This window comes from Saimiri boliviensis, chromosome 10, assembly GCF_048565385.1.
Source record: "Saimiri boliviensis isolate mSaiBol1 chromosome 10, mSaiBol1.pri, whole genome shotgun sequence".
In the NCBI taxonomy this organism is placed as follows: domain Eukaryota; kingdom Metazoa; phylum Chordata; class Mammalia; order Primates; family Cebidae; genus Saimiri; species Saimiri boliviensis.
The window spans coordinates 66320300-66564092 of NC_133458.1; the positions used below are offsets into that span (position 1 = coordinate 66320300).

The following is a 243793-nucleotide window of genomic DNA, read 5'->3' on the forward strand; positions in this document are numbered from 1 at the left end:
AGTCCAACATCTGATGTGGGCATAGCTCATAGTGCCCCAAAACAACTTTAATAGTAACATCAAAGTTAACTGACCACAGATCACACTAACAGATATACTAATAATGAAAAAGTTTAAAATATTGTGTTACCAAATTCTGAAGCAGACATGAAGTAAGCATATGCTGTTGGAAAAATGGCATCAATAGACTTGCTTGATGCAGGGTTGCAACAAACCTTCAATTTGCTAGAAATGTACCTTCAAGTTTCAATAAAGTGAAGCACAATCAAATGCAGTCGGCCTCTATATATCTCTAGTGACATATACTACTTTTCATATTTAGCCTAAAAAGGTATCTTCCTTTGTATTCAAAATTCTTCATAGGTGTAATTTTAAATGGATGTATAGTAATTACATAGATATAAACATTTCACCATTGCTGTTCATTTAGGCCCTTTTCCAGGCTTATTACAAATATTGCTGTGATAGATATATTTATGCATCACAGTTTGTTGGAATTAGATAGTGCTAAGATTTCAATGTTAAACCTCCTCTGAAATTCAGGTATTGGGAACTTAATTACCATTGGAACAGTGTTGGGAAAGGAGGCCTAGTAGAAGGCGGGTGTTAAAAGATTAGTGTCATTATGAAGAGGGCTTGGGGGAGAGAGTTTCTTCCCTTCCACTCTTCTGCAGCATAAGGAATAGCATTTCCCCATCTCTGAGGAGTGCAGCACTCAAGGCACCATCTTGGAATCAAAGACCAAGTCCACACTAGATAGCAAATCTGTTGGCACCTTAATCTGGATGTTTTAGCCTCCAGAACTGTGAGAAATAAGTTTCAAACCTCTATAAATTATCTGCTCTCAGTTACTCTTTTACAGCAGCAAAAGCAGAGTAAAACAGAGATTATTTCTTTCTTAGAGACTAAGTGAAGATTACTAGGCAAAGAACTTTTTTTATTTTCTAACATACATTATCGCCATAATGCTTACTAGAAGGGTTGTACCAATTAACACTGCAAACAAACTGATTTCACATGTCTATCTTCACATATTTTCATCTACATAATTATTTTTACTAATTTGTCAGGCAAAAAGCACTAAAAATACATTTTAATTTATCTTTCATTAAATATTTTCATATATTTGTCAGCCAATTATTTTACTTTTTGAATGTTCATATAACTTACTTATATATTGGGATGTTAATTTATATATTTTAGGCTACTACACTTTGTCATCTTTATAGCAAACAGGATTTACATTTGCTCTTGAATCTCAATTATGATGGTTCAGAAATAAAAATGTTTTAATTTTTATGTAATCAATTCTATCATCATTTCTTTTGTAATTTTATGTAGCACCTAATATTTGCCTATATATTCCTTATATGGTTTTGTCATTACTTTTACCTCTCCAAGGTTTTATTTTGATATACTCCTTAAGTTTAATCTTTTTAATTTTGTAAGAGAGCTGGCCAGTGTTGCCAAAATTTCTTCCTGAGTTGTGCATTGCTACCCTAACACTTATATGTGAAGTTTTATAGAGAACTCAGGCAAAGATGATTGCTTCAGAGTAAGTTTTTAATACCCACCCCTCCAAAATGCCTGCTAACATTAATGGCTAGTTTGTGTTACAGTTACCCCATGCCAGGTACTATTCCAAGTACTTTAAATGTATGAATTTAGTAAGCCTTAGAAAGTAGGTTCTGTTACCCAATTTACAAAAGAAACTAGCAGAGAGTTTATGCAACTTTCTCAAGATCATATAGCTAGTATGTGTCAGAGACCCTATTAAAAACCTGCTTGACTCTGTAGTCTCTTTTTATCTCTTGCATGCCCCAGATTCCTGTGCTTCAGGCACATGGGCTGCCTTTTTGTTCCTGAATTGTCCCTAGTAAAGGCCTACAGCTGAGTCTTAGAACATGCTCTACCCTCAGTCTAGATCAATTATTTAACAGAACACTTTTAAGAAATAAGATCCTGGACTTGGATTGAAATCCCAGTCCCACTGCCTACTAGTTATGCAAATGTGATGGTAGTTTTATGTGTCAACAGAGCTATACTATTAAATTTAGCACTAATCTAGAGGCTGCCATTGAACTATATTGTAGATGTGTGATTAAAGTCTATAACCAGTTTACTTTAATAAAGAAGATTATCCTAGATAATCTGAGTGAGCCTGATTAAATCAGTTGAAAGGCCTTAAGAGCAAAACTGAGATGTCCCCCAAGGAAGAAGAAATTCTGCCTATGGTCTATAACTTCAGTACATGTCTGAAAGTTTTCATCTGTCCTTCTTAACAGCTGGCCCTCTGGAGATTCTAGACTTGCCTTGTCATCCCCCAAAACTGGGCAAACCAGTTCCTTGCAGTAAGTCTATTTATCTCTATATGTCTGTATGGATATATATACATATATACCTATAGTGTGTGTGTGTGTGTGTGTGTGTGTGTGTGTTGTGTCCTACTGAATCTTTTTTCCTACGTGTAACCTTCTTGACCTTTTTTTTGACAAAACTCTCAACTGAGACACATTATCTTTCTGAGCCTCAATGTACTCATATGTAAAATGGGGATACAATTTGTACGTAGCTCACACAGTGGCTGTAAGGATTTAATGAACTAAGCTTGAACACTTAGCACAGAACCTGACATACAATAAATTATTTTTATTAATGTTGTCATCAAATATGTATTAATATTTATAAATAGAGTTCATATCAAATAGTAAGCTATAATTTTCTTTTTTGTTTGCACTGAGGAAGCTTCCTTATAGATTAAAAAGGGCATTTCTCAGCAAGACTTTAGCATGCAACAGAGCATAATTCAATTCTATTTCCATGGGTGAAACAAACAATGTCCATCAAAGTAGAATGGAAAAGTTATAAACACATTCCTTTGGTATATTTAGAAAATGAGATACTATATAACAATGAAAATAAATAAATTACTACTCCTGATAACATGGATGAATCACACAAACACAATGAGCGAAAGAAGACAATCATCAAGTATACACCGTACAATTTTATTCATTTAAAGTGTAAAAATAAACAAAACTAATCTAGGGGAAAGAAATCGAGGGGGGTGGGATTGGTAGAGCAACACAGAAGAGGCTGAGAGAGAGCAGAAAGGGCTTCTGAGATGCTAGGAATGTCTTCTGGTCTCTTGACCTTGAAGCTTTTACACTGATATCTTCACTTTGAGAAAATTAATCAGCATGTACATATACAGTTTGTGTAGCTTTCTGTGGGCATATTGTATATCAATATAAAGTGTTTATTTAAATTTTATGTATTCATTACCAAAAAAGAAGTTGCTTCTTTGGCATTTGAAAGGGAAGTTGTCCTTAGAGTGAGGAGGCTTGGGTCGTTGGCTCAGCCTATGTGACTTTAGGAACAAAAAGAAGCTCCCATAACTAACAGTTGGTAGCTACAAGGTTGGACTCTAAGGAAGAAGTTAGGTACGTTATTTTACAACAAAAAAACAGGTGCATTCATTTATTCTACAAATATCCATTCTCCCCAACTCCACTGCTACTTCCATAGTCCATACCATTGTCTCCTCATTTCAGTAAAATCCCAACTGTCTTCCGCTTTGGCTGCAAGACCCTTCCACCCAATCTTTGCAGACGCTCCACAGTGATCTTTTAACTATGAAAATTAGATCGTGTCACCTCTGCTTTTAACACATCAGTGGTTTTCCATTGCATTGAGGGTAAAATTCCCTCTCTTTATATTAGCCACAAGGTCCCGTTTGACCCGGCCCTGCCCACCATTTCACTTTCACAGCTGCTCACTCTTGCATACTGTGCCCAATCAGGTCCTTTGGTCATTTCCTAGGGCCCTGCAAATTCTTTCCCTATATCAGAGCCTTTGCTCTAAGTCACATCCTTCAGACTCCCATGCTGCTGGCTCCATCCCTTCCTCTAGGTCTCAGTCTAAATGTCACTTCCTCAGAAAGACTTTCCTTGCCTCCTCATTTAAAACCACTTTGCCAGCGGGAGGCAGAGCAAATGGCAGAATAGAAGACTCCACTTGTTGTCTTCCCACCCTCCTGCCATCAGGACACCAATTTAACAACTATATACACACAGAAAACACCTTCATAAGAACCAAAATTCAGGTGAGCACTCACAGTACCTGGCTTTAACTTCATATCACTGAAAGACACACTGAGAAGGTAAGAAAAACAGTCTTGAATCACCGACATCACCCCTCCTCCATCCCTGGCAGCAGCTACACAGCACAAAAAGAGAATCTGTGCTCTTAGGAGAGGGAGAGTACAGCAAATGGGATACATTGCATTGAACTCAGTGCTTCCCTCTTGTAGCAGAAAGCAAAACTGGACTGAATTCAGCTGATGCCTGCCCATGGAGGGAGTATTTAAACCAGCCTTAGCTAGAGGGGCATCACTCAAACCAGTGATTGGAACTTGACTTCCTGCAAGCCTCACCACCTCAGGCTGGAGTGCTCTGGGGCCTTAAATAAACTAGAAAGGTAGTCTAGACCACAAGGATGGCATCTCCTGGGTGATTCCTAGAGCTGAACTGGGTTCATAGTCAGCAGACCAGAGGGCAGTAACCTGGGAGTACATAACCTACTAAGATGCCAGGCAGGGTAGCTAAGAGTACTAGTACCACTACTCCCCTAACCTCAGGCTACACAGATGGCAGGTTTAAAAGAAATCCCTTCCTTCAGCTTAAGGAAAGAATACAGAAGAGTGGGGAATACTTTTTCTTGCATCTTGGACACCAGCTTAGCCATAGCAAAACAGGGCATTGATCAGAATCATGAGGCCCCCTTTCCAGAACCTAGCTCCTGGACAACATTTCTAGACACACCCTTGGCCAGAAAAGAACCTGCTGCCTTGAAGATAAGAACCTGGTCCTGGCAGGATTAATCACCTGCTAACTGAAGAGCCCTTGAGCCCAGCAGTATGTAGTACAATTTGGGTGAGACTCAGACTTGCTGGCTTCAGGTAAGATTCAGCACATTTCCAGATAGAGTGACTATTGGGGGATACTCTTCTGCTTGAGAAAAGTAGACAGAAACATAAAGGGGACTTTGTCTTGCACTTTAGGTACCAGCTCTGCCACAGAGGAATAGAGAACCAAGTGACTTCTTGGGCTCCATGATTCTAGGACTTTGCTCTTGGATGGCATTTCTGGATATGTCCTGGGCAAGAGGGAGCCCACTGCCCTGGAGGGTGAATCCCATTCACCACAAGCTGACTGAAAAAGTGCTTGAGCCTTAAAGGTATATTGATGATACCCTAGCAGTACTCCCCATGAGCCTATGGTGGCAGTGGACACGGAGTGAAGCCCCTCTGCCTTTGGAAAGGGAGAGAAGAATGGGAAGGACTGAATCTTGTGGTTTGAGGGCCAGGGCAGCTGTAGTACAATAGAGCACCAGGTAAATGTCAAAGGTTTTTGACTCTAGTCCCTGTCTTCCAGATGGCTCCTCTGGACCTGCCCAGGGCCTAAGGAAACCCACCCTGCTGAAAGAGAGGAGCCCAGGCCTATCTGGCTTTGCTACCTACTGAATGTAGTTCCCAGGGCCTCAAGTGAACAAAGGCAGTAGCCAGGGGTGGTTACAGCACATTTTCAGCAAGATCCAGTGCTGTGCTGACTTCAAGTGTAACCTAGTGCAGTCCTAGTGGGGGTGGCCACAGGAGTGCTTGTATCACTCCACCCACAAGTCCAGGCAGCTCAGGACAGAAAAACTCCATTTTTGGAGGAAGAAAGTAAGACAAGCAAACAGGAGTCTCTCCCTGGTAATCCACAGAATTCTTTTAGATCTTGTTCAAGACCATCAAGGTGATACCTCTACGAGTCTGCAAAAATGATCGTGTTACTGGGCTTGGGGTGCCCCCTAATGCAAATATAGTTTAGAACACCCAAGTCCTTTTGAATATCAGGAAAACTCTACCAAGAAGGATGGCTACAAACAAGCCTAGACTAAGAAGACTATAATAAATCCCCAAATCTTCAATGTTCAGACACCAAAAACATCCACAAGCATCAACACCACCCAGGAAAACATGACCTCACCAAATGAACTAAATAAGGCACCAGGGACCAATCCTGGAAAAACAGTGATGTTTCAGACAGAGAATTCAAAATAGTTATTTTGAGGAAACCCAAAGAAATTCAAGATAACACAGAGAAGGAAATCAGAATTATGTCAGATAAATTTAACAAAGCAATTAAAATAATTTTTTGATGCTAGCTGTTTGTTTTGCCCATTAGTTGACACAGTTTCTTCATTAGGTTGGTGCTCTTTATCATTTGGTATGTTTTTGGGGTGGCTGGTACTGGTTGTTCGTTTCTATGTTTAGTGCTTCTTTCAGGAGCTCTTGTAAAGCAGGCCTAGTGGTGGTGAAATCTCTGAGCAATTGCTTCTTCCTAAAGGATTTTATTTCTCCTTCACTTATGAAGATTAGTTTGGCTGGATATGAAATTCTAGGTTGAAAGTTCTTTTCTTTAAGGATGTTGAATATTGGTCCCCACTGTCTTCTCACTTGTAGGGTTCCTGCTGAGAGATCCACTGTGAGTCTGATAGGCTTCCCTTTGTGGGTAACCTGATCTTTTTCTCTGGCTGCCCTCAGCAGTTTTTCCTTCATTTCAACCCTGTTGAATCTGATGATTATGTGCCTTAGGGTTGCTCTTCTTGAGGCATATCTTTGTGGTGTTCTCTGTATTTGCTGGACTCGAACATTGGCCTGCCTTGCTAGGTTGAAGAAGTCCTCCTGAATAATATCCTGAATAATGTTTTCCAGCTTGGATTCATTCTCTCCACCGGATTCAGCTATACCTATCAAACATAGATTAGGTATTTTCACATAATCCCATATTTCATGGAGGCATTATTCATTTCTTTTTACTCTTTTTTCTCTAATCTTGCCTTCTTATTTGATTTCATTGAGTTGATCTTCAACCTCTGATATCCTTTCTTCTGCTTGGTCAATTCAGCTATTGAAACTCGTGTATGCTTAGTAAAGTTCTCGTGTTTTGTTTTTCATCTCCATCAATTCATTTATATTCCTATCTAAGCTGTTTATTCTCATTAGCATTTTGTCAAACCTTTTTTCAAGGTTCTTAGTTTCTTTGCATTGGGTTAGAACATGATCTTTTAGTTCAGAGAAGTTTGTTATTACCCACCTTCTGAAGCCTGTTTCTGTCAATTCTTCAGACTCATTCTCCATCCAGCTTTGTTCCCTTGCTGGTGAGGAGTTGTGATCCCTTGGAGGAAGTGAGGTGTTCTGGTTTTGGGTGTTTTCATCCCTTTTGCACTGGTTTCTTCCCATCTTTGTGGATATATCTACCTGTGGTCTTTGTGGTTGATGATTTTCTGATGGGGTCTCTGAGTGGACGTTCTTTTTGTTGCTGATGAAGTTATTTCTTTCTGTTGCTTAGTTTTCCTACTAACAGTCAAGCCCCCTGCTGTAGGACTGCTGGAGGTCCAGTCCAGACCCTGCTTGCCTGGGGATCACCTTGCAGTGGCTGCAGAACAGTAAGGGTTGCTGCCAGTTTCTTTTTCTGTTATCTTTGTCACAGAAGGACACCCACCAGATGTCAGCCTGAGCTCTCCTTTATGGAGTGTCTCTCTGGTTATATGGGGGTTGGTGAGCTGCTTGAGGAGACAGTCTTTCCTTTGTAAGAGCTCAAGTGATGAGCTGTGAGTTCAGTTGTTATGTTCAGAGCTGCTGGGCAGGTATGTTTAAGTCTGCTACAGGAGAACTCATAACTGCCTTTTTTCCCAGGTGCTCTGTCCCAGGAAGGTGGGGCTTTATTTATAAGTTCCTGTCATTCTGCTGCCTTTTTGCAGAGATACCCTGCCCAGCAAGGAGGTAGCTTAGTCACAGTCTTCCAGCAGAGGCGTTGCTGAGCTGCCATGGGCTCTGCCCAGCTGCTGGGTGAACTTCCTTATGGTTTTGTTTATAGGAGTATAGTTAGAACTGTGGCAATAATGGCGGACTGACTCAGTAATGGTGGACTGTTTCTGTAATGGCAGACTGTCTCGGTAGTTGTGGACTGCCTCAGTAATGGTGGACACCCTATCCCCCACAGAGCTGGACCATCCCAAGTCCAGCTGGACTTGCTGTGAAACTCTCAATCCAGATCATTTCAGATTGCTGGTCTTTGTGGGGGTGGGACCAGCCGAGCCAGATCACCTGGCTCCCTGTTTCAGCCCTTTTTTTTCAGTTGAATGGGTGACTCTGTCTCTTAGGCATTCCAGTCGCCAGTTGAAACGGCGCCCAGATTTGCCTGAGTTTTTGTGCAGAGACCTGCGGCGCCAGCTGAAACAGCCACACTGGAGACTCGTGGTGCTTTTCCGCCCATGAGTCTCCTGGTCTGTGGGCAGTAAAAATTCATTTGGAAATGCATTGATGACTCACCCTCTGCGTTTTCACTGGGAATTGCAATCCAGAGCTGTTTCTATTTGGCCATCTTGGACCCTCCTGCATGTTCTTACTTATCTTTGGGAGCTAAAAATTAAAACTATTGAACTCACAGAGACAGAGTAGAAGGATAGTTATCAAAGGCAGGAAAGGATAGTTGGGTAGAGAATGGAAAGGGGGTTGGTTGATGCGTGTAAAAAAAGAGAAAGAACAAATAAGACCTAGTGTTAGCTAGCACAACGAGGTGACTATGGTAAAAATAATTTCATTATACATTTTAAAATAACTAAAAGAGCATAACTGGAGGATTTTCTGAAACACAAAGGATAAATACTTGAGGTGATGGATACTCAATTTACCCTGATATGATTGTTACACAATGTATGCCTGTATCAAAATATCTCCTGTAACCTATAAATTACACATCTACTGTGTACCCACAAAAATTTAAAATAAATTTTTTTTAAATAAATGAAAGCACTTTGCCTTTCTCTTCTTATTTCCTTGATATTATTTCCCACAATCAGCAATCATTGTTATTGTCATTTCTCCCTCTTTACATCCTGAATCATGCTAGCCCATTGTAGTTGCTCAAAAATAGACAGTGAATAGATAATTCATCCAATTAACCCATAAGAACCATAACTGAGGCAAACCAATTGGAATACATATTAATAGTTGTGTAATTTATTTCCCATCTCAAAGCTTTTCTCGATATTAATATTACCAGAATTTACCTGATGATATGGTTGGATTTCTAGACACACACAACAATATTCTCCTTAATTATACACTTCCCTAGGAGTAGCCAGTATTGAAGTTCAAGTCTTCTGTCCTTTCTACACTTTGATTTTTAGAAGGGCTAGTGGAGTGTGAATAGCATCTTGTATGAGTAATGTGCATGCCCATAAATATCCAGTGCCTTTCTTTTACTATGGTGATATTGTCTGATAATAATCATTAACAATTGATAAAATTGTGTGTATTAGTAAAGAGACTAAAAGCCATATTTCCTGGGTTTGAATCCTCCTGCTCTGCCCCTTATCAGCAGTTCCCTTAAAAAACATAACTATTTTGATCCTCGGTTTTGTCAGCAATAAAGTGGAGCTAATACAGCATCACACATTTATCAGGGTTGTTACAGAAAATAGATAAGCAAATCTGTGTGAAAAGCATTTTGCAAACTTTCTATACACTCTATACTGTAAGTATCATAACTATTTCAGTGTAAGCTTTTCCCCTTGGCTAAGCATAATTTGTTGCCCTCATTTCTGCTTGGAATGCAAACGTTATGGCAAGCTAGATAAATGGAAAAGTTTAATCATCACATAATGGAGCACATTAATATGATAAGGACTGTTACACTGGCACAATTACTGTGCCTTATGTCAGTTTGGTCCCAGTGCCAATAAGACCTTTTATATATATGCTTGTGTATGTGAGTGTATGTTTTATATCATTAAATACTATTTGCCAAAATGAAACAGATTCCAAGAAATAGTTTCTTTCTGGGATTCAAATTATTCATACTTTGCCTCTGAGAGTAGAAAAATACCCAAACAATACTGTAATTTGTAGAATTTAACTCTTATTTACACCATCCCAACAACCAAATTTTTATTATCAAAACATTTTCATGTATTTTAAAATGATAAAGACTAGGTCACAACCTATACCCCTTATTCATATCTTAGCAGAAAGCAGCAATTAAATTTAGTTGTGTGGTCACTCTCTCAACTACGGCTTTGACGCAAGCAGAAGTTCTGTCAAGATTCTCTGCTCATCTTTTTCTTTTCTTTTCTTTTCTTTCTTTTTTTTTGAGTCAGAGTCTTGCTCTGTCGCCCAGGCTGGAGTGCAGTGGTGCAATCTTGGCTCACTGAAACCTCCTCCTCCCAGGTTCAAGCAATTCTCCTGCCTCAGCCTCCCAAATAGCTGGGATTAAAGGCAGAAGCCACCATCCCTGCCTAATTTTTGTATTGTTAGTAGAGATGGGGTTTCACCATATTAGCCAGGCTGTCTTTTGATTATAACATAATAACCACTAGGATTAGAGACACATTGCTTGATTAGTCCAAACCATGCAAGTCATAAAGAGTGATCCATATTTATGGAGCTTATTATATAATAAAATGTTAATGATAAACCATAAGCAAATTCTGAGGTCTACTGTTTTGCCTCTACAATTTAACATAATTTACATGCTTGCAGAATTTATTCCATTTCTAACTGAAATTTTATTTTCTTGTGGAAATTTTGTATCAATATGTTTTTGCCGTTACTAGAAACGAAAAAAGTAAAGAAATCTGAAACTTCAGAAAATTGGGATACAGTGTAATAGAGCCATGTTTTATGCAACCACTCCAATTTAAAACAGGAAGTCCATGGCTTTAAGGTAAAGAAAATAATTGATTCTAAAACAACTGATTCTAAAATGTATACAGAATAAATAGAAAACTAGAAGTCATTAGCAATATGGTAAAAAAAAGACACATGATTTTTTGTCCATCAGGGGAGAAAAGGAATTGGTACTCCACGAAAATAAGAAGATTGATAGAAGGAACATAGTTGAAACATGAAACTAATTCAAATGTGACATGATTTTGAGTAGCCATTAGAATGTATGACAGGAGAATATAAATGTTATTAATCTTGGCCATGTAAAACTAGAGGTAAAAATTTTAGAAGCTAGGCCATTGCCATGAAAAGAAGACTAGACCACAAAGAGTTTTATTTAACAACTTGATGACACAAGAGGTTCCCCTACTTTGTAGATGATGAAAGCAGATTTAGGCAAATTATTTAAATTTACACATGTACTCAAGAGGGTAATTTCTAGAAGATATAAACTATATTGGGAGGAGGTGGGAGAGAGATGGAAAGTGTTGGTAAATGGGCTAAAGCATTATACAGCAAAGCAATGGATAATTCAGAAGTTAATAAATTGAGGAAGAGTAATTAACATAGCAGAATATTTAAAAACACAGACAATGGCACTAATCACTAAAGGAACTAAACACAGTTAAAAAAAATGTTTAACTCTGGGGAAATGAACTGTGGTGGAATGGATCAAAACAAATTGCCTTTTTTTATAGGCCCTTCTGCACTGTTTAACTTTAAAATATCTTCATCAAAAGTAATTATGACCTGCTAAATAAAAGAAATCATAGATTATACAAATAAGTGGAATCTACATTGTTAAAATGGCCATACTGCCCAAAGCAATCTACAGATTCAACACTATTTCCATCAAAATACCAACATCATTTTTCACAAAATTAGGAAAAAGTATCCTAAAACTCCTAAAAATCCAAAGAGCCCAAATAGCCAAAGCAACCCTAAGCAAAAACAAATAAATAAATAAAGCTGGAGGGATCACATTGCCCAACTTCAAACTACACTATGAGGCTACAGTAATGGTACTGGCAAACAGCATGGTACTGGCACAAAAACAAACACATAGACTGATGGAACAGAATAAAGAACCCTGAAATAAAATCGAAAGTCACACACCTACAGCCTCAATAGGGTGGACTGAATTTTTTAAGTGTGCTACCTATATACCGTTAAATACTACCCAGCCATTTAAAAGAACAAAATAATGTCTTTTGCAGCAACATGAATGTAGTTGGAGGTCATTATCCAAAGCAAATTAATGTAAGATCAGAAAGCCAAATATCACATGTTCCCATTAATAAGTGGGAGCTACGCACTGGGTACTCATGGACATAAAGATAGTAACAGACAGATGCTGGGGACTACTAGAGAAGGAAGGAGGGAAGGAGGGCCAGTGTTGAAAAACTTAACTATTGGGTACTATGCTCAGTTCCTGGGCAATGGGATCAGTTGCACCTAGAAACTCAGAAATATGAAATATACCCATGTAAGAAACCTGCACATATAACCCCTGAGTCTAAAAAGTTTAAAATATTTTTTAAAACCAGGTAAATAAAAATACTTTTTTAAAAAGTATGGGTGAACTAGGTTTATCAGCTGTTTGGAAGACACATTCAACTGGCTGTCTCACATCTTCCTCACACTTAAAATCTCCATGCTGAGTTCATCACCATCATTCCCCATTAAGCATTGCCTCCTACTACATTCCTTTATCATTCAATAACTCCTTCATTTATTTATCCAAAATGGAACACTCACATTGATGCATTCATTTTGATCCACTGTACTAAATGTAGGAAGTACAATGATGAACAAGATAGAAATGGCTCGTTCACTCATGAAGTCTACATCTTAGTAAGAGAGACAGATAAAACAGACACACACACACACACACACACACACACACACACACACACATACACATACACAAAACCTGACAATTCAAATAATTTCATCTTTAAAAGAAACAAACAAGGGGCTGAGAAGTAGAATAGTAAGGATAGTCCATCTTTAACTGCAGGATGTGCAGGAAGATCTCCCAGGTGACATTTAAGATGAGACCTAGCCGGGCACCATGGCTCATGCCTATAATCCCAGCACTTTGGGAGGCCAAGGTGGGTGGATCACGAGGTCAAGAAATCGAAACCATCTTGGTCAACATGGTGAAACCCCATCTCTACTAAAAATACAAAAATTAGCTGGGAATCATGGCATACGCCTGTAGTCCCAGCTACTCAGGAGGCTGAGACAGGAGAATTGCTTGAACCCAGGAGGCAAAGCTTGCAGTGAGCCAAGATCACGCCATTGCACTCCAGCCTGGGCAACAAAAGTGAAACTGTGTCTCAGAAAAAAAAAAAAGATGAGACCTAAAGAATTAGAAGGAGCTACCCATATGTAATCAGTATGTCACACTTGGGTTTATTCCATTTATTCTGAATAGCCTTTTTACATTTAGAGAACTCCCTATTTCATAAGCAAAAAAATGTGAAGTTCAGGTATGGTGGCTCACACCTGTAATCCCAACACTGTGAAAGGCCAAGGTGGGAAGACTGCTTGAACCCAGGAGTTTAAGACAAGCCTGGGCAACATAGCAAGACTTTGTCACTACAAAAAATAAAAATAGTCAGCCATGGTGTTGCATGCCTGTAGTCCCATCTACTCAAAAGGCTGAGATCACTTGAGCCCAGGAGATCGAGACTGTATGACTGAGCCACTGCACTCCTGTTGGGCAAAAAAGTGAGATCCTGTCTAAAAAAAAAAAAAAAAAAAAAAAAAAAAAAAAACCCAACCCAGGTCTACTGTAGAACAGTTTAGCATTGTGTAAACATCTATTGCAATTAAGCAAAAGGACCCAGTCACAAAAGATCACATATTATATAATACCATTTATATAAAATGTAGAGAATAGGCAAATCTATAAAGAAAGAAAATAGATTAGTGGTTGCTTAGGGCACTGGGACAGGAGGAAAGAAGGGGAAGAGAGAATAGGGAATGATTGTTAATGGGTACAGGAATTACGGGAATATTCTAAACTTAGATTGATAATGCTTGTACAACCCTGATTTTATTAAATCTCCCACATTAGTTAGAAGCATAACTCACAAGCCTGCATAGTTTTTCTTTAATGTGGTCATAATTGGATTAAAGAATACAAGGTAGGAGTTATGGAGAAGCATTTCCTGGGGAACAGAACAATGCAAAACATGTGATTAACTATTTAGGGTTAAGGATCGTGATGGGCCAGTGAGAGCACAAGCACGCACTTTAATAAACTGAATGTGATACACAGAGCCCCTTCAAGTTTGAGACCCAAGTAAAGAGCCCCACTTGCCTCAACTAAGGTGGTGGCAGTAGACATGAAGAAAAATGGAAAGACTCCATTAATATTTTGGAGTTTCGTTGGACAGGAATAAATAAGACATGTGATATAGGAAAGTGGAGAAGCTGTTAATGCCTTCCCAACTACGCATGCCTCCCCCATCTTGGAACAAGAGGAGAAACAGGGAGAACAGGAAGAGGACGTGGAAGAAGAGAAGATAAATAGGTGTAGAAGAGGAAGTATTAAAGTAGAATTAGAATTATTTTGCTGGCTTTTTGAGCAATCACGTGTTCCATTCCTTCTTCCCCAACCCCTGAAACTGAATGACTTGTCTCAATCAGTTATCAAATTCTCCTAACCATAGGGCATGGGCATATAATACAACCTTGAACAAAAGGTTGTATTACATATAGAAAGGGAATATCTTATAAGAGAGCTTCTGCTATGATTTTCTTTATTACTTTATTCCATAAAAGGACACAAAAAACAAGTACTCTGGCAGGGAAATGCTTCTTACCTAGGTAAGACTGATGTCTTTTTTTCCTGTATTTATATGTGTACTACAGCTCATTTAGCAGTTACCTACTTACATGTTTGACTTTTTCTATTAAATTTTGAGTCCCTCGAATGCATAGATGATGTTATTTATCTGAATTATCTTCAACTTCTAGCACAGTGGCTGGCACATAGTAGCTTGTATTAAATCATTGCTGGATGGTATGATGAAATATTTAAAATTAAGTGCCAATATTAGAACACATTAGCAACAAGGTGAAGAAGACATATGCTCTTTCATCCACCAGGAGAAAAAAAGGAATCAGGTACTCTAGATATAATTTTTTAAATAACAGAAGCAACATAGTTTAAACATGAAACAATTTCAAATGTGACATGATATTGAGCAGCCAGTAGAATGTATGACAGGAGATTGTAAATGTTATCAATTTTGATGATGCTTTGATATCTGGTGAAATTGGAAGAGACTCTAATGGCCTAGTCATAAATTCCCCTTCCCATTTGGCTCCTTTGGACAAGATCTCCTAACCAAACAACACTCCTTATCAAGTGGACCAGGTTCAGTCCCTGCTTATCCCTGAGTAGTAATTTTTCAAACAAGCCAATCACACCCTCCCGCAGCAACACCAGAAAGCACCCCACACTCTTGTTACTACAAAGCCTGCCTCACACAGCCCCTGGTTGCTAACTCTTTTCCTGAGTGCTACCCCGAGGAGTCCCTGTCACACGTGATGAACTTTTCCACTAGGCTGCCAGCATATATGCTGAATTTCTGCCTGTCTGGTGCTGGTGCTGGCTTTCATCTGGGCCTTACCCTCTCTGTGTTCTTTCCTCCTAAAGAAGGCTAATTAACCTCCTCGTGGCACAGCACGGATTCCAAATGCTGTTGATCTCATCTGTTCACTGTTGGGTGTTAGGCATTCAGCCATCCCCATAATCCTAGAGCAAGAATCCCTCCCTCACCAGAAGGGTAAACAGGGGGTGATTAGAACAGATGATTGTATGCACAGATACATGGATGAATGTATAGATGAAAGGGTAAGTGAAGCACTGTTTTTCACTTGAGTTTAAATTAATTTGAACTAACTATTGTTATTTCATTCTTAAACTAGTTAGCAATTGTTATAGCACTCCTCTGCTATTTCTTCTTCAATAAATGGAAGAAAAATTTTTATGTTTGAAAGGAAATTTTTCAAAATGTTTTCTTAACCAAAGACTAGAAAGTACAGGAACTGTAATTACTATGAGAAACTTAAGATTAGAAACCAGAAAAAAAAACCCACTGTTTTTAGCATGGGGGAGAAGAGCAACAGGGAAGTCAAGGTTTTAAGTTCCTGATTAATAGATACAGTTGAGGTGTTTTTCTTGTAATGAAATTTATCTTAAACTTTTTCAGTCCAGTGATCCCACTGGCAAATAAAACAGAAACTACCCTGAAGAAGAACTAGAGATAAAGTCACTGTTTCTTTGAAATATTTACTGCTTTTAAAAGTCAAGCAGATATTGCCTTGTACTCCACAATAGAGCCATGTTATCTGTGGCTGTGTGACAAATCACACCAAAATATATTGGCTTAAAAATAACCATTTTGTTTTGCTCATGAGTCTATGAGTCAGTGTTTGGGGCTGGGTTTGGCTGTTTTTATTCATGCAGCTTCAGACAGCTGGCAGCTCAACTGGATACAGAAGGTCCAAGATGGCGTTACTTGTCTGCCTGGCAGTTGGTGCTGGCTGTCATCTGGACTTTACTCTCCCCATAGGCTTTCATCCTCAAGGAGACTAGTCCAGTCTTCCCTATGATGCAGCACTGATTCCAAGGGTGGACACAGTAAAGCCTTGAGACCCAGGCTCACAATCAGAAAAAGTTACTCTGCCACAGTCTAGTGATCTAAGTAAGCCACAAACCTGGACCACAATCTAAGAATAGGGAAATGCACTCCATCTCCTGATGGAGAAGCAACTAAATTACATTGAAAAGGTATGTGCTCACAGAGTTCGAAGGACCTAATATGGTCTTCTTTGTATACTACCTACTACACCCTCCCACACATCTCTGAGGAAGATGTGCCCAGATTTACCTCATAGTTTCTGGCACTTCACTACATATTCCTTAGGATATATGGAAACCAAGATAAGAAGCAAGGATCTGAAGAATATTTATATTATGAATGCATGAGCATTTTTATTAGGAATACCATATGAATAAGATGAATGGTGTCACTGACACTCAGGGTGTGAATGAAATATGAAATAAGATGAAGCACATTAGTAACATCCAGTGGGGTTTTCAGAGCCTATAGCATCTTGATTTTTCTCCCCTTCTTTGTATTTTGTAGCATTGGTTTTTAAGTGGGCACAAAGGGAAATGCAATGATTGTTATATTGGTAAACACAAAGAGATAAAGTACACAGACAGGTCAATATATTGACAGTGAATGGGACCCAAATAGCACCAAAACCACCACCACAATTTATGGAGATTTTGTATTACCTCACACACTCTTGCTTCCTTTCCACTTGTTCAAGGTCTACCTTCCCTTTCTCACTTGCAGGTGGAGAATATTAATTCAATTAAGAATTATATCTTCTCATGCTTTCTCCTTTATGAATATCTCAGATCACACCCTGGTTCCTGGTGGCCAGAATCCTTCTAGATCCTAAATATTTCAACATTAAGTTAGATTTTGTAGCTGAAAAACACAGAAAGAGACTGTGTGCATTTTAGCAACTGACCATCTTCAGTGAAATTCACTACAGAAACAAACCCTTTTTCAAACAGCACTTGGTTAATGAGGCCGTTAACCACTGTAGTCCTTTTGATCTTAATTTGATTTTATTTTGGACACAATCACTACACCTACCTCTACCAACTCAGTTTAATGTCACCTTAATTTCTCATCCAAAATGAAAACTAATTACATAGAAGGTCTTCAGCTGTTCTAAAAATTAGAAATGTCCCACATTAACTCTCTTTTACTGGAAACAGAGCTTGCTCACACTACCTTGGGCAACCATCCAAGTTTGCAGATCAGCAGCATGTTTTCAGACTGCCAAAGAACCAAACTAAGCAATGCATAGTTCTGAGTAAAATACACATTACAGAAAGTGTTTCCCTTTGTTTTTAAGATGCAGATTCTTTATAAACTTGAAGTTTTCCTCTCTACCTCTGGATTTAATAGTACTATCCACAGATTAAGAAGCATTAAGGATAAGCGCATTTAAAAAAAAAAGACAAAAAAATCAAGTTCGCTGTATGCTGTCAGCATGGTTTTTTCATCAGACTAAAGGGTTAAGCACCAAAGTTGACCCAGTTAAGTTGAAGGTAGATTTTAACAAAATTATCTTATTTTAGAAAGCTGGGACAAGGAGCTATTGGGAAATCTTTAGAAAAGCACCAATTCAGCTTTAAATTATTATAATTTTCCACCTAGTGATTCTGCTCTTATTGTATTTTTGCATTTTGTAGTTTGCAACATTATTGGATTCTTTTTCTGTGTTTTAATACTCTGAACTTGTTTTCATCTATTTAGTGTACATGAATACACATGATTAGCCAATAATGCAGATGACTAAGCTACCACCATTGTGAGCTAAGCTTTTCAGGAAAGATGATTACAGTATAATACAAAGCCACAGTTTAACTTCTACAGCACTTGGGTCACATATTCTCTTCCAACCTAATTTATAAATAAACTCAGATAACAAATACAACAACTGACATCCATTGAACATCAACTGTGTGCCAGGAACTATGCTAAGCTCTGTATATGTCTCAGTTCATTTAAGGACCATGCAGGTTAACCACATCATCTAACCACAGAGTTAGGAAAAAGAGACTTTTTCCCTTATTTAAATGCCATGTCTATATTTCTATGCCAGCATGGTTGACAATAAATGAAATAACCACATTTGGATTCCTCCTCAAATAAATCATCTTGATTATAAACATATAAGCACAATGAAAAGCAGATAAATTACAAAAGATTTCCCCTTTACAAAAACAAAAAGACTGCCAGAATTTTTTATAAAATTAAACATATTCACCAGGTGACTCAGAAATTCTAATCCTAGGCCGGGCGCGGTGGCTCAAGCCTGTAATCCCAGCACTTTGGGAGGCCGAGGCGGGTGGATCACGAGGTCGAGAGATCGAGACCATCCTGGTCAACATGGTGAAACCCCGTCTCTACTAAAAATACAAAAAAATCAGCTGGGCATGGTGGCACGTGCCTGTAATCCCAGCCACTCAGGAGGCTGAGGCAGGAGAATTGCCTGAACCCAGGAGGCGGAGGCTGCGGTGAGCCGAGATCGTGCCATCGCACTCCAGCCTGGGTAACGAGCGAAACTCCGTCTCAAAAAAAAAAAAAAAAAAAAAAAAAAAAAAAAAAGAAATTCTAATCCTAGGTATTTATCCAAGAAAAAATTAGAATATATCCATACAAGGACTTGTACACAAATGTTCACAGAAGCTTTTTTCATAGTTGCCAAAAACTGGAAACACTTCAACGTCCCTCAATTAAAGAATAAGCAATGGTGATGAATATTCAATGAACATTCAATCCATGGAATACTACTCAGCAATAAGCAGGAACAAACTACTGATGCATGCAAACAATGAATGATTTCAAAATCATCGTGCTGAGCAAAAGAAAGCAAGCATAAAAGAGTACATCTCATACAACCTTTTTTATATGAAATTCTAAAATAGGTAAAAGTAGTGACAGAAAGCAGATTAGCGGTTGCCTTCAATAGAAACTAAGTGGAAATAATTGCAAGGGAGCACAAGAAAACTTTTTGGAGTTCTGCATATATTCTATATGTTGATTAGGATGCAACTGATTACATATATAGTCTTAAAACCTATACTGTACAATTAAAACAGGTATCTTTTATGGCCATAATTTAAAAAATCCAAAAATAATACATGGCGGCTTAGATGTGGTGAAAAGTGAACTCTTCTACACTGCTAGTGAGAATGTAAACTAGTACAACCACTATGAAAAACAGTGCAGAGATTCCTTAAAGAACTAAAAGTAGAACTACCATTTGATCAAGAAATCCCACTAATCCCACTACTGGGTATCTACCCAGGAAAATAAGTAATTATATGAAAAAGATATTGCACATGCATGTTTATAGCAGCACAACTTGCAGTTGCAAAAATATGGATGAAACCAGCCCAAATGCCCATCAATTAATATACAGATGATAAATATATGATATATATATACACACACCACAATTTCTTTATCCACTGTATATATTTAAACATATATATATACACATACATACATATATATATATATATATATATATATATATATATGTATATGATGGAATACTACTCAGCCATAAAAATGAATGAATTAATGGCATTCACAGCAGCCTGGATGGAACTGGAGACTACTATTCTAAGTGAAGCAACTCAGAAATGGAAAACCAAACATGATATATTCTCACTGATAAATGGGAGCTCAGCTATGAGGATGAAAGCTTAGAAATAATACAATGGACTTTGAGGACTCAGGTGAGAGGGTGGGAGGGGAATGAAGGATAAAAGACTACCAATTGGATTCAGTATATACTGCTCAGGTGATGGGTGCACCAAAATCTCACAAATCACCGCTAAAGAACTTACTCATGTAACCAATATCACCTGTTCCCCCAAAACCAATAGAAATACAAAATTTTAAAAATAAATAAATAAAACAGGCGTATTTTTATTGTATAAAAATTAAACCTCAATAAATTAATCAAATGTTAAAAGACTGCCAGGAAGTTTCATTTAAATTGAATTTTTTTCTGTCAGCCCTTATATATTTTTTTAACTACTCATGATGGGTGAAGTAAAGAAACACAGTACTAAAAGCCACAGTCAAATAAAAATCATTCTAATCTGAAACATAGAGAATTTCTGAATTATGTTTAATTTCATTTAATTAAAAAATCATTTATTCAACATTATACAAATATATTTATTGTCTATTACATTTCTATTTCGGGGAATTAATTATGTCTTAAGCATTACTCATTGAGAAGAAATGTCACATTTTTTTCTTCCCAAGAAAGTAAGGAAGAGGAGCATGAGTCTCACCATAAGAAAATGGTGACAATCCTGGCAGCCTCTTCCTTATCTAGGAAACAAGCTTATTTTCCCACTGTCTTTATACCTCAAATTGTCAGTAAGTGCTGCTGTCGGATTTTTCCATCCATTCCGTGTTGCCAGAGCCTACGGCTATAACCTTTATCTTCCTGGGGCCTCATTGGAATAGCAGTAGCTTATTGGCCCCAGCGTGATTCTGGGGCTGCTTCACCCCTAACCCACAGCATAGTTCTGATCCCCTTGCCTAATCCACAAGCTGGGGAAGAGTACTGGCTGGACCAGGCAATTACTAGCTGCTTCCCACATAAAAGTGCTCTACCTGTGGTTGTACAGTGGTGAGTTAGCCTCCCCACTGTAATCAAAATAAATAACTCCTACTGTCATTATGCTTTGTTGAGCCAGTTCAAAGCCTTTCACAAGTTGTCTTAGCAATTCCAGAAGAAAATAAATTTTAAAATTCAGAGGTGACTGAATTGTATATGAATTGGTGTTGGAATAAATTAGGCCCACATCTAGGGCAGCTACATCTAACCCTGATGCCCCCACTGTGTCAGCCACTGTTAGAAAAACAATTTCTTGGTGTTCCATGCTGCTATGTCCACTCCTATTCCCTGCATAGCTCCCCTTCCTAGTGTTAATCTCTGAGTTTGACTTTCCTGATTGCTTCGGTCAGAAATACAGTCTTGCTTTTTTGTAGGGAAGGTATGTGAAATTTTAGTTGATCTTTTAACATTAGTTGATTCCATTTACATGATACCTGTTTTCTGAATGTGAAAAGGTAGATGGAAACCCCAGGATGTGTTGTGTCTTTTTGCCCAATCCTGAATGTCTTTGGCCTGATGTGAGTCCCCTTAATCCCTGGTTATAATGCTGAAGCATCAATTTGTGATTGTTTAGAAACAGAACAGTGTTTTCTGCTGCCACTCCAGGTCATAGATTCGAATCCATGGTTGTCAAGACATTTTCTTTACCCAGGCAAAATGATAAGGATAGAAAGTAGTATGCTTGTCCATCACATGCTGTGTGTATTCCTATATGGGTGTCCTCAAGGATAGGAGCCTTGAAGATACAGGACTGTTGCCACAATAATTTTGATGTTTAATTAAGCCTATGCTTTAAATTAATGCTTTACCCTTGTTAACTAAATTGGGAAGGTAAAATAATAAAATTCGTATTAGTTATTTTTTCAAGTTAATTTGGCAAGAGTAACTTCATCGCTAAATTACATTTTTTTTGGTCAAGACACGTTTTCTGAATGTGACAGTAATAGTAAACTAAATGACAATGATAGTTTTACTCACACATGTGATCCCTCATATATTGAATTCAGTTTTTTAGTTACATTTTTATGTTTGTATGTAAACGTGTGTGCGTTTTGATGGCTCCATTGCTGCATTAACTATATCATTGCTGCACTAACTACAACTCCACAAAATAACACACTGTGGCTTTAGCACTTCCCTGTCCTTGTCAGTGGTTTCAGGCTCACACCAACATAAACTTCTGATTGTGACATTACATCCCCTGGAAGATTTACTAAGCTTCAGTTAAAATTTTCCCTCCTTATATTTATTAATTCTGTTAGCTAACCGTTGTCAGCATCCTAATGTCACATTGATGAAGATTGTTTGAACTTTTTCAAACAGTATTTTGTTATTTCAAAAGGAGTAATTGAAAGAGCATCCTAGTATGACAGACTTCATAAACCTGAAGTCTCTGGTATTCATAAATTCCAAAAAGACTGCTCCCTGCTCACTCGATTCTGCACACTGATTCTAAGGGAATCTCACTCATATTTAGACATATAAGATTCATATAATGCTGCCCAAATATTCAGCAAGGTCTAAAACAAACAAAAGTACAGTCCCTACTGCTTTGCACAGGGGACACCTGAGCCAGACCCAGAGCACATCTGCCCAGGTGGCCCTCCTTGGCTTTTTGGCATCATCCTCTCTCTGACTGACTTCCAGCCCTGCAACAGCTTGACGTGCAGGCATTCTGCCAACAGGGGAATGCGAAGAAATTTCACCCATTACCCCAACCAGAACATTTTTCTTTTTTCCATCCCCAATTTGCTGCCAAAAGTGTCTGCTTGTAGCTTGCATTTGGAGGTTCTGAATATGTAGAGACCACAGTTTCACCTCATGAAAAGTTATTTAAAGAGCTGGAACAGATGAATAATTTAATCTACATGTCTTGTTCTTTGTGGAATTCTCTTATCATCTCCAAGAATGATCTTTCCAATCCTTTTCCAAAAGGAAAAGTGAATCTTATTCATCTGGATACCCTTGTGTCTTTTGCAATATTTATCTCACTTAGGTAAACTGAATCTCAACTTTCCAACGAACTGTTGGCAGGGTGCTCACAGCACAATCCATCTAATTTTTAGTAGACAATACAGTTGTGTTCATGACTAAGATAAAAAGTCTAAAGAAAATGAGGTATATTTTCAAGATTTTTTAAAGTAGTGTAGTGTCACAAACAGTAGAACAGTAAAACATTTTCAAAACTTTTAATAAACATTTTTCATTCAAAAAGGCAGTTTAAGCAAATCATGTGGAGTTAAGAACTTGTCAAAGCTTCTAGGGCTCGCATCTTGGAAATGGTTACATGTAACATATAATCCTGTTGATTAAATTGAACCAAAATAAATAAAAAATATTACATTACAGATTTGTTTTTAAATCCAAAATTGTCCTCTGCAAATGTAAACTGAAGACCCAGGAAAATGCCCAATTTACATAGCTTACAATTTAAAGTGTGGTTATTCCAGGATGCCACAAATAAGAATCTTCACTGAGGCATTTCTGCATACCACTGCATTAGGAAATGCTATTTATTTTGACAATCATTTCCTCAGAGATTTGGCTGAAATCATATTTCATTTGAAATTCCTTTTTATGTATATTATACTGCCACCTTGTGGTTAGAATGGTTTTCCGGGGTGGTTTTTTTTTTTTCTCCTTTACAAGTATGTTTAGATGTGATTGACATTTCCCTGAAATCGTAAACTTCCACTCAATAGTAACTTTCAATGATATTCCCCATATTCCCAATAATATCCATTTTAAATCAAATGATTCCTTTTCATCTCTAAATTAAACTGTAAGTGTTTGAGTGAACCCTATTTCCAAACATAGATTCAGTCATCTATTTTATAAAAGTCTCTAAACTCTGATATTATTTCACAAAATAGTCATAGAATTAGACAAACATAATTCTGGATCTATGTATACAAAGACAAATAAAAGATATTGAGGCTATTACTCACATAGCTCAGGGGAGAAAATGACAGCTCTAAGACTAGTAAGAGTCTTTCACTTTAAGTGCTGCAGGGTATTGATTATCAATATCAGCACATATGATCTTTGGCACAGTACTAAGAAGACCAAAAGAATGCCTGCACATCCAGCTGTTGTGGGGCTGGAAATCAGTCAGAGAGAGGATGAGGCCAAGAAAGCCAAGAAGGGAGAGTCAGATGCAAAGTTCAGACAGTTAGCTAGCTTTTTTCTATTCGATCTTAAGCCCAAACTAGAAGCTCTACCCACATCTGAAAACTTGTTAGAAATTCAGAGTTTTGGCCAGGTACAATGGCTCACACCTGTAAGCCCATCACTTTGGGAGGCAGAGGCAGGTACATAGCTTGAGACCAGGAATTCAAGACTACTTGGCAACATGGTGAAACCCAGTCTCTACCAAAAAATACAAAAATTGCACCCTGTGGTCCTAGCTACTGGAAAGGCTGAGGTGAGAGGATTGCTTGAGCTGGGGAGATGGAGGCTACAGTGAGCCATGATCATGCCACTGCACTCCGGGCTGGGCAACAGAGCTAGACCCTGTCTCAAAAAAAGAAAAAAAAAAAAAAAGAAATTCAGAGTTTCAGTGTTCATTCTAGACCTAAGAAGCAGAATATCTGCATTTTAATAAGATTCCTAGGTGATTTGTATGCACAGTACAGTTTAAAAGCATCACTCTATTCCTTGTGCTCATGACAAGCTGTTGCTTAGATTGACTGAACCTATTAACTCTAAAGATCTAGCAGATGTGGTCAATAAACTTCACATGCCTAAAGGCTACTTCAAGATCTGGTCATTATAACTTGGGTGGTCAGATTTTCAAATTTCCTGCTCACTTACAGAAATAATTGGTCACATGTGAGCAGAAGTACAAAGAGCTCCTATAAAAGGTTCAAAATTAACTACAATCTCTGTTAGGATAAGAAAATTAACACCTAAGGCAAGAGAAAGGTATATGACGGCTAGCTTTCAGTTTTTCTTTACTTTTCCTTTTTGTGGAAGGAGAGACTTAAAATCTAGTCTTTTAGCAATTTCCAAGAATATAATACATTGTTATTAAGCATAGTCACCATGTTATACTATAGATCTCTTGAGCTTATTTCTCCTATCTAATTGAAATTTTGTAGGCTTTGACTGACATCACTCCAAACCCCCACCTGCTCCTCTCCCCTGCCCAGCCCTGGTAACAACCACTTTATTTTCTATTTCTACGAGTTCCACTTTTTGAGATTCCAAGTTTTTCAGATTCCAACTTTTTGAGATTCCACAGATAACTGAGATCACGCAGTATTTGTCTTACAGTGCCTTGCTTATTTCATTTAATGCACTGTCCTCCAGCTTCATCCACATGGTTGCAAATGACAGAATTTCCTTATTTTTTAAATCTGAACAATATTCCATTTCCATTGTGTACATACTACATGTTATTTATCCACATATCCTCTGATGGACATTTAGATTGATTCCAAACTTTGGCTATTATGAATAATGCTTTAATGAACATAGGAGTGTAGACATCTCTTGAACATACTGATCTCATTTCCTTTAAATGTATACCCAGTAGTGGGATTACTGGATCATATGACAATTCTATTTTTAATCTTTTGAGGAAATTCCATTCTGTGTTTCATAAGGGCTACACTGATTTACATTCCCACCAACAGTATGCAAGGATTCCATTTTCTACACATCCCGACCAACACTTGTTACAGCTTTTGTTGTTGTTGTTGTCGTTTTGAGATGGAGTCTTGCTCTGTCGCCCAGGCTGGAGTGCAGTGGTACAATCTCAGCTCATTGCAGGCTCCTCCTCCAGGTTCAACTGATTCTTCTGCCTCAGCCTCCTGAGTGGCTGGGATTATAGGTGCATGCCACCAAGCCTGGCTAATTTTTGTATTTTTAGTAGAAACAGGGTTTCACCATGTTGATCAGGGTGGTCTCAAACTCCTGATCTGGTGATCTGCCCACCTCAGCCTCCCAAAGTGCTGGGATTAAAGGCTTAAGCCACTGCACCCGGCTTTTTTCTTTTTTAGTAATAGCCATTTTAACTGAAGTAAAGTGGTGTATCATTGTGGTTTTAATAAGCATTTCCCTAATGATCAGTAATATCAAGCATCTTTTCATACACTTGTCAGTCATTTGTACGTCTTCTTTTGGGAATGTCTATACAGTCCTTTGTCCAGTTTTTAATTGGGTTATTTGCTTTCTTGCTATTGAGTTGCTAAATTCCTTAAACATTTTGGATATTAGCCCCTTAACAGATGTATCATTTGCTAATACTTTTTCTCATTTCATAACTTGTCTCTTCACCCTGTTGATTATTTCCTTTGCTGTGCAGAAGCATTTTAATTTGATGTAATTCCATTTGCCTATTTTTGTTTTTGTTACCTGTGCTTTTGGCATCAAATCCAAAAAAATCATTGCCCAGACTAATGTCAGAGCTTTTCCTCTAAGATTTCTTCTAGTAGTTTTACATTTTCATGTCTTATATTTAACTTTTTAATTCATTTGGGGTTGATTTTTCTATATGGTGTGAAATAGGAGTCTAATTTCATTCTCCTGCATATGGATATCCAGTTGTCCCAACACCATTTATTGAAGAGACTGTCCTTTCTCCATTCTGTGTCCTTGGTCAAATACAAACTGAAAAATGCATAGATTTATTTCTGGGCTCTATATTCTGTTCCATCAGTCTACATGTCTGTTTTTATGCCAGTACCATGCTGTTCTGGTTACTATAGTTTTGTAGTATATTTTAAAGTCAGACAGTGTGATACCTCCAGCTATATTCTTTTTGCACCAAGATTGCCTTTAATATTTGTGGTCTTTGGTGGATCTACATGAATTTTAGGGCTTTTTTTCCATTTCTGTGAAATTATGGACATTTTAACAGTATTGATTCTTTTAATTCATGAACATGAGATATATTTCTATTTATTTGTGCCTTCTTCAATTTCTTTCATCAATGTTTATTTTTTTCTTGGTTAAAATTTAACCTTGTGGCTATAGCTGATAAATGTTGAACACCATATAAAATGTCACTTCGCTATGCTTTTATTAACTGAAAAAACTCTTTATTTTAAAAAGGATGGTTGTCAGTTCTTATTGGATGTTCATTACTTCCATTCAAAAGCACATACTATAATATATCAAGTGTACTTCTTGAATACATTTTTAATTTGGAATATAAATATAGGTTATGCGTTGGTTTGGAATGCACGTCTTTCAACTTGTTCCTCCTAAGCATTTCATAATTTTGTAGCTACTGTAAATGGAATTATTTTCTTAATTTCTTTTTTAGATAGCTCATGGTTACTGTATAGAAATGCTACTAATTTTGGTACCTTGGTTTTGTATTCTTTTTTTTTTTTTTTTTTTTTTTTTTGAGATGGAGTTTCGCTCTTGTTACCCAGGCTGGAGTGCAATGGCACGGTCTCGGCTCACCGCAACCTCCGCCTCCTGGGCTCAGGCAATTCTCCTGCCTCAGCCTCCTAAGTAGCTGGGATTACAGGCATGTGCCACCACGCCCAGCTAGTTTTTGTATTTTTAGTAGAGACGGGGTTTCACCATGTTGACCAGGATGGTCTCGATCTCTCGACCTCGTGATCCACCCGCCTCGGCCTCCCAAAGTGCTGGGATTACAGGCTTGAGCCACCGCGCCTGGCCAGTTTTGTATTCTTAAACTTTACTAAATTTGTTTATTAGTTCTAAGAATTTTTTGGTGGAGTCTTTGGTGCTTTCAATATATATACAGAAATTGTAAATTATACAATACATTGTATGTAGTGACAATTTAACTTCTTCTTTTCCAGTTTGCATGCCTTCTTTTTTTTCTCTCTCTCTCTCGTATAATTGCTCTGACTAGGACTCCCAGAACTATGTTGAATAGACATGAGAAGTGTGGGCATCTTTGTCTTGTTCCTGATCATAGAGGACACATTTACAATACACTGTTATTAACTATAGTTACCATGATATATAATAGATCTCTGAAATTTATTCCTCTTGTCTAACTGAAATTTTGTAGCCTTTGACCAATATCTTCTCCCTTCTCCTCCTAGCCTAAGATAACTACCATCCTTCACTTTGTTTATGTAAGTTCAAAAACCAGTTTTAAAGTTCTGTGTTTCTACTATCATCATCTCTGATCCTGCCCAGCATTAAATCAAGTCAGCAGATCATATACTTACATACTTGAGAGCTGATTTCAGAAACTTAGCAATATAGGTAACATATAAAAAGCGAATGTAGAAAATATTATGAAGAATCAGCCTCGTGCCTCTGCTTAAAAGCCTCCATACTCCAAATGGAGAGCAGGATCTAAACATGAAAGAAACTAAAAAGAATTATTCCAAGTCTACTGCTCCTTCGTAAGCGTAGATCACAGACTATTGGTATACATCATAAGATCAAACTAACATGCATTATACAGTTTCACACATTACAAATTTGGTCCACAACTTTTTTATATCTAAAGTACAACTAAAAAGCAAGACTTTTGAATGTTAATGTCAAGATAAAAGCTTTCCTGCTTCAAGAGCAACACTTTAATTTCCACAGTCTCTGAGCCTGGAATATACGTTATCCTTCTGTAAAAATCAGGAGTTCTGAGAATTAAATAGTATTGCAGTGGATTTAAAATTCTTGAATTCCTGGTTAATCCTCTTACTCTGAGTAAGAAACCATTGCATTATAGGTCTAATTAGGAGAAGGACCATGAAACAATCCTAACTAAAAAGTTGTATCTGAATGCCTCCCGCTCCACCAATAAATTTTTTAATTATTAAAAATTAGATTAATTTGTTACTATTTGGATGCATTTAGGCTATATGTAAATCCAAACAAGTTTACTTGAACTCCTATTTTTTAAGCTGAAATCAACAAAAAGCAAGATTTTTATGTCTCCATAATATCAATAATTTGTTCAACTAAATTTTTATCTTTTTCAATCAGCTATTTTGTCACTATTTCAACAGAGTCAGGCAGAAGTTGAAATTCTGCTGAACATTTTTCTTGTGTTTGTTTGTGGTGTTATATAAATATTGGACTTGCCATCAAATGCCATTCCTATTTTGCTGTTGTTGGGTCATTTTTGCCTATCACAAGCCACCAGAAGTGATCTCTATCAAAGGTCTCCAAGGATATTTTGCAATAAAAAAGTTCTTTCTAACTCTATGGTTTAATATTTTATGAACTGAAGTATGATCTTATGACCTAAAACATAAAACTCTTAAGTCACTTACTTTACTACATAAATGTTATTGGCTATAAAATTCTCCCAGCCTCATTTTGAATCCAGCTGTTATAACAGGCTTGATGACCTCCTTTGGTAATAAATCACACAGACTGCACAAATGCAGCCTGGGAAGCGCTCCTGTCTACTCTATCACTTTTACTTACTAAGGCTGATGTGAGCAAGAGAGAGACTCATAGGATTCTAAGTTTCCTCAGAAAGAAAGCTGGACTTATTACTTCCTTGGACTATAGCTGATAAGTGTTTTACACCATATAAAGTATCCCTCTTTCCTATGCTTTTATTAATTGGAAATACATACATTTATTTTAGAAAGGAGGGTTATCAGTTACTATCATATGTTCATTACTTCCATTCAAAAACACACATGATAATGTATCAAGTACATGTTTAAAATGCACCTTTTAATTCGGAGTATAATTTAGGTTGGACATTTGTTTAGGGAGCACATGTCTTTCAACTTGTCCCTCTGATTTGGAGTTTACCTTGGCAACACAAGTATCAGATGTGTGGCTCATGAAATTTTCTATTTTGTTATTTATTATGAAATAGGTTTTGTCCAGTATTGTCTGTACAAAATGTAATTTTAAAATGCTTAGTCTTTTGCCTAAAAAAGGGACTGAGTATTTGCTCATGATTCTTTCACACAAAAATATGTAAAAGGGGGAGCAGAAACTACAAGAATCATTTATATCCAAAATTATTTTACTGATGAATGAAATAATATAGGTTTCCCTGAGTTAATTGCCTATTTATAGTGACCAAATACATGAAAAATTGTTACTACCTGTTCTAATTGGCCTATGTAGTCATAATTAAAAGCAATTTTATAGTAAATCATCTTCTTCTTGCTCTACCCTCTGATAACCAATGGAAAAATATTAAAATACCAGACATTTCTGTTGAATTTCTCTTCTATATAACTTGAGACATTTCACAGTACCACTTCATTAATCCTAACTATATTACTTCTGGTAAATAATGGGAAACTATCACTATGTATATTCATGGACACGTGCTAAGGCACAGAAAAGTTAATTCACTTGCTAGGAGTCATCAACCAGACAGCCTGAACCTCATTCTTAGTCTCCTGTCCTCACATTCCATGTTCTCTGTTTGGCCTTGCTGCTCCCTGCCTCTACTTTGGGAAGTCTTTCCTGCAGTTCTGAAACCTAAACAATTTTATGGTTCAACTTTGATTTTTATGTTATCATTGTGCTTTTTCTGTAAGATTTCTACTGCTAGATGTTTTGGTTGAAGGTGTGTTTTTTAACTTTGAGCTGTGAGTTTTTTCACCCACAAAAAAGTTTTAAAATGGTGCTCTCTGAATCCATCAACAAGTCAAACGAGTATTCTGTTTTCTTCTATGTTTAGCTTACATCAATGCAAAACAGAATCAAGCCATCAGTTTAGAATATCTCTTATAATTTTGATACTCTATTTTGTAGCTATTTCTTGCCTGGAACCACACCAGACACTGAGTTTCAGAATACGATGAAGAAAGTATTTTAGGCTCTTACTATGTGATGTGACAGTCAGAGGAGGCTATCTGGGGATCACTAGGAAAGAGGTTTGAATAAATGGGGCAGGGAGGGCAGAGCATTAAAAGGCTTCAATAATGAATCAAGGAGTTCCAACTTAATTGTGATTTGCAGACAAAGAGTTAACAAAATTATTTCCCCTTCTGCTTGAGATGCTAATCATCAATTAAGTTGCTATTTCTTTTCTCCTGATAACCCAGTAAGGATAGAATATTAATTGTATTGCCTCATAACATTGCTTATAGTAAAAATGACACCAAATGATGAAGAACTATAAACTATAAAGAACTGATGTGGATGCCATACTTTCAACTTCCCTAAATGTTGTGACTCTTGTAACAGGCATGTCCTCGCAGGGACCTCGGAAGCTATGCCTGAGGGTTGTTGAAGAGCAGTGTAGAACTGAAGACTTCTAAGCCAGATAGTTCTCTTGCATGTTAGCTATTGGACTGCTATAATAACTCCCTCAGGAAAGAAAGACCCAGCTGGGCATGGTGGTGCATGCCTGTAATCCCAGCAACTACAGAGGCTGAGCTGGGAGGCTCCCTCGAGCCCAGGAGTTCAAGACCAGCCTGGGCAACATAGTGAGATTCTGTCTCTAAAACAAAAGGCAGGGGGGCAGAGAAAGAAAGACCTGATGCTGCCATGTGGCAATCTTTGTGTCTTCCTACTCCTTTTGAGTAGGCTGGTGTTAACGCAGCCTTTGATAGTGTAAGTCTAAGTAAGTCTGAATGTTTAGTTAGGTCTAAGAAGACCACCTGGTGCATGTTGCTGTAATCAATGCACATCAACCATAGTCACTTGTATATGAGGATGATATAAAAGTGCTTCAGGAGTTGGGTGTTGGAGGAGAACGTAGTGGTAGGATTCATGGTAGATTAGAGAGAAGGGCGTTAGGACACATGGCTGATAAAGAAGAAAAGATACCAGAGGCATAAAATAAAGTTATGTGGCCCTTAACATAATGAGGGCCTAGATTAGGGTGGAGGTAATGGGAAAAAAAACACACACACACACATCAAAATGGACGAATCTAAGGTCAAGGCTGCAGTAAGCCATTGAGCTATGACTGTGCCATTGCACTCCAGCTTGGGCAATAGCAAGACCTTGTCACAGGAAAGAAAAAAAAAGTACCTTTCATCCTTGATGCAACCTTTCTATCTATTAAACATACACACACACACACACACACACACACACACACACACACGCACACACCACACAAAAAGAGAAAGAAATAGAATTAAACCAACACAAATTCACAAATTAATACAGTTAGTCAACTTATTGCCATCAACCAGGAGATCTTTTTCATAACCATACTTTACCTATATCACTGATCAAACTTATTGGGGAATACAGTTTATGACTTGTGAATACTTTGCTAACTAGAAACAATAAACTGCCTATCCTAAGAAGATATTTTGTCAGTCATTCACTCAAAAATGCAGGGGCTGTATAAGCTAAGTAAAAATAAGCAGTCACTCCATGTGGAACGGACATTGCATTTTGAAGCAGCCAGAGTTATGCTCCTTAGTGCTCCCTTCAGTTTATATTTCTGTAGAAACAGATCAGATCTCAATTCCAACTGTAATAAACAACAACTCAAAAAACAGAAAAGGGAGCTGTTATTATTTGCTTCTGGGGTAATATAGATCCCACTAGTAAAATACTTCAAGAAGAGACAAGTAAAGAGCCCAGGTAACTATACAGGTTTTGCAGTGGCTCCTAGTGCTAATTTTTGTATAAGCAGAAGTGGTAAAAGAACATCCCACATTTCAGTCAGTCCAGCAAAAACAGAAGATTGCTGAATACTAGGAATTAGACTCATAATTGCACAGTCACTTGGTTTCTTTGGGAAATTTATATGGAATTCAACTAGCATCAAGTTAGCTAAGTGTGATCCAAGCATTTTGACTCGTTGTAAGTATCCTTTATGGAAAGAACACTCATTCCAGGGATCATGGAGAAAGCACGGTCTTTCAATCCACATAGACATGAGTTTTAATTCCAGCATCTCCACTCCAAGCCTCAGCTTTCTCATTTATTAAATGGAAATACTGATAATTAACGCATGGAAATATCCATTACAGTGTCTAAGCTGAAGCTAGTACTCTATAAATGACATTTTCTATTATTTTAAGAAAGAATAGAGGCAGAAAAATAGAATGGGCGTAAGCAAATATACTAAAAAACAAGTTTAGGAGTACAACATATTTAAAAAGAAAAAAATAAGCATTTCTTTAAAGATAGTTACAAATAGGAATCGAAGGAAAATGTTTAATATAATTCCACTTTTATAAACAATTGAAAAGTCACAACCTCTGTGAAAAAGAAATCAAAAATCTGAATAGGGAAAGCAAAATGAAATTAAAAGTAAATATGACTAAAAGGCTATAAAAGGATAAAATGTAAATGTTAGTTTTTTAAAGGAATAGGAAGAGGAAATAAATAGAAGTAAAATATTACTTTAGTGGTAATTTGAAAACTATGGAATTGATACTGAGGAAAACAGAATAAGTGATGAGAAGTGTAAACTTAAAATGATCTCACAGAATGCAGAGGAAAAAGGTTAAGAAATAAATGAAAAGGATGAAAGCAAAAGGAAGAAAAAATAGAAATTTAAACTAAAAAGTCACGGTTTTTCTAAAAATAATCAGTAGGAATGATTAGAAAAGATGCAATTTATCAAAAACAGGACTGAAGAATTTTTTATGAACTGAGACAAACCAACATAAAAAGAAAACATGTCACCAAGTGTCCTTTCTGAGGAAATTACACAAGAAGGTATTGTGACCTATGCAAATTAGATAAGAATGAAGATTTCAAGAAAGATGAAGAAATTTTTAAATGGTGATAAATGGACCAAGATCCTAATGAAGGATGAAACTGTAAAAGCCATACATAATACAAAAAGCCACTACCTAAACTCTGGAGAGCAGACAAAAGCAGAGCTTGGGAGGGAGCACATGTCAAAGGTAGATAAAAGAGACACTGCAGGAGGTAAGTTTCCAGATTTTGTGACTTTTAGACTCAGGTTAAGTACAATTGACATACTCATCAGAATCAGGAGACAAGGGACACTAGAGGGAAAAGACACTCTTTCTTTCTTAAAGATACATGTTTAGGGCCGGTGACAGTGGCTCACGCCTGTAATCCCAGAACTCTGGGAGGCCAAGGTGGGCAGATCACGAGGTCAGGAGATGATGACCATCCTGGCTAATACGGTGAACCCCGTCTCTACTAAAAATACAAAAAGTTAGCCGGGCGTGGTGGCACATTCCTGTAGTCCCAGCTACCCAGCAGTCTGAGGCATGAGAATTGCTTGAACCTGGAAGGTGGAGGTTGTGGTGAGCTGAGATCATGCCACTGCACTCCAGCCTGAGCAACAAAGCAAGACTCCATCTCAAAAAAAAAAAAAAAAAAAAAAAAGATAAGATACATGTTTAGAAAACCAGAACGTTTTTCCAGACAGGTCTCTATGGGATAAAGTTACCCCTAATCCAGAATACCTTCCAGACTAAAATATATTAATCTCTAAAACTTAATACACAGGCAATATAATTCTAATTTCTCTCAATTACAACAATATTTTGGAAGATATTCCTACCAAAACAAGTAGGCTGATGCTGTTCTTTCTTTACCCTGAGATAAAATAAATAGAAATTTAAGAAATCACCTACACAGTTATAATTTTCACAATTACAGTTTTCTTAACCAGAAAAAGCATAATTATTCTTGTTTAGTTTACAGTCAAAAATATTATAACTAAATCTCGAGTGTCAAGTCCATGGTCAGAGGTTCAGAAACCGTAGTTTAAAACAAAAAATCACCCAGAAAATGTTCAATAATCCCTTGCCTCCAGAGTTTTCTCTTCTATTATGCTTATGATAACGTTTCAGTGTCCAAAAGACACTTTAAAGCTACATTTCCTTACTGCTTAAGCAAATAAAAGAAAATGTTTAACATATGAGGCATAATTAGATTTCCATAGAGTTCTATAAGAAGTAAGGTCAAGTGTGTAGAAAAAAAAAAAAAAAAGAATTGCTTTGTGAAAAGCATTATAGTAAAATTACAATATATATGTTTTATAAGCAACATTTAAAGAACTGAACCACTTTATAATATGACAGATGTAAGAAAAAACTTTAAGACTTCATATAAATCCATTTGTTTTCTACTTACAATGTCCCATTTTCTTGCATCATCAGATATAAGCATTTATCACTAAAAGCAGTTTTAAGTCATTTTATGAACAATTTATCCAAAGTATAAAGTGATACAATTATCTTTTGGGTGCACTTTGCAATAAAGTGAACCCTTTTTATGGTCTCTTAGAGATAAAAAGAAAACATTCACATTAGAACATTTTACCTGATTTATTATAATGGAACATACAGACCAAAAAACTAATTTGATCAATCAAATCCAATTAGAAAATACTATAGAGAAAAATTATTCATGCTATCTTAGGTGTTTCAAATAACTACGTTTCATCGCTTTTTGAAAAAAAAATACATTTTGATTTTATACATATTTTCCTTCTAAATGCTGTTGCTCATTTTTCTGTTCCAACCCACACATTGGGTTTCTCTCTTTGGCAACTGAAATTATGTCACAGCACAGAGCACAGCTGTGACAGATAATTACAAGGAAACTTTCAACTGCCTTGCAGTCCACCAATGGCACAGACTTTCCAACACACACACAAAGATTTATAAGCAAATCTAAAAAATGTTTCTCTTCCCAGAATGTAACCTCATTGCATTCTCCACTATTTCTGCTGGTGCAAGAGCGAAAAACTGCTCTCAAAGAGTAATTATATCGGGGGAGCATTTCTAATATCTGCTAATGAAACAGCATTGTTGAACACCTTTTAGCACAATAGAATTATCTGAGATTATTTTATTTTATTTTGAGAAAGGGTCTTACTCTGTCACCCTGGCTGGAGTACAGTGGCATAATCTCAGCTCACTGCAGCTTTGCCCTCCTGGGCTCAAGCAATCTTCCTACCTTAGCCACCATGCTCAGTTAATTTTTTAATTTTTTGTAGAAACAAAGTAACAATATGTTGCCCAAGCTGATCTCAAACTGCTGGGCTCAATTGATCCTCCCATCTCCACCACCCAAAGTGCTAGGATTACAGGTATGAGTCCCTGACCTTTACTTTTTGAAAATACAGATTTCTAAACCCCACCCAGACTTACAAACTCAGAACTTCCAACATGGCTCCCATATATATATATATATTTTTTTTTAATCTTTTTTACTTCTTTTGACATGCAGTCAGATCTGGGAACCACTGTTATACAAGATCACTCCAACACAATCTATATACCTAATTTTTATTTTTTTGCCACATCATGGTTACTATATACTTTAATTTGTGTAAAAATATTTCTATCTCCTTGATGGATGCAGAAACGTTAAGATATTTCGTTTCATTTTAACTCAACATATTACTCTTGAATAAGCATAACTTTATAGTAAGAAAACCCAAAACAACAAAATTGAATTCAAAATTGATTATCTCTGTTTTCTTGTATGCTTTGAATTTGAAACATGGCTTTAACATAATGTATAGGATCACCCAGTTAGAATATGGTTGCATATTGACAGAATTTTCCTTTCCATTCTTAGAAATCCCCAAAATTAACAAAGAAAACAAGGACAGAAATAGAAATTTTTCCTTTAGCTATATCTAAAATACAGCTAAGAAGAACCCACATAAGCATAAATTCAAAAACAGAATAATGAAACACTGTCATTAGTAAGAGATACAATGCAAGAAAAAAATAGAAGAGCACTGAATCTATACATCATAAAACAGGCCATATTCCAGGTAAAAAAAATAAACTTAGAGCAATCAACATCAATATGCACCTTTGTAAAGCTCCAAAAAGTCAAAAATAACAAAGAAATTTATTGGGAATACAGGGAGGAAGAGATCAAGTCACTCATTGAAGAAAAAAAGATTAGTCTACATGCAAACATCTCTATAGTAACATTCAACATTTAACCAAGCAGTGGAGAAATTATAAAACTTATAACCCAAGAATATAAACACAGCCAAATGTCTGCTTGAATATAAAGACACATTCAATCAATTTTTAACATGAACAATCTCATTTCCCATTCCCAACTCTTTCTGTGTGGAGGGAACTCCACTAATGTAACACTCCTCAACCCCTCCTAAGAAGTACCTTAGCTTATTACTAATTTGATGAAATTGGGATTACACATCATGCCCCAGTCCCTCCTTGCCATTGCTTTGATAGTTACCTGAGTACAGAAAGTATGACATCTCAGTTACTCTCAACCATGTATCAGGTCTAGTACAACATTCCTTAATGTGGACATGTTTGACATCTTGAGAGGCATAATTCTTCAAGCATACAGGACTTTAAACCCTGCTCTCGCACACTAAATGCCAGAAGTACTTCCTAATTACTGGGACAGCCGAAACAGCCCACTCACTTTCGTAAAAGTAATTTCTAGAAAGGAAATTTCTCCCAGTTAAAAACATGACTTTGGCTTGAAGAAAAGTCCCTTCCACAGAAGAGTCATGTGATCATTCAACCTGTTCATGACTGGGGTAATATATCTGTCTGATTTGTGGGTTCAGTATTAAGACTTCCACTTGCCTACAGATAATAGATAACAGCTAATATTTATTGTGGCATATAATACAGGCATAATCCTAAGAATGTTAGATGTATACAACATTGGATCCTCAAAAGTAGCCTCAATTAAATACTGCTATCTTCCCAATTGCATAGAAGAGATATAAAGGGATCACAATCTTATCAACTAGTACATGGGCAAGGAACAGTGAAAAAATCAGTCAGACATGGGGAAGTAAAATATTATATTTTCTAATACAGTCAGGAAGTGACTTTAAACTTATACACAGTACAGACCAAAAGGGTTCTTGACTTCTGCAAAACTAGCAGAGGAGCAAGCATGGAAGTCATGTGGTACTCTGGAAACCAAGTAAAGCAAGTTTTTTAAGGATGAGAGAAAGAAATCAACCATGCCAAAGGCTGATGCTAAGCCACATAATGTAAGAACTGAGATATAATCACTAGTGACGTAGAGGTTAGCAATGATCTTGAGAAAGTTTCAGGGAAGTGGCATGTGTGTGCCAAGAGGGCAAAAGCATGCTTGGAGTGGACTCATAAGAAAACTGAGGAGAAAACGAATGACCCCCTTTGAAGAATTTTGCTATACCACACAGCAGAAAAATGGGACAATACCTCCTGGCAAGAAAGGGGATAAAGAAACGTTTTTTAAAGACGGAAGAAATAATAGCATGGTGTTTGTAATTGCATATTTGTATGCTGATGGGACTGTCTAACTGAGAGGGAATAAATAATTATAGAGGAGAAAAAGGGTCAAAGATGGAAGTACAGTCCTTACATAGGCAAGAGGTGCATAAACAACGAGGTTGACCTTAGAGTGGAACACAAATAGTTCACCTACAATACCTGAAGGGAAGACAAAGTGTATAAAAACAATGCAAGCAGAAAGGTAAATTGGATGTAAGAGGCTGGTGAAAATTCTCCTCTGATTCCTTTTCTTTTCTCAGTGAAATATGAAAAAAAATCTATAAATGAAAGTAAGGCTAGACAAAGAGATAGCATAAGTTTAACATGTCCAAACTTGAATTCTTTATTTTCCTTTATCAGTTAGAGTTTGCTATATAACAAATACCCCAAAGCATACTGGCTTTTACAAATATCATGCTATTATTTCTTACATCTTTAAAAAACTTTTCTTTATCCCCTTCCTTGCCACCAGCTATTGTCCCGTTTTTCTGCTCTGTGGTATAGCAAAATTCTTCAGAAGGGGTCATCTGTTTTCTTCCCTTTATTAGTTAGAGTTTGCTGTATCATAAAATACCCTAAAACATACTGGCTTAAAACAGGCACCACTTGTTGTGGGTAGAATTGCGTCCTAAAAAAATAATACTGAAGTCCTAACTCCCAGTACCTGTGAGTGTGACCTCATTTGGAAATACCATACATCTTTGCAAATGTTAAAATAAGATCAAACTGGATCGGGGGGCCATGAATCAAATAACTGGTATCCTTAGAAGAAGATCATCTGAACACACAGAGACACACGAAGAAGGCGGCTATGTGAAGATGGGGGCAGAGATTACAGCGAAGCTGTTACAAAAAAGGAATGCCAAGAACTGTCAGGAGCCGCCAGGAGCTAGAAAGAGGTAAGGAAGGATTGTTCCCTAGACCCCTCTAGAGCAGCACTGCCCTGCCAACACCTTGATGTCGGTCTGCTAGTCAACAGAACTGTGAGAAAATAAATTTGTTTTAAGGTTCTCAGTGACTTAAACTCATTATGTCATCATTCTCGGTGTCAGCTGGGTAGCTCTTCTGGTCTAAGCTGGCTTTCCTGATCTCCGCTGCGCTCTCTCAGACACCTCTCTGGATACTGGGCAGCTGGATGATCTTATGCATCTGTGGTCAGCTGAGTTCTCAAACATGTCTGGAGGTTGGCAGTCTGTCAGCCAGCATACCTCAATCCTCAAGGGATGAGGAAAGAGACTCTATCTCTTGATGCAGTGCCACATTGCAAGGGAATTTATGCAAAAGGAAACAATCTCTGGCTATTTTTATAATCCTCCACAATGTGTAAATCTTATCTACCTGCAGCTTTCCCCTATCTCAACGGATGGCAACTCCATCTTTCCATATACTCAGGCCAAAATCTTATAGTCATCTTTGACTACTTTCTTTTTCTCATATGAAAATTCAAACTGTCAGCAAATCTTCTGGGCTCTACCTTTAAAGTATATCCAGAGTCTACCATTTCTCATGATCATCATTGCTAGCATTCTGGCCTAAGCCACCATAATCTCTCACCTGGCTTACTTCAATAACTTCCCAGTAAGACTATCTGCTTCTACTTTAAACTTCCTACCATCTGTTATTTTCATCACAATATCCAGAGTAATCCTTTTAAAACATATGTCAGATCATATCACCCTTCTGCTTAAAACCCTAAAAGTAGAATACTCAGAATAAAAGCCAAGACCTTGAAATGGTCCACAAGGCCTCACATGATCTGGCTTCTCTTTTCTACCCTGATTTCATCACCTCCTCTCCACCTCACTTACCCCATTCCTGCCACACTAGCCTTTTCATTGTCCTTTGAACAAGTCACATATTAGGGACTCTGTTTTAATTACTATCTCCACCCAGAATACCCTTGTCCAATCTATTTGTTTACTAACTCCCTCATCCCCTTTGTGTCATTGTTCAAATATTACCTTCTCTGGGACCTCACCTGGACCATGCTAATACTCCACCCTGCCCTCCGCAACCCAGAACTCCAATCTCATTTTCCCTGCTCTCTTTTTTCCTTTTTCCATAGCATTTAAAACTTTCTATACCTTTATTCATTAGTTTACTGTGTATTCTCTATTTTTCCCAACAAAATCGCAAGTTCCACAAAGGCATGAATTTCTGTAAGTTTTGTTTGCTAATATTTCCCAGTGTCAGAAGAAATTGACATAGAATTGGAAAAGGGCGAGAGAGGATTGCTGAGTGTCCTTTCAGTGGAATGCTGGACAGGGTCTAGTAAACTCTCTGGGGATTTTCAGATTTTATACAGATGTACACCTTTGATTGTCTTTAACTGATTCTGTAGAGATAGAAGTTAACTTAGATGGTAAAACAAGTTTCTCTTTCCATAGGAATGCAAGTGATTTATGTTCACAGCAATGTAAATATATTTTGTTCATTACATCTTATTGATCCCATCATTAATTGAGTTAAATACAATATTTGACATGTGTTTAAATCTTATGCCTATCGATGTCATGTTTTTACCTTTTCGATAATTACTCTTTAGCACTATTGCAGGTCACACACTGGGATTCCCAACTGGACTGACCCGACAGAGTCATGTAAACTGTGCTGCCAGAGAAGCATGCTCCACGGGCTATTTAAACCCAAGTACATCTTTTCTTGGCTCCCACAGTGAATCCCAGGGACAATAGCAGCTTATCTTTGCTGATAATTTCTCTGGGATGTTTGTTTCGACGGTTTCTCTAGGATTTTTCTTTCCTCTCTACTGATTTTGTGTTTTATTTTTTTACTGGTATGTAGACAGCTAAGAAAATATTCCCCATTCATGGCAGCAATGATTAAGAATTTGGTTTAGAGTCGCCGGGCGCGGTGGCTCAAGCCTGTAATCCCAGCACTTTGGGAGGCCGAGGCGGGTGGATCACGAGGTCAACAGATCGAGACCGTTCTGGTCAACGTAGTAAAACCCTGTCTCTACTAAAAATACAAAAAATTAGCTGGGCATGGTGGCGTGTGCCTGTAATCCCAGCTACTCAGGAGGCTGAGGCAGGAGAATTGCCTGAACCCGGGAGGTGGAGGTTGCGGTGAGCTGAGATCGTGCCATTGCACTCCAGCCTGGGTAACAAGAGCGAAACTCCATCTCAAAAAAAAAAAAAAAAAAAAAAAAAAAAGAATTTGGTTTATAGTCTAACTCTTGGTGAATTATCTCAACGGATGAGAGCAATCTATTTTCTTAGGTGGATTTCTGTTATCCCAAGCACTCAAGTTGGATGAAAGATAAGAGAAAATCTGATTTGTTAGTTATATTTGTCTGCTTGTCTGTATGTCTACTTGTGAGCACAAATCAATTAGGAATTCATATCCTCTAAGAAGAAGAAAATGCTTTGAGATCTGGGCCAGGGATTTTTGTTGTTTTGTTTTGTTTTTCTCTGTTTACTTTTGACCCGTAGCTGAAGTTGTACAACTTAGCTATTGAGCTCGCTATGTGCCTCTGTGTCTGACTGTGTATCTGCAATTGAGGTAAATCTTGACCTCTTGTTATATAAATACAAAATGTTTTTCTCTCTCCAGAGAGTAGAGTTACTCATTTAAATTATAATGTCTCTTAAATGAGTTCCATTCTAATTAGTTTATAGAGATAGCTATCAACACAGTCTAAGCAAGTATCTCTAATATTCCCATAACTCTCAATAGAATAAGGAAACTGAATTTCTAAGAAGTTTAATATGCTAAGCATGCAAGAAAAAATTCCTCTTACAGAAGCTGCCAGCTCAGGAATATTTTAAGAATCCAAGATCACATTACTAAGGTTTGATTACATGGATTTACATGTAACATGTTTACATTTTTTTAAGAGCTATGTCTCTTCTCTAATTTATCAGAATTAAACAAATTTATTTTTTATTTTTATGAGTTAAATTGTCTCTTCATGAAGAAACTAGCTAATATGAACTTCGTAACATGACTCCAACATCATATTTAAGCTTCTAAAAAATACAAATTTGTGTAAAACTAATTTGAATCCTTGTGACAAACTTTATATCAACAGTAATTATGATACAATATTTCAGCTTACACATAATTTCTAAGATCTTAGGTAACTTAAAATCTTAATATTAAATTGAGTTAGCTAATAGGTCATTCTACATAATTTCCAAGTAAGATAGAATACCTAAGCATTGGTTACTTGCCATAATTTTGTTTGTATGTTATTTTTATGTACTGTAGCGTGACTATATTTTTGTGTCATATTAATGTACACATTCATTTTGGGTACCTTAATGTGTAAAGCTATTACATGTGGCTAAAAAAATTGGGTAATGTGTATTCCTTGTCATGGTCTGCTAAAATGCTTGTATGATGATTTTTCAGTTACCTCTCAGCTTTCTCTGTAAAATAGAAGTACTTTTATCAATCTGTATATGCATTCAATATATTTGTAGGTGACTTTTTGTTTTAAATTAAAAGGAAAAAAGACTTGCTGAAATAATTAATATATCATCAGTTAAAACCTCTATTTAGGCACCCCATTACAAATGGGGCAAATAGCAAATGGAATAAATGTGAGGGGAGTCACAATAAAAGATATTAATGAGCGCTTTTAATGTTACAAGTGATTGAGGCTCATGTAAAATAAAAATGCAAATTAAGTGTAAAGATTGTTCGTGAATTAGAAATTAAGGTGGTATAAAAACAGGGTACAAATATGAAATGGTGGAAGAGTCTAAATCACAGAGAAGGCTGGCCCCAGTGGCCATGAGAGACGGTTTCTAGACAAAGGTCTCCGGATAGTCTCCACAAAGAGATGTGGAAGGTAGAAAAATACCCAAAAACTTTGATACTCAAACCCACTATTAAGTAAATTCACCTATAATCATTTAGCTATCTAGTTCATCATCCTTCATATCAACTATATGTGCCAATATGCTATAGCTAGAAATTATGGAGCACTACCGGTGTCAACTGCAGCTAAACATCAAAGGGAAATACACACACACTCATGAAGAGACATGGTAACCACATCCTTAAAACTTCTAGCTAAATAATCTGCTGCAAGCTTAAAGTATCTGAGTTGGGTAAGCCAATAATGGAATACTTTCCTTAATGGCCTCTTCACTGAGAACGTACACATGACCTCCATTTGGCTTAACTGTTTCTGAAGCTGATTCCATTTCAGATGATGTAAGGAAAGGGTCCTTTCATTTGCTTCATCCCTGAGACGATATGATAGATCTTAGAACCTCAAATCAGAAATAATTGGATTTAACTCTGGTTCCACTTACCAGCTCTGTGACCTTGAGAAAATTGCAATGTATTTTAAATCCCAGTTAGGTGAAGAAGAACAAAATAATACCTACCTCAATAGGTTACAGTGAGAACTAAATGTGATAATTTAGTTGTTTTAATTATATATAAATGTGATAATATACTTAGCCACAAAGTACCTGCCACAAAAAATTTGCTCAACAAATATTCTCATTCTTTTCTCTTCTTCTTATAAAGTGTAACTGTTTGGGGAATAATTGGAGGATCCATTACAGCATTTTAAATATTGTATTTCAAAGACAACAAGCTGTGCCTACTGAGTTTTTTCCCAATAGAATGAAATCATTAGAAACCTTAAGGTTCTATTATTGATTGCACCCCCAACTTTATCATGTCATGGCACATTTAGAAAATAATATTAATATGGCACAATATAAACAGACAAGGCTCATCTCAGCCACAGGCAACAGACCTTTGGCTCTGGCTACTCTGTGATCCACTTGCTACTCCTCAAAATTAGGTCCTATTTCAGTTCATTTGAAACTCATTTGAGGCGCACAAGTGAGCCACAGCTCACCTACTAGAACTCTAAGGTGGCTCTTAAAGTGTGTTTCACAGACCAGCAGCAGGAGCTACCTGGGAACTTGTTAGAAATGCAATCTCTTCCCACACCCCATTCCTACCGAATCAGCAATTCTGGGATTGAGGTTTAGCAATTTGTTCAACAAACCCTGCACGTGATTCCCTTGCACAGTTGTTTGAGAACTACTGCCCTGCATGAACCTCTGAAGTTCTTCAGTGACAAAGAACCCTTTTTTTTTTCTATTGAACATACTTTAGAAAAAAAAAAATTGTGGCTTTAGGGATAGAGGTAGGACCAACTCTGTGATGACCTCTCCCCACTCGTGCATGGTATATTTCAAGACAAAAGAGTAGAGTTCTGTCACCCCTACAACCCAGAAGGAAAAGTGTCCCCTCATGGATTGGAGGGTTATTTAGCAAGGGGAAGGAGAAGGAAATAAACAGTCACAATGGAAAATATTTAACTCCTGGGAAACCTTTCCAAAGGGCCTTAGGTCCTTTGCTGCCTCCTAGAACCTATTTCCCTGAGCACCTGTGAAACTTGATCTTTTGTTACAGCCATTCTTGCCTAGAAGATGAATGTAATTTTCTACTTGGGTTTTAGGAGGGGAACCCTTAACCTTTCCTACGGCATTACATTATGAAAATTAAAGTTAAATAGCCTAATGGAGAAAAGGGGAATTTATTCCATATTTAATAATGAAAGTCATCAAGATGATCAATTGAAACAGTACAGCATATTAGGTAACAAATGTAAAAAGGAATTGTTCTTCAGATTTAAGTACTGTCTTTATTACAAAGAAAGCATTTTTAAGAGGACTTTTACAATTTAAATAGCATCTCTCTTATTCCCTGTGGCCACAAAAATGAGAGACTTGTCCTTTTGTTGTGACTAATTTTCAAGTGAAAGAGTCACAGTAGGGGTGAGAATAGCACAGCTCCAAAAGATCTGAGAAGAGAAGATTAATTTATCTTTTGACATTTTGGTTTCTTGTGTATTTATTAAAAATTCTACCATTTTAGTGGAATGGGTTTTAACAAATGTCAACCTTAAGCATTTTCACATTTTTAAAAAACCGATTCCACACGTCAGCTGGTTCCTTATTCACACCTCTAGTCCCAATACAGCCTGAGGAGCATGTACTTAAAAGTGACTGGTCTCCACTAAACTTGTGTAAAGGAAAATGTAATGTCTCTCAGTGCTCCCATTAAAGATTTCTTTTTATTGCTACACTACTTTATATCATGTGTTCTCTTCCTCTCACAAAGGAATGTTATTCATTTCTATCTTTCTTGTTTTATACCTACATTTTTATAGTATTTATTCCTTTAAAATGTCTTCTAAATTGCATAGAGTTCTCGACCAATAGTCTTTAAATTTGCCAGAATCGATAAACAATTTATTCTCCTAAATTTTTTTGCATGATGTGTCAATCTCAAAAGGTTTTTATTTAATCCAAATGAGATTTTATCTCCATTCATATGCATAGTGATGTCATTATTACTGGATCCCAAAAGATATCATTTGTTTACATTATTTAAAAACTATATTTTTTCATTTCTCTGTTCTATTTGTGTGTTTTCTATTTGCTTGTCTGTTGTTTGCATGTTAATTGCTACCTCCACAAAGAAATTATTTCAAAACTCTGGATCAGAGCCTAACATATGTTTCTCAGATTTTATAGGTTATCAGGATAGACATAAAGAATGGTAGCCTCTCTTTGGTGGTAGTTTGCCATAGCAGCAGGCAATAAAATGTGGTGATTTTGAAATCAGAGATTCCTGGATTCTAATTGTAGCTTTACCTCTTACATACTTTAATGACAATGAGAAAAATGCTTGATTTTCAGTGCATGCATTTAGTAAGCCTGAGAGCAACCCAAAAAGATAATAATTTTAGGGAGTCTTATGGAAACATATCACCCATTGACCTGCAGAGTGATTCAGCTGATCTGGCAGACAAGTGTCCCATTTTTTCTTCACCACTCAGAAGCTGCACTCCAGGATAACATTAGAAAAAAATATAAAGATATCCTCTTCTAATTAGAAGGAATTATTTTTACATTAAGAATGTAAGAACAACCATATGCTATCATTAGAAGGATAGTAGTGTAAGATCAGAGATCACTTCAACAGTGGCAAATACTTATTTTTCTTTTTTTTTTGTTTGTTTTCTTTTTGTTTTTTTGAGACGGAGTTTCGCTCTTGTTACCCAGGCTGGAGTGCAATGGCGCGATCTCGGCTCACCGCAACCTCCGCCTCCTGGGTTCAGGCAATTCTCCTGCCTCAGCCTCCTGAGTAGCTGGGATTACAGGCACACGCCACCATGCCCAGCTGATTTTTTGTATTTTTAGTAGAGATGGGGTTTCACCATGTTGACCAGGATGGTCTCGATCTCTTGACCTCGTGATCCACCCGCCTCGGCCTCCCACAGTGCTGGGATTACAGGCTTGAGCCACCGCGCCCGGCCTCAAATACTTATTTTTATCAGTATTTTAAGAATCAATTTCTTAAAGAGATAAACTTCATTTTCTATAATTAGCACAAACTTTGAGGTCACAGAGTTCTTGAAAGTATAATTTTTAAATTTCTTGGAATAGAAAAAATTAAGAAGAGGAAAAAAATTAGGAGAAGGGAAAGAAACAGGGACAGAAGAAGAGGGAAAAAAAAGAAAAAAAAAAGAAGAAAAAAAACAGTAAGTTAAATTACATTAATTAAAGAGACCTAGTATGAATATCAGGTATTTCAAACAAACTAAACAGTATTTTCGAAACACTGAAAAGATAGCCAAGAATTCACATTAGAAGATTAACTCATTATACTAGCATAGTAAAGGCACTGAAAAGTCCTGCTTTTGTCTAGGCTGTTTTAGCCTAAGATTTCCAAAACTTCTTTAATTATGGAACCATTTTTTTCTTAGAATACCTCCAGACACTTTGTTGAACTAGTTTTCTAAATAAGATAATTTGGAGACTGCTAATCTAGGCTTATCACTGAGTGTGCCTAAAAACTCAGGGCCAAGTCTTCAAATATCTGAAGTACCACAGATTAGACAGTTGGAGCTTTATTGCCTATCTTCATATATTGTGACCCAAACAGATCCTATGCTATTGGCTGGTTGTATTAGACATTCGCACACTTTTGTTTACATGGTCCCTTCTCTATTACTCAAAATCCTGGTTATTCTCAGGACCCAGCTAAAATACCTTACCTGATTCTCCTGAAAAATAATATTTTCATTCTCTGGGATCCCACAATACTGTGGATTTTTATCTCTATTGCATTCTTGACTTCTGATATTCTCTTTTTAGAATTAGGTCATAATATATGTATTACATAAAATAACATAGCTCTTACCTCATATTGCCTTATATCATAGTTACATATAATTTGCCTTCAAAATGAGGCTTCAACTTCTTTTGAATCTTTAAATCTTCCATTAAATTCTACAGACTGGTTTACATAGATTAGACACTCAAATGTACATCCCACTTGAATTAAATGAAGACCAGAATTGAGACAGTATTTGACATTACCCTAGGAAAGAGGAGATTATGTTCATTTTCTGTATTCTCTTCATTCCCCATCAAGATCAAAATTTATGAAACTTAACAAGATAAAACAACATATTTTACCCTCTAACTTGAAAATATCATGGAAAAAGATCCATTTGTAGTTTAATAATTTTTGAGAACTGGGTAATATACATCTTATTACCACATAATTTGGGCATTTCAGTATACCCAGAATGAAGATTGCAGCACAGCTAATAAATGCATTCAAATAAAAGTAAAAAGTCAATGTGCATGATTGAAATCCAAAATACATTTACAGTAAGTTTTATTGGCCTGTATCTATCATCAGAATTTCTTTTCCACTTAATTTACTTGCATTGGCACAGTTTTAGGGAAACTAATCTATAGATAATGCTTTATTTTAAATAAAGCAATGGATGGAATTCTATGTTTCACATTTATTACCTTTATTGTCATACATTCCATTTCAGAGGAAAAATATTTCCCAATAAACTGGAGTTAAAACTTTGGTGAGATAGGATCTAACCAAAGAGCTCATTAAACACCATAGTTTTCCTACAGAAACACAAGTGTCAGAAACTGAAAAGTTCTTCTAACTTCTTAAAGAACATTGGCATTTAATGCCTTTCCATTGTTGGCCACAATCCTAATCTTGAACAAGTTATTCAACTTTGTGGGATTAATTTTCTTGCAGCTCCTAAAACTGTGGCTCCTACCTGATTTAGTCTAAATATTTACAAAACATAGAATTAAGCTATATTTTACTACCTTGTAGGTACCCATTTGGTACTTAATACATAAGAATGTCATGAACCTCAAAATTCCTTATGTGTGAGATTTTCTCTAAACTTCCTTAAGTCTATATATAGAGTTCATTAACAAAGAATTTAGGAGTGAAGGCTAGTGTGTTTCCATATTGCCATCTTCGGTGTCTTTTTTTCCGAGAAAATAATTTGAATGATACATTATTGCTAATAGTAGTTAACACTTATTAGACATTCTTGTAAGTTCTTTATGTGAATTAGTTCATTTAATCTTCATAACAATCTCATCAGGCAGGTACTAATATCCCCATTTCATAGAAAAGGAAATTGAGGCACATAGGTTAGTTAACTTGTCCCAGATTAATGAGTGACAGGTATGGTATTTGAACCCAGGTAGTCTGGCTTCAGTATGCATACTTTCAACTACATCACTATATAACCTCTTTTGCAAGTCTGAGCAAGAAAGTAAATCATCTAAAATGCTAGCTCAAACATGATACATTATTATCATTGTGTTAAGCATCCTTTCAAGCATGTCTCTATAAATATTTTTTTTCCAAAGGTGTTTCTTCACGCACATGACTATCTCTTTGGCCTCTCTCTTTACATGTCACTTCATCCTCTAGGGCCTGGGGCTGTCAGACTTCTTACATGGTGGCTCAGGGCTCCAAGAGCCAATGCTCCAAAAGAAGAAATTGGAAGATCCTATTCTTTTTAGGCCCAACCCTGGAACTGGTAGAACATCACCTCTGCTACTTTCTGTTGGTGAAAGCAGTCACAGAGCTTGCCCAGGTCCAAGACAAAGGTTCACAGTTGCCCACCTTTTGATAGCAGGCGTGTCAAGAAATTCACGGCCATTTTTAATCTGCCACACCAAAATTAACATATCTTTAGCACTCTTTCAAACATGTCTTTAGACATACAGTATATGCATATATGTATATATTGTAAATTTTAAATAAATGGAATGGTACAACAAATGCTATCTTTGTAGACTCCTTTCTTTAGTTTACTTTTCTTCCACTTGCCTGCCTTCTCCACTCGACTTTCTCCTCCCAAGCACATGACTCCTTTCCCCAGCCAGGTAACCAATGTTAATCAGCTGGAGTGTATCCTTTCCTGTAGTCACATAACCATGTTTTACACACACACATGCATACGCACCCACACACAACCTCTATTAAGTCATTTAACAGTTGACAAAGACTCTTTCCTTGACTAACCATGTCAGGTTTCTCTAAGCTCTCTTCTCAACTAAACTTTGGCCTTGGTCTTCATGCCCATCCTTCTCAAGCTCATATCACTCAGTTTTAGAAGAATCCTGTCAAGTCACTTTAGCCAGAATCCCCGTTATCCTTGGTGTTTCCTCTTAGTAATTTCTATCCACCTAAGAGGAAGTATCTTTTGGTAATTTTCCATCCACCAGCCCCCATCCTACTTCTTAGCTATAAATCCCCACTTGTCCTTGCTGTATTTGGAATTGACTTCATTTCTATAGTAAAATCTCTTTTTTCCGACTGCAATAATTCCTGTATCAGATCTAATTTTACCACTCTAACTACTGTCCAGCTCTTTTTTTTAACATTAGACATCCCTTTAAGTTACATGGAAGGGGGCTTACATTCTTTTTACTGGATGTATATCTATGCTGCTACTAATATATCAAAATATATTCAAACATTTCCTGTAAAGATGAAAAGTTATTCCAAGAAAATTGTGAAAAGTACTGAGGGGGGAAAAGATGTTGGATTAAATACATGTAGTTACCCCTCTTCTTTCCTAAAGACTTACTAAAATGATTTCACAGGGAATTTTCTGTAAGTCTCAAACCCACAATGACAGAGAAAACAGAAGAATACACAGTAGCAACAAAATTGGGGAAATTAAAAAACAGATGGATGTTTTGCAAATCATCTATCAGATCTGAAAAAAACTCAAACCTAAGTAGGCATTGTAGAAAGTCAAGACAAACAAATTTACACTGCCAAAACCCCAAAGGGATCAGGAATTGCAATATCCAACATACTCGTGGAAGAATAGGAGACAAGAGCCGAGATTGAAGGTTTAGTCGCTAGACTGCTTATATTGGTTGAGAATCTATTTAACAACCAGTTAGATCCTAAATCTCAACTCCACTCAGAACAGGCAGAAAACTGCCATTCTCCAATCCTGGCAGGGGAAGGTTTAGTCTCCAAAGATGGTAAAACAAAAGATGTGGCAGCTAGTGCTATGTTTTCACCAACGTCAGCTTCCCTTTCCTTCTGGGAACACACCTAGACCACATTCATCAGCCTACCTTGCAATGAAGTTTGATTACGTGACTGAATTCTAGCCATGAAAATGTGGATGAGAGTGAGGTGTTTCACCAAAACTTCCTATAGGAAAATATCTTATTTTCCCCTTTTTGACAATCAGATGCAAAGGATCCAGCATAAACTTTGATGCCACTAAACTGAAAGAACTTCATTTTCTAAATAACTATATACAAGGCTGTGTGCTGAATATCACACTACACTTCAGGTAAGCAAGGTATAAGGTTTTACTGTATTAAGCCATTATGATTTGAGAATTTATCACAACTGTTTCATATTTTAACCTACATAGAACATATTACCCTGAAATGGGACTGTATTATAACAAAACTAAACTAAACTAAAATATTCAGAGTTGAGATGGCATCTAAGTAAACAAACAAGACAGGGTAGAAGGCTGTAGACTCCATAATGCCAGGTAAAACATTTGATAAAACTGCCATCTGTGATAACTTGAAGACAGGTCACAGCTTACTGAGTCTATAGCCCTAGAGGCAGTGTTTAGAAAGTGTTAGAGAGATCACGTGTATTGGCTACAATTGCCCTGGCTTCAGCAAGATACGACATGAAAGACAGGAGTCTAGGCAAGAATTTGCCTGTTTTTCAGGCAATAACAGAAGAGAATAGTAAAAGCCCAACATCCAAGGACTTTAAAGGGTTTGAAGAATCTGGCTTTTCTTTACCCAAATAATAAGACAGATTTTTTTTTAACACTTTGAAGAAAAAAGTCCAGTGAGCTTTTTCTGCTAAGTGACTTAGCTTTGCAACAGGTATCAGAACAAAGATACCACCCTCCCAATAAGTCACAACTAAGAGGAGCCACGTTTAAGTAGAGAGATATGAGTGCAGAAATAAACAGGCAAACCTTAATAATTATGCCTAGGAAAAATCTCTATGACTGGTGACTAGCATAAAATTTTCCAAAATCAAATAGATCAAAAAACATCAAAATGCTGGTGGAACCACCAAAGAAATTATGAGGCTGGTGTTAAAAAGCCTGGCTTGGAAAAGCCTTAATATAATACTTGGAAAGGAAGGGACATAAATGCCACATACACTTCCAAAAATAGGTATCACCATCAAAGTCTGTTTCTGATCTGAGCATCAAGGATAATGGACAAGAAAGGACCTCCCAGAAGATTCAAGGGCCATGAAGAGTGATCAAAGGAGTGCCTCTCCAAAAGAAGAATCAAGGAAAACTAAGAAATCTCTTCCACTCCAGGTTAGGCAGGCTTTTGAATGTTTGCTTAACAGAATTTCAGAAGTTACGAGCCAGAGATTGCAGTATCTCTCCCAACCTTTTCTTCTCCAGATAGGAGCTTTCCTTGGCCCTGTACCATCATCACTGAAGGGGTAAGGAGAGCAGATAATTTTCCTCCTTGTTCAAATGTTAATAGTTCACAAATAGACACATCCAGCCCTCATAGAGAAGACTGCATATCTCCCAGAAATCCATGAGTTATAATGGGATGCAGTGACCAGATGGGTTATCTGCCTTTGGGAAGGACTGGGGTAATATGTCCTATGTGTAGAAAGAAAGTGAGACAGATCCTAAGTGACCAGCAAGGCAAACAGTAGCAGAGACTGCTTTATGTTCATCAAAGTCTTGTTTTTTTCCTCCTCCTAGGCACATGCTAGGCTACATTTTCCCATCTTGCTTTACATTTGAGTGTAACTAAGTGTAACTGTGTTTCCTCCACAGAATACAAATGTAATGCTGCATACTGGTTCTAGACCTGGTCCACAAAAACCTCCCAAAGTGACTCTCCTTCTCTTTTCCTATCTGCTTCAGAGATCTAGATGAGAATTCCACGGCTCTCAGAAATGGCAGAGCCATAGGATAAAACTAACAGCGAAAATCCTGGTCCCTGTATATCATGAAAGAAAAATAAGGAAAACAGTGAAGAGAGAACCACCAACAAAGAATTGAGAACATTTTCTAGAACCAAAAGACATAAAGTCTATCAAAGCAAAAATTGTACCAGAGTTAGACAGAGAAACAAGGCAATCAAGACTGTCACAGTAGGGAAGAAAGGCCAAAACTAAGTTTGAGCTCAACTTAACTGAAACAAAAAGAATCACTTGAACCCCAGAGGCAGAGGTTGCAGTGAGGCTAGATTGCACCACTGCCCTCCAGCCTGGGTGACAGAGTGAGACTCTGCCTCAAAAAAATTTTTTTTAAAGAATGGAGAATGATCATCTTATGCTAAATACCTCATCAGTGAAGAGGGTATCAGAGTTACATAATCAGTGAATAGTTATCGAACCAAAATGACACTGAGGGGTAGGAGATAGGTGTGGTGCATGTGTGGTGGGGACACTGAAGGAATGTGTTAACTTCTCTTCCCGGTCCACAAGGGGAGTGGTTTCAAAGGCAAGAACTTCCCAGCAACATGCCCGACTCACCTGCTTTTGCGTCTCCATCCGGGAGCTTAGAGGTCTTTGCTAACTTTCGCCCAGGCAGGAAGGTAGACTGCCCAGGTGAGCTCCCTTTGTTTAGAAAGCCCGGGAAAAGCTATGGGAGGACTGTGGGTTGAACAACCAATTAGATGTCAGAGTCAAAGATCAGCCACTCCAGCGGAAATTTGGAAAGACTCCTCTCACTGGACAAGAACTTGAATGGGATGGGAGTAACTCCCAGATTAAAAGACTCCCTGCCCTTACCTGTACGGATTTCCCTCTCTGGGATACCCTCCCACGACAGCGTAGTAGCTGGCTTTCTCTCTCTCTCTCTCTCTCTCTACTTCTCTCTCTCTCTCTCTACTTCTCTCTCTCTCTCTCTCTCTCTCTCTCTCCTCTCTCTCTCTCTCTCTCTCTGCCTAATAAATTGCTTTTCTGCAAAACTCTTTGGGTCTGATATTTACTTAAAGGAGCCCACTGCTCCTCTATGGCCTCTTCCCCCATTCCTGTGGGAGGGGGTCCAAGAACCTGAAACACCTGGTTACAACAGGGAACAAAAGAGAGCTGAATCCTCATCTTGCATAGTAGGGTATCAGTGTAAAATTCAACATCAAATAGGAATCTATTAGTTATTTGATTATTGCCTCTGAAAGAGGGAAAGCAGGACAGGAGAGCCTGTAAGAATCACCAGTTTTTGAAGGGGAAAAAAGCCATATAAAACTATTTGACTATTAAACTGTGTGCATATATAGCTTCATTAAAACCACAACTAAATAAATACCATAAGAGACAATTTTTCTTACCACATATCAAACTGTGCTATTAAGCCATTACATTCAAATCAATTTGTAATCGCATGGCAAAGGACAAACAGTGAAACACAAAAGAAGCTAAACCCAAAGGGACTCCACTATATATTAGGATTTATTTCTGAAAAATGTGGTATTTAAATTCTTTAGAAAGATAGACAGTAGAATGGTAGTTGCCAGAGCTGGGAAGGGAAGTAGGTGGGAAGATAAGGAGGAGTTGGTTAATGGGTTAAAAAAAAAAATAGTTTGATAGATCAGTTCTACTATTTGTTAGTACAATAGGGAAGTTATAGTTAACAATAATTTATCATATATTCCAAAATAACCAGAAGAGAAGAATTAAAATGTTCTCAACACAAAGAAAAGATAAATATTTATGGTGATAGATATCTCAATTACTCTGATTTAATTACTATACCTTGTATGCAAGCATCAAAATATCACATGTCCCCCATATATATACAACTATTACATATCCATTTTTTTAAATAATAAATATCTTCTGTAGGGAAAAAATAGATTTGAATAATTGACCACTCATGTGGAAGAAAAGAAAATTATATCCCTATCTTCCACAGAGAACTAAATTTGAGACACATTAAAGACAAATATTAAATTAAGCAACAAAAAAAGAAAGAAAAAAGAAAAAATCTGGAAGCCTACATATATATAACTTTAAGCCTTTTTAAAAAAAATTAGATCTACTTAACTTTATAGAAATAAATTATTATATGGTAAAGGATACCCTAACAAAATCAGTAAAGCAATAGCAAGTTGATGCCGGGCACATTGGCTCATGTGCTTCGGGAGGCTGAGGTGGGAGTGGGGATCTCTTGAGCCCAGTAATTTGAGGCAGACTACAGTGAGCAATGATCACACCACGGCACGCCAGCTTGAGTAACAGAGCAAGACCCTGTCTCGAAAAAGAAAAAGGAGGAGAAGGTGGAGGAGGAGGAATAGCAAGTTGAGAAAAATATTTCTGACATATATATCAGATAAACTGTTAATCCCTCTAATATCAGAAGTTCTCGAAATTGATAACAAAATCACAAACAAACCAATATGAACTTCAAGCAAATTATAGGAATTGATAATTTACAGAAAGGCAACTCCAAATGGCCAATTAATCTATAGAGATATACTTGAACTTTCCGGTAGTCAGAGCAAAAACAAAGTAGCTGTATTATGAGGTTACATATTCACCAGGTTAGCAAATTCGTCGTTCAGTAAAGCCCACTATTGATGGGGCTGCCAGGAAAATGCATTGTTAGACAAAATGTTAGCTGTTAAGAGTATTTTTTAAAAGAAATCTGGACATAAGTAAGCAAGCGTCCTCTACCTTCTTTATTCTTTCTGTCCCGTCCATTGGCTGGTGAGCTCTGAGTTTTCCTTCTGAAAGGTTGAGGAGATCTTCCTAAATGCACCCAGCTGTGACTGGGTCTTCAGGCACAGCCAGTTAATTTACTAGTGGATCAAAAGCTTGATCCTTTGAGGGGCTCAAAATTGGGTGATTAGAAGCATCTGGTACTCATCTCCGCCACAAAGAAGAACTGAAATAGTAGATAATCACACTTTGAGTAAATCACGTAAGTGGGAATGCTACAATGCAGCAGAGAGTTGACAATTAACAACTGAGGCAAGGAAGGCGAGAGAAATGAGGCAGTCTGCTCAGACTAATCAACTAAGAGGCTGGAGAGGCTTCCCATGGTGGGGAAAGGGTAAGAGAGTGTGCCCCTAACTGTCCACATTCCCACCAAGAACTCCTGTGATCCTAGCCACAGGAGAGCCGCCTGAACCGCAAGGCCCTGAGACTAACATAGGGAGGTGCTGGAGACCATGTGATGGCATTGCTCCAGAAAGGGAAGTCACACCAGGTCCCACACACTCCCCAAGTCCTAAGCAGTTACAGCAAGGCACTTTTATAAAGCCAGTCCCCACCAGACTGCATCTTGCCCTGCGGCCCAATAGCCCCTGCATATCCACAACCCTGGAGTCCCATTGACATCCCCTATCCGCAGCTGCTGCCTCCAGAGCCAATGCATAAACTGTTGGCAGCAGCTGTGCAGCCCCCAGTAGCAGGACTACCACATATTTAAAAGCACCCTGAGGAAAGATCACCCCACCTATAGCCACCACCTGAGGCCAAAGCCACATCATCAGCCACATGCTTCTGATTGCTGCCACTAAAAGCAATCCCACTCTCCCCAGCAGCAGGGCCACAGCATAGCTACCGCTACCCATACCCAAGCATTCCTCTGGGGACCTAGGGATCACCCTGTCCCTGCCTACCACAGCCAGTGCCCATACACACCATCAGAGGGGAAATTGCTAGGGAACTGCATATCAAAACCGTAATGAGATCTCATCTTAACCCAGTTAGGTGGCTATTACTAAAAGACAAAAAATATAGTACTAGCTGGGCGCGGTGGCTCAAGCCTGTAATCCCAGCACTTTGGGAGGCCGAGGCGGGTGGATCACGAGGTCAAGAGATCGAGACCATCCTGATCAACATGGTGAAACCCCGTCTCTACTAAAATACAAAAAATTAGCTGGGCATGGTGGCACGTGCCTGTAATCCCAGCTACTCAGGAGGCTGAGGCAGGAGAATTTCCTGAACCCAGGAGGCGGAGGTTGCGGTGAGCCGAGATCGCGCCATTGCACTCCAGCCTGGGTAACGAGCGAAACTCCATCTCAAAAAAAAAAAAAAAAAAAAAAAAAAAAAAAAAAAAAAAAAAAAATATATATATATATATATATATATATATATATATATAGTACTAATAACAGATATTGGCAAGGATGCCGAGAAAAAGGAACTCTTACATGCTGTTGGCGGAAATGTAAGTTGGTATGGTCACTATGGCCAGCATGGAGATTTCTCAAAAGCTAAAAATGGAAGTACCATACAATCCAGCAATCCCACTACTAGATATTTATCAAAAGGAAATCAGTATCTCACAAAGATATTTGCACCCCCATGTCTGCTGCAAAACTATTCACAATAGGAAAGATATGGAATCAACCTAAGTGTCCATCAACAGATGAATGGATAAAGCAAATGTGACATATATACACAGTGGAGTACTATCTGGCCTTAAAGAAGAATGAAGTCATGTTATGTGCAGCAGTATGGATGTAATCACAGGTCATTGTGTTAAATGAAGTAAGACAGGCACAGAAAGGCAAATGTTGCATGTTCTCAGTCATATATAAGAGCTCAAAAAGTTGATCTTACAGAGGTAGAGCTAGATAGTGAAAGCAGGAAGGGTGTGTGGGTGCAGAGGCAGGAGGATGAAGAGATATTGTTTAGTGAGCACAAACATATAGATAGATGAAGGAATAAGTTCTGATATTTGATAGCTGAGTAGGGTGAATATAGTTAACAACAATGTATTGCATATTTAAAAATAGCTAGAAGAGAGAGCTTGAAATGTTCCCAACACATAAATATGATTAAATACTGAAGGTAGGAGGGGAGGGCCACTGGCTGGGGCCTGCAGTATGCCACTTCAGTGAGGGGCTCCACTGAGGCCACCCAGCTTGTGGCCTTCCTGGGCGCTACTCCCCGGCTGATAAGTGTTTCAAGGCAACCTTTTCTGCACTTTGCTGAGAAAAGTAAAGGACCTTCTATAAAGGACAAAACTTGCAGAATTGGGTGTGTGGGAGAGAAATAAATACTGAAGATCTTCGAAGAGCATCTCCACAACCCACGGCCTGCTTCCCAATAGTGTTAACTCTGTGTTTTTACAGCATAGCATGTGTGTAGTTTTTAGCTATTACTGGTGTGTTATTTGGGAGAGGGTGGGATGGAGAGGGGAGAAAGGGAGATGGGTAGCATCATTTTGATTAAAATTTGGGGCCTGAAAGGGGAAATGGTGAAGCAATAGAAAGAACAGACAACTAATGATTTGCTTCTATGTCGAGAATATTTTACCTTTGAAAAAAACGCCACTGGCACCAGAAATAAGGACTGTGAGAGACTGTTTAAAAGCTGTGAATGTGTGAAACTTATCAGCCAAGGTGTTCCCTGCCTAAACTTATTGCTGTTCCCCACAAAGGACTAAGCCAGTTCATGAGTTACCAAAGTTGCCATTTTGGAGATGGAAATCGACTAAGGAGGGAAGGTCTTTTATTGGAGAGCATACAGTACAAGCAGATCATTCTGTCTCGGAGGTGCTAATTCCTGAAATTAGAAGACCTTTCTTTTTTTTCCAATAACGAAGTTATAAATATCAGCTTGTTCATCCAAGCCACTGGCTGAGGTGTTGAGGAAGCGGAAGAAGGTGGTAGAGGAGATAAGACAGTAGGGAAAGACAAAGGCCTATGCTCTTAGTGGGGAGAACTCTTGGAGACATTCTCTTTTTTGAGCTTTGAACTCTGAAACCATTAGTAGCAGTGTTCAGTCACTGAGAGCACAAAGTTTCACTGAATTGATTCAAGCACTGAGTGATTTCAAATGCCTTGGTCTCAGGAGATTAAACTTTCACACTGGGCAGTCAGTGTTTCACTTTAAAACATACACACACACACACACACACACACACACACACACACACACATTTTTTAAGAAATCTTAAGAAGTAACTGATACCCAAAATGCTCCATCTTGAGTTATGAGATCCATCAGTTCTTGATATTGTCTAGATTTGCTTCTAGAGCTACATTTTAAAATCTTTTTAGGCATGTGTTAGATTTCTGTGGAAACTTTGTTTAAATGTAAACTTGATACTATACTGTCAGTTTTTGTCTTAATAAAAGTATAGATTTTTTAAAAAGATACTGAAGGTAATAGATATCCTAAATACCTTGAACTGATCATTACACATTCTATGCATGAAACTAAATTTCATATATACTCCAGAAATATATACAAATATTATGTATCAATAAAAGATTAAATTAAAAATTTAAAAAGAAGTAATCTGGCTTATCAATTAAAATGTGTACAGCCACAGACCTAGCAATCTCTTGTTTGGATATCTATCACATAGTGATAAAAACACTATGAGTATGAATATTAGTACAAGAATGTTTACTGCAGCATTGTTTGAAGTGACAAAATCTCACAAACTAAAGGGTTTTTTAACGGTGCCACTGATGAAAATAGCTGCTTCAATAGGTTAAATCACAAAAATGGAATCAACACACTCAGCTCCGTTTAAACACTGTCCTTAACTTATCAAGAAAATCAGTATTTTCCTCCTCTTCCTTCTTTACAACCTGTCTTTTGATTTTGTCTATCCCAACACTCAAGTTTCTGAACCTCGTGACAGCAAAATACCTGGCACCCACAGAGACGGTCACATGTCCAAAGCTTTTCATCAGAAGAAATTACTTTATTTTTGCATTGTTCTCTGTGGAGCTATTGTTTCCTATTAGATCACACCTCCTTTACTAAGATACTGCTCTGAGAGATCAGGAAATTGAGTGACAATTATATGGCAAAAAGCAGCAATATCTAGTATAATCCCAGTTACATAAAGCAAAACAATACTATCTAATGGCCTATCTTTCTCTGGAAAGGCAATTCAAATTCTCAACAGATAAACTCCATTTGGTTGGTGAAACTACCACTAATTCTTTTTGTTTCTGTTCTACAATGTCCACATTTTATTCAACTAATATGTACTTTTATAACTGGAAGTCACAATAAAAATAATTTTTAAAGTATTATTGCAGTTCCAATTTTCTTCTTATGTTGATGTGTGTATCTGAGAGTGGGAGAAAAGGTATAATATTTTTTAAAAGATATTTATTTGAATCATGGAATGAACAACATAAACAATTAATAATATAAAACATACAAAGTAATTAAACAGGAATGATAGAGCTACTTTACATGTAGGATTACAAATAAAATTTTTAAATGTCATATTTGAAGAAAGAGTCCTTCTATTTTGGCATCCTCTAAAACTTGAAAAACCATTCAGTGGATTACTCTTCACTTGCATTTGTCCAATAGCCATGTGTATAAAAGATAGATGCTCATACACCTACACAAGTGAGATTTTTTTCTAAAGAAGGCTCTGAAAGCATAACTCCATTGAAAATATGTTAGCCCATAAAATCAAATGACTGCTATTTTTATTTGGGAACTTACTAGGAAATAAATCTCTGTTATATCATAAGTAAAAATAATAGAAAGAATCGTGAAGAGATCACATACAGGAGAAGCCATATTTCTTTCATAATGGGGGAAATCACATTATGTGCAGTCTTTCTAAGAAGAAATATATTGAATGTACCGTGAACTTGAGGATACTATGTCAAGGAGAACTAAGTCTCCATGTAAGTTGTCCTTTTGATTTAAAGTTATAATGCCTCAATTCCATGTGGCATTATGTTTCAGCAACTCAGTGCTCTAAAGTGAGTTCATACAATAGAAACCAAAATTATCTCAGTCTCATGATTGCAAATGCCCTGGTTAACAGAACACAGAGTAAACAGCAGTAAAACAAACCAGAATTAAAGTCAGGAGACCTGGATTCTATACCTGGAGCTGTCACTAGCTGATCTTGTGTTAAGTCCCAGAACTTGTTTTCTCTCCTATAACATGGTTAAATTAGATGATCTCTAAGTCTCCTGCAATAAATTGTATGCCTTTGTGGTTGGTTGTAATCAGGACTGAGAACCCAATGAACAGCTATTTCAGCCTAGTTGGATGTAACTAAGGGCCTCCTTTCTTATTCCCTTCAGTCCCTTAGTACATGTGGTCTTCCTTCATTCTTAATTGCCCTTTCCTTTCTCCTTCTGCCAGTTCTTTCATTCAATGCTACAATCCATTATTCTTCAATAATAACAGTAGCATTCATTGAACACCTTCTATGTGCCAGACCCTATGTGGAGCATTTTACATTTATTATCTCATTTAATCTTGACAATTGTTTTCTCATTTTACAGATCATAAACCTCAGATTTAGAAAGACAGTTTTTCCTTCACTCTACCTAGGACTTCTAAACTAAGTATATGCAATAAACCAATCATTCCAACACCTTGAATGAATGAAGTCCTTGGCCTTGGTAACAGGAATAAAAGGATTAAATGAGTAATCTTCTCACAATGTCTCACATCACTGCTGCTGTCCATGATTCTTGAGCCAATCCCTGAAATAATGCCTATGATTTTAGTGGGGCTGTTAAAGCTGTTTGGGAAAGAGAATGATTTCTTTAACTACCTTTCTACAATAATCTTCATAGATCATATGGTGTTTCAGTGATAATTAGAGTTTGGATGTGATATGTCTACTTTGACCAAGGACAAGATTTCAACAATCACAAAAAAAACAAAGAACAAAAAATGCATAATTAACAGGTCAGGAGTCAGAGACAAAAATTTGTGTCAGAAATTTTCTTCTCTTTCTAATCAATTGACTATAATTTTTCTTATAATTGCCTATAAACTGTTTTTGCAAATATTTTGAACTCACAAAGATGTGAAAGTTAAACTATGATAAGCATTATATTGTGGTTGTAAAGAGTAGAAAGACTTCATATCCATAGGAAGATTATTTATCCTCTCTAAGCTTCAATTTCCTCATCGGTAAAAAGAAGAAAGTACCTAGTTTTAAGGGTTTTTAAAAAGATTAAATAAGATGATGTATGTGACATGCTTGAAATGGTAAGCATTGAATAAATATTACATACAGATGTAGATACATAGAAAATAAAGGATAATTATTATATAAAGATACAAGCATATATACAATAAGTAAACAGATGTTAGCGACAGATGATATAGATAGATAGATAGATAGATAGATAGACAGACACATACACAGATAGAAGTGAGCCTAAAAATACATAGCCTAATACTTTCTCTAAACTTCATGAAAACTATTTAGACTGCAGAATATGCTCAAATGCCATAACACCAACCCAACCTCATAAATATCGTCCTTTCGTTTTCCACCAAGTTTGAGAAAGTCTGGTGGAAAAACCATGTAAGGAGAAAGCAGGGGTACCAAAGGATCTTGATGGCATTTGTTTTTAATGCAAAAGTCTCTGGAGCCACCTTGCGGCCACATAGCACAGCAGGCCCCAGCACATCAATCTCTGTGGGAGCAGAAAGTCTTCGCTTTTCAAAGCCCCTTTGTGATACTAATAAGATGAATCGTTTCCTTCACTGGTAATTGGAAGAAGAACCGTATCCCACCTCAAACGGAAACAGTGCATAAAGTTCGCTCTTTTGTCCACAAACCTGTCTCTGTGGTTTTGACTGCACTAATCCAATTAACTGCTTCCCCTGGGAAGCTTGCAGTGGGTTCTTAAGGATTCTGCAGCAGCCAATCCATAGGAGAGACAGGCATGTTATATAACTGACTAGAACATGATGGAAAAAGAGCTATAACAGAGATGTGTACAAATGAAGTAGGCAGAGATGATGGCTTTCAGGAAGCTAACCAGAATTTTAAAAGAACTGAAGAGAGACCTAGAGCAAAAGCTGAGTGGGAGCATTGAATTCAATAAATTTTTTTGAGCTCCAGCTATGAGTCAAGCTCTCTGCTAGGGGTAGAGATCTGAAGATGGCTAACACCTTAAAGAGTTAACCTCTTTAAGTGCTTCCTTCCAGAAGCGCTGAAGAATCTTCTTTCAGGAAGCACTAAAGAAACACGGCCAGTACCCTCTGTTAGAAATTCCTGGTTAGCCCACACACCCAGTAGGTCTAGGGGAGGAATTAGACTAAATGTATAAAGTAAATTCCTGGACATAAAAATATGGCTAGGCCAAAGGAATACTTAATCCTTATACATCACTTCTAGTTTGAGAGGGAAAATAAAACCATTCTTTTTCTTCTCTTCAGTGAAAAATCTTCACTATTCTGGGACCAAGTCCAAAATGTCTTATCTTCCATAATCAGATAAATTCCAAATCACTGCACTATCACTTATATGAATTTTAAGTACCTTAGTCCTTATATTATTATCCACCACTCTCTTCTCAGTGATTCTGAAATGTTTCCAGCAAACTCAGTTATTGGCATGGCTTTTCTCTTCATTTCACCCAAATAAATGTGGAAAGCAGGGAACAAGTCCTCAATTTTTGCAGTTCCAAAGTCCGTATCCTCCATCCCCTTCAACTGCTCTTGACTACTGTCAATCATGAGCACACTTCTGTCCCTCACCTCTCCCCACAAAGCTGTATACACTTCAACTCACATTTATCTTCTTTCTTCTAATTCCTGAGAAAGGAGTGTCTCTGCTTCTGTTGAATGATAATCTTTCCACTATTTTCTGGATTTCATCTCTGTTCACTTTTCTCCAGTACCACCAACAATTATTCTTTTTCATATATCTTCAAACTCTTTTTTTATGTAGTTCTCATTCTTTCCATCTATAAGGAGAATCTAATCTTCCTTACCCTTAGAAGACCATTCTCTAGCCGCTTGCCCAGCTCTCTCCTTTTTATGCAACCTTACTGGAACTACAGTCACTGTCTTCACTCTTTCTGGCTTCAACCCCCTAAGACTGTTTACATACAGTTAGCAGAGTCCTCTTAAATGATGAGTTAAGCAGATTCTTTTTTTTTTCTATCTTATTTTGGCCTTTTTATAGCTCTTAAAACTGCAGGTACTCTTCACTCAATAATTATTTACCAACTACTCACTACATACCATATATACCATACTCTATTGCAAGCCTGAGGAGTCAAATGGAAAGTAGTCCTTCCTGTCCCTCTCAGTTTACATTCTAACAGAGAGGGCTGAGTACAATGTAAAGTAGAATTATCTCTGTCTCCTGGTTCTTTTACTGAACCTTTCCACAATCCCCTTTTCCCTACAACAAAGATCTAGTATTGGTTTTAAATTCTGGTACCTGCTTATTTCTCTATAAATAAAAAGAAGAGCAGATTTTCTGATAGTGTATTAGTCGGTTTTTACACTCCTGATAAAGACATGCCTGAGACTGGGTAATTTATCTTTAAAAAAGAGGCTTAATGGACTCACCGTTCCACATGGCTGGGGAGGCCTCACTATCACGGCTGAAGTCAAAAGGCACACCTTACATGGCAGCAGAGAAGAGAGAAAGAGGACCAAGCGACAGGGATTTCCCCTTGTAAAACCATCAGCTCTCATGAGACTTATTCACTACCACAAGAACAGCATGGGGGAAACGGCCCCCATGATTCAATTATCTCCCACCAGGTCCCTCCCACAAAGCTTGGGAATTATGGGAGCTACAGTTCAAGATGAGATTTTGGTCAGTACACAGTCAAATCATATCATTCTGCTCCTGGTTCCTCCAAATCTCATGTCCTCATATTTCAAAACCAATCATGGCTTCCCAACGGTTCCCCAAAGTTTTAACTCATTTTAGCATTAACTCAAAAGTCCACAGTTCAAAGTCTCATCTGAAACAAGGCAAGTCCATTCTGCCTATAAGCCTGTAAAATCAAAAGCAAGTTAATTAATTCCTAGATACAGTGGGGGTACAGGCATTGGATAAATACACCCATTCCAAATGAGAGAAATTGGCCAAAACAAAGGAGCAAAAGGCCCAGTGCAAATCCAAAATCCAGCAGGGAAGTCACATCTTAAAGCTACAAAATGATCTCCTTTGACTCCATGTCTCACATCCAGGTCACACTGATACAAGAGCTATATTCCCACTGTCTTGGAAAGTTCCACCCTTGTGGCTTTGCAGGGTACATCCTTCCTTCCGGCTGTTTTCATGGGCTGGCATTGAGTGTCTGTGCCTTTTCCAGGCACACAGCCCAAGCTGTCAGTGGGTCTACTACTCTGGCACCTGGAGGACTCTTCTAACAGCTCCATTAAGCAATGCCCCAGTGGGGACTCTATGTGGGTTCTCCAACCCCACAATTCCCTTCTGCACCGACCTAGCAGAGGTTCTCATGACGGACCCATCCCTGCAGCAAACTTCTGCCTGGACATCCAGGAATTTCTACGCGTCTTCTGAAATCTAGGTGGAGGTTCCCAAACCATAATTCTTGACCTCTGTGCACCCGCAGGCTCAACACCACATAGAAGCTGCCAAGGCTTGGGCCTTGCACTCTCCGAAGCCATGGCTGGAGCCACACCCTGGCCCCTCCTAGCCATGACTAGAGTATCTGGGATTCAGGGCACCAAGTCTCTAGGCTGTGCAGAGCAGGGGTCCCTGGTCCTGGCCCAGGAAACCAAACTTCCCTCGTAGGCCTGCAATGGAAGGGACTGCCACAGAGTTCTCTGACATGCCCTAAAGACATTTTCCCCATTGTCTTGGTGACTAACATTTGGCTCCCTGTTACTTAGGCAAATTTCTGCAGCAGGATTGTATTTCTCCTCAGAAAATGGGTTTTGCTTTTCTATCAGATAGTCAGGTTGCCAGTTTTCCAAACTTTTATGCTCTGTTTCCCTTTTAAAACAGAATATTTTTAACAGTATCCAAGTCACCTCTTGAATGCTTGGCTGCTTAGAAATTTCTTCCTCTGGGTACCCTAAATTCTCTCTCTCAAGTTCAAAGTTCCACAAATCTCTAAGGCAGGGGAAAAATGATGCCAGTCTCTTTGCTGAAATATAACAAGAGTCACCTTTACTCCAGTTCCCAACAAGTTGCGCATCTCCATCTGAGACCACCTCAGCCTGGATTTCATTGCCCATATCATTATCAGCATTTTGGTCAAAGCCATTCAACAAGTTTCTAGGAAGTTCTGTACTTTCCCACATTTTCCTGTCTTCTTCTGAGCCCTCCAAACTGTTTTTTTTTTTTTAAACCTCCTTAAAATACGAACCAAAAAAAACAAAAATACAATGATTTAACAACATCCCCTGGTGCTGTGTTGTGACTGAGTTCTCCTGATATCTGCTTGGTTTTTTCGTTGTTGTTTGTTTGGTTTTTTTTAATAGAGTTTCCATAAACTAAGTCTCCTATAGAGGGCAGGCAACTAGTGATATGTTTTTGTTTGTTTGTTTGTTTTTATTAAAAAAAATAAGAAAGAAAAAGAAAAGAAAAGAAAGAAAGAGAGAAAGAAAAAAAGAATAAAAAAAAGAATGAAGGAGAGAAAGAAAGAGGAAGAGGAAGAGGGAGAGAGAACGGGAGTTGCTTTATTGCCCAGGCTAGAATGCAGTCTAAAAATGGGTATGCCAATAATTGTGCTTAATAATGGAGACATGAAAAAATGAGGGAAGAAAATAAAAAACAAGCAGCCAACCAATATTTCATTTAAACCTAAGTAGGTGTGATGTGGTACTGATTATAGTGCATATTTTGTGTATTTAAAGTGGAGAGTTCTATAAATGTTTATTAAGTTTACTTGTTCCGGATCTGAGTTCAAGTTCTGGATATCCTTGTTAATTTTCTGTCTCATTGATCTGTCTAATATTGATGTTGAAGTCTCCCACTATTATTGTGGGGGAGTCTAAGTCTCTTTATAAGTCTTATGTATCTGGGTGTTCCTGTATTGGGTGCGTATATATTTAGGATCGTTAGCTCTTCTTGTTGCATTGATCCTTTTATCATTATGTAAACTGTTTCAACCTCTGTCTGTTACCAAATCCAAAGTCGCTTCCACATTTTCAGCAACACCCCTGTTTTTACACTGTTAATAAAGACATACCCAAGATTGGGTGATTTGTAAAGAAAAAGAAGTTTAATGGACTCAATCAGTGTTCCATGTGGCTGGAGAAACCTCACAATCATGGCAGAAAGTGAAAAGCATGTCTTACATGGCAGCAGGCAAAAAAGAAAGAGGACTTACCCCTTATAACACCGTAAGATCTCATGATATTTATTCACTACCACAAGAATAGTATGGGGAAAATCACCGCCATGACTCAATTATTTCCCACCAGATCCCTCCAACAACACATGGGAATTATGGGAAATACAATTCAAGATGAGATTTCAGTGAGGACACAGCTAAAACCATGTCAGATAGATAGAAAGGACAGCCCTGGTGGAACCAAGCAGTGCTCCCACTGAGTATTCCTCATGTCCAGACATAAATGGAAGGCCAACAGGAAGGCCATGTGAGAAAACCTCTACACAAGGATGTTGGTGGTAAGGACACATAAGAGGTCTCCAGTGTAAGACATGCTGATGACTAACAAGTTTGCCCCCTGAGCCCCCAGAAAGAATCCAGAATGAAGAAAGCATTCAGCCTAATGAAGAAAGAATTCAAACTGCCCAATCTAGTATAAACATGGAGATTAGAATTACAGGTAAGAATGTGATAGAGGCTTCCAGTTGTTCGCCAAAATTTACTATCCTTGCTTCCACAGTGGTAGACCTTAAAAACTATCCACCTGGTTAGAGACTACTTTCCCTGCCTATCTTGCCATATAAGTAAATTATCATCAATGGAAAATGAGAGGAAGTGATTGGACAGTTTCTGTCTTAATTCTTCTAAGAAAATAACTTGTCCCCGTCTTGTACTCATTCCTTTCTTGCAAGCTAGATCACGGTTGTAGCCATCCCACAACTTCAATCACAAAGCCGAGATCAGTGCACTTGGAGACAGTAGAGCAACAAGATGGAAGAAGCTGGGAATCCCTGAACGACCTCATGAGGCAGATCAACTCTACTAGATTAGAATACTCAGTACATGACAGTGAAACTACCTTCTTAGAATCACTCTACATTATTTTGGTCTTCTTTGTTGTAGTAGCTTAGTCCATAACATAACTGATACCAAAGAAAAATTGAATATATCATAAGATACTTTTTGTTAACTATTACCTCCCTGAATCCTCCCAATTTTGTGTATCCTGAGGAAACTTTGATTGATTATAAGTGGTCATAGAGACAGTCCAGTACAGTGGAAAGAGCACTGAAATCAAATAGACTTCGTCTGACATCTCAGCTTGACCTCTAAAAACTTTGATCAGGTTACTTAAATGTTCTAAGCTAAACTTCAACTATAAACTGAAGTTAATAACTATACAGCAGGGATATTGAGGGAATTAAATGAAGTAATATATAAAGCCACATAATACAGTCTTGGGAAACAGTTGTATTTTCATAAGCCACAGTATCCCTTTTTTCATCCTTTCTTCTGGAAGCTCAAATCTAGGAAAAAGTAAACATGTTGTGACTCCTAAGGCAGAGTCCATTACTGAAAATTTTAGGTCAAGCCAGGCATGGTGGCTCATGTCTGTAATCTCAACACTTTTGGAAGCCAAGGCAGGAGGATCGCTTGAGGACAGGAGTTCAAGACCAGCCTGGCCAATACAGCAAGACGCTGTCTTTACAAAACAGTTAAAAATTAGCCAGGCATGGTAATGTGCACCTGTAGTCCTAGCTACTTACGAGGCTAAGGTAGAATGACGGCTTTAGCCCAAGTGTTTGAAGCTGCAGTGAGCTATGATCACACTACTGCACTCCAGCCTGGGTAACAGAGTGAGACCCTGTCTCTAAAAATAAATAAATAGATAATTTCAGCTCCAACGCTACTGATGAGCATTCTTCAACTACCCATTGGACCCGGTAGCCCATTCAATATTCTCCAGCTCCCTATCTCCTACAACTCAAGACATCAAAGACCTGTAGCTCCTGTGACAGTGGCATCCCTGGACCCACACGTTCCTGTAACAGAAAGCAAGAAGGAGGAGGATATGGATTAAGGACAATAGATTAAATAAAAAAATGTTCCCTATAAAACAAATGGATGTCTGCCCACAGCTTTTGTCTACATGATGCCTAGACATTCATGGGTTCCATATCCATGTGCTTTATAAGACTTCACTGGGGCCCAGGGCTAAAGTCACATTCCACAAGCATTTACTTTGAATCTGTTCCATCGATGTTTAATTTACAAGAGATGCAAAGATAAAAATAGCAAAGTCTCTGCTATTTTAGAGCTCACAATTTAATGGGAGAAATATAAACAAACAAAAATCTCTAACATGGATAGACTCTGAAAAGTGTTATAATACTATATCAAACAAGGTAGAGCATGAGCTAAACTACTATAACAAAGAGAACCAAGATAGAGAGATTTAAAGATAGCTTATTTCGCTATCATGGAGTGTTTGATATGGACATATGGGGAAGGGAGAAATTGCCTAGAATGAATAATACTATGAAGTTGGAAAAATTTGTCCTTGTGGTCCTAACACTTCTTTTTTTCCTAAGGTATAACCCCTTTACAACCTTCTAGTATAAGAGTTCTTTCTGTGTGCTAGAACATAGTTTCAGAAAAAGCTGAAATACTCATTTATAGTAGGATGTAAATAGCTGATAAGGTTTAATACGGTACCATTGCCAGGAACTTTAGTCTTTTCATAAATCACAACATATTTAAACCCAATAGAATATATCACAGCATTCTGAACATCACTGAGCAGTATTCAGGCAGAGGTCTGCGAGCTTTGAAATGAAGCACCTACTCTTAAAACCTACCTGAAAAGATGTTTACTGTTGCCTGTGTAGGTGAAAGAGCAATAGAGGACTTTGAGTTTGGGAGACTCACTCTACCCCTTACCACTTTTAAACGCAGATACTAGGGACAAACTGATCAATACTTGAAGATGACATTAGATCTTGAACAAGTGAAGCAAATGTATCATATGAGGTTAACAGAATCAGAAATTTTGGCTAGTGAAGCTTTACCATGTCTGTCTTAAAACAATCATTTTGACAAAATATTTCTCCTTGAAGTTTAGGAAATTTTTGCCTTCATTTAAAATAAAAGTCGGCTGGGTGTGGCGGTACAGGCCTGTAATCCCAGCATTTTGGGAGGCTAAGGCAGGTGAATTGCCTGAGGTCAGGAGTTCAAGACCAGCCTGGCCAACATAGTGAAATCCGGTCTCTACTAAAAATACAAAACATGGCCGGGCGCGGTGGCTCAAGCTTGTAATCCCAGCACTTTGGGAGGCCGAGGCGGGTGGATCACGAGGTCAAGAGATCGAGACCATCCTGGTCAACATGGTGAAACCCCGTCTCTACTAAAAATACAAAAAATTAGCTGGGCATGGTGGCACATGCCTATAATCCCAGCTACTCAGGAGGCTGAGGCAGGAGAATTGCCTGAACCCAGGAGGCGGAGGTTGCGGTGAGCCGAGATCGTGCCATTGCACTCCAGTCTGGGTAACAAGAGCAAAACTCCGTCTCGAAAAAACAAAACAAAACAAAACATCAGCTGGGTATGATGTCAGGCACCTGTAATCCCAGTTACTAGGAGGTCTGACGCAGGAGAATCACTTGAACCCAGAAGACAGAGGTTATAGTGAGCCAAGATCACACCATTGCACTCCAGCTTGGGCAACAAGAGGGAAACGCCATCTCAAAAAATAATAATAATAATAAAATAAAAAATAAAAGTCTGACCATTCTTCCACAGTAAGACACAAACTTGGAAATAGTGTTGATCATTTTGCTGTCCCCTCAGCGGTTAATTTGATTTCCAAAGGAGAAAACTAAATATAATTCTTGTCATTCACTTACAATTTACTATCTATTGCTCATTGTGATTTTCTTTAATAGTATGATATTTTTTATTTCCTCTCTCACACCATAGTTTTCCATTTACTTTTAAAATGGTAGTCTCATCAGGTTCTAAGATCAGGTTGCTTATTGGTCAGGCAAAAATACTCATGGATTCTAAATTACATTTTCTCCACAGCATATTATTATCAAGTCACCAGTTTAGTATTTGACCTCAGATAACACTGAGGTCCGTTTTGCTAATATGCTCTCTCACTATATTTCAGTTTATTACAGAATATTCTGAAAGATACAAATTTATTTATAACTCATGGTTGAATTCCCATTGTAAATCCTCTAGTTCTTTAGAGTCACAGCAAAACTAGCACCCGGCCTTTCAACATTTGCAGTAGCATAATGTGGCTTTCCACAAGCCACACTTGTTTTGAAAATGATTGTATATTTAAAAGACCCCATTATCTCAGCCCAAAATCTACTGAAACTGATAAGCAACTTCAGCAAAGTCTCAGGATACAAAATCAATGGTCAAAAATGACAAGCATTCCTATACGCCAATAACAGACTTAAAGAGCCAAACTCAAGAGCGAACTGTCATTCACAATTGCTACAAAGAGAAAAAATACCTAGGAATACAACTAACAAAGAATGTAAAGGACCTCTTCAAGGAGAACTACAAACCACTGCTCAACAAAATAAGAAAGGACACAAACAGATGAAAAAACATTCCATGCTCATGGTTAGGAAGAATCAATATTGTGAAAATGGCCATACTGCCCAAAGTAATTTATAGATTCAACACTATCCCCATCGAGCTACCAATGATCTTCTTCGCAGAAGAAGGAAAAAAAACACCTCAAACTTCATATGGAACCAAAAGAGAGCCCGCATAGCCAAGTCAATTCTAAGCAAAAAGAACAAAGCTGGAGGCATCACACTACCGGACTTCAAAGTATACTACAAGGCACAGTAATCAAAACAGCATGGTACTGGTACCAAAACAGAGATATAGACCAATGGAACAGAACAGAGGCCTCGGAGCAACACCAGACATCTACAACCATCTGATCTTTGACAAACCTGACAAAAACAAGCAATGGGGAAAGGATTCCCTGTTTAATAAATGGTGTTGGGAAAACTGACTAGCCATGTGCAGAAAGCAGAAACTGGACCCCTTCCTGACACCTTACACTAAAATTAACTCCAGATGGATTAAAGACTTAAACATAAGACCTAACACCATAAAAACCCTAGGAAAAAAAAAATCTACGCAAAACCATTCAGGACATAGGTGTATTCAAGGACTTCATGACTAATACATCAAAAGCATTGGCAACAAAATCCAAAAATAGACAAATAGGACCTAATTAAACTCCAGAGCTTCTGCACAGCAAAAGAAACAATCATTGAGTGACTTGGCAGCCCACAGAATGGGAAAAAATTTTTGCAATCTACCCATCTGACAAAGGGCTAATATCAGAATCTACAAAGAACTAAAACAGATTTACAAGAAAAAGCAAACAAGCCCATTCAAAAGTGGGTGAAGGATATGAACAGATACTTTACAAAAGAAGACATATATGAGGCCAACAAACATATGAAGAAATGCTCATCATCACCAGTCATTAGAGAAATGTAAATCAAAACCACATTGAGATACCATCTCACGCCAGTTAGAATGGAGATCATTAAAAAATCTAGAGACAACAGATGCTGAGAGGATGTGGAGAAATAGGAACACTTTTACACTGTTGGTGGGAGTATAAATTAGTTCAATCATTGTGGAAGACAGTTTGGCAATTCCTCAAGGACCTAGAAATAGAAAATCCATTTCACCCAGCAATCCCATTACTGGGTATATATCCAAAGGATTATAAATCGTTCTATTATAAGGACACATGCACATGGATGTTAATTGCAGCACTGTTTAGAACAGCAAAGACTTGGAACCTAACCAAATACCCATTGATGATAGACTGGACAGGAAAAATGTGGCACATATACACCATGGAATACTATGCAGCCATCAAAAACAATGAGTTCGTGTCCTTTGTAGGAAGATGGATGAACCTGGAAACTATCATTCTCAGCAAACTGATGAGGGAAAATCAAACACCACATGTTCTCACTCATAGATGGGTGTTGAACAATGAGAACACATGGACATAAGGAGGGGAGCAACACACACTGAGGTCTGTAGCGGGGAACTAGGGAAAGGACAGAAGGGGGTGGGGAGTTGGGGAGAGAGAACATGGGAAGAAATGCCAGATATAGGTGATGGGGAGGAAGGCAGCAAACCACATTGCCATGTATGTACCTGTGCAGCAATCCTGCATGTTCTTCACATGTACCCCAAAGCCTAAAACATAATAAAAAATGTGTGTGTGGGGGGGGGGTGGGTGCGTGCACACACACACACACACACACACACACACACGAGGCTGACTCAGCATTCTGAGATGTTCAGGCATTGTATTCCCCCCCACCAAAAGAAATGTTTATGTATCTCATATCTCAAATTACAGGTTATTTTTATGCAAAAATTGCAGATAGTTCATCTATGATACTAACTCCTGGCAATTCAATAAAAGCTTTTTAGTAATATGTTTTTCTTCATTTAATATTGTGTTGCTTTTACGATATCTACAAACCCTAATTCGTAAACAATGTCACATTTTTAATCATTTTACTTTAGAACATACTTTATTCTCCGCACAAAGCTATTGGGCAAAAAGAAACTTTTATAAGAAATGCAGAAATAAAATCGCTAAAATCTAATTACAAAACAAAAATATTTAGGGTTTGATTTTAAATGTTTTAATTAGAAAAGGAAAAGCAATTTTAAGTGGAGCTTGCTATACTTAGCCATATTATTATTAACATATATTATTATGTTAACACAATAATAATTCTTTGCCCTTTTCATATGGAAAATAGATTGTAAAAAAGAGAATGATCTTTTTTCTACCAAATGTTAAACAATAAAAGCATATTGTTTTATGTGACCATTTAAGACCTATGATCACTTTTTAAATTCAACAATGCTTAGACACACTTAACAAGTCTTAATTCTTTGTAGTCTGTGCCATACATACACAATAAAGATTACGCAGATTTTTTTTTCTAAAACTTTTAAATTATTTTCTAGTTTCACTAGAAACGAGTGTAAGATTCGATTTCCACCACAAGGTGTCAGTCCATGGTAATTTAATCTTCAAAGGGTTTGAAAATAATCCGTGGAAAGTCAATGACTACAGAAAATACTTACATTAAAACAAGAAGTCTTTGGTGCTCTCACAGTGAATAAAAAACAATCACAGAAAATATGGTTGAGCGTTTATTTTCCTTTGCATTTTCTACTCAGCTTAGTCCTGAGAATGTTGTACACCAAATCCCCAGAATTTTGCAATTCATGTCTCAGACACTATCCTGAGGCTGGTTCCAACGCAGAGAAGTAACTCCCCCGCTCAAGTTCTCTTTTTCTAAAACTTTGAAATATTAACAGTTAACTTTGCCTTAGGTCTGGAATACTTCATTGAGCTAGGATATGGAAAGCTGCACTTAAAAGCTGAGGCAAGGAAGGGAGGGCCCGAGTGAACATTGGGTTTAAGGGTTTTTTCCGCTGAGGAGCGGGGTTTGTGCCATTAAAGGTACGCAATGTAAACAATTCGGCTCAAGCCTGTAATCCCAGCACTTTGGGAGGCCGAGGCGGGTGGATCACGAGGTCAAGAGATCGAGACTATCCTGGTCAACATGATGAAACCCCGTCTCTACTTAAAATACAAAAGATTAGCTGGGCATGGTGGCGCGTGCCTGTAATCCCAGCTACTCAGGAGGCTGAGGCAGGAGAATTGCCTGAACCCAGGAGGCGGAGGTTGCGGTGAGCCGAGATCGCGCCATTGCACTCCAGCCTGGGTAACAAGAGCGAAATTCTGTCTCAAAAAAAAAATAATAATAATAATAATAATTCAGGGAGCAAGTCACTCTCAGAAATTCAGCTTCGGATTCCTCAAACTGTAAATCACAGACACTTCACGACAGCTGTTAGGTTTTAAATAAGCTAATTTGTAGGAAGGTTTGTTAAGCTCTAAACGACCCATCTCAAAGTGTGACCTGGGAATGCTTCCATATCTCCTGGAAACTTGTTAGAAATGAGAATCTCAGGCCCCATGCCAAACATAGTGAACCAGAAACTGAGTGGACAGCCTGACAATCGGTGTTTTAACAAGCACCCAGGGAATTCTGATACATGCTAAAGTTTGAGAATCACTGCTCTAGAGAAATGCACAAACATTACTTAGTGGAGATTAAAAGGCGAAGGGGTGGAGGACGCGGAACGGACCTCAGGGACAGGGCAGAAGGCATTTGAGAGGAACCTGGGAGAGGCCGAGGTGCGACTTGAGGAGTCGCGTGCCCGCTGCCGAGGCCTCTGAGGACGGTCCCGAACCCTCAGAAGCCGGGCGCCAGGAGGTGGTGCTGGACGCGCAACTGACCTGGAGGCGGAGCCTGCAGCAGGCGTGGAGACTCGGCGCTCGGGAGGCTCGGGCTCCGCGTGGGGTCGGCACCTCCGGGCGGCAGCTGCAGCCGAGATTCACGGTCAAGCTACGGCGAGGAGTGGGTGAGTCCCCTGGATGGTTCTCACCGGCCGCTTGCTCCTCGAGTCCGCCCGCGCGTCCCTGCAAGGCTGGGCGCCGGCTCCCGCTCTGGGGAGGGCTGCAGCGGGTCGCACGCCTTCTCGGGACCGGGGCGGCGGCGCTCCTGGGCGAGCGCTGCTCGGTTCTGCCTTTCTGTGCCGCTCCGGGGCGCGCTGCCTTCCAGCCCAGCTCGGCTGTGGCCGGGCGGCGGGTTGGGGGGAGCCAGAGTCACGGGAAGCCTTTTCGCTAGGGGCTTAAGGTTCTGATGGATGATTAAGTTTGTTCTCAGGTTGGGTTTTGATATCAAGTGTTTTAACGTGGCGAAGTCGCCAGTTTGCTGTGGGTTGACGAAAGATTGGTGCACAGTACTTAAAATCGTGTTACTTCTCGGCTTCGGGTTTCCTAGTAACAGAGGTTTTCCTTTTTAGTCGTTACAACACTGGCCCTACTCTTTCAGGATCTGGGTGGGGTTCGGGTTCCCTCTAAAATAGTCAATCAAGGCTTTAAAATATGCAATTCTGGTCAAATCCGCTGAAAGGAGTTTGTAGACATACACTTTTTTACTTTATTTCTTACTTTACTTTTGTAAAAAAAAGAAAAAGAAAAAGAAAAAATTCTTTGTTACTTTTGTTAAAAAAAAAAATCCCTCCACATCCTAATAGGTAATAAAAGGTTATTCATTTAACATGAATGTTAAGCACAGAAGGAAAGCAATGCTTAAAAAGAAGAGCAGCACAGTGAAAAAACATACAAACTTAACTTCACGTAGCTAAATGTAAAACGAGCGTGTAGTTGAAAGTATAAAAGGTTGGAAATGCCATGCAACTCAAACAGTGTATTCCAGTCGTTGGGTTTCTTCATATTCTCAACTGTGGGACATGAACATGAGTCAGTTGGGCTGTACCAATATTTAGGAACCCCAGGGCAGCCATCCTGGTACAGCTGAACAGCAATTGCATTAGAAATATGCTTCACTTTTTAAAAATGGGGTGAAAGAGAACTTGGGGTCGAATTCTGGAGTGCCTAACATTTTAACACTATGTTGTTTTCTGTTATTTTTCTTTTTATGAAAAGATTTTACTGTAGAACTAAAATTACATTTTGGTTAATGTCTGGTGGAAACCAACACATTTATTTGACTTAATAGTTTTTTTTTCCTGGCTTATGGGCTCAGAGTTGACTGTGGGCTACAGAGTCAACAAGCTCCCTCACAAGGCTTTTCCTTGGCTTTGCTCTGGAGCATGTCTCTTTACTATGCAGACAAATGGCTGGGAACCTCTCCAGAGCAACTCTGGTTTTCCACCCAGACTCTCTTTGTAGTGACCATCAGTCAGCAAACATTGCCAACTTGCTAGCTACCCCAGGACTGGATCTAAAACACAGCCCTCAGCCTTTTCCTCTGCTTCCCTTCCCATTCCACCATCTGTCTATAAAACTGTATCCTCCTGTAGGATACATTGCTCTACCATGCAATTACTTGTTGAAATGCCTGCCTTCTCTCCCAGACTTCAAGGTTTTTCAGAGCAGAAGCTGTATTTCATTTTACCTTGTATTCCCCCTGCCTTACATTGTTGTTCACAATTTAGTTGATGAATTCATATTGAATAAATATAGATGTATTTGTTAGCACCTTTACCATCATGAAACTCTCAAAGGTAAAACAACTTCTAAACATAATGAATTATTTCTTATATTTGATTACAGTAGGTGACACTTCCATTCTAGCACCTCCTCTCCTACCCCACAAACTATTATGTTCATGGTATAGTTTGAAGCTGTGTCTCCCCCTCAAATCTCATGTTGAAATATAATCCCCAAAGCTGGAACTGGGGTCTGGTAGGAGGTGATTGGACCACAGGAATCGTTTATCATGGTTTAACACCATCGCCCCTTGGTGCTGTTGTCACATTAGTGCAGGGGTCCCCAACCTCCTGGCCACAGAATGGTATTGGTAAGTGTCCTGTAAGGAACTAGGCTGCACAGCAAGAGGTGAGTGGCAGGCGAGTGAGCATTACCGCCTGAGCTCCACCTCCTGTCAGATGAACCATGCCATAAGATTCTCATAAGTGTATGAACCCTATTACAAACTGTACATGCAAGGGATCTAGGATGCATGCTCCTTATAAGACTCTATTTTGCCTGATGATCTGAAGTGGAACAGTTTCATCCTGAAACCCTATCTTTCTCCCTCAACTTGGAAGAATTGTCTTCCATGAAATGAGTCCCTGGTAACAAAAAGATTGGGGACCACTGCGATGATGTAAGATGCTTGCTCCCATTTTACCTTTCACCATGACTGTAAACCCCCTGAGTCCTCTCCAGGGTCAGATGTTACCTTGCTTCCTGTACAACCTATGGAACCATGAGCCAATTAAACCTCCTTTCTTTATAAATTACCCAGTCTCAGATATTTCTTTATAGCAGTACGAGAACAGCCTAATACAGTTAGTTAAGTCACCAAATGACTTGGCATAATGCTTCTTAAGGAGATAGAGTGTCCTTTCATCCAGAGCTGGCATGAGTGTCATTTCTGTTTTTCTTCTTTATTGTTGATCGCAGAATCGGATTTATAAACACTTGATGATTGGCATATGCTTTACTCAGAATTCTTGTTCATGCTAGTGCTGAACACCCAAATCACACTAACATAAACCAAAAAAAGAATGTGTGGACTGTAACTGAAAAATTCAGGATCTAGTCTCAGGGACTCTAAATACTGAAATATGCCACCACAACTCTTCTGTGTCTTTCTCCACTTCCTGTTCTGCTTCCATGTTGGCTTTCTTCTGTTCTAATGAAAATGTCTTCCTTCTTACAGCAAGGAGGAAATAGCATGGCAGGCTTATACTGTCCTATCTTAACAAAATGTCAGACATCTCATCTAACCCTTCCACTTCCATATATAAATTTCAGAGACTGACCATAGGGTTAACTAGGGTTGTGTGTCATCCCTAAGCCAATCAGTGGGAGAATAGGAAACTCACTGGCCAGGCCTGAGTCAAATACTCACTTCTGTGGCAGCCTCCCAAAATCATACTGGAGGGAAGAGGGGCATTTCTCCAAATGGAGGAAATGTTTTAAATCGGAAGAGAATGTAGGCAAACTAAAACAACAAATATCCTCATCATGAATGTTCTGTAATTTTGAAATAGATAATATCTGGAAAATGTTCCAAAGAGCACCTCAACAGAGAAAATGTTGGCTTATGTAAACAACTCCTCTTTATTCATTGTTATGGTTAAACTTTTAAAACTTGGAGAATGTTTTAAGAACAGTCATATGTCTCTTCATTACAGAATACATTCTGAGAAATTCATTGTAAGCCGATTTCAGTGTTGGGGGAACATCATAGAGTGTACTTACATAAACTTAGATGGCACAGCCTCCTTCATACAGAGGCTAGATGGTATAGTCTATTGCTCCTAGGCTACTAATCTGTATAGTGTGTTACTATGCTGAATACTGTGGGCAGCTGAAACACAATGGTATTTGTATATCTAATCATAGAAAAGGTATAGGAAACATACATATATAGTATAAAAGATAAAAAATTGTATACCTGTAGAGGGCACTTACTATGAATGAAACTTGCAGAACTGGAAGTTGCTCTGGGTAAGTCAGTGAAGGCCTGGGACATTACTGTACATTGCTACAGACTTTATAAATGTTGTACACTTCAGCTACCCTACATTTATTGAAAAAATTTTTTCTTTAATAATAACCTTAGCTTACTGTAACATTTTTACTTTATTAACTTTTTAATATTTTGACTCTTGTAATAACATTGAGCTTAAAACATAGTTACATTGCACAGCCGTACAAAAATGTTGGGTTTGTATTCTTACTCCTTAAGTTTTTTTCTATTTCTAAATTTTTTTTTTCTTTTTAGACTTTTTTGTTAAAACTAAGACACAAACACACACATTAGCCTAGATCTACCCAGGGTCAGGATCATCAATATTACTGTCTTCCACCCCTATATCTTGTCCCACTAGAAGGTCTTCAGGGGGCAGTAACAGGCATGGAGCTGTCATCTCCTATGATAACAATGCCTTCTGGAATATCTCCTGAAGGACCTGCCTAGGGCTGTTTACAGTTAGCTCTTTTTTTGTAAATAGAAGGAGTACACTTCACAATAATGATAAAAAGTACAGTATTATAAAAACTAGGCAGTAGGAATTTTTTTGCTCTATTATAATCTTAGGGGACCACTGTTACATATGCAGTCAGTTGTTGACCAGAATGTTATGCGACACATCACTGTATTTTTTTTTTTTTTTTTTTTTTTTGAGACAGAGTTTCGCTCTTGTTACCCAGGCTGGAGTGCAATGGCGCGATCTCGGCTCACCGCAACCTCCGCCTCCTGGTTCAGGCAATTCTCCTGCCCCAGCCTCCTGGGTAGCTGGGATTACAGGCACGCGCCACCATGCCCAGCCAATTTTTTGTATTTTTTTTAGTAGAGACGGGGTTTCACCATGTTGACCAGGATGGTCTCGATCTCTCGACCTCGTGATCCACCCGCCTCGGCCTCCCAAAGTGCTGGGATTACAGGCTTGAGCCACCGCGCCCGGCCACATCACTGTATTTTAAACTATTCCTGGAAACAGCTTTCCACCTAAGAAAGTACTACATGTGTTCCAAAATTCAGAAACACTTGAGTTGTTTTCTGTCAGTCAGATTGTTGTATCTCTAGGCTGTTTTTCTCATTGAATTTCATAAAGCATAAATTGAAAATGTATCCCTCAGGGAATAAATTCAGAACTAATAAAAACAATAATACTGTGACATATGTTTCCTTTCCCTAAAAAATGTTACATCAATCCTGGATGAGGATCTGTGAGTTTGTTAAAGAAAAAAATGTTTTATCAAATGAGAAATTTGAAAAGTTGTTTTCCACAGGGTTGACCAGAAGACTGGGCACATCATTAATCCAGCACAATTCACCACTCCCACTGGAAACATACTAGCAATTCACATCTTCACATCTTCCAAACAAAGACCAACCTCTTACTCCAAAAGAAAAATGGCATTCTGAAAATATTATTTCAGACTTCAGTGTCAACCCCAAAATTCTGTTAAACATAAATCTTACATCAGCTACCTCCAGCCTCCATTGATGACATTATTATTCTCAATATAATGCATTTCTATTTATATTTGCCATTGACAGGAGTTGGCTTTCCTCCAGATGGAAACCTGAAATTACATCTTCCTAAAGTAAAAGGCAACATATGACCCTTTGTAATCCATACAGACACCTAGGATATTCATTGAACAAATAAGTGGAGAAAGAAGAGCAGTTACTATTGATAAGAGGGCATTGGTTTGAAACTGTTACAGATTATAATGTGAGGTTAAATGTATAAATCAGTCACTATTTGAATTTTTATTGTACTTTACCACTCTAGTCTTTAAGCAAGTAAAATTTTTATATAGTTCCATCAAACATTCATATCATAAGTAGAAAAGACATGAAAGTAATTATTTTTATTTTTACAGGTGACTGAAGCCATACTATTTTATAGAATTAATGGAAAGCAGAAAAGACATCACAGGGCAAGAAGAACTTTGGAAAATGAAGCCTAGGAGAAATTTAGAAGAAGATGATTATTTGGTAAAATATTAATAATAACAATAAGTAACAATCAACATCTATAAACATAATCCAGATGCCATTCTGTATCTCCTAATGTTATGAAAGTGATTTTTCACCCTAGTCTGCTGATATCTGGACTTGGATTACTGTCGCTGATACTGTGAAGGACACAGTAGTATATGTAAGAGAAATAGTACCTTGACTGATTGTCAGGGGCTTAGCTGAATAACCTTGAATAAGTCACTGAAAATCTGGGGTCTTAGTCTAAGCCATGAAAGTCTTGGACCAGATCATCCCCAAGGCCCTTCCAATTCTTTCTAACAGTCTATAGCTCTAATTTAAAAAAAAAAAAAAAAAAAAAAAGTCATCAAAGCCCATGCAACAGTGATTTTGTTAGCAAGCATTTTTGTCATAGACACAATGGTAGCTTACCAAGAGATCATCTAGTAAATTGGTGATTCACTATAAAACCAAATAAATTTACTTTTGGGCAAGAATCACTTGTCCCACTTTTGGTCAACCACAGGATTAAGTGTTTCTTACTACATTTTTTGACTGAAAAAGTGACAGAAAATTTTGGTTCCAAACTCTCCCAAACTATCCAAATGGAAGTTTTAGCAGAAATTATTTATTTAATCTTAATAATTTTAATAGGGATAAGCATATACTTTATAAAAGTAACAGTGTGCATAAAATGAAATTATTTCATTTTTCAAGTTTACTGTCTTGTCTGAAGCATGTAATTCTTTTGTCCTAAAGACAAAAATCTTTCAGTGCCACATCGCAACTATGCTATCTTCAACTAACCAGTATTCAAAAGCAAGGTTCTGAATGCTATTATTCCATGAGAAGCATAATGCTTGAGCAATAAGTAATTAGTTTAAGAGATATCCCATTGTTTTGTTCAATTTTAAGATATTTATCTTCTTTTCTTTGTAGCATAAAGACACAGGAGAGACCAGCATGCTAAAAAGACCTGTGCTTTTGCATTTGCACCAAACAGCCCATGCTTATGAATTTGACTGCCCTTCAGAACTTCAGCACACACAGAAACTCTTTCCACAGTGGCACTTGCCAATTAAAATAGCTGCTATTATAGCATCTCTGACTTTTCTTTACACTTTTGTGAGGGAAGTAATTCACCCTTTAGCAACTTCCCATCAACAGTACTTTTATAAAATTCCAATCCTGGTTGTCAACAAAGTCTTGCCAATGGTTTCCATCACTCTGTTGGCATTGGTTTATCTGCCAGGTGTGATAGCAGCAATTGTCCAACTTCATAATGGAACCAAGTATAAGCAGTTTCCACATTGGCTAGACAGGTGGATGTTAACAAGAAAGCAGTTTGGGCTTCTCAGTTTCTTTTTTGCTGTACTGCATGCAATTTATAGTCTGTCTTACCCAATGAGGCGATCCTACAGATACAAGTTGCTAAACTGGGCATATCAACAGGTAAGATAACAATGTTGACACTATTACTAAATAAAAAGTCTAAGTCAACTAACAATTTAATCATTTCTCATTGTAATATTAATACCCTAACCCCTGTTGAAACTCAATGTTGAAAATGTCATATATTTTAAAATGTTATTATACTTTCACTAGGGCTTTGTCGTCAGTCAGTTTTATATTGAGAAGCATTTTTAAGCTGAAAATAAGGTACAACTTTAGCAACATAAGAAACATTTTGCCGGCGGCGGCTCAAGCCTGTAATCCCAGCACTTTGGGAGGCCGAGGCGGGTGGATCACGAGGTCGAGAGATAGAGACCATCCTGGTCAACATGGTGAAACCCCGTCTCTACTAAAAATACAAAAAAGTAGCTGGGCATGGTGGCACGTGCCTGTAATCCCAGCTACTCAGGAGGCTGAGGCAGGAGAATTACCTGAACCCAGGAGGCGGAGGTTGCAGTGAGCCAAGATCGTGCCATTGCACTCCAGCCTGGGTAACAAGAGCGAAACTCCGTCTCAAAAAAAAAAAAAAGAAAGAAACATTTTATTCATGGACAAGGCCACATTTCAAATTTCTACCACCTTCACAAGATTACTTTTTAACACTGTTTGTTCTTATCTTCTCCTTGTTTATCTTCTTAATGAGCATGCACATTACAGTTCTATCCAAGTAAACCATCAAATAATTATTAGAAAGTTAATAGATTATGGAAATGTTGCATTCAAGAAAAAAGTGATAGTTTCTATGTCATTTGTCTTAGAAGAATACCAAAAAAAAAAGAAAGAAAAAGTCATACATGTGTGGAGACCTGTTTCTGGGCTTTATATTAGACACAGGGAAGAGTGCAGAAGGAAATTCACATTCAGGAAATAACTCTTGTTTGCATTCCTTCTTTCTGTGTTTACCCTCTGGTAGGTCCAACAAAATAAAGAAGATGCCTGGATTGAGCATGATGTTTGGAGAATGGAAATTTATGTGTCTCTGGGAATTGTAGGACTGGCAATACTGGCTCTGTTGGCTGTGACATCTATTCCATCTGTGAGCAACTCTTTGACATGGAGAGAATTTCAGTATATTCAGGTAAATAATCGATAAAATAACTCTAAGAAGTAAATCTTCTTTTTGTACTTATAATAACAAATATGTTGACTTTACCCATAAAAAATAACAAATGCTTTTCAATAGCAAAGATGTTGCACTTGTTTCAGTTAATAATATGCTCTCCTGTTGGTCTCTCTATTGCTTCTAATTAGGACAGGTGTTTCCTAGACATAAATAAAAGTCATTAAAATATTCTTTCTTTTTTTTTTTTTAACATGAAATCTCACTCTTTTGCCCAAGCTGGAGTGCAGTAGCATGATCTTAACTCACTCCAACCTGTGCCTTTTGGGTTCAGGTGAGTCTCCTGCCTCAGCCTCATGAGTAGCTGGGATGACAGGCACCCACCACCATGCCCAGCTAATTTTAGTATTTTTAGTAGAGATGGGATATCCTTATGTTGGACAGGCTGGTCTCAAACTCCTGACCTCAAATGATCCACCCACCTCGGACAGTCATGAGCCACCACACTCCGCCTATTGATTCTAATATTTGAAACTTGTTAAACAATTTGCTACCCATCTAATGTGATATTTTAGGAATCCAATATGCATGGTTTATTAGTTCTTTAAAAATAAAAATATTCTTTTACCTGTCACCTGAATTTAGTCATGACTTTTATGTTACACAACTTAGCACTAACCAGAAGCAAAAGCTCTCTCCTTTAAATAATAGTGTTTTAACTACCAAAGATATTCTAGCATGTAATTTCAAAGGCTGCTTTTTCCAGCTTACATTTTATATAGCTTACTCACTTGAAGTTTCTAAATAGTCTTGGAATTTTAAAACTATCACTTGGGATCCTTGTCTGACAAGATTCAAAGGACTAAATTTAATTCAGTCATAAGCACTCCCAGTTACCTTTTATGGGTAGACATCTTTGGAAATTTCCACAAAGTCAGACATTCCCAACTATCCCTTCTACATGTCCACACGTATACTCCACCACTTTATTAGGGCATCTGATTAGGCTGGAAAGTATGCCTCCATCTGAATTCTTCTAGTGTGGCTTAGAGATGGTACCACCTTCTCACAGAATTTCCTGATTTTGTAGGTTTAGCCTGAGAGCCATTGGAGTTCTCCGGTCCTCATTAAATAACTTTCTTCATACATTACTCTGCCTGTTACACATAGAAAGAACACCGCTTTTTAGACTTAATTAGGAATTTAAGACTGCATCTTGACAACTGAGCTCATTCCACGACATGCACAAAACCTAGCCCATTATAAGTTTACAATATACGTTTGGTAAAATTAATTTTCAACCAATAACATGTATGTTTAAACCAGAAGCCTAGAAATGTTTCACTTAATATCTGAGAACTGGTTACACTAAGATTTACCATGGAGATTCACATCTTAAAACATAAACTTAGCTATTTGATTATATTCATTGGGACTTAAGAATATGGCTGAATAATTGTGAGTTAGATTTGTTCTGGCAGGCCAATGACCATTTCCAGTAAAGTGAGTAGACGTCAGAAGTTATATAGAAGTGCTGTTGCCAGAACACTGTTAAGGTTGCATAGGTGCACAGCTATTTTTAAGCAATTTTATCTGTGTAGTGACAAAGCATCCCAATGCAAGCGGAAATGTTTCATCACATCTCCAGATCTCTCTATTTTGTGCAGACATTGAAAAAATTTCAGTTATCCATAATTGAAAAAATTTCAATGTCTGCACAAAATGTTCAGTGTTCAATGTTCACATTTTTCCATTTTATCAGAATATCTGATTTTTTAAAATGTAGGCCAAGTTCATTCACTTCATTATTAATTTATCAAAATCAGAGTAAATCACATTAGTCAACTTCACAGTTGATAAAGATCACTGAAGTCAAATAGATTTTTTTCTGTAATCTTCAGTTAATCTACCTATATTTAATTGAGCATCTAAAACGTGCAAATGATTGTGTTGATTCTGCAGGGATCCTGTTGTAAGTAAGACTCAGTCCCTGATTTTAGGTGGCTTGTGATAAGCAGAATTAAGACAAATACACAAGAGATAAAGCCCAAAAAATAAATGTCATTTAAGAGAGATGAACAAAGTGGTAGAGAAAGAGTAGACAGGGTTTTTGATCACCTGCATGCAAAGAAAGGCTGTGGATTTTGTTCCCTGAGATAGCCTGGAGACAAGAACATTACCCCAAAGTAAGGTGAGGAGGACATGCAAAAAGGTAGAAAGATGTGAATGGACATTGTTGAGAAATGTGATAGGAAAACAATAATAAATAAAGGATTTCTAAGCAGCAGAGCATATCCAGATGAGGTAGGATGGGATAAACTCCTACTGAACCAATCTTCACCAGTTTTGTTTTTCTTTTGCAGAGCAAGCTAGGAATTGTTTCCCTTCTACTGGGCACAATACACGCATTGGTTTTCGCCTGGAATAAGTGGATAGATATAAAACAATTTGTATGGTATACACCTCCAACTTTTATGATAGCTGTTTTTCTTCCAATTGTTGTCCTGATATGTAAAAGCATATTATTCCTGCCATGCTTGAGGAAGAAGATATTGAAGATTAGACATGGTTGGGAAGACATCACCAAAATTAACAAAACTGAGATGTCTTCTCAACTGTAGAATTACAGTTTACACAAATTTTTATTATATATTGATATATTTTATCATCAACACTTCGTTTGTATTTGTGAATAAAATGATTATTCAAAGATTTTAATGTTTCTCTTCATATATGTGTAATGAGTTTAAAATATGTGTATTTCCTTGTAGATTTGATTCAAAGCAAAAATATTTTTAATACTAATCTCTAGCACTTTCTCTGTGATAAAGGTAAGCATGACAAAATAGCATCTGATTTGTCAGATTAAATAGCATTACAGGCCGGGCACGGTGGCTCAAGCCTGTAATCCCAGCACTTTGGGAGGCCGAGGCGGGTGGATCACGAGGTCAAGAGATCGAGACCATCCTGGTCAACATGGGGAAACCCCGTCTCTACTAAAAATACAAAAAAAAGTAGCTGGGCATGGTGGCACATGCCTGTAATCCGAGCTACTCAGGAGGCTGAGGCAGGAGAATTGCCTGAACCCAGGAGGCGGAGGTTGCGGTGAGCCGAGATCGCGCCATTGCACTCCAGCCTGGGTAACGAGCGAAACTCCGTCTTAAAAAAAAAAAAAAAAGCATTACAAATAATCAAGAGCTTTGAAATACCAGTCCTTGCTACCCATTAGACAGTTATCATTATGAAAAATTATTTTATCTGAATCTATAATGAAAGCATAATAAGCATTTATTTACTATTACTAAAGAACTTTAATTTGTCTGTACCCAGGTTTTACTCATGGAACACCTATCTCAAAAAAAACTGACTATGTCTACGCAAGTAAAGCAGCAGAGTAATGTCAGATACAGTCAGGCAAAATAAAACTCAGGCTATCCAGGAGAAATAGTAAATCCAATAATTTCCGCCTGTGTTATGTACAATTCAGTTTAACTTACTTTAATGCATTGGCAAAGGATAACAAAACATTCCCTGAAAGAACAAGCTATACATTAGCTGTCGGGACTTGCTAACCCAACTGTGTGCTTCAGAGGTTTTCCATGATTAGCAAAAGTAAACACAAGCTTTATCTTTTATAGTGGTAAACCATTTATTATTAAAGACAATAGAGATAATGGTGCAAATTAGGAAAAACAATTAGGCTATTCAGTGAGTGGAGTCCAGTTTTTCTATTTTTTCTATCACAAAGGATGATTCTTCATTATTATATGGGGGATAAGGAGCTTCTTTGGGCACAAATTTGAACTCTGCATTATTGAGGTTTAGACATACAGAGATATATTCACAGACAGCGAAGAAAGGAGTTGAGAGCGTCAATTCTGAACTGGAGACAGAGCAGACGAAGGTGTCCTTGAGAAAAAACTCGGCATAAAAGAAAAATAAATCTAGGACTTTAGAATTGCAAACCAGATTCATCAAGGGAACATAACTATGGGACCACTTAACTAAGCGTGACGCATCTCATTCCATAATCAACCAGCTCTGAAACGCAGCAGTCAAGTATCACAGTTTCACCCACATGGCAAAGTGTCAGCACCTCCGGTACTGAGAAGGAGAAATCAAGTTCCCACCTTCCTAGTACCAAGACATTATAGAGGCTGCAGCTGAAGTGGCACCTCAGTGAAGCTTTCAGGAACAACAGCCCAAGTTATGACTTGATTATTGAACCCCTGCCTTGGTAGCCATGGTAACATGCAAAAACAGGCCTATTCTGAAATGGAGGATATACCTTTTTGAGGATTCCTAGTTACAGGAAAAGGAATCAACAAGGGCCTTAAAGGCACAAAACATCTAGATTCCATTTTTACTCATAGATTGATAAGAACTAAACCACTCTTTGTAGCTTTTGTGAAGTTTTTACAATAGTTGTGTAATATTGTTATGAGCCGAAGAAAACAATAAAAGTTGTCTTTAAAAGAGCAAATATAATGTTCTGGTATAAGCTTGGATTTTCTTTTACTTTTCTTTTACTCACTCCACCAATATCTCTAGAGCATATTCCATATACTAGGTCAGTGCTAAACAGAGGCTATGCCAAGATAGAAATGACCTAGTCTCTACTCACAGTCATGGGGAAGACAGATTTTAGTGCACCAATGGATTCTGAGTGTACTCGGATCACTTAATGAAGGAATGACCAGTTCTGTTTACAAGAGCAAAGTCAGGAAAGTATGAGGTTGAGCCAGAAAAAACCTCTTTGAGCTGCGTATTGTATATGTAAAAGTTCCTCAGACAGAATGGGAAGGCAGGGTGTAATGTAACGTGTTGGAAGACCTAGCTTAGAGTGGCTGGAACAGAATATGTGAAAGAAATACCAGATTACATATAGACAAAAATCAGATAGGTCGAGGTCATTGTATGACACGAAACTAAGTTTGGGTTTTGCCCTTTAGGAAGTAGGGAAGCCAGTAAAATTTTTAAACAGGAGCTAAACATTATTCAGGAGCTCCTCAGCATTATTATTTTAGGTGCTAAACATTATTAGATTTGCATTCTAGAAAGACCTATCTGTAGACTATCCAGAAGATGAATTTGATGGTGAGAGGCAAAGGGCGAAAGCAAGTTAGAAAACAACACAAATACTTAAGGAGACAACTGTAATCCCCCAGGGCAGAGGCAATACATTCCCAAATTAAGGTCATTACAGAGGAGAAGATAAAAGATGAGAGCTAATGAAATAGGAAGATCGAAGTTCTAGTCATTCATGAACAATAGCATAGAACAACCGAGGGGGAGTAAGGCATTTAGGTTAGAGTTTCTAGGATTCTTTTAGGTTGGATGATTTAAGAATGATCCCATTAAACAGGATAGAAAAATTCTATGGAAGGAGCAGATATTTTAACCAAAACAAAAACAGAGTGTGTGCTCTGTACATTGTATGCTGTTTACAATCGTCTCAGTTGCTAAGGGATGTAGTGTGTTTCTTTAACTTCAGCGTTCACAAATACAACTATGAAAGGCGTATCATCTGGGAAGCAGAAAGAAAAAGGTCTTTTTCTTGCTCCTTTGAAAGAATGATTTTCAAATAAAACATCTGATATGATCAACACACTTATGTCTGGATAGTTATAGATATTAATATAGATATGAATGTCACTATACTATGACACACACAGTGTCCTGCTGGAGTAGAAGGAGCAGGGACTGGAAAATAGCTGGCTGTGAGCCCAGTGACTTCCTTCTCCAAGCAGAACTCTCCTTCTTGATCAAAATGAGTTTATTGGGGTTTATTTTCTTTAAAGATTTGCTCAACAGAGATTTTATGATCTTTGGTTTAAAAAAAGTTAAAATGATATATTTATTATTTTAATAATGAGTTACATTTAATATTTTATGGCAACAAAAAATAAATATCTGATTCTGATGTGATTTTTCAGACCATAGACTACATGCCCAAAGCAGCCTGTAAGAAATTATGACCTCTTAAGTGTGGAATCTATAAAATTCAACATACAAATTAATAACAAAATTGTGTGATTTTCATTAGTAATACTAACCATAGAATTTTCTTCCAAGAATATGAATGACATGTAGTATTTGCTCCTTTTTTCTAAAATCTGTTTTCAAAGTAAAAGGATTAAAATTTTTCCAGTTTGGATTTTTTTTTCCAAATTCCTGGTTTAATAAGGACTTGTTTATTTTGAAGAAGAAAGATCCCAAACATCAGTCTGTTCACAAAAATAACCCACAGTATCAACTTTAGAAAACAAATCTTAAGACTATAACACTGTTTTTCTAGAGGATGCATTTGACATGCCAACTCTCATTCACAAAAATACATCGTTACATTTGTGTTGAACTGCCCCACACAGCACACTAATGTTGGGGTGTAACACACATACTTCTAACTCAAAGCTGCTTTCAGGAGCTACTCAACTAAATGAGATTGCCTTTGCAGTTAGGGAAGCAACTACTGAACATACGTATGAATGAAAATAACTGTACTCCCTTTATAACAAGAGATTATTTTGGAGACAGTTGATAAAAACCATACATTCTTTTTATTGTTAATTCATAAAGAGGTATCAAAATTAAAAGCAAAAATTACAGGGTAAGACTTTAAAACTACTAGAAGCGTTAAAGAAAGTGAAAATGGGACTAGGCGCAGGAAAATATGAATTAATGAACATGGGAAGGACAAGGATGGGGAGAACAGGGAGCATGTGCTGAAGACACTAGGGGAGAGAATCTGGTGAAAAATTTGATCTTAGACAAGCACCTAGGTAAAGAAATAATGGGATAAGATTTCTAAACCCCACTATGTGCTTAAGAGTCATCCTGGCCATTGGCGCTGTCTCTGTCATCCTCTCCTTCCTCAGCCTCTTTTTCATCATCCTTGATCAACTCCAGCTGGTCATCCCCCATCTTCATTATCATCATCATCCAGTAGGTCCCCCTCCTCAGCAGAGTCATCTGCACCCCCTCAGACTCCATCTTCACATTAGTCTCACGGAGCTGCTGCTCGGCTCCCTTCTGACTTATCATTCTTCATCTCTACTGCCTGTTTGCTCTGTTCCTTTTCAATTTTTTCCAGGTTTTCCAGGAGATAATCCATTTTTTGTTTTATCTGGGTCAGCTCCTTCTTAATGGCCTGAAGGTCATCTCCTTTCAACTTTCCAGACTTGGGAGATCCCCGCTGTCCACTCTTAGAGTGGAAGCCACTTTTGCCCCTTCGTAGGGTGTTTCCTGATACACACTGACGTTTCGAGGGCACGACAGCCCGAGCAATAGGGCGTTGAAAGTCATAGTCCAAGTCAAAAGAGGAGCCGTACATCTCCGCTGCAGATCGTTCCACACCTGCTCTTCCTCGGTTCACTTTTGGCTCTGCAGCCAAGTTAATACCTAAAACCTGGCCAGCAATCATTCTGCCATCCTCTCCTGCCACAGCAGCGCAGGCATTTCTCTCATTAACATATTGAAGGAAGGCAAAGCCCTTATGAACTGAGCAGCCCACTATTTTGCCATACTTGGAAAAGATTGCCTCCACATCAGATTTCTTGACCACGAGAGTGTTGAGATTCCCAATGAACACACGGGAGTTCATGGAGTGAGGATCTGTCTTGTTGGTAACGTTGCTGGCCATTGTGTTTGATGACAAGGTTTCTCACACAGCCGAAAATGTAGCTGAAGATCAAAAAAATCTCACAGGAGGGAGGAGGGAGAAGAGATTCGATTCTGAGTCTCCTACTCCCACATGCGGAAGCCGACTGCAGCTCGAGGTCGGCAACGCGGGCGCAACCGCTCAGTCTTCGTCTCTTCACAAAACGGCCCAGTTTGGATTTAATGTTAAGTTTTACTTGGTTAATTACAAGTGCTCTTCATGCCGATTTTTCCAGGTGTTTTCAAGAGGACCTTAGAAGAAGTAATACATTATTTGATCTTTGATTTATGGAAAATAATCCTGTGCTTTAATAAATTAATGAATCACTGACTTGTGACCATTACACATTACCTGAAGCTAAAGTTCAGTGCCTTCTTATTCTCAGCTAGTTTCACTTCTTCAGCTGATCAGGGGTCCTCACATTTATTGTTACTGAGTATGTTATATTCTGAGAATTATTAATTGGTACCCATTTTAACTGTGTCAGGAACAAGTTGCCAGTTCCTGCAGTTATAAAATTATTGAGCTGGAAGAAACTGATGAGATCACCTGAACACTAATCCCTTGCCCAGAGGCATGACCCCACCGAAATGAGGCCTCCCTCAGCAAAACGTTTGTATTGCTGAACAACATTAAACAGGGAGAAGAGGGGAACAGAACGTAGGTGCCAAACTTGCAATGCTAAGGAACTTGTTGGTTTTCTTAGGATCAAAATCCTCTCCTGTACCTCCACTGGACCAGGGAATAACTGAGTGGACAAGATCTCAGTTTTGGAGAACTAGGATGTTATGCTAGGGGTTGATGATGAGCGTGCCACAATGATTGACACATCCCTAAGCACATGACCCTGGGAAATAATTTCAAACCTACTCTTGTCTTGTAACTTAAAGTTGTACTATCACAAAAATATTCATGGATTTAAACACAGTGGAGTTAAACAGTGTAAGAGCTGGAAAATGGGTTTATTTTCATTTTTTTAGTAAAAAGAAACTGTTGAGCAAATCTCTAATAAAAGTCCAGCATGTAACAGAGGTCAGAGTTGAAGTGGACCAGCAGGACCAGGACCCTGCCTTTTTGTTACTTCTTCCATTCTGCTCACAAGCCCTTGTGACAACTTGGGCTCCACGGTACACAATTTGAAAATCCCTCCTTATTTACACAGATGAGGAAATTGTGGCCCAAAGTGTTTAAGTTACTCCAACTTGCTCAGTTACTAATTGGCAAATGTATATCATCAAGCCTTGTGAATTAAATACAATAATTTTGACTAGCCATTTCTTTTTATCATGGATTGCTTATCTGAAAGGCACAGAATTGTACTCAAACTTGCTCAAGTAAAGGAGGAAATATTAACGACATAGAAGGGGTATGATAAAGTGAAGAATTGCTAGATTCATAGGCCCTGGAGCTGGGATCCTAGCTTGTTCTGTCTCCATAGATGGGTATAGCAATGCTTTGAAGTTCATAGTGGGTTCTTTCCCGGTTTTCCTTAATATGGCAACTAGATCAACAGCTGAGAAAGGTGCTAAATAAGATTCATTCTAATTTCAGATAACATCCAGCTGTGAAGTCCAAAAGCGCTTGGTGAGAGGTGCTTCCAGCAAAATTAGCATTACAAGGACTCAACACCTCACTACCCATACATAATAAAGAGAGAGGACAGAGGGAGTGTGAAGGTCTCACATGGTCTGAGAAAAGTAGCTTTGATGAAGACAAACTATGCTGGTGTCTTACCTCACCTGTGAGGGAAGGGAGCACAGATGAAACTCTTTACCTACTCTACATATTTGCTGAACAAGATGAATGTGACTGGAAAATAGCATACAACTAGCACACTGACTAGCCTGACTTTAAATTTGCGATCACGATGTTAAGTGAACTTTCAGTACTCACTTCTCTTCATATATTTACATAAGAACTGTTTGTCTCCTATTAAAACTGCTATTACTCATCTTCCTTCCACTCAGTTCAACAATAGCCTCTCCTCTTATATTCAACTGGTAGATTTTCCTTAGGAAATTGATGCAGTCAGAAGAGAGTGAGTTTATCTTCGTACCAACAAATCTACTGATTGATGTACATGCATCTGGTACCCATATCTTCTGCCTATTACAACAGAACAATTATCCCTGTCCCAGTCTATGTCTGACTCAAAGAATTTTGTTCTTAAATTGCACTCATCTCTCCTGTGTCATCAATTTGCCCCTTTCTGCTGGATTATTCCCATTAATACTCAAGCATTAGATTAAATAAATGCATAAATAAACAAATAAAAATTTGGACCACTGTTCCTCTGTAGTTTCTATCCATTTCTCTGCTAACTTTTAAAACAAAATTCCTACAGATATTTGCCTACTTTCATATTAATTTACCTATTCAGTTTTCTTTTGGCATTTACATGACATATGTTTTATCATTCTATTATTTATAACCTTTCTATTTTCCTATGTTTTTAGATGTCTTTTGAGAACAATATATAGTTCAGTTTTTTAAAAAATCAGGCAATCTGTTCTTTTAATTGCAACGTATGGGCCTACATATTTAATGTAAAATTTATATGTTTGGACTTAATTATGCCACCTTACTATTTGCTTCCCATTTTTTCTAGTTCTATGGTTTTTTCTCTCTCTCTCTTATATTGCCTTATTTTAGATTGATTGAGATTAGTTATCATTTCGGTTTTCTCTTCTAAAGCAAGCACACTTCAACTTACTATGTCTAGAAGTTACTCTAGAGATTATAATATCATCATTGACATAGCAGTCTAATATTAATTGGCACTTTTACTTCTTTTTGCTCAATGTCAGGAACTTCTACCCTTTAATTTCATTGAACCCCCTTTTGACATATATTCTGTTGTTGTTATGTATTTTAATTCCATATATATTTAAACTCAATAGAAATTATAATTATTGTTTTGAATTCACTGAAATTTATACACAGTTACCCTTTTGGTTAAAAAGAAAAAATCTTTTTTTTTTTTTTGAGACGGGGTTTCGCTCTTGTTACCCAGGCTGGAGTGCAATGGCGCGATCTCGGCTCACCGCAACCTCCGCCTCCTGGGTTCAAGCAATTCTCCTGCCTCAGCCTCCCTAGTAGCTGAGACTACAGGCATGCGCCACCATGCCCAGCTAATTTTTGTATTTTTAGTAGAGACGGGGTTTCACCATGTTGACCAGGATGGTCTCGATCTCTTGACCTCGTGATCCACCCGCCTCGGCCTCCCAAAGTGCTGGGATTACAGGCTTGAGCCACCGCGCCCGGCCAAAAAAAGAAAAAATCTTTAGTGTTCCTTTTAGTGCATGCCTCCTGGAAAAAAAATTTTTTCACAAGTTTTTGTTCTGAAAATATCTTTATTTGGTCTTTATTATTAAAGAATACATTTTTAGATGTTTAGAAATCTAAGAGGGCAGTTATTTTCTTTCAGAACTTTGTAGAAAGGTTCATTGTTTCTGAGGAAAGACAAAAAAATCTCATTCTAGCTGTTGCTTCATGAGATCCCTATGGCTACTTTATAATTTTTTTTCTTTTTGCCTTAGTTTTCAGTACTTTTGTGATAGTGAGGCTAAGTTTGGTTTTCCTTTTAGTTATCATAGTTATCCTTTTAGTTACTTAGTTATCTTAGTTTTCCTTTAGTTATCTATGCTAGATGCTCATACTATATCTCCTATTTTATAACTGTATCTTTTTATTTCCTGCTTTTTTCTATACTTCATCTTGTGTAATCCTATCTCCTAATTCTCTCTTCAATTGTGTCTAATCAATTATTAAATCTATCCACTGAGCTTTTAGTTTTAGTTATGAAGTAAACTCAGTTTTAGAATTTTAATTTGTTTTTATAGCTTCCAATTTTCTGACAAATTTCCTACTCTTGTCCTTAATTCCTTCTGCAGAATAAGAACCTTCAAGATAAACCTATTATCTGAAGTTCCTGTGAGTCTGTTTCTATGGTCAGTTTTCTTTTTTTTTTTTTTTTCTCCTTATTTTTCATTAATTCATTTTATGTCTTAACATGAAGTGGTTATTTTTGCTGAGTGCTGACATTATATTTTTTTAAATTATAGAAGTAATCTGGGGCTAGGATGACGTTATCCTACTCCAGAGAGAATTTGTGTTTTGTTCAGACAGACAGTTAGGGCCTTTAGCAATGTGGGAATCTCTTAATTCAATTTTAAGAATTGAGTTAGCCGGGCACGGTGGCTCAAACCTGTAATCCCAGCACTTTGGGAGGCCGAGGCGGGTGGATCACGAGGTCAAGAGATCAAGACCCACCTGGTCAACATGGTGAAACCCCGTCTCTACTAAAAATACAAAAAAATTAGCTGGGCATGGTGGCACGTGCCTGTAATCCCAGCTACTCAGGAGGCTGAGGCAGGAGAATTGCCTGAACCCAGGAGGCGGAGGTTGCGGTGAGCCGAGATCGCGCCATTGCACTCCAGCCTGGGTAACAAGAGCGAAACTCCGTCTCAAAAAAAAAAAAAAGAATTGAGTTTACTTTAAATTGAGTTTAAGCCCCTGCCGAACTTGAACTATTTCTGGTTCATGTTTATTCCTAAGAGTTAGTTCCTTGAGATTCCGACCCAGAGCTTGATGGAGAGTTGGCTCCAAGGGCTCTCCTCCTTGGCATACTCTGGATTACAGATTTTGTCCCAATAGTGTCTCGAGGCTACTAAAAGTATTGTTCAAGTCTTTCAACCTCTCTGTTACCTCTCCTAGAATCCCCTAATGGAAAAGTAAACCTCAGTGTTGAGTTTACGTCTCCTGGTTTCTTTCATCTTCCAAGACTTATTATCCATCACCACTTTGTTAACTACTCAACACCTTCAGGCAGAGTTTTTGTTTTGTTTTGTTTTGTTTTGTTTTGTTTTGTTTTGTTTTGTTTTTTGAGACGGAGTTTCGCTCTTGTCATCCAGGCTGGAGTGCAATGGCGCGATCTCGGCTCACCGCAACCTCCGCCTCCTGGGTTCAGGCAATTCTCCTGCCTCAGCCTCCTGAGTAGCTGGGATTACAGGCACACGCCACCATGCCCAGCTGATTTTTTGTATTTTTAGTAGAGACGGGGTTTCACCATGTCGACCAGGATGGTCTCGAACTCTCGACCTCGTGATCCACCCGCCTCGGCCTCCCAAAGTGCTGGGATTACAGGCTTGAGCCACCGCGCCCGGCTGCCCCATACTTTCAATGGCACAAATCTCAATTACTTTTGCACCAACTTCATAAAAAACATCAAAAGTATGTTGATGAGTTCCAAATTTATATCTGTAGGCTTTCACCTGAGCTGCAGCCTATTACATCTACCTTTTTTAGAACTTCTCTTGAATACCTAAAAAGCATCTCAAATATACAATTCTAAAGGTTAAAATCTTAATTTCTTTCCCATTCTCACCCAGTTGCTCAAGACACTCAGGAATTATCTTCAGTACTTCCCTTTACTTCATACCCATATCCAATTTACCAGCAAATTTGATGGGCTTGACCACCAAAATATGTTCTGCATCCAACTGCATCACATCACTAAACTCATCGAGATCCAAGTCACTGCAGTCTCTTTTCTAGGATTCTTGCAATTAACTTGCCAAATAGTCTTCCTGTTCCCATTCTTGCCCTCATCCCCTGCAACAACCAGCAGAGTATTTTTCACCCAGCAATCAGCGTGATTCTTCAAAAATGTAAATCCTGTCATGTCACTCCTCTGTACAAAACTGTCCAATGTTTTCACATAAATTTTAAAATAAAACCCAAGCTCTTTACCATGGTCTACAAATCCCCAAAACATCTGGAACCTGCTCACTTTTCTGAACTCATCTCATGCCACTCTTGACCTCACTCAAGCCACTCATATTCCACTGGTATTTTTGCTTGTCTTCAAACACAAGCTCATTCCTACCTTAGCACCTTCACATTCTCTATATCCTCTATCTAGAATGCTCTACCTATGCCTCAGTTTTTGCATGATTAGGTTTTTTTTCATCATTAACATCAATGTTGAGATGTCACCTCCTCAGAGTACATTTTCCTGAATACCCTACCTAAAATAGCTCCCTTCCTGTATTCTTTCTCTGGGCTTTGTTTTTATAGTTTTTATTATTCTGCATATTAAGTATTTTATAGGTGTATTTGTGTTTCCTGTGTCTGGTTCTCCCACTCAAGAGACCAGATATTTTATCTTATTCGTGACAGTATTCACATGACTTACAACACAGCCTGGCACATCGTAGAAACTCAGTAAATACTTGTTGGATGGATGAATGAATGAATGAATGAATGAGGAACATGGTTGTGTTATCAACAAATGGTTGAAACAGTGGTATTTAGGAACAAAAACTGAGGAAATGTATTAACTTCTCTTCCAGGTTCCACAAGAGGCATGGTTTCAAAGGCAAGAACTTCCCAGCGACATGCCCAACCTGCCTTCTTTCACATCCCCATCCAGGAGCTTAGAGGTCTTTGTCTAACTTTCCAGCACAGGAAAGGCAGAGAGCCCAGGTGTTCTCTTTTGTTTAGAAAGCATGGGAAAAGCTATGGAGTGGGGGTCTCTTTCTGTCTTTATTTCTTTAAGCGCACGCTCTCTTCCAGGTTTTGGGACCCTCTTGCAGGTCGAGAGACCCCCGGCAGACTTGCCGTCCCGGACCGGTCCCCGAAAATGGAGGAGGGGCTTTTGATTGCGAGCCTACCAGCCAATCCAATATCGAAGTCAGAAAATCAATCACCAGAGGAAGTTTGGAAGAACTTCTCTCACTGGATGAGAACTTGAATGGAGCGAGAGTAAGTTCCAGATTAAAAGAACCCCTGCCCCTTACCTGTGCGGATTTTCCCTCTCAGGGATCCCCTCCCACAGCAGTGTGGGAGTTGAGCCGGCTTTTCTTCTCTGTTCAGAATCCATCCATCTCCGGATCCCCTTCCATGGCAACGTGGGAACTTGGTCTCTATTTCTTTCTCTCTCTCTCTCTCTCTCTCTCTCTCTCTCTCTCTCTCTGCCTAAATACATCATATTCTGCAAAATTCTTTGGGTCTGATATCTACTTGAACGAGCTCACTGTGACGCTGGGATCCCCTCCCTATTCTTGGATAAATGAGAGATCAAGGGCCTGAAAAGAAAATACCTGATCGGGCAGGGAGCAAAGCCATCGTTCCTCCCCCGCGTCCCGCAACCCAGTCACAAAACGACTTAGGTAAGTGATTCTCAAAGTATGGTCCACAGACCAGGAGTATCACCACCATCTGGGAGCTTATTAGAAATGCAAATTCTGGGACCCCCACCACAGGCCTACTAAGTTAGAAACTGGAGATAAGCAGAGTGATCTATGTTGTATCAAGTCCTTCCAAAGATTCTGATGCACGGTAAGTTTAAGAACCACTGGCTTCAGGGATTGCCCAAACCTAGCCTACTACCTATTTTATAAGTAAAGTTTTATTGGAACACAGCCACTGCCATTCATTTGCGTGTTATCTATGGCTGCTTACGCACTCCAACAGCAGTACTGAGTACTTGCAACACAGACATTGTAGCCCAAAAAGCCTATAGTATCTACTATCTGGCCCTTTGCAGAACAAATTTGATTACCTCTAGTTTAGATCAACACCTTATACCATGCAATTAGGGCAGAGTAAACACACCCAATTTACCTTGTTTTTCATCCAAATCCCACTAAAATTAAAGAAAAGCTATGGTTAAAGAAGGCACCATAACAGATTGAAAAACAGAAAAGGGTAGCATCAGTGGACCAGATGATTTGGGGAATTTCCAGGACACAAACAAAAAACATCTAGAGGAGAGAAGACACCGATGAGATCAGAATAACAGAAAAAAGTGCAGAGACTGTACCACAAGATTCAAATAGAGGCTATTGCAAAAGGCAGCAATCGTTTCTAAGAAAACTGCAGATGAGTATTATTTTCCAAGTGATCAAGCTAACTCAGCCCTGGAGAAAACACTGGGTGAATCATTAAAAGACTACCATCAGAAGATCTGGCCAGTGACCCTACTACACAAAGACCTGAACAGCTGGCTACAGATCTCATTTATAAACAAAGCTAAAAGGCTTTGGGAAAGGCTCATGACTTCAGTACTGAAGTCTGAGAAGCAGAGTCCAGCAAAACACCACAGTGACAACAGAGACACAGAAAGAAAAGGGAAGTCTGACTAGAGCATTTGCCACCAGGATAAAGTATCATATACAGATCTCTAAAGTAACAGTTCTGAAATAGGAGACTACCAGAATAGCTTTAGGAAAACGTACCAGGTAAGGACAGAAAACCCATGTTTATCCAGGAAACAAACTACTTTCCTGTTGTTATGGATTAAATTGTGCCCCCCCCAAAAGTCTTAATCCCTGGTACCTCAGAATGTGACCTTATTTGGAAATAGGTCATTGCAGATGTAATTAGTCAAAATGAGGTTACAATGGAGTATGGTGATCTCTCCAGTATTACTGGTGCCCTTATAAGAAGAGAGACAGAGGAGAATGTCACATGAAAACATAAAGACACAGACACAGAGAGAAGATGACTGTGTGAAAATAGAGACAGAGGGCCGGACATGGTGACTCACATCTGTAATCTCAACAATCTAGGAGTCCTAGGCAGAATTGCTTGAGGCCAGGAGCTCAAGACCAGCCTGAGCAGCATAGCAAGACCCTGTCTCTACTCACTAAAAAAGTAAAAAACTAGCCAGGCATAGAGGCATGTACTTGTAGTCCTAGCCACTTGGGAGGCTGAGGCAGGAGGATCACTTGAGCCCAGGAGCTTGAAGCTACAGTGAGCTATAGAGCACTGGAGCCTGGATGACAGAGCAAGACCCTGTCTCTTAACAATTAAAAAAAAGACAGAGACAGAGAAGCTGGAATAAGAAAATAAAGATAATCTCCTAGAGGTTTTGGAGGTTGCATGGTCTGCCAGTACTTTGATTTTAGACTTTTAGCCTCCAATATTGTGAAAGAATAAGTTTCCATTGAGCCACTTCGTTCATGGTTTCTTAGGGCAACTCTAGGAAACTAATACATTAGACCTCTGAACCACACATTCTACTGCTTCCTCTTTATCACAAAAAGTGGAACCTGAATTAACAATCAAATTATCACCAAATACTTGGGAAAAATTAACACCATTAGAAAGGATCATCTGATTCAAATAACGAAATAACTAAAATTTAAAGAAAACTAATGGCAGCAATAGAGTAAGACTTAAATAACCATAATTTGTTTGAAGGTATTTGAGAATATACTACTTTAATTAACAAAAATATGATAGCTATGAAAAAGAGAAACAATTGGGACTCTTGTAAATTAAGACTATGATTACTAATTATTTTTTCATACGCATGAGATCTCACCATGTTGTTCCAGCTGGACTCTAACTCCTGAGCTCAAGTGATCCTCCTGCCTCTGGCTCCCAAATAGCTGAGACTACACATAAGCATCACCACGCCCAGTTTAGTTACCAAATATTTTTTAAACTATAAAAAACTATTCTGCCTAGTAAAACACTATTTACTAAGTTAAAAAAAAAAAACGCTCATGGGAAACAACAAAATACCTTTTGGAATACAAAAAGACATGCATATTTAAGAATATATATGAAATATCTTACATATAAACAATAATGGGGAGAATGGGAACACACATCAAGGATGAAAGTTTTAAAAATAAACAAATGAGCCAGCCACAGTGGCTCATGCCTGTAATCCTAGTACTTTGGGAGGCCGAGGAGGGCAGGTCACTTGAGATCGGGAGTTCAAGATCAGCCTGACCAACATGAATAAACCCCATCTCTACTAAAAATACAAAATTAGCCAGGTGTGCTAGCACACGCTTGTAATCCCAGCTACGAGGAAGGTTGAGGCAGGGAAATCACTTGAACCTGGGAAGCGGAGTTTTCAGTGAGCTGAGATCAAGCCATTGCACTCCAGCCTGGGCAACAAGAGTGAAACTCCATCTCAATAATTAATTAATTATTCAATTATTTAAACAAATGAGCAATTCTAAACAAAAACAACAAAGCTGGAGGCATCACATTGTCGGGATCCTTGGAGTGTTGCTTTGCCAGCCAGAAAGCTCTGTGGCTGGTGGTGCCTTTGCCCGGGTTTTTACTAAGGCCCATTGGGCTTGTTTCACTCACTTGGCCTGGCAGGCTATGTTTGGCTCACACTACCAGCCCAAATCTCATGCCTACCAAGGACAAGCCAGGCACAGAGTGATGAGGGGTGTGTGAGTGAGAGCGGGGTCCAGCCACTGCACACTACCAGGCTGTGGCAAGATGTGCAGCTCTAGGTGCCAGCAAGAGCACCAGCTCCCTGTGAGGCTGCATCTGGAACAGGCATACTGCAAGCAGCTTCCACAGCTGGCAAAGGGGAATGTAGTAGCACCCAGAAGCTTGGAGTTGCCAGGAATCCACAGAGCCCCAGAGAGGGTGTCACAGCCTGGCTTGGGGAGCTTCTAGGTCTGGGATCCCTGAAGGGCCATAGCTCGCTCTCCTTCTCTCTTTCGCGTCACCTGCAACTTGGTGACCAAGGGGCACATTTCAGACCTGTTTGTGTTACAGCTCTTTGGCAAGTCCAGAGTTCTTGTCTTGCATCAAGGAAGAATGACGTATGCAAACAAGTGGAGGGTGAGCAAGGCGAACAGGAGCTTTATTGAGTGACAGAGCAGACCCTGGAGTGGTTAGCTCCTCTCCACAAGCATCTGATCATATCCTTGATCTGGCTGAGTCCAGGGGTTTTTATGGGCTTCAGAGGGCAGGAAGGGGTACTGATTGGTTCATGGGTGGCCACGGACAAGCCCAGAAAAAGCCCCCATAAGTTTCCGTCCTCGTTCCTCAGCCAGGCCTCTGGCTTCATGCCATCCTGGCTTAAAGGTGGGGCTTCACTAGGAATCTGCCCTTTCCACACAGGAGCCTGCCTGCCTCCTGTTGTCATCCACAGCACCCAGGATGTTTGTGCCAAGGGGCAACTGGAGGCCATTGCCAAGCTACCTTCAGCAACAGCCCCTCTTAGCTTCTCCCATGCTTGTTGGTACCCAAAGTCCCAAGGAGGCAGAGGTGGCAGGGGGCTGCTGTGTCAGCACTCCCACAAATGTGTGCACCCAGCCAGGTTGTGATAACACCCAGGCTCAGCCTTAACTTTGCTCCAAGATCAGAGCAGGTACCAGGAATCAGGAGAGGCCAGGCAGTGGGAACAGGCACCTCCAAGTCTGAGGGGGCAGAGGAGCTTCCTGGGCCCACAAGAGGACAGGGATGCCTAGGTCCACAGCTGTGGTTTGGGTGGCTGCAGCTGTGCCTGGGAAGCTTAAGGCTTCTGCACTGCCAATTCAGAAGAGGGTGGGGCTTCTGCCTGTTCCCAGCTCCCACCAGTTCCATGGAGCACAAAGCCCAGACCACGCCTCTCCACCTGCAGCTGATGTCTTTGCAGCTACCACTCTAGGTGGGTGACTGCTGCCATCAACATTACCTGACTTAAAATTATATTACAAGTCTTTATATCAGAGTAAACTGTCAATCAAAAAAGAACATAAATAAATAGAAAAAATTATACTCCAAAAATATAGTAATCAAAATAGCATGGTAGTGGCATAAAAATAGACACATAGATAAACAGAACAGAATAGAGAACTCAGAAGTAAAGCCATATACCTCCAGCCAATTGATCTTTAACAAACTTGACAAATGCATGCACTGGGGAAAGGATACCCTATTCAATAAATGGTGCTGGAAAAATTATATTGCCATATATAGAAGAATGAAACTGTATCCCTATCTCTCACCGCATACAAAAATTCATGCAAGCGAGATTAAAGACTTAAATTTAAGACCCAAAACTATAAAAATTCTAGAAGAAAACCTAGGAAAAATTCTTCTGGACATTGGCCTAGACAAAGAATTTATGACTAAGACCTCAAAAGCAAATGCAACAAAAACAAAATTGACAAATGTGACTTAATTAAATTAAAAAAGCTGCTGCATGGCAAAAGATATAGTTAACAGAGTAAACAGGCAACCTATAGAATGGGAGATAATATTTGCAAACTCTGCATCCAACAAGAGACTAATATCCATAATATACACAGAGCTCTGCTCAAAAAAAAAAAAAGTGGGGAAAGAGGATAAGCAGACATTTTTTAAAAGACATACAAATGGCCAACAAGCATATGAAAAATATGGTCAGCATCACTAATCATCTAATCATCATAGAAAGGCATATATAAACCACAATGAGATATGATCTTGTGACAATCAGAATAGCCGTTATTGAAAAGTCAAAAAACAACAGATGTTGCCAAGAATATGGAGAAAAGGGAACATATACACACTGTTGGTGGGAATATTAATTAGTGTCTCTATGGAAATCAGTATGGAGATTTCTCAAACAACTAAAAATAGAACTACTTAACCATTCAATCCAGCAATCCCACAATGGATACATACTCAAAGGAAAAGAAATAATTATATCATAAAAATACTTGCACTCAGATGTTTACAGCAGTGCAATTCACAATAGGAAAGACATGGAATTCACCTAAATGTCCACCAGTGGATGAGTGGATAAAGAAAATATGTTATCTATATACCTTGGAATACTATTTAGCTATAAAAAAGAATGAAATTATGTCTTTAGCAGCAATGTGAATGAAACTGGAGGCCATTATTTTAAGCAAAATAACTCAGAAATAGCCAAATGCCACATGTTGTCACCTGTAACTGGGAGCTAAATTATGTGTACACAGGAACATAGACTGTGGAGAAATAGACTCTGGAGATTCAGAAGGGTAGGAAGGGGATAAAGGATGAGAAACTCAACAGGTACAATGTACACTATTTGGGTGATGGTTACACTAAAATCCCAGACTTCACCTCTATGCAATATATCCATGTAAGAAAACTAACTTGTACTCCCTAAATTTATACAAATTAAAAATGAATGAATGAATGAAACAAGACACTCAGGCAAATTATAAAACTGTGCTATCAATTAGGATGGTGTGATTAACTATTTATACCCAGAATCCAAAAAGAAAAAAATTGAATATTAAGAGAGAAACTAATTTCCAAAATAGATATAACTGAATATTAATTTACAGAACTAAATGCCTCAGCTCAGGGATTCTCCCAGAACACAATGCAAAAGAAAAAATTCATAAAATGGAAAATGTTAAAGAAGAGTTAAGGGGCATGAAAATAGACCAAGATGGGCCGGGTGCGGTGGCTCAAGCCTGTAATCCCAGCACTTTGGGAGGCCGAGGCGGGTGGATCACAAGGTCAAGAGATCGAGACCATCCTGGTCAACATGGTGAAACCCCGTCTCTACTAAAAATACAAAAAATTAGCTGGGCATGGTGGTGCGTGCCTGTAATCCCAGCTACTCAGGAGGCTGAGGCAGGAGAATTGCCTGAACCCAGGAGGTGGAGGTTGCGGTGAGCCGAGATCGTGCCATTGCACTCCAGCCTGGGTAACAAGAGCGAAACTCTGTTTCAAAAAAAAAAAAGAAAGAAAAGAAAATAGACCAAGATGATTTCAAATACCTATCATGCAAGTTTCAGAAGGATGGAATAGAAGCAATAAAATAAGAAGAGAAATAAATAATGAAGGTAAATTTCTTGGAGCTAAAGAAAGACAGTAGACTTCAGATTAAAAGCTCTGTAAGATGAAGGGGCTAAGGAGACAGGGGAGGGATGCAAGCCTTTGCAAACTTGGCGGAATTTCAGGCCACCAAGGGTAAAGAAAAAAACCCAAAAAACTTCCATAGAGAAGAAACAGACTTTCTTCCTTGAAAAGAAGAATCTAAATTCCAAATAATTAAGGAGACTAAGTAGGTAACTATGCACATGACTAAGATTTGGCTCTACAAAAAGCTGAGCAGTAGATGGTATTGCTACAAGGGATGTCACCAATGGTGAGCTAAGTGTACTAAAATTATCATTTTTCTCACAAAGCTTCATGTTCTGAAGGAAAAGAGGCAATTATAATTCTGGTCCCAGCTGCAAATGGGCTAGTGCCAATGTATCATCACCCAACTGCTTCTCTAAAATCCACCTAACATCCATCTCTCATAAGAAGCAGCATTCATATGAAGACATTCTAACGTCTACACATCTATAATCCAATATATCTGTAAATGCTAAGTAGCATCATTTCAAATTATATGAAGTCTCCTTTATAAATGACAATAAGCAATAAGGCCAGCATAAGGAGACTTTTCCAGAGCCAAACACTCCCTGTGGGTGGCAGAACAAGGGCTGGGACCCAGGCCTCCTGATTTCGTAGCCAGTACTGGTGCCACCATGTCATGCTAACAACTTAGCACCAATCCTTCTATACTCTCATGTTTTTTTCGTGTTTGTGATGAAGTATGTACATCTGTGTCATTAGAAGGGTTGGAGGAGAGTGGAGAAGGGCAAAACAAAACACCTCTCTTCATCCCTGGCAGAATCTTCTGTCTCAGCCTAATGAGCTCACCAGATCAGTAATTTCCGCAACTTCTTCAGGTTACCAAAAGGATAGAGTATGTAACAGTACTAGGAAAAGAGCCACTTGAAAAACCCACATCCAGGCATTGTTCAATAACTGCTCATAAATGCTTTGTGGCAAAATTCTTTCTACTGGCACAGAAGGCCATGAGCAGTCTGACACCTCCATTAGTCACCACTACAACTTCCTGACCCATCTCTGGGTTTCACTTCAGTGTTTAGATCCGTAGGCCTAACATTTAAGCAATAGCTTCATCAATAGTGCCTCTTCAAAGGCATTTCCAGAATAACTATTAAAATCCCATGGACTAGTCAAGATAGTGAGATATGCTTTCAAGTGACCAGTCACCGTTTCTTCCTTTTAGAGATTTTTTTTTTTAACTTACCAAAAAGGAAATCTAATGTGAATGTTGTTTTTAAAACTTGAAATGCATGGCTGGGCTCGGTGGCTCAAGCCTGTAATCCCAGCACTTTGGGAGGCCAAGGCGGGTGGATCACGAGGTCAAGAGATCGAGACCATCCTGGTCAACATGGTGAAACCCCGTCTCTACTAAAAATACAAAAAAATTAGCTGGGCATGGTGGCACGTGCCTGTAATCCCAGCTACTCAGGAGGCTGAGGCAGGAAAATTGCCTGAACCCAGGAGGCGGAGGTTGCGGTGAGCCGAGATCGCGCCATTGCACTCCAGCCTGGGTAATAAAGAGCGTAACTCCGTCTCAAAAAAAAAAAAAACTTGAAATGCAACAACAAAATAGTCCATTAATGTCTACGTTTTCTATATCTACTAGAGTTTTCTAAATCTATATTACATAGGCTAGAGAATTAACATATTGTCTTTATATGTACAATACAAATCTAATCTCTCTGAATTTTCTTTAAGGTCAACTATAGGCCAGTATTTTACTCTCTCAATTACTCAATGGCAAACCATATTTTTTTCATCACAGTAGTCCTTTTTGACAAAATCAATCTTTTGTTCTTTTCAGCACATAAGATGGAAATTGGGATTAGTTTATGAGAAGCCAGTGAAAATAAAAATTATTTCAGATTTTCTTTACATTTGTATAATATCACTAGTAGAGGAGGAATGACTTTCCAAACAACTTGTTGGAAAGAAAATATGAGTGGAAAATTACACTAAGCCATATAAACAATTACAAAGTAGAGTTCTTTTTTCTCCTTGGTAAACAAATGCTTGATTTTCATAATTCAACATATAATTTTAAACTAGAGCAACCAAACTTGTGCTATGAAAAGAGGAATTTTATTGTTAAATTATACTGCAAAGTCATACAAAAAAAAGAGCAAAATACATTTTTTAATAATCTTGCACAAGAAAGCTCAGGAATCTTGTTCTTTTCTGTAGTTACCTCAGGTAACTACAGAAACTAAAAAGTCAAATAGACCTAACTTTAGCCAGGTGAAGTGTGGTTAGAAATGGTTGACTGGCAATTCCCTTACTTTTCTGTAGTTACCTCAGGTAACTACAGAAAAGAACACTTGGTCAGCTGAAGTCTCAACTAAATTTGTTCCATAAAAGTTGGTGAGTTTCATTTTTCGCTTCTAAGGGGATAAAGGAGAAAGGATGTACATTGTGTTTAAGAACATCAGAATACTGCCAAAAGTTTGCCGCCCACTTTGGCATTCTGCCTTTATCCTGAAAGATAATATCTTCTCCATTATAAACAGCCTATGTGAGATGAACCGTCAACAAGAGGGAGCTGGAGTGAGAAACAGAGAAAAAGAATGGCATTATGCAAGGAAAGTTATGAAGCAAATTGACTCATGCTAATTTTCTTATTATGCAAACAGAATTAAAAAGTCAAATAGACCTAACTTTAGCCAGGCAAAGTGTGCTTAGAAATGGTTGACTGGCAATTTCCTTACTTTTATCAAAAAATTGGTGTGTGACTATTGCATCAGCTTGGTCCTTTTATGTTCCTAAATGACTTAAGAAAGCTTTATATTTCCCATAGCGTATTTCCAATGACAAAAACTCTGCTGTGTGATTTTAGAAAATCACTAAAATTACCAATGCTTTTGCTAGATCTTTCACAGTTGCAAAAACGAACATTTTGAACAAGGCTCTATTTTTCATGAAAATATTCAACTGAATGCAGGGAAAGTAACTGCAAAATATCTAGGAAGGCACCAACCAAATCATGCAAGAAGAGATTTTTCTAGACTTCAAAGAAAAATTATTCAGTGACTCCAAGGTGTTGGGCAAGGGAGGAAGGGGAATAATGAGTTCTTTTTCTTTGCTTTATTCTACTTCCTTGTTTGCTGTTTTGCACAAACTCTATAGAACATAAAGACTTGGCCTCTTATGAATAAGACACTTAATAGAGAAGAATGTCAGGTTTTTCAAGCCCATAAGTACCTTTTAAATGTTCTTAGAATTTTACAACTGGATGAAAAAGCATCAAAAACATAGTTTGTATAATTGTATCATTAAAAATATTTTCAATTATTACTCAAGGAGTTCACTGATGCTGAATACAAAATGCCTAAGACGTATTGAGTTTATAAACTAAAGGAAATCTTAATGGTGATCCAGCCCAATTTCCTTGTTCTACATTTCTGTTTTGTTTTTTCCAAGCAATGTATCTTGTTTGCTTCACGATGATATTAAAGAAAAAGAGTGGCTTTTCTTTTTCAGAAATAAGAAATCTATTGTTAAGTTATTAAAAGGAAAGAAATGTAAGGAAAAATGGAATTAAAGGATATTGCATAATATAGTGAAAGATATTTACAGGCCATAAAATCATTTCTAGTGAAAGGAGGACATACAGGTTTGTCATTGCCAGGGTACCTTTTGTTTTTCTAAGCATTTTGTGAGATGGCCAAATTTATCCAGCATGGAATCAGGTAAGAATGAAACTGAAGTGATTTGCAAAGTGGAAAGATAAGTGTGACCATACGCTCCAATCCTGGTTCCAGCCTGCCCACCAAGCTGGGAATATAGCTTGGATATTTGTCCCTCCCAAACCTCATGTTGAAAATATAATCACCAGTGTTGGAGGTGGGATCTGTGGGAGGTGTTTGGAACATGGGGGCAGATCCCTAGAAGCTGAGTGAATGCCAGCACCATGCTTCCTGTAAAACCTGCAAAACCATAAGCCACTTAAACCTCTTTTCTTTATAAATTACCCTGGCTCAGGTATTACATTACAGCAATGCAAAAATAGCTTAATACATTGGGCATGCTCCAGTAGAGATTAGAATTCACATGAAACAACAAGTGAGAAAGAGGAAAAAAAATGTTAAGAGGTCTATGGTAGGGAAAATTGTGTCTGTTGTCTACTTTTAGAATTTCTACGTGTGTGTGTGTGTGTGTGTGTGTGTGTGTGTACTAGCAGAAACAAGATAACCAAATCTCTTAGTTGGAGATGACTTTATATGTTGTATTACTAAAAGAAGTCCAGTTTCCAACATTCTCAATATATACAACGATAGAAGACAGAGAACTCTCTATTTTGTGGGGTAGTTTATTCATTTTTGTAAATACCAGCCACTGTTCCCAATATTGTTATGAAGGATCTCAACCTGAAAATAAATTCATCTCCCCCACCCATCTTTCACAACAACAAAACAAAAAATTCCCCTTCCAGACATTGTCACATCTGTTAATGGCATAGCCATTTTGTCAAACTCAAAAACTTTGTGTTCCTTTGCATTTAAAAATCCAATTATCAAGTCTTGCTGATTCCAATTTGGACTTAGTAGCATCCATTCCTACATAATTTGATTTACAGCACAAAATCACTTCTGCTGTGTATTTATTCATCACACAGACAAACTCTGATACAATATGGAGGAAGATTGTGTAAGGGCATGAATATTAGGAGGAAACATTGAGGAATATCTTGGAAGCTGGCCACCACACAAGGTAACAGAAAAGATGACCACTGCCAATGTTAGGATCATTGGGAAGAGTGATCTTTCTCCATAGGTCTAGAAGAAAAGGTTCTAGAGATAACCCTAACTGGCTTAGTTTAGATCATGTGCTGCTCATCCCTGAACCAATAATTATGACCAGACTTGAGTCTTGTGCTCTACCTGTGATTTTTGAGGGTAAATGATGTCATCTTCACCTGAACCACTGGATCAGAAAAGAAGGGATGATGAACAGAAATACCACGTCTATCCTCTATTCTACCTCACACTTCAACTGCTTTCTTCATCTTCTAAACTTCCTCACATTGCTGTTTCTTTGTCTTCCTTTTCAAACGGCGCATAGCTGACAAATTAACTTTCCTAAAACTCAACTTGGACTTTATGTTTTCTTTTTGCAAAATCTTCCCTAAATAGGTCCTCATACTTAAAAGGTAAGTCCTGAGTCCTTACCCGGTATTCACACTTTATAATCTGATCCCAGGTTCTTCTAATCTACAATTTTGTACTTCCCTTTAAAAATCCAATTTACTCACTTTCTTCCTAAAATGACTTTGACTCTATGGCCTTGTTCACATTGTTCATACTCTTTATTCACCAAGAATACCTATTTTCTCTCTTCTTCCCTGTTCAAAGTCCACTCATTCTTTAAGTGCAAGTCAAAGTTCACTTCCATATAGATTTCTATAGTTATCCCAGCCTGAAGAAACTACTTTCTCTCCCCTTTACTTCCATGATAATATTTTCTTTGTATTATTCTTTAACAAAGAATGATAAACTGCTCTATTCTATTATGAATTCATATTTCAATAAGTAACACATGTCTACCCATCCATATCACAAACTTCTTAAAGGCAAGGACAATGGCTTATATGTATTTACATTCCGAAAGAGGCTTAGCTTGTATTTAATAAACATTTACTTATATAACTGGATAAGTATAGAGATGAATATAGATATCGTGTCAGTATACTATGGCACTCACTTTTAAAAAGAAACCTTCAACAAACTAGCTTCAATTACAGTCCATATTAGACAAGAGCTATTCAGTAATTAGAAAGATACTTCAATTCTAAAAAGATGTGCACTTTCAGCTACATATCTGCAGAAAGTGAGTTGCTACTTTTCAAAATGAATCTAGATTATTGTAACCAACAGTTTTTTATATATATCCTAATTCAAGCTAGCTATCTATAGTCATTAGTTATATTACATACTGCTATTTTTCTTTTAAGGAGTTTGTTTGAAATGAAGTACAGTCAGTACAAATTACTTCTAGGAAACCATTTCTGAGAGAATTTGGCTCTTTACTTCTTTGGCCAGAATTCCTTGAGTTTTGGCTCCCAGTCTTATTTTGCTTTCCTGGTAGAAACGTGTACTCATAGTATCTTGCTGGCAAGATTGCTTCACCAAAAGGAAATACACACTGCTTTCTTCATGAAAGGATGGGAACACTCTGAGGTAGACTATTGGCATATAGTCTAAGTGAAATGAGCCCACCCATCATTAAAACCTTACCAAATATGTAAGACACTTCCAAGTATTGTGGATAAACACTCCTAGGTGTTGTGTGTTTATGAAATCATCTGCAAGTCACTCTAGAAAGGATGGCAATACAAAATAGTATGCATGTTCTAAGAGAATAATAATAAATGTCAAACAATTATTGAAGTTTTCTGTGAGTATTTTGTGAGTTTGGAAAGCTCAAGAAAGGATTCAAAAGAAAATAGATCTAACCAATGGATCACTTAGCAGAGATGAACCATTTAGTAGAGTCCCACAAGAGACAGGACTAAAAATGACATATTCTAGGCCAACAGGATAGAAAAAGAGGGCTTATATAGGGGCATAAGAAGTAAAATGAGGTAGGCAATTTGGAAACACACTAGAGAAAAGCTTTAAGATTCTTTATTTTATACTATAGACAATGGAGATTTTTGAGTTTTCAAGAACCAGCAAAATAATGTTTTAATACCAAATTGAGATATAATTGTCAGTTTAAAAAATATTTTTTCCAAAAAAAATAATAAAATCACTAAAATAATTTTGAAGGAAAGGATTTTTTGATTGTTTTCAAAAAGATTGAAAATATTCTTTTGGAATAGAAATCACACATAGCTTAGAACAGAAGTAAGAAAGCGCAAAGTCAAGATCATGAATAGGAAGTATAGAATTCAAGCACTTAGAGGTTGGAGTATAAAAAGGTAATATTACATAACTAAAATAATTCAGCACTTTTATTCACATTTAGTGCTTTTTTCCTGATTATGAAATAACCCAGATATAACAATCTCACTTCTGGGTATTTACCCAAAATATTTCCCATTAGTATATCAAAATGATGTCTGCACTTCCATGTCCATTGCACATTATTTGCAATAGCCAATATATGAAATCCATCTAAGTCTTCATCAGTGGATGAATGGATAAAGAAAACGTTGTATATATACACAATGGAATATTATTCAGCCATAAAAAAGAATAAAATCCTGACATTTATGACAACATGGATAAACATGGAAGACACACTGCTAAGTGAAATAAGCCAGGCACAGAAAAAAAAACAACAGCAAATATGGCATGTTCTCACTTATATGTGGAATCTAAAACAGTTGAACTCAAAGAAACGGTGAGTAGAATGGCAGCTGCCAGAGGCCACAGAGACAGGAGAATAGAGAGACGATAAGTTAAATGACACAAAGCCTCAATTAGACAACATAAATGTTTTTATTTTTTGAGGTATATTGTACACTATGGTAAATACCATAAATAATAATATAGATTTCAAAATCATTGAGTAAATTTCAAGTGTTCTCACAAAAAAATTATATTTGAGGTGATAGATTTGTTAATTAGCTCAATTTAATTATTCCACATTGTATTCATAAATCATAACATCATTTTGTACCCCATAAATATGTACAAATATAATTTATCACTGTACAGTTAAAAATATAAATTATGCAAAAAATAAAATAACTCATTATTCTTATTTTTAAAACTTTGTTAAAAATTTTAACTATATAAAATACAATTGGACCAGGGACAGTGGCTCACACCTGCAATCCCAGCACTTTGGGACTCCAGGGTGGGAGGATCTCTTGAGATAAGGAGTTTGAAACCAGTCTGGGCAACATGGTGAGACACTGTCTACAAAAAAAAAAAAAAAAAAAAAAAGCTGGCAATGGTGATTCATGCTTATAGTCCTAGCTACTCAGTAGGCTGAGGTAGAAGGATCACCTGAACTCAGGAGTGTGAGGCTGCAGTAAGCTATGATTACACCACTGCATTACAGCCTGGGTGATAAAGTGAGACCCTGCCTTTAAAAGTATAAAATAAAATAAAACTGGAAACTTGGTCCAAAGAAAAAATATAAATAAATATGTAAAAACTATTGTGATACAAAAGTGATATCAAAAATCTTTGCATTGAAATTTAAATACTAAAAAAAAGAAATTTAAATACTTTGATTTTTAGTGAGAATTTTACTCAGAACCTACTTACAGATTCTTTTAACAAGTTTATAGCAAATGTTTAACTAGTGTATCAATTTACAGCAGCTAAGATACAACTTAGAAGAGTTTTGCTGCTAGGTGCTAGCATACTAATAACATTAGAAAGTTAAAGCTGACATTAGGATAGAGACAAAAACAGATGTGAAAAAATTAAATTCACCAATTACAGTAGTTCTGTTAGGTACATAAGCATATAGCTACTTGTATCTATAATTATTATAATTATGGCAAAGTAATTTACATTACTAATGACCCTGAATCATGAGGAAAACATAAAATTCAATAGCACTGAATCTATTTAAGAGGACTTAAAGAGATAATTATTATGAAAAATTTTTTTTTAAATCTTTTGGGGGCCGGGCGCGGTGGCTCAAGCCTGTAATCCCAGCACTTTGGGAGGCCGAGGCGGGTGGATCACGAGGTCAAGAAATCGAGACCATCCTGGTCAACATGGTGAAACCCCGTCTCTACTAAAAATACAAAAAAATTAGCTGGGCATGGTGGCACGTGCCTGTAATCCCAGCTACTCAGGAGGCTGAGGCAGGAGAATTGCCTGAACCCAGGAGGCGGAGGTTGCGGTGAGCCGAGATCGCGCCATTGCACTCCAGCCTGGGTAACAAGAGCGAAACTCTGTCTCAAAAAAAAAAAAAAAAAAAAAAAAAAATCTTTTGGACAATTATCTAAATAATGCCACAACTATTCTGAATAAATGATAAGGTGTGATCATCCTAATTAGCTTGAGAAAAATTTTATGTTACAATAACATTCAAAAACTAAAAAGAATAAAAAATTAAGGTAATAAAGTAACATAAAATAAATAAAAACTTGCAATCACATTAAAAATCACTATGGCCCTAATTATTACCTATAGACACATCTGGAATACAAGAACGCAGGTATAGAAGTTACTTAACAAATTTTTCTCTGCAGCTTGGAGAACTCCTGAGCTTAAGTGATCCTCTCACTTGGGCTTCCCAAAGTGATGGGATTATAAGCATGAGCCACTGTACCTAGCCAGGATAGGTCTATTAAGTAAGGCATATATAAGAATATGAACTAGTAGAGGAAAAAATTTATCCATTTGCAATTAAAATTAAAAACTCATTATAAAGAATGGAAACCATAGAGGAACTGAAAAAGGTTAGTCACATTGTGGAAAGATATTTGCTATCTATCATAAACCAAAAGTTCAGGATAGCGTGTACCTCTCAGGGTTGGGACGGTAAGCCAGTTACAGTAAGTCAGGGCACTTAGGGGTGCGTGAAACACTGTTTTATATCTTAAGCTGGGTGTCCGATACATGAGTGTTCATTTTATTATTAATTTAACTGTGTATACATATTTCATTTACCTTATATATGATATAATTTTATTTTCTAATGAAATTAAAATTCCAGTGACTTTATCAATAAAAGAGGTGTATTGGCTTTCATAATTGAAAGATCCAGTAATAAGAAATCTTCAGCTGTGGTTTGATCCAGAGTCCCCCCCTTTGGCTAAGGAAGAGGTCATTTTCCTTCAGAGTACATAGACTGAATTGGGAACACATAGACATGCTTGTGCCACTTGAAGGACATTTTTCTATGTTTTCCAGTTTTCCTTTTCATAATAAGTATTTTATTTTCTTAGAACTGATTTTTGTGGGGTAAAGTACAATTTCACATTTTTCATAAAATTATTTTTCACAAAGTAACATAATGTAACCAAACTCAGGTTTGACTGGTAGCTACCTGAAAAGTCAAGTACACAAGAGGCCAGGTTCGGTGGAAGGAAAGCAGCTTTATTCAATGCCAGCAGTTGAGGATATGACTGAGCTCAAGCTGCAAAGAAACCATTTCAAATTTTTAAGCAGAGTGAAGGAGTTCAAGAGGGGAAACACATGGGAGTAGTGCAGGTGTGGCTGGCCCCATCTAGGTTACCAGATGAGTTGTAGATTAACCACTTTGAAGTAATCTTTTTTTTTTTTTTTTTTTTGAGACGGAGTTTCGCTCTTGTTGCCCAGGCTGGAGTGCAATGGCGCGATCTCGGCTCACCGCAACCTCCGCCTCCTGGGTTCAGGCAATTCTCCTGCCTCAGCCTCCTGAGTAGCTGGGATTACAGGCACACGCCACCATGCCCAGCTAATTTTTAGTATTTTTAGTAGAGACGGGGTTTCACCGTGTTGACCAGGATGGGCTCGATCTCTTGACCTCGTGATCCACCCGCCTCGGCCTCCCAAAGTGCTGGGATTACAGGCTTGAGCCACCGCACCCGGCCTGAAGTAATCTTTAGGTGAGGGAGAAATCTGCAGCTAGGTCTCCATACCTGGTTTGTTTTGAGATTAGGCAGTGGAATTTCTAAGCAAGCATATAGTCAGATAAGCATGTATGCTGCAAGGGAGTCTCTACTGGGAAAGAGGGAGAAATAAACAGCTTCAAAGTACATTTCAAAGTTATATTCTGAGATTAGAGACATAAAGTCTAAAACGCATTTTAAAGCTAAGATACTCAGTTACAAAAAATAATTCTTCCTTCCCACTTACATACAAGGCCTGCTCTGTCATAAATCAAGTTTTTTCCTCTATACCTGCACCAGTTTTTTTTTTTTTTGATTGGGCAAAATATACATATATAATTCACCATATTTACCATTTTTTAAGCTTGTAGTTCAGTCGCAATAAATACATTCATACTCTTTATTTTCCCTCTTTATCCCCCACACTCTCTTCTTACCCTCTGATAACCCACAGTCTACTCTCTATCTTCATGAAATTCACATTTTTAGTGCCCACATATGAGTGAGTATGTGTGATATTTGTATTTTACTTAACTAATGGCCTCCAGTTCTATCCATGTTGATAGATATTTGCATCCTGTTGATGCAAATAACAGGACTTCATTATGTTTTATGGCTGAATAATATTGTATGTAACACATTTTCTTTATCCATTTATACATTGATGGACATTTAGGCTGATTCCATAGTTTGAATATTGTAAATGGTGCAGCAAAAAACAAGGAAGTATAGCTATCTCTTTTATATATTGATTTCCTTTTATATATCGATTTCCTTTCTTTAGATATATACCCAGTAATGGGATTGCTGGATCATATGGTAAGTCTATTTTTAGTTTTTGAAGGAGCCTCCGTGCTGTTTCCATAGTGGCTATACAAATTTGCATCCCCACCAACAGTGTATGATGGTTCTCCTTTCTCCTTTCCCCACATCACATTCTTGTCAGCATGTTATCGCACCTGGGTCAATTTTAATGCTCCTTATTCTATTCCCTTGGTCTAACCCTATAATGTAGAATTTTGTAGCTATATAATTATCTTTGGTATGTAGGAGAGTAAATCATACTATAGTGCTCTTCTTCTCTGGGAATTTTGTGACTATTCCTACCTCTTGCTCATCCATATTGACTTTAGAATTAATGTATCTAGTACCATAAAAAATCCTGATGAAATTTTGACTGAAACTACTCTGAATTCTTAGATATATTTGGAGAGAGCTGCATTTTCACAACACTGAGTCTTTGTACCCAAGGCTGTGAAATATCTTTACATTTGGATATTCTTTAATGTCTTTTTCCATATGGTTTATAGTGTTCTGAAGATATGCTTACAAATCTTTTGCTAGATCTATTAATGAGTACTTGGTATTTTCAATTGCTATGATATGTGGTATCTTAATTACATTATTAATCTTCTCATAGCTGATGTATTGACATGCAATTAATTTTTGTATGTTAATTCTTTAAATTGAGCAATCTTGTTAAACTCTCTTACTGAACCTCATAATTTTTCTGTGGACCCTACGGTTTTCCATGTAAAGTCATTTTATTTATGAATGACAATTTTTCTCCCTCCTTTTCAATCATAATTTGTTTATTTTTCTTTCCTCACTGCACAAGCCAGGACTACAAGTACACTGTTGAGCAGTGATGGTGATAGAGAGCATCCTTGCCCTGTTTTTTATTTAAAAACTTGTATTCAACATTACCTCTAGGAGTGTCATAATTCCTTATGGGGTGCTGAATAGGATTGGTCTGTCTTTTGTACCTGCTTCCTGCTGGTTTTGGATGGTAACCCTGACTAACAGGGGACCTCATATAGGCAAGATGATTGGTGGTAGCCAATTTTAAAAGGGAATAACAAGCTTTTGAGTCAGGTGGTCTGGCCCCTGCTTTTTTCTTTAGCTTGTCAATGCAATTAGAACCAGAAAAAAAAAGTTACAGGAGTTGACCAAAAAGCTGAAGGAGAGAGTTATTATCTTGGTTCTTCTTGAGGGGAGAAAAAGTATTGAAAGCAGTGACACATTGCAAAATTTTAATTTTTTTTTGTTTTTTTGTTTTTTTGTTTTTTTTGAGACGGAGTTTCACTCTTGTTACCCAGGCTGGAGTGCAATGGTGTGATCTCGGCTCACTGCAACCTCCGCCTCCTGGGTTCAGGCAATTCTCCTGCCTCAACCTCCTGAGTAGCTGGGATTACAGGCATGCGCCACCATGTCCAGCTAATGTTTTGTATTTTTAGTAGAGATGGGGTTTCACCATGTTGACCTCGTGATCTTGACCTCGATCTCTTGACCTCGTGATCCACCCGCCTCGGCCTCCCAAAGGGTTGGGATTACAGGCTTGAGCCACCACACCCGGTGCAAAATTTTAATTTTTGAGATATGATTCTGAGAAGTTTTTTTAGAGAACCAGATCATAACATTAAAAGTAAATTTTGCAATTTAGTGAGAGAAAATCAGTAAGAGACTTCTGGCCTCAAATGCTTCCCAGAGGGATGCAGAATTTAACAATCCCAAGAACAAAAATCATTAAGAGGAGAAGGAAAGTGACAAATGTGAACTTCAGGGCTTGCAAGTACAGGGCACCATGCATCAGAAGCTGCTGCCGTAACAGGACGCAGGCCTATTTTACTGACATGTTGCAAATAGGCCTAGTTTCCACACAGGAAAGAGTATTCTGTTCCCACCAGGGAAATCCCTGTGGTAGGTCCCTGTAGAACTACATGAGGCTTATTGGTGTTTATTCCAGATTCTTTAGCTGGGATGCTTGGATCCCACTCTCCGCAAGGGTCAAAGTTCTTAGTCCCCTTAGCTGAATAACAGTCATCTGCACATAAGCAGTGATAGTCTTCATGAGCACTGTTATGGGAGTGATTAGATTGACATAACATATTTTGGAATATTAAAGTAATAATATTCCATTTTATTATCAAAGTTTGCTTAGATGTAAGATTTAAAGGAATGAAAAGAATTCCAGTTTTGGCCTCTAGCCCTCATGCTTCCTTTCCTGTTCTGGAACTGTTACTTGGGTCTGGAATTGTAGTTGTACCCCTATTTTGACCATAATACCATTCCTAGCAGGTGGAACTGAGCAACTTGGTGGTACCAGAAATTCTTGTTGAAATATTTGGGTTTTTTTCTTTAAATTGACAAGTCAGAAAAGGAGTAAAAAAATTAGTTTGTGGCTTTTCTTCCATTCTGATAACACTTGTAGACCGAGAAGAAAGTTTTCCTGCATAAGCAATAGGGACATAGTAGTTTGCCCCGTATCAAAAAAACTGAATTTGGGTTCCCAAACTGTCCAGAGTTCCCTGGGGTTCCTCAATGGTAATTAAGATATTCCTGGACCAGGGTGGTAAGGAAGACCCTGGGCCCCTTCAGTCTTCATCCAGTTCTTCCCTTTGCATTGCTAGAGTTTTGACTGGCCAAGCCCCTCATTAGGAGTGGAGCAGGTCAGTCCTCTAGTGCCAAAGGTTGTGATTGATATCTTCACACTGACAGCAGGGGCCTGGTGGGGGCCTGGTACAATCTCTCATCCAATGTCCATGATTTTTGCACTTGAAACAAGTTACCACCTTTGGACCCTCACAGGTTTCCTTTTGATATTTTTGGGGCCTTTAGGGCATTGTCAATGACAGCAGCCATAATTTTAGATTGCCATTTATTTTCCTTCCCTTTCTCTAGGCCATGATTGTTGTATACCATAAAAGTAGTATCCAGAAGTGCCCGAGGTGTCTGGGGCCCCGTTTGCAACTTTTGAAGCTTGCATCTAATATCAAGGGCAGACTGGCTTATGCAGTGCTCAGCTATAAGTGATTTCCCTTCTTGTGAGGCTGGGTCTAGTTTAGTGTACCTTTTAAAGGTCTCTTTTAGCCAGCTGTAAAACACAGCCGGGTTTTTTCTCCGTTTCCTGGGTGACTTGGAACTCTCCTTTTGAGTACCTTCTCTTGGAGCCTTGTATATAGATGGGTTCTATTAGGGGAGGCATCTTATCTCCTGGGTTGTTAAATGTACACAGTGAACAGTTTTGACAAATACTTGCCTAGCCAACGAAGCCAGATTATATCTGATGAAGAGTTTGTTTACCACGGCTAGTACAGCGTTCCTCTCCTTGTGGAAGGAATCATGCAAGGTTTTTCTAGCTTTCCACTGGGCTGCTTGAGGGAGATATAATTTTGGCCCCATATGCCACCGGAGGCTTTATTTTTGTCCCCCTTGCTCTTTTATTTGTTGCTTTTCTTGCGCTATGTAGTTAGGTTTTATGGGGGAAATGGGGATCAGGAAACAAAGCTAAAACTCGTTGGGATTGTATTCCGAGGGTTGACACTTTGGCTTTCTTATCGGTCTTCCTGTTTTCTAGCGTTTTGAGCTTCTTTCTCATGCCCCCTACAAAGAATTACGGCTATAGCTTTTGGTAGATATATAGCTTCTAATAAGTGAAGAATTTCAGCCCTATGTTTTATGGGGGAATGGCCGCTGGTCCGTAATTCTTTTTTTTTTTTTTTTTTTTTTTTTTTTCCAGATTGTGGCATGAGCATGAACCACGAGGAATGTGTACTTGGAAACCGTATAGATGTTGAGCTTTTTCTTTTTTTCTAGTATCAGAGCCCAAGTAAGAGCAATGATCTCAGCTTTTTGTGCTGATGTGCCTGGGGGCAGCAGCCGAGCCTCAGTATGGTGCTGTAATTTACTACTGCATACCCAGCCTAGCGTTCTCCATTTGCCACAAAACTACTGCCGTCTGTGGACCAGTCATCCTCAGGGTCTGGCAGAGGCTGATCTTTTAGACCAGCTCAGAGATGTGTGAAGAATGATCTGCTTATGGGAAGTCACTGGGCCTGTGGGCAATAGTGAAGCTGGATTCAAGGTGTTCCAGATTTTAAGGATAACTTCATATTACTTAAAAAACATAGCCTGATATTTGGTTAACTTTTCTCCTGTCATCCAGGTGTGTTCTTTTGCCTCCAAGATTGATTTAAAACTGGAATGGGATTAGTATTTCCAGTGGTTGACCCAGAGTGATCATAGTGGCTTCCTCTTCTAAAATAGTAGTGGCTGCAATTGCCCACAAGGAGCTTGGACATCCCAAGACCAACCCATCCAATTTCTTTGACAAGTAAGCGATTGTTCTAGAGTCTAACTCTAATTTGGGGGTTAGGAGACCCACCACTATACCTTTCTTTTCAGCTACATGTAAAGAAAAAGTCTTAGTGAGGTGTGGGATGCCTAGTGCAGGAGCCTGGCTGACAGCTTGCTTTAACTTAGTGAAGGTCTTCCTTATTTTTGATGTCCATTCCGTTGGCTCATTCTCTGCCCCGAGTATGACTTCATAAATGGGCTTTGCTATGAATTCAAAATTGGGAATTCATATTCTGCAAAATCCAGCCATCCGCAGAAAAGAACAAAGTTGTTTGGTGTAGGGTAGGTCTAATCCACATACGGCACATGCTCTAGGGATATCTGTTGGGATTGAACAACCCCTCAGTGATTGAGGATGCAGCCAAGGAGGAAGTCGGGTGAGACTGAGACTGAGTTTCCCATCTTCTGTCTGTGTAGAACAAGAAAAACTTGAAATGTAGAGCATTCTGGCCTAGGACCACATGCCCATGGGAGGGCCTTTGCCGGGGTTGAGGGCCAAGAGGGCATCCCGTGCTTGGGCCTTTTCATGACATGACGAATGTCTCTGGCCTTAGATGGGCATCAGTGTCACTTGAAGAAGAATCCTGCCATATTTGGGGACCTATGATTAAGTTTCCCTTTAGTCCATAGGTGTGGCCCTCAGCTTTTGGCATCCCTGTAGCTGGCCAAAATAGTTTTTGCCCAAATGCTTTCCTTAACTATTGTGGTCACTGTAGTTTGAAGGGCAAGTGATTGCAGGCTGCCTACCTTGATTTTGTTAAAGATTGGCCTCTCAGTAAGAGAAGAGAATGTCCTCTGACCAGATAAACTATGTGCAGTGATTTCTCCATGGATCCACTGCACAATGTATGTAATGATCCAAGAGTCTCCACCAGGAGTTTTCTCTCAGCACCAGGTCTGCTAAACTAAAACAATCCAGAGCTGGTCTTTCACAAAACAAGCAGGGTTTTTTTTTTTTTTTTTCCTTATTTAGCCATTGCCTTGGCCCTTTGGGTCGGGGTATACCAATTACTTGTTTCAACATTGCAAAAGCAGAAATCAAAGTATCATGTCTTGCCACACATACAAACATCGCACAGGCACAGGGATTTGTCTTGCGCCTGGCGAAGCCTGATTGCTCCGTTCCCCAACCAGGTTATCCTGTCCTGAGTCTTCTAGCAGGAGACGCCCCAATGGCTCTTAACTGCCAATCTTGTGTTCCCAAAGAGTGCTATCAGAGGAAAGAAACAGAAAGCAAAAGCAAAAATAAACATGTCAAATTGGGGCTTACCTCTTGGATGGCTTATCAAAAATGCTATGTTACTGGCTGATGTGAAGTCCCAAGTTCTTGGGCTCCTGAGCAAAGAACTGGATGTGACCCCCAAACAGCAAAGCAGCAAAAAATTTATTAAGCACAGTATAATTTGCAATGGCCCAGGCTGATCTAAAATTGGTATCAGCCCCAGTTAGTTACATTTCATGGCCTTTTATGTTCCTTTACTCTAACTTACTCAACTTTCATTTTGGTGACCAAATTGCTCATCCTCGCCTTTCCCTTACTGCACCTTAACCTTACTTTATCTCCTGTAAGCTAATTGTTCATTCTTGCCTTTCCCTGATTGCGCCAACTTACTATTTACCTCTTTTTATATTGAATGTTCTGCTTTTGTTTTTGTCTGTCTTTTGTTTTTGATTTGAGATGGGGTCTTGCTCTTCACCCAGGCTGGAGTGCAATGGCACGATCGCAGCTCACTGCAACCTCTGCCTCGGAGGTTCAAGCAATTCTCTTAACTCAGCCTCTGGAGTAGCTGGGATTACAGGCACGCGCCACAATGACCGGCTAATTTTTCTGTTTTTAGTAGAGATGAGGTTTCACCATTGTGGCCAGGCTGGTCTTGAACTCCTGACCTCAAGCAATCTGCCCACCTCGGCCTCCTAAAGTACTGGGATTACAGGCTTTTGTTATCTTGCATGTTCTCCTTAAGCCAGCCTACATCCACCAGGTCCCCTTTACCCTGCTATTCTTCTACCTCTGCTATTCTACCTCTGCTATTCTTCTACCTCAGTCGTAATATACCTATATTGTATTTCTTTTAGTTATTGGCCTGGTATCTCTTTTGAATCTTTAATTTTTAGTTTTTCTGTGCTCTTGAGCTTTATGCTTAACTTTTATACATAGCGCATTATGTATTTGTTTTAATCTAGTCTGAAAATTCTCTCTTTTAACTGAATAGCTTATTCCATTCATGTTTCTGGTGATTACTGATACATTTGGATCATGGCCACATTCTTTTTTTTTTTTTTTAATAAGTAGGGTCTCTTCTGCCACCCCAGCTGGAGTGCAGTAGCACCGTCATAGCTCACTGTAACCTTGAACTCCTAGGCTCAAAAGATCCTCCTGCTTCAGCCTCCTGGGCAGCTAGGACTACAATTGTGTGCCACCATACCTGGCTAATTTTTTTTTTTTTTTTTTTTTTTTTTTGTAGAGACGAGGGGATCTTGCTATGTTGCCCAGGCTGGTCTCAAACTCCTGGCTTTGAATAATCCCCCACCTTGGCCTCCCAAAGCACTGGGATTAAAGCTCATGTTTGCAATTCCAGTGTTTGGGGGGCCAAGGTAGTGAATTATGATGCCCAGCCTATTTCCACCTTCTTATTAACTGATTTTTATTTGCTCCATTTTTTAATGCCTTTTCCTCTTCCCCAAATTTCCCTTCTTCCTCACTGTCAGCAGACAACTTTGCTTCTTAGTTCACAGAGAAAAAAGAAGCGATCAGAAGAGAACTTCCACATGCCCACCCACAACATGTAGCCACTTTACTGCATCCGAGGGACCCATCTATAACCCCTTCTGCTATTGAGGAAAAACTGGATCAACTGTTCATTTTCCTAGCAAAGGCCAGCTTCACCATTTATGCACTAAATACAATCTCTCCTTGCTCACCCAGTGACCTTGCTCAAATAATTCTCTACTCTTTTTAATTACCAATTTTACAATCTCTGCTGGATCTTTCCCATAATCATACATATATACGATTGTTTCTCCTTTTAAAATATCCTTTTCTCTGGACTCTATCTTCTCCTTCAGCTAACACACCATTTCTCTTCTTCAGCTTACAACAGAACTCTGAAGAAGAGTTGCCTATGCTTGCCGTCTCCAGTTTCTGTTTTTCCATTCTCTGAATCAATTCCTATCAGATAAGTTACCAATAACCTTCTTTGCTTTTTTTTCTTTTTTTTTTTTTTTTTTTTTTTGAGATAGGGTCTCACTCTCTGTTACCCAGGCTAAAGTCCAGTGGTGTAATTAAAGCTCACAGCAGCCTCAAACTCCTGCACTCAAGTGATCCTCCTGCCTCAGTCTCCCGAATTGCTGGGATTACAGGTATGAGCTACTGTGCCCCACGGCCTGCACATTTTAAATCTTGTTCTCATCTCTCATTCTACGTGATTACCCAAAGTCCCAGCTACTCAGGAGCCTCAAGTGGGAGGTTCACTGGAGGCCAGCACTTCAAGGCCAGCCTGGGCAACATAGCAAGAACATGTCTGTTTAAAAAGGAAAAAATTAAAAGTATTTGACTCAGCTGATTATTCCCCTTTCCTTGCAATATTATTTTCACTTGGCTTACGGGACATTCAATTGTCCTGCTTTTTCTCTTACCTCATTAGTGGCATCTTCTTACTTTCCTTTATCCTTTACTCCTTATCTCTCTCACTACCAAACATTGGAATACTCCAAAACTCAATCTTTGGGGTTCTCCTCTTTTCTAACTTCTCTCATTCCACTGGTGACTTCATGGTTTGTATATCTTATATGCCAACAACCCCAATTAATATCTCTAGACTAGACTTCTCCTCTGAATTCAAGACTCAAATATTCAACTCCTCACTTGCCATCTCTAACATAACATCCCCTAAACTGAATTCCTGATCTATTCCCCATCCTAATTTGGTTTGATACAATCTCTATCTTCTCAGTGAATGGCAACTCCAAGTCCTCCTGTTTATCAGGCCTAATCTTACCATTATCTTTGACTCTTTTCTCAGACCCCACATTCAATCTACCATCAAGTTCTGTTGGTTTTACTTTAAGAATACATTTGAGAATCCTACATTTCCCCTAATTCCACTCCTACCACCTTCATCTATTCTACTATCACCTTTCACCTGCATTATTACAACAGCCCCCTAACTAGTTTCCCTGCTTCCACCCTTGTCTCCCTTCAGTCTATTCACTACACTGTAGCCAGAGTTAGTCTGTTAAAATGTAAATCAAATCCTATCACACCTACCTAAAATCCTCCAAGACTTCTCATCTCATTCTGCATAAAAACTAAATTCCTTACTTAGATTGCAAGGCCCTCAGCAATCTCAGCCCCCTACATCCCTACATCCTACCTTCTGTTCAAGCTCTCTGAACTCATCTCCCACTAGTTGGTCTCATTTGGTCTTTTCTAGCCAATCTGGCTGTTCTGTGGACACAGCTCCTGTCTGGCCTCAGGGTCTTTCCACTTGATTTCACCCCTACGAGGATACTTTCTCCTAGCTGTCTACATGGCACACCTACTTAACTGTCACTTCCTACTAAAATGTCACCTTGAAGTCCATTCCTGCCATTCCTGGCCATATTCCTTATTTATTTCCCTTTCTTACTTTATTTTTCCTGTAGCATTTATCATCATCAAACATGCTTATATTTTTATTTATATAACTTATGTATTGTCTGTCTTTCTTCAACAGAATTGAGGCCTCATCTTTGGTATCTTGGTGCAAATTAGAAAATGATTCAGGCATGTACATGTTTGCCCATACACACACACACACACACAAACACACACACACACACACACAAACACACACACACACACACACACACCCATCCCACCTCCAATGCACAGGACTTGGTTAGCAACTACATTTGTGCAAAGAAAAAGACATGGGTAGGAGCAGAGTATAAGATGAATTTTATCGACTCCCAGTGCCCCCCTGCCTATTCAACTCCTCAGCCAGATGCTTTGGGACAGAACATTATACACATGATTGACAGCCCTATATAGAATGTAAGCTTCATGAAGACAGGGATTTTTTTTGTCTTATTGCTTGTTGTTCTGTCCCCAGACCCTTAGAGAGTGGCACACAAACACTCAAAAAAAATTGAAAAATAAATTAAAAGTTTGAAAAACACAAAGGGTAAAAGTTACTAATTATTATTTTGAAATTATAATATATATAATTTAGTTTTTAAACTAAATAACATAATCCTGGAAAAGAGGGCCTCAGCACATTGGCGATGTTCATAAAATGAATAAAGTAACTGCTGTAAAATAACTTGGGAATTAAGATAACAAGGCCTAGCATATATGCTAAATATTGGAAAGTATGGGGATTATTTTATTAGTTGTGTAATAAAAATAAGAACAGGAGAATGTTGTTCTTGGGACTTCTTTTTCTTTGTTGAGATGGAGTCTTACTCTGCTGCCCAGGCTGGAGTGCAATGGCACAATCTTAGCTCATTGCAACCTCCATCTCCTGGCTTCAAGCAATCCTCCTCAGCCTCCCGAGTAGCTGGGACTACAGGCACCTGCCACCACACCCAGTTAATTTTTGTATTTTTAGTAAAGACAGTGTTTCACCATATTGGTCAGGATCCACCCACCTTGGCCTCCCAAAGTGCTGGGATTACAGGCATGAGCCACCATGCCCAGCCTGTTCTTGGCACTTTTAAGTCAATGACCTACCTTTTGCTTTTTGCCTTTACTAAGATGCACTGCAAATTTTAAAGTCCTTTGAACGGTACACTCTTTGATGATTTAGAAGGAAATGCTTGATTGTTCAAAATTAATAAACAGGAAAAAATGAAAAGACTACAGAAAGTCTGTATACGGCACCTGTCCCAGTGTCTCTTTTATTAAAGTTTATTTCCTTTTTATTAAAATGTTTGCTCAATTTTCTTGCCCATTTATTGAAGGCTTAACTATTGCTTCTCTTCTGAATTTGTGTGAGCTATTTTGAAATCTTCCACTAAGTTTAAACATTTTTCCTCAGTTTATGTATTGGAAAAAATATATAGAACTTTAAATATTTAGTCAAATTTGTAAATCTTGATCTTTGAGATCTCTGTCATCTATTCAAACTTAAATAGTCCACCAGCAACATGAAAAACATTCATTTTTGCTTTTTCTAATTTTCTTCTTCATGTGACTTTGAAATTTTAATACTCAAATACCTAACAGAAATTAGTTTGGTGTATTATATGAAACTTGTACTATAACGTCTTTTGTTACTTAAAAACACTGTGAACAATTCTGGTAACATTTGTTTAGAAATTAACAGCAATCTCTTTTCACAGATTGTTGGATTTAGACTCATAAAATTCCGACATTTCAAAGAACATGTCCATTTTACTCAAATTTGTTTTAAAAAATAAGTTAACTATGTTAAATATATTTTTAAACATAATAAAACAGGGATTAAAATCAGCTCCTGCTTTAATAGCTCCTCCATTATTAATCCTCTCTGATCCCTTTACAGTCATGAAAATCAAACATTCATGTTTACAGAAACAGAGGTGGTTAGGCCGGGCGCAGTGGCTCAAGCCTGTAATCCCAGCACTTTGGGAGGCCGAGGCGGGTGGAACACAAGGTCGAGAGATCGAGACCAACCTGGTCAACATGGTGAAACCCCGTCTCTACTAAAAATACAAAAAAATTAGCTGGGCATGGTGGCGCTTGCCTGTAATCCCAGCTACTCAGGAGGCTGAGGCAGGAGCATTGCCTGAACCCAGGAGGCAGAGGTTGCAGTGAGCCGAGATAGTGCCATTGCACTCCAGCCTGGGTAACAAGAACGAAACTCCATCTCAAAAAAAAAAAAAAAAGAAAAAGAAAAAAGAAACAGAGGTTGTAATTGTTTCTTAAAGCTGGTTTCTTTTATCAGGTATTAACAAGGGGCATCAAAAAGATGATGAAATGGTATGAAATCATGAAATAATATCTTTGTAAATTTTTTAAAAGAACAAAGTAGACCTTGTGTCTGTATTCCCAGCTACTTCGGAGGCTGAGGAAGGATTGCTTGAGCTTGGAAGTTTGAAGCTGCAGCAAACTATGATCACACAACCGTACTTCTAGCCTGGGTGACAGAGTGAGACCCTGTCTCTAAAATATATATATATTTTATATATTTGTGTGTGTAAAAATATATGTGTGTGTATTTATTTTTTTAGTGTATAAATATATAAATATATACACACACATATATGTGTGTATAAACATATGTGTATAATAAAGCAAAGAAGAAAATAGTGTGCTAAAAAAAGTGTTTATAACTGTACCTTAGCAGTTTTTAAACAATTTGTATAAAGAGATATAGAATACATATTATTATTTGAACAAGGAAAATGAACATTTTTGGGTTCTTATTTTGATTATCTATCATTGCATAATAAATTGCTCTATATTGACAGCTTAAAACAATAATTTATTATTTTCACACTTCATTTTAAAGACAATTTTTTTCACAACCTTTATTTTAAAGACAATATAGCTAAGGCTCAGAATGGTTAAGCAAGTTACTGAAAGTTCAGATAAGTCATCGAAGACATTCTAACTCCTGGTCCACATTAATGTGCACTGCAACATGCTGTCTTTTTCATTTATCACATAGTATCCTAACTATAACTGTAAATTATACTAACAATGCAACCGATATTGGGTATGATTGATCTTTTTTAATTTTTAAGACTTAAATGTGAGAGCTGTGAAGTCATGGAGAATATAGAGCAGAGTATGGAATAAAAACAAAAAGCCCAAGTTATTTGGTTCTAAACTAGTGTCTCCCAAGTTTGAATAAAATGTAACTCATTTAAAAAAAAAAAGGGGAAAAAACCCCAGTGACTACATTGTTGACTTAAAACTTTTAAATAAAAAAATGGCATAAATACGTTCAGATATAAAATGAATTATAAATTCCTTATGATTAGAGCTTACAGACAACTATAAAACCAAAACAAATTGCAAAATTGTTAAATTATAATATCTAACACATATAGTAGGTAATACGTACTAGGCACTTTAAATATATCAGCTTATTTAATATCCACAACCCAATGAGGTGGACATGATTATTATCGACCTTTAATAGAGGAGGAAATCAAGACTGGAAGAGTTAAACAACTTGTCCAATGTCACAAAACTGATAAATGGCAGAGCTGGATTTCACAGAAAAGTTAACAGACAAGCGAATGCGAAAATGATATTGTTTTACAGAAATTAAATTGCTCCTTGTAATGTGAATAAGGTATTCACTGTACCTATGGATCTTCTGGCTTTAATATACATAAATTAAAATGAGCTGGGGCCGGGCACGGTGGCTCACGCCTGTAATCCCAGCACTTTGGGAGGCCGAGGAGGACGGATCACGAGGTCAAGATATCGAGACCATCCTGGCCAACACGGTGAAACCCCGTCTCTACTGAAAATACAAAAAAAGTAGCCGGGCGTGGTCGCACGTGCCTGTGGTCCCAGCTACTCGGAGGGCTGAGGCGGAAGAATCGCTTGAACCCAGGAGGCGGAGGTTGCAGTGAGCCTAGATTGCGCCATTGGACTCCAGTCTGGTAACAGAGCAAGACTCCGTCTCAAAAAAAAAAAAAAAGCTGTATAGTGACTAATTTCTCCCACCACTTCTTTTTCTTTTCTGTCAAGTGTTAAATAGGTATAGGTACAGCACAAATTAACGTCATTTGGTCTTCACTTTAAGAGAACAGCTTGTTACAAATTAAGTCTACGTCTATTCTCTCAAGTTTTTTTTTTAAGACATTCCTGATTACTATTTTTCTTTATTATTGGGATTTAATTCGCATACCATACAGTTTATCATTTTGAAGGGTATAGTTCAGCAGTGGCTTTTAGTATATTCACAAACTTCTGCAGCCATTATCATTAATTCCAGAATGTTTTCATCATACCAAAAACAAATCCCACACCCATTAAGCAGTTAATATAGTTTAGATATTTGAACCCTCGAAATCTCATGTTAAAATCTGATCCCCAGTGTTGGAGGTGGGGCCAAGTAGGGGGTATTTTGGTCATAGAGGGGTGGACCCCTCATGAATGGCTTGATGCCATTCTTATTGGAGTCAGTGAGTTCTCACTCTTAGTCCCATAAGAACTAGTTACTAAAAAGAGCCTGCTGGCACCTCCCTCCTCTATTTCCTTTTCTCTTGTCACGTGAAATCTGCTTTCTTTCACCTTCCACCAGGAATGGAAGTTTCCTGAAGCCCTCAGCAGAAGCAGAGGCTGGTGCCATGCTTCTTGTATAGCCTGTAGAACTGTAAGTGAAAAATCCTCTTTTCTTTATAAATTACCCAGCCTAGGCATTCCTTTACAGCAATGCCCCACACTCTTCCCCACCAGCCAGTAGGTTTGCAATTATTAAATTATATTCTGTATAGATTTTCCTATTCTGAACATTTTATATAAATGGGATCATAAAATATGTGGGTCTATGGGTCTGGCACCTTCACTTAGCATAATTTTTCAAGGTTTGTGTTGTAATCTGTGCCAGTATTTAATCCCTGTTTATACCTGAATAATGTTTTATTTTGTGGATGGGATCATATACATTTCATTTATAATTAATTAATGGACATTTGGGTTGTTTCTGCGTTTGAGCTACTATAAATAAGGCTGTGATGAACATGTGAGTACAAGTTTTTGTGTAAAAATATTTTCGGTTCCCTTGGAGGTGGGGCCTAGTAGGAGGTGTTTTGGTCATGAAGGGGTGGATCTAGGAGTGAAATTACTCAGCTAGGAGTGAAATTGCCCAACTGTTTTCCAAAATAATTGCACAGTTTACATTCCCACCAGCAATGTATGAGGATACTAATTTTTCTGCTTTCTCACCAACACTTGACATTGTGATACTAACTTTCTGATTATAGCCATCCCTGTGGGTATGAAATGGTACCTTAGGTGGTTTTGATTTGCATTTATCTAAAGATTATGGATGTTGAGCAACTTTTGATTTGCTTATTAGCCATGTATATCTTCTTTGAAGAAATGTGTATTCAAATTCTTTGGCCATGTTGTAATTGAGTTGTCTTTTTATTCAGGTGCAAGAATTTTCTCATTAAGGTCTGACAGGGTAATACCACACCAATGCAATGATAAATGCAAAAAACAGGGGCTCTGAAATTACATGGTTGTATTCAGTTATAAGGTGGTCATCCATGAGATCCAGAATCAAATTTAATTATTTGGAAATGTTTAAGATTATAATGTTTCATAATTTATTTTTTTTAAAAATGCACATTTAAAATGTTTGTTAGAGAGCTCTAATATCCTCAAGAATATCTGCAATGTAAACACTGTTCTGTGCATAGGTTAAATCTCCAGCAACAGACAGAAAGAGCTGAGTGCTCTTTGAGTGAGAGAATGGGCTTGACCAGTGTTTGAAGATTTAAAAATCAATATGAAGACATGTTGTGACATTAGGATATGATTATATTTTTATATTTAAGGAGAGTCTATCTCATTACCATCAGAGAAACTCTATAATTTTTAACTCTATAGCTAGCAATATCCATGAATTCAGCCCAGGTCGTCAGATGCTGGAAGCACATGTGTCAGACTGACTGTCTCCATTTTTTCTTGCTTACTTCAAAGCTATGAAGAAATCCAAAGCCCTGCTGATATTCTGCCCTGATATATTCCTTTTGAATGCTGGAAAAGTTTTCCCTTCCTACAGGGATCCCCCAAACACAGCTATTCTTACACTGAGCTCCTATTCATTGTTGGTCAGTCAATTTTGCCGGTCTATACCAACTCAGGTCTAGAGCCAATGCTTAAGTTGAACTTTCCTGAGCATTCTTTTAATTTTAGATAATTTTTTTAAATTACCACAAAATTGGTTTAGGAGAACTCACAGAGGAGAGCTACATTGGGAAGGAAATAGCTTTGAGGCCTTTTATGGATTTACGACCAAAGCTATCCAATCAAATTCCTCCAGGTATTTTTGCTATTTCCTATGGGTATATTTAAATTATACACATTTTAAAGCTTCCTTAGTCAACTTAAACAAATAATAAAATTCAGTGTCAATGAGATACTGAATCTAAAAGATAAAAGTACCTCCATATTTTTCATAACGATTTTTCAATTGTTATAGAAAGAAATATGAGACTATGTAAACAGAAAAATAAAATTTCTTTTAACAACCCACATTTAAAAATATATCCCAAGAAAGTATTTCCATCACTTATTATCCCAAAGAGTAATTTGTTCAAGAAGGTTAAAGCAGTGTTGCTTATAATAGTAAAAGAGTCAGAAATATATTTTCCTAAAGTTTAGGGTTAAGAAAACTATTCTAGGCCACACACAGTGGCTCACACATGTAATCACGGCACTTTGTGAGGGAGATGATGAGGTGGGAGGATCACTTGAGCCTAGGAGTTTAAGACCACCCTGGGCAACCTATGGAGATTCCCCTCTCTACAAGTAATAAGTAATTAGCTGGGTGTGGCGGCATGTGCCTGTAGTCGGGCTTCTGGGAGGCTGAGGCAGGAGAATCACTTGAGCTCAAGAGGTTAAGGCTGCAGTGAGCCTTGAATGAATCATTGCACTTTAGCCTGGACCACAGTTGAGACCGTATCTCAAAAAAAAAAAAAAAGAAAGAAAGAAAGAAAGAAAGAAAGAAAGAAAGAAAGAAAGAAAGAAAGAAAGAAAACTAGTCTATACCAATATATGAACTATATCAGTAAGAATTACAAGATTTTAGACCATGTTGATCTCTGGAAATATGTTCATGAAACAATGTTAATTATAAATATGGGTTTTGTACAGATGTACATTCAGTCATTTTAATAGATTTATAAATGCTTCTACATTATTTTGTGTTCAAACACAGTGTATTTTTTTAATCATACTTAAACAATTTCTTTTTTATTTCAATAGTTTCTGGAGAACAGGTAGTTTTTTGTTACATGGATAAATTCGTTTGTAGTAATTTCTGAGATTTTGTTGTACCCATCATCAGAGCAGTGTATGCTGCACTCAATATGTAGTCTTTTATCCCTCACCCCACTTCCCCACAAGTCTCCAAAGTCCATAATATCATTCTGATGCCTTTGCGGCCTCCTAGCTTAGCTTCAGCTTATGAATGAGAACATATGATATTTAGTTTTCCACTCTGAGTTGCTTCACTTAGAATAATCATCTCCAATTCTATCCAGGTTGCTGAGAATGCCATTATTTCATTAATTTTTATTACTGAGTAGTATTCCGTGGTGTATATAAACTACATTTTCTTTACCCACTTGCTGTCAATGGGCATTTAGGCTGGTTTCACATTTTTGCAATTGTGAATTGACCTGCTATAAACATGTACAAACACAGTCTATTTCAAACAAATTATATTTACATATATATAAATCTATTGATGTATATGGATGTACATTGACAAATTTAAGGTGATGTTAACAGAATTTTACATTTATTGAATTCTTTGATTTTAAAACGAACCAGCATTTCACAAAAATCATTGTATTTTATTAAAAGCACTGCTTAAAAACAAATTTGATCAAAGCATATTTGGGGTTTTGGGGAACAGGTTAAGTAAAATCCTTTTACTATAGGAATTTTCAGAGCCTTTAATTGATTAATACGCATTGTGGATCTTCAAAATGAAGAGATTCCACTTATTGTTTATCTCAAAATCTACTATTTACATCATGACTTACTTTTATTTTATTTGTATAAATAAATCTGTATAAATTGTATTTGCACTTGTTACTAATTTATCGTTTTCACCAAACTGTAACTTCTATCAGGACGAGTAAATATCTCTGTCTTCTTCACCACTGTTTCTACAGAGCCAGTCAGGGCATGTATAAGGGGCTCAATAAATATTTTTGTAGTGAATGAATTGCTAGAGCAGCGTTTGGGCAAACTAGTGCCTAAAGTTACACATTTTGGGAACTACCACTCTAAAGTTATTTAATTGTATAATAACTTCAAAGGAAAAAATTGTGTTAATGGCTCTAGGCCACTAGAGATCCATTTAATAAATTATTGCTTCACTTATGTTGAGTCACTTACTGTTTTAGGGAGCAGAAGAAATTTCTCAGAGAGCACCTCATGACCTGGAAACGTCTTGCAAAATCATTTTCATACTCTGCAACTCCGACTGAAAAACAGTGATAAAACTAGTTACCACGGAAAGAAGTTAAAGAAATCATGCTTTGCATCAATACTAACAGTCTTCTGCAACACATTTGGTAACACTGGATTTTCCATCAAAGATATTTGCTTATTTAATAGTTCAAGCCTGCAAAAGAGATATCACTTCTGGAAACTGCAAACTGTTGACTCAATTGATTCTCATTGGGAAAACGGATTTCACATTACTTTATATTTTTTCTCAATAGTCAAAGCCCATGTTGAGACAGCTTTAAAAAATATTTAAAATATATGGCTTACCTATATGTTTTACACAATAATTTATGGTTTTAGAAGTTAGAAAGTGCAATTTCTTTTAATAACCATGTGGGGAGGTTATATAATACTATGTTTTGTTTTTTTTTTTTTTTTTTTTTTTTACAGTAAATGGAAAAGCTATATACTTTTCGTTAACTGCTGAGATTCATGAATTTTCTCCACAAGTTCTACAGAAGAACTACTAGAAAAAACTCCACGAGTCTCATTATTTGACAGTTTTGTTGAAGCGAAATTTTAAAAATTGATATTAGATTTAATCACTTGTTTCCAGTAACCAAAATGGAAAGTATTCCACCAGCTGTCAATGGTTCCACAACCGGACACATCGTTAAAACCTTAGCTTCTGCCTAAACTTTAAACCTTAATAATATTTGGCGCTAGGGGAGGGGTTACATTTTAAGTCAAACAAAGAATGTATTTCCAAAGCAGCATTTGCAAAGGTTACTCTGTGTATAGACTGCAAAGGGGAAAGTGCAGTGCCCCAGTGATCGATCTAAGACCCCCTCTCGTTGTTGGTTTTTGTTTTTGTTTTTGTGTTTTTTTTTTTTTTTTGGTCTGGTTAATAAACCACCTAGAGTGATACTTTTTAAACTTAATTTGTTGAAATGGTACTTTACTAATGTATTTTAAAAATCCCAAATTTGAGAATTTTTGGTAAATTGATTTTATATTTGGGAATAAAGATCTCTTGCTTCTTCTACTGACACCTTCTACACAAGACAAAAGGCACTTTACTTGAATCTGCAGAGAGAACTTTACAGAAACCCAGAGCCAAGGGTGCTCTAGGGAATCCCCTGAAACAATCAAAGCCATTGCGGCCCCAGAAGGTAATACCTTTCCCGGAAACACAGGTCTCGTGACTCCCAGCCTAACGTTCCTTGACGCCACACCAGAGTGTCGCGCGGCACCAGCTAGAGTGAAGGTCAAAGTCAACAGAATAATCTCTGCAGTCCGTGGTCTGTGAGGGTCCTTCTATCCGAGGGAGTTTTCATGAAAGGGCATTTCAGCACATTTAATTCCAAGGACACAGTCCAGTCAAAAGACGTTCGGGGTGGGGTAAAGGTGAGGCAAAAGAACCCTTCAAAAGAAAAAAGCGCAGTTTCTCGGAGGCATGTCAGAAACTCAGACTGGGGAGGTGGGAACCAAGGCCCGTGGCGCGAGTTGGAGTGGGAGTCGCTTAAGAAAAATAACGTCTAGAGCGGAAAAGTGACCCCACATTACAAAAAGAAATGGAGCAGAAAAATGGGCTTGACTATTCTAGAGCTGCTTCAGAAAGAATCTCCGGAAGACCACGGAGGAACCCCGCAGGGGGGCCAGGCAAAGGGCTGACACTCAGCCGCTCGCGAAAGAGGGGCGCGCAAAGCTGCCGGCCGCGTGTGGAGGTCTCCCCCGTGCACTCACTGCTGGTCCCCCCTCGGTGCCCTGGGCCCTCCCCAGCTCCCTCCACACACATCCCGCCCCCTCCAAGCTTCCCGACTCCTCCCCCGCGTTCCACCGCTCTAACCGACTCCAGTCCGCGTTCCCGGGAACCCGGGCGCCCTGCGCCGTCCAGGCGCGCAGCCCCTAGCGGCGCGTCACTGCCAGCCCGGCCCCCGCGCGCCTGCCTCCCTCCCCCGCCCCGGCTGTACGCGGTCTAGCTCGGGGAGGCGGGGAAGCAGCTGGAGCGCGACCGCCGCGCAGCCACCCTGCAGCCACCAGTCGGAGGTGCAGTCCTTAGGCCCTGGCGCCTGGGTGGGCCCTTGGGGAGTCGGCGCCTCTCTCGGGGAGCTGCAAGGCTCGCCCCTGCCCGGCGCGGAGGGCGCGGGGTACGCGGAGGTGAGCGGGTCGGGGAGGAGCGCTAAAGGAGGTGGCGGCGGCGGAGGAGTTGAGGGTCAAGATGCAGTCGGTGCCACGCGCTGCATCCTTCCTCCCCGATTCCGCGCCCTCGGCGGGTGTCCGCCCTGAGCTGCGGGGTCCCTGATCTCCTGGCACCTTGAGGTGGAAAGTGAGAAGGGTGAAGGGTGTCTGTCTCACTGATTCCTCCTCCTCCTCCTCTTGGTCTCCTGGAGCTTCGGAGAAGTCCTGAGGTTGGGCCCAGGAGAAAGAAGGCCAGGAGACTTCCCAGGTAGGATGTGTCCCAGCGGGAAAGGACTGGCAGGTTACTTTCGCTTCCTTCATAGTGTCCCTGCCACTTTGGGTTGATGCAGGGCATTTCATGGAAGATTATGCAGTGCTGCTTTGCGAACAGGTATTTCTAGCAGTCATTTTGTTTATTTCCTAGTAATGTAATCGTGGTGTGTTTAGGCCATTTGTGTTGGAAAGTAATTGGCCTCTTCTTTGACTGTCCTAAATTATCTTTCAGCCCTGTGTTCAGCCTCAGCCAAAACTTGTTGAAAATTCCGCCCTAAAAATCTTGCTCTGAAAATAGAGCAGAGAGATAAAGATAATTTTTGTTGGGAGATTTCCATTTATTATCTCTCCTACCCCGTGGAGAAGGACTGGTGTCAGTTTTACCCCTCGGGCAGTTAGTTTTTTAGATGGAAAGGCAGTCCAGGCCATGGTAAATTATCGCTCATCACTGTAGGAGAAACAGAATTCAGGCTCCTGCCCCACCCCAACCCCCATCCTCCTGACTTAGATTCTAGTCCTTTTAACAGCCCCGCTGCTTGGAACCTTTTTTGTTTTCTAAACCATCTCCCCATCCTTTTTCTCCACTTTATTATTTCTTTATTTTATTGATCTCTGTTTATTTATTTTTCTTTCTTTAACCCTATAATTTTTTTACTCCGAGTCTCTCTCGGTTGCTTTAAAGTTTAGAGGCCATTTAAGGGAAAACAAACAAACAAACAACAACAAAAACAGCCGTCCTAAATAATTTGCAGGGTGTTTAGGAACATAAGTGTAACTATATGTGCTGCCATTGGGATGGCTGCACTTTCTGCCTCTTAGCAGGGGAAATGAGACAATATCGAGAATGATAACTTGAGCAAATTGTGCAGGAAGGAAATGAAAAGCTTTATTCAAATCACTTTTTATTGTACTGATGCTATGGAAAATGTGGTGAATGAGCATAGTTCTGTTTTAATACTGAAAAAACAGGACAGGTGAAGACAAATTTTAAAGAATGGATTGTAAATGAGTTATAAAAGTGAGAAAGAGGATACACCAAAAATGTGAAAGTGTAAGACTGCAGGTTTGATAAAGGCCATAGGACATCAGGAGATCCATTATCCCTGCTGGGCCAGAAACCTTTTCATTGAGGTAACTGAGACATTAACATAACAATAACATTGATAAATCACCTACCCCTTCAGGGCCCTCAAGTTTTTCAACAAAAAGAGAAGTCTGATCTAGAGAATTATTACATGTCTTTTTATCCTGACATTTTTCGATGCATTCCATAACAAAAAATTTTTATTGCATCCTTAGTTATACTGCCAGACAATGTGGAGACAGTGATGGACAAGACAAATATGGTTCTTCCCTCATGCAGCTTATTGTCCAATGGAGGAAATAGTAAACAGTAAAGAAACAGTCATCTAATATTACTACAAAATAAATTTAACAAGGGCTGAGTGAATTATTCTGCTATCGAGAGGGAACAGCATATGGAACGTTCCCAAGGTACATAAAGCGGTTGTTCTTTTCTCCTTTTAGAAGAGGATGCTGTGGGTGGACAATCTACAGATGAGGTTAGAGAGGGAAGCAGGGACTGACTCATTCAGGGCCTTTTATGTCATAGGAAGGTGGCTGTAGTTCTAAGTACAAGGAGCACTGATTTTAATGAGAGACATTTTTATGATGATTTCTATTTTAAGATGATCTTAGCTGCTGTTGAGGATGGCTTGGAAAGGGTCAAAAGAGAAAGTATGCTGACCCATTAGGAAATGTTTGCAGAGTTCAGGTGAGATTATTATAGACACCTGGACTAGCCTGATACTGGTGGAGATGGATTTAGGAAATATGTTGGAGAACAGGAGTTGGTGCAGGATTTTATGTCAAACGTGAAGGACAGCAAGGACTCAAGAATGACTCCCAATTTTTGCATTGGAGCAACTGGTGGGTAATGGTGCCATTTACAAATTTCCAGGTGAATGGGAACAGGTCTGGGTGGAAAAAGTTCAGGTTTGAACCTGTGAAGTTTGAGATGTCGTGGAACAAGGTCATAACTATAGCCCCTTGGGATGCAAAAAGGGAAGCCCTCCAGCACGTAAGTGGATAGACTGGTCTTTGATAGGTCACACTGGTCATGTGAATTTAAGGTGACACTAATGAGCTCAGTTTTCTGGGTTTTTTTCTACAGTAACCTTCACCAACGTGGATACAGAGACAGAGAAAATGGATAGCTGGGTTCTTCCAGGACTAGAGTTTTGCCAAGCAGATATGATGGAGAATAAGAGAGTTAAGGATCTTTTCAAGGGAGTAACTATAAATCTAGTCTGAGTTTAAAGAGAAACCAGAGCAGGCTAACGGAGTGGAGGACATTAAGCAGTTAGAAAGGTAGAGGTCAGTGGATCGGATTTCTTTTGCTTTTTAGAGTTATCAGTGTGACTATTTAAACTAAGGTTGTTGGAAGTCCAAGAGATAGTGCTCGGAGATTTCAGGAAGTGAGTGACTGAGGTGGGGTAGAGGCAAAAATTCATTACCTCCAGTGAGTAAGTCAAGAAAATAAGAGCCCCTGACATTGACTGGTTCATCCACTTGAATGATAAAGTCCAGGAAATACATGACAACTATTGGGTTACAGAGGACAACCGTGTGTATACTGGGAGCCAGAGTCTGCAGTCATAAGGAATAAACTAGCAGTCAGTAGAGGACAGCAGTGAGGATAGCAGTAAGGACAGGAAGAGGTGTCCCTGTCCTTGGTATGGTGAAGTACCATGAACCTCAAAGGAGCTGGGTGTTTGCAGGAGAGACGATGAAGAAGAAATGTTCAGATGTGGGCTTATGAAGTGAAGATTACCACACCCCACCTTATGGCCCTGGAGAATTATGTTTTCTTGATGGCTTCTCCAAATCAGCAGGTTGTGAAATGTCATCAAAACCTCTGTGGACTGCCCTTTCAGAGTTGCTGTCATCCAATAATAAATGCCCTATTTATCTGTGAAACCAATTAGATTCTATTTTTCAAAATTAACATAGCACAGCAGCTGCCATTCAGCTTCAGGAATGTTCAGGAAATCCTTCTAAATTGAAAATCTTAAGAGGCTGTCTAGCTGAGTGTGACTGAATTCCCTATTGTAATAATACATTCTCAAGTATTTAATGTGTACAGCAAGTCAAATGCCCATTCAAGAAAACTATGTCTGTGACACACACTTCTAGATTGAGCTCCCAAGGTTGAAGCCTTGAATATAGGGTGGTGATATTACCATTATTACTCAGCTTCAAGACTTATTTTGTGTTGGAAACTGCCACCGAAGTCAAGTATAACCTATTTGTTTGCCACTTAACAAAGGAAATTGAGACATCAGAGCATCAAACTGAATGCAGAGGCTTAGGCCTGCTTTCACCACTACACCATGAAAACAAAACTTTCTATAAATGACATAGTTGTTTTTGTTTTTGCTTTTACCTTTTTTTTTTTTTTTTTGGAGGCTGAGTTTCACTCTGTTGCCCAGGCTGCAGTGCAGTGGTGCTGGGATTACAGGCATGAACCACCATGCCCAGTCTATAAATGACATAGTCTTATCAGTTATTTAATTTGGATTCCTTATGAATAACATCAAATGAAAAGGTAGAGACACTATGGGCATCACCTGGGTGCTTGTTAGAAATGCAGAATCTCTAGCCTCCCTCTAGACCTAGAGGATCTGAATATGCATTTTAACAAGGTCCCCAGGTGACCATATTAGCATTAAAGCTTGACAGGTGCCCTTCCAGTGCATTTGTCCTTCGGAAACACTGGTCTCCTCAGGTCAGCAGGATCTGTGATGCCTCAAGAACTGGGGAGAGGATCCGTTTGTAGAACAGAAAGAAGAGATATTGTCATGGAAACATTCTGAATTTTGAATATTATGAAACAACAGGAACAAAGTGTGCTGTGCAGGGAGTGATACATTTTAAGGATTTGTCCTTCCCACAAAGTGAAGAGAGGAAATTTCAAAATAATGAGTGGACCTTCTGATACTGCTCCTCCTTGAGTGGAAAAGGGGAAATAACTGCATGCATATTATTCAGCATCCTGTATTCAAAAGTAACTGCTACTCTTTCTCAAGTGTAATTTTTCATTACTACAAACAATAGTGTAAAAATTAACATAAGTGAGAGTCAAAAGCCACATCTACTATGACAAATAATGAAAGTATTAGACTGAATTCTGAAACTTTTAGTAGAGTGATTTTCAATCTTGGTTTTATAATAAAATATCTGTTAATCTTTTTTAAAAAATGCTGTTGCTCAGGATGAACACCAGACCAATTAAATGAAAAGTGGGTGGTGGCGGGTGACCCGTGATCACTGTGTTTTAAAACTCCCCAGTTCATTAGAGCATGCACCTAGGGTTGAGAACCATTGCTTTAGTAGCTCATTCAGAGGCAGCTCTGAGATTGCAGTTGTGTCTCTCCATGTGCCAAAACAGTGGGACTCTCTCTCACTACCATAAGCATAGTATCAAGCCAGGTCAGCAATATTTAGGTCACACTCGCTGGCCAGTGGGGTTTTCAGAACATTGAAGGAAGTAGGATTTATTTTTTGAAGAAGCTTGCTTAGACTAATTTTTAAAACAAATTATTGATACATATTACATATTTATAGGGTACACATGAGTATTTGTCACATCCATAGAATGTGTAATGATCTAGTTGGGGTTTTGGAGGAATCCATCACCCTGCGTATTTATCATATCTATGTGCTAAGAACATTTCAAGTCATCTCTTCTAGCTACTTTGAAATACACAGTACATTGTTATTTGCTATAGCCAACCTACTTTGCTACTGAACATTAGAACTTATTTCTTCTAACTCTAAGTTTGTATCCATGAACTAACATATCTTCATCCCCTCCTCCCATCAGCACAGCCTTCCAGCCTCTGTCTCTCATGCTATTCTCTACCTCCATGAGATCCACTTCTCTAGCTCCCACACATGAGTGAAAACATTTGATATTTATCTTTCCGTGCTTGGGTTATTTCACTTAACAAAATGACCTCCAGTCCTATCCATGTTGCTGCAAATGAGATGATTTCATTTTTTAAGGCTGAATAATATTTCACTGTGTATACATACCACATTTTCTTTATCCATTTGTTAATGGACATGTAGATTGATTCCATATCTTTGCTAGTGTGAATACTGTGTGTGCCACTATGCCTGGCTAATTTTTGTATTTTTGGTAGAGATGGGGTTTCACCATGTTGGCCAGGATTGTCTTGATCTCTTGACCTTGTGATCTGCCCACCTCAGCCTCCCAAAGTGTTGGTATTACAGGTGTGAGCCACCGTCGCCCGGCTGATGTACTTTTTTTTTTTTTTTTTAAATAAGTTGTTAGATTTGCTTTGCTTCTACAGATACATACACACACACACACACACACACACACACACACACACACACTTTTTTTAAGAGACAGGGTCTTGCTCTGTTGCTCAGAAAAGAGTGCAGTTACACAATCATAAATCACTGCAGCCTTCAACTTCTGGGCTCCAGTGATTCTCTTGCTTCAGCTCCTGAGTAGCTAGGAATACAGATGTGCACCATCAGGCCTAATTTTTAAATTTTTTTTGTAGAGATGGGGGTCTCATTATGTTGCCCAGGTTGGGCTTAAACTCCTGGCTTCAAGGGATCCTCTTGCATCATCCTCCCAAAGTGCTGAGATTACAGGCATGAGCCATCATGTCTGGCCCTTGGTTTGTTAGTATTTCATTGAGTATTTTTGCATCTGTGCTCAATCAAGAATATTAGTCTGTAGTTTTCTTTTTTTGTTGAGACTTGTTTGCTTTTGGTATGAAGATAATGCTGAACTCATAGAATAAATTAGGCAGAATTCCCTTCTGTTCAATGTTTCAGAATAGATTGAAGAAAATTGGTGTTAGATCTGTTTTGAAAGTTTGGTAGAATTTGGCAGTGAAGCCATCTGGCCCTGGACTTTTCTTTATTTGGGAGTTTTTAAATTACTGCCTCAACCATTTTATTATCGGTCTGTCCAAGTTTTCTGTTTCTTCTCATTTCCATCTTGGTAGGTTGTATGTGTGTAGCAATTTATCCATTTCCTCTAGGTTTTCTAGTTTTTTGGTGTATAGTTGTTCATAATAGCTTCTGGTGATGTTATATATTTCTGTGGCATCAGTTGTAATGTTTCCTTTTCCATTTCTTATTTTTTATTGGATTATTTTCTCTTTTATTCTCGGTTAGTCTAGCAAGTGCTTTATCCGTTTTATCTTTTCAAAAAACAAAACTTTTTGTTTCATTCATCCTTTGCATTGTTTTTTAAGGCTCAATTTGTCTAGTTCTGCTCTGATCTTCATTATTACTTCCCTTTTACTGATGTTGGGTTTGGCTTGTTTTTGCTTTTCTAGTTCCTTGAGATACACATTAAATTGTTTATTTGAAATCTTTATGATTTTTTGGTGTAGGTACTTAATGCTTTTGCTGTATCATAAAGGTTTTGATGTATTGTGTTTTTATTTTTATTTTTTTCAAGATATTTTTGGATTTCTTCCTTAATTTATTCTTTGCCACAGTAGTCATTCAGAAGCATGTTGTTTAATCATTTATTCTTACAGTTTCAAAGTTCCTCATCTTATTGACTTCTAGTTTTATTCCATTGTGGTCTGATGAAATACTTGATATGACTTCGATTTTTTAAAAATTTGTTGAATCTTATTTTGTGTTCTAACGTGGTCATTCCTAGAGAATATCCTTGTGCTGATGAGAAGAATTTGTATTCTGTAACTGTCGTATAAAGTGTTCTTTAAATGTCTGTTAGGTCCATTTGGTCTAACATATAGTTAAATCCAATGTTTCTTTGTTAATTTTCTGTCTAGATTATCTGTCCGATGCTGGCAGGTGGTGTTGAAATCCCAACCATTATTGTATTGGAGTCTGTCTCTCCTTTTAGATCTAATAATATTTTATTTATGTTAATATATCTGAGTGGTCTGTTGTTGGGTGTATGTATATTTAGAACTGTTATATCCTCTTGCTATAATTGATCCATTATCATTATGTAATGACCTTCATTGTCTCTTTATACTGTTTTTGACTTAAAGTCTTTTTTATTTGATATAAATATAGCGACTTCTGGTTTCCATTTGCATCTTTTTCCATCCCTTTACTTTCAGTCTTATATGTCTTTATAGGTTAGATGGGTTGCTTGTAACCAGCATATAGTTGGGTCATGATTTTTTATCTATTACCAGTCTATATCTTTTAAGTGTAAAGTTTAATTCATTTGCATTCAAGTTATTCAACAATGAAAACTTCCCAAGTCTAGTGCAAGATAGAGACACCCAGATACAGGTTACTCAGAGATTCCCCAAACAGATACAATACAAAAATGTCTTTCCCACAGCACATTGTAGTCATATTGTCAAAAGTAAAAGACAAAGAGTGAATTCTAAAAACAGCAAGAGAAGAATGACTAGTCACCTATAAAGGAACCCTCAGCAAAATAAAATTTTTACCTGTTAACATTCTGATTTACAGAAGGGGTTTGAACTTGCTTTGTACAATAAGCAGATAATTAATATTGTTTTGTTTTTGCTTTTAGTTTGAAAAAGTCGTGATCATCATGATTGTTAGATTTAAAGATTTTGCAATTCTTATATTTTGGGAGATGCTACAGTGTATATTCAGAAGAACTCAGGACTGGGTTATAGGACACTTGGATTCCCTTGTGTGAATATAGCAACCCTTTTCACCCTTAGATAATGCACATGATTATCTTTAACTTTTGAATGAAGTGAGCATGGATTTTATTACTTCTGGTTTCTTTAACCGCTCCTGATTACCATCATAGCCAGTGACATCTGCAGATGGACATTGACAGTTTTTTCCTTACCCTGACTCCTGTCTGCCCTTCTGAGTGCATGGACCACACCAAGGGCGTGGTCTATCTTGAAAGATGTGAAATGAAACATGTAATTGAGTTAAAAATAGTAAATGTTCTTCTTTCCCAGGAGCAGTTGCTCCTAGGTAATGCTGAGGAGCAATGAAATGACCAAAGAAAAAGGAATAATGTACTGATTTGAGTACAGCCATAATTCTTACACCTTGATACCTATACCCCCCAAAAAAACACTCTTCCCTAAACTCCTCACATGCACCTAAATGACACATGTCTTAGCTGGACTGACTACCCGGGTTCAAATCCTGGCTCCCATGTCTTCTCTCTTAGATAAATTAATTATCTTCTGCATGTCTCAGTTTCTCATCTGCAAAATGGGTACAACAGTATTAGCACCTATCTCTTAGGGTGGTTGTGGGGATTCAATCAGTTAATACATAAAAAACACAAGAGAGCTGAAATACATTATGTCCTATATAAGTATTAGGTAATATTACTATAATTATTGTCTTTCTAAAATTTAATATACTGATGTAGTTGGAGTTACTGGATGTGACTCATTTCTAGGGTAAAAACTTGAATTTTCCTGCTCTAGACATTTCAAATTTAATTTAGTAAAAACTCCAACATGTTTTTGAAACATTCCACTTGTGCCTGTAAAGTCCATTAAATCCTCTGAAGTGAGCCACATCTGCTGTGAGCATAAAAGAAATTGTGCAACGAGGGTAGAGTGGAAGGTATTTTTCTTTCAGACCCAACTTTGACACTAATTCATGGCAATCTGATTTGTATTCTTGAGCAAATTGTTCCAGATATGAACATTTCAGATGTTAGTCTCTTAACTAAAAAATAATTTGAGAGATTTTTCCAGGAAGAATAATTCTATCATAGTTTATGCAGCCAATGAATAAAAGGGTGTCATGTTGAGGTCCAAAGGGAGAGGGTGGATGAGCAGAAAGAATACTTGGGTGGCGGGGGATTAGGCAGGAGAAAGATGATTTTGTTCAGAAGCAGCTATCGTCAACAGCTTTCTCACACTGTCTGTCCTGTCTCGGATGCTTAGTCTGGTGGCTCTGACACACACAGCTGCTGGCCCACTCTCCTTGCCTTCAGGGACAGCTGCTTGACTATTTTTCTCTCTGGGCATGGGTGAGCCAAGCTATGTCCTGGCTACCCCCATTTTTCTGAAAAGACAGACAACTCTGACTCTCTCTTTCCCTGGGCACAAGAGTGCCTGTACATTGTCAGCAGGGCAATTATACCTTTTACAGACAATAGTGGCTTAGAACCAAGTGATGAGTCTTCCCTATGTTATAGCTATGGTGGTGAGCTCCTCTGTTATATCTACTTGGCTATGATAACAAGTGGAGTTATACGCCTATGCTCTAAACTCACTGAGTCACTGAGGATGTTTACCTCTGCCTATCCTTGGCCAAAACACAGCCATGTTCCTGACAAAGGGGAAGAAAAAAATGTCATAAATATTATGTAATTTAAAACCATAAACACATTACTAATCCCTTTTTCCATAGGTAAACTATCTTTCTCAATGATATATTGTAAGATCTAGGGTGAATGATAGAAGTTCATGGTATTTACTCTTTTGTTATATTTTGATGACTATTTTTCTTAAACTATTATTTAAGTGCCAGGGTTCATTATTAGCTGATTTATCTAGTTCTCATTTAATGATAAGGTCACTAGCTGCTGAAGTATATAGGGAAATTTAACCTCCACCCCAAATGACTCTAGACAGTTTTGGTTTAAATGGCTTTTTAAAAAATGGGTTTTCTTTCTCCTCTTGTCTTATGAGCCATCACTTAGTATCATAATCTTCTCCGTCTCCAGCAGTATTTCTGATTTGCTGCCTCTGATCTGCTCAGAAGCTGGGTAATTATGCTTGTTCCAAGTGTGTTTTTCAAAAAAGTTCTGAGTGAAAACTTCAGTCTCTTTTCTCATGTGCTCTAGTGAGGCAGGAGGCAGAACCTGAATCCAGAGCAGCCTTGGGACACTAGACCAACCTGAGGTCAGGACAGAAGCACCTCCCCATAAGACATGCCCACCAGCATGTCATGTCAGTTTACCATTTCCATGGCAACACTCAGAAGTTACCACCCCTTTCCATGGCAACAGCTCAACAACCCAGAAGTTACCGCCCTCATCCTAGAAATTTCTGCATAAATCATCCCTTAATTTGCATATAAATAAGGCAGCTTTAAATATGAGTGCATAGCTGCCATTGAGCTGCCACTCTGGGCACACTGCCTATGGGGTAGGCCTGCTCTGCAAGGAGCAGCACCTTTGCTGCTGCTGTAAACTGCTGCCTCAATAAACATTGCTGTTTAACACCTCCGGCTTGCTCTTGACTTATTTCCCGGGCAAAGCCAAGTACCCTCCTGGGGAAAGCCCCAATTTGGGGGATTTTCTGTTCTACATCACTAGTGCCTTCCTGCTCAAAGAGAGGTCCTCAGACCAGCACTGGTAGTGCTTTCATCAGAAATGCAGAATGTTGGGCCTCCCTGCAGACCTACTCAATCAGAATCTACATTTTAACAAGATTCCCAAGTGATTTATGTGCACATTAAAATTTGAGAAGCCCCACTTTAGCACATCAGCTTCGTGACAGTTAATTTTCCCAACAAGATGAGTTTTTATTTTATTTTTTTATTTTATTTATTTATTTTTTTTTTTTTTTGAGACGGAGTTTCGCTCTTGTTACCCAGGCTGGAGTGCAATGGCGCGATCTCGGCTCACCGCAACCTCCGCCTCCTGGGTTCAGGCAATTCTACTGCCTCAGCCTCCTGAGTAGCTGGGATTACAGGCACACGTCACCATGCCCAGCTGATTTTTTGTATTTTTAGTAGAGACGGGGTTTCACCATGTCGACCAGGATGGTCTCGAACTCTCGACCTCGTGATCCACCCGCCTCGGCCTCCCAAAGTGCTGGGATTACAGGCTTGAGCCACCGCGCCCGGCCAAGATGATTTTTTAAAAGCCAAACGATTTATATGATATGAAGAGAAACCAGAATAGTGATCCTTTTTTAGCTTACAAATTGTGTCTTACTATGCTCTCTGGTATACAATGTGGTGAAACACTTTACCTCTAGAAATACAGGACATTATTACAATGTCCAGAAGTGTTTTAATGTTCAGTAATAGGTAATTGGTGACCATTTTATTTTCTCTCCCCTAGATTATTCTTGGAGATCTTGGAAGAGTCTATAACATGGAATCAATCTCTATGATGGGAAGCCCCAAGAGCCTTAGTGAAACTTTTTTACCTAATGGCATAAATGGTATCAAAGATGCAAGGAAAGTCACTGTTGGTGTAATTGGAAGTGGAGATTTTGCCAAATCCTTGACCATTCGACTTATTAGATGTGGCTATCATGTGGTCATAGGAAGTAGAAATCCTAAGTTTGCTTCTGAATTTTTTCCTCATGTGGTAGATGTCACCCATCATGAAGATGCTCTTACAAAAACAAATATAATATTTGTTGCCATACATAGAGAACATTATACCTCCCTGTGGGACTTGAGACATCTGCTTGTGGGTAAAATCCTGATTGATGTGAGCAATAACATGAGGATAAACCAGTACCCAGAATCCAATGCTGAATATTTGGCTTCATTATTCCCAGATTCTTTGATTGTCAAAGGATTTAATGTTATCTCAGCCTGGGCACTTCAGTTAGGACCTAAAGATGCCAGCCGGCAGGTATGTATTTTAAATTTTTAGGCTTATTTATCTGGTATTTTGTAGTTAGACAGCTAAGCAAATATCAAACATTTTAAAACCAAATTCTAACACTTTCCAATGATTATCATCTGAAAACTAAGTATGAGCACCTGAAGATTAATGTCCTGACCTTGTAAGGGCACATTTCCATTCTCAAAATGATGTGGAAAGCTGGGAAAATATCATGAACTTCATCCAGTTCAACTTGAGAATAAGGCAGATGGGGTGCTCTGTCAACGCCATTGTGGAATGAGCTTTTATAAACATATAAAATATGTTTTAAAAATCTTTTAAATGTGAATATGCATTACAGTTAAGCATGATTATAAAACACTTTTATTGATTTTGTTCATAAAGACAGTTGATTAGAATCTTTAGAAAATAAGTTTAAGTATTATATCATTGTATGCTGCATATCAGTCATGATAACCGTTTACTTTCCAGTCTTTATTTTAATGACTGGCAAAAGAATATTTCTAAATCCCTTTTTTTTCTTTTGCATATTCACCAAAGTTTAGCAGCGGGTACAGAATAAGCAAATTACAACTAAGGACTGGTGAGACAAACTTGATTTAATCATATACCCATATTTATACCAATTTAAAATTTTTAACAGAAAAAAATGTTGAACAGTGATTAAATTCAAAATGAGCTACAGAAAGAGTCTAAATTTGTATTTTGTACTGATTGTGCCATTATTTTGAATGTTTGGTTTAGTTTTAGGCTTATTATACCATATTATCATTTATACAAAATTTTTTCCAAATGTGTTTTAAAAAGTTTATCTCAACATTGTTACAACTGCAATAAATTAATTTAGAATACTTTTTTCTGATTTCTTTGTCATAAGAGGACCTATATTTTAAAAGTTCACAAATGATTACATAATGCTCATTAAAAAAGGATTTGTCATTCATCTGGCTAATGTTATCTAAGATTAATAATCTGAAGAGTGTTATATTGTCACCATTATGTAAATAGGTTTACATGCAAATATTTCTATATGATCTATTTCAGAGTCCTTATACAAACATCTTCAGGGATACATTTAGGGATCTGTTTTCCCCAAACATTACTTGGAGACTTTATAGCAATATTTTTCTAGTCCTGAATGAGGTGGCCTACCCATTAGTAATAGTAGCTCACTCCAGTAATGAACTTGGTGCTCAACAAATACTTATTGAATTTTCAACTATATTACAGTATCTAACAGATTTCAATAGTTTGAAAGCCTACCCTCATCTCTACCCATCACGTCATTAGAGTTTCTGTAAAAGTAATATCTTAGGCTTAGAAAAGGACAGTTGCTTTTCTATTTAAATTAACTACGCCTTATAATTCTTTTTACTTGTCAGGCATATCATTATTTAGAGGTGAAAGAATTTAATATACTAACCAATGAAATAATATGCCTGAGATTATTAGGGTTTTTTCAGAGATACTTGGTGTATTGGTTTCTAAGCCTAAATTTTATTTAAAACCTTATTAAATTTTATTAAAAATATAGCACTATGACATAATTTAAAGGTTTTAATTGCAGATATCATCATCCAAAGTGCGTGCCCACTTTCGCTCATGTTAAATATCAGTAAAGGGCAGTGTTTGCACTAGACAGAACTGCCACAGTCTTAGAACTACACATTGTCCATGACATCAGGGGTTGCTGACCCCACACTGTCCCCTTTGGGAATTAGAGAGCTGGAGTGGGGAAGGGGCATGACCAGCAGCTCAAAGTCCACCTAAACCCCTGGAGAGGAGGCTTTACCTGGCTGCTGCTACTGAACCATGCGGCCTAGAAAAGTACACTTTTCTTTCCACCTGCCTCCCCACTGGGAGCCCCCCTCTGATGCAGCTACATTTTCCTGCATTTCATTGTCCTGTTATCATAAGTGGTAAGGACTTTTTTTGTTTCTATGACACTATTTAAAATCTATTAATAATAGGTTAATATATTCATAAATGTCTTATCCCTGATCTTTAACCATTTGGATCACTCACAGTCATCACAGGTGATACTCCGTAAGCGGAGCATGCGATTGTTACCATTTTTATAAACAATGATAGTAATACTGAGTCTTTTTGTTTTTCCCACAGGTTTACATATGCAGCAACAATATTCAAGCCCGACAACAGGTTATTGAACTTGCCCGCCAGTTGAATTTCATTCCCATTGACTTGGGATCCTTATCATCAGCCAGAGAGATAGAAAATTTACCCCTACAGCTCTTTACTCTCTGGAGAGGGCCAGTGGTAGTAGCTATAAGCTTGGCCACATTTTTCTTCCTTTATTCCTTTGTCAGAGATGTGATTCATCCATATGCCAGAAACCAACAGAGTGACTTTTACAAGATTCCTATTGAGATTGTGAATAAAACCTTACCTATAGTTGCCATTACTTTGCTCTCCCTAGTATACCTAGCAGGTCTCCTGGCAGCTGCTTATCAGCTTTATTACGGCACCAAGTATAGGAGATTTCCACCTTGGTTGGAAACCTGGTTACAGTGTAGAAAACAGCTTGGATTACTAAGTTTTTTCTTCGCTGTGGTCCATGTTGCCTATAGCCTCTGCTTACCGATGAGAAGGTCAGAGAGATACTTGTTTCTCAACATGGCTTATCAGCAGGTACTGAACATGCTTGTTATTTATCTGATGCTAGTAAAATTATTTTTATTAACATAAATTGTAAAACAAAATTTTACATACCTTGTAATGGAAATTTGATTTTGGTATACTATGGGAAGTAAAAGAATCGTTCTTTAAACAATGTTTTTGCATAAGATTTATCTGACGAATTCAAAATTATTTCAAGTACAGGCTGCTACCATCCCTTCCCTTACAGAATAAAAGCAGAAAAGTCGAGAGTTGGGATCTCTCCCTTTTTCAATGTTATGATTGCATTGAATGTTTTCAGTATTCAACAATTCATTATTGTAATATTTCATAATTGGCTGTACTCCACAAAATGATGAGGCAACTGTCATTAAATATATATAATAATATTAAAACCGGTAAAAATATAAAACAACAGGAAGACACAATCAGGAGAAAAAAGTAGAATACTTCTCTGCTAATAGTATCTACACATCTTCTATTTTGGCTTTGAGATTTTTAATATAATGAGAAAGGAGATGCTATTGTTTACAAGGCTCTTGTTATCAAAAGGCAGAAAAGATAATAGTTCCAGGGGTGAAGGTTTTCTAGCACTTAGCTCTCAAAAAAAAAAAAAAAATGGAAAAGAAAAAAAAATCTCAGGGAGCACTTCACGGAAGGGGCTTGATGATGAGGTAGACTATGGTTTTCCTCAATAATTTCCAATCTACGAATGTAATTTAAGGGGTTTCCCTGAAGCTGTTTGGTATAACATTTCTCAGTGAAAGCCAAGAACATCGCACCAAAGCGAATGAAATGTGTAAAAGCTGTGCATTTTGTAAGGATCCAAGGCATCATGGTCCAAGTATGTGGCATCTAGATGTATTTAAGCTTGTTTCAACAATAAAACTTAAAATAATTTTTTAATTTATAGATTGATAACCTTTAAGCCATCCACTCTCTGAAGAAAAAAAAAAGACACTTTTCTTAATGGGATACTAAGCCTTTTATAGTTGCTCAGTTGGCCATTTTACCTTTTTCCAGTCATTTGCCCAGATCTCACCTTCTCAGTGAGGCCTACGCTGGATACCATATTAAATGCCGCTACCTGCCTCCACCCCAAACAGTATTTCCAATCCCTCTGACTTACCCTGCTCTACCTTTCTTTTTTTAATAGCTCTTACCATCTTCTAACACATTTGATTATTTCCATGTTAAATACATTTACCAATGTCTGCCTTCCCCCATCAGAATGTAAGTTCATGAGAAGAGGGATCTTTGTCCATCTTTTCCACTGATATATCTGCAATGTCTGTATCTGAGCTGACGCATTGTGGACAGTCAAACAGGCCATTTGTGGGATGAATGAATGAACTGGGAGGGCAGGTGGATCCAGGGTGTAGTCTCTGAGTACACTGGGGTATGCTGTTATTCTGTATTGTACAGATATCAAATAAGAGGATGGTAAGAACTCTGTGGCCTCTTTCAAGATGATGATATGATTGCTTCAGGGAACTAATGGCTAAAAAGCAGCTTATTATGTTATATTTCAAGTATGTTTTGTTAACTAGAATTAGACAAAGTTAAACTGTTGTTAAGTTATAATCTATTTTTCATTAATAGATATTTAAATCAAAAATTTCAGCTGAAGGACTCCAATACTTGATTTGTACTCTAATTATATTATGAGTGTAAATAGAACTTCTAAAAGTAGTCCCTACAAAAAATATCTCAGATTCAGAGTTAACTGTCTGACTTGATTATATACACATTATCAATATAAGGAAAAGACATTTGGAAAAATACTGTATATAAATGAAACAATTGGATGGTTGGGAATCATATTGATGAGGCAGTTCAAGTAGATAAATATTTGAGCTCCATAGGCTTCTATAGCCAGGGAAATCACAGCTTTCTAGGAAGAAAATATGAGAAGAAAGATAAAAGAGACATACATTATTCATGTGAGGGAGGAAGATACTGATGTAGTTTAGAAATTCCCTGCCTGCCTCCAAGTTGAACTAAGGCCAGACTATATCCCTGATATTCAACCAAGTTTAAACCAGCTTGTAAAAGTACCTCAAAACTAAGTTTAGGGCCGGGCGCGGTGGCTCAAGCCTGTAATCCCAGCACTTTGGGAGGCCGAGGTGGGTGGATCACGAGGTCGAGAGATCGAGACCATCCTGGTCAACACGGTGAAACCCCGTCTCTACTAAAAATACTAAAAATTAGCTGGGCATGGTGGCGTGTGCCTGTAATCCCAGCTACTCAGAAGGCTGAGGCAGGAGAATTGCCTGAGCCCAGGAGGCGGAGGTTGCCGTGAGCCAAGATCGCGCCATTGCACTCCAGCCTGGGTAACGAGCAAAACTCTGTCTCAAAACAAACAAACAAACAAACAAAAAAACTAAGTTTAACTGCCAGTAACTTCTTTTGTGTCACCCTAGAACCAACCACTAGGCATTTTATGGTGTTAGACTCCAGAGTCCCTGTAATGATGTATTACAAATACGATGGCACATCTCTGCTCCTCTGTTCTAGCACATACACAAGGAAAGAGAAAGCTGTGTCCTCCTTTTGTTTAACTCTCCTTTCCCTTACACCTGAAGCAGTGTCATCCAGTAACAGATCCTCTGTAATGGTTCGTTAGAGTAAAGAGTACAACTTAAATATATCCATATATAACCAGGTTCTTATGCCAAGAATGAATGCTGTGCTGAATCACTTAATGTTCTGCTAAACAAAGGAAATTCACATTTGCTTTCTTGTTAGGTTCATGCAAATATTGAAAACTCTTGGAATGAGGAAGAAGTTTGGAGAATTGAAATGTATATCTCCTTTGGCATAATGAGCCTTGGCTTACTTTCCCTCCTGGCAGTCACTTCTATCCCTTCAGTGAGCAATGCTTTAAACTGGAGAGAATTCAGTTTTATTCAGGTATGTGGGGTTTTGTTTGTTGAAGGATTCGGCAGGATAGGATTTCCTTGTTAAGAACAGCTGAGTTTGAAACATGTTTCTTATAATAAGGGTGTCTTTGAGGCTGTATTTATGCATCTAAATACATTATGCTGGAAGCCAGCTTAGGACTGCTCTGGTTAAGTAGGTGAAAGATCAGTCAGTACATGATTGTACTGGAAGGCCTTAATAGCACTGCCTTCCAGTATACTATGTTAAGAATGAAAAGTTATTTTAAAAGAGAAAAAAAAAATGAAAGTGGGGAAAGATGAGCTTAGATCAAACTTAATGTTGAAACTCAATTCATTATTAGCCAAGTGAATGAAAAATTATTTTGTTTTGATTCATTTTGATCTGTCCAGAAAAATCTTATTAATTTGAACTCAAGTGGAGATATCAAAATTTTAAAGAAACGTGTGTGTATATACACACATACAAACACAAGCAGTTGCAAACTAGGTAACTAGATTAATGAATTATGACAAGCAACCAGCCTTAAGAATTTTATTAGTATATGTATTTAGTATATCAGTAGTATACTAATATGTATGGATGTCTGTAAAGGGATTTCAAATCATCATTGTATTCTTTAATAGTTAAACATTCACGCTCTCCAATAACATCTAAATAAAAAAGGTGCATATTTAAAAAATATATGACTGGCCAGGCACAGTGGCTCATGCCTGTAATCCTAGCACTTTGGGAGGCCGAGGTGGGCAGATCACCTGAGGTCAGGAGTTTGAGATGAGCCTGACGGACATGGAGAAACCATGTCTCTACTAAAAATACAAAATGCATGGTGGTGCATGCCTGTAATTTCAGCTACTTGGGAAGCTGAGGCAGAAGAATCACTTGAACCCGGGAGGCAGAGGCGGAGGTTGTGGTGAGCCGAGATCACGCCATTGCACTCCAGCCTGGGCAACAAGAGTGAAACTCTGTCTCAAAAAATAAATAAATAAATATATATATATATATATATATATATATATGTGTGTATATATATATATTTATGCATATAACTGAAACATAGACCCTACCTATATTTTCACTAAATCTGCATTGGTTGTATCCAAATGGTTTACAGTGCAGTAGGCAAATTCATGTTCTTTGGTGGTACACTTAAGTTTTGTTTTATTTAATTTCTTATTTGCTTGTTTTTTTTTTAAGGTTATGTAAAAATTTCATTCAAAATAAGACCATAATGCCTATCTGAATGTATTTCTCCTTTTTGAAGAAAAGGGAGAGTACTTTCCCAACAGCTAGTTAATTCATACCTGAAAAGAAATAGTAGGCTCTCTGATAAAAGGTTCTAGAGAGATGCAAATTATCATTATAAATTTAGATGAGTAATTGCAAATATTTTGCCTGCTGGAGGGTTGAAATTTTCCCAGTAAAGTTAGACATTATGTCATTATACTGATGTAATATTACATTTGTATAACAGATCATTTTTCAAAGTAAACAGTCTTAAGCCTCATAATTCAGGGAACTAAAGAATGCGGATCTTTTAGAATTTAATTTGTAAAGTGCCTAACTGAAGTAGTCTTAATAAACTCTGTATTTGAATTACTGTTTATATTAATACTGCAGGATTCTTTATATTTACCTATTAGCCAGTGTGTATATGTGTGTGTATGCCCATGAGGATGCTCATTTAATTTTAATTTAATTAATTTTAATAATTTTGAATTAATTTATTTAATTTTGTCATATATCTGTTTATGTATTAACAGTGATGTGTCATCTAACAATAGGGATACATTCTGAGCAATGAGTCGTTAGGCAATTTTGTCATATGAACATCATAGAGCATATTTATACAAACCATGACCTATTATTGCTCCTACACTACAAACCCATACAGCATGTTACTGTACTGAATACTACAGGCAGTTGTAACACAATGGTAAATATTTGTGTATCTAAGCATATCTAAACATAGAAAAGGTACAGTAAAAATATGGTATGTAATATTATGAGACCACCATTGTATATGGAGTCTATAGTTGACCAAAATGCCTTTATATGGCACATGACTATATTTATGTGTATGTATACACACACATGTACACATTTAATATACAACCGGTGGGAATGTGAATAATTTTTATAAAGAAGAGTTTAGCATATGTATCAATACCCTTAAGGAAAAGCTAGATGTTTTGACCAAACCAGTCTTAGGACTGCTTTCTAGTAGTAGGGTTAAAAATATGGAAAAGGGCCTAACATGACATTTATAGTTGAGGAAAGCTGGAACACAGTAAATTATCATCAAAAAGGAATGGTTCAATAAATTATGCACATTCATTCAATAGAATGTTATACAGTATTAATGTCATTTTCATATTTAATGACATGAGGAAAATGTTATTGATAAAATAAAGTAGTAAGAATATTACTATGTATGCAATAGGGCCTTATATGTGTCAAATAAAGTGCATATAAATAATAAATATGTATGCACATACAAAAATATTAATATTGTTTAATTCAGTGGAGGACAAAGGTTAACTTGGTAATTTAAGACAAAACAGTTTTATCCAAATGTAAACATTGTATATCTTGATAGCTTAATTTATGAGTTTCAGTCATTTGCTTCTTATCTTTGTTTCTCTTCCTTCCTCCCTGGGCCCAAGTCTACACTTGGATATGTTGCTCTGCTCATAAGTACTTTCCATGTTTTAATTTATGGATGGAAACGAGCTTTTGAAGAAGAGTACTACAGATTTTATACACCACCAAACTTTGTTCTGGCTCTTGTTTTGCCCTCAATTGTAATTCTGGGTAAGATCATTTTACTCCTTCCATGCATAAGCCAAAAGCTAAAACGAATTAAAAAAGGCTGGGAAAAGAGCCAATTTCTGGAAGAAGGTATTGGAGGAACAATCCCTCATCTCTCCCCGGAGAGGGTCACAGTAATGTGATGATAAATGGTGTTCATAGCTGCCATATAAAATTCTACTCATGCCATTATTTTTATGACTTCTACATTCAGTTACAAGTGTGCTGTCAAATTATCATGGGTTGAAACTTGTTAAATGAGATTTCAGCTGAATTAGTGACAGAGTTTTCATCAAGTTAATTTTCACAAATGTCATGGTTTACCAATATGAATTTTTCTAGTCAACATATTATTGTAATTTAGGTATGTTTTATTTTGCACAACTGTAACGCTATTGTTACTTTATTTCATAATCAGGCAAAAATACTTACAGTTATTAATAGATTATCAAAAAAAATTGGAAACCAGCAGAATTTTAAGCTTTTAAAATAATTCAATGGATATATATATTTTTTGGAGATTAAGTAAGGTTTTAATTATTCAACTTAAAAAGTAGAAATGCATTATTATATGTTATTTTTAAGAAAGGACACATTATGTTAGGGTCTAGGTAAGGGTGCATGATAGCATTCCTGTATTTCTCTGATAAAATAGGATTTGAAGAATGAAATTAATTGTATGAAGCAATGTGATTATATGAACAGACACAAAAAGACAAATTAAACCTGAAATTATATTTAAAATATATTATGAAATACATAGTGATAATGCATACCTCATGGAAGATTTTATTTATTGTGTTACAGAGCAGTTTCTTTTTTATATTAATATATGATCAGGAATAGGATTCAGTAACCTTTGGCCTACAAAACTACTATCTCTAATAGAGTACCAATCCTAGGAATTGTTTAATAGTTCCTACTTAGAATAAAAGTATCAAGTTTGCACACAAGTGGTCTGTCAGCTGATCTTTGTAGCACCTTAACCAGTCACCACTTGCAATGGTATGGAATTATACTGATGTTCCTTGAGGGATTGTGATGTCAGGCATGGTTCTAAGTACCTTACTTGTATTACCCCATTTAATACTTAGAACAACCCCATGAGATAGGTAGTTATTATCTTCATTTTACATATGAGGAACCGAAGGATAGAAAAGTTATTTGTCAAAGGTCGCACAATTAGTAAGTGGCAGAGTGAACATTCAAGTCCAGGTAGTCATATTCCAGAGGTCATAGTTTTAACACTAAGTTAGTAGAGTTCCCACTGCATCCCTATACATTATGTTCATGATGCCAATCTAGATGCTTGTATAAAGGCACTGACATTGTTTAGAGTGGATTGTGTACACCAAAAAATGTATAAAAATATAATGATAATAAATTATTAGTTACTGTAGGGTAATTCACAGTTACTTACCCTATTCTTGCTTGGGACATGATCCTGGAGACCCATGGCAGTCCAGATGCCTCTCTATGCAGTGAAGCACCCTAGCACTGCTAACAAATCCCTGAGATCCCAGTCTTTCAAAAATCTCTGTAGCGCTTGTCTTCTCCTTTTCTCTTCCTGAGAAGTTCTCCTGCCTGCATAACCATTCATTAGGGAGCAATTTACCAGCATGAAGGATATTAGGGTAAGTGGCTAATTATAAATCTACTCTAGAGACATAATTATGCAGATTATTCAAAAAAATTTTCAATGTTAGCATTCCACATTTAATTGCATTTTGCTCAAACCATAGAATGCCCTACATTTCCTCCACCACCACTTGCTATTTTCTTATTAAAATAGAAAATTATAGACAAGATACAATTATATGCATTCCTCTTCCTGAACTTACCTACATAGGTACTACTGAATCCAGCTGCCAAAAATAAAGACTTTTATTTAGTAGAGGCTACCTTTCCCACCAGTGACTCTTTTCCTACTACTGCACTGTCAGTTTCGTAATTCACTCATGATTCTCTTTTCTCCTCTTGGTGAATTTTATTATCTTGTACTTTCTAACTGAGCTCTACATTTTCTTTATTTTAAATATATTTCTCCCCACTTGATAATCATTTGCTAGTTCTTGGTGCGAATTCAGTTGGGCAATGATAACTTTTATGGGCAAATACCTAAACATTCTATTATAGTGAACTAATGAAAATAACAGTATATTTTCAATATTTTCTTGTTCCTTAAATTCCACTCTGTTAAGACTATGCTAAACATTTAATGGGAAAATGAAATGAAATATTCCTAAAAGCTAGATGACTACTAAAGTATATATTGTTGCATGTATATATTAAGTAGCCAATGCTATAAATAAAAATAGCACTGTTACAGATAAATGAGGCCTTTAATATATGAAAAACAAACTTTTATGAAAACGTACAAAAGATGCATCTGTTGTTTCAAATGGCATCATCTTTTCATTAGTATAAAAATTGAATAATTTTGAAGTTTTAGAATAAGCGTAATATATTTACAATTCTAAATGTTTAAATGCTTTTCTAAAAATGCAAAACTATTAATTGATGGTTAGTTGCTTTATTTTACTTCTATGTGATTATTTTTCTTGTTATTTTTTATAATCATTATTTTTCTGAATCATTCTTCTGGTCACAGAACTAAGACTGAATTCTGCTATTGCTAAATGTGAGAAAGTAATGATGAGAACTTTGAACAGTGGAGATCTGCTACCTGGTCTGTGTTTTGAGAAGTGCCACTTAGAAAATTGTAAGAATCTAGAAAAGATACTCAGTCTTAATCCTATGCAAAAAAAAAAAAAAAAAAAAAGTAATTTTTCCCTATGAGGAAAATAACCATGAGCTGTATCATGCTACTCAGCTTTTATGTAAATATTTCATATGTCTCCTCTATTAAGAATATTTAAAATCATATTTAAATATGAATATATTTGTGCTCACATTATTTTTCAAAGCATACATGAAATTTAGCCCAGATTTGTCTACATGTAAGGTTTTATTTAAATTGTAAAATATTTAAAAGTATGAATAAAATATATTTATAGGTATTTATCAGAGATGATTATTTTGTGCTACATACAGGTTGGCTAATGAGCTCTAAACTACCTGATTAATTTCTTATAAAGCAGAATAACCTTGGCTTCATTAAGGAATTTTACTTTCAAAAATTAATCTGATAACAGTAACTTAAGGTATATCATACTTTCATTATAATCAAATTATAGAAATTATTTGTGTAAAAGGGCTTCAAGAATGTATCCAATTTTTTTGATTATTGATCTCATGTAATATGATAAAAACTTAATTCTAAATTACCATTTGCCATTAAGCTATTTCATAATAAATTCTGTACAGAGTTTCCACCAAAAGAGATTTATTTATGAAATATTTAAAGTTTCTAATGTGGTATTTTAAATAAAGTATCATAAATGTAGTAAGTAAATATTTATTTAGGAATACTGTAAACACTGAACTAATTATACCTGTGTCAGTCTATGAAACCCCTGTTTTGAAATAAGTAAACAGCTTAAAATGTGTTGAAATTGTTTTGTAAATCCATGACTTAAAGCAGGATACATACATAGTATAACATACCTCACAGTGTTAAGATTTATATTGTGAAATGAGATGCCCTGCCCTCAACTGTTCATCACTCAGTAAAACAAATTCTGATATACATTCAGTACAAATAATTAGCCCTAAGTGAAACTGTAGTAATTTCAGTGGGAACTCAGTCTGTTGTTACCTTTTAAACAGTGAATTTTACATGAATGAATAGGTTCTTCACTTTTTTTGTCTGAGTAAAGTATACAGTGCTAATTTTCAGAGATTCTGTTCATATGATACTAAAAATGTTTTGTTCAACCTAACATACTGATATATTTTTAAATTTCTAAATTATTGAATTTCCATCATCATTCATCCAAAATTAAGGCAGACAGTATGGATTCTTCCAGTGGCCAGACAAGCTAAATTAAATCACAGAAGCAGATGCTTTTGTATGATCTTCGAATTGCCAACTTTAAGGAAATATTCTCTTGAAATTGTCTTTAAAGGTCTTTTGCAACTTTGCAGATATCCAGACTGAGCTGGAACTGGAATTTGTCTTCCTATTTACTTCTTTAAAAGCTGCTGCCCATTACCTTCCTCAACTGCCCTTGCAGTTAGGTGTCCATGTGACTAGGTGTTGGCCATGGCTTTTTCCTTTTCTCCTCAAAGGAAGGCAGCATGTGTCCTTTATCATCCCTTCATCTTGCTGCTGGGATTGTGGATAGAACAGGAGCCCTGGCTGCGGTCCTCAGAGGATCACGGCCACACTGGAAGAGGAAGGCAGATTAGAGACCAGAAAGACCTGACTACTTTCCTATTTCCACTGCTTTTTCCTGCATTTAAGCCATTGTAAACTGGGTTTGTTACATGAAGTGAAAATTAATCCTGTCTGCCCTTCAGTTCTTTGTCCTGATGCTGTTTAACACTGTTTGAATTAAGTAGACTGCAATAATTCTTACTTTTATAAGTTTTCAAAGGATAATGTGCAATTCACATTAAAATTGATTTTCCATTGTTAATTAGTTATACTCATTTTCTTGCCTTGATTTTTCACTAGATATTTTGTATCTGCTTGGACTATATCGTCTTCTTTTTAACTGTGTGATCAGTAATTACTAAAATTCTGTAATCTCCAAAATATTGCTATCAAATTACCTGCCATGTTTTTATATCATTCTCATAGATCTCGCTTATAAACATTTAAATAAAAAGTACTATTTAATGTTATAACTTCTCTTTTGAAATGTTGTATACAAGTGGATTTTTTTCTCACTGAATAATAATTTCAGTATTGATGAAGGCCTTCTAATATTTTTCTGAGTTATTTGTTTTCAGAAGCATTCAGAAAGCAATAGATGTTGATAGTTTCGGAGGGGTTTTGTTTATTTTTACCAAAGTAGTAATTTAGAAAAACCTCCATTCATGTTTATTTTGTTACATTATTTCATTTTACTAGCATTCATTAAGCATCTTTAAATCAGGACACATACAATATTCAAGCTATTCTGTAAACTCCCTGGTAGCAGAAATTTTGTCTTATTTACTATTAAATCCCCAGTATCTAGTACAATATGGTCTATGATAAATACTAAAGAGATATTATAATAAATCGTTACTCCTTTTTATAGAAAATTATGTTTTGATCACCCTGCTTCCATGCAGCCATGCCTACTTCCCCTTGCCTCTTCCTCGTGCCTTGCCTCCTGGCCAGTGGCCTAGCGCTACCCTGTTGTCGTAAAGAGGAGTTCCTGCTGCTGCTGCTGCCGCCGCCACCACCACACTACTATATGTTGAGGAGTCCTGTACTCTGTGACACTGACAAGGAGAAACTGACCTTTGTGCTTGTGCAGCGGATCTGTCCGTGGAGGGTCTGGCTTTCCCAGCTGCTACCTGGAAATGCTCAGGTGTGAATATGCTGAGAGTAGGATTTCTAGGTAAAATACAGGCCTCTCAGTTAAATTTAAATTGCAGACAAATAAGAAATTAATTATTATCAGCACTGACCTTTTAAAAGTTTTTCTAAATCTGGCAACCCTATTTAAGGAGTGAACTTTCATCAAGGAGATACAGCACAAGATGAAGCTAGTAGATAAATTCTCCCTACCTTTCCCCAGATGGGCTGTTCTAAAGTGCAGTAATTCATAAGACCTTCATGAAAATATTCTCAAAGACCGAGCAGTTAACTGCACTTGTTGCAAAGCTGTGACCAGCTCAGTAACACCTGCATTTGTGTTCCCTTCTCCTACTGCCTCACTTCCATTTTTTCCTCACTTCTGTTTCTCAGAGATAGCCCTCCCCATAGAGTGGCAGTAGGTGAATATCGGTGTTGTTTATTTATGGCAGGCTTTGGGAACCTACACTACAGCAGTACTTTAGGTAGTGGATTCTTCTAATGGGAAGTAAAACGAGATAAATGATGACTTTGAGAAAGTCAGGAACAGGACCCTGCAGGCTCAAAATCCAGATTTGTTGAGACCCCTGAGAGTAGATAAATCCCTCAGGGGCAGATTCACACTGATCAAATGTACAGTGATAGACTGTTAAATCAGAAGAGTAACTTAGCACTACTGTGTGAAATATCAAAGTCCTTTAGGCAAGAATACCATTTGTACCTTAAACATATTCTATTCTTGAATATGTTGTTTATAAGAATTCAAGTTATAATTCAAAAGATATTGAGATCTGTTATGGGCCAAACTGTATTTCCTCAAAATTGGGACATTGAACTCCTAACTCTCACACTACTTCACAATGTGGCTGTATTTGGAGATAGGATCTTTAAAGAGGTAAACTGAGGTCATAGAGTAGGGCCCTTTTCAAATATGACTGGTGTCCTCATAAGAAGGGGAGATTAAGAATCAGGCATGCATGGAGGGAAGACCATGTGAAGAAAGATGGAGAAAATGGCATGCCAAAGAAAGCTGCCTCAAGTTGAAACCAATCCTGCTAACACCCTAGTCTTGGACTTCTAGCCTCCAGAACTGTAACAAAATAAATTTCTGTTGTGAAAACCACCCAGTCTGTGGTATTTATTACAGCAGCCCTTGAAAACTAATACAAGGGTCACAAAATCAGAACAAGTCAAATTAGATACAGAACTCAAATAATTAATGTCATTGGAACAAACTTTTCTGAGTAATCTTGCTCCACAATAAAGACAGTTCTATCCTGGGGTTATTTCACTATAACTACCCACCATTTAAACACAATAAATAGTTATAAAATCTCAGGATCATTTTTCATTTTATGTAAACTGAAGCTTTGATTGGGTAAAAGTAGCTCTTTATTGCCGAGTCTGTCCCGCAGACCCTGGCCGATGGAAGAAATGAGTATTCAGATCTTCACCGGGGCTCTGCAAAACCTTCCAACCTTTCAGAATGTTTGTCTTTCCCCTGTAGTTTTTCCCACCACTGTGACGGTGGTGGGAAAATTCTTCCTTTCACTTATTGTAATTTATTTACTTTTTCACTAAACACGAGTAATTCCTGCAGCTTCCTACTTAAAAATTACTTGCAGTTTGGATTACTGTTAGTATACTTTTCATTAGAATGGTTGACTTCAGAGGTAACTATTCTTTTACTTTTGTTTTCTGTTCCACGTACTTATTCTTCCCAGATCTGATCTACATTAATGATTCTGTTGGAAAGAGGTAATTGCTTTTGTTTTGTTTTTAGGCTTTGTTTCTATGCTGTCAATCTGAAAAAAGTTTTTTAAAACAGTGAAGTATAGGCTGGGAGTGGTGGCTCCTGCCTGTGATCCTAGCACTTTGGGAGGCCGAAGTGGGTAGATTGAGCCCAGGAGTTTCAACACTAACCCAGGCAACATAGTGAAAGCCCATTCTTATTTTTTTTTTAATTTAATTTATTTATTTATTTATTTTTGAGACGGAGTTTCGCTCTTGTTACCCAGGCTAGAGTGCAATGGCGCGATCTCGGCTCACCGCAACCTCCGCCTCCTGGGTTCAGGCAATTCGCCTGCCTCAGCCTCCTGAGTAGCTGGGATTACAGGCACGCGCCACCATGCCCAGCTAATTTTTTGTATTTTTAGTAGAGACGGGGTTTCACCATGTTGACCAGGATAGTCTCGATCTCTTGACTTCATGATCCACTCGCCTCAGCCTCCCAAAGTGCTGGGATTACAGGCTTGAGCCACCGCGCCCGGCCTGAAAGCCCATTCTTTACAAAAAATGACAAAAATTAGCCAGACATGGTGGCATGCACTTGTAGCTCCAGCTGCTCAGGATGCTGAGGTCGGAGATGGGAAGTGGGAGGATCATCTGAGCCCAGGGAGGTCGAGGCTGCAGCGAGCTGAGATCATGCCATTGCACCCCAGTCTAGGTGACAGAGTGAGACCCTGTCTCTGACTCAGGATAAACATTTGCTTGAACATTTAGAACATCTGGCATTAGTTTAGAGACTATCAAATTCATATGTAGTCTAAAATACTAGTAGACACATTCTTAATTCATGAATATATAATTATTCATATGATTACAAATAATTATAATTTTACTAAGCATTGGTAATTAGGGAGAGTACAAACAAAAAGTCAGAAGGAAATAGAACCATTGTTTGTAATATATTTATCTTAAAACCTATTTAGCTTTGTTACTTTTTTTTTTTTTTTGAGACGGAGTTCCACTCTTGTTACCCAGGCTGGAGTGCAATGGCGCAATCTCGGCTCACTACAACCTTTGCCTCCTGGGTTCAAGCAATTCTCCTGCCTCAGCCTCCCAAGTAGCTGGGACTACAGGCACGTGCCACCATGCCCAGCTAATTTTTGTATTTTTAATAGAGACGGGGTTTCACCATGTTGACCAGGATGGTCTTGATCTTTTGACCTCGTGATCCACCCACCTCAGCTTGTTACTTTTAAAAGTAAAAATTGTAAGTCAATATATTATTAAAACTTCTAGTTAATCTTTAAGTCTACAAGTGCTACTAAGAAATTGCAATTTGTAACTTAACATATTAAATTATGCAGAATCGTTATCAGATTCAAACACTTCTACAGGTGTAACTCATTTCTCACGTTTCCCTACTATTTATTTTTTTGCTGAAATAATTTACTCCTTTCACCCTTTCACCCTTCTGGGTTTTGGTGTCATAACAGAAGAATCAATGAATAACGATTAAAATTAAATCAACATACCTAATATAAAAAATTAAAGCTTTTATGAAGCTTAATCTTTGTATACTTACCAAGAGAAAAAATAAATCCAATATTATTTGGGAAAAAAGGACTTGGAAAATCCACGAATTGAATCAATAGTGAAAGCCAGTTTTATGGAGGCTGTTAAAACTACTCTAAAGCAATAATAATGACAACACACACACACACAAACACATACACACACACACACACAAGCAGTGCTTCTCAAATTCTGAATGTATACTAATCACCTGAGGATCTTTTTAAAAAGGAGATTCTGAGTCAGTAGGTCCACCATGGGGCAAGAGAGTCTCCATTCCTAACAAATCCCCTAGTAATGCCCAAGGACCCCATTTTGAGTAGCAAGGACCTGGAATATTTACCTTACTTTGGATAACTTACGAAATGCTTTAATTTGGCTTCAAATAAAAATAACAAGTAATTTATAATCCCCGAAATCTTTTAATGAACATTTTTTGAGTAACTAGTATGATCTGGACCAGGAAGTTCCAAAGTATGTTCTCCAGACCAATAGAATCAACACGTTTCGAAGCTGTTTAAAAATGCATGTCCTTGGGCCTCACCCAGACTTACTGAAGCAGTCACTCTGCAGGTAGGGCTTGAGATTCTGTTTTAAATATCTCCCCAGAGGATTTTGATACACATTAAGTTTTGAAAACTACTGCTCTAGACAGTATACTGATGGTCTAGAGTGCATATCACAGTGACTTTCAAGAATCTCAGTACAGTAGGAAGGAGTCCAGTTGCTGAACCAGTTGATATCATTAAGTATGTGATGAGTACAAAAACAGAATGACAGACAAGGTGACACCCAACACAGAAGAGAAGGATGTAAAGATTTCCTAGAAAATGTCATGTGAACTGAGTTTCATAGGGATTCGCCGTCTGAAGACGGTGGCACCTACAACATAATGCAAATGTTATACAGGAAGAAACCTGCTAGCATCTTTGGAAAACTACAAGTAATTCACCCAAGAGGGCTGGCTGTGGGATATTTGAGGACTCTTCCATCCTTGTCCTTCTCACCTGTCCATGAGTAAAACAAATACCATTAGAGCTGGAAAAAAAAAAAAATACAAAACTGAGTCTATTAACTTGCCAAGCAAAAGAACTCATTCCATGAAGAATTTCACTGAGGAGAGAAAGTCAGGGTTTTTTAAATGCTAGAAGTGGGGAGCTCATGGGGCTTATGCTAATTAAGCATTGGAAACTGGCACTCTGGATATAGGGCACAATGAATATATAGGTCTTTACATAGTTGGTTACACAAAATAAATACCCCATTGTTCACTAGTCAGGAAAATCTCTTCAGCTATGTCCATTGAGGAAGGTGCCTGTCTAAGGTCACTGAGGCTTTAAGACCTTTATCAGCTTCAGAAGTGTCAGTTGATGTCTCTTAGGCAAGCTCTACTTTAAGTGGAAATTTTTCCTTTGCCCTCTCTCCTCTTCATCTTTCCTGATCCTGAGATGATGCTAGGATGACCACACAAAGGATAAACAAATAATACAATTGTTAGCTCTCTGCCACCATCTTAGTTTGGGGTGCCATTCTCACAGGATTCCATTGTGTTCATCCAAGTAGTTTCCGTCTTTTGATGTGGTTTACTTGGACTGTGTAACAGCAATTAAGGGACATATGAATAAAACACTTCTCATACTTTTTGCACTCTTCCTGGGTGGAAGCAACCCTAGACCTACTAAACTGGCCTCTATATATGTAAGTCCTAAGGGTGGTTCTAAAGGTATCTGTCAGTAACTAGGTAGCAGAGCTGTGCAGCAGAAGCGTGCTGGGCCCTAAAGATGCCAGTGAGTAGCTGTAAAGATGAAAGAAAAACAGAAAGAATGTGGAAACCTAGGAAAAGGAGTTGTAAGAAGAGGAGAGGGGCAACAGTGTAGAATACTACAGACTAGTACAACAGGATGAAAACTGAAAAGTGCTAATAGACTTTGGCCTCAAGTGTTGGTGATCTCACAGTTTCGGAGGGCTGAGGATGAGAAAGTGGAAGAATGACTAGAAGTGTAGAAACAGGTACTAGAAGTGCTCACTACTCTCTCAACAAAACCTGGTCTTTTTGGCTAGGATTTACCATCAAGTGCTGCCAGTCCCAATCTAGTGTTCCCATTTTTCTTTTAGGGCCAGAAATATTCAGTGTCTGAGGTAGAAGGAACCTTTAAAATCACTTATCAACCACATTCTAGAAATGAGAAGAGAAGCCCTGAGAAGTGAAGTAACATTTATTTTCATTGAGTTTATAAGTGATTTTAAATTCATAAATTCTATGGAAGATACAAAAATGCACATTTAAACCTTGAATAATTTTTGAACATTTAAAAAACAGATTAAAAGAATTAAAGTTTTTTTTTTTTTAATTTTCAGTCATGGTGTTTGAGTTATTAAATTATATTGATGATTACCATGAGAAACTTTCCATTAAAGTCTTGACCCTTGTATTCTTATTCAGGCTACAATGGATAGGTAGCAACATGTCAACTGAAAAATAATGATATCTATAAATTTAGAAAGGAGACTTTATTTCTTACAAAGGGTTACATCCTGCAGGCTGGCCATTTTGCAGGCTAGGAAGCCCAGCCTCTGACAGAGAGGGTCAACAAGCACTTGGAAGGAGGAAGGTTGGAGCAGGAGCTTCATGCTGAATGAGTTGGCTAAACAGACATACTCAACAGATTATAAGAGAAGCTGTGAATTTTCACGAAGAGGGGTGCTGAATAAACATGCATGTAACATGTATCCCACGCTCACTGTGGAGTGGAAACTTAACATTTAAATGCATTTCAGGCCCTATACATCAAAAGGAGAAGCAGAGACATGAAGGTACTTGTGCTCACCCTCTGTAAACCTGCCAGAACCAGTCCATGGTGGGTGGTCTTTTATCAGGGGAAAGTTACTGAATCCGTTTTGTACAATCAAAGCAGCAGTTATGACTTGTGGAACAGGAAGGTCTTGTTAGTCAACATCTGGCCATTATTTCAATATTGCTTATTTAACAGCTAGAGAAAAAGAAAAACCTTGCAACAATTAAAACATAGGTTATTCTTTAAGTGTAGGTGTGAGTGACTTAACACTTGCCTGGCATGGCCTTAGGTCTTGCTTATAATTTGTTATTGCCGAAGTCCATTCTGTTAGTCTTCTGATCTCTATTTTAACGTTGATGCTCAATGGGAGGGGGAGACGAGCTTGGCGGCATGTGCACCTGTAGTCCCAGCTTTCCCAAGGCTGACGCGGGAGGATCATTTGGGCCAGGAGTTGGAGGCTGCAGAGCTACGATCCTGCCACTGCACTCCAACTTGGGGGACACACCGAGACCCTGTCTTAAAAGACCAGGGGTGAGGGGGGAGTGAAAAGGGAGGGGATAGGGGAGTATAATGAGGCGTGTCCATCCTTCAGTCCCGTCAGGACCAGGAATTCAGTTTTTAAAGTTTACCGGGGGTCCTCTTGGCCAAAAAGGGGTCCGTTCAGTCGGTTGAGGGGCTCAGGATTTAATTTTTAGTTCTCAAACAGTAATAAAGATCATGATAATCTCGACCACATGGGTGCTACGCCAAGCACCACTTAACACTGTCATCTCTTTCAGTCCTCACAATTCTATTTTACAGATGAGAAAAGTGGGACTTCCAAGGGATAACTCGCTCTAGATTCAGTAATGTGACTCAAAACCCTTTTAACATTTTGTACAACGCCTTGTTTGTTTAACTGTCGAGTTGGGCTGCTAAAATACAGACAAAAGCTGGGGAATCTAAGCGAGACTGGTCATTTCCTTGGGGTGAGAAACGCTTTCAACACTATCCATCCACCCTATCACCCCTAAGGTACCCCATAGACATCCCTCACCCCTCCACCCACCCATGCCTGTTTGAAGCAAGACTATCAAGACTGAAACGCACCGGGCGCCTAAGGCGCCACTGCCTGCTGCTCACGGAGACGCCCCTGCAGACTCTTCGCCGCGCGCGCACAAACCCGCCCTGAAGCCTAACTGCACTCTGGCGCGGAGTGGTTTGGCCCTCCCGCTTTCCGTAGCAGCCCGGCCTCCGCCGTCTCTGGCCCCGCCCCCTAGCAACGCGCCGGCTTGTGTTAGCAACCGGCCTGGGGTGCGACGCCTGGGTCAGCCTGGGGTGCGCCGCTGCGCTGTGCGGACTGCATGCCGGTGGCCTAGATCCCTGGCGGAATTTTGGGTCCTCTAGCGACTCTCAGGCTGCCTTCCCTTCTCGGTAGTGGGGTCTCTTTGGCCACCCCCGGCTGCGGGCGCACTGTAGGACAGGAAGACCTCCCCAGTCTCCGCCCCGCCGCCACCGGCAATGTGGACAGAGAAAGCCGCGGCGACGGCCGAGGCCCAGGAATCCGGCTGCAGGAACAGGTCCAGCATTTCCCGTCAAATCCCTGTGGTTGGGGTGGTGACGGAGGACGATGAGGCGCAGGTATGGACAGGTGTCTGTGCTTTGAGGGGGGAGGGGGTGGGGGTGGGGGTGAGGTCTGGGGACTGGGTTCAGACCTGCGGGTAGCAAGAGCGGAATTAGGGACAGGAGGGAAGATGGGGGAAGCTGCAGGATGGAGATTCCAAGCACAGAGCTAATAACGGATCCCCCAAGCCCCTGCGAACTGCATGGGTTGCAAGGGGCTGGCTGCTGTCAACCATCCTGTCCGGGGACCAGCGCTGTGTGGTCCTCCTAGAGGGTCCCAGCCAACTGAGTGGGCTGGGCTTTGCCGAGCTTCTTGTAAAAGTGGCCACGGAGCTCCTGGGAGGAAACGAATCATTCTTAGCGACATCTGACTTGATGACTAGATCACTGTTTGTACTGAACTTTTTTATACATAGATCCCTGTTACCGAATGATGTTCTTGACATAGGTGTAAATTTTCTCATGCATAAATTTGCTGCGACTAAAGCCCGCACCCAGAGGGGAGGAAAACACTGTTAAAATTATAAATTAAGCATTTTTAAATACTTTTAAAAAGCCGTTGCCAAAATGGTCCAAAACATACCAAATTAAACAATGAAATTGGAAGCTGGTTGTTAACAGGTTAAGTCGGAGAGAACTGGGAGAGAGGAGAGTTGATTGAGTTTGTACGGTGTTTGGTTTGGGGTTTGCTTTTGTTATAAATACAAAATCCACTCTTTCAGGTTGGTCTGTTGAGAAATTCCACCTGGGGCCCTTGGATCCCCATTCGTGGCGGAGGAGTTTAGAAACCCCAAGTTGTTTGTTGCCTACTAAGATTCCATTCCAAGGCTCTCCCAGAGAGCCTTGATCGTGCCTTAAAAGCCGCGAATTCCCGGAGGAACCCTGTCCTGCCTCACACTAATGGTATGAGGCCACTGTGGGAATTCCTGATGAGGCTTCTCAAGTCTCATGCTGCGTCAGGAACACTGTCTCTTGCGTTCACATTCTGGAGCCTTGGAGAGTTCTTTGGGACTGGTCCGTTGACTGGGGACCTCTTCTACCATGAGAATTAGGGTTGAGCTCTCTGAGGTCTGAGGTAGCCTGCCTAGCAATAGAACTTTGCATGAGGAGAAACAGGTGTTAGCGGAATTAGCCTAATCGACTTTGTGGACCTATTCCCATCTGGGCAGGGAGAATTTTGAGGAACAATCGCTCTCCACTCCCTGGGCTGCAAGAAAGATCAACAAACAGTACAGTCATACTCCTGGGCAGGGGGCAAAACTGAAAAGTCGGTGAATTTGGTAATGGATGGCTCTCAGTCTTCCTTTACCTGCTGCAAGAAAAATTGGGGAACTTTTTTTTTTTTTTTAAGGAAAAATACTTTTAAAAAGCCATTGCCAAAATAGTCCAAAACATACCAAATTAAACAAATATACCTGTGAATATGTGAGAATTTCCTCCCTTTTTAGGTTTTATTTCTTTTCGTTAGTTACTAACGCTCATTCCAGGGCCTGGGATTCTCTTCCAAGAAGAAAGCAATCAATTTGAGTTAATTCATGTTTCTGACTTGTTAATAACCAGTTCTAGGAGTAGTAACATTTTCAAAGTACTGAGGAAAAAGGTAGTTTCTCCCCAAAGAAATAGAACAGGAACTTTTTAGAGCTGGGAGAAATCTTAGTGATCACTCAGCCTTCTTGTTTTTTGTTTGTGGTTGCTTTTACAAATGAGGACCCTAAGTACGTGAAAAGTTAACTGAGTTACTCAGTTTCTTTACTCATAGAATGGGGTCTAGAGACCTTAGAATGAAAAAATGATAACATTTTAGGCCTCTGCATAAGGCCAGTTTAGGAAAGATCCTTGGAACTGTTTCCAGTTCTTTCAAACCACTGCACATTTCCAAACTTCTTTTCTGCCTGTGTGTGCTTCTGAGGCAGTATATCCTAGTGGCTAAAAGTGAGAGTATGACATCTACTTCAGTTCATTGTCATCTTCATCATTTACCAGCTATGTGACCAAAAGCAAGTATCGTAGCCTCTCTGTCAAACAGAGATAGTGATAGTACTCATGTTCATTATAAAGATTAAATGAAATATCACAAATAGCAAACTTATATAATAATGTAGAGAACTTATACAGTGACCTATATATTGAAAACATGCAGTTATCAACATCATCATCGTCGTTGTCATCATTCTTTATCCAGGGAACTATAGCTCCTAAAATTATTTGGGCCATAAAGCTAAGGGATTCTCTAGAATTTTGATTTTTCCCACTGGCTTCCAGGATGTGAGAGCGAGACTGGATCCCCTGAAATAATATGTGTTTTAATGCATATTTTGGTCTTTTCATTTTATCCCTTCAGAGATGTTTCTAAGTTGCGGCTGGATTTCCTAATATAGAAATGCTACTCTGGCTACCTGGGCTTTTGATAGCTGTTTTGCATCATTTTCTTTATTAAAGACCTAAATTGTAGCTTTCAGTTACCCTAACCTTAGTTTATACAGGTAAAGAAATAGGCTTGAATATTGCTGCCTAAGGGTTATTTTGTTCATTTTTGTGTGTGTATGCTTCACTTCTGCCTTAAGTGGTATTTTTTTCCTGAATCTTTCACAAAAAGATCTTTTGTAAAAGGCAGTATCTCCTATGAATTCTATCTAAGCTACAACAAATGGTATTTGCAGAGTATTAGATTTTTCTAACTTCAATAATTTTGAAATGTTTATTGATGGAATTATGGAAAATAGAAATAGAGATTATGAGTAAAGTTATTAGTAAATAGGGAAAACAATAGGAATCTGGGATTTTGAATTGTTATTTTTGTTTCATGTTGTGAATTTCTCATAGACATATTCTATGTAAGCATTCTATCTTCAAATTTTCTCTCTAAATTTTTTTTATAATCCCTACTGCAATAATTCCAGCGTCTTCTTTTTTAAAGCGATTTATCATGTTTTTCAGTTTCAAAACAATAAAATAGTACCAGAATGTTGGTGACCACTTTCTAATTGTTAGGAACTTAGGACAAGTTGCTTGCCTTTTCTGTGTCTGTTTCCTTGTCTGTAAAAGATATGTTTAGAAATGCCCACTTCATTGAATTATTGTGAGAATTAAAGTTTAAAGTGTTTGTAAAGCATTTAGCACAGGGCCCTGCACATACATTGCAAGTGCCCCATAAATGGTAACTTTCTGTTTTTATTAATGACTCTAGTCATAACAGCTTTATTAAATTATTGAATAAATTCAGATGATATTTACAGGGTGATATGATTTGGCTTTGTGTCCCCACCCAAATCTCATCTCGAATTGTACACCCAAGGTATTGAGGGAGGGGTCTGGTTGGAGGAGATTGGATCATGGGGGTGGTTTCCTCTGTGCTTTTCTATGATAATGAGTTCTCACAAGATCTGATGGTTTTATAAGGGACTCTTCCTCTTTGCTGTCTCTCTCTCTCTGTCTTTCCTGCTGCCTGTAAAGAAGGTCTTTGCTTCCCCTTTGTCTTCCGCCATGACTTGTTTTTCCTGAGATCTCCCTAGCCAGGCGGAACTGTGAGTCAATTAAATCTTTTTCCTTTCTAAATTACCCAGTCTCGGGTATGTCTTTGTAGCAGTGTGAAAACAGACTAATACACAGGGTATAAAAACCTACCAAATAGGAAGATAGTTCTCAGATTTTTTTGTGTGTGTTAATCCCAGTGATTATGTGGCTCTGGCTTCCTATGGGAAGGTAGAGATAATGTAGTTTAAAGAGCACTTCATCCCTGGAGAATGATAGGATTGGCAGTGAAATTCACCTTAATATGTTGAAATCACAAGGTATCTAATTAGTTACCCTTTATCTATTTTCTATTTAATGTTGCTCCCCTCATACTAAAGAATCCCCACCCCCTTTAGAGCAGTGCTTCTCAAACTTTAACGTGCATATGGAGCACATGGGGATCTTATTAAAATGTGGATTCTGGTTCTGTAGGTCTTAGATGGATCCCAGGACTCCGCTTTTCGAACAGGTTTCCAGATGATGCTTGTGCTGCTAGTTGGAGGACCTCATTTCCCACTTTGAGTAACAATGCTTAGTGCATGATAGCTGCAGGATGGTATGAACAGTGCTACAGTTTCACAACAACTAATTTTTGGAAAGTCATAGGAGGTAGTTTCATGTAAATTCAGATTATGAAACAATAAAAACAACAAAGTAAAATTTCAGACCTCTCCCCATCAGATCAGATGAAACAAGGAGCACCAATGGAACTTTAAAAATACTACTTGCTCTCCTCTGTTAGCACAGTGCCTCATTTGATCCTGGATTAATGTCACTCCTTCTAGTTAGCCGTTTGGTTCACACCTTGTCCTCTCTCCCTAATCTGTTTTCCTCAAACACCACTTTATCATCTTCCTTCCTCCCCCTCAGCCCTACCTGATTCCTTTCAGAATTCCACAGTAGCTTCTATTGCACTTTATCTAATATAATTACATTGTCTAATTTTTTTTAAATGTATGTGCCTTCCAGGAAGTGTTTTATTTTTTTATTTTTTAAAAAAAAATTTATTTTTTTTAAAGATGGGGTTTCACCATGATGGCCAGGCAGGTCTTGAACTCCTGACCTCAGGTGATCCACCCACCTCAGCCTCCCAAAGTGCTAGGATTACTGGCGTGAGCCACCGCGCCCAGCCTACATTGACTAAATTACTTCACCTCTCTAGGCCTGTTTCTCTTCTTCCCCAGCCTGTATTTGATGAGTGTTCCCTTAACCTGGATGATCATTACAATCATCTGAGGAGTTTTTTAAAGAAACTACACAGTTGGGCCCTACCCCAGATGTTCTCAGTCATAATCCCCAGTGTGGAGCTGGGGACACTTTGAAAAAGTTTCCTCAAATGATTTTTAGCCTCAGAACCACTGAACTAGATGGTATCTAAGATCTCTGCCAAAGCCTTTAAAGTGCCTCCATTCTACTTCTCTGTCCCACATTCTGGGTTTTCCAATACATGAGTTATACTTTATCTGTACTGTATGCTCTGATTACTGCCACCTCCATGAGGGCAGAAACCTTATATGTTTTTTTCTGTAATATTCCCCAATATATCACGCAGCACAATACCTGGTATACAGGACGTATATTTATTGAATATAAATGCCCTACTGTCTCTTCCAAATTTCACTAAATCTTACTCTACCTTTCGATCCTACCTGTCCAACAGGAAGTGCTTCCCATTGATTTTCATCCTCATAGTCTCCTCATGAATGGAGACTATGAGGATGACGCAGACTGGGTCTGAGTCATACAATTTCTCACCTAATTAGCACTTGTTTTATGTTAGTCATTATTTCACTTGTATAAGTTTTGTCTCTTCCACCAGAGCATGAGTTCCTTTAAGAGTAAGAAATATTTCAGTAGTTTTGTGTTCTTCCCAGAATTTCTTTTCTCTGAGCTCAGAGTGGAAATTTAAGTCTTAGCTTCCAGAGCCTCTGTGCTCCAGCCACTCTGGCTTCCTGGCTTCTCCTCCAGCATGCCAGATGTCTCGGCCTAAGAGCCTTTACACTTACTATGCTCACTGCCCAGAAGTTTTCCCCTTGATATCCATGACTGGTTTCCTTACCTCCTTTAAGATTTTGCTGAAGTGTTACCCTCTTTGAGTCCTTCACTGATGACCAGGTGTAAAATTTTATTCCTTGAGCATCACAGCACTTCCTACTCCCTTTATTTTCTCTAAGACTTTCATCTTGTGCAATATACAACTTATTGATTTTTGTTTCCCTGAAAGCATATCATTTCTTTATGACAGCACATTTTGTGTTTTACTCACTGCCTTATCTTAGCACCTAGAACAATGTCTGACACAGTGCAGGTACTTAATATTATTTATAGAATTAATATAGTGATTAGTTGACTGGCATAGGTATCATGGCTGAACTGCCTTGCTCAAATTTGCTCTCCCTCTGAGAACCTATGAGAACTTTCACAATCTTCTAGTTGATGTCGTATGCTGTCACTGTCTGTAATACTTCCATGAACTGTGTGCTTAAAATTGCCTAGCCCTGTTTATAGGGTTTTTGCAAGAAATAACCTCTGTAGTTGGCTGCACATGCCTATAGTGACAGCTACTTAAGAGGTTAAAGCAGGAGGATCGCTCCTTGGTTGTCCATTGAGGAGTCAGAGAACTAAGGAACAAAGAATCAGAGTTTCTACATTAGACAGACCTGCTGGCCCATTAATTATTAATAGCCATGTGGCTTTAACAAGTTAGGTCCCAGGGCCTCAGTTTCATCAAGAGGGAAGATAGTGCTACTTTCACTTGGTAGATTTGAAGATTAATTGAGATAAAAAATGCCAGACACATGAAAGGACCACTGTAAGGGTCTTTTTCCCCATAACTGAGTATCAAATGAGCAGGTTTCTCCCCTCTGAAATGTCCCTTGGTAAAGTGGGAAATAAGTTCATTCTGTAGTTTGAAGTAATTTTCTCCAACACAATTTATTAAACTTTTGATCTTAAAAGGTTTTGTGGATATTTTTACAATTTCTTCGTAAACATCTGAAGTATTTTGTTATTTGTAAATATTTTATTAGTATTTTGATATTTACATATGTATGTTCTATTTTGTTTCTACTCTCTGCTTGTGTATTCTCATTTACCCAAAATCTGTAATTATCATGTTAAACCTATTATTCAGAAACCTCTGCACGAAATTTTTCTCATGTCCAACCCCCAACACGCATCTCCTCCTCCAGCATTCTGTGTCTCAGGAAATGTTGAAATCATTTATATAATTACTCAAGCCAGGAAATTATCTTCAGCTTTTTCCTTCTTTCTCCTACTATGTCCATTCAGTCATTAGGTCTTGCAGAATCTACCTCCTTGATGTTTTTATTTCATTTGCTGTTTTCTATACCAGTTACTGCTACCTATTCAATATCCGAAGTTACTGTCTACCTCCAACCTAGTCCTCTTCAGTTCAATCTCACACAGCATACAAGATGATCCTTTCATACTTAAATTCTTGTTAAATGTTGTGGAAATAAATGAAGACAACCACAATAAACAGACTGTTCATTTAGAAGTGCTATAGGGTTGCTATAGGGAGGGAGTCAGCCACTATCACTTGCTTTTAGCAGAGACTCCGATGCATCTTGGAAAGCTTTATAGTGGAAAAAAAAAGGTGTAGGGGAGTCTTCAGGTATATTCTGATTGTAGGTTGCTGACATGGGAAAGCTGGAGGTGGGCTAGCTAGAAGCAGGGTATCCTCTGTGATTGAACTGGAAAGCATATTTGTCTTTCTCTGGTCTTAAGATAGAAGCAGGGGGACAAAAACCAAGAACGCTGGCAGTCATTGGCCAAATGCTGACTTTACTGAGCCAATTGCTGCAGAGGTTGTCAGCCAGAGTTATTTTGTCATATGTAGTCTGACCAATGTCTGTTAATATGTTCAGTCTTAATCCATCCAATGGTTTTTTAAGATCCTTGTATTACATGCAAAGCCTTCTATAAAATCCTATACCAGATGAATAGCTGCATGAGGTGAAGACATTGCTATTCCCCACACCTAGCACAATTCCTGAAATAAAAATCCTGCTAATCAATAGTTATAGAAGGAGAAAAAGGCTAGGGAAGGTAGACGGAGAGAAAGAAATCTTTTAAAATCTGCCAAGCAGGTAAAACCTAGAGTAACATGAAATGGATAATGCAAGATAAATCTAAGAGAAATCTATGCTTTAATCTTTTCTACTCCCTGTTCTTATAAAAATTATACCTGCTCATTTGGAGAAAAAATCTGAAAATTCACACAAATATTAGAAAGGAAATCATGCTTTGGGCTGTCCTGAGTGCAGTGCTGTTTACAGCTAATCGATTGCAACCAATTAAGGAGTTCTTCCTTCTTCACTCCCACTGCTTCACTTGATTAGCCTTAAAAAAAAAAAAAAAAAAAAAAAAAACAACCCTGCATTGACATTTCATTCTAATATCCTTGTTTAACTCTCTAAACAAATATTGTAGAAAATCAGAAAAGAAAAACCCACTCTGTGTGTGTGTGTGTGTGTGTGTGTGTGTGTGTGTATGTGTGTGTGTATAAAATCTAAGACTGTAGGAGGAAAAGAGAAATGACAGCTAAGGTAGTGGTGGATATCACTGCTAAATCCCCACATCTTAAAAGGCAGAAGTCTATTTACCAAAATTTTTAGTAACTGTAAAGTTAACTGTTTAACAGTAATATTTAACTATTTTTAGTGGTACCATAAGACCAGGTATAGATTAGTATTTAGTAAATCCTTTTAAAAATTCTTTTTAAAAGTAAACATGGCTGGGCATGATGGCTCATGCCTGTAATTTCAACACTCTGAGAGGCTGAGACTGGTGTATTGCTTGAGCCCAGGCATTCTAGAACAGCCTGGGCAACATGGCAACACTCTATCTCTACAAAAAATATAAAAATTAGCCAAGTGTGGGATAGGGTGCCCCTGTAGTCCCAGCTGCTCAGGAGGCTAAGGTAGAAAGATCACCTGAGCCCAGGGAAGTTGAGGCATGCAGTGAGCCATGATTGTACCACTGCGCTCCAGCCTGGGTGACAGAGTAAGACCCTATGTCTAAAAAAATAAATACATATAAATATAATTTTGAGTAAATGAGCTTATTCAGATACTTACTCCACAGACTTAAAGTTAGAATGTTTCATTACAAATTGTTTTTGATGCCAAGACATCTGAGTTAGGATTCATTTTTTAAAATTGTTTTTGAAAGAAACTTCTTGAGATGAGAATATATGAATTTGTAATTTTTAAAGGCAAGGAAATTCTAAACCTAAGACAATGTAAAAATGGTTATGTAGAAATATGGAAAAGTATTGCAGATATAAAACTCAGAAACTGCCATGGTATTAACACTAAGTTACATTATATAAAATACTTATGCATATAAGGAAAAACAAAATATATAAAAATAAAAATAGATGCATTTACATGATAGGAATAAATAGGATTTTTTCCTCTTTTTCATATGTTTCATATCATCATTACATCATCTTTTCAAACATTTGTTTTAAAGTAGAAGTAAGCGTGAAAGCAGGAAAGAGGATACAAGGGAAACTGGGAGAGCTTAACTCCTGTAATGGCGGTAAGCACTGTGACCTAATATTGAGTTAAGAATAAAATGTCAGGTAGCAATGCATTAACCTCAAATATAAATAGTGTCAAAACTACACTTAGAATTTGTAGCTCTCTGTACATCATAAATACTTTACCTTTGATTGAATTATTTCATTTTTTTGTTGTTGGGGGTTTTTTGTTTTGTTTTGTTTTGCTGTTTGTATTTTATTTATGTATTTATTTATTTATTTTGGAGATGGAGTTTCACTCTGGATGCCCAGGCTGGAGTGCAGTGGTGTGATCTCGGCTCACTACAACCTCCACCTCTGGGTTCAAGCAATTCTCCTGCCTCAGCCTCCCGAGTAGCTGGGATTATGGGTGCCCACCACCATGCCCAGCTAATTTTTTGTATTTTTAGTGAAGACAAAGTTTTACCATGTTTGCTAGGCTGGTCTTGAACTCCTGACATCCAGTGATCCACCCACCTTGGCCTCACAAAGTGCTGGAATTACAGGCATGAGCCACCGTGGTTAGCCTTGTTTTGCCATTGTGTTGTTTGAGTTCCTTGTATATTCTTGTTATTAATTCCTTATCAGATGGATAGATTGTCAATATGTTCTCCCATTTTTTAGGTTGTGTCTTTACTCTGTTAATTGTTTTCCTTCCTGTGCATACACTTTTTAGCTTGATGTAATCTCGTGTGTTTATTTTTGCTTTTGTGGCCTGCGCTTTTAAGGTCCTACCCAAAAAAACCTGTGCCCAGACCAGGGTCCTAAAGTGTTTCCCCAGTTTTCTTCAGTAATTTTATAGTTTGGGATCTTATATTTAAGTCTTTAATCCATTTTTATTGGATTTTTTATATGGTGAGACATAGGGGGCTGGTGTTATTCTTCGGCATGTCTATCCAGTTTTCCCAATACCATTTTGAAGAGACCATTTTTTCCCCACTGTATGTTCTTGGTATCTTTGTCAAAAATGACTTGGCTGTGAATGCAGGGACTTATTTCTGGGTCCTCTGTTCTGTTCCATTAGCCTATGTGTCTGTTTTTATGCCAGTACTATGCTGTCTTGGTTACTATAGTTTTGCAATAATTTTGAAGTCAGGTAGTGTGATGCCTCCAGCTTTTTTCTTTTTCCTTAGGATTACTTTGGCTGCTCAGGGTCTGCTACTTATACTTTGGATGATAGAACTCATTTCCTTCTCCGTTTACCTATGAATAACTTTATTATAAAATTATATAGCCTCTTCTTGTTTGCATTTTCCTAGTATTTATTAAGCAACTCACAATATTATATGTCAGGCCCAGTGTTCAATGCTGGGAAAGCCTGAAAGCAAAAATCTTTGCTCTTAAGTGAACTTGGGGGCAGAAAGTGGTGGGGAACCAATGTATAGACCCTTTCAGAACAATGTCATGGGAATTTTAATGGATGTAAACATAGGGTGCTGTGAGAGCACAGCATTTTTCTAGCCTTTTTCATCTTTGGGAAGGTAATACCTGAGCTTCGTTTCGAAGGACCTGTAAGAATTAACCAAGGAGAGGAATAAGAATGTAACAACATGAGTGAAAACAGAGGAGAGGTGAGAGGCATTAGTGGGGAGTCACTGGATAGTTTAGATGGGTTACGTTCAGATTTGAGTTTTATTATTCTGATGGTAGAGTAGAGGATGGTGTTGAAGGGTGCAAGAGTGGAGGCAGGGAGAACAGCAGGAAACCTGTGAAATTGAGTAAGAGCTAAGAACTGAATAAATCAGTAAGATGGGATGGGCTCAAGAAATATTTAAGATGTAAAATCTGTAGAACTTGCAATTTCCTGTTTTGTTTGTTTGTTTGTTTGTTTGTTTGTTTTAATGTAGATGACTGGAAGAATGGTGGTACTGAGAGAACGGGATACCTAGTTCAGAAAAGCAATCTCCTACCTGTAGTTTACAAGCTATTCTTACCATATATCTGCATAGGCAAACTTAGTTTAATGTATATGCAAGTAAAAGATAATTTTATTTCTCAAGTTATGGAAGTGCTATTATCCTAAATATTTTCTTAGGCCTTTCAGGGCTGAGGAAATTTTAAAACAAGATTATAAGATTATACTAGAATTCAGAAGGGTTATTTTTACTCCAAAATCTATTTACTCCTCTAAGTTTTCATCAACTTTTCATTCTCCCCTTACTACCTTAGTGTCGGAAGACATTTTTCAAGTTACAAAGGGAAAATATAAATTAGTTTGTTAGATATGACTTATTGATATAGAGTATTAAGAGTTGCATGTTTTTTAGGGTGTTTTCAAGCCTATGGACCTTAACCGTGTCATCAAACTTCTTGAAGAGACTAATAAAGTGAGTAAGCTTTGAGAGAAAATTACTCTGCTGCATTACTTACAAACTATTTCCCTGAAAGGTAACATATATTCCTTTAAATGTAAGCCTCATTTATCTCCTTTTGTTGAAAACATTTCGAATAGTACATATCTTATATTCAAAGATTGTTTAAATTTAGTATGATATATTTAATGAAGTGGGGAGACTGGAGGAAGAGAATAGTTCCTTTTATGAGATGGACAAACCCATGGTGGCTGTAACAGAAGGAATCCTAAGAGCAGAGAAAAGATCATCTAGGTTCTGTTAAGTGCTTGTTACCGAGAAGGATTGGAGGAGGGGAGTGGTAGAAAGCACGGTACCATGGTGTACTAATTATGAAATCAGGATAGGTACACACAAACACATACACATAGATAATTTATTTTGAGAACAATCATATATAAGATGTAATGAAAATGAAGTTATTTTAGACAGAAGACTCAAAATTGGGAAAGTAGGCACTGAGAGAAAAGATGATGTGTGTGCACACATGCTCATACACCACCTGATGTTACCAAGAATTGACTGAATGCCTAAAAGCCAGCACAACTTATCTTGTGACTTCCAAAAAGGAATATATATTGTTAGTAAGCAGAAAATGGGTTGACCATAGTATAGCCTATCAAAAGAAAACAATGTCCTATGAATAGTAGGCACAAAAATTTGGTCACTGTTTTAACATTTTTTATTCTCTGCTTTTTTTTTTTTTTTTTTAACATAGAAAGGAGAAAAAATGACTACTGGAATAATTTATCTTTTGCTGGCTAATGTTGTGAAAAGTTATATTTATTGTGACTATATCAACATTTAAAAAAAACCACAACTACATAGAGCTCCTATTACCTGTTTAATAAGGCTACACACAAAAAGTATAGACAATATCACAGCTTTTACATAGCGCTCCTATTAGCCGTTTAATAAGGCTACAGAGAAAAAGTGTAGACAATATCACAGCTTTTCAGAAACATTTAAGATTAAAAGGATAGATGGAATTTAGTCATGGAAACATATCACTATGTTAGAAGTTTTGCTTATTTTCATTGTTAATTGATTTAAGATGTTTGGCTTGCATAGAACACTGAGCATATCTTAGAGGTTAAAAATGCAATTTCTAGAGTCAGCTTTCCAAATTTGACTTCTAACATCACCACTTTTTAGCTGTTTATTTTGGACACATTACTTTAAAGTGTTTCAGCTTGTGTTTCCTGTTCTGGAAAAGGGAGATCATAATAGTATCTTCCTAACAGGGTCATTTTGGAAATTAATGAAGTGATATGTATATATGGTACCCATGTGGTACATGGCATAGAAAAAATACTCAGTGTACTTCAGTTGTTGTTAATATTATTTCTGGAAACAATTACTGCTTTTATATTAACCTAGTTTTGATTCCCAATTTCCTAATCAAAATTAATTGATAGTTTATTTTTAATACGTAATATTTGTACATGTTTATGGGGTACTTGTGATACTTTGTTACGTGCATAAAATGTGTAATGATCAAGTCAGAGTATTTAGGATATCCATCACCTCTAGCATTTGTCATTTCTATGTGTTGGGAGCATTTCAAATCTCCTCTTCTAACTATTTTGAAATACATATTACATTGTTGTTAACTATAGTCACCCTATTTTGCTATCAAATATTCACCATCACAGTCTTCCTACCTTTTGTAATTATCATTCTAGTCTATGTCTCCATGAGAACAACTTTTTTAGCCTCCACATGAGTGAAAATGTGTGATATTTGTCTTTCTAAACCTGGCTTATTTCATTTAATATCTTCTAGTTCTATCCATGCTGCTACAAATGACAGGATTTCATTCTTTATGGCTTAATAGTATTTCATTGTGGATGTATACCATATTTTCTTCATCCATTCATCCATTCATTATCTTAGGTTGATTCCATATCTTTGCTATTGTGAATAGTGCTGCAATAAACATGGGATTGTAGGTATCTCTTTGATATACTGATTTCCTTTCCTTTGGATAAATACCCAGTAGTGGTATTGCTACATCATACAGTAGTTCTTTTTTTTTTTTTTTTTTTTTTTTTTGAGACTGAGTTTCGCTCTTGTTACCCAGGCTGGAGTGCAATGGCGCGATCTCGGCTCACCGCAACCTCCGCCTCCTGGGTTCAAGCAATTCTCCTGCCTCAGCCTCCTGACTAGCTGGGATTACAGGCAAGCGCCACCATGCCCGGCTACTTTTTTGTGTTTTTAGTAGAGACGGGGTTTCACCATGTTGACCAGGATGGTCTCGATCTCTCGACCTCATGATCCAGCCGCCTTGGCCTCCCAAAGTGCTGGGATTACAGGCTTGAGCCACCGCGCCCGGCCATACAGTAGTTCTAATAGTTTATTTTTACCTTCACTGTTTCAGAAAACATTTTATAATATTTACATTATAATATAGGAATTTAAGAATTACTTGATAATATTAATGTGTTTACTTTTTATGTTGAAGAATTTTTTAAAATCTTAACAGATTTAATAGCACAGGTCATTTGTTTTAGGATGGCTTAGAAGAAAAACAACTTAAATTTGTCAAGAAACTGGTACTGTGTTATCAGAATGGACTTGTATCCTTTACATGTGTATGTATACATGTTCATTTCATTTATTCTGAAACAAGAGAATTTCTGTTAGAAAATGTATATTAGTTTTCTATTCCTGTGTAACAAATGACCACAAATTTGATGGCTTTAAAACAATGTAAAGTTATTATCTTACAGTTTTGGAGGTTAGAAATCCAAAATCTACCTCACTGAACTAAGTCAAGATGTTGACAGCACTGGTTCCTCCTGAAGACTCTAGAGGAGAATCATTTCCCTGCCTTCCCCAGCTTCTGGAGGCTTCCTGGATTCCCTGCCTCATGCTCTCTTCTGCCCACTGGCATCACTGTCACCTCTGCTCCTGTCATCACATCATCTTCTCTCTCTGACCCTCCCTGCCTCCCTCTTTCCTGTATGAGGATCCCTGTGATTATGGTGGGCTCACCTGGATAATCTAGTATAATTTTCTCATCTCAAAATCCTTAATCATATGTGAAAAGTCCCTTTGCCATGTAACATAGTTACAGACTCCAGGAATTAGGACATGGACATCTTGGGGAAGGCCATTAATCTGTCTACCACAGAAAAACTGGAGAGGCCATTATTCAGTCTACCACATAAAATATCTAACGTTTTAGATATTCTGTCTACCACGTAAAATATCTACAGTTTTTTTTTTTTTACAAAACTGTATTTTCTATCAGAGAATGTAAATAAAATTAAAGAAACAATATAACACAAGTAACTGTGGATAATGTCAGTTTTTGTGGATTCAGAAAAACAATGGGTGTAGTTAGGAGGGCCAAATCAAAGTCTTGTTTCTATTAATTTACATGGGCAGTATACCTTTGATAAGCTTCTTCACTCCTCCGCCCTTATAAAGTAATAGAAGCTGATGAGGTTGTTAGGAAGATTAGATGAGATTATATACATGCAAGTGCTTGATAATCTGCAAAATATTATATAAATATATTATCCCCACTAAATTTACCACCCTGATCAGAATACATAGAAACCAGTGTGTCTTAAAACTATCTGTACAGAAAAGCCAGGTGTGATGGCTTACACCTATAATCCCAGCACTTTGGGAGGCCAAGGCAGGACGACTGCTTGAGGCTAGGAGGTCAAGACTACATAGGTCAACATGTCAAGACTCTGCCTCTACAGAAAAACAAATAGCCAGGTGTGGGTGTGTGCCCATATTCCTAGCTGCTGGGGAGGTTGGGGAGGCTAAGACAGAAGGATTGCTGAAGCCCAAGAATTCAAGGTTACAGTGATCTAAGATCTTGACACTACACTCCAGTGTGGGCAACTGAGTGAGACCCTGTCTCAAAAACAAACAAACAAATAGTACATGTAGATAAGAACCAGCTTGTTGTTGGGTTGTGATTTGGTTTCTGGGTGTTTTTTATGTTTTTTGAGACAGGGTCTCCATCCAGCCTTAGTTGCCCAGGCTGGAGTACAGTGACACAGTCATAGCGCACTGTGACTTCAAACTCCTGGGCTCAAGTGATCCTCCCACCTCAGCCTCCCAAGCAGCTGGGACTACAGGCATGCAGCCACCATGCCCAGCTTGCTTTATTTTTTTGTGGAGTCTCATTATGTTGTCCAGGTTGGACTTGAACTCCTGAGCTCCAATAATCCTCTCACCTTGGCCTCCCAAAGTGCTGGGATTACAGATGTGAGCCACTGCAGCTGGCCATTAAAAAAAAGTATTTAGGTATATATATGCTATTGTAAAATAAAATAAAAGTATCACACAAATATTAGGTTGTTACAAAAGTTTTCATATATCCACTCTTGCTTTCTGTATTCATTTTGTCACAGACTGGTAAATACACTTCCTGAACTGACAGTGGTCCATAGACCACACTTTGAATAGTATTCATCTAAATCAAGCTTGTCCAACCCTCAGCCTGTGGGATGCATGCCACCCAGGATGGCTTTGAATGTATCTCGACACAAATTTGTAAACTTCCTTAAAACATTATGAGATTTTGTTTTCAATTTGTTTTAGCTCATCAGCTATCATTAGTGTTAGAGTATTTGATCTATCTGTGACCCAAGACAATTCTTCCAGTGTGGGCCAGGGAATCCAAAAGATTGGACACCCCTGAAAATGATCTTGAACAGTTTTCTGACTTGGTCTAAAGAAGGTATTAAGCCCATGCATTGTGGCTCATGCCTGTAATCTCAACACCTTAGGAGGCTGAGGCAGGAGGATCATTTGAGACCAGGAGTTTGAAACCAGCCTGGGCAACATAGCAAGACCTGTCTTTACCAAAAAAAAAAAAAAAAAAAAAAAAAAAAAAGGCATATATGGTGGTGCACACCTGTAGTTCTATCTTCTCCAGAGGCTGAGACTGAGGTGGAAGGATCGTTTGAGCCCAGGAATTCAAGGCGGCAGTGAGCTGTTTGTGCCACTGCACTCCAACCTGGGTATGGGTGACTGAGTGAGACCCTGTCTTTAAAAAAGAAAAAAAGAAAAGTTATCAAGCTCTAATATTAGCTTGTTCCAGTTCAAAACCTCTTAAGACTTCCATTCAGAAAAATGTTTCTTATAATTTTATCTAAATCTTTTATTATTATATTTTAGCCTTGGTTTTATTTTGACCTGTTCAATCTTAGGGTGCGTGTATATCAAGCCCTATTTACTGGTAGCTAAGAAAGTCTAGTAGCAGGTGATTTCTTTTCCTATTTTAACCTGAGACGTCCACACATCATTGTTTTTCTTCAGGTTAAACCATTGGGGGCAATTGGCTCTATTTCTGAATGCTTTTCATAGGCTGGCTATAGAAGTGGTAAAACTTAACAAAGTTAGAGAAGTGTGTTGGTCACTTCTCTAGGAGGTTAACAGAACTTTATATTTCCAGCGTGCCCAGCTCTCCTATCTCTTCCTAAGAGGTCCTAGAGAAAGGCTAGAAGTAATAAGATTCACCAAGAAGTGTAAGTCGCATCTACCATAATTTCTTAGCTGTAAAACAAAAGCAGTGAATTGTGTTTATGTGCCAATAGGATTTTTAATAGCTAAAATAAAAGATACTTTTATCTGAAGATCTAGAAAAGCTATAATTTTGCTTTCATATTAGTTTCAGATAAAATCCTAACCAATTTAAACCTTAACTACAGGAAAATGCATCCGAGTTTTAATGTTAATAAAATAGTGGAGTAAAGTAGGTTTGGGTTGCTTATTCTGAGACAGAATATGTTTGCATGGGCAGGGTGGGGGATGAAGATGAAGGGTATAATTGAGCCTAATCAATAAGTTAATGTTTTCAGTGTGCTATTACTCATTGCCAATGGGGAAATTATTGATTAACTGAATCTGTGTTGTAGCAGTTGGTAATCCAACTCTTAAGTTGTGAGAGGAAAAAAAATCGTGAGTAGGAGTTTACTGAGGCAAAAAGAAAATCGTTTTCTTAAAAAATATGGTTCTAAATTTCCTTTCTTAGACTTCAAAATAAGACTAATTAAAACAGGATCTACTTCATTTAACAAAATAATTGGAATTCTAGACTTTTTTCACAGAATTATTATAAAGAGTATGTTAATAAAACTATTAATCTTAATTTTATTTCTTAACTAAACATATTAAAGCCATTAAGGGATTTAGCACAGATATTTAAAATTCTGAATCTGTGTGCAGGAAAAATAAAAAACCAGCCTCGTTTTGTAGAATCTGCATATGATATCATAAAATTGTGTGGGTAAGTTCTCTTTAACTTTGTTTTGTATTAGCATGGAATATTTTATGTTTCTTATATCACAAACATACTATGCATTATAGTGTAGCAGGTTGCTACAGAACTCAGACAACTTCAGTTCATCACTTGATTCCAGCAGTTGAGACTTCAGGTAATAAATTTTCTATGCTCTGAGATTGCTAGCCAGAAGAGACTAAATTGTAAATATACTGAAATGCTTTCTTATAATTAGTTGCTATCAAGTGAATGATAAATATTAGATGTAACCAAGGAATTGTAGTATTTTTCAGAGAATCCTTGAGTGAACTTATGGATATATTTATAGTTTCAGTCCAGTTTTTCTCTGTCTTTAGAAAATATGGGTCTCAAAGATATATTCAGTTATATGTCATGTTTTACTTGATTTTTGAAATTTGAGAGAATAAAACATCAACAATTAGATTTGACATGTATTTTAAAAATGTACGTTAGAGGTAAGAATTATCAAATTAACATGTCTCATTCTTTCTACTGTTGGTTCCCTAACAAGTTCAGGAAACTAAGAGTGTATGGTCCTTGGTGCCACATAGTGGCTAATCTAGGTATATATTAAAATATTTTTAATTGTTAAATGTAATGTAGTAGGGAGGAATAAACATTTCTGACAAATTTACCTTCTGACCCTTTCTACCAATTGAACTTTTAAAATAGCAATTATTTACTTTAACATACAAATATATAAGTAATAGAAAAGTTTAGTAAAACTATGCATACATAGTAGGTTCTGACTCTCACTTTTAGATTTAGCAGTAATAATATTTGAAATGTTTGTAAATACATATTTAATTTTTTTGATATCTGGATAAAATAATCAAAACAATGTATTGAATAGCTACACCATGCCTGGCTTTTTAATAGGAACAATGGGAAATAAAGAAATAAATGGTTGCTCTGGTGTTTTCCAGGAACAAATTGGAAATTATTATATTGACATATGATTATACAATGTAAAACTTAAATTTCAAGGCTTTGCAAGTCCTAGAATGCCAAGTTCATAAGCATTGCTTTCGATATCCATGCTCCTACAGAGCTCTGCACAGAGTTGGTTCTCTATGAAAAACTTGTCACTGAATGTTTAATTGTATATGATAAATCTTTTTTAACTGGAGTCTTCATTTTCCCTCATATTTCATAATTATTCACATTGTTAATTTTTTCTAAATTTCTAATTTCAGCATATGTCTAGATAACTTCTCTATGCCTCACCCTCACTTGTTTCTCTTTTCAAGACATTTTTGGAAGATAAAAACAATGAAAATAGAATAATAATGTCAAGGCTTTCCATTTTGGCCTCCAAGTAGTATGGTTTTCTCATTGCATCAGAACTATAATGCTGGTCAGGTGCTGAGGCACACGCCTGTAATCCCAGCACTTTGGGCGGCCAAGGTGGGTGGATCATGAGGTCAGGAGTTTGAGACCAGCCTGGCCAACACAGTGCAACCCTGTCTCTACTAAAAATACAAAAATTAGCTGGGTGTGATGGCAGCCGCCTGTAATCCCAGCTTCTCGGGAAGCTAAGGCAGGAGAATGAATCGCTTGAACTCGGGAGGCGGAGGTAGCAGTGACCAGAGATCGCACCACTGCACTCCAGCCTGGGCAACAGAGTGATCCTCCATCTCAAAAAGAAAAGAAGTATAATGCTAATTTTTTCATAACCTTTTTGGCTGAAAACTCTTCTGATGCTTTATCTTATAGGTTGTCTCCTTTGCTAGAAAAGGAAGAAGTTGGACAAAAAGTACTAGTTTTAGAGTCTTTCACTTTAGAGATCCAACAAGCAGCTGGATAACAAATACACATTATTCGTTTCAAATGACAAATTCTGACAAACACTAGAAATGAAATTCTGTGGCATTTATAAAATTGTCCTTTTTGTAGCTTGCTCTTCAGATATTTCATTAAATTCAAATTGGTCTTATGTGCTATTAATACATCCTCGTGATAGTTCTCACTGCCATTTTCAATCACTTGTTTAGTTTTTCTTGAAAAACATGAATTTAAAGTCCTCTCTATATAGGATATATTGTATTTTAAATAGCACAGGAGGTTTGCATTTTGAACTCATGAAATGTCAAGATCGTTTTTATATTTAAGAATAACTTTTATAATTCCTTTGAAATTTAGATTGACCCAGGTTTATGTGCTGGATCTTTAAGACTTATAAATAAGTTACATTCAAATAGCTTTGTTATAATGGCATGAAATGCAATTCTAATACAGTAATATTTGTAAACTTGAATGCCTTAATGTCTGCAGAAGCATTCTGTTATTTTGTGGTTAGTAACTAACCCAGCTAATAAGGAAAAAGGCACTGATCTCTAAGAATGAATAAATTATTTGATTTTGGCTAGAGTTTTGGAAATTTCAGGAAAAGCTCTTAACCAGTTTTTAAGTTATTAGTGAGCTTAAATCTATGGTTTGTATCAGATTTTCCAATGTTGTACGAACTCTGATAGAATTACTATTTTGACCTCAAAGAGAAAGAGGGTTTGTAAGTTTTTATTCATGAAGTGATGCAAAATGGCTTCCTTAACCTGTGCCTTTTACATCCATCTCTTAATTTTTATAATTAATATAATTTTTTTGGTCAGTTCATTAGAAACTTTTTTTTTAAAGACATAGTCTTCCTCTGTTGCCAGGCTGGAGTGCAGTGCCACGATTTTGCCTCACTGTAGCCCATGTCTCCCAGGTTCAAGTGATTCTCCTGTCTCAGCCTCCTGAGTAGCTGGGACTATAGGTGTGTGCCACCACACTCAGCTAATTTTTGTATTTTTAATAGAGACAGGGTTTCACCATGTTGGCCAGGATGGTCTCAATCACTTGTCCTCATGATCCGCCCACCTTGGCCTCCCAAAATGCTGGGATTACAGGCATGAGTCACCATGTCAGGCCCCAGAAACAGTTATAATACTATTAAAGTATAATACTGTGTATTACAACTAGTAATTAATAGTTGTTAATTCCCCAGGGCTAAAGAATAGAATATTATTATTAATTTATTCTTTAGAAATGAAATCTCCCCCACTTACAAATGATGCTTCAATCAAATACCTTATTAAAAATTACTCTTACTATTCTTATTGAAGCTTGCCATTTTTGAAAAAGAAAGTATCGGATGAAATAACTTATGCTGAAGATACTGCTAATTCAATTGCACTTCTGGGTAAGTTAAGATTTCCTTAAGGTAGATTTAACACATAACAGGTCCTACTGACAAGGAAATATCTATTTTCTTCAAGTTTGACTAAGAGAACTCCTTCTCCATGTCTAGGATCTTCTCTTATTTTCTGGTAGGAAATTAATCACAGTGTGCTTGGTGATAATTCTGGTACTGTATTCTGCTCAGGTGTTTCATGATACCAGTAAAAGTCTGTGTTCCTTAAGCACAAGGACAATTCATTATTTAGTTTAATGAATTATTATTTAATTTGATGAAATGTTTGTTAACTATTTTTGTATCAGAAAGTATACATCCCCCTTTTTAAGTAATCACAAAAACATTTCAACTTTGAACTCTAATACTTAGATGCTACAATCATAGACTTATTCATTAAATGATCTAAAATTTTAAATCAAATCATAAAATGATAGCATATTAAGAACTTTAGCACAATACACATAAAGATGCAGATGCCTGTATTTTGTACACAAAATATGAAAAATATCATAAAAGGGTAGGCATTTATATATGAGTTATCGCTTGATTTTCTTGAGAAAGAAAACAATTTCCTAGGAAATTAGATAAGGGAAACACTAGCTCTTTGAGTCAGCTCCTGGGACATGACAGCATGTTCCCAAAACAAATCCTACATTAAATTTATACTTATTAGTTTAGGTTTTTATTTGTACAGGAGAAATAAAAGATACACAATTGATCCAATATATTATAAAAAATATTTACTGAATAGTTATGTTCCCAGCATTATACTCCATACAGAAAGATGTTAGAGATTCAACTAGAATGAAGAAAAAAAGCATTTTTATTTTTAACATAGACACTAACCCTTTTATATCTCAGTAGGTTTTATGGATTTTAATTTTTGTTACTTTCAAAAAATTGCCTAAGATTTACCTACTCTGTGACCTAGAGTTGTTTAACCTAGGAGATTAGGTTAAACATGGGGCTGGGGCAGGGTGTTAAAGAAAAACACCTTAGGAAGCAGGCAGGTTCAGAAATAATGGGAATTTTTAATTCTGTGATTCTCTATCATCAGTGGAAATTTACAATGAGAATCTAACCCAAAAGAGGACATGGTAGTATTAACAGATAAAAAGTATGGTTTTTTTTTGGTAACATTATTTTTTAAAATACTCCTGTTGCTATTATTTTTAAGTATTGCTTCCAAGAGTGTTGGCAGTCACTTTTATTATAAATACATGGCCCATTTCTTACTGAGTATCAGCTTGTTCTTTGCTTAATGACTGGTCCCCTGCCTGCAGAACATGTCACTACTATCTCATTTGAGGACAGTATGAACTCCTAACTTCAAATGAGCTTCCTTCACCGATTACTGACTGCAAGTACTGCTGTTCTGTCTCTTAGTTTTTTTTAATGGCTTGAAACATTAGTTTAAACTAAAATAACTGTATATACGATGAAATGATGAACAAAAACTATTCATGATTTTTAGTAATAACTTCCAGTTTCTGCTATGTACTAATAAGTTATATTACATTTTCTTCCAAATGATACATAGATATTTCTGACTCAGAAACAAGATTCTGGAACTGGATGAGAGAAGAAATTGGTACTCTGACTTGAGATGATGAAACAGGAAGCTATGATAAATTGTCTAAATTTACAGGAACTAAAACAGTGGAAAAGCAGACGAAAGTTCCTAGAATTTCCCATAAGCCTGCATATTTGGACAGTCTCAGAAAAGCTTTGTTGCTCCTGTTGCCTAAAATTTTTAAAAACATAAGCACTTATTTTGCAATTCCAAAGAACAGTCCAAAACATAAATAAAATTTAGAATTAGAATAATCTTAAAACTGTCTTTTCTAAGTGGTATCTTTTGCAGACAGAGTCTCCTAAAGCTAGGGTCAGGCTTTCCTTTGTGCTTCCTCCTTCTGTCCACTTGCCTCCCCACTTGCTGACCACCTCCAGAGATGAGCTTCATGCAAGAGCTAATGCAAAAGATAAATTTCTAATTATCTTTTACCCTCAGAGAGTCCAAGCAGTTCTTGTTCAGTTCTAAGGCTGATACTACTGACTATAGCGGTCCTCAGGCATTCAGAGAAACTGGATCATTTCCAGAGTTACACAGATCATTTTCAGATACCTTTGGGGATCATATTTATAGGACTTCAACAGAGTAGATGCAATCCAGTTTGAAATACAGGCTGAGCCAATTTAAATATAGTTTAGATACGACTGAAAAGGAACCCTCCTATTCGCCAACCCCACACAGACAGCTTGAACATAAAACTATTCCCTTTGCCTGTGGGGCAGCTCCCTAAAAACTCACTCTCTCCCAGTCTGCCAACAAATTGAAAAGCAAAGTTCACCTGGAACTTCTCTAAAGCAAAGAATGCATTATTAAAGGCAAAAAATTACTGACCCTCTAGTTAGGGAGAAAAATGCTAACCTGTATTTTTTCAAAATAGTAATAGTATCTAACACATAAAGAACTTACAATATGCTAGACACTTTTCTCGATCCTTTTCTCATATTAGCTAATTTAATCCTCACAACACTCTTAAATGTGATAATTATTGTTATACCTGTTTAATAGATGAGAAAACTAAGACACAAGTTTACACAGATAGTAAATGGCAGAGCCAGGATTTAATCTTAGACAGTCTGGTTCTAGCATTTGTGTTAATAAGCATCATTCTTTTCTCCCTGGAAAGGGGAGGCTGAATTGATTGAGGGGCCAAATGTATAAGGATGGATCCAGGGTACTGTTTATATGTATATGTATGTATATGTGTGAGTATATGTATAAAAATATGTATATAAATTGAACATGATCCAGTTTGAATCTCTGAGTGTATTTTTAATAATCATCATATTATTAACATTTTATGCCTAAATTCTACAAATAAGCTTATGACAGTGTTAATAAGTAGCACCTGTTTATCTTTCTGGCAGGTGACTTAATGAAAATACCGAGTTCTGAATTGAGGATACAAATTTGTAAGTGTATTGTTGACTTTTATCATGCAGAACCACCAAAGAAGCATATTCCAGGTGAAATTTACAATGGTCTTTCAGTGATAACTTGTGTATTTAGAAAACAGATCATTCTTATTTCTCTTTGAATTTGACAGACACAGTGGACTCATAAATGTAATACATTAAAAAGAAAACTTTTTTGTAGTCTTGAGTACTTTGGTCATCTTTTAAAAGTTATGTATGTATTTTTCAGTTTTTGACTTGCATATTTTATTCTGATGCTAAATATGAACAAATTTGTAAAGTAACGCCCAACTTAGTTTACTAATAATTTTAAATGTTACTATTATGTTATTTAATACTGTTGATAAAATTATTTTTAAAAACTTTGTAATTATTCATAATATCTGCTCCTACTCAATTAAATGTTAAATTACTAGTGCCAGGGCCATTCTCCATCATGTTTGGAAAAAGAGTTTATATTTTATAGCTAAGGGACCTTAATATGTAATGGTAAATGAACCACACTGAATTGGGCAGGACAAAGACAGGGGCACATGCACTGTGAGGGTATAATGTTAAAACGTATTTCTTACCTTCATAGTTTCTGTAATTGCTAATCAATCTAAGAAGGAAGAGAAGATTATTTATACAATAATTTCTTGTTATATGTTTCTTAATATAGGTGAAAATAATAGTCTGTGGTAGTTCAAAGGAAAGTTTATTTAAGACTAGGGGAAAATGGAAACCAGAAGTCACTTTAAAAAAAGACAATTGGTCGGGCGCAGTGGCTCATGCCTGTAATCCCCATACTTTGGGAGGCTGAGGTGGGTGGATCACGAGGTTAGGAGTTCAAGACCAGCCTGGCCAATGTGGTGAAAGCCCATCTCTACTAAAAATACAAAAATTAGCTGGGCATGGTGGCACATGCCTAAAATCCCAGCTACTCAGGAGGCTGAGGCAGGAGAATTGCTTGAACTGGGACCCGGGAGGCAGAGGTTGCAGTGAGCTAAGATCATGCCACTGCTCTCCAGCCTGGGCTACAGATTAAGACTCCATCTCCAAACAACAACAACAACAACAACAACAACAACAACAACAACAAAAAAGGACAATTAAAAAAAGAAATTCAGGAAAAACAAATCAAAAAGTAAAACAGAAGGAAAGACATCTAAATTAGAGAAATGAATAAAGAGATTATTGAATGTCCACTTTGAACTACTGATGAGATAAATGGATTGAAGTGTTTTGGTAGAAAAAGATACTGTATCCTAAAAGCAATAGGGACCAGAAATACAGGTTTGGAATCCACCCATTAGAGCTGAAAATTGAAGACACCAGAATGGTTGAGTTTGCCAAGAGATAAAACATATAAGCAGCAAGGCATCAAGAACAACATCATGGAGAGTGTCCATGTTGAGGTTTAGAAAAAATGATTAAAAGAAATTGGCAGTGAAGGGATGTTCAAGGAGGAGGAAGAAAACCTAAAGTTAGCCATGTCTTGTGTGCCAATGAATGAAATGTTTGATAAAGGAGGAGGAAGGTGTCTCAGTGTCAAATGCTGCAGAGGCATCTGTAATTGAAGAGTTAAAAGGACAAGTTAATGTGACATCTGAAAAAGCTGTAGTTAATCTTTGACAGATCTTTTCATATAAAGTGGTCAGGGGAAATGCAGGATTAAAGAATAAGAGGATTGTGATAGTAGAGGCATTGGATTTAAGAGTGAGAGAGTCATGGCAGTTCATGAATGCAGACATGTCTTTTTTTTTTTTTTTTTTTTTTGAGACAGAGTTTCACTCTGGTTACCCAGGCTGGAGTGCAATGGCGCGATCTCGGCTCACCGCAACCTCCGCCTCCTGGGTTCAGGCAATTCTCCTGCCTCAGCCTCCTGAGTAGCTGGGATTACAGGCACGCACCACCATGCCCAGCGAATTTTTGTATTTTTAGTAGAGACGGGGTTTCACTATGTTGACCGGGATGGTCTCGATCTTTTGACCTCGTGATCCACCCACCTCGGCCTCCCAAAGTGCTGGGATTACAGGTTTGAGCTGCCGCGCCCAGCCTAAATGCAGACATATCTTAAGATCAGATGGTGAAGAAAAAGAAAAGATGGAGAACAGCTCAGCTAGTGCAAAGTCAGAGAAAGGTTATTTGGGTTTTGTTTTTAGGATAGGAAGAAATGACATTTGCAGGCAAAGGAGCTAGAAGCTGGTAAGAAAGAAATGGGAAGGCACAATTCTCAAAGAAAGCAGAAGAAGATGGAATTAAGAGCACAAGCTTAGAGTTAACCTTGGCAAAATACAGATGCCCATTAAAGAAAGGGAGACAAGTGGTGTAGGACTTAAGACAGAGAAGTATTATGATACAAAGAAGTGAGGTTGATTTGGTAAGGCTCTGAAAATTAGGAGTCAGCGCCGTCACTATCACACCACACACTTGGTTTCAAGTGATGGGTGTGGCCAGACATCTAGGACCACAGCTGAAAGTCCACGGTACAGCAGTTGAAAGAGACATAGCCGTGGAGACAGGAATTAAGTCCATGAGCTTTAATAGTATTATATCCTTATATTAAAATGTACCTGCAATAGAAAAAGATACAGTAAGTATAAAGTATATTTTGGTCCATCCATATGATAGATAGGCAAATAAAAATAATGATTTTAGAAAACATTTTATAGCATGGGGAAAAGCTAACAATAAGTTTTAGTGAGCATAGAATATAAAATTCTGTATACTAGTATGTTGTTAAAATTGTATGATACATTAAAATATCACAAGAAATATATGAAAATGTTAATGTTATCTCTCAGTGATGAAAATATAGGCAATTTCCTTTTTGTACTTTTTAAATGCTTTTTAAAATTAATGCAGTGAGTAGCTGGAGCATATCATAGAGAACTCATCACAGCATTAGACAGGACCATGTCCACAGCCAGAGATCATATTTACAAAGATAAGACAAACTAACAGATACTTCAGAACTAGGGCAAAGTTAAGGAATCTAGTTGAACTCAAAAATCAGTTAGGGAGTTCGATAACTAAGATCACTAAGAGAAAAAATAAAGCCTCATCTCAGTTAAATGAGTACCCTTTGGTGTTTATTTAATCCTTCTAGTAGAATGTAGTTAGGAAAAAAATGTATACCTACATCAAAAGGAGAGGTAGTATGTCTCAAAGGTGCTAAGACAGAAGGAATTTTTATAAGACATATCACCAAGAATCAAACTTTCCTAAAATACCATTAAATTAATTTCCAATTATCAGAGTAGCATTACATTTTCACCTCTTATTTTATTGCTGACACTACGTAATTGTTGTCCCTTGAAAGTACTGAAGTAATACATTGGACCTGAATAGTGAAATTGACTAGTGAAAACATTCATTATTTGTAATCAAATCATTTTCCATTATAAAAGTATCTACTGACAGTATATATTGTTCTTTTTTAGATTTTAAGATGTGTTTCCAAAATTCATGGTCCTATTTTAAATGCTACCCCAGGGAGCAGCAAACTCTGGGCCCCAGGTCAAACTAGGCCCACTGAAAACAAAGTTTTGTTAGAACACAGCCATGCCCACTTATATTTGTACTATTTATTGCTGCTTTCTTTCTACAATGTGCTACAGAGTTGAGCAGTTGACAAGAAACCTTATAACCTGAAAAGCTTAAAATTCTTATTGTCTGGCCCTTTACAGAAAAAATGTAGCCCATTCCTATGCCACACAATTCTTAAATTCTATATCCTTTTAAAAAGTTGTTCTTGCTGTTGCTTAATAATATTCATTCTTTTGTCTTAATGATCATTCTGTGAGATAACTATATGTATTTATTAACTAATTTGTTGTTAGGTTACCAGCAAGCAAGTTCATCATACAAGATTCAAATGGCAGAAGTTGGAGGATTAGCAAAAACAATGGTTCAGGCAATGACCTTTCTTGAAAACCAACTTGTTGAGAAACTTTGGGTACTTAAAGTTCTGCAGCATCTCTCAACTTCTGGTTTGTATATTATTAAGTTTAAACACTTTGTTGTCAACTACTTTTGTTTCCATCTAAATGTCAATACTATAAAGCACAAATAATTTTTAAAATTTATTTTCAGAAGTTAATTGTAGTATAATGATGAAAGCACAAGCAGCCAGTGGAATCTGTGCTCACCTCAATGACCCAGATCCCTCTGGACAGCTTTTATTTCGTTCATCAGAAATACTTTGGAACTTGTTGGAAAAATCTTCAAAAGAAGAAATCCTACAACAGCTTAGTAACTTGGAATGTTTGCTGTAAGTGTATATGGTTAGATAGGAATGTTCTTTTAATCTTAAAATGATAGCCAGTGACATAACTAACATCTTTGTTTGAATCCGTGTTCAATTATGTTTTAGATTCATGTAGTGGCTATGTTTCAGGACATCTTTTTTTGTGCCATGGAATAAATGAATCTGCACAATAACAGGCCACACTTTTCTATATAGAAGTCTCTTGAAGTAGCTTCTTAACACTAAGTTATACCTTGGTATATATATATAAAGTAAAATTAGACTTCAGAAGAACTATTTCATTTATTTATGCAGTGAATCTATTATTGAGTGCTTACTATCTTCCAGATATTGCAGTAAGCATTAGCAACAAAATGTGGGTAAGCCTTCAGGTGGCTTCTTCACTTATTCAACAAGTAATTATCTGCTCTATGCCAGCTTCAGTATTAAGCCATAGAAAAGAAATACAACTGAAAACAATACACATATTGTCCCTGCTTTCATGGAATTACATTGTGCTAGAAGGGATGGACAGGTAAACAGACAACTAAATGAGAACATACTAAATGTTATGAAAGAGATGATTGTAAGATGCTACATGTTCTTCAGAAGAAGGTCAGTCAGTACATTTTTGTTTGCAAGTGACTAAAAACCCAACTGACCAAAGCAATATAGGAAATTTGTGACTCATTTACCTACAAAGTCAAGGATAAAACTGGTTTCATGTGCAGCTGTATTCAGGGATCAGCAGATATTAAGACTTGGTCTCTCGTCTCTCTACATTGTCTTCCATGTGTTGGCTTCACACCCAAGCCTATGTAGTAAGACTTAAGAAGTCTAGGATCACATTATCTCAACCTCAAATCAAGAAGGTTAACCTTGCAATCCTGAAGGCTCAGAGAAAAGCCTTTGAATTGAGTCCCATTTGGCCCTGAATGGTCTAATACTGGTCAAATGCTCAGTCCACAGTGATTTGTTAATGCCAAAAGAAAGAACACTTTGGTGAAAAGGCAGCTGAAGACAGCCTCACAGAAGCAAAAGTCAGGAAGGAATAAATGACTATTAAAAAATAAGGATACTGTTATTATAAAAAAAAAGGGCAAGTAGGTCCCAAGAAGCAAAGCAAGAAATATCTAATATTATTACAAAGGGAACCTAATTCAGGGTTGGAGAATGAATAATTTCTTCCTAATGAACTCAAATCTAGTATCTGAATGACAAATAGGACTTGGCAACACAGAAAAGTTTTGCTTGCAGAGAGCATCCTAGAGACGGGGAATGAAATGAAAATGCAATTAGCAAAATCAGAAAACTAAAATTCAATGTGATGAGAGCAGAGGAATAGGCTACCATGGTAAGGGATGATGCTAACAATGTTATCAGGGACCACAACATGAAAGGCCTAATAAGCCTTGCTAAGGAGGTAGTACTTTATTCTAAAAACAAAGAGTAGTCTTTAAATGATTTTATAAAGGAAAATGACGTGATTGAATGGATTATAGAGCTGTCACTTTGACTACCATGTATAATAGACTGATTTACTGTATTCTTATCTGGTACACAGAGATTAGAGGCAGATTTGGAACTGTAGAAAAGGTTAGAAATATGTTCAAATGAGTAATATAAAAAGGGAGATTTTGTTCATAGACATTTAGGTAATATTTCCATAAAAGTATGTGTTTTAGTTTGGGCTGCTATAACAAAGTACCATAAACTGGGTGGTTTATAAACAGCAGAAAGTTATTTTTCATAGTTTGGGATGCTAGAAGTCTGAGATCAGGGTGCCAGAGTGGTCGGGTTCTGATGAGGGTGCTCTTCTGGGCTGCATACTGCTGACTTCTCTTATCCTTACATGGAAGAAAGAGAATGAGAGAGCCTTCTGGAGTCCCTTTTATAAGGGCACTAATTCCATTCGTGAGGGCTCATTAGCACACTAAGGCCTCACCTCCTAAAACCATCCCATTGGGGGTTAGAATTTCAATATATGAATTTTGGAGGGATGTAAACATTTAGTTACTATATAGTTTTAAAAATATGATTTTACTTTCTAGGGCTTTGAAGGAAGTATTTAAAAATCTGTTTATAAGAGGTTATAGTCATTATGACCGTCAGCTTAGAAATGACATATTAGTGATCACTACAATTATAGCTCAAAATCCTGAAGCACCAATGATTGTAAGTATGAATCAAATTACATTAATTTTAATTGTGGAAGTGGTGGGTGTGGGTGAAGTCCTATATTATGTTGTAATATTTGTGTATTTTGTTGTAATGCTAAGTTATGCTGTAATATCACAGTGGTCACCAGTGTGCTTATCACTCTGCCAATTCTTCTTTGCAATCCTTTGGAAATTTGGAATCTTTTTCATATTGTATGATTTATACACATGTTTTCCACTTAGGATGCTTTTCTTTCCTTCCTGATGATTCAGGTTTCCATCTGGCATCATTTTCTTTCAGTGGAAGAACTTTCTTTACAATTTCTTGTGGGGCAAATCTGCTGGCTGCTGACAACAAATTATCTTGGTTTTCTTTTATCTGAAAATATATTTAATTTATCATAATTCTTAAAATCTATGCTCATTGAATATAAAACTCTAGGCTGAAAAAAATTTTTGTTTAGCATTTCAAAGATAAAATTCTACTGTCTTCTGGAGTCTCTTGCTTCTGATGAGAAGTATTCAGTGTGAGGTTCCATGGTGTAATGGTGAGCACCCTGGACTCTGACGAAAAGCATTCATTATTTCAAATCATTGTTCCCCTATGCACATCATTTTTTTCTCTCACTGTTTTCAAGATTTTTACTCTATGGTTTTTAGCAGTTTTGAAATGATGTGCTAAGGTGAGATTTGTGTTTGTTCTGTTTAGATTTCATGGAGCTTTTTGGATATATAAATTTAAGTCTTTAATAAGATTTGGAGAACTCTTGACCATTATTTCTTCAAATATTTTTTCAGCCCCAGTCTCTCTCCCTGCTTCTTCTGGAATTCTTTTTTTTTTTTTTTTTTTTTTGAAGTAGAGACGGGGTTTCATTATGTTGGCCAGGCTGGTCTTGAACTCCTGACCTTGTGATCCACCCACCTCGGCCTCCCAAAGTGCTGGGATTATCCCGGCTCTGAATTACGTTTATGTTCAACTTTTTGATATTGTCCCACTGGTTTGTGAGACTCTGCTCACTTTTCAATCATTTTTCTCTCCATTCTTCAGATTGGATCATTTGTATTAGTCTATACATTTGAATTTACTGACTCTTTTTATTTCTATCATCTCCATTCTGCTGTTAATCCCATCCAGTACATTTTTGCTTCAGATACATTTTTCAGTTTTAGAATTTATTTTGGTTCCTTTTTATAGTGTCACTTCTGACAGTTCTTATCTTTCTATTTATTATGATCATCTTTACTATAGATTCTGGTGTACTCTTCTGAAGAGTATTCTTTTTTTTAATGACTATACATTTAACTTGGCAATACTCATCCCTGTTGGGTATGGCAGCCCAAATCTCAATTCAGTTCTTGCCTGGGATGCTTGAGTATTCTCTGCACTTGTGTGGTTCAAACATCATCAGCCAGATACTTGGAAAGAGTTTGTGCACAGACTTTGGCATTCCTCTCTCTGGCTCTCTCCTTTTTATTCACTTTCCAGTGGATGTGGTTGCCTCTGTCCTCTGGTTTCAGGCCACTAAGACCACAAGATTACTCTGACTTTTAACATTCCCACAAGGTATAGAATATGGCCTGCTCTCAGGCCAAAAGCCTTTTTCAAATGGGAAACTCATGTGGTGCCATTACCTTCTACAAAATTCTGACATCCTTCCAGTGTGTGCTTACTCTTGGTTACAAGATAGTTGTATTTGTCACTAGCAGGAGAATTTCTCTTGGAGCTACTAATCATCTGTACCAGAAGCTGAGCCTTCACATATTTTATAATGTAAAAATCACTCAATGATTGAAATTGTATAATAGAGATCCTTGGCAACAGTATTCACAAGTCAGGCATGTAAGTTAAAGTTGTGCTACAAAGAACTGGCTGTGAAGACCTCAGCCCACTAACAGTGGACAAAAAGTAGTCCCAACATAAAAGATATGGAATTCATACTGTACAAATAGGGAAACAGTCCTACATAGTATTCCAGTTAAAGCTGCAACATAGGTGGACCTTTATATTTCTGTAAACATAGGTGCACCTTTATGTTTCTCTAGAAGTCCCTGGTCAGTTAGTAATTTCTCATTAGTGTCCTTGAAAACATTCAGATGAATTTCAAGAATCTAAGTTGAAGTGAATAATATATTCACCATTTGAAGAAATCATATAGATCCTAAATTAATAGGAATATAAAACTACAAGCTCGTAAGCCTTGGGTTTGCCCCTGTAAACTGTACCTAACATGCAAAGTCCAACTAGGATATCTCTGACGGGAATGCTGATGTGCTAAAATGTTTGCAACTCTGGTGATTCCTCAGGGCTTTTCATGCTAAGTAGGAACTACTTTATTATCTCTTGACCAAACATTTGATGTAACAAGAATGGTTGGGGCAGAAGTGGAGGTGTTTAAGAAGAAAAGCTGTTGAGAATAACTGGATTTTCTTCCCTTACTGTGTCATTTGAAGTACAGATAATGAATTACAGAAGTAACTATGAAGACCTAATACATTTTGGATCCTTATCAAATTTTAAACAGACTATTCATAGAATAATATAAAGTATTTCTTAGAACCTACAGAAGTTTAATATTAAATAAATCTGGGGTATTTAATGTTAAATAAGCTTATCTGGCCATATGTTTTTATTTTTTGCTTCACCTTTTATTGCTATTCATGCTTTATGAATTCAAATGAATGACAATAAGAAAATTTGATAAATGTACTTAAATAGTAAATATGAGCATCTGCATCTTAACTTTCATCGTATACATTCATCTTTATTCTTGTTTTATGTATTTATATTAGGAATGCGGCTTTGCTAAGGATTTGATACTGTTTGCCACCTTTAATGAAGGTAAAAAAAACCATAAAACTTTAAACTTCTTATGATTATCTTGATGAGTCTTATACAACATTTAAACTTTCATTTTATGTTTTTTTCCGCTCACAGTTAAAAGTCAAAATATTTTGGTAAAAGGACTTAAGCTTTCTAACTCCTATGAAGATTTTGAGTTGAAGAAATTACTATTCAACATAATTGTGATCTTATGTAAAGATTTACCTACTATACAGGTAAAGAGTAACCAAGGCAGAAAAATTAATAAAAATTATCTCACTTTGTAGTATAACTTTTTAAAAGTCCTGACTGTAAATCTTTTATCAATTCATATATTTACTATAGGAAGTAGTAAACTCTTACTGGCCTGAATTTTAGCTTTTAAAATTTTTCTTTGCTTATCTGTTAGTAAATTTAAGTACCTAAATTTAAATCATATAAACCAAAGAAAAATAGTAGAACCTAAGAGATTTAATAATACATTTAGATTTCTGAATTAAAGAGCATAAAATGAAAGAAGCTCCACATAGGCATATCCAGCCTAATAGTCTGTCTCTGACCATAGTAACAAGGACTGATTTAATGATGGAGAAAATTATTAACCTGTGATACCAATCTCAAACTCTTATGAACCTACTTTTTCATCACACAAACCTAATGTCTTTAATTACTTTGACTCTCTATGAATCTGTTTTTTAATACGTTGTTTTCTGCATAACAACATGATGTAATTTGAAGAACACTGGAACTGAATTTCACTTCTGGCTTATCACCTACTAGCTATGTGGCCTTAGCAAAATTACCTTATCTATCTATGGTTCAGTTCTTCTTTCTGTAAAGAAAAGATTACAATGCTTCAGCTCTGCTCACAGGGCTACTGTGAAGTTGAGATGAAGGCTTTATAAACTATAAAGTGATAGTAAAGTATTATTAACAATACTGTTAGTTTAGTTACTGCATTAAGTGAAATTTCCTTTTAGTCCTAAAACTACCAAGCTCCGAGGATTACCATGAAAATGAAGTAGGAATTCAGTCTATCAACATCACTACCAAAAATATAAAGATGTCTAGCAGTAAAGGCTTTAGTCAGACAGAATCCCAGTGCTGCCACTTTGTGGCTATGTGGTGTTTAATGGGTTATTTGATTTCTCTAAATCCCAGATAGCTTAACTTCAACATGGGGATAACACCTATCTCAAGATTATTATGAAGATTTAACTGAGTTCAGCATTTTCTTAGTAATGCAACTTTGAGGAATATATATATTTTCAAATGCTCAGGAAAAGAAAAATTATCTTTACAGTTATATCTTTATCATTTGTGACAAAAAAAACCACATACTGTGTAGAACCTAAATGTATTTTCCAAAATGCAAATAGAAAATCATTTGGAAAATTATTCCATAAATTATGCTTTATTATTTTAATAGAGTATTATATAAATATTAAAATTAGAGCTATAAAGATAATGAAATTTACACTACAGTTTATAAATCAATTTTAATTGATTAAACAACATTTTATAAACAGAGTCAAGTAGCACAGATTATGGTGAGCTTCTTAAAACACTGTGAGCAGTGAAATCACCCACTTTTATGTGTCATGTAATTTGTGTACCAGTAATATTACTAGTAATGATAATGAATTTGTACACTATCATTTGCAACACAGGGTATTTTTGAAACATTATATATTTAATTCTAACAATAATGTTAGAATTAGTAGTTATTCCTGTTTTCTCAACTCTAGATCTTGCATTATTTTCACATGGTCTAGTAGGGAATTAGAAAACTTGTTTTTGGGAAAGTCCTTTTAGAATAATGCCAAATTAAAAGAAAATTAAATATAATATAGCATATGATGTTTTCTTCTCTTGTGAATCATAAATACACATCAATCAGAATCAGCTATACTAATTCTGTTGTCATAATAGCTGTGCATTTTATCTCATTTTTATTAAAATGATGGAGTCAATAAAATTTAAAAATACTAGGCATATAATTAAACATGGCTTGTGACCTAACTGACATTTATTTGGCAGAATATTTATGTAAGTTCTGTTGCATGTGTTTAAATATTCACTGTAGTCATTACGTCAGACAATTATTTTTTATGGTACACAACTGAATCTGTGATACATTTCCTTTTTAAAAAGAGAGTGAGGAAAGAAATGTCAGCATTTGCCCCCAAATATTCTACTCCTATGGTTTTATTATAAGCAGTAACTAAATTACATATATGAGCACCAAAGACAAAAAAATAACACATATTATCATCAGAGCATAACAGTCCTCAGAAAAGAGAATCATAACCAACGGGTATTAAATTTTTCTGGGCTTTTTTTGGTACCAATCATAGGTCGGGGTTATTTTATAAAGGAAGTATTTTGAAATATTCATCAATAAAACATTAAAATGTAATTTTTAAATTTAATTGCCTTAGATCAAATGAAGTAGTTTTAGCCATGTTTCTAACAAAGTATCCTTTGTTCTTTCTCATAGCTATTAATTGAGGGCAAAGTTATTTTGGCTTTGTTTACCTATGTTAAGAAGCCTGAGAAACAAAAAACAACTGACTGGTCTGCAGCACAGTATGAAGAATTACAACTGCATGCAATTGCCACTTTGTCTTCAGTGGCTCCTTTATTAATAGAAGAATACATGTCATGCCAGGGAAATGCGCAAGTCCTTGCATTTCTAGAATGGTGTGAGAGTGAAGGTGAGTGGCCCTTCAAGATTCCTGTCAAAATTCTCATCTTCAGATTTCAACTGAATGCTCAGTATATGCATAGAAATAACAATGAAGTTAATTGAAGCTACAAGAAGTAAAAACATGTAGACCTGTCTTCTTATTAGTGTATTTATATGTTATTTTAAGAAAAATACAGATTTTATTTAAAGTCAGACATTAGTAAATGTCACAGTTGATGCACACTTAAAGAAATCATACATGTAATTTAAAATTTTGTATTATTAGATCTATCTAAAAATTATAATTAGAAAGAAAAATCCTAGAAATATTTTATTTGCTTTGTTTGTTTGTTAGTTGAGTCAGGATCTCACCCTCTCACCCAGGCTAGAGTGCAGTGGTATGCTCATGGCTCACTGCAGCCTCAACCTCTTGGGCTCTAGTGATTCTCCCACCTCAGCCCTCCCAGTGACTGGGACTACAAGTGCATGCCACCATACCTAGCTAATTTTTGTATTTTTTGTAGAGAGGGTTTTGCCATGTTGCCCAGTCTAGTGCTGAACCACTGGGCTGAAGCTATCTGCCTGCCTTGCCTTCTCACAGTGTTGGGATTACAGGTGTGAGCCTGAAATCAATTACAATACTGCCTAGCTTGGCAATATTATAATGCATTCATTCAACAAATATTTATGACTGCCTAATGGGTACTAGATACTGTTTTCACAACTGAAAATACATTTAGGTTTAAAACAAATAAACATCCTTCTCTCCATGGAGCTGAAAATCTAGATCTCTATATATTTTATTCTCTTCATAGCAATTGTGAATGGGAGTTCACTCATGATTTGGCTCTCTGTTTGTCTGTTATTCATGTATAGGAATGCTTCTGATTTTTGCACATTGATTTTGTAATCTGAGACTTTGCTGAAGTTGCTTATCAGCTTGAGATTTTGGGCTGAGACCATGGAGTCTTTTAAATATACAATCATGTCTTCTATAAATAGAGACAATTTGACTTCCTCTTTTCCTAATTGAATACCCTTTATTTCTTTTTCTTGCCTGATTGCTTTGGCCAGAACTTCCAATACTATGTTGAATAGGAGTGGTGAGAGAGGGCATCCTTGTCTTGTGCCAGATTTCAAAGGGAATGCTTCAAGTTTTTGCCCATTCAGTATTATCTTGGCTGTGGGTTTGTTAAGTCTCTCTTCAAGGAGAACTACAAACCACTGCTCAAGGAAATAAGAGAGGAGACAAACAGATGGAAAAACATTCCATGCTTATGGTTAGGAAGAATCAATATCATGAAAATGGCCACAGTGCCCAAAATAATCTATAGATTCAGTGTCATCCCCATCAAGCTACCATCTACCCTCATAGAACTGGAAAAAATCACCTTAAACTTCAGATGAAACCAAAAGAGTCCGAATAGCCAAGACAATACTAAGAAAAAAAAAAGAAAAAAAAAAAAAGCTGGAGGCATCTCACTACCTGTCTTCAAACTATACTAAAGGCTACAGTAATCAAACAGCATGGTACTGGTACCAAAACAGAGGTATAGACCAATGGAACAGAACAGAGGCCTTGGAAGTAATGCCAAACATCTACAACTATCTGATCTTTGACAAACCTGATAATAACAAGCAATGGGGAAAGGATTCCCTATTTAATAAATGGTGTTGGGAAAACTGGCTAGCCATATGCAGAAAACTGAAACTGGACCCCTTCCTTATACCTTATACAAAAATTAACTCCAGATGGATTAAAGGTCTAAATATAAGCCCTAACACCATAAAAACCCTAGAAGAAACCTAGGCAAAACCATTCAGGACATAGGGAAGGACTTCATGACTAAAACACGAAAGGCAATGGCAACAAAAGCTAAAATAGACAAATGGGATCTAATTAAACTTAAGAGTTCCAGCACAGCAAAAGAAGCTATCATTAGAGTGAAATGGCAACCAACAGAATGGGAAAAAAAATTTTGCAATCTACCCATCTGACAAGGGACTAATATCCAGAATGTACAAAGAATTTAAACAAATTTACAAGAAAAAAACAACCCCATCAAAGATTGGGCTGTCGTGGACCGTCCGGGACGGGTAGGTACATCTGCCGGGGGTCTCTCGACTTGCAAGAGGGTCCCAATACCTGGAAGAGGGAGTGCGCCTGGAAAAATAATAAAGACAGAGAGAGAGAAAGCGAGGCGTCTGGAGGGCTGATAGGCTGTGCCTAAACAGCAAATTTTATTTTTCAAAGGCCAGGAATAAATACACTTTCTTGGCTCTGGTTTACCTCATAGCAAGAGGAAATGCAAATGTATGCCTCACATGGCCTATACAATACAGAAGTCAGATATGCAATCAGTGGTTGTAAAAAGTAACAGAATTTCCTATAATCACAAAGCTTGTTTGCATCCAAACATTATTCACAAAGCTTGTTTACATCCAAACATTATTCCTCCTGGCTGCAGGTATCTCTGGTTTGGCCTTGTTTTAGAACTGAGATGTGAAAAGGTTTTCTGGTTTTGCTCATCAGAATATCTTTTAACCGGATTCTCCTTTGTCTACTCCTGACTCAACTTAAAACTTCCCCATTCAGGAGTCTCTGAGTCAGAAATCAAAGCCATCCCTTATGGTGGCATTTGCTTTGCAAATATCGACAGTTGAACCATTATCTAGGGTACAAGGCAGTCAGGTAAGTAAGGTTTAAGGCTTATTCTTAAAAAGTCATAAAAAGGTTAAAAGCAGGAACTGGTTGCTGGCAGGGGGTCACTCGGTCTAGCAGCACCGCATAGTTTTAGGCCCAAACGATATTGTGGTTGATATTAGAAACTGATCATTCATCTTTCAGATCCTCTTTCCGGATAGCTTGCCTGCCTCCAGTAGGAAACTGTGTTTGGGATCAAACTCACCGTATAGTGAGACTCACGCCTTTTGGGGGTCTCACACGGGAATGTTCCCCACAGTGGGCAAAGGATATGAACAGACACTTTTCAAAAGAATACATTTATGCAACCAACAAACATGAAAAAATCATTACTGGTCATTAGAGAAATGCAAATCAAAACCACATTGAGATGCCATCTCATGCCAGTTAGAATGGCAATCATTAAAAAATCAGGAGACAACAGATGCTAGAGAGGATGTGGAGAAATAGAAACACTGTTACACTATTGGTGGGAGTGTAAATCAGTTCAACAATTGTGGAAGACAGTGTGGCAATTCCTCAAGGATTTAGAAATAGAAATACCATTTGACCCAGCAATCTCATTACTGAGTATATACCCAAAGGATTATAAATCATTCTATTATAAAGACACATGCACACGTATGTTTTGTGGCACTGTTTACAATAGCAAAGCCTTGGAACCAACCAAAATGCCTATCAATAATAGACTGGATAAAGAAAATGTGGCACATATACACCATGGAATACTGTGCAGCCATATAAAAGCATGAGTTCATGTCCTTTACAGGGACATGGACGAAGCTGTAAACCATCATTCTCAGCAAACTGACACAAGAACAGAAAACCAAACACTGCATATTCTCACTCATAAGTGGGTGTTGAACAATGAGAATACATAGACACAGGGAGGGGAACATCACACACCGGGCCTGTTGGGGGGTGGGGGGACTAGAGGAGGGCTAGCAGAGGGTGGGAGTATTGGGGAGGGATAACAGGAGAAATACCTAATAGGTTTAGATGACAGGGGGATGGATGCAGCAAACCACCATGGCATGTGTATACCGATGTAACAATCCTGCACAATCTGCACATGTGTCCCAGAACTTAAAGTAAAATAATAATAATAATAGAAATCTAGATCTCTAGCCAGAAGTAATGACTCCAATGTGGTCTACCAAATTAGTAGAGCCCCAGTTTGTTTGTATTTTATTTCAGTTCTTAGAAAAAAGAAATACATTAGTTTTTAAAAAGTTTTATAAGGAAGATATTGCTTCTTTTCTGGTAGTAATTTTGCTCTGGAAATAATTTTGTACAATGCATTTTCATTAGATCAAGAATATCACCTGTTTAGGCATGAAGGAGGAAAAAATGATAGCCTTTTTATTCTCTAGTTTCCAATATGCTGAGCTACTAAATTTAGTCTTATAAAATTATTTTTCACTAAATAAAGCAATTCTTCAGTCTATCCTTTATATCATTTATGTTTGTAGAAGACTTTAAGGCAAAAGGGGAAATGCTAGCTAATAAGAAGAGAACTGATAGCTAATAGTTATTCAGAACCTACTATCTGGTAGGCCTTACACACCTTCCAAGTGTTAAGTCACTTAGGCCTCTCAACAAACCTAAGAGGTATAGGTATTACTATTATCCCTGTTTATCAGATGGGTAGAACTTAGTCTAAGAAGTTAAATAACTTATTCTTGGCCACAAGTGGCAGAGTAAAGATTTCACTCAGGTTCTATAATAGAACCCACAATTAACCAACATACAATACTCAGAACAGGATTTTCAACTTTTTTTTAAAACTAGAAACATAAAGCTACTTCTAAAAGAAGCTTTTAAAGAAAGCAAAGCATAAAGAAGAGAGGATTTGCCTTGATACTAAGCAAGACCTACCATAAAGCTATTGTAATGGAAGTTTTCTGGTACTGGGTCTTGGATAGTCAACAGCATGTAGTACATGGAAGGTTAGCATTACGAGAGATGATATTGCCAATCAGTGAGGGAAGGATGGTGTTGGGACAGTTGGTCTTCCATATGAAAAAATAAGAATTAGATCTTTTCACTTTTTTTTTTAAAAAATCAGTTGCAAAATTAATAAATTGATGTAAACTTGAAAAGTCATACCGTTGAAACTGTTAGAAGAAAATATGGGAACATATCTTTATGCTAGATATCAGGGTAGGAAATATTTCTTTAAAGGCTTGTAAGTTTAAGGTACAAGAAAAGATCGATGCATTTAAGTACTATAAAATGTACAAATGTCCGTATGACAAAATCTAAGTGAAATACTAATCTACAAATTGAGAGAAGACATTTACTACCCCTGTGACTGATAATAGATTAGAATCCAGGTTTATAAAGAACTCCTACATATCAACAAGAAAACAACTCAGTAGAGGAGTATGCAAAGACAGGGACTGCCATATCACAGAGAATTAAAAAAAAAATTTTTTTCAAAAAAAATATTAAAAACTCTCAATCCCATTGGTAATCAAATATATGCAAATTAACGTAACAGTGAACTATCATTTCAAATTTAACAGATTTCAGAGAAAATCAAGACCAAGTACAGTAGCTCACAACTGTGATCCCAACACTTTGAGAGGTCAAGGCAGGAGGATCACTTGAGGCCAGAAGTTCAAGACCATCCTGGGCAACATGGCAAAACCCCATTTCTTAAAATTAAAAAAAAAAAAAGCTGGTCATAGTGGCACATAACTGTAGTCCTAGCTTCTTGGGAGGCTGAGGTGGGAGTATCACTTGAGCCTGGGAGATTGAGGCTACAGTGAGCCATGATCACATCACTGCAATCTAGCCTGGGCAACAGAGCAAGATCCTGTCTCTTAGAAAAGATAAATTAATTCATCTTATACATAGTATCTATATAAATACCTTGGGAAACAATTTAGCACCTTTAGTAAAATGCAATGTAGATATATCCTATATGATTCTAGTGACATGGAAAAACTCTTCTTAATGGATAGAAGAGGACATGAACCAGAATGTTTATTGTAACAGTTTATACTAGTGAATGGATAAACTATAATTCATTTATAAAAATGAATGCTGAAAGCAATTAAAACGAATACTCTATATCTACTTGTGACAATGTGAATAATTTTTAAAGCAAATATAATCTTGAGTAATAAATAGAAGCAAGTTGCAAAAGGTATATATGATACATTTCAGTAAAATTCTAAAACATATTCTGAGAACAGAAGGAGGGAAAAGGAATAATATTTTACTTCTCTAAAAAAACTAAAGCAAATGTGACAAAATTTTAACATTTGTTTAAACTTTTGATAAATGTATAAGATATCTGATGTATTGTTTTATTTATTTGAAATGTTTTTGTTTTAAATTATCAATTTTTCTCCACAGATCCATTTTTCAGTCATGGTAACAGTTTTCATGGTACAGGTGGCCGAGGCAACAAGTTTGCCCAGATGCGCTACAGTTTACGACTCCTGAGAGCCATGGTCTACCTTGAAGATGAGACTGTAAACAAAGATCTTTGTGAAAAGGGAACAATTCAGCAAATGATAGGTAAAATATAACATGGTGGTTTACCAATGAAAGAGGAATATTTATAATAGCTGTAGTTTTGTTAGAAATGTTCTTCTAAAATTTATTTTGTCTTTATGACTGAGAAACTCTTGAATATTTTCTTGATTTTTGTTTCATTTGTTTCATATTGTTGCTATAAATCAGTTTTTCTTCTTACTGAAGTATCATAATCGCTAACTTTAAACATTTATTTTTTCAACTCAGATACTATTTCATTTAGGATTATCTTTATCTTTTTTTTAAATGGATTATTCTACTTTTTTTTTTTTTTTTTTCTGAGACAGAGTCTCTCTATCACCCAGGCTGGAATGCAATGGCATCATCTCGGCTTACTGCAATTTACACCTCCTGGGTTCAAGTGATTCTCCTGCCTCAGCCTCCCAAGTAGCTGGGACTACAGGCATATACCACCATGCTGAGTTAATTTTTTTTGAATTTTTTTTAGTAGAGATGGGGTTTCACCATGTTAGCCAGGATGTTCTTGATCTCCTGATCTTGTGCACCTCTGCCTCCCATAATGCTAGGATTACAGGTATGAGCCACCGCACCCGGCCAGGTCAACACTTTTGGCCAAGCCTTTTGGAGCTATTTTAAAACAGGATAACATGGCATTTCCAATGCATGTTTCATAACAGAACACTGGTACATTGGCATTTACAGAAATGTACAGAGAAGTTTCTTTTCTGATATGAAATATCAGAATATCCTTGACTTTCAGCTTATACTTGACTATGCCTCATCACCATATCCCCTAAAATAAGTACACATAAACTCAGTGTAAAATTCAGAACCCCTGAACAAAAGCTGCTTTGCCTTTTGTTATTTAAAAAAGTTATCTAGATCATACCTTTCCTTGACCTTGAAAAGAGTTATTTCAGTCATTCAGATGCAGTGATTACTTCACTAGTCAATTACATTATCTGGTAGATGTTAATGTTAATTATAAATGCCTACTCAAAAACTCTTCTACTTGTTAAATTAAGGTGCTTACTCTCTCATCATTAGGGGAGTGGGGTGGTGCTCTCTAATAATAGTAATATAGAAAATAGCAGGAAATCAAAGTATATTGAAAAGGGAGCTAGGTGAAAACATTTACCCTTTTGCCCAGTTTGTTTGGGATGAACAAATCTGAAAGTGTATTTTATCATTCCTGTGCACATTCTGTTGCATAAAACTCAGTCTAACTAGAGGAAATCCAGGAAATATAATCTTTCATATGTCTAGGAAGAAGTCTTAATCCTACCTGTACTAGGGAATAGGGTAGGGAAAGGGGAAAACAAATAGCAATGGTTCTTCTTGTCTTAGAACCTTTTCCCGTTAACTGAAAATAAGCTGATCTTTATGTTAAGTTCTTGGAGGTAGGGACCTTGTCTAACTGAGTCTAACAGGGCTTTGTAGTGGTAATGTGCTCAATTTAAGTAGTAACTAGATTTTAAATGTAAATGTTTATACACTTTTTGGGTATAGTGTACACTGCTTGGGTGATAGGTGTACCAAAATCTCAGAAATAACCAATAAAGAACTTAGCTATGTGACCAAAAACCACCTGTTACACAAAATCTATTGAAATAAAATAAAAATGTTTATATACTTTCTGTGTAGACACTGGGATTACAAACATGTATAATGCAGGACACTGAGGACATTTTCCTTAATGAGAAAATAGAAACTATGTGTATCATAGAAAGATAGCATGTGTTACCCTACATGTCATCAGTTAGACAATTAATGGGTAGTACAGAATAATGTGACAGCAACCAAGAGGCTTGGGTAGCTTTCAGAGCTAGAAAGTCAGGATTCTGTGAGGTAAGGGTAGTGTAAAAAGGTAGAAAAACAGACAGCGCTCAAGCAGGGAAATAGCATGAACAGGGAGACATGGTCCTGAAATATGCATGGTGATGTGTTCAGAGCTAGTTTAAGAGGAGCCAAAGTTTTATGACGACAAATGACATAAGATAGGTTAATTGTATAGCCAGAGGCTAAGCTGGAATGAGTTTTGAGTGATTGAAAACAGTTCAAACTTCATCCTCTTAAGGCATGGAGAGCCACAAGGGGGTTTGATTAGTGACATATGTACAGTGTTGTATTTTAGGAAGAAGAATCTAGGAGAAATAGAATGATCTAGAACAAGAAGACAATAAAGGCAAGGAATTGAAGGGTACTTAAATATGGAAGATTATCCTATGTTACAGACAGCAGGGAATGTTACTGCCTGTGTCCCATTAGGAAGGAGAATGAGATAGTCTAAAAAGAAGTAGCAGACCTATGGCCAATCAGAATGGATTCCTAGAAGATGTTCCTGATAAATGGAAATAGGCCCCTCTATCCATGGCATACCCCAGCACTGGGCCTCCAGCCGGTTCAACTAGCCTCCCTTAGGGTCTGATCCCACACCTGTAATTCATCCTACTGGGACCTAGAAAAGTCCCTCAGGGACAGTTATAGAGATAGGCTAGGATTTCCATGTCCCTCTACTTTGGAACATAGCTCCATACTTTTCTGCTAATGCCAGTGACTCCTTTAACAGAGAAAAGGTGACTTTTGTTCTTTATTTAAAGCTTAAAAAAATCATTTTTGAGGCAAAATTGTATCAGGAATATAATTTCATCAATGTTAGTGGCCCCTCTTCAGTCCCATTCAATTTCGATTGGAAGCAAGAGAGGGATTTTAAAGGACAAGGAATATTGTTACCTCAAGTTGTTTAAAACACCTTCAGTTAGACATCAAGGAAAGATGCAGAAAATAGTAACAGGAATAGAAAACACACTTAAAAAGATCTGCCACCTTTGCTTAGACTTGACCCTGTTAACCATGAGGAGAGGAAGAAATTAGGCAAACTACAGTCAGGAAACTTCTTCATATATTTGCAAAGGCACTCATTTTCTACCTCATGAAACTCTGCATATTTTTAAACATAGTTTGCTAAGCAAAATGTCAGGTTATTGGGGCATCCTTTAATGACACACTATTAATTCTGTACTAGAATTTCTGTTTATGTGAGGCTACCGATTATATTGAGAAATTCTATAATTGTAGGTAGGGCTACTGATTGTATTGCAAACTCTAGGAATTCATTTATCATCTTTTCATAGCCTCTAGGTTACTATGCAATGAAAATGTCCTCTTCTAACATAGTTTCTCAAGGCTGGGCATGGTGGCTCACACCTGTAATCCCAACACTTTACGAGGCCCAGACAGGAGGATTACTTGAGCTGAGGAGTTCAAGACCAGCCTGGGCAACATAATGAGACCCTGTCTCTTTATAACAAATAAAAATGAGTAAATAAATAAAATAAAAGTTTCTCTAGCCAAAGAAACTTTTTAGAAGAGATTTCCAAGCAGTAATTGATCAAAATAAAAAAGTATCTAATAACTATACATCCTTTAAATGTTTTCATACCAGGAATCTTTAAAAATACAATAAGCAAGACTAATGAAAAGGAAGAAGCCATTGTTTTGGAAATCCAATCTGATATATTACTTATCCTATCTGGTCTTTGTGAGCATCATATTCAAAGGAAGGTATGTATGCCTGTTAAAGTTTTGTTCAGGGCTCCCAGTCACCTAACACTATAAACTATTTTTGTAACTATCTATAATTGTATTTAGTTTTGTGAAAATTTAATATTTTTGTTAATAATTAGAGTATAATTATATAAAGTAAAAGGTACAGGATATACAATGATATACACCCATTTCACTAATACCCCAATTAAAAGAGAGAGCATTTCTCACTATACAAAATTTGTTCATCCCCTTAGAAGTCACCCACCACTCACCTCCAGACAAACTACTATTCTGTTTTCTATTACTATAGGTTGGTTTTGTATATTCTTTAAGTTTATATGAATGGAATCACACAATTTATTGTTTTATGTCTGGATTGTGTCATCCAGCATCATATTTTAGAAATACATCCATGTCGGCCAGGTGAGGTGGCTCACGCTTATAATCTCAGCACTGTGGGAGGCTGAGGCAGGTGGATCACCTGAGGTCAGAAGTTCAAGACCAGCCTGGCCAACATGGCAAAACCTTGTCTCTACTAAAAATACAAAAATTAGTTGGGCATGGTGGCGCACACCTGTAATCCCAGTTACTCTAGAGGCTGAGGCATGAGAATCGCTTGAACCCAGGAAGTGGAGGTTGCAGTGAGTCCAGATTGCACCATTACACTCCAGCCAGGGTGACAGAGTGAGACTCTGTCTCAAAAAAAAAAAAAGAAAAGAAAAGAAAAGAAAAGAAAAAAGAAATATATCCATGTCATTCTATGTATCAATAATTCATTTCTTTTTATTGCTAAATAGTATTGCATTGTATGAATATACCAAAATTTGTTTATCTGTTTCCCTATTGATAGGTAGGCATTTGGGTTCTTTTATTTATGGCTATAGTGAATAAAGCTTTGGTGAACATTCTTGTACTAGTCTCGTACTAGTGCGTAATACTTTCATTTCTCTTGGGTAAGTACCTATGAGTGGGGAATTGATGTAGGTGTATCTTTATCTTTATAAGAAACTGCTAAACAGTTTTACAAAGTGGGCTGTACCATTTTAAATGTTGTTTGGGGTTTGAATTGGGTTTAAACCTAAAGCCAAAAGTTAGAACGAGATCTTAATCCCCTTTTATCTTTTTTAGCTCTATAGTGAACTCTGAGTCTCAGAGATTGATAATTTAAATATTAAATAGCAAGGGATGGAATTGGAAAGATAAAAAAAATGATGGTTTCAGTAGATAGATCTTAAGTGAATGCCTGCTTAGCTCCAAGCTTTGATGCATCAAATTTCTCCTCATATTCTACCACCCTGTGCTTGGGCTCCTCTGGAAAAATAATCATGATCTTGCTTACTGGGAACCAGAACTGAACAACAAGGCAATGAGAAAGGTAATTAGAGAAAAATATTAAGTGGTTAAAACTTCAAATAAATTATTAAAGGTTTTAACTACATTTATATCTTATTTCTCTCTTGGGGTCATTAAAAAATCATGATAGTTATTACCATATAATAATTGATCTGGCATAATGCTAGACTGCATTCATTATAATGTTGAAGAAAACAGAATTGCAAATTTTATGACTTTAGGAGAAAGGGAATAAAACAAAAAATCTAAAGGGATATTATTAAACTCGCATGTTGATTGATACCCCCTGTTAAAATGATTAGTTTTATAATAACTGGTTTTAAACTCCTCAGAACAAGTAGTACAGTTTTTCAAACTATAGTAAAAGCAGTATTTTTCTAACAGTGTTGCTGTATTTCTCTGGTAGAAAAACAATTTTAGGGGATAAAGTAGGAAATGAAGGAATTATTTATTTCAAGAAATAATTTAAAACGAATATCTTAAACAGGAAATTTTTGGAACTGAAGGAGTAGATATAGTTCTTCATGTGATGAAAACAGATCCCAGGAAGTTACAGAGTGGCTTAGGCTATAATGTACTTCTTTTTAGTACATTGGACAGCATTTGGTGAGTATTACTGTAATCAAATAAGGTAGACTCACACCAGTCATGCATCACTTTACAACACTGGGGATACATTCTGAGAAATGTATCCTTAGACGACTTTGTCTTATGAAAACATCATAGGGTGTACTTACACAAACCTAGACGATAATAGCCTACTACACACTTAAGCTAGATGCTGTAGCCTAAAGGCTACAAACCGTGTCATGTTACTATAGTGAATACTGTGGCAGTTGTAACACAGTGGTATTTGTATATCTAAACATATCTAAACATTTTAAAAAGTACAGTTAGACTACAGAATAAAAGATTTTAAAAAATAGTACACCTGTAGAGGGCACTTATGAATAGAACTTGCAGTATCAGAAGTTGCTATGAATGAGTCAGTGAGTGAATGGTGAATGAATGTGAAGGCCTAGGACCTTATTATACATTACTGTAGACTTTATCAACACTTTACGCTTAGATTACACTAAACATATTTTAAAAATATTTTTCTTTTCTCAATAATACAGTAAACTTAGCTTACTGTAATATTTTTTACTTTATAAATGTTTTAATTTTCTGTAAGCTTTTGGCTCTTGCAATAACATTTAGCTTAAAATACAAATACATTGGCTGGGCACAGTGGCTCATGCCTGTAATCCCAAAACTTTGGAAGCCTGAGGTGGGTGGATCACAAAGTCAAGAGATTGAGACCATCCTGGCTACATGGTGTAACCCCATCTCTACTAAAAATACACACACACAAAAATTACCTGGGCATGGTGGCACACGCCTGTGGTCCCAGCTGCTCGGGAGGCTGAAGTGGAAGAATCCCTTGAACCCAGGAGGTGGAGGTTGCAGTGAGTCAAGATTGTGCCACTGCACTCAGCCTGGAAACAGAGCAAGACTCTGTCTCAAAAAAACAAAAATACAAAAAAAAAAAAAATTAGCTGGGCATGGTGGTGCATGTAGTCCCAGCTACTCGGGAGGCTGAGGCAGGAGAATCACTTGAACCCTGGAGGCAGAGGTTGCAGTGAGCCGAGATCACGCCACTGCACTCCAACCTTTCAACAGAGTGAGACTCAGTCCCCACCAAAAAAATACATTGTATAGCCATACAAAAATATTTTCTTTCTTTATATCCTTATTCTCTAAGTTTCTTCTTTAAAACAAAACTAAGTTGTTTTTATTTGTTAAAAACTAAGATACCAACACAAATTAGCCTAGGCTTGTGAAAAAATATTTGTGTGCATATGTTTTATTACACTTGCATAGATATTTCTGTCCAGTATACACCTAGATTAAAAATGCCTAGATCGGGGCATTTTTATGTCTGTTCAGCTTTAAGAGATAATACCAAAAAATTTTCCAAAATACTTATATCAATTACACCTTTCCCAGTAGTGTGGAGATTTCTCCTTGTTCCACACCCTTACCAACACATTATATTGTATCTTTCATGGTAGCCATTCTTGTGGACTTGTGTGCCAGTGTCTCTTTGTAGTTTTAATTTTCATATTCCTGATTACTAACAAGTTCATTTGCCATTTGAATAGCCTCTTTTTTGTGAAATCCCTGCTCAAGTCTCTTGCTTTTTTGATTACCTATTATTTTTTATTGAGTTCTTTATATGCAGTGGACATGAGCCTTTTTCTGTTATGTTTGTCAAATGTATTCTGCTACCCTGAGGTTTACATTTTCACTCTCTTCACTCTCTTTTTGTTGAAGCAATAGTCTTAATTTCAGTGTGGTCTAATTTACCAGTCTGTTTTTTTTATGGTCAGTACTTTTAGTGCCCTGTTTAAGCAGTCTTTTCTTACCCCATAATCGTGAAGATTACTGCCTGTGTTTATTCTAGATGCTTTATTATTTTGCCCTTTACATTTAGGCCTACAGCAGGCTTCCGCAAATTACGGCCCGCGGGCCGCATGCGGCCCCCTGAGGCCATTTATCCGCCCTCCCCCACCCCCCGCACTTCAGGAAGGGGCACCTCTTTCATTGGTGGTCAGTGAGAGGAGCACAGTACGTGGCAGCCCTCCAACGGTCTGAGGGACAGTGAACTGGCCCCCTGTGTAAAAAGTTTGGGGATGCCTGGCCTACAGTCTACCTGGAATTGATTTGTAGGTATGATGTGAGGTGAGGTACAAGTTTTATTTTTTTTTGTATGGATGTAATCCAGTGCTGTTTTTGGATAAACCATTCTTTACCCACTGCTTTGCAGTACCTTCTTTGTACAAATCAAATGTCCATATGTATTTGGATCTATTTTAGGCTTCCTACACTGCTCTACTGGTCTTTTGTCTATCCTTCTATAATACTGTGCCATTTTAATAACTAGGTCTTTTTAATAAGCCTAGACATCTGGTAGAGTAAGTCTTCCTACTTTTTCCTTCCCAATTAAGATTGTCTTAGCTTTTGCTGACCCCTTGCATTTAGATATTATATTAGTCAAGTTTCCCTAGAGAGACAGAACCAGCAGGAAAAAAACAGAGAAAGAGAGATAGATTGAGATTTATTATAAGGGATTGGCTCACACAATTAGGAAAGCTAAAAAGTCCTAAGAACTACCATCAGCAAGCGGAGTACCCAGGAGTACTGATGGTGTCCTTCCAGTCTGAGACTGATGGCCTAAGGACCAGAAAACCCAGTTGTCTGGGTTGCTAGGGCATTTGTAAACTATCATTGTGCTGGTGGGAGTGTAGCAGTGAGGACGACCGAAGGTCACTTTTATCAGTATCTTGGTTTTGATGGGTTTTAGCCAGCTTCTTCACTGCAACCTGTTTTATCCGCAAGGTCTTGATAACCTGTATCTTATGCTGACCTCCTGTCTCATCCTGTGACTTAGAGTGCCTTAACCATCTGGGAATGCAGCCCAGTAGGTCTCAGCCTTATTTTACCCAGCCACTATTCAAGATGGAGTTGCTCTCATTCAAACACTTCTAACAAAATAATCTTAACTGCAAGGTGAGATATAATCAATAATTATCCCATATTTGAAGTGCATCAACATCTTGAAACAGCAATGTCGACAAGGCCTGTAAATATTTTACAGAATTTCATTCTGAACCCAGTATGACTGGTCAAGGCCTAAGGCACAGTTTTTTTGTTTTTGCTTTGCTTTGTTTTGTTTTGTTTTTTGAGATGGAGTCTCATTCTGTCACCCAGGATGGTGTGCAGTGGCATGATCTTGGCTCATTGCAACCTCCACCTCCTGGGTTCAAGCAATTCTTCTGCCTCAGCCTCCTGAGTGACTGTGAATATGGGCATCCACCACCATGCCCAGCTGATTCTTGCATGTTTAGTAGAGATGTCATTTCTCCATGTTAGCCAGGCTGATCTCAAACTCCTGACCTCAGGTGATCTGCCTTCCTCAGCCTCCCTCCCAAAGTGCTGACATTACAGGTGTGAGCCACCATGCCCAGCCTGAGGCACAGTTTTAAGAGGTCCTGAGAACATGTGCCCCAGGTAATTGGGCTATAGTTTAGTTTTATTCATTTTATGGAAATATAAGACATCAATCAGTACACATAAGGTATGCTTTGGTTTGGTTCAGAAAGGAAGGAACTCAAAGCTGGGGTTTACAGTTCAGAGATGGATTCAAAAATTTCCTAATTGCCATCTGTTGAAAAGGGTAAGTTATTATTTAAAAACCTGGGATCAATAGAAAGGAGTATCTGGGTTAAAATAATTGATTGTTGAGACCAAATTTCTTATTATATAGAATAGTTGGTAAACATAAAAGTTGCCAGATTTAGTTAAATCTCTCTTGGATCAGGAAAATCCTTGGACAAGGCAGGGGATTCTCTGCAGACTATATTTTCCCCAGAAGAGAGAGCTGTGCAGGGCCATTTTAAAGTAAGTCAAAGGAATATATTTTGGGTAAAATACTTTGATTTCTTTCAGAGCCTACTGTCATATGGTGCTATACTGGAGTCAGGTTGGAATCTGGTATCTCATTGCTGTGAAGGGTCTGTTTTTTCATTCTTAAGATCTCTGTTTTAATATTAATACTGGTCAGTTGTGCCTAAATTCCAAAGGAAGGAAGGTATAATGAGGCATGTCCAACCCCTCCTTCCCATCATGGCCTGAACTACTTTTTCAAGTTGACTTTGGAATGCCTTGGCCAAGAGAAGGATCCATTTAGTTGATTGGAGATTTATTGTTGGTTTACAGCAACAATGAATGGATATACCTTGAAAAAAAGTTTCTAAACCAACCAGAGAAGGTCACTAATAATAATTAATATTATGAAAGCAAAGGAGAATGTTTCATTTGTAGGAAAGAAATAGGCAGTTATGAAAAAGAATTAATACTGGTTTTTAAAAACATTGAAATTAGGCAACACTGGGAAAGTTTCTTCAAAGTTCTATTTTTTTTTTTAGGTAAAACATTAGCTACTTGATTTAAGGAAATGAAGAAAACATATTCTTTGAAAATGCTTTCATAAAAATAAAGCTGTACAAATTGAATTTAACAATAAATGTTCATCAAATGAATTACTTCCTTTTAATTTAAGGTGCTGTATTTTGGGATGTTATCCCTCAGAGGATTACTTTCTTGAAAAGGAAGGCATTTTTCTCCTTTTGGATGTGTTGGCAGTAAGTATGGCTATAACTATTGTAAGATGAAAGAAAAATATGATTAATAAAGAACTTTTCCAAATTGAGTACCATAGGGCACTATTTTAGGAATAAATGTGCCCAAATCATGTTCAAAGGTACTGTCTTAAACAAAATCGCTCCTAGAGATTCATAATACACAGTGTATTAAAGGCTCTGAGAATTCCTCCAGTTGAAAAAAATCATGTTACCAGTGTTTTTTTCAATGTTTTCAAATACATGGGAACAAAGAATTTGTTTTGTCTTTATACTCCATCAACCTGCTAAGAAACAGTTAGTGAAGAGCTTGACCATATCAAAGCCCATACTTATTTATTAATGACTTCTAGTTTCTTCCCTTGATATTAAAAGATAAGGGCCACATTAGACAAGGAGCAAAGATATGCATTTTTAAAGAACTATGTATTATTTGGAGGTAATGTGAAGAAGTCTGGTGTGTCATGGACCATTGCTTTACAGAATTTTTTTTTTTTTTTTTTTTTTTTTTTTTTTTTGAGACAGAGTTTCGCTCTTGTTACCCAGGCTGGAGTGGAATGGCGCGATCTCGGCTCACCGCAACCACTGCCTCCTGGGTTCAGGCAATTCTCCTGCCTCAGCCTCCTGAGTAGCTGGGATTACAGGCACGCGCCACCATGCCCAGCTAATTTTTTGTATTTTTAGTAGAGACGGGGTTTCACTATGTTGACCGGGATGGTCTCGATCTCTCGACCTTGTGATCCACCCGCCTCGGCCTCCCAAAGTGCTGGGATTACAGGCTTGAGCCACCGCGCCCGGCCCGCTTTACAGAATTAGCAGATATCAGCAAGCTAGGCCTTCCAATAGAGACAGTTGCCATCTAGCAGTTGTGAAGAATATAATCTTTACTAGCCTCAATTCTAACTGGAGTCCACACTCAAGATGATATGGGAGGAAATGTACAGTTTTGTTTCAATAAAACTTTGAGAGAGAGTTTCACAGAGAGTTCTAGCCAGATCACTGTCTGTGATTCTGTGATTGCCACCATTCTTGATTTTGTTAACAGAATAGCAAACCTACTTTGATTTAGCAAAGGAGCTAAAATTATTTATGCCCCTTAATCTCCCTGAAGTTTAGTTCATTTCTCTCTTTTCGATTTTTCTATCTGTAAAAGAGATAACAACATTATATATCTTACTCTATTGTTGGAAGGATTAAATGAGTGTGTGTGTGTGTGTGTGTGTGCATGTAAGTATGCATGCATACATATATGTTATGGATTAAATAGTAACACATTTGCCTGTTAGCTGTTATTATGAATATTACTAATAGATTGTGTTTAATGCTGATTCAACCAAATTAGTTGCAAATTACAAATATTATTTAATGAAATTTTTATATCAACTTCAATCTTTCACATTTGCCTGTCTCCTGAAAGTGAAATATAGAAATTTAAAAAACTTATTTCCTTGAGTGTTTTGTTTAATACAACTCTGCTGAAATATAAAGTATGCAATGATAACTGCTAATAGTGGTTAAATATTAATGAGAGCTTACTATGTGCCAGGCAGTCTCATATAATTCATAATAACCCTTTGCAGGTAATATTATTAACCTTCGTTTTATAAAAGGAAACTGATAATTTTTGCAATTGAAACAAAAGCTTACACATTTCCTTTTCTATATTCAAATAGCAGTATACTTTTTGAAAAACAAAAAGTATTTCACATAGAAGAATTAGATTATGGAAGCCATTGCTCTGGATGGAATTTTCTATACCTAAATTTTAGCCTGCTGAAAACTACTTGTAGCAAAATAAAGGAAATATGCTTGAAAATAGGAGAATTTTTCTGAATGCTTAAATACTCTTTTATGGATTATGATTGCCACAAAACCAAATTATATCTTATTTATTTTCATATATGACTGTCACTTGCAGTTACCATCAGTTATTCTCCTAATAACAAAGAGATTACAGTTAGCATGAATCTTTACAAGCCTTAATAAAGCAGATAGATTGGAAAGATCCTGTAATTACAGTGAATTCTGTATAGCACTATTGGGCTTCACCACTTAAAATGAATATCTTCACTTATTTTTGGAAATTTCCTTTTTCCAACTCAATCACATCAGTCACATTTTGGTCATGATGTATGTTTATAATAACTTCAGAATTATATTAAATCTTTTTATTTTTTTAAATTTCTAATGTTTGAAAATGTACTCATTACAATGGGTTATCCATTTTAACAGGAGATTGTCCTGACTCTGAGTTTAGAAGAAACTTAATGCAAGTGCTTCTCTCTCTCTTTTTTTTTTTTTTTTTTTTTGAGGGCAATAATTCTTAATATTTATTGCAACTTTTTTCCTTTTCTGTTTCCTTGCTAAAGTTGAACCAAAAAAAATTCTGTAATCTAATACTTGGAATAATGGTTGAATTTTGTGATAACCCCAAAACTGCAGCTCATGTCAATGCTTGGCGAGGGAAGAAGGATCAGACAGCTGCCAGTCTTTTAATTAAATTGTGGAGAAAGGAGGAAAAAGAACTAGGAGTAAAACGTGATAAAAATGGGAAGATCATTGGTGAGTATATTTATAATTGTTAGTAGAAGCAATTAGATGTATTTTTTAAAATATATTTAAATGGTATTAAGAAAGCATCAGGACTTTCACCCCTTTGTCTAAAATTTTTTTTACAAGGGTTTGAAAAAATTGCTATCATAAGTGATTGGAAGAAAATTAAGTAAATTAGTAGTAGGTTAATATTTTTAGAAAATATTTTTAAGAAATGGTATTTGATTATATTCTTTAACTAAAAAAATTAACAGTTGTTCCTAATGATGTTTCTTTGGAGTTTCTGCTTTTACATATAGATTTAGTAGTATTTCATTTACCAGTAAAATTTTGAGATGTAAATAGATTGCTTGAAAATAATATTTTAGCACGTTATACATTTCTGTTAATTAATGTTTATTCCTTTCCCTCTTTTTTTAAAATCCATTAGGTGACATGATCTGATTAATGTTTATAGAATTTGCTTTTTATATGAAAGAAGATACTGTTTCATAAATAGTCCAAAAGTTCAAAAATTTTAATTACTAGATTCTAAATTAATGAGACTTACAGTATCATAATTTTTAGTTTGTTTACATATTCCATACTGCTATATTACTTTTTTTTTTTTTTTTGAGACAGAGTTTCCTTCAAGTCGCCCAGACTGGAGTGCAATGGTGCAATCTCAGCTCACTGAAACCTCTGCCTTCCAGGCTCAAGTGATTTTCCTGCCTTACCCTCCCAAGTAGCTGGGACTATAGGCATCTGCCACCACACCCAGCTATTTTTTGTATTTTTTGTAGAGATGAGGTTTCACCATGTTGCCCAGGCTGGTCTCAAATTCCTGGGCTCAAGCAATCCAATCACCTCAGCCTGCCAAAGAGGGATTAAAGGCATGAGCCATCACACCTGGTCAATGTATTACTTTTTTTTCTTTCTTTCTTCTTTTTATTAGACGGAGTCTAACTCTGTCACCCAGGCTGGAGTGCAGTATCGTGATCTTGCTCACCGCAACCTCTGCCTCCGGCTTCAAACAATTCTGCCTCAGCCTCCCAAGTAGCTGGGACTACCGGTGTGTGCCACCACACCCAGCTAATTTTTGTACTTTTTAAGTAGAGACAGGGTTCACCATGTTGGCCAAGCTAGTCTCAAACTCCTGATATCAAGTGATCTGCCCACCTCTGCCTCCCAAACTGCTGGTATTACAGGCATGAGCCACCATGCTCCACCTACATTTTCTAAGACTTTTAAGATTCTTACGGTTTCATCTAAATGGTTAACATTTTTTTTAACTTTTATTTTAGGTTCAGGGGTACACATGCTGGTTTATTATAAGGGTCAACTCATGTCATAGAGGTTTGTTGTACAGATTATTTTGTCACCCAGTTACTAAGCCTAGTACCCAATAGTTATTTTTTCCTCATCCTCTCCCTCCTCCCACTTTCCACTCTGAAGCTGCATATCTGTTGTTCCCTTCTTTGTGCCCATGAATTCTCATCATTTAGATCCCACTTATAAGTGAGAACATGTGGTATCTGCTTTTTCTGTTCCTGTGTTAGTTTGCTAAGGATGATGGCCTCCAGCTCCATCCATGTTCGTGCAAAAGACATGATCTCATTCTTTTATGGCTGCATAATATTCCATGGTGTAAATAGACTACATTTTCTTTATCCAGTCTGTCATGATGGACATTTAGGTTGATTCCATGTCTTTGCTACTATGAAAAGCGCTGCAGTGAACGATCATGTGCTGTGTCTTTATTGTGATTTCAATTTGCATTTTTCTATAACTAAAACGTTGCTAAAGTTGTTTATCAGCTAAAGGAGCATTTGGGCTGAGACTATGGTGTTTTCTAGATATAGAATCATGTTGTCTGCAAACAGAGATAGTTTGACTTCCTCTGTCAAGAATGATTTATATTATATATTACTCTGAGTATACTCCCAGCAATGGATTGCTGGGCCAAATGACAGTTCTGTTTTTAGCTCTTTGAGGAAATGCCACACTGCTTTCCACAAGGGTTGAACTAATTTGCACTCCCAGCAACAGTGTATAAACATCCCATTTTCTCCACAAACTTGCCAGCATCTGTTATTTTTTGACTTTAATAACAGCCATTCTGACTGGTGTGAGATGCTGTTTCATTGTGATTTCTGTTTGCATTTTTTCTAATAATCAGTAATACAGAGCTTTTTTCATATGCTTGTCGGCTACATGTATGACTTCTTTTGAAAAGTGTCATTCATGTCCTTTGCCAACTTGTTAATGAAGCTGTTAGAGTTTTTTTTTTATATATATAAATTTGTTTAAGTTCTTTATAGATGCTGGATATTAGACCTTTATCAGATGCATAGTTTGCAAAAATTTTCTCCCATTCTGTAGGTTGTGTAGGTTATCTTTTCACTCTGTGGATAGCTTTGTTTGCTGTGCAGAAGCTCTTAAGTTTAATTACATCCCATTTGTCAATTTTTGCTTTTGTCGAGATTCCTTTTGGCATCTTTGTCATGAAATCTTTCCCATTCCTAAGTCCGGGTAGGTGTTGCCTAGATTGCCTTCCAGGGTTATTACAGTTTTGAGTTTTACATTTAAGTCTTCAATCCATCTTGAGTTGATTTTTGTATATGGTGTAAGGAAGAGGTTCAGTTTCAGTTTTCTGCATGTGACTAGCCACTTATCCCAGCACCATTTATTAAATGTGTAGTTCTTTCCTCATTGCTTATTTCTGTTAGATTTGTTGAAGATCAAATAGTTGTAGGTGTGTAGCCTTATTTCTGGGCTCTCTATTCTGTTCAATTTGACTGTGTCTGTTTTTGTACCAGTACTATGCTGTTTTGGTTACTATGGTCTGATAGTACAGTTTGAAGTTAGGTAACATGATGCCTGTAGCTTTGCTCTTTTTGTTTAGGATTTCCTTGACGATTGGGGCTCTTTTCGGTTCCATGTAAATTTTAAAATAGTTTTCTCTATTACATCAATATTATTATTAATAGCTTTATAGGAATAGTATTAAATCTGTAAATTGCTTTGGGCAGTATAAACATTTTAGTGATATTGATTCTTCCTATCCATGAGCATGGGATGTTTTTCCATTTGTTTGTGTCATCTCTGATTTCTTCAAGCAGTGTTTTGTAATTCTTAATGTAGAGATTTTTCAGCTCCCTGGTTAGCTGTATTCCTAGGCATTTTATTCTTTTTGCGGCAATTGTGAATGGGATTATTTCTGATTTTGCTGTTGGCTTGTCTGTTGTTGATGTATAGGAATGCTAGTGACTTTTATACATTGATTTCATATCCTGAAACTTTGCTAAAGTTGTTTATCAGCTAAAGGAGCTTTTGGAGTGAGACCATGGAGCTTTCTAGATATAGAACCATGTTGTCTACAAACAGGGATAGTTTGACTTCCTCTCTTCCTATTTGGATGCCCTTTTTTTCTTTCTGCTGCCTGTTTACTTTATCTGGGATTTCCAGTACTATGTGGTAAAAGAGCTCATGCTTCTCTTGTGCCAGTTTACAAAGGAAATACTTCCAGCTTTCCTCCATTCAATATAATGTTGGCTGTGGGTTTGTCATAGATGGCTCTCATTATTTTTAGATATGTTCCTTTAAGTATTGTTTATTTTTCAATGAAAATACTTCCCCTTCTGAGGACTTCTATCTTCAATTCATTTTTATTATTTCTGAATTTTGAACTATAGCATCATAAAATGGTTTTTATATTTATAGCATAATATATAGAAATCAAAAGTAAAGAAGGTTATATCACTGTTAAACAGACATTACTCAACTTCCGGATTTCAAAATGTTTTAAGTTATTTACATAGAAGTTTTATTTTTAAAAAGTAATTTTGTAAAATTTTAATATTTTACATAAACAATATAAATGAAAGCTTTAAGTTTTCCCACAGAGTAGGGAAGTAATAGCTGCTTAATTATTATTTCAAAGGTGTAACCATGTAATAGGTACTATTTTACTGCTATAATATTATTATACATATTATGTTATCTAGACTAATCTCAAAATTAAGTATTTGTTTACTATGGTTTTTGTCTGTCCCTTTTCTATTTTCATGCTATCCAATGATTAGATACAAAGAAACCTCTATTTACTAGCTTTCAACAAGAGCAAAAAATCATCCCACTACCTGCTAACTGCCCATCTATTGCAGTTATGGATGTTTCTGAGAATATTAGAGCAAAAATTTATGCTATATTGGGCAAACTAGGTAAGAAGTTGCTCTACAGATTCACAAGATCCTATCTGTTTTGCTAAGTTGACACAATTATTTTGTTTTGGAGTCAGTTTTTCAAATATAATGAGCAAAACTCTCTTTATACAGAGAAATGCATTTTCTATTGTTACCCCACTTCCCAACCTGTACCCCTCACCAATTAAATCAGAATCTCTGTGTGTGGGATCCAGGGAAGTATTTTTTAAAGCTCCCCAGGCAATTCCATTGTGCAGATAGGATTAAGGACAGTTAGTTTATATGATTAAGCTTAAAATACTAACATTCTGAGTCACTTGAGTTTTTTTTTTTTTTTTTGAAGTCTTTGCTTTCTGTTAAAGAATAAATTATCAAACACTCTGCAGCTTCTAAAGCAAGATATTATTGTCTGACCCCAACACAGAATGAAATGATTCCTATTCTAATGACTATATATATGAGATGGCAGAAATTTGTTATAGAAGGAAACCTACTCACAAACTACTCACAAAATTAACTTTTGTATAAATCAAGATGAAATCAAAAGTAATTTTGCATTTGTTTAAAGATAGGTAGATAGATATTTCTTAGAATCACTTGCTTTGCTAAAGTAATTCTTTGTAAACTTTAGATTTTGAAAATTTACCTGGTCTATCTGCTGAAGATTTTGTCACCCTCTGTATTATACATAGATATCTTGATTTTAAAGTAAGTATCTTTTTAATAACCTTGTTATTAAAATCTAGATAGCAAAAAATTAACTGGAAAATAAAAGATCTATTCTTGATCGTAAGCAGTCGTCTACATACTGTATAGTTTTTATTTTTTTTTTTTTTTTGGTTTTTTTTGTTTTTTTTTGAGACGGAGTTTCACTCTTGTTACCCAGGCTGGAGTGCAATGGCGCGATCTCGGCTCACCGCAACCTCCGCCTCCTGGGTTCAGGCAATTCTCCTGCCTCAGCCTCCCGAATAGCTGGGATTACAGGCACTCGCCACCATGCCCAGATAATTTTTTGTGTTTTTAGTAGAGACGGGGTTTCATCATGTTGACCAGGACGGTCTCGATCTCTTGACCTTGTGATCCAGCCGCCTCGGCCTCCCAAAGTGCTGGGATTACAGGCTTGAGCCACCGCGCCCGGCCTTAGTTTTTATTTTTTATTTTGTAACTGATACTGTTGAAGAAATACATCATATACCCATCCCATGATTGGGTGTTTTCATGGGATAAGATTTTATCTAACTTAGTTTATGAAAGAACTGATACAAAACTGTTAAGAAACTATTCAGAAGCCTAACAGATGTTTTTGTTTTTGTTTTTATTTTGTTTTGTTTTGTTTTTTGCGACGGAGTTTTTGCTCTTGTCACCCGGGCTGGAGTGCAATGGCACAATCTTGGCTCACTGCAACCTCTGCCTCAAGTGATTCTCCTGCCTCAGCTTCCCAAGTACCTAAGATTACAGGTGACTGCCACCATGCCCAGCTAATTTTTGTATTCTCATGCCTGTAATCCCAGCACCTTGTTGGGAGGCCAAAGCAGGTAGATTGCCCAAGGTCAAGGGTTCAAGACCAGCCTGTCCAACATGGTGAAACCCCATCTCTACTAAAACTACAAAATTTTAAGTATACAGTTTTTTTCTCTTTGGAGAGCATTAGGAGTTGGAATTAAATAACTTATTACTTACTAAAATAAATTATTAATACTTATTAAAGTATTATTTTATCATTGCTTTATATTATGACCCAATCTTGATTTAAAGATAGTATGTTGCTTACTTAGCTAGTTATATTTTCGTCAGCAAATAAATACTTTTGAAGTTTCAGGAAAGTTTTTGTAAGTTAACGTTCTCCTTCTACTAATATTAGTACGGTGCATTTGAATGTTGTAAATGAGTAAACCTTTATTTTCTTTCTTTATTTATTTATTTTATTTTATTTTATTTTATTTTTTTTTTGAGGCAGAGTCTTGTTCTGTCAACTAGGCTAAAGCGCAGTTGCGTGATCACAGATCACTGAAGCCTCAACCTCCCAGGCTCAAGTGATCCTCCAGCCTCAACCTCCCAAGTAGCTGGGACTACAAGTGTGTACCACTGTACCCAGCTTCCTTTTTTTGTTGTTTTTTCATTTTATTTTGTAGAGATAAGGTCTCACTTTGTTACTCAGGCTGGCCTCAAACTCCTAGGCACAAGTGAATCTACCTATTTCATTCATCCAAAGATGAATTTTATCCTTATCATAGATATATAATTTTTTTCTTTAATTTTATGGGTCCAGAATGCTTCTGCTGTACAACTCTGCTATCTTTTTTCTCTAATTCTAAATATACTCAAGAACATTAATTTCTAGACAACCTGGAATATGAGATGGAGCCACTGGCATAATGGAACCATGGAGTTAAAAGCTTGAAATTCCATTATAATTTGCCTTAGCTACATTGAAGGCCAGAGCCCCATTTCTCAGGGTAGCTGGGTTCTAGGGTCCTAGTAACCTCCATGTTCATTATTCTACAAGTTCATCTTGACCTAGCCTTCAATACAGGGCTTTAGGGAGGAAAGTAGCAGTAGTTCAAAAAGATGAGAATAAATGAGCAGTTCCTGCAGCTGTGAAATCAAGGTAACTATAAACTAGAGGGCAGTGATGATGGCAGTGACCTAGGCATAGGAGAGCCTTATCCATGAATAACATATCATTGAAAAACATTTGATAAATTCCTGCTGAGTACTCAAATGTAGCTGGTGTCCTAAGTCATTCCCAATGCACTTGATTTATTCCCAAAAAGTAATTTATGAAAAGTTTAAGTGTTAATAGGAATGACTAACCACATAAAAAATTGTATAATTGTACAGTTGTATCATTTATTTTTTGTTAACTTTATTAAACTGTTGTAACAGATTGGAGAAATATGGAATGAAATATATGAAGAAATAAAATTAGAAAAATTAAGACCAGTGACTACAGATAAAAATGCTTTGGAAGCTATTACAACAGCATCAGAAAATATTGGAAAGATGGTTGCTTCTCTGCAAAGTGAGATAATTGAAAGCCAAGCACGCCAAGATGTGCAAAATGAACAAAAAGTATATGCAAAAGTAAGCTACATAGGTAGTGAGGAGGGAGAATGAAGATAGGTTGGTTAACGGGTACAAAAATACAGTTAGAAAGAATAAGTTCTGTTGTTCAATAGCACAGTGGGGCAACTATAGTAACAACAATTTATTATATATTTCAAAATATTCAGAAGACTTGGAATGTTCCTAACACAAAGAAATGATAAATGTTTGAGGGGATAGATATCCGTTACCCTGATTATTACACACTGTATGCACACATCAAAATATCACATGTATGCCATAAATATGTACAACTATTATGTATTAATAAAAAGTAAGCCACAGATACCATTAAGGCACAAGATATTAATTTCAATGTACAAACCCAGATGAAGTTATCCGTAAGATATATTTGCTTACTTGTGAGTGTTTCAGCCTTATTTTGTAGTTTTCACTTAGAGTTATTTTCAGTGTTCCTGTGCAGTTTTAAAAGAAACTATGGAGTTTGAGATTCAGTTACTATATGCAATGCTGTTTGCTTGCATTAGAATTTTATTTCTATAGCCTTAAATTTTTAAAAGGCAGAGAGACCTGCCATTATACTTGAGACTTGCCATTGTACTCCAACCTGGGTGACAGAGCAAGATTCTGTCTCAAAGAAAAAAAAGAAACTGAAACTTAATTATCTTTCTCATTTCAGATACAAGCCACACACAAGCAAAGAGAGCTGGCTAATAAATCATGGGAAAATTTCTTGGCTAGAACATCAAATGCTAAAACATTAAAGGTAGGATTTTTAATGTATTATAGTATCCACAACAAATAGCCAACTCTAAGAGGCAGACTTTTTCAGGTACAAATGTTCATTCATTTTTTTCTAGTGACTTTTCCATACAATACCAACACTATTAGATGCTCATATGCAATTTAGAGTGGTAACTGAAACTGCATTTCACAGTTATGTAAGAAGCTGCTTTGAGTTTCATTTGGCTTATCAGGGAAAAGCAAGGGTGATGTTCTTGGCCTACATAAAGAAAAGATGACAGCTGGGAATCAGCAGGAACATGTGTTCTGCTTTCCATTCTGAACCTGCTTATTCATTGACTTCTTTTCTGTGAGACGCAAAGGACAGAAAGAGCAACTATCCTGTATTACTCTCTCCCCCAAGAGTTTTCCCTCTGTAATCAGCAAAAGAGGCATTACGTTAAAACTTAAATGAGAATTGGGATGAATATTCTTTTGTAAAAAAAAAAAAAAAAAAAAAAAAAGTGGTAAGCTACTTCAGCTGTAAGCTAGAAACTAATCTAAAACATTTATAGTCCTAATCGTTCACTTGAAATATGTGAGAAATACCTTGGATTTCCAGAATTTCATTACTTTTCCTCACCCTTTTCCATTAATATCTTGGAGACACTTTTAAAAAAAATCTCTCCTTCATTTCTGATACTTTGGATACACTTCACCTAATGCTCCAATTCTTCCTGTAGATATCAAATTGCTAAATGTTAAGTTAGTCCACAAAGACAGTGGAAACCTATTAAGATAGCAAAACCAAAGTTAAGGACAAGCTCACTCAAGGTACCAAATTATTCTCCCTTTTTACTGAAAGTTCTTCCCAACTCTTCTTATAAAATGTCTTCATAACTGCCTGTATTTTTAGCACTAGTTAATGAAAATCAGCCCCTTTCTTGTAGATTGTTTGTTACTTCACATTTCAATTGTTTAGTGTCTCAAATAACTTGAAAATAATTTCAAATAGCTTTAATATAACTGCAGTGAATTATATAATTTATATTATTCTGAATGCTTACAACATTTAAGTGTACCTAATCAGTTGGTAATTTATGCAACATAGTTTGCAACATGCATCACTTGATACAAATTTAATAAATTTAATAGCTTATTAAATTATGTGCTAAAAATTGAACCTGATTTCCTTAGGACCTGCTTGACTCCTTGGTCATATATGACCAGTACTTTTGGAAATCTCTGAAACACTTTTAGGTGACTGAAGTCTTCTTCAGTGTGCAAATTATCTAACTTACTAATAACTGTGTTTTTAGTCTACATGAGTAAATGCAGATTTCAGAGCTATCTAATAAACAGCCAAACTATAAGCCAGACACAATTAAATATATTTTCATTGTAAGTACCATCATTACTGATTTAATAGCAATTAATATTATTTTCTTTCTAATTTAAAAATTCTCAGAAAGTAAAAAGGCTTCAAGAAAAGGCTATTGAAGCCTCTAGATACCGTGAACGACCACAAAATGCAATATTTCACCCAACAGATATTAAAGGCCTTAACACAACGGTAAGATTCTTTTTCTCCATAACATTTTCTTAATAGACATTAAGTTTAGGGTGTTTGTACAACTGTGAAAATATACTGAAAACCATTAAATTTTACACTTTAAATGAGTGGCTTATGTGGTATTTAATTTTATCTCAATAAAACTGTTCAGAAAAGAAAACATTTAAAATTTAAAATTAGAAGTTAAAAAATTAATAAAAAAAAAAACCAGACCCTCAAAATATTATTTCTATGGGATTTTTTATCTCACATTTTTTTCTTTTGCTGTTCAAATTTCACATCATTTTTTTGCTGTTCAAATTTCACATCACTAAGCCATATTTATCTCCAGGGTATATCCACTCTTGCCTAGTTCTGGTTTAGAGTAGGCTCAGCCCTCCAAGATTTCTAAGAAATTGTTATAAACACTAGTCAGCATATAACTGTCCTTATATCTGATAGAAAAGGCACAATGCTTCCTTTTCCTGGCAAGTAGACTCAAAGTGTTCCTGGCATCCTCTGCTAGACTTAATTTGCCCCCAGTTACAAAGCTGATAAGCAAGAGAAGTAGAATTCAAACCCACTTTTCCTGACTCTGATGTCCTTATCTTTCTATTACACCACAACTGTCTCCTAGTTACTCAAATGTTCATTTTGTGCCTTTTTCAAAGTAAGTTGAAGGATAAATGAGTTTTTCTCTTACTGAAAATTGTGTAAATGGACTTTTAGATATTTGCCTTTTGCCTTTTTAGGTGCCCTCTGGTGGGGTAGTAACAGTGGAAAGCACTCCTGCCCGATTACTAGGTGGACCTCTGGCTGATACGGATATTGCTCTTAAAAAACTGCCCATTCGAGGAGGAGCCTTGCACAGGGTGAAAGCAGTTAAAATTGAGGATGTACCAAAAAAGAGTATTCCTACATAATATACTGTAGAGACTTTTTGAAATAAAATCAGCTTATAATTTTTTTAGTTGATATCTTTATATATACATAAAGCAAATATTTTAGAATAAATTTTTTAGTATAAATATTTTAGTAAAATACTATAAAAAATAAAGGACATATAACTTATTTTTATGGAAAACATCAACATTAATATCAGAAGAGTTGTCATCAGTTTCTTTGGAAAGGCTATCAATATTATTAAGTGAAGTTGTAAAGCATAGTACAGCAGTTAGGACTCTGTTGGTTGCATGTGAACTATTCTAACTCGTTTAAGCCAGAAAAAAAAATTTCTTACAGGCTCTGTATCTATCAAATCTAGGAGTAATTTAGACTACAGACATTGCTAAATCTAAGGACTAAAACTATATGAGTAGGTTCTTTTCCTGCCCTAGCAGCTCTTGGCTTACATTCTCTTAAGTTCATGCCTGTGTATCAGTAGTTTCTGCAACTGCCTCTGCATCTCAGGACCCCTGACTGACCACATGCCTCCTCCTGAGCCATTCACCATAACATGGACCAAGGCTGAGTACTGCCTATTCCTGGAGCCAGAAGCAGGCTAACCCCATCCAAAACATATGGATAGAGTGGGGAATCAGGGTACTATTATCAGAAGTAAGTATATATGAATATTGGGCAGCAAGAAAAACAATACCTCTGCAACAAGTATGTTGATCAAAATAAAATTATGTTTTCTTTGCTATACAAGCAAATGTTTATCATCAGCTAAATGGTAAAAAATAAAAAGAAAAATACTGCTTGTTTTATTCTTAATATATAAATATGCAAAGCAAACTCTAATACTACTTCTCTTCTTTAATGGGGAAGAGAATTGTACAATGGGGGAAGTGTTTTCTCTTGTTTGGTGGTAGATGTATCTTGTCAAAGAATAGGAGATAAATGCTTTTATGCTGGACGTATAGGAAACCTGTGTCCCTGGATGCCGCTATGAAGTTTCCCTCTCCTGCCTTCATTCCCTTCACACCCCTCCTCCAGCCAGGAAGCCACAAAGTTGAGTTCATGTCGAGGGATCATAGAGACAAGGATATGTTTCTCAGACAGGAAAATAAACTGGAATTTAAGTCTGGATTCTGGGCCCATGGGGCACACTCAACAGTGTTACTGGTAAATGTATAACAGCTGCCTCTCCAGGAGGGAAAAGCACTGATTTACATCACATTCTCACCAGTTCACACGGTATAAATACTGCCGCTATTACCAATCTCTAGCTACCAACATGATGCCATTGAATACAGACTTGGGAAAACAAACATAGGTTCTACTTTCATTATTAGATAAGAGCAGTCTTAGCACCTCATTGGGCCCACATTTTCCTCCCTCTTCTTTCCTCCTCCTCCTCTTCCTCCTCCCCCACTCCTTCCTTCCTCCTCTTTCCCTACATTCCTCTAGGGGATTTTCCATTATCCTGTCTGTGAAGACAGTAACACCTTCATTGAGAGTAGAGACTGCAGCTATTGTTATTGTTCTAGTTAGAATGAGTTGCCAGTTCACCTTTGATTGGCAGCCTCTCACCCTGGCCCAGATACCCATCCCCTTGTGCCCCATAGGAGTAGATAACATGTATCCACTTATCAGTGAGCTTTGTTCTCTCCTGTATCCCTTTCTCTAGTCTACCACCCTCAACAAGATATTAAAAGGCATAATTTGTTTCTTCCCTTCACAGGAAACCCCAAGCATGGGCAGGAGCATACAGCAATTGAGATGCCCATACAAAAAGCACCAGATACATCTTAGGTACACTTCAGAATACCCAGAATTGATGTGAAGTATCCATAGCTAACAACAATGAATCTTTGCTCTATTTTGTAGACTATAAGCTCTCTAAGAACAAGGTAGAGACCATATCTCATTACTTATTGTACTCAATATCTCAGTAAATAAATGATTAGATAATGTGATTGTGGCCTCAGCTCCTGGCAGCCTTCCCTTGTGCTCTCCAAATGCAGCTCAATGTACTGAGCTCAAAGGGAAGTTTCAGCCAGCAAAATACAAGTAATGTTTAACATAGACAACATGTTATTTAAATGTATTTACTTCGATAGATTTTCTCCAAAATGGTGAGGTATAAATACTGCTACATGAATATAACCAAGGTGTGGAAATAGTATTACCTGCCTGAGTATCATTTTTCTATGTAGTACAGCTAAATATGTCAGATTGATTAGGACTGACTCTAATCTAGATAATTTGTGATGCCTGTGGACCTTTCCCTTTGCATGTAGATTTTACCTTTCTTCAGTAAGAAGAAAGGTAAAACAGGGCAGATTATTACCTATCAGCGATTTAATAGACAAGTAAATGTAAGTTGATGGAGAGCAGTAATGTTGCTTAATACAGACACTTGCACTTAGTAGACAGATTCACCCAAGTTTGCATAATATAATTCTAGCCACCACACAGTGAGTGAGTGAGTGAGTGAGTGAATCTCACAATGTCACTAATTCTAAGTCTCTGTCTCTCATCACATCCTGTACTCTCAAACCACACCTGAGCCCTAGGGGATGTAATGTCTATCCTATCCTGCCTGGCTGAGAGGATGGTATTATTTTCTTACATTAGTCAGGTGAGACAAAATTTCAAGCTTTCAAACTGAAACTTACTACTCAACTGAATGAAAAGAAAGTCAAAAGAATAAAAGTGATGAAATTCAGTGAGCACAGATAAAAGTCACTTCGACAATCTCAGTAATGAGATTTTTACCACATGCGGGAGCTCATTCCAGCACGGTTAAACGAATTGTCAGACAGCACTTACTCACATTGGGTGAAAAAAAATCAATGAATAATTAAGTGAATAATGTTCATCCATCTGGCATCCTTAGTTCACCTTAGGGAACATAAGGTATATTTTACACACAACTATGTTATCCACCTTAAGTTTTTAAGGTCAAATATCCAGTTTCTTCATCATTCTTCTGGTAATATAGTTTCTAGAATTTATCAATCTGGTCAGCTCCATCTGATGTGCTACAGTTCATTAATATTCCTCTAAACTGTGACCAAACAGAACAAAGATTTTTCAGGTGAGCAGGAACAATGTAGTCCCTCTCATTTTTGGCATTCTGCCAACACAACCTTAACTTACATTAGTTTTCATTAGCAACCATTTTTCTTTATTGCTTATATTTAGTTGCCTTTCAAGGAAAATGTCAAGGATACTTTTTGAGAAACAGTAGCAGACGCTGACATCCAGAAACTGGCCTGGTACTTTCAGATCAAAATTTTATAGATAGACTCAATACCCAGACTTTGGTTTCTAATATAATTCTCTAATAAAAATGAGCCTGGGCTCCTTGGAGAAATGGCTTTCTAAGGCTGGGGCAAAAATATGTGAGTCTGGAGCATCTTATTGAGCTCCCAGTGGCCATACCTGGAATGATTTGAATAAATCAATAATGTAGTGTTGGATTAAAAACCGAAGTATAAATAAATGTTTATAAATCCATACGGATATAAATAAATGATGAAAGGAAGGAAAGAGGGAAGGGAGGGAAAGAGAAAGTTGGGGAAGCCGCCATACAAAGAGTTCTAAATGATTTATGTAGATATTCCCTCCTTAAGAAGGTAGAAGATAACTCCCCATTCTCACGTATGGGTTGTGCTTAGTGACTTCCTTCCAAAGAATATAATATAGAAAGAAAGTCGAAAGCAACTTTACGATGGAGAAAATTGGCAAACACTACCTTAGCCAATGTTAAATACCATTAATGGTAAGTCACGTCAGTGACATGTGCCTTTGATAGGACGTGTTGAGTATGATACTTTACCTCTGTGGTCTTCATCTCAAAAGCCTATAATCCAGTCTAACAATCAGGCAAACCCAAATTGAGGGGCATTTTGTAGTATACCTCACCAATACTCAAAATAGTCAAGGTCATCAAAAACATGGTCTTAGACACCGTCACAACCCACAGGAGCCTATGAAGACATGACAACTCAGTGTAACATGGGATCCTAAATGAGATCCTGGAACAACAATAACAAAAAAGTACCTTAGGGAAAAACCACTGAAATCTGAATCAAATATGAAGTTTAGTTAATATTGTATTGGTTTCAGGCCAGGTGCTGTGGCTCATGCCTGTAATCCGAGCACTTTGGGAGGCTGACTCGGACAGATCACATGAGCCCAGAAGTTTGAGACTGGATTGGGCAATAGGGTGCAATCTCAACTCTAAAAAGAATACAAAAATTATCTGGGAGTGGTGGTTCACACCTATAGTTCCAGCTACTCAGGAAGCTGAGGTAGGAGGATCAATTGAACCCAGGACAATGAGGCTGCAGTGAGCCAGGATTGCACCACTGCACTCCAGCCTGAGTGAAAGAGCAAGACCCTGCCTCAAAAACAAAACAAAACAAAACAAAAAAAACAAAATAAAAATTAAAAAGAAAAAATGGGTAAGAGGTATATAGGAGCTCTGAGTACCATCCTTGCAACTTTTCTGCAAATTTAAAACTATTTTAAAATGAAAAGTTTATCAAATTTACAAGAAAAAAAATTAAAAAGTGGGCAAAGGACATGAACTTCAAAAGAAGTAATACAAGCAGCCAACAAGCATATGAAAAAAAGCTCAACATCACTGATCATTAGAAAAATGCTATCAAACCACCATCTCACACTTGTCAGAATGGTGTTATTAAAAAGTCAAAAAATAACATGCTGGTGACACTGCAGAGAAAAGGGGATGCTTATACACCGTTGCTAGGAGTGTAAATTAGTTCAACCATTGTGGAAAGCAGTGTGGCAATTCCTCAGTTAAAATCAGAACTACTATTTGACCCAGCAATCTCATCGACTGTATATGCTCGAAGAAATATAAATCATTCTACCATAAAGACATGCACATGCCAGGCACAGTGGAGCATGCCTGTAGTCCCAGCTACTTGGGAGGCTGAGGCTGGAGGATCACTTGAATCCAGGAGTTCTGGGCTGTAGTGTGCTATGCTGATGGGGAGTCTGCACTAAGTTCAGCATCAATATGGTGACCTCCTGGGTGCCAGGGACCACCAGGTTACCTAAGGAGGGGTGAACCGGCCCAGGTCTGAAATGGAGCAGGTCAAAACTCCCATGCTGATCAGTAGTGGGATCCTACCTGTGAATAGCCACTGCACTCCCACCTGGGCAACATAGCGAGACCCTGTCTCTTAAAAGACACACACATGAATGTTCACTGAAGCATTATTCACAATAGCAAAGACATGGAATCAAACTAAATGCCCATCATGACAGACTGGATAACGCAAATGTGGTCCACATACACCACGGAATACTATTCAGTCATGTAAAGAATGAGAACATGTCTTGCAGGAATATGGATGGAACTAGAGGCCATTATCGTTAGCAAACTAACATGGGAAAAGAAAACTGAATACCACTCATTGAAGTGGGAGCTAAATGATGAGAACTCATGGATACAAAAAGGAGAACAGCAGACACTGGGGTCTACTTGAGGATGGAGAGTGGGAAGAGGGAGAGAATCAGAAAAACTAACTATTGACTACTAGGCTTAGTACCTGGGTGACAAAAGAATCTGTACAACAAACCCCTGTGACATGTGTTTGCCTATAGAACAAAGCTGCACATGTACCCCTGAACCTAAAAGTTAAAAAAAAAATAAAATTAAAACTTCAATGTTAAAAAAAAAAATTCTGGCCAGGTGCAGTGGCTCATGCCTGTACCAGCACTTTGGGAGGTAGAGGCACGTGGATCACATGAGGTCAGGAGTTCGAGACCAGCCTGGCCAATATGGTGAAACCCTGTCTCTACTAAAAATACAAAAAAATTAGCCGAGCATGGTGGCGGGCACTTGTGATCCCAGCTACTCGGGAGACTGAGGCAGGAGAATCTCTTGAACCTGGGAGGCAGAGGTAGCAGTGAACCTAGATCACGCCATTGCACTATAGCCAGAGCAACAAGAGTGAAACTCCATCTCAAAAAAAGAAAAAATAAAAAAGATTTGATAGAAACAGCAGAGGAACTTTAGACATAGATAATTATTATCCCTTGTATCATCTTATGAAGAAATATTTGTGGGGTCAATATTAGATTCTTTGACACCTTTTTTCTCCTCAGCCTTAAGCTCTCTGAGAAATAATTGGTTATGAGCTAAGCCAAATGAGGACAGCATAAACCCAAAACTATGAAACTGATTGAGTCTTCACCATGGTACCACTACAAGAATTGGTGGTTTGTTTTGTAAAATGATCTCTTGACTGATCTAGTCAAAGACAAAAGAGAAATACATAGTGTCCCCATTCAGCTTCATTTTGACCACTCACTTTATCTTCTATTTTAATATCATAAAATTGCTTTTGAATTAGATATTTCAGTCTATACCCGCATTGTCCCACTGCAGTGTCAACTCTGTGAGTAAAGGATTACATCTGGATTGTTCACTAATATACCCTTAAGCTTAATGAATATTTGTTGAATGAATCAATAATGAACAGAAAGAATACGTTTTTTTTATACTCAGATGACATTATTTGTGCCAAAAACGGGGAGGAATTTTAACATAAATAGGTACGTAATCACCATCAAAAGCTTAAGATGAACTGTTCTAAAACCAGATTGCCCAGTTTAGCAAATGGTCTTGTTTTTAGCAAATGGTCTTATCCAATGTAGTATGTAAATTCAATTAAAAGAACTAGAATCCACTTTGCCATTAACTGGAAGACTAATTTTATTGATTTAATCTAAAATGTTTATCATTGCTGCAATAAAATTGTCATGACAACTATGAGTGATTGAGGACAACTGGTTGAACAATTTTTTAGAATAAAATTATGTGGTCTTGCTTTACAGCATTGAACTTTTGAGCTTCAATCATTTGCCCACAGATTGTAGAAGAGAACTGTTTTTTAAGGAAAACCTAACACTGCCTCTAGGTACCACTTCAGCTCCTCTGCAGGAAATGAATTCTAGGTGGATATCTGTCTGGTCATTTTTATGAGAACATTAGCCCTACCCTCCAACCAGTTGATTTTCTGACCTTAGGGATCCATCCTTAATTGGTAAGATAAGATATTTTCAATCTAGTAATTTATTAGCCCTACAATCTCATATTATCTGCTACTCACTTATGCAAAATTGGTTATATGAAACAATATTACTGAACGCTATGAGGTCCTTCTTAAATATTGAAGATTCTTTACCTGGAGTTTATGCAACCCCCTGAAATCACATGTAAAATGTAATCTTATGAGTGTTAGTATACAAAACTCCTAATATATGGTCTGTATGTCATCAGAATTTGAAAGTGCTCCATAATGCAAAGAATGCCCTTCCTTTAATTCAAAGTTTATTCTTGGATCAGGTCAGACCATAAACAGTTAGTTACTTGTTCAGTATTATTTTAGCTAATTTTCAAACTTTTAATATTTGAGTTTGAGTGTACTTGAATCAGACTGTACAGGAGAGAACCTGTCATTGTAAGGATTTTTGAAACCGGTGCTGTAAACCATGGTAGCCACTGTGAAAACCTGCGAGTCAGATTTTTATTGATTCTTTGTCCTGGAAAAGGCTAGACCTCTATTGAACATGTGGTTTGGATTTTCTTATAAGCATGTGAATCTCGAAACTGTTCACGTGTCCCTCTTCACTATGAGAAGTAGGAGACAGACCAAATTTATAGGTACCCTGCATCAAAGGTATAGGCTTTTATGACATGCATTCAAAAAGTATTCTTCTAAACCATAACTCCATTGTATTACTTTCCTGTCTTCATGTCCCATTGTTCCAATTTCCTCCCCTACTTCACATTTTCCTTTTCTTTGGTATATTTAAGCTTCACATCCTTTTTGAAATAGCTTCACATCCTTTTTGAAGTAAGATGTGAAATAAAAACAGGCAATATAAAAAAACTCAGCTAACACAAAAATTCTATCAAATTATACTTTACTAAAATGAAGTCTCTTACTGTCTTTTTGTTTAATGTTCCTTTTTCAAAACAAAGACAATAAAAAGAAGAATATAAGTTTTAGTGCTTAATGCATAAAAATACTTTAATATAGAAGATGGCTTGGTAATGAAATGTACATTTCAAAAACAACACAATATACTACATTAAATATTACTTTTTAGGATAATACTGCCATTAATTTTGGCACAGTTTAAAAGTCAATGTTAATGTATAAGATACCTTATAAAATTGGTTATAATTTTATTCCATTGACTATTATATTAAAAATATATATCACATTTGCCTGTTAATTTGTGTTTTCTTTAAAATGAAGACATTGTACAAACATACAAAGTCAAAAATTATTGAGAAATTACCTGAAAAGATTGGAATAATTGAACAGCAATAAAGCTACAACAAAAAAACGTTGATCAGTATTAAAAGAAATAATTTGTATAACTACTAGAAGAAATATTTGACCTCATAAGTACTGACAAGTTTTCAGGTCACTGTCATCTTGCTTGAGGTATTTTTCATATTTTCTCTTAAATGTAATATTCTCATTTTGTAAAATCTAGTCCAATAAGATTTAAAAGAACAAATTGTTGATACTCATTCCAATATGACTCTTAAGATTTCCCGCTTTTATACAACTCTATGAAAAAATTAATTTCAAAAGCCTAAATACATGTCTGATGTTTAAAATTTCTTCAACAAATGTAATTTGAATAATTACAGGTTTAAGTGACTTATGAACTATTCATGGGGAAACGAGAATGATTTTAATTATCTACCAAAGTGTATTATATCCCAAGATCATTTAGAATTGTTTGCACATCAGAGCTCGTGTGGTTTGTAAATAATATAAAATGAGTAAAAATGAAAATCAAAACCTATCATTTTAGGAAAAAACTAAATATGGGAAATTTGCTAGCCTGTTGCATAACTTGAAAAAAATCAGAAGAATTAAATAGTGACTTTTAAAGAAAAGTAAACTACAATTATTTTAAATACAAATTTAAATTACCTCCTGTTATTTTCTGTGGAATATTATATTTGGGAGGCATCACCTGTCTTCTGCCCATTCCATGAGATCTTGAAAGCAAGCAGTCTACATACATGTCCCAGAAATCCTGAGCTATGTTTAAGAAGACATTATAATGTCCAGGCCGCTGAGATTTTTGCAAGAACAACATGAAATTCCAAAAAGCATCCACATTGTGCCCTATCTTGAGTTCCTTAAGATCTATCAGTGTCAAAGAGCAAGCTTTCCAGCACTGGAGATCAATGTCTTCGGTGATCCCTGGGCTGATGCTAGCAAGCACTCCCTTTTGAAACTTAAAGTCAGCATTAACCAGATTGATCAGCATCATGCAGCCCAGCTGTAGGTACAACCATCTTCTTGCAGCAAAACCCATTTCTATTTAAAAAATAAAAATAAATTATTCAATCACTTGACCTAAAAAACTACACCCACCCACATATATTTGTTTTTGATCAAGCCAAATTTGCTTACTAGGTATTTGTTAGTTTTTTCTAGGTTACTGATTGTCACACCTTCCTTTAGGACATTACAGTTCCAATTTGATTTCCAACGTTCTGATCAAAAGCCTTCGGGAGTCATTGAAATCCAACACGTTTATGAAAATGTGAAAAGTTCATTTAATCACAGACCTTTAAAACTGGCAGAAACCTTAAAGAGCTTGTGCTCCAACCTTCTCCCTTTACTGATTAGAACAATGATAAGTGATACAGTCCCGCAAGACTTTAGACTCCTCACTGCCTATCCAAGACTCCTACCTGCCACAACACATTTCAACTAAGTGGATCAAAATGCAGTCCTTTCCACATGTAACCAGAAGAAATATTTTGTTGTTGTTAATTGAGGTATTATCAACCCAAATAGTACTAGATCTCACAAGCACCGTTTAAGTTTCAAAGTTACTGCTGTTTCTATTTATTGGAGAATACCATTAGGAACTAATGTTCGGTGTATCCCTGGCTTCTCTCAGGTTGTTGAGGAGCTGGTTGGAGAAGATGAACATATACACGCATGAAGGAGCATGAAGACAAAGGTGATGTAAGGTAGGATGAGAGTATGCAGGGCCCATTATATTCAGCAAAATCTTGGCATTTTCTAATGCTTCTTTGCACACTTCATTGCCAACTACTGTTCAGTAAAATCGGCCCAAAGCACATAGAAGGAAGTCAAGGAAGAAGTTGGCATTGAATTGCCACACAGCTATTACTCAAGGCTGGTGTTAGAAATGTCCCTTTTACAACCTTGACAGCAACGGGGAGGGATAGAGTGAGGATAACAGATCCAGAACACATCCCCTATCCCA

General features: G+C 37.4%; 4 protein-coding genes and 1 pseudogene across 13 annotated transcripts; 3 read left to right on the forward strand and 2 right to left on the reverse strand.

Moving 5' to 3' along the window:
- Positions 1-74612: 74612 nt before the first annotated feature.
- STEAP1 (STEAP family member 1) lies at positions 74613-85531 on the forward strand. The gene is made up of 5 exons (XM_003921182.4): positions 74613-74786; positions 80302-80416; positions 81338-81850; positions 82764-82928; positions 85274-85531. Exons 2-5 carry the CDS (start codon positions 80333-80335, stop codon positions 85529-85531), a joined length of 1020 nt encoding a protein of 339 aa, XP_003921231.1. The 5' UTR covers positions 74613-74786; positions 80302-80332.
- Positions 82379-134703, reverse strand: LOC141580082 (heterogeneous nuclear ribonucleoproteins C1/C2 pseudogene; annotated as a pseudogene).
- A 110-nt stretch (positions 134704-134813) lies between these two features.
- On the forward strand, positions 134814-166365 carry STEAP2 (STEAP2 metalloreductase). Of its 7 annotated transcripts, none has more exons than XM_074379385.1 (7): positions 134814-135122; positions 136716-136910; positions 146488-147012; positions 149128-149655; positions 152392-152556; positions 155211-155358; positions 160540-166365. In XM_074379385.1, the coding sequence occupies exons 3-7, from the start codon at positions 146521-146523 to the stop codon at positions 160785-160787; spliced, it is 1581 nt and encodes a 526-aa protein (XP_074235486.1). In that variant the 5' UTR covers positions 134814-135122; positions 136716-136910; positions 146488-146520; the 3' UTR covers positions 160788-166365. The 7 variants fall into 7 exon arrangements, with proteins under 7 accessions (XP_074235486.1, XP_074235487.1, XP_074235490.1 ...); XM_074379388.1 differs by lacking the exon at positions 134814-135122 and adding an exon at positions 135132-135411; XM_074379386.1 differs by lacking the exon at positions 136716-136910 and having other exon boundaries at positions 134814-135112.
- A 1755-nt stretch (positions 166366-168120) lies between these two features.
- CFAP69 (cilia and flagella associated protein 69) lies at positions 168121-240866 on the forward strand. 4 transcript variants are annotated; one of them, XM_003921184.4, is made up of 24 exons: positions 168121-168483; positions 179794-179853; positions 182391-182456; positions 186027-186136; positions 189256-189332; positions 192264-192362; positions 196136-196285; positions 196389-196566; positions 198594-198717; positions 201492-201540; positions 201637-201758; positions 204023-204239; positions 210282-210446; positions 213871-213989; positions 215815-215933; positions 220432-220513; positions 222880-223072; positions 227128-227265; positions 227879-227955; positions 230134-230331; positions 230993-231079; positions 232505-232609; positions 233341-235383; positions 240353-240866. In XM_003921184.4, exons 1-23 carry the CDS (start codon positions 168364-168366, stop codon positions 233509-233511), a joined length of 2826 nt encoding a protein of 941 aa, XP_003921233.3. In that variant the 5' UTR covers positions 168121-168363; the 3' UTR covers positions 233512-235383; positions 240353-240866. The 4 variants fall into 4 exon arrangements, with proteins under 4 accessions (XP_003921233.3, XP_010343436.3, XP_074235492.1 ...); XM_010345134.3 differs by lacking the exons at positions 230134-230331; positions 240353-240866 and having other exon boundaries at positions 233341-234332; XM_074379391.1 differs by lacking the exons at positions 227128-227265; positions 240353-240866 and having other exon boundaries at positions 168149-168483; positions 233341-234259.
- Positions 220994-243473, reverse strand: FAM237B (family with sequence similarity 237 member B). The gene has a single exon (XM_074379393.1). The coding sequence runs from the start codon at positions 242864-242866 to the stop codon at positions 242450-242452; it is 417 nt and encodes a 138-aa protein (XP_074235494.1). The 5' UTR covers positions 242867-243473; the 3' UTR covers positions 220994-242449.
- Between the last annotated feature and the right edge of the window lie 320 nt (positions 243474-243793).

Bases quoted from the DNA above. Each gene is read 5' to 3' on its own strand.
- FAM237B (XM_074379393.1), bottom strand. From the start codon at position 242,866: ATGGGTTTTGCTGCAAGAAGATGGTTGTACCTACAGCTGGGCTGCATG.
- CFAP69 (XM_003921184.4), top strand. From the start codon at position 168,364: ATGTGGACAGAGAAAGCCGCGGCGACGGCCGAGGCCCAGGAATCCGGC. The intron at 196,286-196,388 runs GTTTGTATATTA...ATTTATTTTCAG, and splicing joins GCAGCATCTCTCAACTTCTG to AAGTTAATTGTAGTATAATG. The intron at 210,447-213,870 runs GTAAAATATAAC...TTTTCATACCAG, and splicing joins AACAATTCAGCAAATGATAG to GAATCTTTAAAAATACAATA.
- STEAP2 (XM_074379385.1), top strand. From the start codon at position 146,521: ATGGAATCAATCTCTATGATGGGAAGCCCCAAGAGCCTTAGTGAAACT. The intron at 147,013-149,127 runs GTATGTATTTTA...TTTTTCCCACAG, and splicing joins CTAAAGATGCCAGCCGGCAG to GTTTACATATGCAGCAACAA. The intron at 152,557-155,210 runs GTATGTGGGGTT...CCTGGGCCCAAG, and splicing joins GAGAATTCAGTTTTATTCAG to TCTACACTTGGATATGTTGC.
- STEAP1 (XM_003921182.4), top strand. From the start codon at position 80,333: ATGGAAAGCAGAAAAGACATCACAGGGCAAGAAGAACTTTGGAAAATG. The intron at 81,851-82,763 runs GTAAGATAACAA...ACCCTCTGGTAG, and splicing joins TAAACTGGGCATATCAACAG to GTCCAACAAAATAAAGAAGA. The intron at 82,929-85,273 runs GTAAATAATCGA...TTTCTTTTGCAG, and splicing joins GAGAATTTCAGTATATTCAG to AGCAAGCTAGGAATTGTTTC.